This window comes from Thunnus albacares, chromosome 18 (genome assembly GCF_914725855.1).
Source record: "Thunnus albacares chromosome 18, fThuAlb1.1, whole genome shotgun sequence".
Taxonomy (NCBI): domain Eukaryota; kingdom Metazoa; phylum Chordata; class Actinopteri; order Scombriformes; family Scombridae; genus Thunnus; species Thunnus albacares.
The window spans coordinates 11580256-11841806 of NC_058123.1; the positions used below are offsets into that span (position 1 = coordinate 11580256).

General features: G+C 39.6%; 5 protein-coding genes across 34 annotated transcripts; 2 read left to right on the forward strand and 3 right to left on the reverse strand.

Moving 5' to 3' along the window:
- Positions 1 to 724: 724 nt before the first annotated feature.
- Positions 725 to 49535, reverse strand: ptpn13 (protein tyrosine phosphatase non-receptor type 13). Of its 5 annotated transcripts, none has more exons than XM_044333198.1 (49): positions 49094 to 49535; positions 42849 to 42968; positions 39963 to 40129; positions 38359 to 38424; positions 36365 to 36550; positions 35924 to 36011; positions 32818 to 33450; positions 23175 to 23267; positions 21503 to 21602; positions 20354 to 20570; positions 19268 to 19342; positions 18985 to 19156; positions 18415 to 18565; positions 18150 to 18288; positions 17821 to 17973; positions 17149 to 17331; positions 16877 to 17039; positions 15557 to 15992; positions 14816 to 14922; positions 13881 to 13934; positions 13351 to 13440; positions 13040 to 13147; positions 12738 to 12869; positions 12138 to 12625; positions 11585 to 11716; positions 10008 to 10101; positions 9808 to 9893; positions 9541 to 9709; positions 7923 to 8137; positions 7704 to 7802; positions 7218 to 7600; positions 6968 to 7121; positions 6687 to 6842; positions 6397 to 6568; positions 6031 to 6241; positions 5819 to 5904; positions 5630 to 5691; positions 5216 to 5371; positions 4777 to 4942; positions 4536 to 4625; positions 4305 to 4411; positions 4136 to 4191; positions 3955 to 4052; positions 3404 to 3552; positions 3228 to 3318; positions 2491 to 2828; positions 2177 to 2392; positions 1993 to 2055; positions 725 to 1333 (listed from the first exon to the last, which is right to left on the reverse strand). In XM_044333198.1, exons 2-49 carry the CDS (start codon positions 42961 to 42963, stop codon positions 1256 to 1258), a joined length of 7743 nt encoding a protein of 2580 aa, XP_044189133.1. In that variant the 5' UTR covers positions 42964 to 42968; positions 49094 to 49535; the 3' UTR covers positions 725 to 1255. The 5 variants fall into 5 exon arrangements, with proteins under 5 accessions (XP_044189133.1, XP_044189134.1, XP_044189132.1 ...); XM_044333199.1 differs by having other exon boundaries at positions 11600 to 11716; positions 18985 to 19159; XM_044333197.1 differs by having other exon boundaries at positions 18985 to 19159.
- A 7294-nt stretch (positions 49536 to 56829) lies between these two features.
- On the forward strand, positions 56830 to 95010 carry mapk10 (mitogen-activated protein kinase 10). Of its 10 annotated transcripts, none has more exons than XM_044333853.1 (14): positions 56830 to 57163; positions 68528 to 68625; positions 70382 to 70551; positions 74587 to 74716; positions 75185 to 75243; positions 75790 to 75928; positions 77494 to 77659; positions 78638 to 78709; positions 82086 to 82268; positions 84758 to 84882; positions 85753 to 85779; positions 86840 to 86903; positions 87637 to 87714; positions 90841 to 95010. In XM_044333853.1, the coding sequence occupies exons 3-14, from the start codon at positions 70430 to 70432 to the stop codon at positions 90981 to 90983; spliced, it is 1308 nt and encodes a 435-aa protein (XP_044189788.1). In that variant the 5' UTR covers positions 56830 to 57163; positions 68528 to 68625; positions 70382 to 70429; the 3' UTR covers positions 90984 to 95010. The 10 variants fall into 10 exon arrangements, with proteins under 10 accessions (XP_044189788.1, XP_044189790.1, XP_044189783.1 ...); XM_044333855.1 differs by having other exon boundaries at positions 68528 to 68616; XM_044333848.1 differs by having other exon boundaries at positions 68528 to 68599.
- A 1389-nt stretch (positions 95011 to 96399) lies between these two features.
- On the reverse strand, positions 96400 to 168903 carry arhgap24 (Rho GTPase activating protein 24). Of its 8 annotated transcripts, none has more exons than XM_044333643.1 (10): positions 168436 to 168903; positions 156785 to 157009; positions 140871 to 140958; positions 110269 to 110391; positions 104670 to 104877; positions 102516 to 102648; positions 101611 to 101684; positions 101398 to 101519; positions 100124 to 101309; positions 96400 to 98541 (listed from the first exon to the last, which is right to left on the reverse strand). In XM_044333643.1, exons 2-10 carry the CDS (start codon positions 156992 to 156994, stop codon positions 98277 to 98279), a joined length of 2409 nt encoding a protein of 802 aa, XP_044189578.1. In that variant the 5' UTR covers positions 156995 to 157009; positions 168436 to 168903; the 3' UTR covers positions 96400 to 98276. The 8 variants fall into 8 exon arrangements, with proteins under 8 accessions (XP_044189578.1, XP_044189585.1, XP_044189586.1 ...); XM_044333650.1 differs by lacking the exons at positions 156785 to 157009; positions 168436 to 168903 and adding exons at positions 154549 to 154675; positions 155754 to 155833; XM_044333651.1 differs by lacking the exons at positions 156785 to 157009; positions 168436 to 168903 and adding an exon at positions 142980 to 142998.
- Positions 168904 to 178770: 9867 nt separating this feature from the next.
- On the reverse strand, positions 178771 to 180876 carry esm1 (endothelial cell-specific molecule 1). Its single transcript, XM_044334050.1, has 3 exons — positions 180221 to 180876; positions 179602 to 179745; positions 178771 to 179422 (listed from the first exon to the last, which is right to left on the reverse strand). Exons 1-3 carry the CDS (start codon positions 180525 to 180527, stop codon positions 179328 to 179330), a joined length of 546 nt encoding a protein of 181 aa, XP_044189985.1. The 5' UTR covers positions 180528 to 180876; the 3' UTR covers positions 178771 to 179327.
- A 1818-nt stretch (positions 180877 to 182694) lies between these two features.
- LOC122967987 (probable E3 ubiquitin-protein ligase HERC1) lies at positions 182695 to 225899 on the forward strand. 10 transcript variants are annotated; one of them, XM_044332834.1, is made up of 81 exons: positions 182695 to 182823; positions 184713 to 184889; positions 188194 to 189196; positions 190410 to 190505; positions 190601 to 190783; positions 191170 to 191382; positions 191727 to 191825; positions 191920 to 192016; positions 192127 to 192270; positions 192476 to 192603; positions 193004 to 193148; positions 193298 to 193469; positions 193580 to 193714; positions 193959 to 194124; positions 194360 to 194485; positions 194846 to 195070; positions 195260 to 195412; positions 195609 to 195741; positions 196143 to 196346; positions 196436 to 196651; positions 197147 to 197320; positions 197541 to 197655; positions 197783 to 197900; positions 198129 to 198330; positions 198487 to 198787; positions 198881 to 198926; positions 199003 to 199048; positions 199577 to 199830; positions 200115 to 200312; positions 200500 to 200620; positions 200743 to 200983; positions 201110 to 201276; positions 201407 to 201559; positions 201676 to 201773; positions 201997 to 202092; positions 203055 to 203222; positions 203396 to 203635; positions 203742 to 203825; positions 204135 to 204360; positions 204996 to 205290; positions 205640 to 206424; positions 207007 to 207220; positions 207926 to 208095; positions 208935 to 209018; positions 210497 to 210683; positions 210779 to 210906; positions 211029 to 211255; positions 211358 to 211617; positions 211802 to 211854; positions 211954 to 212151; positions 213485 to 213650; positions 213759 to 214008; positions 214300 to 214528; positions 214618 to 214895; positions 215154 to 215281; positions 215412 to 215539; positions 216475 to 216702; positions 217223 to 217350; positions 217541 to 217740; positions 218009 to 218123; positions 218279 to 218407; positions 218554 to 218652; positions 218919 to 219092; positions 219256 to 219540; positions 219684 to 219749; positions 219831 to 219956; positions 220061 to 220199; positions 220278 to 220459; positions 220914 to 221069; positions 221165 to 221287; positions 221492 to 221594; positions 221818 to 221987; positions 222089 to 222227; positions 222317 to 222486; positions 222651 to 222820; positions 223073 to 223238; positions 223340 to 223416; positions 223519 to 223771; positions 223905 to 224057; positions 224948 to 225253; positions 225355 to 225899. In XM_044332834.1, the coding sequence occupies exons 3-81, from the start codon at positions 188225 to 188227 to the stop codon at positions 225538 to 225540; spliced, it is 14478 nt and encodes a 4825-aa protein (XP_044188769.1). In that variant the 5' UTR covers positions 182695 to 182823; positions 184713 to 184889; positions 188194 to 188224; the 3' UTR covers positions 225541 to 225899. The 10 variants fall into 10 exon arrangements, with proteins under 10 accessions (XP_044188769.1, XP_044188768.1, XP_044188774.1 ...); XM_044332835.1 differs by having other exon boundaries at positions 182700 to 182784; XM_044332833.1 differs by lacking the exon at positions 184713 to 184889.
- The last annotated feature ends 35652 nt before the right edge of the window (positions 225900 to 261551 follow it).

Genomic DNA, 261551 nt, shown 5'->3' on the forward strand with positions numbered 1-261551 from the left:
ACTCTGGGAACCACTGCTTCTTCTGTAACAAGCCAGGCCTGCAACTAACTAAAGAAAAACCCATGATGTTTCCAGACCTACTTCACACTGATGAGATGATGAATTTTGGCACCACGTTGTGGTGAAACTTGTATAACAGCCAATCTGCTGCCACACCTGCTGCTCTCTGCTACATTTGCAGCCAATTAGATTGTTTCATCAGATAGCTGGTGTGCACTAATTCAGTCATATTTTGTTAAATGATAGACACAGTAACAGAAATACCTGTACAATATGCATTCCAACACAATATTTAGGCAATAAATACAATTGAATCCAATGTTCAATCTTTGTGGAGACAATTTGTGAACTGTTGGTGAATTTTGATGCCAGAGATTGTGGTTGTCTGGTTGACAAACACCTTTCAATATAATGCAGAAGAAAAGATTTAACATTAAAGGCTTCATTATTCCATGCATTATATTATATTTTAAATGCAGTAACTTATGTGGTGTGTATGTAGTAATTTTCAAGTTAACAGTATCCTACTTTTCATTGGGCACACTTCCCAGCCCAGTATCAAATCTTATAACAGCTGCATCAATTTGATGCTTTTCTCTCTCTCTCTCTCTCTCTCTCTCTCTCTGTTGCTTTTTGAGCATCCCACTGCTTCATAATCTTTAGTCATCACTCATAAACACAAAGGAGAAGATTTGATTCATATAAAAAAAAAAGTTCCTTTACATTTAAAATGTATCCAGTTTAATTTTCAGGAGATGAATATGTACACTTTGAATTTCATCATTTACCTCAGGCAGTGAGCAATTACTGTATAATAGATTTACAAAGCAAATACTGACATAGTATTCTGTCGAGGCATGTTCCAGCATCAAAACAGGATTCAAAATAGACAAAGTACAATTTTGTTCCACATAAAATATGAAGTCATTGATCATTTCATAATAATTTTAGAATATCCAAGAATCTGGAAAATAAAACATTAGTGTTCTCTTGTAGGTGACAATAAGAAATACAATCAGCAGTTCTCATGAATGCATTGAAAGGGAGTAGCAGCCAAAGAAAGTGAACAAAAAGCAAACAATAAAAATATAGACTTCTTTAAAAGGATTTACTCTGAAGGAACTGAATATTTTAAGGCATTTTAAAAACATGTAGTGTAATTTGGCAATTTCTGCCTGTGTCAACTCTCCTCCATTTGTTTTGCTCTTTTGAAACAGTCATCCAGCCTCTACATGACAGCGATATGTGGTTTCTACTATCCCGAGATGTTCTCCTCTGCTTGAAGGCATCTGAGGACATAGAGGATCACTTGATAGCAGAAAATATATTGGTCCTGTAAAAGAAAGAAGAAAAAAGAAAAAGGAAAATGTGTTAAAAAACATGTGAGCCAAAGGGATGCTTTGTTTAAGCTGTTCAGATATAAGTTACTTACAGGATGGATTCACAGTTCTTCATATCTTTTTCACAATAGTCAGGTGCCCACTGACCATTAAGAGATCTCTTCATAATGCACTCTCAATGTACATGATGGGGAACAAAGTCTGCAGCCCTTCTTCCGTGCATAAATTAGCTTTTTAAATCTAATGTGAGCGTCCAAATTAGTCAGATCAGGTGGATATCTTTCAAAGTTAGCCACCAAATTCCCTTTTTGTTATGATCCTTCTACTGCAGCTGAGCAGAGAAAAAACTGTCCATCCAGACACAAAGAGAGAGTTTTCTACTACAGATATCCATTTTATTTGACTAACTCAGAATCTTCATATTATCTTCAAATAAACTTTTAAATACATTTTTGTTCAAAATGGAGTTCCCCATCACTTATATTGTAAGTACATTTTTAGGGGATCTTCTAATGGTCAGTATGAGCAGGAGGAATGATTACAAAGAGGAGAATGTGTCACTGTTCGTTTGGGAAGCTGATTGTTGTTTTAAGACAGACTTGAAAAATTGTGAATCTATCCTTTAATATTAAAAACAAACTTTAAAAATTACCTCTGTCTGGACCATTCCCTGTCTCTGAAGTCTCATGTTTCTTACGACATCTGAAATATCAAACTACAAAAAAAAAAAGGGTATTAGAGCATGATCATTCTCAACAAAAATCTTATGATTCAGCCAATTTAATAACAGAGGCCTTCATGTGAACAATATATAAGATAAAGAGTGTCATACTTACATCAGCGTCTTTACTGATGAGACCCAGAACCACGTCTATACAAATGAGGGTTCCTGAACGACCGATGCCTGCGCTGCAGTGTGTGATTATAGGTCCTGATCGATGAACGTGCCTCATATAGGAAATGAATGTGAGCAGCTGCTCTGGTTGTGTGGGCGTTCCGTGGTCGGGCCATCCCGTGTAATTCAGATGAGTTACACGCTGGATTTCATTGGTCTGAAGATGAGGAAATTCTGATGTTAATGTGCCCCATTATAAGGTGTGTAAAACTTTTACATATCATTACAAAATGAGTAATCTTTATTGAGATTCACCTGGATGTCTTTGACCTCGATGAGTCGGATGACAAAGTTGTCCAGATATTGGTCTTTAATCAGCGTTATCTGTAACCTGTCGTCCACCATCTCCGCCGTCTTCGGTGTGTCTGGCCAGTACCGTTGACATTTCACTTTGCCTCCCTCTACTTCCTGGGTCATCATGGCGATCACATTAGACTTCTGCTCCCAGACCATTTGCCAGAAGTCACCCAGAGTGGTGGGTAAGGGTCCCTGACAGGCGATGTACATGAAGTTCTCATCCTTCACTGGCATCTTGATGAAGTTGGCGTTGATGTAGCCCCCGTCTTTGCCGAGCACCACTCGAGTTGTGTCGACTAGAAAAGGTATGTGCATACAGAGGCTGTTTCAAATCATATGTAACAATTTAGGTATGTGTGTAACTAATGATTATTTTCATTAGCGATTAATTAATTATGATTATTTTTTTGATCAATCGTTTTGTTTATTTCCCAATGCCCAAAATAACATCTTCAAATATCTTGTTTTGTTTGACCAACAGTCCAAAACCCAAAGATATTCAGTTCATTTTTACTTGAAAAAAAAAATCACTGATGCAATTAACCAATTATTTTTCTTACAATGGACTAACTGACTAATCATATCAGCTCTAAATTTAGATCACAATAAGATGTAGTAATTTGGAGTGGTAAAGCATCTCTTCGGTTTTCTTTTGTGATAGAAACATGGGCCAAGACGTTTGTAACTTTTCTTACAGGGAACAATATTCTTGTAGCGGTTCTTCTTCTTGTTCTCCTTTGTCTGACCTATTAAACAGTCATCCAGCGGCTGCAGATTTTGTAGATTCTGCCAAGGAGGAAAACAGATGTTAAATCGAATGAATTCACTGGCATTCAACATTTACAAGTGGCCTGAGATGAGAGATTCTTACTTCGAACTCCTGCAGAGGGACTTTCTGCTCCAGAAGCCCCCTCATCATGCGGACCACGGTGTTAAGCTTCGGTCCCGTGTACTGGCCGTCAGGGACCACCTTGACGAGGGGCAAAGACGTCAGCTCGTCCTCTGTGATGATTGGCCCGTCTGAGGGAAAACAGAACGAAGGAACGAGACAGTTTGAGCAGGATTACAAACATTAAGTCAAGTCAAGCCAAAAACCTTTAGTCAGTGAATTAATTCTGTATAATCTGAGACTGTATATATTTGTCTTATTATTATTAACTTGTCATTCACCTGTAAAGCACTTTGAATTGCACTAACTTGTATGAAATGTGCTATACAAATGACATTTGATTGCTTGACTGAGAAGGAAATAGACTGTGACCTATAACTTCCACTTTGTTTAGACTCCATCCTCACAATAACTCATTAAATGTCTGAATCTAAATCTCTTTCGCACACATGTTGAAAGCTCCTCTATCACATATAATTTTAACATATTTACAGTCCGATTTCAAATCTAACGTCGGAGAAATTTCATCTTACCATCTCTTGATTTGGAGTTCATGTTTTCGATAGGCAGTTCGTCACTTCCCCATGTGATTTCATCTTCCTCTGGCTGTCCAGCACTCATTTGCAGATAACTGTTGATTCAAAATTTAACAGTGAACAGATGTGAATATATCCTATTTGTGACAGGTGTATATTCCAAAAGAAAAAATCTTACTTTTCATTTCTTGGATCATCCACACTCTCTTCTTGCCATTCCACTTTCCTGGAACTCTGATTATGAAGGAATCATAACAAAATTAAACAAAACAACAAAAAAAAAAGAGTCAGGTATAACCAGCATATAGTTTCAGTGTTTCATCAGGTGCAGCAGGTTTGATTTGTACCTCGGGGGAATCTTCAGGTAAAGAAGAGCCATCGCAGTCTGTGTCCTCTGAGAGCTCTGCGCTCTGCTCCGTCTCTCTTTGCTGCTCTAGTGGGCCGTCTTCATAGTCTGTGAAACATGGTTCACAATTAACAAATTAAGTCATTTTGTCAGTAAAATTCCACCACATTCATGATAGTTCTTTGACATACTAACAAGATTTTCAATACATTTTCTAGCCTTTATGTTATACCTATTGGTGGTATGACAGGGAAGCCGCTAGATTTCAGCTCATCATGGGGGCTACACAGCTTAGTCTTCACTCCACTGTCCTCACTCAGATCTGGAAATAGAGTAGGTTGTGTGAATGACATGTATTAATATTACGAGTCACATTTTATATCAAATAAAACAAAGGTAAGTCTTTACAAATCATTTTTTAAAAAAGCAATTATCAGACAAAACATACATATAAATGCTATTAAAGCTTGTACCTGTGTTTCCGTTACACTTGTCAGAGTTGATGGGCAGATAGGCCAGGTACGTGTTGGGGTTCTGGTCCGGTGGTCTGGACACTATAAGATGTACCAGGCCTTTAGCTTTACGGATGGTGGTGACAGCTTTGGTGTGGGACACGCCCGTCATTAGTTCTTCATTCACCTGTAAGAAAAAGCCAGTGAGTCATGATTGCTGTGTACAGCTTGTATCACAGGTTATATCTATAGAGTATTCAGTCCTCTACTGATGGAGCAGGTTGAGTTGCAGTGAACTACATGATATCAGTAATTGTTCTGGTGATAAATAATCTGAAAATGGACTTCATCAATTGTTCCAAAAAAAGAAAAACAGTTTTCTACTTTTACATGGAAGAATAACGGAGTACATATATTATGATGATCACAAATTTTGACCAAAATGTCAAACATCACTCACTTTCAGCAGCCTGTCTCCCACTTGCAGCTTGCCTGTGGACTCTGCTATTCCTCCTGGCGTTATAGACTTGACAAAGATGCCCCTCTCCCCTCCGATCACCGAGAAACCCAGACCTCCTGACTGCGGCTTCTCCAGATCCAGCTTTATGATCTCCTCCTGCATATTCAACAAACAAATGTGTAATCAATTCTTGATTCGAAGCCGAGCTAAATGCTAATCAGACATGAGCTGATGACGGTGATCACAATATCATTGCTACAAGAATACTCATGTAGAGATGTGTTTGCTTGGAATTTCAATGCAGAAATTGGAATAAATGCAATGGTGGAACAAGTTTTCATGAGGGGTCACCTTGGATTATAGAGCACAACAAGGAATCTAGAGCATGAAAATAATATTTATTTGTTAACTTACCTCTATAGGACAAAGTGCTGCAAGACACTCTGTACCTCTTGGATCATCTCCTTTAAGAAAGCCTTAAACAGAAAACAAATGGCACCATACTTGTTAGGCGGTGCAACAGTGTCAAGACAATAATTAGCAACATAGTGGGTATAATAAAAAAAAAACTCATGAGTGGCACCCCTAAGATCTAAAACATACCATTGATGCTGGATGAAACCTTGGGGCTTATGTTGTTGTTGAGAAAAGAGACACTTTTCTGCCCAGGGAAAACAGGCTTTCCATCCCTTTGAGCCAGAGAAAAAAAGAAGAAAAATAAAGTTATTGAAATTATTATACATATGTCAAACCAACACTGTCCAACACTGAGTCAGCTTAGGCTACACATGTCGCTCTTTGTTAGCGCAGACTACCTCGTGGCCTTGAGAGTCAGGTCGTCCAGGGAGAGCTCCAGGAGTCTGGTGTTCTCACTGAGGGTGAGCTCCTGGGTGGGAGCGCCACTGATGTAGTGGATTAGGTCAAGTGGTCTCAGACTGCCTTCCTCAGAGGCAAGTGATCCTGGCAAGATGTCTTTCACAAATAAGACCCCATACATGCTGTCACAACCACCATCCAGTAACAACCCTGGGGATTGAAGACAGAATAAAACTTTATATTTGACTTGAAGTACTGGTGCAACATCTGGGAGGGATTGCAAGGCGGATGAAGAGTGAATATACAGTGCCTGAATTTCAGGCATGTCAGGGATTTTTACTTCATTACTGAGGGCTGTTTCTTACCCAGTGGCTCTTGGCTGCCCTTGAAAGAGATGTCAGGCAGCAGGTGGGCTTCTATGGGGGGTTTCGGAGCCTCCAGGACCCTCCCTACGACCAAGTCAACCATCCGAGGGGCCGCTCGCACAAGATTGACTACCTCGGTGTGGCCCATATTGGTCACATCTGTGTTGTTCACCTGGAGATAGAAGATATACACTTTGAAACTGAGCTTGACACAATCTCTCTTTGGGTAGAATGAATACACCAACAACTCAGGCTGTGACTAGAATAAGAGATTAGGGATGAATTCGCACCATGATCATTCGGTCCCCGGGCCTGAGCCTTCCGTCTCCTTTGGCTGGATCCTGGACAATGTCATGGATGTAGCATCCATGATCATTACCTTTGGTGAGGGTGAAGCCCAGGCTGCCTTTTTCAGACTTCAGCAAGGAGACCTTTAGCTCTACTTCCTAACAAAAGAGAGGAATCTCAGTTACAGGAATTACTATTGGTAGTGGTATTCCTTCTTAATTCAAAACATGGGAACTTTTAGATCACTGGATTAGATTACCCTGAGAGCTTCCTCAGTGCTTACCGGAACAAGTTCCTCCATATCTTGTCCATTGCCAGACATGGTGAGGTTTAAGGGCAGAGGCAGAGGAGGAGGAAGGGGGTCTGGGCTCGGGGCAGTGTGGGAGGACACCATAGGCAGGGGGGATGATTCCAGATTCACGGGGGATGAAGGACACCTGCCCAAACATTCAAAAAGACATCATCATATATCAGATATGTCAGAAAATATAAGTAAGACAGATATGACCGTTATTTTAACACTGATCAGTTACCTCTTGCTGAGGTCTGATCTTGTCATTGACAGGTTTGGGGAGTAGAACGCTGAGTTGATGGTGTCGTCCAGCTGACCGGTGCTGTCATAGCGTCCCAGTCCCAGGTTGCTACTGGGGGTCTGGTAGACGCTCCGCTCCCAGGTCTGTCTGCTGTGCTCCAGGGAGCTCGGGCTGAAGGCTTCCTCCACCTCCTCGTCCCCATCAGTGCTGTCGCTGTAGCTGTTGTGTCGGCCGGGGGTTTTGAGCAGCAGCCTCTCCAGGGCCTCCTCCACAGGGCCCTGACTCCATTTGCCTTTTGTGCCTAGAGGAGAGGTCGTCCTGCCTAAGCTCAGGCTGGGCTCTGCCTGGGTCACTGGCTCCTTTCTGGGTGATGGCATGGGTGTCTGGGAGGGGGGAAAAAAAAATTATAAATGGTTCTTGAAAATTCCTCAAAGTGTATTATTTGCTGATTTTGCAAATAAGAGAATAATTATTAGAGATTCCCACCAAAGCTGAAGTGTCCAACTCGGGAAGAATGCCATGTTCTGGTCTACAGAGGAGCAAAGTCACCTCCTGTCCTGTTCCTCGCAAGGCTGATATCACCTCCTATGTGCGCATATGGGACAACACACATAAATAATGGTATCCAACAACATTCTGATCTAACCTTGATTATCATTTCTATCACGCCATGGTGGAGCAGGAGGAGATATATCTTTTTCGTACGTGTTGCGAGAGTCCTTTGAGGGGGGTTTGATTGACCCGCAGGATGACGTCGCCCACATTGATGCGACCGCTCTCTGCCGCTGGTTGGCCTGGAAATAGTTTTTTAACCCGCACCATGCTGGATCCTGGGGGCTCGTCAGGGATGTTCTCCTCTCGACTGAAACTGAAGCCCAGCCCTGATGTGTTCTTCAGTAGGCACACCTCAAACACGTTATCTGTGGGGACAAACACATGCAGGTACGGTGAACTGGACGCTCTTTAGTTTGTTCACCGGTTTGTGATGTAGGAACGTGAATCTGTGTAGATGTGTTAGCCCTGTGATACACCTATTGTGGGTATACCCTGCCTTTCACCCGATATATGCTGGGGGGATAGGCTCAAGCCTCCTGTGAGACCCTGCGTAGAATAACCGAATATAGAAAGTGGATGACTGGATAATTGGACGGAAGGATTTGCTACAAACTACTACAACCGTAACTATACAGAGATGCTGTTCCTTAGGGGGCAGATCAGCACCTGTTTGAGCTCAAAATTTGATGTCAGAATAGGAGAAATAACTAGTATATCATCTTCCAAAGAAGGAGTGAGTCACTGAAACTCAATAACACCTCTGAACACATTGACATGGTGCCACTGTTTTCCTGAAGGCTTCACATATCCTTCCAGACACAAACCCAATTAGGAAACAAATCACTTGGGTGACTGAGAAAATCAAGTTATTGTACCATGTAAATGCTTCTCTCAGTCTATTACATCAGTCTGGTAGTCTGGTTATTCACACTAATCTAATTCTAGTGTTCATGCAAACTTAGAGTTGTACGCTCTCTGCAAAGAGTTACTGACGAATCCATGCAACATACAAAGAGGATGAATGCATCATCCTTTCTGGAGAAATAGGGATGCGCCTTTAAACCACCATTACTGGAACTGGATTCAACCGTGTGTGTTGTTCCAGAAAAAAGTGATTTCTCTCTGCGGTAATAAATATAAAGTAATGTAAACAATTGGAGGCAACCCCTCACTTAATTAAATGCAAATTCAGAAATAATTTGACATAAAATGACACATCTACACTATTCACAAAAGAAAATGTAACGTAGTCAATCACAGATATTGCTTATACTATAAACTGGAATAACTGTGAGGAGCTGTAGCTTCTCATCAATGAGCAGTTAGACAAAACAAACAAGTTCTAGGAAAGCAGTACAAGGGTTTTCTACATCCAGGCCAGCTACTGAGCTCTAAATTAGCAGCGGTGTGCAGCTAATGGGTTGTACACACATGCTTGTTTGCTTTCAAATGAAATTACCAACAGCAAGTTACTTTGTTTAGAGAGAACACAGGGGTTTAGTGTAACACTATTAAGAATTATATGCCCTAAATAATCAGTGTTTTCCTGCCTACCTTCATTAACATCCTTGTGGACTCTAAACGTTTATACGCACTAGATGTAATCTAGGGAAAGAGGTGTTTTCAACTAAAATAAAAAAATACCCTAAGCTGAAAACAGATGCCTATTGAGGTGTACTAATAATGAGTTGCCTTTAAGTTTTGGTTACTTAACAAACTCCAAAAAGTTTAAATCACACTGCTCTGGATTTCTTATTTGTTGCCTCACCTTGTGTTAGAAAGCTGTACTCTGGTTTGTCTTTGACCTCGAGTGGCTTCTCTTTGTTCTTGGTCTGGTCTTGGTCACTGTCAGCACACGGCGGAGTGCACTGAGGTGTGAGAGGAGCATGGACACTGTCTGCGGGCGGATGACCTTTCTCCAGCAACAAGTGCACTGTCTGAAGGAGGGATGTGATAACACTTAGTGTTACTGGCCAGCTGGAAAGCAATTAAATAGCTTGTCAGCAGGGTGCTCGTGGTAAATGTCGTCTCTCACCTGCCCGGTGTCTCTGAGAACCTCTACTGCTTGCTGATGAGTGGCGCCCTCCAGACTCTTTCCATTGACGGCCACCACACGATCCCCTGAGCATAGGACGGAGAGAGAGTGGTTAAAATATTAAAACAATATCTATATTAATCTATATTAATTAATTTGAAATTCATCATTACTTGTAACATCAGTGTTTAGACTATTACCTTTCTGTATCCTTCCATCTAGCTCAGCAGCACCTTTTGGTATGATGGCTTTGACGTAGACGCCTCCATGTCGAACGGTTGTGTTGACTCCCCCCTTGGAAATAAAACACATCTCTTAGTATAATTAGCCAAAGAGAAAACGGTGTATGGGTGTTGATGGTAGGTGTGGAGGGTTTTTTTTTTTTTTTCATTTCAAATGAACTGCTTAATGATAAATGCTTTATTCATACTGTAAACTTAGAAATAATCAATGTAGAATATAATTTTGATATGTAGGTATTTAAAAGCCAAAAAACAATCAAGGCCAAACTTTCCTATAAGTTAATATTGCAGTATGGTGACATGTATCACACTTACTAAATAATGTCCTGTCAATCACCTTTGACTAGAATTAGAACAAGGAGAATCAGGTTTGGGAGATCCAGAAGTTGAAGTTTACGAAATAACTGGCTCAGATTTCGCTTTAGAGTCGGTGTTGCCATTTCTGGCACACCCAAAAGTGTACTGCTATTGTTCACTGTTGCTTTAAAAATGTCATCAGCTGTTATGTGAGTGTTGAAACCCATTTCAGCAGGAAGGATTTGCATGTATTTAGGTTTTCAGCAGTGAATATCCGTCCTTGTCTCCCTCTCACTCTGACTATTCCACCTGTTGATGTGAGCGTGTATCTGGTGTTCGAGTGTTGTGAGATTATTATCAGAAGTGACTCGATGCCTCAAAACATGGCTGAAAAATGAGTGAGACTGACTTTGTAATGAAACACTCTCTTTTCCAGGAAAGCACGGCCCAGATTCTGTTCTCCATAATGATCCTTTTACGTCATATTGACAACAAATAATGTTGTAATGTCTTTCATATTAAAGTCCTCTTTTGTTATTTATTAGATTATTCCTAATGCAACAGTAAAAGGAATAAAGCATTTATTATTGTCATGTCATAGTCATCATTAGTCATGATTTAGTTGTAAATTGAAAAATCCTCCACTGTGATGTTATTGACAAAATAACTGAGGTTAAATCTAAATGATCAGAGATGATGTGACTTTATATTTAGTGCCATATTGGTTATGATGAGTCCTGATGTTTGGTTTAGTATTAATACAACTTTAATGGTTATTTTAATATACATATTGCTGAACTTGAAGACACACAGTCAAGTGATTTTGTATTAAGTGTTAATTGTGCCTAAAGAGTAAATGAACCCATGCCAATTAAGAAGGTGTTGAAAATCCCTGAGAGAGAAATGATATTAGTCAATAACCAATATATAGGTGGCCAATCGAAAGGTTATTCATGAGTTCTGTTTAAAGTGTTTATGGTCCTTAGTTTGAAGACACTAAAATTGCACCTACTGTATGACATTACATTAAAAAAAAAGCCTTATTGATTAATATTAAATAAATGTAGCATGCAAAGAGAGCGAGGTGGTGAATTATCCCACAAAAGCTTCCAGATTTGACAACATACAGCGTTAGGAAAGCAAACCACACCAAGCAACATATAAACACAAACGGACAACAGTGACGAGATGAGGGGGGAGGGGGGGGAAAGGGGGCAAAACAAAGAGAGGGTGAAAACCTTGCCGAACAGTACCGTGACACTTATGCCCAGGCTGCTGTCTTTTTTGGACAGCTCAACGTCAAATAGTTCTCCTGGACGGAGACTATTGACCCCTGGGGCATTACCATTTAAATTTTCCATGATGTACTCCTGCAAACAGAGAACAGGGGATTAAGGTGAATTATCACAGGCTGGAACATGCAGAAAGAAAAAAAAGGGAGAGTGACGAGGCTGAACTGGGTACGGCTGAGAGGAAAATGAGCAGAAGACATGCAATGTACAGTTGGCAAACTATCTTGCATTGACTCTGTAAATGCAATGACAGGCAAAAGGTTATATACAACAGGCAGTTAGTTGTGCCAAGCATCTGGCTGGTCATTTGTAATGCTTGTTTATGGAAGAACCATTCTCATAAACATAAACTGATTTTATATTCTTTTCTGTACCACAAATTACTTTTGTGTGTTTTGTGAGTCATAGATGTGGTGAGTCAACAACTATGGTGTATGGTGATGTGTCAAAGCAAAGGATCCATTTAACAACAATGAATTCATAAACACAAAGGCCGCACCTTTTTGACCTTGAGTTTCTCTTGACTACTGGAATAAGTCTCCTCATCCATGTCTGAATCACCCCAGTCAGAATGCTCAGAAACTTTGGGAGCCTCTGAGACTTGTTTAGCTTTCCTCGTTTTGGGTGGCAAAGCCGGCGGCGTTGGATCCAAACCCACGTTAGGTTCTGGTCTATGATGTTGGGCAACGGACGCAGCTGTGTTGGTGGCCGTAGCTCTCTCGAGGCACTGCTGAACTCCGTTAGCGGGGGGTTGGCTTATTCTTGCAACACTGCTTGTCCTGGAGTCCTGAGAACTGAGGCTGGTGTTCTGGTGGACTGGGGAGGAGGCGGATGATGGTGTGCCAGTGCTGTGGAGAGGAGGGCTGGGGCTTCCTGTTCCTACATGCTCCTCTGAAGAGGTATCAAAGTCTAGTTCTCGTCTCTGGCCAGAGTTAAGCGCCTTCAGTGAAGGCTTGGCCTGGTAGGGGACGTAGCCTGCTGAAGATTCTGCCAAACAAAAAAAAACAAAGACAGTGATATTAGTCTTTGGAATAAAAACAAAAAGATGTGAATTTTACACATAGCAACAAAAAAATGACACTCATATCCCTGCTTTTACCTTTGTAGAGCCTCTCTTTGGGCTGTGACACCACCAGAGTAATGTCATCGGGAGCGTTTTGGAGGATGTCGACGGTGGTGGCATGAGAGAGCCCTTCCAGGTTTACGTCATTCACAGAGATCAAGCGATCACCTGCATCAACATTACGACTATCACAAATGGTGCACAACAAACTGGCAAAACATAAAACCGAAATAGGGTCATCTGATAAAGATTATCACAGCGCTCAACAAACAAACAACAAAAAAAAATATTTAGGAGGAAGAACGTAGGAGGAAGAGCGCAGCAAAACACGGGCCTACCGGGTTTGAGAGAACCATTGACGTCAGCAGGACCCCCAGGAGTGATGGAGCTAATGATAGTGCCGAGGTCCATACGACCGGAGTTCTCCCCCCCCACAACCTGGAACCCTAGAGAACACACACACACACAAGCACAAACAGATCTAAACACAGACATATATATACACGCACATCCGCAGACAAACATCAGGGGAACACAAGTGCCTTAAACGCAATTTATAATACTTCTCAACTCTGACAGCTGAGAAGTGGCGGCAGACACGGCGTGAAATTGAGTAGTTATTTTAGGGAAAAAGAATATCCTCCCTTACCCAGGCCATATTTCACATCTTTCTTCAGGTTTACAGTTGTGATTTCTCTCTCTGGAGAAGGTAAGGCATTGAGCTTTTTCTTTAGTGAATCTGTGCAACAAAAAGACAAAGGGCATTTATTATACTAACTGTCGCTTCTGACTGATGCATATCATATTGCAATTTTTGGTATTCAGAGTATTAGTATATCTACACTGTAACTATTAATCAGCCCAGGCAGGCCTACAGTGTGGATGACGGGCCTCTACTTTAGCACCGTTGGCTAATGGGCTTGAGAAAGACGGACTAAGCTAGGATGAAAGGGGAGGTCATGAGTTCAGTGCCAAGCATGAGGCTATTAAAATGGTGGGACCGCCGCCAGAATTAAGTTCCACTGGCAGGCAGCACTGAGTGGACAGAGACTCAATTCACCTCAAAACACCTACCTTTTTTTTTTGGGGTATTTATATCCGCACAGTCAGCATATGCAGTTCAACAGATTGAAGGGGAGGATTAAGAATGTTATAAAATGAGATGTATGTGATACACACCATTAACGGAGGCTGGGGTAGACGGCGGTCCAGAGGAGCTGTGCATACTGACCCCTGCAAAAGGAACATAAGAGATCAGCAAGGTCGTATTTTGGCTTTGTGCATTATAAAGAACAATGGAAATTGCTTGTCTGCTTATTTATAAGCAATAATATAGGAAAATATATATAGAAACATGTAACGTCGTCACTTAATAACACATGCAGAAGCCCCTGACATGCTCATTATATGACCATAATGTGAAGGAAACTAAATAAACTTATATCCAGCACCAAGGATTATTATCAGTGCATAAATGGTGTAAAATAGAGCATTAATTACGGTTAATAGTGATATATCCCTTTGCTTAATTCAGGCCAACAAAAGATGGTTTTATGTCCCACTTTTTTTTTCTCCTGTGAGTCAATGCAGGGTAGGAAAAAGTTGATTCATATCTATTGTGCATGTCAAGTCAAGCCTTTATGCTGGAACAGCTAAACTATGAAAAACAGGAGCAGAAATAACAACAACAACAAAAATCTTATCTGGTCTCTGAGGGAAAACTAGATTAAAATGGTCTGATTTTTTTTCTGGTTTCCAAATTAGATAATGAGCATCCAAGCAAAACGATATGACTATAGTTAAAAGACATGTGCAGAGGGATTTTCATGCTTGCACTTTCAAAAAAAGTCATTTTTAGGATAACACCTAAATTTAATGTTCCCCATTCAGTAACTCTGCAACTAGGTCAGCAAAATAGATGGAGCTGCACAGAACTATTCAATTAACTACTGCTGTAATATGATGTGTCACTGCCTAGCCTTTGAGTACCAGAATTATGATTACATAGATTTATATAAGCACAGATTCATGTTTCAGATGGAAACTCTGCACCACTGGTGTGTTCGCTGCTTCACCAGTGAACAGGATCATCCTACACAGGTCAGCATCCTTACCTACTACGTATGCTGGGCCAGTATCCTCTATGGAGGACGAGTCTGATTCTTTTTTGGACCTACTGCGGCTCCAGGCTGGGCTGCTGTGGGACACCGAGCCGAATGATCTGAGTAGGTGAGAGAGCAGGAGAAGATGGTTTAGCCTGAGGAAGCAACTCTCCTCATTGAACGGGGGGCAGAGGAGCGAAGAGGAGATGTAAATGTGTAAAAAAAAAAAAAGTGGTCTCTCTACATTAAAAACTTTTCCACTTTCATTCTTAATTAGATTCGGGTCATTTGTAAAGCTGACACGAGAGGGAGCAACTGGGCCTAAAACAGGTTTGTTACTAATTAAAATAAAAAACACACACTGGTAGGCAATTTCATGAAAACACAGCCCCCCAGAGGGTTAATTAGAGGCTGGAGGTAGAGTTCTCCATGTCCCTGTAGTGTTAAGCAAAGCTATAGTCCCAGCAACAAGTCTCTGATTAGTAACCTAAGTCTGTCCTACAGCGCGCTTGGAGACACTGAAGACTTGACAAATAAGCATATGATCCGATTGCCCAGCTTGAAATAAGATATTGAAGAATTAAGTAAAATGCATGAACATATTCCAGCGTCTGCATAATTTGATGAATAGGATGGAAATTAAATGTGACGGAGAAAGAAGTCTACATTTATAATTTACAAAACCCACAATAGTTGAATTCAGAACTCTCGCACATATTAATGTGAAAGTTCTCTGTCTCTTAACCAACTCACTTGTCCTGTTGGTGTGAGAGGGAGTCTGTGTCTGAGCTGGCTCGCTGGTGTTGCTGGAAGTGAGAGGCCACTTGGTTGGGTTGCGCCTGACTCAGTCCGCTGTGTGACTGTCCGCGATACGACTCTGCCGCACGGTGCCCCGGAGAGTCCGGCATCTGTACGAGGTTGTGGTGGGAGCAGCTCATTATCCGGGGATTGGAGTGGACCGTGGAGGCCGCCGGATTGAAACCCGGAAAGTGAAGCTCGTCTTGGACTAATAGCGGGCCGGACGGTGCCTTATTGAGGGCCACCTCCGAGTAGGAGATCCTCTTCAGGTGGTCTGGGTTGGAGCGTGTCGATAAGGTGGGGGCCAGGCTTCCTGAGCTCACTGTCCTCCCCACTGCGTCTCCGCTCCGAGGGTCAAGGGAATACTGCAGACTGCTCAGGGGGCAGTTCTCTGATTACCAGGAAGAACATGCAAAACAGAAAATAGCAGTTAATTTTAATTAATAATGTCATTTGTTTTTTTTTATTCAATTATAAAAGGAGAAGTAGAAGACAAAATTGAAAAAAATAGGGCAGGGAAATTCCAAGAAACTACACCAAAGTGATGATCTGTGTCATTAACACCCAACAGCAGTCTGGAGTAATTATTGTCTAGACGGAAAGGCAGTTGCTATCCTTTGCACTCGTAAGCAAATCTCTTTATGTTCCTGAGATATCCATCTTAATCATCATAGCTAATGGTCTGGCCAGTCTTCTTGGCAGACATCAACTTATAAACCTAGTTGTGTGTTTATGTCAACTATCTGGTGGGACTTTGGCGAGTGATGAAGTTGTTCCGTTTTTCAGCCAAGTTAAATACATCAAACCAGGCGAACGCAGCACATGCACACGTTTGACAGACACAGTAGATAATAGGTGTAGATGTGTAGGGATAAAACCTAGCTGAAAGCGACGGAGCCCTTTTCAGATATAATTTGGTAATTATTACAACATGATTATATTATCAAAATGTTATTTTACAGCAAATGAGTAATATTTAATCTGAAACAACCTGGAATTGTAAGAGAGGGAAATGAGTGGGCATTAGCTTTTATCTGGAGACTGTGTGTGGGATGGCTGACACATGCAGCTGCTGTTAGAAACAGTGTAGCTAGTGTTGACATCACCAGGAGGTTTGCCTCTCTTTGATTAATAGGGTTTTTTTTTTTGACATGTTAACCTTTCTTTGAGTGAGTATAAATGAAACTGCTGACTGGTCAAATATTCACATCTGTTTGAGGTCATATTATGTGAACTGCACCCACTTGCACATGTGGCTGCTTACTTCTTTCTTACCTAAGTCCTGCAGCTCCTGGTTGTTTTGGCGGGCCTTCATCTGCAGATGGAACTTGTGCTGATCAGAGCAGAGCTGTAGCAGATACTGACAGGTCTTGTTGCTGTCTGTCTGAAACAGGTGCTTAATCCCATCTGATGTGTTCTGAAGGCAAATCTTCTTTTTCTTCAAGACGAAAAGTAAAACGTTTAAGTGAAAGTGAGGATCAACCGGGCTAAATTAGAGTGAATATAGTGTATTTACTATTTCTGATAATAAAGACAGAAGTGCGTACTGTAAAGGAAATCTTCTTAGTCTCCCTCCAGGGGAACCTTAGCACCGGAGTACGATTTCCATTAAGCACCTCAAAGATGAGCACCCCCTTGGAGTAGACACCCAGCATGATGCCTGTCTGTGACCTCTTCTCAGGAAGCACTCGATGGAAATGAACCCCATATTCTGTCAGCCTTTGGCTCACCTTTGGAACAACCAAAACAGAGTCAAAGTCTTAAATTCTCAAAGAAAAATATACATTGATATAAAGGGAAGGGATGTGAATGTGTCTTGAGGCAGATTAAAGTGGAATGCTGGAACTTTTCATAAAGAAAAAACAGACCATGAAGAAAAAAAAAAAAAAGGTCTTTGACCATGTCAGTGATCCAATATGAGTACAATAAAATATTACAATGAAATAATAATATGCAGAACACAACTGCTTTTGTTTGTAGTTAACACTACAATCTTTGGATTACTGTCAAACAAACTCAAATGTATTGTGTCTTCTGCCAAAGTTAAATCTTTGGCACTTGCCATTTGTGTACACACAACTTTCATCATATTTATCACAAAATAAACATTTAAGCTGCAAATTAGTACAAAATGAATTCCAAGTGTATCAACAGCTGAAAACGTTTTAGTGCTTCTGTTTGAAACCATGAGTCCTGTATACTTCTTGCGTCTTGCTGACCTTGAGGAACTCAAACTCTGCCTCTGACTCAGACGCTCCATAGTAGTTGCTGTGAAGTTTAGGCAGCTCCTCCTTGATAGTCGTCTGGTCCACCTTATCCAGGACTGTCACTGGCAGGTAGTGCTCCAGTCTGAAATATGTCTTCCCATGGAGCTGAGGCACAAAGATCAACAGCATTATTTTTAATATTTTTGAAAATTAAATAAATTAGATTAAATGAAAAGTGGGAATTAATTGGGAAAAATAACAATTCAGCTTACACCAATATTTTAAGTTAAAGTGTTGTTGGCTAACTGATAACACACAGATGTATTATAGAGAGTCGGTACCTCAGGCTGGTAGTCACTGAATTCAGCTTGCAGTGCTAGAGAAGCCAACAGCATGGCATCTTCTGTGTTGCAGCGCATCCTCTCCTCTAAGATATCCTTCCTCAGCTGTAAGTAGTACTGATGTTTGGTCAAAGTATGCCTGTTATCCACCAAACAAAAAAAACATTTTTGGTTATCTTACACTTGATATGACAATACACTATGTACTGTTCTGTACATGTAAATTATTTTAGGTTTTCAGCTAATTACCAAAATATACACTTACTGTATGAGGTTGACATCATCGAGGAAAAATTTGATGCGTAAGAAAAGATTAAAAGGCACGTCAGATTTCTTCTTCTTAGGATCCTCCTTCCATCCCTCTGGAGCCACTTTGGACAGTTTGGCATCAGCATCGACGAAGAAAAACTCGTTATCTGTGTGTGTGAATTTTTGAGAGAGAGGAGAGGGCAGGGTAGGTGTCAGATCGAGGAGGAATCAATCAGTGAAGTCTGGCTGCTTGCAGCGGCATACGTTTTGCATCTTTAATGAGACATCAAGTGTAAGAAATGAATTTACATAGAAATACAATCAACCTCTGCACTAAAAACTAATCAAACCACTTCTAATGTGCTTGACATGTGATCTCATTAAATGACACTTTAAATTGAAAATCTTCTCTAAGTCTTTTACGAGCAGCACTGGATTCTGGGACTGAACTAAAAATGGAGAACTATGAAGAACTAACAACTACAGCAAGTAAGTGCACACACACACATTTGCGAGTATAGAAGACTGATCCCGTACATGACACACACCTCAAACCACATACATAAAGAAGTGCAACATACTCTACCTCTGAGGTACGCTAGGCCGAAGAGATGGTGTTCCACGAGCCCGATGTGGGCAACCACCATATCAAGAACGTCTTTACACACTGCCTTGATGTCACAGCTCAGCTCCAGCTTCTGGCCGTTCAGCAGCACCACGCCCACTTTCCTCTGCACTTCCTCCACCTTACCACGTTTCTTCTGGGCAGAAAGGGAAATAAAGGGGGGAGGGGAAATAGATTATAAATGGGGAATAACTCTGTGACAACACCATGGATACAAAAAGGTGGCATAAATATACATCCTCACCATTATTGAAGAGGGAACAGATAAGGTCACGCAGGGCTCACTGGCCATCTTCACAAACTCAGGACCGTGGAAGTTCTGTCGTTGGTTTAAAGACAAACAGCGATTATCACAGAGAGATCTTTTATTTTACCAAATTCTTCAGGCATCATTTTGAACCCGGGCCTTATTTTTTTTGTGTTTATGACAACTGGTTGCGTTTAGAATTTCATCAATTGCTTTGAGTGCTGATCTGTGATACAGAAACACCTGCACATACACATGAGCACTTCCTTTGCACGCTAAATATTTACTGTAGGTTCACAGCTGTTTTGATCAGCTGCACTAATCACGATATTTCAATGACTACAGTTCATATGATGTACACACACACTTCCTTGTTGACTTCTGGTTTCCTGCTGTGATCAAGTCTCACCAGAAGCCGAAGAGCAAGATTCCTTTGCTTCAGCTTGAATGCTTTTCTTTTACCAACCGGAAACTCCCCATATCTGATATTACAACTATTTAAAATGTACTAAAAGACACACTGAAGCAATTTTGTCTCGCCTTTGCAAGCACAATTAACTTATTAGGAATATAACTGATATACAGTGTGTGGGGGTTTACTGCTAACGTGCTAACACATTTTCACAATTTGTCATAGTAGGTGGAATAAGTCAGACCATACCCAAAAAAATCCCACATATCCCAGGCTCACATGAATTATGATTTTCCAGTCAGCACTTTGTTGAGAGAGCATCCAGTGAAAACAGCATCAACAACACAATGAGCTCATGAAAATTGTACATCCATCATCAAATTTTGCAATATAAACAAGCTTCAGGCAACGGATAGTCAGACAATGGATTCAGGGAGTTCCCATTGCAGTGCGAGTGTTGAAATGATGTCTTTTACCCACACTCCGGAGTCTGCTGTGTCATGTGTATTTGTTTGTGTGTGGTCCACAGCATAGTGAGTAAATAAGTGGGGAAAATGTGTATGTAATTAAACATCATGTTTGTAAAAAAAAGGAAAATAAGGCCAGAGAAACTGAAATGAGATCTTTTATAGCATATTCTTTGAGGCTGTTAAGTCGTGAAGTGCAAAAACCTTGGTTTTGCGAAGCGGTACGGAAGAAGGGTAGAGTGGGTCTCCAAGGTCGAGCATGGATGTGCGAGATGGGGCCAGGGGGTCATCTATGGGGTAAAGGTTTGCCCTGGACAGCCTGCTGGCCAGGTGGGCCTGGAGCCGCTGGACCTCCTCCTCCTGCTTCTGGAGGAGCAGCTCCGCTCCAGCCAGACCTTCATCAGCTGCCGTGTCATACTGCCTATAGGGCAAAAGAAGAGGAGGGATGGTGTCAGAACAGTTTGTCAAAAAAAAAGATGAGTAGAAACAACTGTAATCTGCAGAAATCTGTTGTTTAATGCGTAATCCATGTGAGATTTGTCTTTTGTTTACTGACTATTTTTTTTGCTTTCTCCATAAAAGGAATAAAGTAGCTACAATGTCAAACACATTGTGTTTACAGAAAAAAAAAACAAACACCAAATACTAGCTGATATGCTTTTCTTCTACCAACAGGGGAGAAGTGCTCTCTGCTGTAGGGCAGATTGAAAACATGGTTTTTCTGTTAGCAGGCACAGCAACAGCAGGCAGTTCTGGTCCATAATGCCAGAGATTAGAGAGACAGAGATTGCTGAATGTGGATGTCACATTAGATGACCTCACTAGCGAAGCATGGGGCTGACCCTGCTGCCTGCTGTGCCACACCAGCTGTGTGTGTGGCCCAGAGGACCAAACAGGACAGCTTCATCTGTGGCTTCCATGTTCAGTGGAGAGTTTGTAGTGCAGGTACCAAATCCTCGGGGGAATAAATAAGACGTACATGCTCCTATGCAGTGGGGCAGGTGGTTTAACTCATGCAATAACATTTCCCATCCAAAATCAATAATCAAACCACCTTTCTGAATGCCAAATCACAGCAGTGGGAAGTAAACAACTGGTACAGTCAGTACAGAGGCTGACTAATCAGCTGGGGGGCAGGGAGCTACATAATACCACACACACACACACACACACACACACAAATATCCTTGATACACACAGATTTTTCCATATTTTCAGTATATTTCCATTCACTATAAGGGGTCTGTAACATCAATGAAGGGACAGGATTCTGTATGGATCAACTAACTAGTGGCTGGCAACATTGGTAACTTGTTTGTTGTTGATCTGTTTACATATATGTGTGTGTAGTACCTGTGCCTGTGTGTGTTGTGACTCGTCAGCGACAGGGCATCATGTTCAGAGGACAGTGCCAGCTGGGAGCCATATCTCCTCACCTCACCGGGTTTCTTTGCTGGAAGAGACATGGGAATATTAGTTGTACACACACACACACACACACACACAGTAAAAAAATTTTTTCACACGTACATAATTGAACACACCCCTTCAGACGCAGCCACCTACACTCCGGTGCCTGCTTGAACATGTGTCGAAGGAGGCGGAGTAGTTACAGACCACTGAAATCGTGTCAAATCAGTGCCGCAGTCTGAGTCTGTTCGTGATCAAATTTACGGGGTCAAGGGCTGCCAATCTACAACAGGAAGGGCCTGTCCGTGTCTTAGAAGACTTACTGTACAGTTCAGTTGAAGTAAATTCAAACAACCTTTCTTCTTGGATCATGTTTTATATATTTTAGCCTTTTCTGAAAACTGAAACTGGCACAGTTCCCACTAGTATTTTTGAACTCTTCACAGCTGTCTGAGCTCAGTGTGAAACTCTTGTGCAACCCGTGGAGACAGTGTTAAATGGAGAAGGGGTGTTAGGCCATCATGAGTAAATTTGTTTTTGACCTTTGTACACTGACAATTTTAAGTAAATGAATCTTCATTAGTCACTCCGCTGAAATAACAACATGCACACCACTTTTCATTTAAATTAAATCCGCTAACAGCCTGGAAGCCTCGGCATTTTCAAACTGACAGTCTATTAGCAGCCACCTGCTCTGATATGTTGGGTTCACAGTTAATCCTGTGGTTGCAGGATTCATGAAGTTAACATCAGGCCTAATATTCACTGGGCTTAAGGCCACTAGAATACAATGAAATGCTATAAAAAGACATCTAGTAGTGACAAAATAGTCCAAGAGTGATAAAACATCTCCTGCTAACACAGTCATCTTCAGTGGCTCGGAAATCTTGATAAGCACAAGGTAGATCAATCATAGGTCTCTCTGTACTCTCTGCCTTTGCTTTGTTCTTTTTCCAACGGGACACTGGAACCCATTGAATCCATTGTCACAGGGTTTATTGGACAAATTCATTTTGCAGTGACAATGATGTTCTCTTGTGCAATTCTGCATAGCTAAGGCCATTATCTAATTCCAGTGGCTGTTCTAGGTAAGTGATTGATAGCAGTTGACCTGGCAGTTACCTGGAAACAGCAGTGTTTCTCAAAATCAAGGCAGAGCGGTGCACGTCACCATTTCAAGCCTACAAAGCCTGTCCTGTGTGGTTTGGTCATAAGACAGCTGGGAATCTGGCTTTCAGCAAGACAGGCCACAGTCAGTGGTCAGCGGAGACAAAGAATAATTGATATCTTTCGCCAGTGGTTTTCAGTCCCAGGCTTTGCGGCCACGAACGCTGCTGGTTTTCTAGTTAAATGTATTCACTCGCCGTTCCAGGTGTAAATCAGTCCTTGATTAGATGGCTAATGTGAAAACCAACAGGGCTCCGGCTCCTCAGGAACAGGACTGAGAACCATGTAGTCCCAGTGCGGCTCCTTCTTTTGTCCTATTAACTGATTACTTTAGTCTATAGTGATGGGGATATAACCTGTATTACTGGACGACAAAGAGTTTAGCTGCTTCACTTTTCTCTTCTGCTGCCACATAGAACATAACAATGATAAAGGATTCCTCTTTTACCTTGTCTGTAGTCTGGATCAGAGGAGGTCACTGAGGGGCTTTCACTGGATGAACTGTAATCACTGTGGTACCTCTGGTGGGTGTGGACTGGGTCTGAGGGAAGAAAAAAAGACCATCAGCCTATCTTATAAAATCCTAAAATATGAACCATGCAGTAGTTTAAGATGTCAGTGAAATGATGAAATCGATAAAACATGACCTTCATGCACATTAGACAACTTAAAAATGGTTATTTCGACTTGTTTGCTGTTTCGTTTGTGAGGGGTGTTAAGTTGATTAAGTCGTTCATTTTTGCATTTCAACAGACTTAAAGGTATACTATGCAGGATTTTACTAAAAACTAATGTATAGACTCATGCAAAAGTAATCCCTCTCAATCATCACTTATGACCCACTAGAAGTGTGTGGCGGTGTATTTATCTGCAGAGACTCCGCCCTCTGCCTGTAATTTATTATTTTTCTTCAGGTGTGTAGTCCCCAGCCAATAACAGCACGCAGGGTGTGAGGTTGTGATTCGTAGCATAGCGACCAGGTTACATTGCTGTGTTTTTATGTGATTCAGTGTTTCCCTGCTTCTCCGTCTCCCTCCTCTGCTGTGTGCTGCTCATCTGCTGTCAGTGTGTCTGTTTGACTGACACACACATGCAGAGCAGAGAGTGGGCGTGTTTACTTGTGCTTTAAAATGTAACCGATGTGAAACAATCAGAAAATAACGCTTTATTTCTCTGATTCACGGCTTCTTCCCGCCAGCACCACACACTCTCTTCTCTCTCTCTTTGTCTAAAAATCTTATTAATTTATTTCTCTCTCTCTCAAGCGGGAAGGAGGGGCCAATTTTGAATGCTGCGTGTTTACAAACACCAACCGACACTTACTGCATAGTATGCCTTTAACAAAAAGTCATTTTTCATAAAGCTTGGACAGTGAATGTACTAATGAGCTACTGCTTTCCTTTTACAGGACTCTAAGGTTCTCTCCTACCCTACTTAGGCCATATTCAGACCAAATCAGGCATTGTAAAGAAAACAGTCAGACCTGGCATTCATTTGAATGGGGGTAGTGTGTTTAGGCTGCAAGGGTTTTGGCAAGAAAGTTGAACCAGAATAAACTTTTGGAGAAACACAACCTGACGTCACTCTGTGGTGGCCAATCACAGCCGGCGATCAGACTGATCAGAGCTGTACAACCCTGCCGTGAGGGAGTACAAAGATGTTTCTAGAAGGAGGGGAGGACATTTCTCTTTGTTTGATAACGTTAAAAGTAAAATTAGGCTTTGCTGACGGCTTCCCCACTCATTTTAAAAAAAGACAAGAAAAAGAGAGAGAGAGAGCAGCTGTGGTTGAGCGAGCTAGAGAGTGAGTGATCAGAGGGAGCGGTGGTAAGGAGAAAGCTGGTGAATCAGATAAATAAAATGTTATTTTCTGATTGTTTCACAGTGGTTACATTCTAGAGCCCAAATAAACACACCCACACCCCCACACACCTCTGTACAACCCTGCGGCAGTGCACCGCAACGCTTGATTTGGTCTGAATACGGCCTTAGACTGATGGCAACCTCAAACCAGTAGACTGAGACACACAAAGCAGGTATTAGTCATGCTGTTGGTAAACACAACTAATAAAAGACATATGTAACTACACTGAAAAGCAGCTACAGCACAAGTAGTTTGCAAGCATGCGTCCTGTCAGGTTAGAGCTTTTTGTTGAGGGTGTTATCTTTTGTCTTGCTCGACTGGCTGAACCACAGCATGTACAGACCAGCTCATCGCCTGTATTTACTTTTCTCTCACCAATGTTTCATAAACTTAATAATGAATTAGATAGGAAACAACAGAAAATACATTCAAAAACAGTTTGAACTCTAACCTAATGTGTCATGTGTTTCTCTTTCATGTACACAGAACTTGAAAGTCCTGCTCCTCAGTATCTGTTTCAGCTACATAGCTTGAATGAATGACATTCCCCATTGCTCTGGCATTTTACTTCAGAGAAGTTTCACAGTACGTCACAAAGAAGCATCTTTTCTTAGTAATGATGCCTATCTTATGTTAACACATTAAGCATGTGGCCCAGCAGCAACTGGAATCCCAATGGGGAGGAGGACTGGTCAAACAGTTACCTAAAATAGTTTTCCATCTTCCGCTGGTTAGTGAGTCATGAGTTCCTTTGAAAAACAGTGTCATCTGCGTTCAAAGGTACACAGAGGAGCGATTTGCCATCTTAGTTTCACCCATGCAGTTACAACGACTTACACATTTGTTCAAACACAAACGGTGACACGTACATGCTCGGATGCCCACACTCATGCGCTGTCACCTGTCCTACATTGTCTGCTATGCTGCTATATGTGCAGTTATGATGCATGTGGAGACCTACAGGGTGAAGTGAGGAATATAATGCAGAGAGAAAAAGAAACATCAATCCCGTATCAGCCCGCCACTATCAACTGAATTTTTCCAAAAGGAGCTCATTAAGAAATATTTATGATCCGATTACAGCTCGATAAGAAGAGGAAACAGAAACAAGGTAAACATTTGTGGATTAAATGAGTTTTCTGTGCTACTTATTTTTGGAAAGAGAGTAAAAAGACAAGTTATTGTAACAGTAAAAAAACACACAAATATTTAAGTGACAGGGGAAATGCATTTACATCTATTGAATTGATTTACTTTTAGATTATCCCAACTAAAAAAAACTATATCCACAGTAAAAGTCAGGTTGGAGACTGCCAGGCTCTGTCCAACACAGTGTGTCCAGGATGTAGACAAAATAACAACAATGCAATACAAACTACCCTGCAGCAAATACCAATATACTGAAGCTCCTAGAGTGTTTTGTTTTTGTTGAGACTGGTGGGGGTGTTCATTCAGTTCAGTGGTAGTTTTTGGGGTTGCAGTTTGTAGTGTAAAGTAGATAACCTGTTACAGATACTGGTCCACAGTACTAAGGCGGCACTGGTTTCCATTATCAGTGATAAGCACTGCTTAAACACAAGTACTCCATCAACCTATCCTATAGTATTTAGTGCAGGGGTATTTTTTGCATTGTTAGGTTTGTGTCCACCCCCTGTATATCTATTGTCTATCCAGTATCTATCTAGTTACTTCACTTCAAAGATTCTCCATAAGTGTAGACATCTTAGTTCAGCATTTAGTCATTCAGCTTGAGTTTTACAATTTCAGTAACTTTAAGTTAAGTGTTTAATGTGGTTGTTGGTTAGTCACAGTTAACCTGAGGGTGGAATAAATCACATTTAGAGAAATCCAAAACAAACCTGGGATCAGCATTTCATCATGACATTAAAAACACCTACTGCACCTCAAAGATAATGAGGCAAAAGAGGAACGGAGAAGGTCACAGCTGCTTAGAGAGATTAATTGTGAGATCTTGCTGGTAATGTGAATATTTCACTAAGTGAGCGAGGCAACAGAAGGGTTAGACAAAGGGCGACTCATAAACATGTACTGCATGGCTCCCTCTCAGTGCTCTTTCCAGCTGATTGTGCTCCCGGTAAGTAGAAAATATTGCAAAACAGAAGAAAACAAAAGAGGAAACGAATGATTCAGATGATTCTCTGAATCCCTTCCTCCTCCACCTTAAAGGAGTACAATCAGTAAGAAGCAAGCACGCACACACATACAGAAAAACGATAGAAAAAAGAAGAGAATTTCCGTCACTGTCGGCAAGTTTTAGTAGTAATTAAATACTGTAGGCCCGAATGCACTGAAAGCGTCTGACGCGCGCATTTTGAAGTACACCTATTGTTTTAAATGGATGAACGTGCACTAAAAGCGTTATGAGGCGCATCGAACTGCCTTGACGCTCCGACTCTGACCTTGTTTTGATTTTGGAGTGTCAAATGAGGACCCGGCAACCAAAGCTGTTTTTTTTCTGCAGCCAAAAAAGAGACATAGCGTGAGCGAGTGACTGAAAGAGAGAGAGACAGCGTTGGTCAAGCGAGGAGAGGGAGATGCGGTAGAGAGAACAAAGCAGTGAATGAGAGACATAAAACATTATTTTTTGATCGTTTCATGGCGGTTACATTCTAAAGCATGAATAAGTAACCATCAAACACTCAGATGACGAAAACAGGCAATTCATTTTCCCTCTTTGCATTTCTCCTTTTCATTTATTCATACTAATGCAACAGTAAATACAAAGAACATGTTGGCATTTCAAATCTGATGCCTGCAGTGTGCCATAGGGTTCATTTCCTTAACGAAAACTAAGACTAAATATGATCGTCAACAACCTTTTTTCCATGACTAAGATGAGACGATGACGAGACGGCACCGACGTCATTAAACATCAACTGTGACTATATCAACATGCGATATTGTTGACCAAAAAAGAGACTAAAATGTGGTTTAAAAAAAATAAAAGCTTTGGCAAAATCTCTCTTTTCGTTGACAAAAAAAAGAGGAGACAAAATAATATAGACTGTTTGTTTAGTGTTGGTTAAGCAGTTGGTTCTACGGTTGTGGGTGGGTTTGCATAAATTAATAAGAAAATGTATGAATTAATAAGATGTTTAGAATAGTCTATGTGTGTGTGTGTGTGTGTGAGTGAGAGAGAGAGAGAGACAGAGAGAGAGAGGCGGCCCGCCACAGTTTAATACATTAATAGCAAACCCAGTTGTTGAACTGTGTTGGTTAAAAATAAATATGCAAATCAGAAAACGTTCCATGTCTGGACGAATTCCTTTAATTGATACCATCAGATCAGACACTTTCTGCAGAGCTGCATTCTTAATCATTCAACCTGTGTTTCTTTTTTTAGAAAGACCTGATAAGATAAAATCTCATGTGAAAGAAGTTTGACTAGAACGACAAAATTGATTGGTTTTGGCAGGACTAGATTGACTGAAATGTTCGATATAAATCTGATGGCTAAAAAGACTAAAAGGTCAACAGTTTTCATTGACTAAAACTACACTAAATAGTTATGTTTTTCTTTGACTGACATAAGACTTAAAAACTAAAACAGACTTTTAGTCAACTACAACAGGATGACATTGACTAAATATGATCAAAACTAATAAGGTCATTTGACACAGGACTAAGACTAAATGCAAAAACAGCTGACAAAATTAACACTACGCCACAGGAGCATCAAATGAGGTGCATCAAATGAGGCACATCATTTGATTATCGCTTTCAGTGCATTTGGGCTTTGTGTGTGCACCTACTGAGGCTTAACAAGCACGTAGAGATAGTTTAATGTTCCAACTTACTTCCTACTCAGCCATCATTTCTTTTTCTCAGTACAGAAAGAGACACACACACACACACACACACACACACTTGCTGGAAATACTGTCTACACACATTTTAACTGGAAGAGCATCCTCTCCAGGGAAGAATTAATGCAATCTCCATTTATCTGCTTCTCTCTCCTCCCTTTCCCTTATCTTTTCATTTGCTCTCTCATGTCCCTAACTGCCTCCCCCCCCCCCACCCCCCCCCCCCCCCACCCCACCCGCTTGATTCCTTGCAGAACTGATACATCTGCACATGCTTTCTGTGAGTACACAAACAGCTTCTATAGGCTATGGCCTTTTGGGGTGCTCAAGCTGAGAAAAGACACAAACTCACACCAAGGTTATTTAAAGTTTGGTGGTCCGACAGAGAAAGGGGGGAGCTCGCTTTAAAGCATAGGCTACAGTGGATAATAGCTTACTTTAACCCTCAAGTTAACATGACTTAGAATTACAACATTCAGTGTAGATTTTGTGAAAATGTAATTTTACGTGCATGTGGTGTAAAAAAAAGTAAAACATTTACAAAACGTCCACACTGTGAACCTCTGCAGTGCTTGCTTTAGACACTACTATATATATAATGTGAAGAGGAAATGAGTCAGGCAGATGATTAAAACTGATCATAAATAAACCTAAAAGCTGTTCATGAAAGCCTTAAAAACACCCCTACAATATTCCCTGCTGCAGCCCTTGAAGTCAACAAACTAAACTACAATAGAATTATGAAAATTGTAGGTTTTTGTGAACACCTCCCCTTCCCCTGGGGCAGTAGTGTTCTGTATTGTTATCCAAACTGGACCCGCCCCGGTCCGGAGCCACATGACCTGCTGCCAAGTGCCGGAAAAGTCCAATAATGTTTGGAATTCCCTCATCCGCTACACATGACTCCAATTACAGCCTGTAGGTCTGCTAGGAAAGTCTCTATTGATTGAAGCACCTTGGCACCAAAAAGGGAGGGGAGGGGGGTACTGGGTGAGACAAAGGGGACCAGGTACAAACATGCCCATGCACACACACACACACACACAGGCATGCATACACACAATGTTTAGTTGTGTTCATGTAATACATATTCAATTGAACATGATTTGCGAACACGCGCACACACACACAGAAGGCTTAGAAACAGGACTTTATGCACTGTGTAACTGAGTGAAACCTGAGAGCACTGACCACTGCTGCGCCATCACTTTCCTGCAGGAAAGAACAGAAAAAAAGTAAGAGAAAAAGAAAGAAAAGGAGGTCTCTGCCAAGTAACACATCCACGAGGCCCCGCAAATGGTCTGTGCTCAATTAAGCCCCCATTCATACTATAGTGAAATAGCTCTGGGATGGAATACAAAAATATTTTGGCTTAGCCTTCACAGTCACTCCACGGTTTTGATGGGAGTAAACATTCCTTTGTGTCAGCATAGTGTCTAACATCAATCATAATTTTATATTAGTTAGAATCTACTGACATCAAAAATACACAAAGATAATCCTTGCTGGGAAATGCGCCCTCTCAGTCATAAACAAGCACACAGAGACATATACACACACACACAGTCTGATAGGTGGGACAATGAACAAGGGGCTACCCGCCATCCTAATTTTACTTGTTCTGACACACTGCTAGGGGCAGAGGTTTAGCTCCTCTCTTCACACCATCGTATGAAATAAAAAAAAAGTGCAAAAAGGGAAAGGGGAGGGGAGGGAAAGGAAAGGAAAGGAAGGCAGGACTTGCTGGGGATAAAAAAGCCACAGTCGAGGAAAAGAATGCCGTTGGTTGGTGGCTCGGTCAGCATTAAAAATAGCTGCCAGAAAAGCAGGGAGGCTGGAGGTTGGGGGGAGATGGAGAGTGGGGAGCGTGGAAGAACAGAGGTAGAAGACAGTAGTTTATTATATAAAACCATTCATCCCTCATGCTTCTCTACTGTCCCCAGATGGCTAGCAGACCCATATAGCCACATGTGACTCATTGCATAAAACTAGCCTGCCTATGGAGACTTTACTAAGAATTCAATAAGCTCCCGAGGAGAACTTAAAGCTCTTGAGGCTGACTGCTGAGGTGTTAAACAATTGTGTTGTGTGTGCTCGGTCCAAGCATGTGATTATACAAAGATTGTTTTTTTGTTTTTTTTGAGTCTGTGAATACCTTGGGTGTTTGCATGATTAGGCTATTAACAATTCTGCATGTACATTAGCTTATATCTGAGAGTCATATGTAAGAAAAGAGAGAGGGACATGGCTATATAGCATGTGTGACAGTTAGCAGCAGGCTAGAATTAAGCTGGCCTGTAATTAGAATCAGCCATTTGGAAACCTCTGTACTAGTGACTCATACATTCTGTCTAAACACTGTTGCCCAGCCACCACCAATGATACTTCATTCAAGCCAGCACCCACCTCTCATCCCACACGGTAGTTACAGACGGACACACAACCTGTAACTAGTCCGGGTGTCTGTCTGCTCACGTCATCCCATCGCTGTCACATTTTCACCTCCCAGTTGAGCCCAGCTGATGCTGCCATGCAGTCTCCCCCCCCCCCCCCCCCCCCCCAAGCAGCTATACCCCCTTTTATTGCCTGATAAATTCACTATACCACCCAGTCTGACATTCCTATATATGTGGATGAAACAGCTGGGACTTTGTAATGTTTTACGGGGGATTTAATTCATTGTCTCAGTAGCAGACTAAAGCCGGGAACTTTTTCAGTTCTGAATTGTGTGTGACCCAGGAAGTAACAAGCATATTCACCAATGTAGTAGCTCACGCGCTACATGCTCTGACCAAGTACCTGAACAACTCATTACATAATTATGTCATATGACCAAACTCAGATGTGTCACCTAGGGTTGGGCATCGAGAACCAGTTCCAAAATTCAAATTCCAAATTTTAATTTCGATTCTGCTTCTCAGTTCCTAAACACAACATAACCCTTTATTATTACAAACAAAGGCTACATATCTGCCAGGACCTGTCTATGTCACGCATCAACGCAACAGCATGTCGATTTGTTTAGATACGAGCTAACATGCGTGGATAATGTCACATCAGTAGTGAAAGATGGGCTGCTGTAAACGCTCAAAAGTGTGGCTTCGCTTTAGGAAAGAAAACGACAACGATGCAAAGTGCAATGCATGTTGGGAAGCTAATTAGCTCAGGTTGCTCAACAAATCTGACCAAACATTTAACGTAAAGGCAGCACGGCGTTGATCTAAAAGACTAAACAGTGTTTGACGTCTTGCTGTCTCTGAGCCCGAGTATGTCATCAGCCAGTAGAGCGAGGGACAACTCGCCGCGACACATAAGTTACTGTATTCCTGTTGTCAACAAGATGTAGCTTTTCTTTTGTTGACTTTTTGTCGTTGTTCAGCAACATACAGGAACTCCCCAGCTGTATTCAGACTAAAAACAGTCCTGTGTAAAACAATACAAAACAAGTCCGGTTGGAGTAACAGATTGTTGCGTTTAAAGGCTGATCAGAAAAACACAGCAAAGCAGTTTGAAATAATCACAGACCGGATTTTTCAGCTGCAAGCCTGTCTACTAGTGCACACATGTGAAACACTTCTGTGCGAACTGGCCTTTACAGTAACAGCAGCAAAGTCATAGTAAACGCTTAAAAGAATTACGATGTTTTTGTTACCTAAACATGTGACCTCTTTTAAGCAGAATCTGAATTGATAGAATTCAAACGATGCCCAGCTCTAGTTACACCAAAATCCCATTATCATGCAATACTGATGACCAGGTACTCATTGTGTGTGTCGCAATATGGAAAAACAAGAACACGGAGATAAAATATCTTCGTTTTCATTGGACTGAGAAGGAGTTGCACAAGACTTCAGCTTGCCAGTCTCATTCGGGAACTGCTATTGTTTCTGTGTGATCAGCATAGTTATCGGAAAAAATGGCCAGTGAATAATTGTCTTTATTATCATGAGATAAATATCATTACTTTTCGAAATTGCGACAAATCGTCTCTCACAGGCAGTTAAAAATGTCTCAATCAATGACTCCCACTCCAACTACAGAAAAGACTGCTATTATATTACACAAACCTTTACTCATGTCATTCCACAAGACAGTTAAGATTATTCTTTGTTAATGGGAATTATTCTCCAACTGTCAGGAAAAGCCAAAATCTCTGTTTTCTTGGTTGGTTCAAAAGTGAAGATCATCCACAATATGTCATGTGCACAGTAGGAGGCAAGTAAAACTTCATACCATTTCGACTGACATACATTTGGCATGATGTACATTTTGTTGATTCCATACATAAACACACAACACATTACCTAACCCTATGGAATTAAAACATAAAATGTATCAGTCTTAGGACTGAGAACAGCTACACCACTATACTGCACTTATATGTTAAGAAAGTAAACTCACCATCCACTGCTTGCCTTAGAACCTGAAGTTTCCTCTGTCTCTCCTTGATCCTGTCATAGGCACCAGGGAGGCCCGAGCCTACAGACAGGGCTGAGTGGTGATGAGGCTTCCTACTCTTCAGCCCACCAAACTCGGGGTAGCGAGAATCCCTCTCCCTGGACGCCCTCAAGGGCGATTTGTGCCTTCCTATGGAGTGGGTACTTAAGGCAGTGCTGCCTCTCCGTGCATCCTCCAAGGCCCCGAAGCGAATAGCTTCTGGGTCGATACAAGCCAAGTCCACAGAGGAAGCCCAGGTCTTCCTGGCCTGACTTGGCCTCGGGTCTCCGCTGTGGAAGGGTAATGACCTCCGGTCCAGTTCAACAGGCCGGCCCTTTTGCTGGGGGTGAAGGGGGTGAAGGTAGGGATAGGAGTGCTGGTGCGGGAGTGAGGGGGGTTTGGGGTAGAGTTCTGTGGGGGATTCAGAGTTGTGGTGATAGTCAGACATGGAATACTGTAGGGCTGCCCCATCATCCCCCTTCAACAGGTCCTGGATTGGCAGGGAGCCCATGGAACGACTGAGGCCCCGGTTGAGAGACGCCTGTTCCTGAGTCCTGGCTCGGTAGCGCTCCAGAACCCTGGGGGCGGCACTCCTCCCTGAGAACAGGAGAGAAGCAGAGTTTTGTTAAACCATGACCAGACCAAAAGTTTAATTTTGAATACTTACAAAGTAAAACCACTTCGAAGGTATTCAAAAAGAAAATAAACCTGATTGCAAACGGATTCTTAGATTATTTCTTACTTCATAAACGTTTTTCATTATTTCATGTTTTAAAACAGACATTATGAGACATAATGTGAAATATACTTCATATGGAACCATTCCCAGTGGATAATACACACTAGCCTTACATGATGTGATATTTATGATGAGAGGAGGGATTAACAAGGATTTTGATTTCAGTAAATGCAGTACGCTTCATTATGCCTACGTGCCTCTCAAACCTGGCATCCAGTTCTAACAGCATCAGCATGTCATGGCTCGTTAACACGGCACTGTCGGCTTTTTCTCCTTGGCTCTCATACCCCGACTTGGCTTAAAACAGACTGAGCACCTGCAGCAGGCCTCTCATGGCCTCTCCACTGAAATACTTACTGCTGACATCCAGCAACAGTTACTGAAATTTAGTAACTGATTTACTTGGGCATATGTCCTCAAATTTCCTAAATCAGTCACAATAAGAGATACAGTACATATAATATATTATGACACTGCTTGTCTAACATCTAATAGTCTCTGCAGTTCCCTTCCAGCTGTTTTGGGACCAGGTGCCTTGTTACAAAAACTTCCTAACTTTGTTAAGAAAGATTTCACAAATCTCAGAATTCATATTTTGTTTATATTCTTTATATTTTCTTTAAATTCAATTAAATTCATTAAAATGGATGGTGGATGGATGGATCAGATGGCATTCAGTTATAATAAGTAGCAGCAGTAGGACATTTCTGACATGTAGCAGCCATTAGTGGCAAATAAAAGTAATTAATTTGTAAAGTAAACCAACAGCAGCACAAGGAAAATGAAGAAAAATGGCATGCTGCTCTTGACCTTAAGGTGTACCTACTCTTTGTGCAGACAGTCTGATGTCTTTAGTAGCCTCTTTTCCCCCGTTAATTAAGACAAACAATACAGCATAATGTGCTACAATAACTAATGATTTCTGGCACACGCGTCCAGCCCACCTATCATCATGTCTTTCTTAAATCTGAATAATGAATGTTGTTTTCTCTTCCATAAATTTGAAATATGCCTTTCCAGACAAGCTGTCACCGGAAGAGTTTATCTATGTCTTTTGTTTTAGAGAGAAAGAGATAAATACAAGGCAAACATGTGCATGAGGGAGAGCAGAAACAAGAGGAAGAGATGTAGAAATGAGAGAGCACGGGGAGATGTTAAGTCCTGTAAAAACGCTGCATGTGGCGGTTTAATCTACAAAGCATATGCTTGGTCTTAACAGGGAAACACATCAAAGACAGACAGGCTGTCTTCCAGGAACTCAGGGAAACATAAATGGACTAGCTTGAGCAAATTTTTTTTACCCCCCCCCCCCCCTAAAACTTGAGTGGTGTTGCCATCGAATGGACTACAGCAATGAAGAAATGGTGACATAAAATATCCAACAAAAAAAAAAAAAAAGAGAGACAATAACCGAGTTCCCCTAGCAGCAATTACAACTTGGAATCACTGGAATACAGGAGGGGAGAGAGCCGCTCCTTGAAAAGAAAGACGCTTAAGAACTGAGTAATACTCTTTGCATGTACTTTCCCTAGGGCTGGCTGGTGCTCAACCAGGGAAACAAAGCACTGATACAAACAGCAGACCAGCAGCTTCACTGGTGACTCCAAAATATGCATCTGTAATCAATGCCATGCCGTGCTTACATAATCGGGACGATGGCCATGTTTGTGCTCTCCTCTCCTTTCCATGGCCTGGAAAAATGCCGGAGTTCTCTCAGAAACCACTGGGAAGATTTGGTCATATTTTCCTGAATTAAATCCGATTCGAGGTTGCTGTATGTTGCTCCTCGTCTACTTTCGGTTCTTTCCCACACACTCAGAAAGTTGAGGATGCAAAGTGATGAATGGCTCGACAACCAGGCGAGGCATTTACATCTAATTAAGTAACTCAAATGTAAACATCTTCGCATAAAACACATAAACAGTATATCCGACCACACTCGGTCACGGCCTCGGTGTATCGTTTGAAAGGAAGAACAGATAATGTACTCTCTTGACCTAAATATACAAACTATTTCAACATTATTATCTTATACTAATCTCGGATCTAGTGATTTGTCCTGCTTCCTGACTATGTGTCACTAATATGAAGATTACACAGAAAATGTGTTAAAATAGGTCATAAAACTGAGCATGGCCTGATTTTACCAATTTAAAGACTTAATAGAAAGCAGCCGCCTTTGTCATGAGTCATTGGCAGCCAAGAAATCTCAATCAATGCATAAATAAATGACTTTTTCTACACCGCTGAAAAAGTTCCCTTTGACAGCACACTGAGCAAATACAGCCCTAGTTGCTCTGTGTTCAGTGTGTCAGCGTCAGCTCGTCTTACCTGAGGGTAAACCTTTGCCCCTCAGCCTCTCCCGAATCTCCTTACTCCGCTCCGGAAGAGACTCTCTATCAGTCAGCAGACCGTCCAGCTGCGGGAAAGACAGAGGGAGTGGAAGTTAGAGAGAAAGAAAAATAAAGAGCGAGGGTGAAAAAAAAAGCAGGAGGGTGAGAGGAGGGGAAAAAAAAAAAAAAAACATAAGTTAGAGGGTCATTCCTCCTGAGAGTCATCCATCCTGAAATCATGTTCTATCAGCATGAGACCCATTATCTGTTGTGCCATTCAACTAACTTACTGCGCTTTGACAGAGCAGATAAGCCTTTCAACGGACACTTAACTGGAAAAATGTTTGCAATGAAGGCTTTCTGGCAAACATCTTCAATAAAAATATAGATAAAATAGACAGGAATGTTGTATTTGACCTACATAAGTAAAAGTACGTACCTGGGAAAGGCTGCCCAGTACCAACCGGACCAGTTTCCTGATATAAGAGAAGGGAGGGTCACAACTGGAGTTTCTGATGTGTTTGCTGCAGATGTCCAGCACCGTGCGCATCGACATTCGACTCACTGTAACATCATCACACATGTTGAGAAGTAGGCTGTTTAGGTGTTCCCCCAACTTCATAGGCTACATGGTAAACAGAAAAGAAAGACAGTTACTATACAAACAGTGACAACAGCAGTATAGTACATACTGTGAAAGTGACAAGAAGCTCTGTTGGTATCTCTCAATCTGATATCCTTATTAGCATGTTTACTTCCATTGTGTTCAGATGAGGAGGCACAAACCCATCACCAACTTTTAAACAACCATCTACTGCATCTTCTTAGATTAAAAGACTAAAGTTAAATGTCAAGAAATGTTAATTACTTGGCTTTATCCATCATTAACAGGACATACACTGACATTAGAAACAAAGACATGAAATTTGTTAATTTACTGGAAAAGTGCAGACATTTCAAGCTACGTTAGTGGCGTGACTGAATGCTTGCAAAACTAATGACATCCCCTCAGCCTCAGCTGTACTTTCTGTTTACTGTTAATGAGCAAGATAGCATGCTAAAAATACACTCTGAACATAGTAAACAGTATAACTGCCAAACCACAGCCTGTTAGCATTGTCTTTTTTTTTTTGCAAGCTAGCATGCAGATGTTAGCAGGCTCCCAGAGCTGCTAGCATGGCTGTGGACTCTTGTTAGCATGCCATTTGAGAAACACACCACTGAGATTGGGGTGGTGATGCTGATTTTAATTCATTATCACCACTACATAATCTCTTTTTTAGTAGTCTTCTCAATAATTCTCAAATGATCTTTCTGAAATAGTACTATAATACATTGGTTTAATATGTAGAGTGTAGTGGACGTGATCAGCTTTTCAGTTTCCTCTTCACAGTGATGTCATTTTTGTCCACACTACATAAAGCAGGCTGTGGGTATAGAGCTGGCACTGTAAGTGAAAACAAACATGGTGGGTAAAGGGTCATAAAGCGTCTGCACAACCAGTGTATCCTCTTTATTTCAGGAGGAAAGGACTGTCTTTTATGACCCTTATTTACTCGCAGTAGAAACAATGGCATGCTTTTGGCCCAGTATTTGTTACTTTTTTTTTCAGCTGCTATGAGCAACTCCTTCATGGATGGTGGAAGCATTATGACTGGTGAGAGTGGGTGGAGCTTGATCCTTTCAGTGAGGCGAAGTGGATGGCACACTTGAATGACTCATCATGTCTAACCAGTGGGCGGTGCTTTCTCACACAATGTGAGCACACTGTACAGATAGTGTTTACACCTGGCTGACTCTTACTGAGATATAAACGCACTGAGAGCGAGACCATCCCCAGAGGTCTTGTAGATACTAACACATTCCAGAGAGGATTTAGAGCTTGCACCTTTTCTTATCCAGATTAGATTACCAGATAACATAATGTCTGTCTCGTGGTTATGAGGCATTTGTGCTGTATATAATTACATATATTAAAAAGTTGTATTTGGCCCAATACTAGTTCCTGCAAGGGCACAATCCATCTTCTGATTTGGCCGATGTTACTTGAACCTTGATTTATGTGTGACGCCAAAATCACCAACATACCAAGATACTGTTACACCTTGACAAAAATGTACTCTGGGTGTGGACCACATTTATTTAACATGCTGGCGAGGGTTCTAGTTAAAACACTGACAGAAGACACCGCTTTGTATTCCCAAGTGATGTTGATATGTTAGCATCCTGTTTCGTAATGCCTGTCTAGTCTGTTCAACACTGTTTGAAATGCTTGATGTAGTGAAAAGGTGAATTTTTTGGTAAGAAAAGTTTTTTGAACACATTTATAGTCAACAACAGTTGTCTTTATTACACTTTATAAGTGTAAATAAGGTTACATCTTATCGCCACGCCTATCCATGTGGAAGAAAGTATCTGTAGTAATGAGTTTACCTGACTTTGGGGGATTTCATAGTCTGCTCCCCAGAACAGGGTCATCCCCAGAGAGTACATGTGCATCTGTGAAAAAGAACATCACTGAATACAACAACAAGAAAAGGGAAAAGGAATGGTGAACACACAAAGATGAGGAATGTAAAGGTTTTGTTTCACCGAGATGAACTAGGTATTAAATCTTACTAAAATAAGTCTCATTATGTCCAGTATGTCTGATTCTATTCTGAGAGAGAGAGAAACCGAGACAGTCTAAAGTGTAATAACTGCTGTAGTGAAAAGTTGAATTTGTTCTTATTTGGAAAGGAAAAAGACAGGGGCTTTCAGCCTAAATCCAAGAACATTTTTCCATTTTCCTTTACTTATTACTCTGCTCTCATTTCTTGGGAGAGAAATCACTTCCCCTGAATGTTGGGCTTGGTAGAGGAAAGAATAATTCAGGGATTGCCAAAGAATGCAACATAGCCTTCAAGGTCTTTTAGGAACAGAGCTCAGGCACAAATTTAAAGACACACTCACACTTTCAGAAAATGTGGAAATTTAAAAGCCGCCCCTTGAAAGCAAAAATAATACCTCATATGTTGAAAAAGTGAAAGGAAAACTGTGGCACTCGCAGCTGACGTATATTTACCCACAGTCTCTGATAATGACAGAAACAGATTATATTTTCTACACTGAAATAACTCAGCTGGGGAGACGGGCCCAGGGCTGGAAAACTGACTCAGCACAAAACTGTGTTGAGGTCTGTGGGACCGTGCCAGAGACGAGAATCCAGTCATGCAAGCTTTTAGCTCTTCTACCAGAGGCCACAGTCGAATAGAGGGGGTGTGGTTCTGTATATATGTAAAAAAAAAAAAAGGGTTGTGCATACCAGGAGATAATGAAGTTGTCACAACTTCAGATATGAATTGCAACTGGACAAGGAGAGGAGATCGGCGAACAATTAATATGCATCGTCAGAGGTTTATGTTGTCCTGTTTTTCAGGCAATTAAACTTATTTTAACACCTCAACAACAAAAGGTTTCAACATCCTTAAAGGGACATAGCATTTCACCACAGGAACACAAAGCCTGTTTGAATACAATATGTCTGTGGTGACAGATGCAACAACTTGTATTTGTATTCCTTGTATTTGCATTTTGCAGTTTTACACACCACTTGTCTTGCCCCTAAAACTCAGAGCACTACAAGAGGCACTGATTGAGATCCATAAAATAAAATCCGCAGAGATATGCAAAAAATATTCACTGGTGATGGATTTATGGATTAGCCTATTACAGATTGTTAATGTATTAGTTGTATTGCCAAACTGTAACATGCAGAAATTTTGAAAACTGTGTCAAATCTTCTCTATACCCAAATAAAACAAACAGTAAGAGAATGAAATGACAACAGCTTCTTTAAGGGACTCAATAGGCGACCGTATAAGACACTTCTGAGAAATGAAATGAATGTGTGGTTTAAACTACAAGTTATCACCAGGATTTTGCTGAAACAAGTACGCTAATTAACACAATATTTGGGAAAAGGTGATAGTACACACACCAGTGAAGCATTAGAAAACGCAGACTAAACAACTTGTTAAGTATCTCAATGTTTATACCTTCTCTATGTCAGAGATGGAAGTCAAGGAGGCCCCTTCCAGGACCTCTGGAGCTGTGAAGGCTCTTAAGTCCTGCTGGGTGACATACTCGTCTGTGAATGAGATGTTGCCAGAGGGCATGAGCAGGAGGGACCAGGGAGAGATGATGAAGCCCATGGCTGCAGGGTCTGGAAGGGGAGGGGAGAGGGGGGAGGACAGACAATTCAACCATGTCAGATAACATCAGGAACCAAAACAGGAAGAACAAATACAACATCATCTTCCATTATTTAGCCACTGTCATTCATGCACACACAGTGTTAAAGTAAACTCAGCTTGATAGAGGCATCAAATTTTTTCCTGAGCATTTACAGCCTGAATGCAGCAACTATAGACATATACATCTACGGTGGATGTTTTTCGCTCAGGCTTTGGCGTTTATGGAAATTCAAGATGATTGAAGTAAACAAAAACATATGTTGCTTTCTTAGCCTGCAAGAAAATAACTGTTGAGGCATAGAAGCAGAAAGGAATGGCTACACAGCGTAATTCTCTTTTCCTACAAAGCCACAGCCAGCGCTATGGTTAGAGAACGTTTTAAAAATATACAAAGGAATGTTTGAGCAGCGCTGCAAAATTCTTTTCTTTGACTGATACTTTAACTGAGAGAGGAGCAGAGAGACGTACAGAGGAACTGGATTTGAGGCACCAAATATCTGCTTTCAAAAGCTGGAATTTACTAAGTAAATATAAGTTTCCTGTTTAAAACTTCTGTGACCGTTTGGAGATCTTACTCGAAAGTAGACTGGGTTACTAGGTGTATCCCACACAAATCTTTTTTTTTTTTTTCTCTGGATAAGTAATAATAGAGCTTAGCAGAAGTGCATGACTCAGCCTGAGTAGATTTGTTTCTTGACAGATAACATATTAATCAACAGTTTCAATAAACTGTAGATACATGCCAGCTGGTGTTTGACTGTTAAACCTGATAGAAATTTAAAATGTCAAAATATGACTTGGGAATACACTATCTGATTCCCTGCTGACTTCAAAGGACAGTTCATTGTACTACTGTAAGTTCCTTATCTTAAAACAATGCAGTCTGTAATTCTGATAAGCTGCTATCTGAGTTATCAGGGACAAGAACAAAAAAAAAAAAAAAAAGAGGTCGTCCTCTAAAAGTGGATGCTTACAGACTGTACGGTATACCATGCATTCAATTCGACCAAAAAAAACATGCTATTAGAGTGACAGGCTGTCAGATGTAGCGCAGTAGATGGCCTTGGCAGAGTACCAAACACAGGAGCGGGAAAACAAACATCAGACGGAGAGTGTACACACGAGTGTAGAAGACGCCGGTTTCTATATATACTTAAATAATCTGTAGATGGAGGCAAGAGAGGGAATTCCTTTGAGAAATCAAAAAATATTCACACGTTGCTTGTTCAAATAAAATCATTCTTATGCAAACATAACTAACCGCTACTGTTTACACACAGGAAAAGAGAAGTGCTGGTGGTTTATTGTTTGACAATGTGAGTCTATTCACACTATTTGAAAAAGTACTTGAAACGTCTGTCATGTAAAGGATGTCTGAGTCAGTTTTACATTAGGAAACATCCTGGCACTCACTTTCACTACACCCCTGAAACAAATTAAATCTACGGTATGAAATTTACTACAAATTTTAAATCTGCTTCAGAAAAACAAAGAAATTGACTTTTATTGGTTTTTATGGGGGTTCTTTTTTAGTATAAACCAGTAAAAACTACACTTTTCTATTATTTCATCATCTAACAATTTTAAGTGTGAATGGTTGCTGGTATTAATCCACTCAGTCTTGGTAAACTTGCTCCTTTACATAACTCAGTGACTACAGTATATAATAGCTGGTTCCGACATCTGCTCTTCAATTTTTAGCTTCACTCAGCCGTCTAAAACTGTACATGTGAGACCACAGTTTACTCAGAATGGCAACACAATTACACACTCAAGTAAAAAGAAGAATGTGTTAACAATCACAGGAGCACAATGCCATGTAAGGATTAAAAATAAAATAATCTAAAATACTTCAAGAATCCAACCTTGTACATTGTCCTTAGTATGTCCAGAAGGCTATCTCAGAAGTGTTAATGACATTTTTACACATTCATCTTGTAATAAATGTAACCTCAGCATCAAAAGCATATTTTCAGGCCAAACTGATAAGAGCAAATTCTTGCAGCATGCCAGAATTGTCTACAATGAAACCAGTCAGCAAAACTGGAAGTCAAACTGGTTTATGCGGGAATGCATACAACAAATCCCACTGCTTCATGGAAATTCACACGGTCAATAGTGAACAGTTTAAATGACACAATTATCACATCCAACACAATCAGGTACACTGGAGTTTCCTATGAAATTAGGCACCACCCGAACAACGCAGAGGGCACTGCTGACTCATATCCTGTCCTGCGTCTCCAGAGTTAAAACCCCCCTTAGTCACCCGTAGTTTCAGTTTATTTAAGTGACAAAAAAACTTTGGAATGGAGCAGTCTTATCTCGTCCTGCCTTCAAGGACAGGCACATCTACAGGCACGAATGACTCACGAAAATGATTGAAGCACGAGATGTGGAACTTGGGTGATTCAATACAAGTAAAAGTTTGCATATTTGCCAGGTCGTTTGTGTGACAGAACTGGTAAATTAAAAGGCTAGATCAACTCAAGGGATCGGGATACTAGAAGAGTCTTTCCCAGCACCTTCATTTACAAAAAGCTGTGGTGACAGATTTAGAGAGTAGGCTGTTCAACAGGTAGAACACAAGAAAATATGCAAGACAAATTAACATGAACTGTGTTTTGTGTGTGTTTTGTGTGTGTGTGTGTGTGTGTGTTTCGCAGATTGGATTCCACATATTCATACCTTTGTGAAAGAGTTCTTGGAGGCTCTCCGCACTCTGGCTGAGCACTGCCCAGACCTCCTCCTCCTGGAGCGGGCCTCCTCGGACCTCCAAGGCTTCTGCCAGAGACACATGCATCTTCCCTGCGCAAGCGGAGAAAAAAAAAAAAAGGACCATGTGATAAGTGATTTACAACAGAGAATAATACACCGAAATCCACCCGCATAAATCCCCAAAATTTCAACCATAATTTAGAGACAAGGGCAGATGCTTTTCTTGGCCTTTACTGTACCTTTTGTTTGTTGTCTGTTTCTAGTTAATTTAGTTGAGAATTATAATCACAACACAATTCTGTGTGAATCCACGCCTCACTTGTCCTGACTGGCCCGACACTCTAGGATGAAAGCAAATAAGCCCACATTGCCGTATCACAACAATAACCTCAAGCTTTGATGCACTTAACACTGGCTCTGATCAACAATTGTGCGCTCTCATGCCCTTGGGCAAAATCCCACATCTTCTAAATGTAAGCTATCTTATCATACTCTGCAGTGGAGGAGGTAGCGCAAGCACATGATGCGCGCATGCACACACGCAGATGCACAGTTTATTACTTTGGGCCTCCACAAGCTCCTAAACATCACTATAAGACGGGAGATTCCAACTGCAATGGACGCTAATCTGGACAAGCAAAACACTTTTTTTTAGTGCGGCCTTAAAGCTGCGAGCTGCTGTGAACATGAGTAATAACACAGACTTTTATTTCCTGAGCACAAGCCATAAAATTATGACTGGGTCAAGCTGAAGCTAGATAGTTTACATTACCTTGTGAACAGCAGTGATACAGCAATTTAGCTTTTGGTGAAGAATTTATGTAAATACATGGTCCGTTATCACACAGTAGTGCATCCAAGTGCACATGCACAAAGATTACACACAGGCCACAACACGCTACGCCTGTGGGAGAAAATTTGACTTCATCCATGTGACCCACAGGCAGGCTGTCTTACATAATTTGATTTGATTATGATTTTCATATATTGTGATATGAAGTGGAGCCACATCCGTTTTTAGGTTTTTCTCAGCTGTAACTGTCTACAAACCAAACAAGAAGCCCAAATTAAAAAGGGGGATTTGTGGGTTTAAAACACCACAAGTTTGCCTTACACGTCCCTGAACGAGAGAAACGACAGATCGGATCATCTCTCGTCTATATCATCGTTTCTCTCTGAACTCCAGCTCCTGTGCTGCAGCAGCAGCAATGAACTCTAATCTTCCTGATCCAGTCATGATGTGATGCAAATGGAAGCAAAACAAGAAGCTCCAGAAACACTACTTCTAACTGAGCAGAGACTGCTGGCACCTACAGCGCATATACACATACAGTACAGTTAACAGTAGGTGCTAGAAGTCGGGGGTGGGAAGTGCAAAAGAGTAGTCAAATCATCTATTTGTGCAGCACTGAGAAAAGCTTGTGGTTAAGGGTGGCTGTAGCTTTGCATGAGGCTGTAAATATTTCTCATCAAAAAAAAAAAAAAAGTATGATGATTTCAAGAGGGAAAACTGTCATATCTTTGTTTCGAATAGATTTAGCACTGTCAACCAAAACAGGTGCGGCCAAGTAAATCATCGTTTCGCAACAACAGAGTATGAAGAACATATCCAACTATAGTTAAATGTGCTGGATTTTCTATTTCACAATAAAATGTGTCTAACAATTAAAACATTATGGATACCAGCTTTCAAGATTCAAAGGTTTTATTTGTTACATGCTCATGCAGCGAAATAGAGATTGGCATACTCTTAAGGCTGCACAAAAAAGCTATTGTGTGCAAAAAATAATGATACTTAGAATAAGAGTAAAAATAATAAATAGACAAAAAATGTATATATAAGAGATCAAAAGGCCTGGCCTGGTATGTGAGTGGGCAAATTCTCCAGTATATAAAAATATTAAATGCTGGCAGAAATGAAAAGCACCAATACCAAATTTCTTGGCGGAGCAGTCACAATGGCGTCTGAACTATATTCCCCTTGAGAAGAAGGTTAACGTGCTTCAACCACTTCACAACGATAAACCTGTGTTCTCTGATGAAGACAACTCGAGCTAAGATTGATAGTTCTTAGAGTTTGTATTATAGCAATTTAAGGTTATCTGTCTACTCTACAATCTGCATAAAGACTAAAAAATCTTACAGCCCAACCACACCTGATTTTGCAGACAAATCTAAAATGAGTCACTTTAGAAATAATCTTTATTTACTGGGGAACCGTATATGATGATACTGTTGCATACAATAATGCTGGAAACCTGCCTGTCTTTGATTCATCCTCCGCTTTTTCTTTTGATCTAGACCTCAAAAGACTAAAAGTGTGCGGCGACCACATTTCCTACTACTTAGTCACAAATATTGGCACTGACAGAGCATAAAGGGTGATAAGAAATGTTTTTTGCCAAAAACTTGTGAAACATATGAAAGATAAATTTTCCCCTCATGACTCCTTGACTTAAAACAAATTCCTTTTTTAACATTGACAGCTTTTCTGATGTTTTGAACACTTTCCCACAGACTTGGGTGAACCAACACTAAACACAGCACAGAGTATATTTGGACTCGCTAAATCACAGCTTTTACACAGGATTTCATAAATCAAAAACTGTTGGTCCATGACATCAAAGCAAAGCTGATGGAAACACGTATGAACAGGAAATGAGGCGTAATTCCTACGCGAGAATGACCAAACATCACTCATGTCTGGTTTGACGTGTAGCAGAGTACATGAGACCAGATTTGATCGTATTTTATCTTCTGTAATATTTCTGTTAAGAAACGATAAATAAGACTTTCTCCAAGTAAAGCCAAATGCCGAAATCGTGGCTAATTACCAGAGCTTGGCGTGTTAAAAAAAAAAGACACAGAAGAGGTTAACAAAGATGCCCTACCCTAACTTGTTAGATCAGATTTGGCTGCGTTCTGTGATGCTGCTAGGCTATATCACTCTTTTGCTAACTGCAATATATGAGGCACCTGTATAACCTATGGCATCATCTCACTATGTTTTTTACTCATTTCTTTCATTTAATCACAGATGTTAAAATGTCACAAATATTATCCAGAGATAGTCATTACAGCTAAAAAAAAAAAAAAAAAAAAAAAAAAAAAGTGCCAAAGTTGACTCGACATTCCTACAAGAAGGAATGCACCTGTTTTGTTGTGTTTGGCATTGTGAGAAAATTGTGAGCATACCATTCACCATACCAAAAACTCTTGGTATAAACTGGGTCAGTAGCCTCATTAGTGTTTTTATTTCTGCAAGTAATATGTGAAAACAACATTCCCTTTATGATTCCAAGTTTGAAGAAGAGAGTTAATGAGTAAGCATGTCACAGGCCTGCATGTTTATGCAGGAATGCAGGTTAACCATTCTAGTCAATGGGAGGCGTGAAGTGTGAGGCGAAGTGGGTTACTAACCATCTTGCTCATTACCCATGAGAATGGGGAGAGCGGGTGCTGTGAAGACTGATTGTTTTGTGGCCCTTGTTATTTCAACAGAGACCTACAGTGGAATGTTTTTTATCCACACTGAGGCTGCTGTGCAGGCCAGCTTCTCTCTCATTGGACTGTGGTCCTGCTCATTATTGAGGGGGCTTAGGAGGCAGCGGCCCAAAATAGCGAGAGCAGACAGCCTTCGCCACTTCAACGTTTCATTTTCTTTCTCTTTTTCAGACGGTGGAGATGTTTGTTCCCAGGTATTCCCATGTATTTTCACACTGCAGCTACAAAGAAAAAACCCTAAACAAGGCTTAAGGCTGCTGCTGCTGCTGCTGCTAATTGTTTGAAAGTCTTGGCCACAGTCACAAGGACTTTAAAGAAAATAATCCTGGAAACGTGATAGCGCTCTTTTCTCTGCACTTAGGTGAAGCTTTTCCTTTCCTCCCACCTTCCTGTCTGTGACACAGCTACAACCCACAAAATGGATTTGAAAACAATCCCCTGAAAAAAAAAAAATGCACTGCATCTGAGTAACCCATACGAGAAATTTCAGTTTCTGCTGCTTTTCCTTCAATGCTCATCCCTCTATACTCGCAAGGAACATAAAGATCAGAAAAACATGTACATCTTTGTCTCCTTTTTTTTTTTTTTAATCCTAAATCCTTTGAAAACCTGAGTAGCTGCATTTTCAAAGCAATCACCCATAAAAAACATCATATTCCACTTTCATTTCCAAAAGCATAACTCATAACGTAAGATATGAGAAGGAATTTGTTCATATCCTCTGAACATTAGAACTGTGGTCTCAGCTGGCAAAGACATTTGGAACAGAAGCCGGTGAGAAGAGGTACTCCGCGCCAACGTTGAGGTGAAAGTCTTCCTGAAGTCATTCATGCCAGGAAAATTCAACAACAAACTCTGACTGAACCTCTTTTTCCCAGAATCATACTGTATGATGCAGCCTGCAAGCACAAGCTTTAAATTTAAAACACACGATGTCTAGGAAGGTCTGGACCAGAATGTCTTTTGAACCAACATGACTGATGATGTAAGGATTGATGTTTTCAAAATGCATGGCAAAGCAAAACATGTGGACTGCATGCTATTAAACTGATTTAATGCAAACTGAAGACATAAGAGTTAAAGAATCTCTCCCTAGTCGACTGACAGAAAATTTTACAGCAACTATTTTGATGATCGAATGACCGTTTTAGTCGTTTTTGAGCAAAAATGCCAAAAAATTGCCGGTTTCAGCTTCTCAGATATGAAGATCTGATGTCTTTATTTCATTTTGGACTGTTGGTCAGACAAACTGAGACATCTGCAGACGTCTCCTTTGACTGTGAGAAATTCTAACTGGCATTTCTTACTATAGACAAACGATTAATCAAGAAAATAATCTGCAGATTAAATCAACAATGAGAATAATTGTTAGCTGCAGCCCTATGTTCTTCCTTACTGCAAAACTGTAACGCGAGTAAAGAAATTGTGGTTTCAGTTATGAGGATTCACAGCTGTGTCTTACTTAAGTCAGTGGTCTTGTGAAGAAAACAGTAGCGTGGATGGAACAGAAGTGGTGACTCACTTAAATAAAAAGGGAAAACCCAATTGTTGGTTTTCATTCATCATAACCCACTTCCAATTTGCAGACATGATTCTCCAGATTTTCTTACAATGACTTAACACGGGGTTGGTGATGGACACAACACTGGCCATTACAGCACTGAACATGGTATCTACCAATCATGGATCGGTCTCTCTAGCCAATAAGCCACCCTGGATGTTGGTGTTTTGTTTTTCAGCACAGTTAGGGCCAGTACCAGCCAGAAGGAGAGCCATGACTATTCCATGATTATCAGCCCAGCTCTGGACTGACGGCCCTCACTTCTCATTTTGGTCTCGACCTCATCCGCTCCATTTCTGTTAATCACAGGGTTGCTATGAGTACTGTGACATGCAGAGCATGGTTTTGCGAAACCTCCCTGCAACCCCCCACCTCCTCCCAACACAAACCCAACCCACTGACTATTTTCCCCGTCTTTCCTATGATGATGCACACACCATCTCCATCATAACCACTTTCGATGGGAATGTTCATCTTGCTCAATTACACAGCCTCACCACTCTCCTCTTTAGTCTTGAATGACACATACGGCATTCAAAACACTCGTGACCTTTGACTTTGAGTAACTTTACTACTTTTCTATGATAATGAAGGGGGAGGGGGTGCAAGCTGCCTTCCTACAACCCCCATAAAACCTTCAGTCTGTGCTGACACATTAGGGCTCTGACTAGCTTTGTTAAGATTACAAAACAACAGGAAAAACTGCAAGATGCTTCTGCATGTTGCCCATTTTTCCAATAATGCAGGTGGATAAGCTTGAAAGCAGTTAGCTAGCTAGTTTTTGAAGTGGTGTCTCCTCTCTCCCAAACTTAAAAATACAGTTAGTGGTGTGTTTAAACCTAAGATGCCCAATGACAGACATCAGTATGAGCAAGTGCTGTTGTGAGAATAATATAACATAAAGCAATAGTTTCACGTCGAGACCCCCCCTCCCCCCCAAAATATCAAGAAACAGGCTGTTTACTAGCATGAAAGTAACCGCTAGCGAACAGTTTTCAACGGTTTCACATGAAAGCAGCATCGGTGTTTCAGCGTCGCCTGAGCGGACTCAACTCTCTAGTTTTCCCCCTGTTCCGCTCAAGTTCGTAACAACACTGTAAAGTTTCTTCACATCACTTTTTTTTTTTAAGTAAGTTAAAACGAAACTTACCGAACAAGAAGAGCTACAGAATCACTCGGAGGATAAATGTTCGAGCTCCGGCGAGGCTATGAGTGCGCACACAAACGGGACCAGACGCCATCCCATCCACAAAGCAACATCTTGGATAGTGGTTGACTATGCGGCGAGGCAAGCAGGCAGGCAGGCAGGCAGGCACAGGCAGGCAGGCAACAGGTTTACCTTTCCGCGCCGCGTTCAGCGATATAAAAAAAAAAATCCACCACACAACGGGTATTTATTTCCCGAGCCGCGGCAGTTAGCTAGAATATAAACAAAAGTCTCTTCTTCGGAAATTAGTTGGAATTCCCGTGTCTGTCTCCACTACTCGGCATTTGCTCTGTACCAGCGAAGCCAAGTTACCATAACTGCTGCGGAGCGGAATAACCCCTCCCTTTGCCCAGCTCGCGTGGGTTGACTGGGAGTAACCAGACACCTTACTATGGCCTTCCATTGGCTCTCTGCTAGGGGACTGTCATTTAACCGTTTCTATGGTAACACACAACCGGGAGTAAAATGCACAGCGAGCGAGGATCATCTGTATGGAGGACAGAAAATGACTTAAGTATTAGTACATAAATAATTAAATGCATAAATAAATGAAAAATAAATACATTCCGGTAATGAAAAAGATGTATTTTCTGCATTTCCATGAATAATCTTTTATTTATTTGTTTGTTTGTTTATACTTAAAGGACCAGTGTCTAGGATTTAGTGGCATCTAGCAGTGAGGTTGCAGATTGCAACCAGTAAAAGGCCCTCTCTTAGAGCCAATGTTTGGTTTGTCCGTTATGGGTTACTGTAAAAACACTGCAGTGCAACATGGCAGGCTCATGGATGTATCAAAAGAGCTGGATACCGGACCGAAAATGGCGCCTACTCAATCCAATAAGAATTGGACTTTTGGCCCACTGAATATGTGGAGTAGTGTCTCTCTCGCTGGCCCCATCCGCAAGTTCCTGCTCGGCCCTCAGACTTTACATCTTGGTGACGTCGCAGATTTTTAAATCGCTTTTCTCGGCTCAAGGAAAGTTCTACAAATATAAAACCTCAATGGATAAAAAATTAATGATAGAAAGAGTTATAATTGATTATTTGCAGTTTGAGGTGTCCTGTCAACAGTTTTACAGACATCCTTTTACAGTGGTGGTCTATGGGGAAAATGCTTTTTGGGCCACAGGGGGATTATTTGCTGCAATACCGCAAGTGACCACTGGGAAAAATACATCCATGGACATGCTCCGTGAAAGAGGACCCGCTCCCTATGTGGATATAAAGGGCTCATTCTAAAATAACAAAACCACAACAATTCTTAGTTTAAGGTGATTACACACTAATAAAAACATGCTTATGAATATTATATTCTATTTCTGCCAATATCATTCCGCTAGATGCCGCTAAATTCCACACACTGCACCTTTAAGTCCTTTTTCATCCTCCACACATGGAGACAGATTCTAGTTTGTAAAATGTTTTATAACGTTTGTATAGCCCCAGACCTCATGCCCAAAACCCATTAATTGCTCCTATAAAAATGTGCTTCAGTGAATTTCCTCAAACAGGCTACAGAGAGAAACAGAGAGAAACAAACTGTTATTTCATGTTACTCTGAAATGATGCACCAATGAAACTACATATTTATATTATTAAATAGTCTTCAAAAGCTGATTATCACAACCTATAATGAAAGCAGACACAGAAATCTCTCCACACAGATTAGTTTATGAATCATGTGATGTTTTCTGCACCCTGGCATCCTGTGTGGAAGGCTGCCATTTTTTAGAAAAAAATCCAGTTTAGCCTATATTTCACTATTTCCCACAACATCAAAGTTGCCTGAGAGTCATCCAAGTAGTCAGGAAGCAATTCACTGTTGAGTACTTCCTTCCTATGGTGCACTACAAAGCAGGCCCATTTATGGTCTGTCTTTTGCCATCTAGTGGTATTTAGTCATCATCACATGTTGTATTATATAAATGGTGGCTGGTGAAAGGGCTATCTCTGCCTGCCTCTGCCTGTCAGAGCTAAAAGGCCTGATTATTATCACCAACCATGGACTGGAATGATAAGACTCAATTACATGATTAACACTGGTTTTGTTTGTAGATGGAGACTGTCGATTCTAATGTTCTTGAATATTCGACATTGCATATACTGTCAGCCATACATTTAAATACATTCTTTTGATTTTGTGTATTTTTGGGGTTATATCCCCGAATTTCTTGTCATGATTATATTAGTCTAAGCTTCAGATGCTACAAATAGCCACAGGAGTTATACAATGAGACACATGTAAGGACCTGTTTTATACTTTTATACCTATACAAGTGTGTTCATCCTAAATGTACGTTTTCATTGCATTAGCAACCAATATGGAACAAATTATGATGATGTTTGAAGCTCCACTGACAGAAATGAGAGCTGAAAGAAATTACAAAAAAACCCCCAAAAAAACGCAAGGTCAAGATTAGAGCTGTTGTTTTAGCCCTTCTGTCCTTATATCAAGCAGGTTATTTTTGACTCACTTGGTTCTAATGTAACCTAAAAAATAAGGATTTTTTAAAGCCCAACTCTGGGCCCTGAGCCGCAGATATCCTATGACCCTGGCAGTGCCATTGGTGCCCATTCTTGATTGTAAATTGTACAATTGTACTCAATGAGCCTGCCAATCTCATCTGATAGACAAAATTATATGTTTTTTGTTACTTTTGTCTAATCTCAAACTTTAATGTTCTATTTAAGCTCAAGAAAATCTTATGTGACTGCTGTTATACATTGGTCAACAAGCCCGAAAGTGGGACGATTTCAATGTCACTGCACTTTTTTTTTTTTAAACTATATTAAGAGTTTAGTCTTCATTAAAGCAAGATGCTAAATTAGACTGTTGCAATACCACTAGCAAGTAAAATCTAGTTAAAAAAACCTGTAGTTGATCAAAACGTTGCACATAAAAGTAAAAATATTCACTAACATCTGTCCAAATACCATTGGGTACATCTAATGTGCCAAAACTCTTATGAGTCATTATCCTATGTGGTGTCCTGATGTGATGTTGAATGAATATTCCTATTAGAGACTAATAGCTCCATTGATGGACTTATTTAGAGATAGGTGCGGATAGTGATAGTATGTGTCTGGCATTACATTGCCCTATTAGTACAGGATGAATGGTTAAAATGTAATAAAAGTTCTTGCCTCAATAAAGGGATTAAGACTTTTAATAACTTTTTTAACTGCCTCCTAATTTCCAGGTCGTGACATTTCCAAGGAAAAGAGGCGAGGAATGATATGAGTCATAGGTTCTGACTTTAGTATGTGAGCTGTCATGACTCTGGGGAATGCTTGGACAACCTTTATCTTTGGACAAAGTGCATGTGGTTGCTAGTGATGTTTAGCCACAAAAGTGTCTCATTTGTAAGGTACAGGCTTTAGTTTTTTTCTTTTTTCACTTTTGGCAAGTGTCGAAACTTACTAGTGTACAATAAAATGCTGCCATTGTGATCTGTTAGCACTGTCTCCTTTGACTCACCTTTAATCTCCTACCTTTTAATCTCTGTACATCACCTGGGGCAGAGAGGCCCCATCGTGAGACTGATAGGGGTAACAGTGTCGGGTAATGTCTTATCAAGTGTAACAAAGGGGTTCTGAATTTAGGATTTCTTCTTCTTTCTATTTCTGTCAGTGCTGTCCTTAATGCCTCCCCATCAGAGCTGGTCTGAGCCCTAAGGGTGATTTGCACTTGAAAGAGTTGATACGCCTATTCTGACAGTCTTGGAAATGTGGGGCACCTGGTAGGTTGATGGCATGTGGTTTGCTGACTGGCGAGTTTAGCCTTTGGGTCCAGCTGGAGAGCATTAAAATCTTTCCTGGAGCTCTTTTTTTGCCGCCTTTGAAATTAGTTCCTCTGTCTGCCAAGAGTTAAAAAAAAACTTGCCATGTCTGGCAATAAAGTTTCAGAAAGCCATCAGAAATTAGCATGCTTATATGACCAGCTCTGGTTGGCATACATGTAAATCCCCAAGCTTTGCTTAGGCCTGTGCCCTTCCTTCAACAGTCCAAAGCAGTTTAACTTTAGCCCATTAGCCCAACAGAAAGGAAGTCATAGATCTGGACATTCCAGCACTCAGCATCTCATGCAACTGATGGCAACACACCTCTATGACACCTCCTTGGACATGATGATGCCGCTCTTTGTTGTAATGCCTAATCATAACCTGGGTAGTGGATGATGAGTGTCCCATTCAAGCAGGCCTCTGTGCTTAAACCATCCTCCCACGCCGTCAAGTGTTGCTGAATTTAACTCGGAGGCATATTAGATGAGCCGACTCCACTGGCTGCAGTGTTTTACCAGTTTTACAAGTAGCTTATCTCACTGGAGAATGAGACTCCAATTCACAGTCAGTTTGTCTCATGGAGCTGCTTATTATTAAGATTTATCACTTCTGTCCAGGTGTGATTTTTCCATCATTCAGGCAAAACTTCTTGGCTAATTGATGCCATTCAGAGGTCCCCCACTTCTACTTTTGTACAGTCATATATCAGAGATATGACTGCTATTTCTGTAGCTAATTCAGTGCTCAGCCCATGTATGGTTCAAGAAAACCCCTGATGGGTGGTGGTCCTGTGCTGTCTGAACACGTTTTCTGCTCAGTCAGGGGTTGCGTCTGAATACATTATTGCAAATTTGAGCCAGTCTGCGAGTACATCACATCCCTAATGGCATTGGCTTCTGGTTTGAACACATTTATAATCTCAACAATACAAGTCTCAAACTCTGCAGGATGAGACTGCAGCTGTCTGACTAAAAGTATTAAGCTTTAAATGCATAAAATAATCATTTGAATTAGCTGTCACTGCTGCAAAGGACAACAGTGTATAAAATCACATTCATCTTTTAACCAAAGTGAGGTCAGGACACTTCTCATTGTCAACAGTCAGACAGTGAACCTTGTAGTCTGACTGTAGGAAATTATTATTCTTCCTCTTTTTGAGCCCTTTAGCCCTTGAAGCTAAAATCCATCATGTTTTTAATCAATGTACTGTGGCTGTTCTTCATACACAGCTGATGATAAATGTTATTCATGTTTCTCGGGTTGCAGCTGTCCTACCAATGCTGCCTGTCACGTCAATGAATAATATATTCATGTTACTATTGTTGTAGTGATGTTTATAAGAGTCGGAGAGAAAAGGTCTGTTTTGAATAAATTCAAAGAGCTCTACTAAACAGAATGTACAGTACACCAAACATAGCCTACATGCTCCACACTAAACAAAGGGAAAAACATCTAACAAACTAAATATCTAGATATTTTTTATGGAGAACTAAGAAGACACAGAATATATTTGACTTACATTTGTCAGGTTCCACCTCTTCAAATCAGTCTATGCAGCTGTAAAAATCAATTTCAAATTTACATTTTGTATCAATTAAAGGCTACCATGTGGGTACACAGGCCTTGACAGACTATACAGATGTGACCTGAGGCTTTAAGGCTCATTGGCATGTGCATGCTGCCGTTAATCCAGACACATTTACAGATGGGATAGATGGGGCCAGTACAATTTGAATACTTATGTGTGGAACATGTAAGGCATTTAATTTGTAAAAACATCTTTTTTTCAAAGGAGATATTCACACATTCAGTTATTTCAGATAAACATGCGTTAGAAAGCATCACTTTAGTCTTGAGAAAAGAAGATCCCTCACTCTAGTCTTGCTCAGTTTATTGATAATACTAATGTTTCCGCGCTGAAATGAGGAATAAAGAGGAATAATAGCAATATGCCAGGGAGTAATGGAAAAATGAATACATTAAATAAAACAGATGCTTCAGCAGTTCAAATGATTATATTATAGCCTATAAATGTCTGTCAGGCTTTGGGGTTGGTAGAGTGCTGAATGACGTTTCATTTTTGAAAAAAATGTAGCTACTAGGTTTTCTTTTTATGAAATTTATGTTAATAGATATGACATTTTGCCAATATGACAAAAAAGATTGGTTGTAATATTGCTTTTCTTTTAAATGCATACATCATAAAAACAAACAGTCCACCTTTAAGTAACTTAAATAAGATAAGTATATTGTATTCTTTTGTACATGTTACTTGTTGCTGTATGCATTTTATTTTATATTTTTTATTTTCATTATTTATTGAAAGTGCAAGACAAGTGATTGAGAGAAGACACATATGAGATACATACATATTTGATAGGAGGTATATGAGTAGAATATAATGGATGGATTTATAGTTTCTTATTGTACTATGCATGTGAGTGGTTGTATGTGTGTGTTTAAGGGAGTTATGTGTGTAATAATAAAGGAAGAAGAGAAAGAGAAAGAGTTTGTAAAAAAAAACCCTGAATGAATAAATGCTGTATACATTTTAATGTATATCCTACATATGTCCAGTGTATCCTACTGTGTTTACTTACAGTGAAATATGTTATATACATCACATTTCCTCACAGTGCCTTGCCTTATTTCACCATCAAATCCACAGAAAGAGAAATTAGAATTAATGTTATTAGACATAGAAATTAGAAGTAATGGTTTGCTGATAGCATCTGCAGACACTGCATGCTAAATGAGTTGGTCGATGAGAGATGTGGGCATTGTGGGCAGTTCAGTGAGAAAAACCTGACCAATAACACCCGGCTCCATATTCCCATTGAGCCTCATGATCGCACTGGGCGGGATGGTACAGGATGGGATCAGAAGAGATGCTCCTATACTCGCCCCTCCCTTCCAGAGAAAGCCTCCATGTGATCTATGCCTCTCTCTCTCTCTCTCTCTCTCTCTCTCTCTCTCTCTCTCTCTCTCTCTCTCTCTCTCTCTCTCTTTATTTCATTTAACTGTGAGACTGTACAATCAGTCATACCAGTTCATTTAACAAAAGAACAATGACTGTGTACATTTTAACATGCATGTCTTATTTGTTACAGATTTTTCAAAATAACATTCAATTTCAATTAGAAACAGCTTAAAAGATGGAGTTGAATTAAGACATTTACCTTCATGGATATGAAATTTCCCTACTGAAAAAAAAAACAATAGTGCATAAATTGTTATATTTACATTCAAAATAAGTGATAATATTTTCCCCTCAATGATAATCTCGTGTTGTTTTGCACAATATATAATTCTCAAAGTCTATATAGGCAACCACAAAAACATACACTTTCTTGTTCAGTCTTGCAGAAAGTACATTTGTTATGAATATCTAAAAATCTTGAAATACACCTGCTTGTTGGATATATGTTATGCAATATTTTTTACTCTAATTTTGTTTGTGATGAAGAATCTAAAAAGAGCAAGCCTTGCCTTACGCCAGTAGATGTCTGTAAATGAGTTAAAAAAAAAAAAAAAAAAAAGATTTTCCACGTGTTATTATTTTCCTTGTACTGTACAGACAGAACTAATATGTCTATCGGCGCTCATAATATCATTTGTATAAAGAGTGCATACAAATCTAGGAACCTCATGTTGCTTTTTATAGCTTTTCATTAATTCTAATATACCATTGGGTATGGATTTTATTACCAAGCTAAATCCTCCCTCCCTCTCTCTCTCTCTCTGTCTGTCTCTGTCTCTCTCTCTCTCTCTCTCTCTCTCTCTCTCTCTCTCTCTCTCTGTGTGTGTGTTCGGGCCTTGACGTCAGACGTGCTCCTGTTCGGTTGCCATGGCAACATATTTCCCTATACCCCCCTTCCTCTTTTCCCTCCCTCTCTCTCTGCTCTGGTAGGTCCACAATGGTACAGCCAGCATCTTGCAGCACAATGGTTGCAAGGTGGTGAGCTGGGGGGAAGAGTGATTCAGCATCAGCAAACCTCGGTTCCGTCCACCTCTGCTTTTTTTTTTTTTTTTTTTTTTCTTTTTGGTTTCCTCATCGTCTGTTTTGGGGGGGGGAGGGAAAGGAAGGGGGGGTCTTTTTCAAACCCCCTTCGCCATCTTTATGAACGTCTAAATTAAAGCCTTCAGCTATGGTCACTGCAATGTTTCCCGTCGGGATGTTTTGAAAAGGACTGTCACCAGGACTGGGATCGTCATCAGCTGGCACGGAATGGTAAGACCGGGTGGGTTTGTTTTATAATGTGGATGCGATGCTTGGACACCAGCTGCCTGGAGGGTGGAGTGATGAATATTGATCGGAAGGGAAGGTTAATGAAGTCCAGTAGCGATGCCTCCTCGGTGGGAAAGAAAAAACAGTCAACCCCATCTTGACACATTCACAGCACACGATTGTTGTTTTATAACAACTAGCGGCACCGTGCGGGGATTTCATTATGGCGTTAGTGTTGAACTGACAAAATCCGCTTTCCACCTCCATCCATACAAATATTCTGCTAAATATCAAGAGAGCTCACTCATTAGTTTGTCTCTATAATGGACATTGAGAATAACATTGCATAATCCTACTGCTCTATAGGCTGTTAAACTGATATCCAGGCTACTTCTCTTTGTTATTCAACATTTTTGACTTTAATATCTGTTAACATGTATTTCTGTGAACATATCCACATAGTCTGAGGGCAAATTAGCATGTTTGACTGTTGTGTGAAGCACGTAATGTGATTTGATTGGGAGTGCAGGAGCTGTGCAAATGGATGATGGATGAATGATGCTCTTCAAAACAGGAGCCTTACAAGGGCTACATACTGTAGGCCTACATGCAGAGTTTGTCCCTCCTCCCCCCTCAGAAGTCAGCTGCGCACCTTGTGCATTATGCAGACCATCACTACTTCACCAGGGATATGGGACCAACCTCAGACTCCATCATAAGTCTGCCAGAAAAGTAGATGTTTACAGGCAAAGAGTCTGAATTAATGGTGATTTATTGATTGATGAGGTTATTTTTTTAAATTTGTTTTTTTATCAGTGATAGCTTGGATACTGTGGTGCATATTCAGGGAATATTTAAGTGATTTCTGGAGGTCATTAAAACTAAAAGCAACCATAATGCGGAGGGGACTGGAGGGTATTCACTCGAATGTGAGATACATTCTGCGCAGGACATGTTGGATTAAAAGAGATGAAGCTATAGAGGAAGGTAATTTCTCTTAATCTCCTTTGTTTTGAGCATTCTTCTCCACATTGATTATCGGAAAGACATTTATTTTGACTGTAAACCCACCTTGCCTACTACGCTGACTACACAGGTACATGGTAAGTGTAAAAAAGGTGTGAGGAACGCATCACACTGAGCTTTCAGGTATTTGTGATCACAAACAATTGGTTTTATCAGGCTTATATGTATGAATTGAAGATTCTTTCATGTACTTGTTTGGTGCCTGGACTAATTACTGGCTTTGTGCTGAGCCTTGGAGTCCGGGAATGTTTAAAGGTGTCACAACAAACTCTCCATGCTCAAGAAAGGAAAAGAGAGAGGTTTTTAGCGCTGTGACCTTGGCTCCTGAATTATTCAGGAGCAGGCTTCGATGCTTGCGAAAGTGCTGCAGGGAACACACTTAACAATTAAACAAAGCTTTTTATGGGTGTTTCTGCAGCGGCTGAAGAGAGTGACATCTTTCTTTTAACAGATAAATACCTTCTTCATCCTCCTCCGCATCATCAGCTTGTGGAAAATCCGGTGTTTTGCAAAAGTGCTTGATTGTTTCTGGTCAATTGGAAAAGTAGCTTTCGGTTTTATAGAAAAGATCAGTTTCATGTTAGCATGTTAGCCACTGCAGGTCTACACAAAATGATAATCACTGGTATTGATTTGTAGGTAGGCGGCTTGTTTATCCAATGGAAAATCATCAATGGAAACAGCCACCGGCAGACTAACGTTATCTTGCAGCAGATGACGCCTGTATTTTAATTCCATTTTGTTTTGCAGACTTTGGAGCATCATTGCACTAATCCAGTGTTATGTAATAAAATAAGGCAGTGTATTAAGAGGAGATAATGGTGAAATTGCAGGAGAGATTAATCAGCAAAGTTATTTAGAAAAGAAACACAGAAAAGAGGATTTAATGAGAACATGAAAGGCCACATGTATTGGAAATTGATAGAGGTTAAAAAAAAACAAAAAAAAACGAGAATGAAGTGATGAAATGAATAAACACTAGTGACAGGAATGGTCTACTTTAGGATTTGAATTAATTATTGTGGTGGTGCCTGGAAGACACTAACAAAACAGGACAGTTTTTGCATTTACATTAAGGAATTAAGAGAATTTAGGACTGCGACTAACGATTATTTTAATTATTGATTAATATGCCGATTATTTTCTCGATTCATCGATTAATATTTTGTCTTTAAAATGTCAGAAAAAGTGAACAATGTCCGTTGTAATTTTAAGATCCTATGGTGACATCTTTAATTTTTTAATTTTGTCCAATCAGTCCAAATTCAGTTTACGATCATGTATGACAGAAAAACTTTAAATCCTCACATTTTAAGGGGGGCTGCAACCAGCAAATGTGTTTGCTTGACTACGACGATTATTCGACGATCAAAACAGTTGCAGATTAATTTTCTGTTGATCGACTAATCGATTAATCGACTCATCTTCGCAGCTCTAATTATAAACAGTCATAACAGCATGAACTATCATAGGCAATCGCACCCAAAGTTTTTAGAGGTAAGCAGCATAACAAAGAATTAAATACTAGTCCAGTTATCAGGAACTGAAGAATTTCAGGAACAGACTTTCCCCAAAACAATCGTTGCTGACCATCAATTACTTAAATATCCTCATCATTCTTTTGGGGGCCGTCCCTGGCGTATATTCTGCCATAATTATATGGAAGGTCAAAGTCGTCGTTAGGAGGATGGATTACTGAGGAACACTGGCATCGGCGCCCAATGACCCTGGTGGAGTATTGTTCTTTGTTGTGTATTATTGTGGTCTTAATAACTCAGCCCTCCATGAAGTAATGGTAGCTGATATATTAACTTAGATTAATCACATTCAATGATTGTTGCATTATACACAACTAGAACAAAATGTAGAAGGATAAATAATAAGAAAGGGGTTGTATGGGGGACATACAGTTTGTTTATGTCAGACACAGCATCACCTGTGCTCTGAAGGTGTGCTACTAGTTTGTGCCTAAAACAATCAGGCAGGAACAGGTAACCAAAGGAAGGAATAGCAACACTTTTAACTATGACTGACTGATATTTTTGCATAAGCACCAGTGTGTTTCTCTGTCACCAGTGTGCCTTTTTGGTTCATATAATCATGTCAACATTGATATGTTTACCAGAAGAAACTAATGACGCAGAATTAGAGCTTTTCCCACAATCGTGTTTTATTTACTTTACTCTGATGCCGAACAAAATGTGCTTCAATTGCTGTTATTATTGTAACCACGGGCATTGAATTACACTATCATTATTATTCATAAATATCGTTATTGCATTGGACAACTGCTGTTTTAATATATCGCCTTAACACATTTAGATCTTTAAAGAACTGAAAGCTGTGTGTGTGCGCTTTTACGTTTTTAAAAACTGCTTCTTTTTTTTTTTTTTTTTACCATATTTTTATAAATAAAAATAAATTATTGCTGCATGAAAGTTTATTCCCCCCAGGCTGCAGCATTGCTTACCATTCCAGACAGAGAAATGTGCCTGCAGAGTGACACGCACAGTTACATAATTGAATTTGATCTGACAAATATGCAGCTTTTATTTGCCTTTACAGATAGCTGAGTGCAAGATTTTAAGCTGCGATAGAGTCTGTCCCAATCTCCTCACAGCACATCTGTAAAGACTCACCAAGGGACAAACATGGTAGCAACTCAGAGGATTTTAGAGGAGATATTAATTCCAGACTAATGACAATGCTGAAAACTTCTCTTTATGTGCTCCTAACAAAGCTTGGTATTGTTAAATGCTGCTAAAGGCACATGTTATTATGTGGCTAGGTAAGCATATATTGAACAAATTTGTTATTATGATGCTCAGATTAGTGATTTGGGCACAAGAGTGAATGTTACCACATCAAACACAAGACGTGATAAGAGAAAATCGCCAGACATTTGCACCAGTGTACTATTTTAGACAGCATTATCTACTGTAACCATGGCATCAGAAAAGGACTGATTATTTCAAATGGAATATTTTTATCATCTTATGTGTTCAGAGTGTTCTCGTCTACAGAAGGCACAGTATGCTCGGCAGAGTGCTCCGGTCCTTCCTCTGCCAAATGTGTTTCAGGTTCTGTAAGAAAAACTGTAAATCACACGTATGTGCTCATGCACCTGCCAAAGCTTTACATACTGTTGCCATGCAGCTTATCAGAAAACTGCAGTGTAAGCAGGTTTTCAACTAACATGTTGGCTGTTTACTTAAAAGGAATCAAGGGGTGTAAACGTGAACTGGGAGGGAGACAACAGACGAAAGACAGAGACAGAGTGGATAAGTGTATTTCAGCTCTGAAGAAACAAATCAATAGATGTCAGTGAACATTCAGATTCTCAGAGCCTGTAGATGAGCTTGGGAGTCAGTGTTGTCTTGTTTTCCTGGCTGGGCCTGCAGTTTGAAGTGCTTCCCCTCCCTCCCCTGAGCCCAAATGGGAGGCTGTACTGCGTTTGGCTCGGGCTGCACAGTAAAGGCAAGGCTGCATACTGCAGGAGAGGCTGAGGCTGCTGAACCAAGCACTCACAATGGAGCTCCGAGGGAGGGGGAGGGGAGACGGTTGCAGCGAGGCTGGGAGCCTGGGAGCAGGAATGGTGGGAGCGAGGGAGGGACAAAAGAGAGGCAGGGATGGGAAAACGCAGGATCTCGACAGGGTCGGGGATGGAGGGAAGACAGAGGAAATAGATGGATTTGTGACATTCACAAAATGTGCTTAAGCTTGAAAGCATGAGGATGACAGAGGGAGGAAGAGTGGTGAAAGGAGAGGAAGCAAAGATGGATACGACGGGAAACAATAACACTGGTGTGTAGTAGACATCGGACATTGTGTTTTATCATTACCTCTCTAGTGCTGTAGCAGTTAATCAACCTTTTAAGAGCAGACATAAAACATTGTCCATAACTCAACTTAAATCCTATCTGGCTGTACTGAACAAGGATTACAGCCACAGTGAAAGCTAACTGACATGTCTTGCATACGCTGCAATGTGGGCTATGCTGAGTCAATTCTGGAAAATGGATGTTGAGTGTTCAGTGTGGATACTGGGACTTTAACTGTTGTTAAAAGATGAACCTGTCTATTTCAAACACCTGCTATAGCCACACATGCTTATTATTTTCATGTGAAATGATCAACATATTCATTCGGAGATACTTCGATATAACGATTTCTATGAAATTCATTTCCAGTCAAACACACATTTCAGTCAACATTTTCAGGAGATATTGGCATAACATTTCCCTTGGCTGCACTTCTCCAACTAGTAATGAAATGGACTGTCATGACACTTGGGAAATATGTCATATCTTGTCCTTTAATAATAGTGTGTAGGTTTTTAACCTTCCCACAAACCTTGCCGTAAGAATTTCACAAAGTAAATAGATCGGATAATGGACAGTTTGCTACAATACCAGTCCACATGATAGGCGTATATTTTTGTCTGATGTTATATGGTTTCTGCTGATCACAATAACAAGAACACAGACTTTGTTGTTGATCGAAGTTGATTAATCAGACATAGGGCTTCATTATGTCAAAAAATATATCAATATATATATAAATTATCTGAATACAGAGATGGTAGACACATTACCATCTCTGATAGTTGCCTCTCAAGTATGCAGAGTGATCATTGGTTTGCCTGAGGCATTGTTGTGCCCATGGGGGCGGATGTAACAGAATGCCCAGGATCCAAATAACAAGCCCCAGCTACAACTGCAGAGCACACACACACACACACACACACACACACACACACACACACACACACACACACACACACAAACATACACACACACTAGCACAGTTCAGCATCAGCAATGCCAGCACTGGATGGATTAATGGTCTGCTGTATCAGTAATATGCATTAGCCCATTCAAGATAATTAATTGAAACTCCTGCCTTTACCGTAGTCTCAGTCTTGAGTTTCTTAAGTTTTTTTGTCATCTCATCAGTGCAACAGACTTGTTCTTTTGTAATTGTGCAATAGATTTGTGTCTGTGAATGTGTTTGTAGAGACAGACTATAAGTGTGTGCGGGTGTTAAGGGTGTTAATGTGTGTGACACAAAGCTGAACACCATTATTGTGTACTTCCTGTGGAGGACATGATACTTCACATCTTTTCATGTCTCTCATTCTTTGTAAGGAGGCACATCATTAGTTTAAAAAAGTGATTGAATGTGGTACAGCATGTTCCAATGCCTGCATATTCTGACAGTCAAATCAGTATTTGCTGTTGTGTATTTTATAACAGTAATGTCCCTTTTTAGAACCATCTGGTGGATTTTGTTTGCCAATGGTGTGTGTGTTGATCACCAATCTGATACTAAACTAAAATGGTACTAGCTGTTCATCCATCAAACAAAAGTTTTACCCCAACATGGCACAGTAATTATGTGTGGGTGCTTGTTCAATTGTCTCCACTGGTCCTGCATGAAAATGCTTTGGAACAGGCTCTGAGTTGTCTCTTAAACTGGGTGGAATATGTGATCACAGGCTGGCAAATTCAAAATACAGTGTCAAACATTAACAGTAAATTCCAGATAAAGAATATGGCAGCAATGCTAACACCCTGCTGAGTGCTACAAATTGCCAATTTTACATAATCTATACTGCAAGGAGCACTGTTACTTTCCAAACTCTGATGCAACACTAAGCAACACTCTTGAGCAGTATACAGGAGGGAAAACTTGAACAGTATTGTAGGTGCATAGCATGCAAAAGTTTTCTAATATATTTCTAATATCTTCCCTTGAATCTCTTCTTTTTTCTTCCTAAGATGAAGCTACCCTGTCATTATTAAAGGGTGTAATCGTGCAATATGAGGAGGGTAAGGACCGGTAATGGCGAATCTCTTCATTGTTTTTACTTTGGATATCAAAACTCAATATTTTTTTACTTGTGTCTGTGGCACCAAGTACCAAAAAATAAAGAGAGTTGAAAATTGTGCTACTTTTGTTAACATGCTTGTACCAATTGCTGTCCGGAAGTATCAGAAAAAGTATTGTTTTAGCACCAACTCAGGCATAGTATATATTTCATTTCATTTATTTTGTCAATCATGTCAATGCACAGTTACAGAAAAAGATGTGGTTTATGAGCAAAATGCAATTCAGTTTTCTTCTACACATTCAATGACCACAAAGTTAGCAAATGCCTTGTTTTAGGTACCATATGGAGGGGGACTGCACTATAGTTTGACACTTAACATTAATTGTAACTGAACCTGTAAAAATAAAGAATCACCATCATTTCACATTATTTTTTAAAAGAAAGACTTGCCACTAACAGCAAAATTTAATTACAGTTTATTTCCTGCTAACGCAATCTTGTAAAAATACAGCCATTTTATAGAATTACCATTGGCTTACTTTACTTTTGAAAAGAAAAAGTCACTTTTGTGGTATTAGGATTTAGTCGTGGTGTTTTTACCAACACAGCCTTGTAAAAATACAGTCATGTTTTATAATCAGTGGCATTGACCCCATTTATAATAGAAAGCATTGCAGGATTTTTTTCATTATGAAATCTGAATAATAAAATCAATTTCTTGGTTTGTTTTTCCTAACAAAACCTTGTAATAAACACAGTCATGCTATAGAATTGCAACTACTGATCTGATTTTTAAAAGAAAGACGGTTTGGGGGAATTATAGAATTTAACTGTAAGCTATTAACTGTACATTTGTAGGCACTCAACAATATTCTTCAAAAATGTGGAATGCGTGTAAAAATATGTGAAATTTTAAGGCATATTTTATGTAATTTTTTTTTTTTTTTTCTTAACAGTGTGTGTCATTAACCCAGTAGATGTCTTAAGAGCATCTGCCACACCCTCGCTCTCGGTTTCTCCTTTCAACTAATTGAAAAGAGAAACTAACTGACCCTCACCACTTCACTCACAGTCTTTATGGCCGAGCAAGGCTGCAGCTGAATTGTACTGCATCTTATCTTTTTCTCCTCCCATCATCCTCCTTCAATAAGCTGGAGTAGAAAAGGGAAAGTCAAGATTCTTACTTTTTTAGCTTATTCAACCTCTCAATCACTGGCAATGGGTTGTACTGATGAGACATATTGCAGTCAGAATGATATATGGGCATTTTAAGGAATGGTGCTGAGTGTAATCTTCGCTGCAACCAGAGCAGCACTTCAACCATGACCACTATCAGCAGAATCTGGTCAGAGGTTTAAACAAACAAGCACAGAATCTGCTGTGTTTCACTTGCTGTCGGCTTCAGAAAAGGGAAGATATTGCTGTGAGCGTGATTTGATTTGATATGTCATTTTCATTGCAGCTTCATGATTAACTGTTCCTTAATCATGTTGTCTTTTTTTTTTATTGGCATTATAGTAAGCCACTTCCTGACTCATTATCGTTTAGCTGTGTAAATTTGCAAAAACGGCAGCTCAGAGGTAAATTGTTTATAGTCTTTATCCAGTTAAAATGATGCATAGTTTATGGCTGTGCTCCATATTTTCTGGTCAAACACCTACATGGTTGACATCACATCTGAAATAATCCATCATAAATATGAAATACCCAGTCCCACTTGAAATGAGAAACATATAAAAATGACTCTAAGATTGATATTCAGTATACACAACTCATCACACTCTCATTGTCATTTTAAATGAATAAACAAAGGCTTAGGCTGCATTTTCTCTTAATCTGTTTTTTTTTTTCTCACTAAAGGGGTGTTGAAGTATATATAATTTATTTGTATGAGTTTTGTTGTTATATGAGTAAATCCAAGCAAGGTTCATTCTGTTGAGACCATATATTTAACATATATTGTCCTGTTGGTGGTAAAAGTTCTGTGCTAATCTGTTTAGCCTGATATCAAAATCCCAATTTCAAATTACAAATACAAATTGAACAGCTCAATTACATCGTAGCAACATAATGACCTATTCCTACATCCATGTAGTTGTTTTACAGTTCTATAATTTGGTTACATTATGAAATAAATAGAAAAACACAATATACTTGTTGAGAGTTAATGTATGTGAATTCGGTGCGTTCCCCCACACAAGCTAATATCCCATTCAGGGATGATCCAGGTGGTGTGTGAATTATTACAGTGTATACACTGCCGAAAGACAAACATGTTGGCAGTGTGAGTGGTTTAATATCTTATGTACACAGATGGCTGAAGATTAGAGCGGTACAGATATAGCCGGCTAGGTGGCGGGGCTGATCAGTGTTGACCTGATAGATTAATAGCAAATATTGTGCTGGTTGTGGTGGCAGTTATACAGATGTGGTGTGAGATTACTAAAGTGGTTTGAGGGATTGCAACTCATGTATGGATTAGATCTAACACCATCATGCCTAATAGCATTTCCTGCGCATTATTTCTCACTTTTAATTTATCTCTCATCTTTTTATTCTTCTCCTCACTTCTAAAAAGTTCAGTAGGTGAATGATTATTCTGGTTCTTCAAGTGATGCAGGTCAGTCAGTCTTCAAATGACACCTTATGTAATGGTACAAATCACTATGGCACCATATGACTCACACCTACTGGTAAATGTGGACAGTATGAATGTGAGCCATCATTTTCTACAGTGACACTACAGAGGTCCAAAGTAAAAGATCGGCCTAAATAGGCCAAAGCGGGGATCTCATGACTTTGTGTCCCACATCTCTTTTTTTTTTAAAGCTGTCCTGCTCCCTTTGGATTTAGCAGAGACAGTAAAGCTCCAACAGTGACATCATTAGAGGGCTGGTGGAGCTAAATGATACATTTGTGCCCAGAAAGTCCTAGATTTACCTCTTTAAGGGAAAATTGCAAAGCCACATCCTTTGAACTGCTATTTTGTAAAAGATGAGGACACACTAAAACCATTTGGGGACATTTGCAGGGGGTGTCATAACCATACAGCCACACTCTTTTTTTTCTATTATTTTTAACACCAACATGTGCATGACGCATCCATTTACTCAGAAGAAATGATCATTAGCACAATGGAGGCTTCATTACCTGGAAAACCCTTGAAGCCAGAGTCATTGTGGGCGAGTCATTGTGGCCTACATCGCTTAACGTGGGAGCCACTATCATTCAGAGATTTCTTTCTTAGGCAGAGCTGTAATGAAGTCCATTCCTCCCTTGCAATATTTTAAATGGATCTGCTAACAGTTTCTGCAGTTTTTTGCACTAGAAAATGTGCAAATTTACATCTAACCCATTAGATTCTCCTTTATGGTTAAAGCCCTCCAGTTTGCCAAAAAATACAACACTACTTTTATGCAAATGCAGTGTCTGATAGCACACGCTTTTTGGAAGTGTGCTAGCAAAAAAAAAAATCCCTGTGAAACTGCATGTATTATCTCCTCAGTGTCTAAATAAACTCATAACTGATAAACCCCCTGAAGGTTGAAGATATTAATGAGTTCAAACTTTAAAAATGTGAGTCCAGAAGTGCTTATAATGTCCAATTAGATAACAGAGGAAATGTTTATTATTTTGGTCCCTGACTATAACAGTACTATCATTTACATGTTTATTCATGGTATTATGTTCACAGTTTAACATATGTTAAATACTTCTCAGTTATTTAGCATTGCATGACTCACATACTACAGAATGGATTAATATGTATAATCAACATAAACTGAGGAGGTAGGCACAAATTTGTTATTAAAGGGATACATTTTAATGCTCTCATTTTTTTAAGAGGGGTTTTGACATCAGGCCTAAAAAATAAGGAAAGCATTGATATTTTTGAGACGATGTCACAAAATCAATGTTAAAGGGGAGTATGAGGAGGAGAAATGATCAGCTTCAGCTAGCCAGGAATAATAATAATGATAATCTTATTTATATCGCACTTTTTAAAAACATTTTTTACAAAGTGCTTAACATCGCCTGCAGGAAGTCACACCAGTATCTTGAAACACAAGGTCATTGGTCATTGTAGCCATGCTATGTTGTACTATATTGAAGAATCGATACATTGGTCAATTCTTGCTCATAGAGTAACAACTTCTTGTTTTTCTCACCTTTATTGAGAATGATAGGGACAGAGTAGACAGAACATTTTCTTGGAGAATTCAATCTCACACCAGGTTTAAGCGATTGCAAAGATGAGCATCTTACAACTCTTCCATCACTGTGCACATGTTGAAGAATGACTCAGTGAGGCCATGATAAACTAACCTATTCTATACTGCATTTACTATGTTGCAAGTAATTCCTGGATAAATCCAGATAGAGATGAACCACTGTAACACTATATATGCCTAAAAGGTGTAGTAATGGTGTCAGAAATCCTGTTACTGATGTCCACAAACCACACGCTCACTCTCTGACTCCTGTTGTCTTCTGTTTGTGTCTTGCAGGTATTTATGAGCAGACATTTCTTATATAACTGCAGCCAACCAATCCTGGATGTGAAGATAGCCTTTTGTCAGGTGTGTGTCCCTTACAGGTAAAAAAGGTACAGTATTCATTCTGTTCCACTTCCCCTTCATTGCTTTATATGTTGTGCTATTGTTGTGTTTTTATGTGTGATAACTCAAGACAAAAATATCCCACGGAAAAAGATTTTTGTAGACTTGCGTTTGGTAATTAACTTCATGCAAAGCTAAATAAATAATTCAGGTACATTCAATTTGAGTTCATTACCTCAAGTGTTTATCTGAGGCTGAGATCTCAACTAAAGATAAAAGCAGTCAAGTCAAGACAATTTTATTTATATAGCGCCAGTTCACAAGGGAAGTTATCTCAGGGCACTTTTTACATAGAGCAGGTCTAGACTGTAGTCTTAAAAAGCAGTGAATTGACTTCATAACTGAAGCTTAATCGCCTGTCTCCCCTTGAGTTGCGACAGTATAAACGCAACACTCCTTTGGGGATGTAATTTCATAAACTGTGCGTTCTATATCTCCAGTCTGTGTGTGTGAGGATTATATATGTAGTTTGCTACAGGCGATTCCTCTATGGCTCAGATTATTCAGATGCTTTGCATGGGATGTCTGCATTACACGTGCATGTGCATGTGATCAGTGCCTCCAGCTCGATGTTTAATAGCCACTATAGGTACCGCTGGCTGTACAGTAAAGGGTACAATCCAATGTATTGAAATAATCAGATCATAGGTCTGAGAGGCTTGTCGGCCATGTTAATTTTAAATGGATTACATCACACACATTAATTTTTCATGGCGTTGGTGAGGAGTGTTTCAAAGTCGTGCCTCCCAGTAATACACAGTTATGCAGCTTTGTTTGGTTTGTGAGCTGTGTTGTAATTACCCACTCCGTGATTAAGTGATATTTTTGTTGTGGCACCATTTGTAGTCCTGCTCTGCCCAAGTAATTATAGTCTGATTATTGTGTGCACATTAATAAATAATTTTTATTATAATTATTCATTCTTTAGTCTAGTTAATAATGTAAAGACATTAGTGGCACTGATGTCATTACATGGCTATTATAGAGTTTACATTTCTGCATGGAAATAGTTCAAGTGTGAACTTAACTGTTTGTCCTGTCGTGTTTATGCTGCCTCTCCAGTTTTATCAGTTATAGCACACACATTTTGTTGGAAAAAACATACTTTTCTAGACTCCTATCAAATACTGAACAGGAGTTCAATGTATCTTGATTGCTGACTGGTTGATTGATGATTTAAAGGGGACATATCATATTTTTTTTGTTTTTATACTGTTATAATGTCAGATGTCTTAGTTAAATGTGGTCAAAGTTCCAAAACCTGAGGTGAACATATGTAAACATGCTGCCTGCAAGTCAAAAGCGAGGGCTTCAGCTTGCTCCAAACGCTTTGTTTGCAATGTTACCTCTACTTCTTCCTTGTGATGATGTCAGATTGTTCGTACATGCCCACAAATGGCCGTCGGTTCCATTGCCTTTGTTGCTAAGGTTGTTCGATGGGTTTTTTGTGTTGTCCACTGGCATACAGTACGAGTCGAAAATGTTCTCACACTTTCTCATTTAAGTGAATGGGAAAGTGTGTCCAAACTTTTGACTTGGAAATGTGCATGATACTTCCCCACATAAAAAATGTGTTGATGAAAACAATGTAAGTATTAAAAGTACACATGAAATGACTTTTTACTCTCAGTTTAAGAACTGATGCCTCTCTTCCAGATTTTTTTATTACTTTCCAGGTAAGTAAACACATAAATCACCATCAGCATCACTTACAGAGCTTTTCTGTGTTTTTGCTTCATGCAGGGTTTTGGAAAACAAGTGGATGTGTCATATATTGCTAAGCATTACAACATGAGTAAAAGCAAAGTGGACAACCAGTTCTACAGTGTGGAAGTGGGAGACTCTACCTTCACAGTTTTAAAACGTTACCAGAATTTAAAGCCCATTGGCTCTGGAGCTCAGGGAATCGTCTGGTAAGTAGTCAACACTGCATTTATTTTATGCCCTGTTTTAAATCACATGATGCTATTGATGTGCTTTTATATAGTATTTAATGTGTGATAATCTTATTTAGCTGGTTAATTGTTTTTCTAATTGTCTGTAGTTTATTGCTATGGGAGATTGTTAAGGGAGGAGAATCTTTTCTTCTTGTTTTCGCTGTTGCAGTAAGGGGCTGCAAAATTTAATTAGAGAAAATGGTATAAAGTTTCCATGATTAATAAAATCATATTTTCAGTTCTCCTGAAAACTCTGTGGTGGTTCCATTATGCCTGACTAATCATAACATTTGACAGCACAGCATGCAGCCATGTGGCTCCTCTTTGCAGAGATGTTGTGATGAGCAAAGTGGAAAAGAATGGATCAGTTCAACATTACTGTAAAGCAGAAAAAAACAACTTGTGGATGTAGAAAAATTTAATTTCCTTAAAGGATATTTTGTTCTGTTAATTGGATATACTTTGAGCTTCAACCTTGTAATGGCAAACAGGTAGAGGTTCCTTTAAAAGGGCAAATACATCTGAACTATTAATGTTTTCTGATGTTGGTAAATGTTTGTATATATCAGTAATGTTTGTAAATGCAACAGTAAAACAGACCAGTACAGGGCTGCAACTAACAGTTATTTTCATCATTGAATAATCTGTCGATTATTTTCTAGATTAAATGATTTGTTGTTTGGTATGTAAAATGTCAGAAAATGGTGAAAAATGGTGTAATGTCCTGACCAACAGTCCATAACCCAAAGATATTCAGTTTACTATCATAAAGGACCAAAAGAACCAGAAAATATTCACATTTAAGAAGCTGGAGCCAGAGAGTTTTGGTGTTTTTTCTTAAAAAATGACTCAAAACAATTAATCAATCAGCAAAATACTTGCAATTAATTGTCTAATCGTTTCAGCTCTTGACCAATATTTCAAAGTATAATCAGTCGAGAAGCACAAAAATTCTTATTTTAACATATAAGTAACAGTCTTCAATTATTAATGTCAATATACCTGTGATTAACGTTGTTAAAAAGTACTGAATCATGCGTTTTAGCTGCACCACAATATAATGAAGTGGTGATGTATTTATTTCTCAAATTTAAAAAAAACAGCAACGCTGCAGTGGTAAAAAATTGAAAAAAAATCTCCTCGTGTCTAATTTTGGTGAATTCATTTTGCAATGGATGCACTGATGGACTGATGGATGGCCTTTTGAGACAGAGCACCCAATTGAGAGGAGCATCTGCTTCCTCTTATGAACTAATGAAGTAGTTATGTGTAATATACGAATTTTGTAAATAACAGTAAGCAATAAATAAGAGTGAACAGCATTGTTGCTGCCACTTGAGATATAGTGAAACATCAGGAGCAGTATTTCTCAGTAGAAGCTGAGAAATATTAAAAAAGGAAAAAGGAAGAAAAAAAAGCCTAAAACATTACAAATAATTATAATCACTTTATTTAACAGAAGAATCAAGATCAGCGTTTTTCAGTACCTATCATGGTATTTGAATTCACTTGGCTCTTAGCCTTTGCAGAGCTGAGCTGATTATGTACTGTATCTGCTGTTTAGAATATGGATGTGTTGGCCATAAGGGCCTAACAGGATGGGCACTTAAGTGAATCCTTAATCCGGATTGCAGAGAGAGCTCGTATTCATTGTAATTCATCTCACGGCTGCCCTGTCAGAATGCAGAGGAACGACTGCCAAGACTCCACTTAAAGGAATGTGTCTTACCTTCATCAAATGACCAAACAGATCTATAAGTTATATTCATGTTAATGCTGTGTCACTGTGGTGATATACCTGTCTCACAGAGCCTCCCTGGGATGACACAAGTTGACATATTTTATTCCAGCGTGTCCGATATAATGTTGGAACACCCGAAAACCCCCTGCCCTCCACATGCCCTCTTTCATTGTCCTTCCTTTGCTTCCCATGCCCTCAGCCTGTCTCTGCTTCCGCTCCAAAGCAATTTTGTGCATTCGCAAAGGAGCTCGGGCAGGCTGTAACTGCTAATGCTGGGACTGTGCCCATTTGAAGGATATTGTAGCAATTGATGGCAGGGAGACAGTGCAAATCTAATTTAACCTGCTCTGCTGTGTGCTGCTTGGCTCTACCCACAGCTGTCATCTGGTGTCATATGGTGACAGTAATACCACAACCAAAGTACATAAAGCCCTCAAGATTGATATAATATCCTACTGATTATAGAGATCAAATGGGATACACTATGGACATATATGTCTCATTTACAGTAGATGTTAACAAGCACATCAACAACTTAACACATGATGATGTATTTATGCTGGGAAAAATCAAAATACTTTACAGTTTTGTCATAAAATCATAACTAAATAATTGTAGGGATTTGCTTACTGTGCATTATCTTCAGCATAATCCTTTAGTAGATGAAATAATAACATTTAAATAAACATCTGTCTGACTTTTGCACAGACAGCCAGACACAACAGCTGACTAAAGACAGAGAAAATGACAATATGCATAAAAGTAGCACACAATCCGAAAGCTTATCTGTAAAAATCAACATTAAATATTCTCTTTTCTTATGCAATCAGGAGACTGTTGCCCCCGTAAAGCCGGAGAACATGGTAATGAGGGAAAACTTGTATCACTGGTGCAGATAAGACTCACTCTGCCAGCGTTGTCGCCCACAAAATTCCCAATCTGCGCACATCTCTGCCCTTATGACTCGTGCGCTTGGTCAGAATGAGCTTTCAGAAGCATCTTAGGAGGGATGAAGGCTTTAAGTAGTTGAGCTGGTCATGACATCATCTTTCACTCAGCTTGAAAAGTGATGACTGGCTCAAATCCCTATCGGATCAATGTTTTTTTATGAAGACTCCACTGTTTCCATGGTCACACATCATCCCCGGCCTGCAGTCTTCACAGAGACATGACGAACCACAGCGAATCCCACCCAGCCGTCCTCAAACCCACACACGGCATCGTTCTTGATGAGGGTTGCAGTAGTAAGCCTGTGTACAGACGCCATGAAACACAATTTGTAGCGTCTTTCAGGGAGAATTTGTCAGAAAAGGCACACTCTAACATGTTGCTAAGCATGGCATTTTTATGGCTGCTTTTTGTGTAATGCTGTTTGTTGAAAATGAACATAAATCTACACAAAGAAAGAGACAAAATCCCCAGAGGTACTCAGGGGTTGGGATTGTGTTGAGCCAGCAAAGAACTCACTTTACTGTAATGACCTCCAAAATGGGTTGAGCCACTTTGTGGGAAGAGAAGCCATCTACTTATAACCTACATTTCCTGTCTCCATTTCTTTGCATTGTACAATTTGTTTAACATAAATAATTATAATCATGTTATAATCAACTATAATCGCATGAATCACTATTTCATAATATAATTACATTTGGGTGTGTTTATGGTATGCTGTAGCATCTGAATGGTTGTAAGGTGATTGAATTAAAGGAAAAGCTTGAAATTTTGGGGTGCTTGGTACGCCTTATTCACTTTCTTGTTGAGAGTTAGATGAAAAGATTGATATCACTCTCATGTCTGTATGGTATATATGAAGCTAGAGCCAGCAGCTAGTTAGCTTAGCTTAGCACAAAGACTGGAAACAGTGGGAAACTGTTAGCCTGGCTCTATCCAATGGTAAAAAATTGGTTCAGAATGATATTAATCTTCTCATCTAACTCTTGGCAAAAAAGCAACTGACTCTTTGATTATGTGATTTAAAAAAATGCCATAATGCCATTTACCTCTTGACAGCTGCACTGAATATCAATTTAATGTCTCTCTGTCAAGGTCACACCACTGAAGTAAAATGTTTTACAGATAGATTATGAGTTTTAAAGAAAGTTATCTGTTTCCATGAGTCTTTGTTGGAGATGTGAATAACACCTTTTTGATTTTGTAACCAGTGACATTCACCATTGATTGTCACAATGTCACGCCATCACACACATTCATCCAGCTATGAATACTAAAGGAAAACTCTGAGCTGTTCTCTGTGTTTTTTTCTTCTGCAGTGCGGGCTATGATGCTGTCCTGGACAGAAATGTAGCCATCAAGAAGCTGAGCAGACCCTTCCAGAACCAGACTCATGCCAAGAGGGCATACCGGGAATTGGTGCTCATGAAATGTGTCAATCACAAAAATGTAAGTGATTCAAACTCATGTGAGTTAGGAAGGAATGCAGGAAAATAGGAAAAATGTATCCATTATAAGAATGAAGCAGATTTTCAAACTGTACCCCAGTCAGTGTCTATTTTTGGTCCCCGATAAATCCCTTTGCTACAAAACGGAGACGAGCGACTGTGATGTTGTGACCGTGCTAAATTCCATGCCTCCAGAAATGCACCGAACTGGCAGGAGACTGAAACAGAGAGCACTTCAAGGCATGAATGTAATCTCCAGTGCCGCAGTTTGTGCTCTTTTCTCCCTCTCTTCCACATTTATCCCCAGTCTTTTGTTCCGTCTCACTTCTTCGGTTTACTTAGTCTCTCACTCAGCAGTGTCCTTCATCAGGGTCATTTACCAGTCCCCGGTCCCTCGCTGTAACTCACATTTTTCTGTGTATATTTAACCACTGTATGTTGATCCTTTTCACCCTCCTCTCTCTTTCAGATCATCAGTTTATTAAATGTCTTCACACCACAGAAATCATTAGAGGAATTCCAGGATGTGTGAGTATAGTGGCTCCTTGTTTGCATAATTACATTTCCATGAAAATTATTAATTTAGCTGGTGTAACAGGCAAAGGAAGTCTATTTGTACAAATTAATCTGATGTGTCATGTGACAGAGAAGAGAAAGGGACTGATTTTATTATGCGTTATGTGCTCATTACTCCTTTGCACCTGCAGTTGTGAAAGCAGAAAACTGCTGTGAGTGTAGTCAGTGAAAGTAGGTGTAATCTGAGGCTGCTGCTGATATCTTGTTTTCATACTGAATGATGAACAATCTCTATGTAAACAGTGCTGCAAAGGGATTTGTAGCCATTTTCATTTCCCGAAGTCTCGGAGGGGCTGCAGAATGCTTAATATGTTTGGAGAGGTTTATGACTTTCACTGAGAGATATTATTAGTTCAGCAGACAACTACATAAGCCAAACAATAAATAATCAAACAATCAATAAATCCATTATATTCTTTGTATGACAATTCCTTTCATGTTGTTTACCCTGTACCCTTACCAAACTATATGGGAATCAATAAATCCACCTTTTCCCAGGTACCTAGTGATGGAGCTGATGGATGCCAACTTGTGCCAGGTGATTCAGATGGAGCTTGACCATGAGAGAATGTCCTACCTGCTCTACCAGATGCTGTGTGGTATCAAACATCTGCACTCAGCAGGGATTATTCACAGGGTAGGAAGAGACAGACACCTCTTCTTTCACTACTGAATATTGGTTGTGTTGTGTGTGTGTGTGTATGTGTTTAAAAAAAAATATCTGTAGGGACACAAAGTTATAGTGTAACATCAGGAGGCACCTTCATGTAGCATAAACCTTGACATCACCTTGGTCACTATTTTAGCAATCAAGGGCACCCAGGTGGTGCACAGGAAACACTGCAGTGACCTGAGTTTAATCGCTGGTGCTTCTGGCTTCACTGGCTGCCCAGTCCACTTCAACTGGCAATGTTGGTGTGTGATGATGGGAAGCCAGTGAGGGATCATGTCCTTGGAAGTAGGTGGTTGGGAGCTATTGACTCTCCCTGGGTCAACAATGAGAATTAGACATGACCACAATGCATTGAGGATTGGCCATTCCAAACTGAGAGAAAAATAATTTAAAAAAGAATTAAAAGTATGTACTTTATATAAAGAGAAAAATTAAACAGGTGAATATTATAATAAAGTAGATTAGATCATATCTTTAAAAACAGCTGTGTACTGCTAAAATATTAGTCACAGTTTCAATGTTTACAGTTTCTGATTAAAATGAAAGTAAACTAGCTTAAGTATTGTGCTAATTAGGGGTGCAACGAATCACAAAACTCACGGTTCAGATCGTATCATGGTTTTGAGTCACGACTCGGGGAAAAAAAAAGGGAGAGACAAATATAACTTTGCTTTCCATTTATTCTGTAAAACACTTAAAGCAAGGAAATTTTGCCCATGGTCTTAAGTGAAAACAACATTCAAGATGTGCAATGTTTAAATAAAATATGTGAAATATGCATGGTACCTTCCTCCTTTAAACATGGTAGTGAATGAAACAATAGGCTGTGTCCACATCATCAAAACCTGATGATAACTTACAAACATGAACACACGTCTTGTCCTGCAGCTTAGTTTTTCGAACGAGCCATCAAATAAACATTCACTGGGGAAAAGTGCACCGCTAATGTCAGTTAGCAGCTAGATAGCCAATTAGCTGCTCAGCTGCAGCACATTACACAGCATGTGAACATACCTGCAGATGTCACTTCAGACCCATTAGATACTGGTTTGGTCGTTGCTCTTCAAAATCCCTGTTAGCGACACGCTGTCTGTCTATGACTTGTGCTTACAGCAGTTTGTTTACTTTGTCTCCAATGAGACATTAAATTTTGCAGTTAATCCACGGTTCACATATGTGCCGAACCCGTGGGGGGCAATTCTTACGGATCACAGATCAACTACGTTTCGTTACACTACTGGTGCCGATAGACAGAAACTGAAAGAAATCTTAATTTTACCCCTTACACTAAACCTAAGCCTATGGTAGCAAATTGATTACTATCTTCTTGTTTTTTCATACTGCCTCAGCTACATATATATCTTGCTTCCTTTTAATTAAGCATATTGGTTTGTGCACAATGTTAAACATAAAACAAGTTGAATGGGAGAAGTAGAGACTGTCCATTGCAAACCTGTCAGTGGAAGAGAAGGTTTGTAAATTACCTAAATATACAGTTTCTCATGTCAGTCTATTCCCCCCTTCTCTAGGACCTCAAACCAAGCAATATAGTGGTGAAGTCAGACTGCACTCTGAAGATCCTGGACTTTGGTCTGGCCAGGACTGCAGGCACCAGCTTCATGATGACCCCTTATGTGGTGACTAGATACTACAGAGCCCCAGAGGTTATCCTGGGCATGGGATACAAGGAGAATGGTGAGAACTAACGAGAACTTTGAGTGTGTATGAGCATGCATGGATCAAATTATTCAGACATCTTTAAAGGATTACTCTGGAGTCATTTTATTATTCTTTATTAGTGCACATAGAAACCTCCACTGATGCATTTGCCATCAGCTCACAGAGACTGAACAATATCAGTATACTTCCAATATGCTAATTTAGTGATAAACCATATTAACAAATGCTGAAATATATAGTTTTCCCAAAATTGCATTCTTGTGGTGGCGTTGAAGAGAGGAAACTTAAGTTAATACAGACTGGAAGCAACATCTCCTTGTACAGCTGACAGCAGTACGGCTCTGTCAGCTGTATTTAATATATTTATGAAAACAGTGGGACCCAATGACTTACTTGCAGTATAACAGACAGCAGGAGCTTCTGACTGTTGCACAAAATGTATCCGTATGTCTTTTTGTGGTGCATCAACCGTCAGAAAAACAGGATAAAATTACACTGGTGTTATCCTTTAATAACCAAAAAAGTAAATTATTGTGGCATTAATTGTGAAACCTTAAAAAAAAAAAATTCTGCTTGAGTCCCACTTTGCAAATGAGCTAAAGTGAACTGAAGTGTTGGAGGTATGAGTCACTGATCAAAAGCCCCCAGAACATCACACATGTAATTGAATGCCAGCCTAAGCTATGACTCATCAGCCATATTCCTCCCATTAGCAGAGTGGACGCTGACTGAAGCCTGTACACTCCAAGGATTTGTATTTCCTGCCACTAGTTGGTCCTTCTAAGGCTCTGCTTTCTGTCTATAGCTGTATTTCATTTGAATTTATCCCCCTGTAACACGCTCCACACTAATTATTTCTCCCGCACTGAATAACAGCTACTTTCTAATTACTGTTGCCTCTCACAGATGGCTTAATGTCTCTAACACTAACCTTTACTTTCCTCTCTGTTCTTTTGCTCCCCGTTTGTCTTGCCGTCACCTCTGTGCGTGCAGTGGATATATGGTCGGTGGGGTGCATTATGGGAGAAATGGTGCGCCACAAAATCCTTTTCCCTGGGCGGGACTGTATCCTTGTTAACACACTGCAATGTTATCTAATGGTAACACTATGTATTGTTCATAGGTTTATGTCTTGTGAATAATGAAGAATGGATTTGAGCAAAATCTAAATGAAAATTCAATCATTCTTTAACATTTATGTTAAACTTTTTGACAAAAAATGGACTTTTAGTGCCTTTTAAAACTTATCCAAATGCTTGGAGAGTCAACTGAAGTAGCTACAGGCATGTTGTCTATTATTCCTTAAAAAACGTAGATGTATAATTGATACAGTAATAACAAAAATGTACATTTCACATGGTTTTGTGGTCAAATTTTGCTTTGGTAACATCGTTTTACATTTCTTGGTTAAATTGAATCTGAAGATTTTTCTGTACCTTGCCTGATGTTCTCTGGATGTTACTGAGGTGCAGATTCTAACTAAATCACACTCACATCTGGCTGGCTTTATAACACGTGTCAATTTCAACTGATCTTCTTTTAACACTTTTAATACACCCTGCAATAACATCATAAAAACAAGCACCATCTAATCTTGTTCTCTTGTCGGTATGTTTGAATGTTACGCTTTTATTCACTCTTACATTTTAGCAATATGAAGTACCCTCTCTCTCTGCGTCTCAGAATGTTTAAGTGCGTGCTACTTGGAGTGTTTCTGGATTGCTACCTGGTGTGTTTCCCTGCAGTGAGGGGGCTGTAATTGCATCCCCAAGATTACTTCTTTCATTAGGAAGGATTTGGATAAATAGTCCCCATGCTGAGCATGTGCACATGTGAGCACATGTGAAGTACATCTCGCCATCTGAGAGTGCCCACATATGTGAATCAGACGTAGTCATTAAGCATTCAGTGGATTAATAATGAATGATTAATGTATTCATTTTAAGAATTTGTTATTAGCAGCTTAGTTGAACTCGCTTGGCAGTGTGAGGAAAGTTCAAAGGTTAAAGGTGCAGTCTGTTAGCATGTTAGTGTCAACTGCAACAATATTAAAACTAGGATGATGCAAGGTGCAAATCATTGATATATGTTAAAGATATGATTTAAAGTTGCTGCTAGGCAGACGAGCAGTAAAGAAACACTGCAGGTGCTTGCGGCTGCTGCTCTGGTCTCTACATCCCTGAACATGGAGTCCCTGCAAGATTAATGCTCTGGAGAGCTACAACACCTCTGCAGTGAGCTCTGCAATATCTCTCCTATCCTTCTGTCTCTACGCTCACAAAGACCTGAAATGCTTATCATTTAATACTCCATCCTTTCTTATACTGTAGATCAATGAAGTGTAGTCACGCACACTTTTGTTAATCTTCACTTTATAGATCAGCTCTGGACTGGAACCCCTGCCGCTGCTAATCTTAATTTAATTCATATACTTTTTTCGACCTGAAGTATTGACCCGGCTGAAGTTATCTGCACCTTCCTGAGTGTCTGTCAGATGATGATATAGAATCACATAGTCATTCTGCACAAGTCACAGCTCAGTGAGTCTCACAGTGACTGTTTGGTGGCCATTCTGCAGTGTGTTGAATATGTGAGTATGGAGTGATGACTATTGAATGGAAGAGCAAAGCTGTGCTTTTGTTTGTGGCATGTAAAAGAAACTTATAGACAGTTAATTGCCATGAAAAGGCATTAAGTATGAATGATACATGTTGTCATGTTGCAGGAATGGTAGATGACCTGCCTATTATCTGCATTTAGTTTTAGGAGAAGAAAAGAGGCACAAGATGAATGTATTACACATTTTGGTGAGCTACTTTCTCTCAGTTAGGGCTGCAACTAACAATTATTTTCATTATTGATATGTCTTTAAAATGTCAGAAAATAATGAAAAATGCCTGTAGTTATTTCCTACTAACATTTGTGACACATTAAAGCTTCAAATCCTCTTGTCTGAAAAGCAGAAACCTGCGAATTTTGATCATTTTCTGCAAAAAATGACGATTATTTGATTATCAAAATAGCTGCTAATTTGTCGATCGACCTATAGATTCATCGACTAATTGTTGCTACTCTCAGTAGCATCTGAATGCTATGCTGGCTCATTGTTGTCATGACAACGTTAATCTAAAGTGCCCTAAATATGTTACATAGGAGGTAGAAGTGATTTTTTTTTTAGTAATGCGAGTGTGTGTGTACTGTGTATGTGTGTGACCCCCAGTGGACATGTGGTCAGTCGGATGCATCTTTGGAGAGGTGATAAGAGGGACGGTGCTGTTCCCTGGGACTGACCGTATCCTTCTGACCTCCTCCAGCTCTCTCACTCTGTTTCACATGTAAACCTGAATATGGTTGAAATCCTGCAGCATTTTCTGGAGAAGAGTTGCGTTCAGGTGCATGACACTTCGTTTTGAAGACATGAATAACTCAAAACACAGTGGAGCGTCAAGGATTTTGGCACTGACACACCGAGCAAAACACCTCAAGCTGTCTGAGTGAATCTAGCAACTTGGTTAAGAGCCGTGGATAAAAACCTTAGTGTATGAAAAAAAAAAATGCCTGACTGAGCGCTGTATGGATCATGGCCAATGTGCAACGGAGACAAAGAGGAGGTGGAAGGAAGTGTGTGGCGTTCCAGCAAGATGAAGTAATGGGGATCTCTGTCGGCCCTGGCAGCTAACTGCCTCACTGGCACTCTCTGTGAGAACATGGGGAGGGGAGGGGGGTCATTTGGAGTGTGTGGAGGGGTAAGAGATATTTGTTATCAACAGGGAGATGCACACACACACACACACACACACACACACAACAACATGTACAGGATACATGTCTCTTGTTAATCAGAAAGTCATGTTCTCATCAGGAAGTTCGTCAGCTACTCTGTTCTTTTGTACCCCAATGCCTGCTTTATAGGTGCGCTCAGCATTGAAGGATGAATATACAGAAGATGTTTCCAGTATTTTAAGCAGATATCAAAGCACAGAATTACTGTAATGTCTTAAAGAACAAGTGATCACTTGTTGGAAATGGATTCAAACTGGAGACAGATTTTGAGGAAAGTAAAAGTAATGTAATACTTAAATTTAATGAATAACTGATGAAACTGATGGGATACAGTACATATTGAGGCCTTGTCAAAATTATCTTACTTTACTTGATGTTACAAAACATCACCTTTTTCTCATTGAATGTACAGTAAGCAATCTTGTTTGTATTCTTGGTGATGATACTTATTTATTTTCCTTTACTTTATTTGGTCTCATCCCCTTCATCATCATTAGTCCAACCTTTGTATGAGTAAATCAAAAGATAACCATTCTTTACTTGTCCTAAATACAACTTGTATTGTGGGATGGTAGCACCTGAGTTGACATTTAGACATACAGTACTGGATGCTGCATATTCCATGTGTGTTTCCCTTAATCCTGACCCACCACGCCAGACATCGATCAATGGAACAAGGTGATTGAGCAGCTGGGTACACCCTCACCAGAGTTCATGAAGAAGCTTCAACCTACAGTGAGAAATTATGTGGAGAATCGGCCAAAGTATGCAGGCCTCACCTTTCCCAAACTCTTCCCTGACTGCCTTTTCCCTGCTGACTCTGAGCACAACAAACTCAAAGGTGAGAACTTGTAGTTTTACATAGCGAAGCCTTACTGTATGTGCTGTATTTTAGCCGTGCAATTGTACCCTGCCTGATAATACCATCAAATGTTATCTCTGTATATTATGTGTCCTTCATTTGCATATTTATGTAGTCTTAAGGATACACATACTGCGGTCTAAAGCTCTGCAGTGTTTCCAGGATGATCTCATAAGACAGTGATAACCCACACTGTAAAGATTCCTTTTCATGCCAACGTCTCGGTTAATTACAGAAGCTCTGAAACATAAAAAAATATATAATTTATTATAATATAGTTATGTTTCGGCAGAGCAACCATAAAAATATATTTTTTATAACTTATACCACACTTCTGGGCATAAGAACCAACACTGGTTGTTGTGATGGTGCGATTAAATCCTTAATGTCTGCTGTAAATCATTACAGAAATCTGATGTCTGTCCATTAAAGGGTTCAATAAATTATAAAGCCGTTTAGACTCTCTGCTTGCCATGGTGACAGTAAAGATTAGGCAAAAACAGTATAGCATGTGGCATCGTCTAATATTTATAATATATAACAGGGACTAATCAATAGGGATCCAATTTAAAGAAAAAGAAAACCAAGCTGAGAGAAAATCGACTGCTAGTAGACAATGTACATCAGAGAAATCAAATAAAAATAATTTAGTACCACATTAACAGTTCAGATGATAAGAATGAATGGAAAGTTACTACAGACAAGTCCAAGATGTATTCTTGTTTTTTGCACTCCTGATAAGTGCAAAAGCAAATGTTTAAATGACATATAAATAGAAGGCTAAATGTCGTGTTCTGGTGTTTCTGTACTGCAGCCATCTGGGATCTAATATTAACCAACTTAAGAGACTTCTGGAGCTCTTTAAAATGTTATATTTTAAGTCATAAGAATTTCGATAAATAACTTATATTCTTGAGTTTGCAAGTAGGAGTAAAAGTGAAAAATTTTTACTTTTATCTTTCACTTACATCCAAAATTTCACTTTTAGCAGTTTGATAAATATAGGTGCAGTGTTGCAGCTGTATTGGTCATTAAAGAGAAAAAAACTGACACATATGATGTAATGACTTGTAAACACAACTTTGACTCCATAAATAGGAAATAAAACTTTTGTGTTTGGGCTCTGTATTAAACTGAAATATGAAATATGTTCACTTAAATTTATTCTTTGAAGCCCGTTTTGTGATCCTCTGTGAATTCAATCTACTTCTTATGCCGAGGGTTAAGCAAGACATCACTTCTTTTTTTCTGAAATGTAACCTTTAAAAAAAAAAAGGAAATTCCCTCCTATGAGATTTAGCAAAATATGATTTTTTTTTTTTTTTTTTTTTGTCGCACTTCTTCTACATCAAAGCTCCTGTCTGGTAAAATTTTCATGAATCACTTTTGTATTCCGGCTGCTCGGAGCTGGAGTGACAGTGTTAAAGGAAATGTACCCCAAAGAGAGAGAGAGAAAAAAAGAGTGAGAGAGTGTGTGGGAGGGTGTGAGGGAGCACGGGTTGAAGTGCTGCTGTTTTGTATGTTTTGTACTGTCAAAGGTAGGAAGTGAGTCAGACATAAGAGAGACAACACTTTTTTTTTTTTTGTAACTCTGAACTGCAGGAGGAGGAGACAGACACACCATAGGACAGAGAGAAGGAAAGAAGGATAGATAGAATAAGGAAAGGCAGAAGTAGAGCGATAGCGGAGTCATTTTACAGATTTACCATCCTTCTCTTATTGACGTGTTGATGCTGAGGCAAAACGCAGAGGGTGCGCCCAGCTCATCTGTCTTTCTCTGTTCTCAGTTCAGTTAGTGCTTTGCTGCTGTAGAGCTATTTATAGTGAAGGTCAGTGTGTGTAGGAGAAGGATGGTGTGTGGTTTAAAGGTTCTCAATTTCAGATCAGTCTGAGAGCGCCTGAGGGAAGAGAGACTGACCGACTGATGATGTATGTTGAAAAGCCAAATGTTTATAAGACTAATGGTGCATTCTGCATCGTGTTGACCTCAATAAACTACATCCAGAAAGACACAGCATGTAGGAGCATGTAGTTTCTCAGATTTTGGGCGTAATTTCAGCACAAGCTGTTGAGTCAGCTTGTAGCAAATAGTGCCAAGAAAATTTTTTTTTTTTTTTTTTTTTTGCATTAACAGTGATAAACTCTTAATATACAGGACAAGCCTGAATATTTAACTTTAATAATGACATCAAAAGTATGGTAGAATTGTCTGGGTTTTATAGTTTTTATGCATTTAATTCATAATAGTCCAAAGCTCTCGCTCTGTACATTAATCTGTTTATCTGTTAATCCACATGTGTGTCTCCTTCGACAAACTGCTGTTGTTTATTATTCCCTTTAATCCTCACCATGTATTTCTCTCTCTTTTCCTCCATTTCTGCCTTATTATGTTTCAAATATATTTTCTTGCCTCACGATCTCAACCAGGTGTTGCTGTATTTTTCTTTTTTTTTCTTCCAAAACCACAGCTAGCCAAGCCAGAGACTTGCTGTCTAAGATGTTGATCATTGACCCCGCTAAACGGATATCGGTGGACGAGGCCTTACAGCACCCCTACATCAACGTGTGGTATGATCCAGCTGAGGTGGAGGCGGTAAGTAGGCCTTTGGCAAAGCCGTATATTGATTACTATCCCAAGCTCAATCCCTTTCCTTTGTCTTTGATTGATCAGCATAGTTTCCTGTGTCTCACTTTGTATTTGCAATGTAAAAAAAATAATAATTATGACCCTCTTCATAGGATTACAATAAAAATGTCAATTTTTAAACTACAATACAATAATAATAAAAATAGCTGGTTTAGTGCATTTATGATTGTGTTTTATATTTTTGGTTCACATCTCATCTTTTTCATTTTTCTCGCTTATGGTTTTATACTTAAAATCTGAACTTCAAATATTTTTAGGTTTAGTAGAATAACACCCAGTTCTTGCTACTTCTTAGATTAAGAAAGTAAAATTTGCTGCTATAAAAGAGTCCATTGTTGTTCTGTAATGTACAGTAAGAGTTGTGGTGTTTCTGGCGTATTTGGTGAAGTCTAATTTCTTCATCAGTGCCTCATTAGTATGAGGTGACAGTGAGATTGGGGGAAAAAAAAAAGCCATCTGCAGCTTGATATACGTGTACAGATACCACTTCTACTTGCAGCAATACACTAATGAGTGCATGAACAGCTGATGATTTTTACAGTCTTACTGTTTGTTTCATGTAATATCCTGCTGGTTGACTGCAGCTTTTGCAGAGACTCCACATGACACACCTCCATTGTAGTTATGAATCATTTTTAGACGATTTTATGACTTGTCCACTTGTCTAAGTTGTCTAGTTGTTGATATTAGTGATGGTTTTTTCATGATGATATTGTTGTTAGAGTTGATGTGGTATGTATAACGTGGCTGTGAATGGCATTTCAACACATTTTCTGCTGTTTTCCCTTTCTCTAATGTCATCTCATGCTGATGAAGGCCAGAGATCTCATCCAAATATCCATGGTAAATAACCACCGCCCTACATCGAAGAAAAGTGCTCTATGGGACCTTTGTTTTATAAAGAGTAAAGAGTGCAGATTAAAGGAGAAGCTTGGACACATTTGGTTCAGTTCTATTAACCATTAATCATAATGAAAAAGATTCATAATGTACATTTTTATATAGAATACAATAAAATTTCTACAGGGCATCCTACCAAAATGACATGATTGGAATGAAGTGGTGTTTCTGCATGAAACCAGACAAGCGATAATTTGTTAATTAATTTGTTAAATCTTTTTTTTTTTTGAGGCAAACCTCTCGCTTCCACCAAATTTGCTTGATCACCATCTACGTCCTGCCGTGGCTGCCGATTGCCGACCTGTAACTGTCCCTCCAAGGTCATATCAGAGAGGTTTTATGGGTGGTCCTGTCACCCGCATTGACAGAGAGGGAGTATTAAGGTGTCAGAATCTGTGGCAGGATCACTATGAACGAGCGATAAGAAGGCTTGACTGGATGCCAGACAGCATGTTTGTGTCCTGTTACTGTAGATGAAATGACAATCCTGTAGGAGAAGCGCGCAGGCACTATCTCATATTAATCCTGATGGTCATTATCTAAAACATATGTGCGTTAAGTGGAAAAACTGTGTATTATGATCTTAAATGTGTAAATCAATCACCATAAAATCATGTATGATTTAGTTTAAATGAAATACTGAATGTTTTACTTTATTCACATTATTTATTTACTTTCTAACCTACATGTGCCTACTTTCTATCCCATCATGTTCTTTGTGCACATACATGTTAAATTGTCGAATTACGTTAATCGTCAGATGTTTTTTCTCGTCTTCAGATATTTTTTCATCCCCATATTTTTATTATTTTGTGAAAAATTTGAAAGTATATGTATCATTATGTAAACTTGTCTGCCATAATTATTGTGAAAAGTATTTTACTGTTCTCCGAGGATGCTCTAACTTGATATCACTAATACAAACTTCATGTTAAATGAGTCTTGTTGACTGCCCTCTTAATTAAACTGATAATAAAATGCTTGTGCTCTCTCCCCCTTTTAGCCTCCACCTCAGATCTATGACAAGCAGCTGGATGAAAGAGAACACTCCATTGATGAATGGAAAGGTGAGAATTAATCATCCAAACCAAAAATAAATATCTGATTTTCTTATTAGGTTACCAAGAGTGAAGATAATGTGATGGATGTTTCAAGAATATATCATAAAAACACAAAACTTAAAGCCACACTGCATTTATGTTTTTAAAACTGTATTATACTTGAATATATATATACACCAAAGCATATTTTACTTTGTTATTATTGTTCTTTGTGCTGGTTGACGCTGCCCGTAAAGGTCCAGTGTGTAGAATTTAGTGGCAAATGGAATATAATATTCATAAGTATGTTTTAATTAGTGTATAATCACCTGAAACTAAGAATCGTAGTGTTTTCGTTACCTTAGAATGATCCCTTCATATCTATATAGGGAGCCGGTCCTCTTCCACGGAGCCCACCATGTTGCACCGCCATGTTTCTACAGTAGCCCAGAACGGACAAACCAAAAACTGGTTCTGGAGAGGGTCTTTAACGTTTTTTGCGAGTTTTGAGGCCACCGTAGGTTCTCCTACACGCTTGGAAGGGGAGTGGGAGGGATATTCATTTGCTTGCAATCTGCAACCTCAGCGCTAGATGCCACTAAACTTTACACACTGGTCCTTTAAAGCCAGCTATTGAATAGTCATCTCAAATTTCAAATGAACATTAAAGGTTAAGACGTCCAGGAAACAAAGGGGATAAATGACCATCTTATATTCTTTGCCCTGTTATTTATTTCATTGATTTTTCTTTCCTTGACAGAATTAATCTACAAAGAGGTGATGAACTTTGAGGAGAGAACGAAGAATGGCGTTGTGAAGGGACAACCTTCACCTTCAGGTACTCTCAGTGCATAACCCTAATCGCTCTGTAAGTGAATTTACTATACCCTTACTGGAGTTCCCCTTGTAAATAGAGAAACCCATTGTGCTGTTGACCATGTGTCTCTGTCTCTTGCATCTTGTTTTTTTAAGCAAGTTAAATGTTGTTTAGTGGTGTCATTTTGTGTATTTGTTAAATGGTACTGAAGTACAGCTAATCAGTAACTGCTGAGATTGCCTTTTCATAGATAATATTTAATGATAAAGAGATGATGTGTGTACTTCGATGTATGTGTATATGTAGAAACATATCATGACTTAAGATTTGGGTACTTCAAATCACAGGAAATTTCAGTCCTCAGCTGCAGTTGACCTTTTTTTTCCCCTCTTCTGTTCTCTGCCAAAGCCTTTCAAGCACATTAAGTGATGTTTTCATAGTTTGCCACAGAGAGGCAGTATGGAGTCATGCCAGTGGTCGCTCCTTGACAGGGCCACCTAGACTCCACTGTGATCAAATGAGGAATTCATTACGAGGTTAAAGCAACCATTTGCTATCAATAGAAAAAAAAATGAACAGGTCCATTTTGAAGCTCTGAAAAGCATTATGAATCGAAACTGAATCCTGCAGAGACAGCAGCATCTGCTGACCAGGAGAGGTAACTGCCACATGAGTAAGTGAAGAAAAATGATGTGCATCCAGAATACAATGAGGTCTGAATATTGTCTTTCGCAATTCCTCCTTAAGGACTCAGCAGTGTTTACAGTAGGAATCCTCTTTTTGAGGAGAGTTTACAAGCCATCTGCCCTCCTCAGCTGAGCCAAAAACAAGTATTACAGTAATATCTCAGCCTACTTACAGTAATAAACAGCACATAAACAGTGTTTTCTTGTTTTTTTGCATCATTAAAAGCTGAAAATTACAAAAGAAAAAAATATTTCATAGGACGAATTTAACCAAAAATGCAGCATTTCTTTAATCACCCCTTCTTCTTCACTCTGTCTCGATTACTCCATCTCACAAATTCACGACCTCCATATTTCTTCTTCTCTCCGTCCACCAGTAATCAAGCAGATGGGCTGGCCTAGTGTCTGATGCTGAGTGTAGCAGACGCAGTGCAGTGCGGGAGCTGCAGACGGCAGTGTTTTACTGCAGCAGGAAAAAACAAGAGGAGCTGAGAGCACACGTGAAGCCTCAGTCGCAAACAGACAGACCCAGGAGCTATTTTGTTTGGAAATGTAAAGGGAAAATTATCTTAACCCTATTATTATTATTGCTTCAAGGGGCTGTTGTATAGAGAGATTATAAAGGGCCAGTGCTAATTGCTTCTGGGATACTGCATGCTTTAAGTATCTACAGTATTATTAACATATTATTAATCATTCCTTTAGACCACACTTCTCATGAGCCTTTCATAACTATGGAAATATTTAAGAAAAAAACAGAAATATGCATGTCTGAGGTTAAAAGTTCACAGCACAAGCTTCGGATATGGACGTATAATCCTACATCATAGCTTTCTTCAGAGTTTCTCCCTAGATTGAATTAAATTTTGAATTAAAGGCTTAATTAATCTTCCGTTTTAATAATCTTTCTTACAACTGCTAGTGCGGTTTATGCTTAAGTAATTGCTCAAGATTTAGAGTTTCATTCCTCCTGCGTGGAAACTTTGAACAGATATTTCTGATGTATTTACTGTAAAAGTAAATCTACAAGTGCAGTGACCGCTGGAGTCGATGCCGGCCATTAATCCTTCTTTGTTCTCTGTTTTATTTTGGGTCAACTGAAGTGCTTCCCAGCCTCCATTAAGCAATTACCTCCCACAGAGCACAGACACAAACAGCAGATTTAAGATTTGCCTGCACTGTACTTGTTCTCTATACACATCACTGGAGTACTGGTCATTGCTATGCTTGGAAGTAAAAGTGGTTGTTTTAGCAATTTCCTCATATTGGCAAACCCCAAGAGTCTATGTTTATTCCCCTTTTAATCAGGCTTGGCAAAAGCAAGACTGCTCATTTTTCTACTTATTTGCTCATAAAGTTATCATTGTAGGATCCACTCACTGAGGATTTCATGAAAGGTGTGACTGAACCTTGGGAGGCTGTGATGATTAATGTACTTGTCTGCTACTCTTTGGCTAACATGCAAATCCATGCAACACTAGAGAGATGTTTCATCCCCCAAGAGTGAAGAATACCATTCAAAACCGTTATCAGTTGTGGACAAGTCCCACCCTCCACCAGTACCTTCTGTCTGACCTTTGCTAAGAGAATGGCTCTCATCCCCTTGAATGCTTGAATGTCTCTGCCTCCTATCTAGATGGCATGCAGTAGCTCCTTAACCTTCTGAAAAATGTCCTTACTGAGAACAGTTTGGACAAGGTCCTACTGCATGTCCTGCATCCAGGACTTTGTGGCCTGCTGATACCTATTAACTGATACTGAAAAAGAGACAATTTCTTACTGATGTTTGTTGTAGTCAGCATTTTATTCAGTCATGGAAACGGGAGCTGTGCACGTAATGAAAGATTAAGTCTGCTTTTTTAAATCCTGGTAATCAAATGGAGGATCATGTCTTCACCGTGGCATGTCAGGTCCAGAATGAGTCACTTTATGGAATTTGCAAGTTCAGCAAATATATTTTATTCGTTTTCTAGCATCTTTTATGAAGTGTTCATTTCATTACTGATGACAAAATGTCAGCTGAGTGGACTGACTTCATAGTTCCAGGGTGTTTCCACCTTTAAATTCAAAACAAGATCAATATGAAACAACTCCTTATTTGAGAGTGAATGCCTGAGCTATATTATTTAATTCAAGAATGTTTGCTACTACACTCAGCAGACCCTTTTTTGATGTATAAATCATTAACACTTACGCAAATACTATTTGGTATCATAGTCATAGAGATTTCTGAAACCCTGCAGCCTTTGGCGTTATTTCCTGTGGAACCTTTTGGACTCAAATCTTGTCATTATCCTGTCATTATAGACACACTGTGATTGTGGTACCCCACAGGTGTTGTTGATGTTGTACCTTCTGTGTGCACTTGCAAAATATTTCTTCTGCTTTTATTTGTGCCACTGTCTTGGACAGGACTCCTTTACGTTGTAACCCCCTGCTGCTGTTGATTCCCTTAGCACAGGTGCAGCCGTGAACAGCAGCGAGAGCCTCCCTCCCTCCTCCTCCATCAACGACATCTCCTCCATGTCCACCGACCAGACCCTGGCCTCAGACACTGACAGCAGCCTGGAGACCTCTGCAGGACCCCTGGGGTGTTGCAGGTGACTAGCCGCCTGCCTGCGTAACCCCATGTTCTTCCAAAGGTGAAGAACACCAACTGAAAAGACCACCTGAAAACACAAAAAAAGAAAAAAAAAAGAAAAAAAAAGAGAAAAGTTCAAAATGAATATATTAAGAACAAAAACATGAGTTATGGAGTCATTGAATCTGAAATGATGAAATCTCAAGCCTGTGCATTGTCATTCAAAAACAGCAGTGATATTTAAACTGAAATAAATGAGCTGAGATATATGTTAATGATCCTCTAGTTGCTTTGCTTATATTACCCCACATATCTTGTATATGGCATCATAACAAAAACGACCAAATGCTTAGACTTGCATCTCCTGTAAAGTGCATATTGGCTGGCTGCTGGTCTCCCAAATCCTTACAAAAGCATTAATGCTCCAGTCATTGTGGCAAGGTGGGCTGCCATTTTGCTCATCACTACTGTACAATACAAACGTCACTTTCTCTTCCCCCCCCTTTTCCCTATTCAACCCTTATGTAATGACACTGCTGTATTTTAACCTCTAGGCTTTGTCTTAGACACCCTCATCCCCACCCGACACAACCCCCGATGTAAGGTTGCCTGATTTGTGTGTTTTTATGTGGTTATTCTGCAGGGATGTGTAGTTGCTCTCATCCAGAGCGGTGCTCCCTGCGCTACTTGTAAATAATGTAATTCTGTACAGCTGAAGGGCATACGGAGTGGGACTGACGGCCAGTACACTGGAGGTTTTTTTCTGACAAAGCGCACCTTGCCACATCACCGCTTTCCACCTCAGTTGCCCCCGCCTATCGCTGTAGTCCTGCATGATTAGATTTAAAACAATGCTAATCTCACTGTATGCTAAAATGAGTCTGTATAGAGACTATTGTTTATATACGATGTAAACTAACACAACTCCAGACATGGGGGGGGGGGTCTGGTCACATGATAGGACATGTGAGCGTGTGTGTGTGTGTGTATGTTTGTGAACCACAGGTAAGCCAATGAGACATTTCGTCTAGTAAATGTCATGGCTGAATTTGGGACTTAAAGGTTCAGTACACTAAATTATTTTTGATTGTTTTCGGGCTTCATAAGGTTACCTTTAAGGGATTTTAGAAGTCTGATTTGTGTGTAATATCCCTTTTATTTCCCCCTGGCAGTGTATGATGGGTCCCTCAGACACCCCACGGGCTGGCTCACAGCCCTGCATGTCATTGTGAACCATTAACCCCTCATAGACACAGGAGGTTGGTCTGTTTCACCACAAGGAGACTATTCTTATTTATTTGACTGTCTGAAACATAGAAGGTTTTTAGAAGAAGATGCAAGTGATACAGTAGGTAGGCTAAAGGTGGGCAGTGAGTGTTAACCTCGTAGCAACGTATTGTTTTGCTCTAAAGTTAAGTCATGTATATTATTTCACTACACATCACACAAAAACTCATGCCATGTTTTCTTGTTGATACAAAGGGAACTGGATGTAGAGACTACCTATCAGTTAGATTATTTCTTCGCTGGAAGATTTATTTATTGATTTATTTATATTGATAGATGGTACCTGAATATGGCAAGTGCCTTTTGGAATGAAACAGCTTATTTTGAACAGAATTAAGTGTTGCCGGAGCAGAAATCATATTATTTTTGGTTATTTTTTTTTCCTCTGCTTCTTCTTTTTCTGCCTTAAAACTATCACCATCCCCAAGCCACCAATTATCTGGTAGAAACATTTGAGGAAAAAAACGTCTCTTTGGCCAGACAACTTAAGGTTTTTAGCCAGTAGCTGAATTTTGTGGTGTAAAATCAAATTGCTTTCCTCAGATTGTATGGCTTAAGACAAATCCATCAAACCTTTTTTCTGCCATTTTGCACTTTGATTTAACTTCACTTTTAATTAAATCAATCTCAATAAAACCAGATTTTTCTCAAACTGGGACACTAGCGCATGCACGAACACTTAACATGCATTGTTTGCATTGAACTTTGCAAAGGCTTTGGCAGCTGTAATGCGCTCTTTCTCTTGTTCATGTTCAGTTACAGCCCACTAGATCACATGCAACCTCTGATTGTGCGATTTAAAAAAAGGAAGATGTACGGTATGTTTAGCAGACTGGAATCTGAAGATTGAATGTCTTCACTTAAATACAATATTTCACCCAGAACCTATTCCGTCCTGCGTCTGCCCCATAGTATACACTGTTAGCTGCGGTCGTGAACATGCAATGCCTGATTGCAGTTAAGACGTTACTACCGCTTTCTTTTCACGTTTTAGATAGAATGCACTCCAACTAGAAACCAAGCAGGTGATCTGTAAGTTGTTTATTTGTGTATATCTTATTTATTCTTTGTGGAAAAAGTAATGAAGGAAGAATTGTTTTGGTTTCCGTTGCCACATTTCATGCATGTTCGGTGGGTAAATGAGCAAAGAGCCACTGACAGATGCTTGGTGAAGAAATCATATTTTAAAAGCAAGGAAAAATTTCCATTTCCACGTAATAGTCCTGCTGGTGGATGGAAAGACATTCGTAGAACCATCAGCTCTGTCTGTATGAACAAACCTTCTTCCTTTAATCCTTACTTTAAGCATAGTTTGCATAATAACACTGTATTTATCACTTAACAATCAGGTTAACTGACAACAAGGGCACACTCAAGGATGCTTACACTGTCTCTTAATGAAACAAACGGGGACATCTGTGTTTGCATGGCTAATATGTCCACTAGAATAAAATGTCATGACTGTCATGAGGTTGTGACAGCACTCACCCACTGTCATTACTTGTCAACACATTTCATGTGTTTGTTTCTCAACATGTCATCTGACAGTCTAACTGTAACTCTGTGATCTGCAGTCCAGCTGCTGCAGCACAGTGATTCTCTTTTTGCATGCACCCTGTCGATTGTAAATACAATGTCTCCTCATAATCGCCCCCCCCAAAAAACGTATATATACATAACTTCAAATAGCTGCATTGTTAACACTCTTTCTGCCTGTGGCTTGTGTACAGTGAAACACACACAGACTTACGGTACCTTCACAGAGCTAAGAGGGTAACTGAGGGCGGCGTCTCCAGAATAAGCTACGGCTAGCTTGGCTTTCTGTTCAGGGTCTGGCCAGGGCAATCTTTCTAAACAGGGTGCAACTTTGAAATTCTTTTAAAATGTTAAGATGAATTTCTCACAAAGGGGTCTAGTGTGTAAGTCGGCTCCTACTGTACACCACTAATACTCACAGTACTGTTGCAGTTTTTCTACAGGGCATTTTTAACCATCCTAACTAAATCATTCTTTTTCTGTCTTTACACGTTCTGGTCTCTGAGTACAAATACTGAAACATGTTTCTGTGTTTTTTTCTTTTTCTGAATGTGATCTTTTATAAGACATCCCTCCAGACAATTCTGTTGTAATAAAAGGTGCTTTTAGGTCCTTTTTATTGCGCCTGAAGACGAGATGATTCGAACACAGCTGGGTTGTCAGCACTGAATGTAGAAATGAATGGTTTCATGATTACGCACGTCCTTGCTGCTCTGCTCTGTCATCAGTGTGTGTGATTTCAAATAAACCAGCATTCAACACAAACTGTCAGTACGGTTGAAATGAAAGATGCGAGATCGAGCATCTGGAACGGATGATTTCTCAGTACATGTTGTATTTCTTTCAATACGGGATCATGACTTTTGTGTGATTGCTTTTAAGAATGTTGACGGAGAGTCGGTGCAGTCATGTGTTTGAAAGTAGTTCATGTGTGTAGTCATGTTCAGTCACATTAACCTTAGAATTAGATTTGTGTCAACACCCAACCTGCTCCTGATTTTTTGTCACGAGCGACCTAAAAATGTGGATTTAGGATTTGCCAAATTCGCCATTAAGTTATAATCTGAGGATGGCTGACTTGTTATTTAATATTGCCAATATTAAATACGTGTCATAAGTTAGGATACATTTGTACTCAGCTGTGCCAACACAAAATCTTTGGACTCAGTACTTGTGATCCCCATCTTATTGATTTCCACTTTTTTGTTTTTGTTTTCAAGTCATATTGTAAATAACAACAATCCAACAATGCAATAAACACTTTATTGCACTCAAACAGGGAGGCAAGCTACGGCAATGGTCAGGTGATGCTAAAAGCAAATGTTTAGAGTCTTAAGTGTAGACTGAAATGTGGAATTCTGCAATGATGAAACCCTGTATAGCTCATCTGAATCAGGTGATGTTGTTCTTCAGTTCTTTTCTGATTCCTTCTCTCTTGTTTCTTTTACTCCGTGCTGTTTTAATGAATCATTCTTTTGACATTGTCAGGTTGGAAAAAAAAATGTATCTGTTTCACGCTGATCTCAAAGCTTCAGGCTATAGCGTTTCAAATAAAGTCAAAACAAATGCAAAAGAAAAAGAAAAAAAAATACTGAAAGCTGTTACTGTAAACACAACATTTTAAAGGAACTGTGTATGTAAAAATAGTATATGTATGTGATTGAAAATAAACAAAACCTTTGATCTTGGAAAAATTGGTGTATCTTGTGTGTGTTACATGCATGTGGCCATATTATTTGTTTCTGGCGTTTATCTCAATATGAACCATCTGTCCAATCTGTCACAGTGACACTGAGTCCCACCTACTGTACACTCGAATCAGGTCCTGTCAGTCTGAAGGCTGGCGAACATTAACACATTTACAGGCAGAATGATAAAAACATTTTGCCTGGTGCTGAAGGATGAAATTGTGTATTGGTCTTTTCCACTGACTTGTTACATCTAAATATAATATTTCTGGTTGTTTCTTAGGTTATTTTAGGTGAGATTGCAAGTCCCTGAGCAGCATGGCTGAATCAAACTCCTATTAGGCCCTGGGGGTTTGTTGTCGGACCTCTATTGACCCCCACTATATATGGTAGTACTCTAGAGCTGAAATGATTAGTTGAGTTGTTTAAGTCAGTTTTTTTAAGCAAAAAAGCTTCTGAAATGTGAATATTTGCTAGTTTTAGATTATAGTAAACTCAACATCTGTGGGCTTCAAGGAATAGTGATGGACATTTTCACTATTTTCTGTAATTTTATACACTATTATTTAGGAAAATAACTGTAAGACCTATTGTTAATGAAAATAATTGTTGGTTGCAGCCTTACAATATTCCTATGATTGAGTAATACCTTACCCTCAGTTTTCTGTGTACAGTTTGATAAAACAACTTAAAACTAGATTTTTATTTACTGAATGATTTACAATGAATCAAATTATAGATCCAATTGATATGAAGTAAACCTGGCGGGGGGGGGGGGGGGGGGGGGGGGGGTTGGGCCCCTGGAGGTCTGGAGCTGAATATAGTCATCATGCCACTCTATCCATACATTGTATGAACCAAATTCTGTATCTCTCCACGCCTTTTGTTGCAATCTTTAAAAACACACTCAAAAATAACAAAAGGAGACTCACATGAAAATGCGTTTTTATTCATATTGTCATTTTTTAAAGTTCTTTGTATATCAAGTATCATGTCGTGAAAATATTCCACTGTCCCAGTCTTCCTCTCCCTCTTGCCCTCTGTCTGTAATCTGCTCTTTTGTGTGGAATTCACAGAACGAGGTGACACTGTCAGTTTTGCTTAAGCCTATTATTTCCCGGTGAAGGGTGCAAAATGAGAAGTGCAACCTCCCCTCCCTCCTTCAATTGTTCAGGCACTTTTTTTTCCTTCTCCATGTGCACATTCCAGATGTCCTGCAATGACCAGCAGCAGGTTTAAACGGGACCTGGCCTTCAGAGGGAAAGTAGCCAGCATCAGGCCTGTGCACGCAAACTTCTTTTGACAGTCCAGGTCTGTACTCAGGTGTGTCCGGTTTTGTACCCATTGGAAAATCCACATAGTGTGTAGACGTTTGGTTTAAAGCTACATAGAGTACACTCACTCTGCAGACTGCACCAATATGCAGTCACTTTATAGACATTCATTTAATGTACATCGACCCATATGGACTCATGCACCATCATGCACACACCACTTGCTACACACTTGATACTATCCCCCTTTTTTCACAGTAATGACCCACAAACACAATTCTGTGTTGGTACTTTGTACCTTGCAGCTTGTTTTTCTGTGCTAGGTTAGGATGACTAGGTGGATAACTTGTCAGAGGTCTACAGACTACTAGAAAATATTTTTTAAAACTGGCATCTCACAAGGTTGTTAAAATTACCTCCCTAGAGCATTTATAGAATGACAAAAGCTACATATCTCTCATTGACGAGAGTACAATTTGTCACCTGAAATTCTGAATTCACGACATTCATTTTTTTCTTATCTGGTATTTATGCCAATAACCCATCGTGCAGGTCTTAAATGTATTTTTACAAGCTACAAAACATTCCTCAATCGGTATCGTTGTAATACCGTACGTGCCATATCCATCTGAATATGCTTCAAACCTCAGTGCAGACTAAACAAGTAGTGTCTACGCTTATCTATAAAATATTTACAGTACTCTTTTTTTTTTTTTGGTCATGGGGTAAATGTTAACAGCACAGAAGCACAGGCACATATACAGTATACTCTCCAATTTAAATGGTACACACATTGACTGACAAGACACATTCAGTACCACCTTGCTGAGACTAAACAGACATGTAAGTGCAAGGAAAAATATAAAATATCACACATTGATAACTTTTTGTTTAAATATCAGATAAACATTTAAGCATTACTTTCATTTTTCTTTACATACATATGACACTGTTTTTTTTCTGCATTGTTTCCATTTATGTACATGAGTAGATACAGAACTACATGGACCAATAAGATGTTTTTGGTTAGATTGTAAAAGTGAATAAAGATAGATTTTTGCATGATCTTAAACTTTTTTCAAGTCCAAAGGTTGTTGTTGTTGTTGTTGTTGTTTTTGCAACCTTTTTAAATGTTTTGCCTTCCTTCCTATCTGGCTCTAGGAGCTAAAATAAAATAATATAGTAGTACTGTATATCATCATAGACTGTTGTACTGTCCCTTTTCTCCACTTCCTAGTCAGATGAGTGAGTACCACCACAGTTTCTGAGTGGGCTGGAGTGTGTCTGTGAGCGGTTTAAATAATACTGTATTTACAGATAATGACATCACTCCAGGTGATGTCTTCATTTATACAGGTGGCTTGCATTAGCCCTACGCCTCCCATTTTTAAATTAACCATTGCAATGTAACTTCCCAACACGCCTTCTACTAAAACCAGCAGCCAAATCCGGTTTGGAGCCACCATAATGTACATTTCCAGTCTTTACTGGCATTTTGTAAAAACTAACAACCCACATTTCCCGCCCTCCTTCACTGTATCCAGATGGTGTTGTTACAATCTGGTCGGCGGGGTTCGGTGGCTGTCGCGTTGCCAGTTGCGGTGAGGTCACTAAACGTGGAGAAAAACTGTTCCATCTCTTTCTGCAGCATCTGGTTTCGCCGCTCAGCGTCGTCCTTGGCGCGCTCAGCGTTGCGCAGTTTGATCTCCGCCATGGTGTACTTCTTTCTCTCCTGGTCCAGCTCCTCGTGGAGGGTCACCATCTCTGTTTCCAGCTCCAGGTTACGCTGCTCCAAACTGCAAAGGAGGACAAACAGAGGATTACGGGGGTGGCCATGGCTCATCTGAGAATATATGGCAAAGACAAGGCAAGGAGGGAAACAGCTGTAATTCATTTTGAATAAACTTAAGAATGGCATACTGCAGCTGAAGTCATAATTTCTTGTAATGCCATTACCCTAAAATGGTACCTGTATATCTGTTTAATCAATACCACACCTAGTCCTCTTTTATTGTTATACAGCAATCTTTGAGGACATGCTCCGTCCCACACAGTCAGGTATAACTGTCCTGTATGGCGTTACAGAACATCTTGCAGATTGTTTTTACAATACTGTCTGTTAAATCCTCTAAACCTCACTAATTAGTCTTCTCGTCATCACAAGGTTATTATCAGGCAACCAGCCAAGAAACATTACATTTTGTTTTTTGTAGGGAATAAAAAAGATATAATGTCTTAATTAATTAGCTTTCCAGGAATAACCTTTTCTTTCCTTCAAACAGTGCCAGGTTAGCTTTTCCACCCACTTCTAGTTTTAATATTAAGCTTTTTTACGCTAACAGTCTCCTGGCTGTAACTTCATATTTAGTGTACAGATATGAGAGTGGTGTGGAGGATATACTTCTAAGATTTCCTTTGTTTTTAACTGTCTTATTGTCACTTATATGAAGAAAAACCTTTTTATACTCTATAGTGGTTTACTCTTTTGCACTACTACCTTTAGTTTAACCTTTTAATTTCAACACTTCAACAGCCCGGGACAACCTGCTGAGATGACTATGTGCACATGCCTTAGAATCAATGTTTGTATGCAGTGTTTGTAAAAGCTTCCCTCTTGTTAAAATAAATTTTGCGTCCTGAAGAAGAGAGTTTTTGAATAGCTTCCTTGACAGTGGTATCAATCTTCTCATCTAACTCCTGGCAAAAGACTGAATAAGCGAATTTCCTAAAATGTCAAACTTTAAAGGAGCAGTGTGTAGAATTTAGTGGCATCTAGTGGCAGAAATGGAATATAACATTCATAAAATTAGTTTATAATCCCATGAAAATAAGAATCGTTGTGTTTTTGTTACCGTAGAATGAGCCCTTTATATCTACATAGGGAGTGGGTCCTATTTCACAGAGGCTGCCATCTTGCACCACCACGTTTCTACAGTAGCCCAGAATACACAATCAAATACTGGCTCTAGAGAGGGCCTTTCGTGTTTTTCGTGAATTTCGCGGCCAGCGTAGGTTCTCCTACACGCTTGGGAGGGGAGGGGGAGGGGAAGGGTATTTAGTTGGTTGCAATCTACAACCTCACCGCTAGATGCCACTAAATCCCACACACTGGTCCTTTAAGGGTGATTTGATTTGAAACTGGCATCTCATGGTCCACCTTGCTGGAAAGTGGAAATGGCAAAACTGACCTCGCTGACATTTCAAGTTTCATGTATTTTAATAATAATGATGCTCAACTTAATAAAGAAGGCATTAAGAGTATCAATTAAGAATATCTAAGATTATCTGTAAGGTGCAATTAGGAGACAATTCATATTCTTTGTCTTAAGCAACTTCCTTCTACTGTCATCAAAAGCACAATTTTTCACAGTACCCCACCTCTTTATCCTGGCCTCATACTCAGTCTTTTGCTTGTGCATCTCCTGTTTAAGACTGGCCACTAAGCTGTGCAGAGCGCTGTGGTTGCCAGGTCCGTTACCAACAGTGAATCCATCACTATTGTCACTACTGCTTGTACCCCGACTGCTCCTCCCTGCTCCATCTCCACTTGCTTCTCTGTTGCTGTTCCTGCCCTCCCCCTCTCCTCTTCCACCAGACAGGGGGGGCTCATTATCTTGGGCTGGTCCATCCAGGTCATCATAGTGACCTCCATAAAAGTCCTGCTCAGGGCAAGTGGTGGTAGAGGAGCGACAGGAAGTGGAGTTGTCAGGAAGGGAGATTTCACAGGAGGAGGTGGACCAGGTGGCGCTGTCAACGCTCTGCTTGTCCTCGCAGCTGCTGTTCAGACACGTGGTGGTAATCTGGTTCTGCTGCTGCAGGTTCTGATGGTTTAAATGAACATTGTCATATGTGGACAGACGGTTCTGATTGGATGTTTGATCCCCATTGGAGCAGTCACGTGTTTTGTTGTTCTCCCGTAATGTGACGCAGCCATTTGGCACCCAAAGACTGTTGCGGCCGTTCAGACTTCCTGTGACCACATCGGTGCCAGAAATGCCCATGCGCATGACTCCATTGCCGTTCCCTCCAGCGCTGCTTCCACTCGTCACACCACTGGTGCCCATTTTTGTTCCTGAGCCTTTCAGCGTCCCACTGCGACGCACTGGTAAACTCCCGCCTACAGTCAAAGTCGGACTCTTTTCTTGGTTCGGGTCTGAGGAGGGTGAGGAGCTGAAGGAGCCATTTGTAACAATCCCACTTCCTTTATTGAATGCCGGGTTCTTTTTAACAGTCAGCGGTGGACTGCGGGTGATGTCAAAGCGTCCTATGACACCATTACGGGGGCTTGCTGACCTCGGGGAGCCACTGTTGTCTACATGCTGGCGGTGCGAAGGAGACTCGGGCGCTTCCCAAACACACTGCCGCACCACCTGCATGTTGTTGTTCTCGGCGTTCTGAGACACTGTAGTGATGGCGGAGGTAGTTGTGGTGGCTTGTCGTCGTGGTAATTCGATGTTGTTGTTGTTGACAAGCTCCAGGGCCATGGGGCTGTCCTCATCTTGAGGGAATAGCACGTCGTGTCGGCCAATCAAAACAGCCATGAGCTGCTGGACCAGAACAGTACCTGCAAACATGAGATCATTATATTTATTTTGAAACCATTCATTTCAGTTCAGCATTAAAACTGAATCTCAGAAAGCTTAAATACTGACCTTCCATAATAGCAACAGGATCCTCTACCTTTGGCCTCAAGATATTTGGCCCAAATACTGTGGCCAAGTTCTGGACGCTCATTTTATTTACTCCAGAATATGACTGGACCTCATCAAGAAATCTGGGGAATAATAAAATATCTTGGTCAACTTTTCACTGTTCAGTAATGGTCACACTTTGAAATTTTACCCTCTTCAATGATCAATTAATACCTGCAGATGTATTTGAGAAGGTTGTAGTTCACTGGAGGTAGACTTTCTACCAGCTTTCTCAACTCCTTCATACCCTGGAGATGATGCACACTTTTTTAGGCAACATCAGTTCAATCAATCCATGCTGAAAGTTGTGATCTACCAGAACACTTTACAGCTCATCAAATATAACAAAATCACACCCACAGACCAAACAGAGAACAAAACAAATCAGTGCAATAGAGTAAAAAAAGAGAACACAGAGCTAGATGTGCTGGCAATACAGATAAATATATATTATTATTTTTATTTTTTGTATTTTTTTTATTTAGTAACTGCACACTTAGCCCATAAAAATAAACGATGAAGGATCTTTTATTAACACTGATCAATGTGTTTCACTCAACACTTCAACAGTCAAATAAAAACTTTTTATGTTAGTGATGGTATTAAATTATTTTGATCACTTGCTGAGGCTATAATCAGAGAAAGATACTATACTTTTGTTGTAATGAGATGCTTTTAATGATGACTATAAGCAGCCATGTGTTCGTTTTTAGTAGCAGTAGCTTTTAGTTTTACGGTTTAGAAAGGCGGGGCAGCTCTATTCTGTATTTGAGATGTTAAAAGAAGCATGCCTTTTACTGTGAGAGAAATCCTATTTAGATGTTAGCAGTAAAGTCATCGTGTGAGGAAGAGCAGAGCAGCTTTGGAAGATTTATGTGAGAACTTTTCTTTGCCGACTTCTGTTTATGTATAACTTTAAACATGTTTGAATCACCCTTTATATAGGGAAATAAAGTAGGATAGATAGATAGATAGATAGATAGATAGATAGATAGATAGGTAGATAGATAGATGGATAGATGGATAGATAACAAGATATATTGTAAGTAAAAAGAAACTCATCAAATACTCTTTCTTACCATTTCATCATCCTTTCCAAGGAGCTTGGCACAGCCCAGGAACTCCTCATACTTGTGGAAGGGGATGACGGGCTCCGGCAGCTCTCTGAGATACAGCTTCAGTAGAGAAGCTACTGTGTGCACATCTGTGTTACTGCAGAGAGAAACAAGACAGGCAGAGATAGAAATGAGGGAGGGTTGAGAGGTTATAATTTATTATGGGTTCATGTCACAGAGGTTAACACAAATCAACATGATGACTCTTGCAGAAAGAGGACTGTAGGGGATGGGTGGAATGAGAAGGAAAGATAATGTAAATACCATAAGTGATAGACAACATAGAGAGCTTCAGCTGCAGATCAACACAAATCTAGGATTTTAGATGAGTTATCTGAGTGTACTGTTTTTTCAGCAGGGATTACTTCATGTGGGAGAAAAAAAAACAAACTAAAGCTAGAAAATTGGACATAATTAACAGAAAGGCAGACAGGTAACAAAAACATCAACATTGGGAACAACAAGAACACTGGGGCAGCTTACATGATGTGCTAAAAGGCAAAAAGGATTACCACTGTAGGTTCAGAGATACTAACAAGCCAACCAGGTGCAGCTGGTGAGGCAGATAGGAGGTTGCAGCAGCTAATGAGGGACAGTAGGGAACAAAAATGGGGCATGTGTAGATTTACAGGAGGAAGGTAAAGGTGTAGTCCTTGCCATTATATGTCATATATTGCATTAAAGCAGAAGGGCAGAGATGTGTCATTGTGTATCTGACATAATGGTGGCACTTCTGAGTGTGATCCTGTATTTTGTGTTTCCAGGACGTGCTGGGATGTTGATGTATGAGCCTGGATCCTGACAGTCCTATCCAGGTTTTATTTATGGTTATCGGAGAAGATGGTGGGAGTGCCAGATGGAGCGAAAGGGGGAGGTTGTCACGTTAAAAAACAGCCCTCAGGCTCATACACAAAACCTAATATGAAGGCAGATTGTAACCTTAATTTAGTTGCCAGCTGATTCTGAGTTAGTACTGGTCTGCAAATACATTATTCTGCAGACTGTGTGAGTTAAAGATTTTATTTCTTGCCTACCTTTTGCAATTCTATCAAATAATGCATTTCTTTCCCCAATAGTATCTGGACAAATATACATTTGATTTTAAAGGCACACAAATGTTCCTAATTTCCCAACCTGTATCAAATAGGCTTGTTTCTCCACAGATATTTTGATTTGTCGTAGCAGGAAAGGACACAGGTGGAACTAATAACATTAATGATGTCTCAGTGAGTCAGTGTGCACAATAACAACATCCTGGAACTGTTGAATCTAAACGGGATACAGTCTTTATTGATGTTATTAATTACACCTGTGCTTTTCTGGCTACGACATGTCAGAAGGCCTATTAGATCACTGTTTAGTACCGCTGTGTTTTACGATGCCGCTTTGCACTGTGAAGAGGTAAAATGAGGACGGGAAGGAACAGGACAGAGCTGAGGAGGACATTCAGTAGTTTCACAAAAATTCTCTTTCTCTCAGTTAATGAACCAGCTGTTACACCTGAGTGTGGTAAAAGCAAAACAAATAAACAACACAATTACTCACAACACAGGTATGGGTTCACAAAAGGAGAATAATAGCACTAACACAAGTTATGTTCAGTATTTGTAACTTTGGATTTTTATGTGGTCACCACCATACAGTCACACCAGTGACAGAAATAACAAATAATGCATATAAAAATGACATTGAAATGACATATGGATTTTTATATTTATATAAGAAAACATTTCCTTTACATAAACAAACTGATCTGCTCAGAAAGGAAGTAGATGAGAAATGCTGCCTTTGTATTTGTTAAGCTGGTTTAAACTTGCATTTTCATCTTCATCATATTCAAATGTTTCTTGGTTTGTTGAGAAGGATCCTTCCTCTGTCTATGTTGCATAATATACACTGTTTTCCATGCAAATTACTGAAGATTTAATAAGATAACAAGATGGTATCTAAGAAGATACAACTACACCTTATGCAAACTCACCTCTCCAGGCCAACAGGAGCACCAGTGGTCGTTCCAGAGGTGCAGAACTCAATCAGTCAACAATATGAACATATCAGCTACACATTAAAATGCACTGAGGAAACCCAACCAGCCAGTGTGCTCACGTGTTTGCTTACCAGTCAAAAGAGGGTTTTTCTCCACAGTCGAAGGCATCCTGCAGCTCTTTGACCAGGTTGGCCTGACCTGGCAGCCTGAATAGACCCTCCTCCCGAAGGCCCCATTGCCGAATGAAATCCACACACTGCTCCACCAGCATAGGGGCGAGCTTGTTCCCAAAGCGGCGCTCATATCGCACAGTCTCCTCCAGCTTCTGACCAAAGATCCCTGAAACACCAGACAAAATGTTTAATGACATTATTAATGTGAATTATAGTATGTAATGGCCAGGCTTTCATTTAAACACAATTTGTAGAACAGCCATTTATAATGGGAGAGGTTTAATAATGTTTTATCACAGATATGTAAAAAAAAAAAAAACACGCAAAAATGATGGCTTATCTTTTGAAATATAAATTAATAATAATAACTGTATAACTCTCAAAGTGAAAGGGCCATTTTTCAAATTACAAAAACATTAGCCTACCATCTGCAGATTAGGGCACATCAAAGAAAGCGGTTCAATCGATTGAAAAAGATTTACGATAAGGTCGGCCAGACAGACCAAGCAAAAATATGTACACCCACACACAAAGCCTTAGTCTGATGATCAAATCTCTAACTTCCTGCTGAGCACCTCTCGCCTTTTGTCTGAGGCAGCCGCAGTAGGAAAAAAAAACTGATTTCCATTTGCAGCCGTCTCATGTGGACGCAACACAAGAGGGGATTAAGGCAGCCTTCCTGAGAGATTTGGATCTGCATACTTTTCCGGTCTCCAGATACAGACAGAGGCTACTCACACACATGCATACACGTGGTACGACGAGGTACCACACTGTGACTGAATCAGGCTGAGCTTACCGGGATACTTGGTGCTTTTGACAGCATTTGACACAGCAAGTAATAACTTAGAAATAACTCATTTTAACTCTGAATTATCATGTATATCTAACATTCTTGAAACCATCACATCAATTCACAATCCAAACGCTTAACTTTCATTGCACACACACAGATTCACTATTTGTATCAGGATGTGTTGTCATACTCACCCCTCTTGAAACCAACACAGTTTGTAAGCTTCCGGAAGAAATGCCTATTAATAAATTTGTGATAAGATAACATACCAGAGGTGCAGAATTTAAAGTGCCTGCATTCTAGCATTTTCCAAAAAACTGCCTCAGTCTTTGCAGTTATGACAGACAGCAAAGAAAAAAGCAGTGCAGGAATAAAAGAGATGCATCTGTTTGATAGCAGGTCGGTCAAAGTGTCTCCATTTCCATCTCTCAGAAAATGCTCTTGTTTAATCATCTGTCAGTGGAAAACAAGCAGCTGAACAGTGGAGTCTTTTCTGTGTTCTTTTCTTTCTCCTCAGGGTCGGTCGCTTCAGGCTTTAGGGACTTTTCCACTTCAATCTTTACAGCAACCCAAATAAGACAGAACAGTAAACAGTCACAAATTCCCACAAAATATCTGAAGCTGTATATCCATTTTTTCCCAAATCTTAAACAGAGTAAAATATTAATAAGTCAAGCTCCGCCGGAGGAAACAATGATAAATATCATATCAAAAAGAGCATCAGAGAACAAATGAGAAAAAAGCCAAGTGACTGAATGAAAACGAGGTCATCCTTCCAGACGTTCTGGTCATGAGTCTAGGAATGTTTTCCCGGGTCACATGTACATTTGTGTGTGTGTGTGTGTGTGTGTGGACCAGCTTATGAAGTGTGTGTCCATGTGTTTATACGTTATATGTTTGCTGTTCCCACCAGACGGGGGGTCGTACTGCAAAGACTCTGGCACGTGAGAATGAGACCACCACTCTGCAAGCACTCAACTGTTTCCTTCATCACTCTCACATGCTGTCAGCTACACAGACCTGCTGCTGCACACACACACACCACACACATTCATATCTACAGTCAAACACACACACACACACACACACACACACACACACACACACACACACACACACACACACACACACACACACACACACATAAGGAGAGACTTCCTCATCCTTGTCTTTGATTCTTCGTCTGTGATGTGGTTGGAGGAGTGTTCCTCAAATATGTGATGTAATGCTGATATCAACCCCACCAAAAACTGAAATCTTACATGTCTCATGGACAAATGGGGAAACGTTGACCTTAGAGCCTGGTATGATTTCATGTTGCTATGTTGAGTTGGAGGAGGGATGCAGTGTACTCTGTCACTGCTACGTTGTTTTGGAAAGCTAGAAAATGTATTGGATTTTGTATTAAAATGAATATTAATATTAAACCTTGCAAACCGTGAAGATGTTGCATTATTCAAGGTAAATAACTCTAACGGTTTTATTAATGTGAAGTCAAGATAAGGCTTTGGGGCTATAAGAATGTTCAAATATTTGTAGGGAGATTTATACAGTTCAGGACGGGTTTATAGACATTGTATATGAAGCCTGTCAGGCTTATATTCATGCTCGGAGGAGATAATTTTAAATATTGAAAAGACAAGAAATCCTTTGGTGCTCACTATGTTTTTAAAAATTTGAAATAGACATAACTAATAAGGCAACAGAACAGACTGTTTCAACTTGTAGCTCAGCAGCAGAATATACAATACTGTGCAAAAAATTTGAGGCACTTTAGATGTTTAGATTCTTATCCATCATGCAGTAGCATCAGGGACTGGTCCCAAATTCATTCTGCAGCATGACAATGACCTCAAACATAAAGATAATCATAAAGAACCATCTTCATTAATATAAAGTCCTGCAACAGATGGTTTGGCCCCAACAGAACCCTGATCTCAACATCATGGAGTCAGTCTGTGATTACATGAAGAGACAGAAGCAACTGAGATGCCGAAACCCACAGAAGAACTGTGACAAGTTCTCCGACATGCTTGGAACAACAAACTGAACTGTGTGTAAGTAACTGGTGCGATTTTAAAGGTATTTTAAAGGGCCTAAAACGTTTGCACAGTACTGTAGATTGCAGGTAATGACTGTGTGATCTGATGTCCCTCAGCTATCATATTAACTCAACACCTGTTTGATCAGTTCTGATTTGAGGAATTGTGGTAAAGGTCATGTCTGGTGTGTGATCCACAACCAAAAGGCATCACATTTTACTGTAAGGTATCTTTCACCACAATTTTAAACCTTTTAGACACTTAAACTGAACATTAACTGTAAAGTTATGACAGAAATGGGTTGAAAATAGGGCTGCAAATAAAGATAATATTCCTTATTGATTAATCTACTGACTATCTTCTCGATTAATAGCTTAGTCTATGAAATAAATAGAAAATGAAAAACTGTGAAAAATCAAAATTAAAATTTCTGATAGGCCATGGTAATGTCTTCAATTAGCTTGTTTTGTCTGACTAACAGTCTAAAATGTTAATATATTCACTTAACTAACTGTTAATTGATATTCAGATTAGTAACCAATTAATTTTCTGTCAATCAACTAATCGATTAATCAACTACTTGTTGCAGCTCTAGTTGAAAATCTTGGCTATCAATTGTTGCTGGAGCCAGACTGAAACAGCCACATGCATGGTTGTCTCTGATGAAAATTTAGTCCACACCAACAAAAAAAAGTCTTCTATTGACTGAAAAGATATGTGGAAATTACTGTATTACTATCACTGAAACTGTGAGACAAATAATGATGAAATGAATTAAAACAGTCTGGAAATTCTCCCATACAAAGCTATTGAAAACTTAAATACATGTGTGTAGTGTTTTTAATTTAATCTTCTACACAGCATTAATCCAGCAGCAACAACAGTTCAAATTAAGATGAAAACTCTTTCCCAAATTACAAATAAACTGGTAATTACCATGAAATAAATCTCCAAAGATCCAGATGGAGAGGCCACAGCTGCACATTTCTCAAAGGTCTGACTCCAGACTCTCTCTTGTCCAACTGTTTGTTCAAACTGCCCAACAATTAATTCAACATCATAGCGAGTGTTCAGCACAACATGACAGCGAACCTTTGGGGGCTCTGAGCTCTTCTGTGGGTCAAACACAGCGGCTTCGTTTTGGGAGCTCCCTCCCTGTCTGTCTGTCACTCTTTGAACGGGCTCCAGAATTTTTAATCACACTTCAGGGGCACTGACCAGCCAATCAGGGCTCGGTTAGTCTCTGCTGCTACTGCAAAGTATGTGAATATGAGGCTTTGTGTGTGTGGGTGTGTGCTCTGCATATATGTGTGTGTGTGTGTGTGTATGTGTGTGTGTGAGGACAGAGGAAGCCCTCCTCCGCTCCAACATGGAGCCACCTCTCTTGTGGCATCTTTGACAAATGGCTCGTCCTTTTGAAGAGCAGTCAACTGCAATAGACATCAAACTCCCTGCACTAAAAACAGAGGGGCCAACTCAGCCTCGTCTATTCACTGTGTCACTGAGAGCGGCCCGTACAGCCCGTCCGGTTACAAATGCCGCACTTGTGCCCTCGCTCATACACAATGTAGGCCAATGTCTGCCAGTACAGTCAATAACAAGCCACAGCGGCACAGCAGGAGACTCAGTAATCAGCACACTGATCCCACCAAAGTCAGGGACAACTTCATGAGAACAATTACAACCTCATGCACTTCTGCTATGAATCACGGTTTACTAAACTAGCATCTTTTCTGGTTTATTTGAAGCATGTAAATGTTTTTAAAACACTAGTTTCCTTTGTTTATTAGCATGCACAGACCAGATGGAAAGCATAAACAAACAATGAGGTAGATGATCCACAGTCAGAAGGGAGATTTGAACAGCAATGGCTTAAGTCCAAATTCTGGTCCATTTTTCACCATGGAGTGAAACATATTGGTGAACAAAAGGAGGCAACCTGTTGATTTACCTCCCAATAAACTCTGGAAACATAACTTGTAAGGTCTGTTCGGATGATTAAAGGGGACATATCATGCATATTTCCAGGTCTATATTTATATTCTGGGGCTCTATTGGAATATTTTTGCATGATTTACAGTTCAAAAATCTCCTTATTTATCTTATGCTGACTCTATATGCAGATCCTCAGTTCAGCTTCTGTTTGAAAAAGGTCGTTTTAACTGCTGTCTCTTTAAGTACCCCTTCCTGGTGAGCTACCAGAGGATGCCCTTCAGTAGACTTCTGTGGGCTCCCGAGGCTATGTAAACAAACATTAGTAGTCAGATTTCACTTCCTTTACTTGTGCTATACTTGAAATGAAACCTTCTCAAATACATCCATACATGAGTCTGAATCCGATCGGAAATATGCAAGTGAACAATGCAAAAAAAAACATGGAATAACTCAAACTTAGGGTAGACAAAATCATGAGCCTATGTCTCAAATGAATGCACAGACATAGGCTCTAAAAGTTGTTCTCACAAGGGAATTCAAATGTGTGTTTTCAGCTCCTTGTAACACACTATTCCTGCACATACAAGATGCATTTTGTCAGACAGGTTCAGCGCCTTGCTCAAGGGATGCACTTCAGTGGCAGAGATGGTGGTGAGATGGTTTCTAGCCCAGACAGAATAAATGCGTTTTTTCTATCCTACATCCCTGCGGCTAAACTGTGCATACACATCTCATTAGACTGACCTAGTTAACAAGTTATTCATTTAATAAAATCTATACTGACCTCCACCAAAAGGTGCCCATATGACCCTGCGGATCGTCTTCACCCAATCCTCCATGTCATTCTGGGTGCTGGCCATAAGAAGGTACGTCTCATGGTTGGCTGTCATCCGCTCTCTGTCTCCCCCTGTTCACATAAAAGAGAGTGAAAAATAGATTATTAAAAAAAAAAAATCCTGTATAAAGTAGCCAAAGTCTCTCTAGTAGCAAAATGCTCATAGCAACAGAAAGAGAAATCATCTGCAATTTTGCTCATCTGATCGCAGTTAAACAATTTTAAAAACATAAAACAAAACAGCAAGTTAAAAATAATCCTCCAAATATGTTTAAGAAATGAAAAAGATGTGCTTGGAATAATCATTTGTGTCTGATATGGTTTCTCCACAAAAAATGTTACTAGTTAAATAAATTCTTAAAATTACATTTACTCCTTCTCCTTCACAGAAACATCCAGAATTTATGAAAATGCAAATATTGTTGATTTCAGAAGTTTAACTACTAGACACAACTGAAAAGTCTTTTTTATCAGTGTATGTGTGCTGATGGCTTCGGGTTTCCACAACACAATTGTATAAGTTACATGTTTAATCACGATTGGTTTTGAAACTAATTGTGATGTCACAAAATCATGAAAACATCCCTCTAGTGTCAAACTCTGCACATACATCATTCAGCTCACATATTGAAATGAAGGACTAGTAAATAAAACATCTTTCACAAATCTCATGAAACAAAAATTTGCAAACACACACCGTATTGCTGAGAGTAAAGCAATAGTATTTCTTTTTCTTCTTTCTCAAAAATAATACTTTACATTGTGCTATTATGGACACACTTTCAATTTTTTCCATTTACTTGAACCTCACCTTACCACTAGATGTCTCTAAAAATATGGCCATTTTAGATGCACACACTTTCCTTTTATCTCACCCACAGTCATACATCAAAAGAAATGTCTGTATCTAAGGGCAGAAGTGTGTATTCCATTAGAGGCAGCTATCCTGACTCCACTTGTGGATAATGGCCACGAGCACTCGGCTGTCATGTGATACCGCACAGATCAGAGTGGAGGGTCTGGACCTGTTTCACATATTGAATCTGGCTGCAGCAATCACTATGACAACGGGACCATTTGCACAGCTCCACTTCAGCTTTATTAAGATGAAACAAGCAAGCAAACAAACAATTCGTGGCATTTCACAAGGATGCATCTGGTCTATTTATAAAGAAATTAGCTATTAAGAGAGTAATTGTGTGTCACACAGCGGTTGAATTATCCATGACTTTGACCATCAGGGATTCTGCTTCATTGATTGAATCCCAGGATGAGATCGGCTTGTTGCATAAAATATTTATAGACAACAACACAGGATGATAGGCGAGCTAAGAGCTCAGGTTTACCAACATAAACTCCAAGCCATTTGAAATGTACTTGACAGAAAATTATTCACTCTCTGAAGCTGTTTTAGTCAATCATCTATATGGACTATTTTGAGAATCGAATGTACATTAATTGCAAAAATGCTGAATATTTGCTGCTTCAGAGCTCTCAAATGTGAGAATTTGTTGCTTATTCTTGGTCTTACACTACTATAAATGTAATATTTTTTGGTTTTGGACTGATGGTTGGTCAAAAATAACCAATAAATAAGACATCACCTTGGTATTAAGGGTGTTCTGCTGGGTGTTTTCACCATTTTCTGATGTCTTATTGACCAAATGATTAATCGATTCATCAAGAAAATAATCACCAGATTAATCGATAATAAAAATAATCATAAATTGCAGACGCAGTTATAATGGGAGTATGCCGTGGACTCTACATACACACACAAATTGTCATTGTACAGTTTTGCTGGTTAGCAAAAAAAAAAAAAGAAATCAAATTAATTCAACAACTTTTAATTGTTTTCCATAAAAAAATGATCTCCAACTTAGCTGTGTGTCTAGTTGTTTGTGTGTTTTTTGGTGTCACAGAAAGGTCAAGTAGTCAGAGAGCAGAACTACCGGCTATATTTGGAGTCAAACTGTGACAGTGAGATTGATGCTCCCTGTCAGTCTTGATGAGATCTCATTAGCAGGCAGCAGATGCCAGTGTTTGCCCTGTGTGGCATTCAACAATGTTCACAATGTTTATTCACTAAACAGCCTCTCTTCAAAAACCACTGAAACATGTAAACTCTAAAAAGATGTTTAAGATGAGGAGTCATTACGATGTGTAACTTGAGCTCCTTTCAGATATTCAGTTTCATATTAATGTCTTCTTAGTAGATAAAAAATAGAATGTCTTCCACACAAGTACAGGAAATGCTGCACGATGCACTACAGTCCATTTCACGAGGAAGATAAAAGCAATACTCCTCTCTTTTTTTATGCTGCAATCCTTAACAACTTGTGCCTTGTGTCATATATCTTATACCACAGGCATGATTACAGGTATCAGCAGGTGGTGATGTGTTTGTGTGTTTATGTCTGCAAGAGCTCACTCTTGATCCTATGTAGGGGAAACTAATTTGTTTTTCTTACTGGCTGAGAATAATTACTACTTTCAAGACTGAGTAATCTTCTCTCTTCTTGATATTCCTTTTATTGCACATTTCCAAAATTTCCCGACTGCTCCGATGAATTAATGTTATTACCTAAACAATAAAACAGTCATATAATTTGTGGCATCTGTTTCTGCACTTTTAACACTTATCAAACTGATCCATGATGAATCTGTTTTTTTGTTAACAGAGCTACTGTGACATTTTCTGTTCACGTTAAGATCAGCTTCCACGTAAAGATCATAATATTTTAAAGTCAGAGTTTACATGATTTTGTAAAAGAAAAAAGGTCTGACAGATGGATGATTATAATTTATGACTTCCAAATATTATTACACCAAGTCCACACAAGCATCATCCATTCATTCATTCATTTATTCATCCATAATAGTGAATATTCCTGATTATATCTTGCACAGATCAACTCTCTCATTGCAAGTTTTGACCCATAGCTTGATCCGTGTGCAGGAAACAAGTCCTACATTTGTGCCCTCTGGTCCTGATCCAGTGATTAATCACTACCCGCTATTGACTTGCTCTCAGAGTCCATTACTTACACTTCACATGGATTACACAGAATTGATTAGTTTTGTCAATCAAACCCCCGTCTTTAGCCTTGAACATGCAAGGCAACGTTTGTGTTAAGGATGTATCTGCCTTAAATCTATACAATCATTTACATTCATGTTTTGACACATGCTCTTTGTCCATTCAAGACCAAAAACATAAACAAAGACGTGCTGGAATCACATCCACAATGTCATTTCATCTGTCGCTTCCTCAACATTTTCAGTGATGCTATTTAAAGATCAAAATGATGCACTATGTAAAGCTCACTTACATTCACACATATGAGGCTCCGTCGCTCCAAAAATACTTTTTCTGCAAGACACGTTTAGATTATCAAGCCAAAGTCTCCGTGTAACAAACTCCTCACACCGGCTGATAAAACAACGGTTTTCATGCAGAGAGAGAGAGAGAGGAGGAGAATATATCGATGTGTTGGTGTGTCCAATGTGTGACAGAGACCATTACAGGGCTGGTCCAAGATTTTTTGGGGGCTCAAAAGCAGATGGAGTGCTTAAACCTGCAGTAACTGATTTCTTGGCCACTGTGAATACACACATTTTACGTATTATCACTGTTATGGAAAACAGCTTCCAGCAGACATGGATTAATTTATTTGAAGTTGTGTTTCTCACCACCTGTCAGATATAAGTCCTCCTTCCCTCCTCTGTTAGCTTTGTTTTTGGTCTCCACCACTGATGTATTATAAAAGCTGGGTACCGGACCCAAAATGGCACCTATTCAGTCCCATATGAAATGCTCGCAAGGTGTATATGCCAAGTTTCTAGCCTCTGGGTATACCTCTGGGGGTATGTGGCCCACTGAATATGTGCAGTAGTGTTTCTCCTGCTAAACCGGCCCACGGTTCCTGCTTGGCCCATTGACTTTCTGTTGTGATGACATCACAGATTTTTAAATCGCTTTTCTCAGCTCGAGGAAAGTATTACAAATATAAAACCTCCATGGATCAAAAAGAAAAGAGTCATAATTGACCTTGTTTGCAGTTCGAGGTGTCCTGTCAACAGTTTTACAGATGTCTGTTGCTTGCTTTTTGGGCTGCAGGGGAATTTTTCGCTATAATATCGCAGGTGGCCACTGGGAAAAATTGGAGGCAAGGCTGAGCTCTTATTATACATCCATGATCTCCACTAACTCCTGAGGGAAATGCTCCTGTATTAACTAGCCAGTTGTTAACATCATCTATCATCTGCAGGTAGTGAACAGTGAAAACAGCTGCCTGCTGCGTCCAAAAACAACACTGAAACAGATTTGTGGCCATAAAACTGAAACAATGAGCTGAAACTCACCATAAATCTCCATAGAACGAGATTGAGGGTTTGTCACTACAATAAACCACTTTCCCATTACATGTAGTTACATAAGTACAGATTATAGCTCCTTTAAAAATCATATGACAAACCAGTATGTATTTAAACTAGGTAACCACTTTGTAGTGTCAATATGTAAAAACGCTTAAAATTAACTTTTCAAATGTGGAGAACATTATAACTATATCAGCTTTTCTCTATAGTTTCCTTAGAAAGTGCAAAATGTTACAAATGCAACAGGATTTTCCTTTAAAACATGACAATTACTGTCAACAAGGAAGAACAGAGTGCAATACATGTAACTATAACTGTCAAAAGTGGTTACTTGATTAGCCAAAGGGCAATAATCAAATGAAAAAGGTAATGATGAGAATGATATATTGCATGTGGTACTTGAGTGAAAGAGATGTAAGGTTCACATCAGTTAAGGAAGCCTTCTGCCTACAAATGACTTATCAGGTTTCCATTTCACAGCAGGTGCCATGTAGGCTATTTTTGCAGTGATTTATTAGGCTGTGAATGGGAAAGTGTACTTTGCTGTAAAACATGTACATTTCCAGAGAGCAATATTTTAAGCAAATGTACTGCTAAATAAGTAATTGGTCTGTTTTCCATAAACTTACTGGAGTATTTGTCCTGCCGTCTATGAGCCACCCAACCATTTTTTTTTTAGGAGGTTTAATTAGACTGTTGGTAGAAAGGTCATATTACTCAACCAGTCTGCTCATGTGTTGACCACTGAGGTGGATCAGTCAGATGGATTCCACAGTGACACATTGGCCAATTTGGCACGCAAAACTTTCTCGGTCCCAGGCATCTCAACGCTGACAGCATTGTTTGTGTTGATTTGTCATGCAAAGTAAATGCGATTCCCTGGCATGAGTGCTTTTGTCCACATTTAAAATCAATCAGCCCCTATGGCAAAGCCTCTGTTTCCATTACTTGCATGGAAACACAGCATTTCCTTTTGGAAGCACCAGTTGTGAAGCTGTTAAACAAGCATGCAACAGGATTATACAGCATACCATGGCTATTACAGCACACTCCTGTTCCTCCTGCCATTTCCTGTTGATGCTCAATTTTCTTCCACAGATGCTGAGTTGGCCACATGGTTTGTAAAGATGGGCGAGATGTCAAACACACTTAGCAAATGGATATCTTCCTGAACAAAACCTTCAAAAGTGTTTTTACAAAACCTGTGAGACAGCTGTTGCTATAACTGAGAAATTTTGTTTTGTTTTTTTCATTTGCTACCTATGTGCCCATCTGCACCCCTTCTTTAGGGCCTATTACTAGTATTGACATGAGTATTCATCACACAAACATAAAACCAGTGTTGGGCGGTAACAGAGTGTAAGGGATTACAATCTGAAATTCAATAGTTACATTCCTCTAACACTTTGTTACTTTGACAGTTTGGAGACTGACATGTTTGCCATCTTGAAGTGAAATGCGACTCCCAGTAACTAACAATGTAGCTTCTCTGAGAGGACTGGACTTCATGCAGTTAAACCACAATGTCTCATTTTCTTTTCTTACACATGTTTAACACAGAAGATATAACATGTGAAGGCTTTGAAGTTGGCTCAAGACACCTTTGACGAAGCTGGGCTGAGTAACAAGTAATGTTACTACTTTTGTTATTGAGTAATTAGTCAGGTAATGTAATTACTTTGAGCAATATGTAATGTGCACGTTTTTCAAGTGACTAACCATCTAACTAACTCCACTGAAACAAAAATATCAGGACAGGAGCAGTAGCAGGATGGCCATTCAGGCTGTATGAAACAGATGACTTGAATAACAAATCTAATCCTGAGTTACTTCAGAAGTCAAAAACACAAGATGAATGATGACAAAATAATACCATCTTTGTGTGTAGATCCAGACTGTTAATTTTGGCGTCTGGCAGAAGTTGCCGACATTAGTCAGAAACAAGGAGTTGCTTGCAGTAGATTCGTCAGCTTTCATCCAGGTGTTTGTGACTAAGAGTTTAAATTACCAAACCAAGTGGTTTATATAAAAAGAACAGAGCCAAGTCTAGAAGCTGCAATAACTGGGTCATCAGTTTTAGCATTACATAGGTGCTCAAGCCATCCCCATTAATGAATAGTGTTTGACTTGCACACTTGGCAGACATGATTTGTCCTGAAGATTTTTTTTTTTTGGCACCTCTTTTTGGCTTGATGTAATAGGAACTTTTTAGGGCAGTTCTTTGGAGAATTATGTTTGGCCCAGCATTCCCAGATAACTCAGCATTGTCTCCTGACCTCAGACATGCAAAGGTCAATCAATTATTTGGCTCTGGGCTAAAAACACCATCAGATAATTAGAATGCCACATCCCTGGGAAGAAAAAACATTAGCTTCTCAATCCCCCAGTCTGCAACTTTGACAGCCTTCAAGATTTTGGTCAATAAGTATTAAACTGCAGAAATATAAAACAGCTCAAATATCATCTTGTAGCCTGTGGGTAATTCTGTTCAACGATCCAGCAAAAAAAAAAAAGACTGGAGGCTCCCTTCTGACAGATTCTTTACTGGGGCTGTGGTTAAGCTCCCTGCAAGTATTATTCTCCACCACACAATTCTCAGGCTGCTTATAGTGTGCCTAAAAAAAAAAAAAAAAAAAACCCTCAATCATCGCTTCTTAAATGAGACCAATCCTAGCAGGAGATCACCGCCAGAGACAGTTGAGGATCTTCACTCATAGCACAACTGTACCTGAAGAGACAACCGTAGCAGCTGTCACAATTCCCCAGATTTACCACGCTTCATCCAAACTTTTATAAACTCAGCAGTGAACAATTGTCAGCTTTGCAGAGGCATGCAGACTTGTACTTCAGAGGACAGCTTACATCAAAGAAGGCACACAGATCAAGATAACTTATTCACACTGAGAAGACAAAACTTTATAAAAAAAAAAAAACTTCTGAAAAGGAGAAAATGTCATACACTGTAACTTAATTGTAATTCTATTGACGACACTAACTAAAATGACAACTTAATTTATTTCTGCCGTTTATATACAGAAAATTATAGCATAACTACATAGCAAGTGATTACAGTCCGCCTCAAAACCGGATACAGCAGATCTAAAGACAGGAAAGACAGTATGCATGCTATTTTATTACATAAAGCATATTAATAACACACCTCTGAGTAACTGCATACTCTCAGACAAAACAATAAATCACTGACAAACTTGAAACATATCAAATTACCTGTATCCTTTCCATTATTTATTTTTCTCTGTGTATGTCAGGTCTTAATTACTACCAGAGTTGGTCTGAGCACAAACAGCAAACAACTGTTCATTCCAGTTGTGACCACTGGTCTTAATAAGTGGCCGAACCCAGTTGCAGACTAGTCTTTAACTAACAGCCCAAAACAGGTGGAAGACAACAAAGGATCCCACTGTGCTGTAATTGCTCAAAAATACCTGGAGTGCTGATACACTTCCACTGTGACCTGTACCTCCTGTAAGTACGACCTGTAAAACAACACGCAGTGCATCCAGTCTACAACATGCTGCGCTGCAAGTCACAGAATAAATGATATAAACAGTATACATTTATCTAGCATCTGGTTCCCCACACAGGATGCTAGCACTATGAAAAGTTATGTTAATAAGAGCATGTATATATGTATTGATAGATTAGATTTGTCTTTTCACTGAAAAGAATAGTTCAACATTTTGGGAAATACACCTATTCTCTCTCTTGCTGTCTGTTTGTTAAATGTGAAACTACAGCCAGTAGATGCTTAGCTTAGCAAAAACAGACCAGGAAGTCACTGCACCTGGCCAAGGAAAGCTTGGCACTTAACCCCCATAGAGCACAACTCATTGTTTTTTTGTGTGTTTTTTTAAATACTTTTGACAGTGCCAGGCTAGCTGTTAACCCCTGCTTCAGCTCTTTATGTTAAGCTAGGTGAACTGTCTCCTGGCTGTAGGTTCATATTTAATGGACAGACATGAGAATGGTATCAATCTTCTCATCTAACTCTTGGCAAGTAAGCAAATAGCATATTTCCCCAAAATGTCCAACATGTAATGCGATCATTTTCAAAAAGAATGCTCTGTCACAACCTTGAAAATATGGCGTCTCCCTAACTTCAAAGTCTTCTGACAGTCCAATAATGTGACAAATCCTAGAAACTTAATATACAAGTTGATGGCAAGTGTCTAAAAATAAAAAAATAGTCAGTTTCTCTTAGTTTAGGCAGACTTCACCCAAAACGATGTGGGTGTCAAAAGGGTTAAACAACAACCCCCCAAAAAACATTTGTAACACTCAAAAGTGGAATACATTCTGTGAGAGAGTGAAAACGGTAAGTTTTTCCAGACTTTGATTGTGTTGCCTGCCAAGTGGAGGAAGCAGCTGCTGCTGGCCCAGAAAACAATGCAGACACTGTAACTACCTTGTTTAGCTTTAAATGACAAAAATATGTGTCATAATTCTTTCAGTGTGTGTGTCTGTGTGTGTGTGTGTGTGTGAGAGAGAGAGAGAGAGAGAGAGAGAGAGAGTGTGTCTACATAAAATGGGGGATTAAATGAATACATCAGTGTCTGTTCTCTCTTGTCTGTAAAAGTCTTCTTGTTTGCGTGCAAGCAGGGACAAGTTGAGATTCAATATTGTGTCTAATGATAGTCCTCTCAGAAGTCCACACATCATAAATACCTCCAACAGAACAGGAAGTCACTCACTGAGCGACAAGCCAAAAAGTTTGTTCATTCATATGGAATGCTGACAAGGATTAAAAATGGAACCAAAAACTCACACCCTTTCCTTTTTCATCTTTGGTTTACAAATGATGGAAACCCTGAAAAAAACCCCCGTCTGTTTCATTCATGAGTGATATCACCCCCACATGATCTAATCCCACTGCAAAGTGCAGCTGTTACAACAAAGCAGTCTGGTAAAGAAGTCAGTGCACGTCCGGGGAAATGCTACACTAGAGAGAATGCATAAAAAAAGCTATCAACAGGCTAAAATACTCAAACAGCGCATATTTGGTATTACCTGAATGTGAAGATAGTAAATCAGTTAATCCATACTGTGGTAAACTATGAATCGCCTGATGAACCACCTCCATGCCTCCCCCACGCACCTATCTTTGGCAATCCAGCAAAAGAAGCCTCCTGAATGGGTTAGAAAGTCCTGACCGCCTGGGTTAACTTGAGGACGGGAGTCCCTGAGTGAGGAGCTGCTCTGCCAGTTTTTGGCCTGGCTCAGAATGAGTGAGTGAGCACAGCTGAGAGGGTGTGAAAGAGAAAGGGAAGGAGGGGAGGGAGGGGAGGGAGGGAGGGAGGGAGGGAGGGAGGTGAGGTTTGAAGAGGGGGTTGGGGAGTACACACACACACACACACACACACACACACACACACACATACTTCTCTTAAGCGCTGTAATGGGAACAATAGGCAGATCTCTCTGAAGGCTTGGCTTTAAAAAGGCCAGTGGTTTGACACAGGGCACGACCCCATAAGCAAACATGGAATTTCTCATTCACACTACAATGATTTGTTAACATCTTCAGCCACAAACTGTTTGGAGCATAGTAAGATAATTATAATGACCTTTTGCATGTAGAATCTAATTAGCCTTAATCAATCAGCAATATCAACAAAGTGAGTATAGAAAGCGTTATTACTATTATTACTGTTACCATTATAAATAACTGGATATTATGTTTTTTAAATTTACTGTATTGTTTTGTAATATCTTATTTGGTATTCTACTTTTGTTTTGTATGAACACATTTCACAAATGTATTAAAACTATCAAAAAGTGTGCGCAGACTTTAAAAGACTTTTAAAAGTAAAATGAATGTAGACAAAGCCCAAGTAATGACAATAGTGCTGAATCGAGTAAAGTTGATCTTCTTTATCTATGAATTGGACACATCAAAACCCCTACGGAGATTCAAACTCATTCCAGACCATACACACTGCATATTTACAAATCCTCACAACTGAAAAATGTCCAAATATATAAGAAAAGGAGTTCAAAAAATCTTTCCAAAAATTGTTGTAGAAAGAGTGTTTTCCTTCAACATTTGAAAAAACCCCCCCAATCAATTCTACATCTTCTGTTTCTAGATTTAAGTCATGTATAAAGCAAAAGTACCAAATATATGCTGGTTTCAGCTTCTCAAATTCATTTTCTTCCCTTCTCTGTTTTATTTCATTGTAAACTGAAAGCAATTTGAAGATGTCACATAGGGATTCAGGGAATTAGGCTAAGCAGTTTTCAATACTTTCTGACATTTCATCGACTAAATGAATGATGATCACTAAAATAAGCATGAGCATGATCGATAATGAAAATAAACCTTAGTTACAGCCTCACATGTCAATGAAGTCCAATTGCCTGCATATTAAAATGTCAAATGGTGACATAATGAATGATACCAGATATGCTTCTGTCTTTTGTCATGCTCCTGTGCCTCAGTCTAATGATAGAAGTGTATAGCTTCTCTCTCTGCAGCTATATCTTCTCATGTATCTATAATGGCTCTCCTGTTTCACCTGACCCCCAGTAAGGTATTGATGGCTTATTTTCTTCCTGGTGTCGCGGTGGTCCTTGCCTGTCAATAGACATAATCTGAAGGCAGACACCACAACATTAGCCTGCACCTGAATCTCCAAAGACATTGTCTCTCAGAGAACACAGACTCCATAGAGATACTATGGCTATCCATTACCATCTGATGCTGAATGAGTAACAGAGTGAATGGGGAGGTCAAAGGGGACAAGGTTTGTTTGGCTCTACTGTCCTTCTACCGGCCCCCATAGGGAAGTAGGTAATCATGGCACCAAAAAAGTGGAGAATAATCGACTCTAAATTCTCTGTATTCGTTGGTGCTGACAGGCAAACATGATACTCTGGGGTCTGAAGCCACAAGGTTAGCCACAAAAATGCAGGGAGTCAGTGTGGTAAGTTGTTTCTGTATTTCAAAAAATTCTCCTTGATAAAAACAAATGATTCGGTCTCTACATATTTACTCCTCTGTTACCGCACAAAGTGTAAAGGAAGTGCTGAATAGTATGACTTATGAACAGTTTTAATGAGTTGTCATGAGGACAGTCAGGGAGGCAATGGGTCAGTCCGTTCAGGGAGGTCACAGGGCTGTCAAAGAGCCAAGTATCTCTGTTCTGATTTCATGCCAACTAAATAAAGAGCTGTGTCTGTGTGTTCTGCCAAGGCTGCTGTAAATATACCATTATGTAAGGGGAATCAATTTCAGCTTAAGGAAAAGGAAACACGGCTCAGACTTTAAGTCCGGAGCTTGTGTCGGAGAATCAGTTGACATGATAATTTAATACAGAGGTAAAAGAGGTTTGTGCAGTGTCCACTAGTAAATTTAGAAGGAATTTACCAAATTGTTCTATTTTGTATACAATTAAGGCAGACATCATGATTATTACGATGGATTTTTTTTTTTTTTTTTTTACTGTTTCTTAAAGTTTCTTAAAGCTGGTGTTCATACTCCACTGAAATGGAAACCAGTGTCGGCCTTCAAGGCAGGAAATTTAAATCAAACAGCCAAAAGTAAACTATGTTTTGCTTTGGAAAATGATTGTAAAAAGTGTAAAGCATACATGATATTTGTAGTAAAAAAAAACCCCAAACCCTAAACAAAACAGAATGATCTTTTAATATTTGACTTGGTTTTAAAATGACATTAATGACATTGATGATTAATGACAAAATGACATTTATGGAAGGTCTGAACTCTGGTTAACAACCACAAACGTTCTGTTGAACATATTAATTTCTGTGGCGGCTCGCAGTATAACGTGAGATTAATTCTTGAGTAATTCCAAACATCTTTTAACTATGTATGACAACACTTTGAGGTTTGTTTAAATACCAAAATCCTTACGAGTGCACCATTTAGACCACTGACAGCTTCACTGACTACTGACTTGGGGATTAATATCCCATTAAAATGGTAGGAGTGCTGAGTTTTGGTGAGGGCTGGCAGCTGTTGTCACTTGAACGCTTGCATGCAATACTGGGAAGCTGAAACATTACATCAGTGATACAAGCAGACTGATACTTTAGAGGAAGCTTCTGGAAAGGTGCAATGCATATAGATCTAAGAGAAAGAAAAAAACTTGAGTGTTTTCACAAGAGAGCTCTCCAAAGACAACCTGGCATTAGTTTTAATACACTTTTAGCTTGGTATCATCACCATATTGTCAGATAATTTGTGTTTCATGTACAGAAAGACACATGTTTAACAACCAGTTATGCTGTTGCTCTCTGTTGGGCTCCAGTGTGTTGACAGGATGAGTGTTTTTACTGTATTTTGTACGCCATGGACCGCAAACGTCTGCAGAGAGTGGTGAAGACTGCTAACAAGATCGTCAGGGTGCCCTTACAATCTCTGCAGGACATCTACCAAAAGAGAGTCCACAGAAGAGCCTGCAGCATCACCAAAGACTCCACCTGCCCCCAACACAGGTTTTTCACACTTATGCCCCCTGACAGGAGGTATAGAAGTGTGACGGACAATGTTTATCCTCAGGCCATCTTCAGGCCATCAGACTGATCAACAAATCTAATCCACTGCCCCTGCCCCCCACCCTAACCCACCTCACCATACAGGAAGCCCCACCCACCCCTCTCCTCCACACACACGCACATACACACACATACACATGCAAATGCACACACACTGCACACTCACAGACATTTACCTACTGTCTTCTTCTTCTTTTGACTGCACGTATAACAATAAACGCTTTGACTTGACTTGACTTTTCATCTCTTGCTGTGTGTGTGTGTGTGTGTGTGATGTAGTATGCATGTAATGTTGTGCAGGCCATTCTGTGTGTGTCTGTGTGAAACATGTGGGCATCCTTACGGTTATGTAAACATATCTCACTATGACAGATCACCAATTCGACAAGTGCATCATGCTCCCATGGCCATGAGACTGTAAATCTGTATCGTCTGCATGTGAGGGTCTCATACTCGTTGTGCACTCTAAGACCCCGAACACAAGATATACAATGTTGTCAGTACCAAGCCTTATACATTCATGTATACACACACACAAATGCAAATGAGGATGCTACTGCTAAAAAATATTTTCTGTAGGATTTAAGTAGGGTTTTTTTCTGCAGGGAAACATGTCATCAGCCTCTATGTTCGCAAATGTTTTAGATATTACAGTTTAAATCTTGAAAGCAAACATAAAATGTCCAATAGCAATTATGTTGGGAGGAATAGATGGAGATAAACATCCTGGCACTCAGAGAAGGGAGTGAACATCCCTTAATCCACACCAGAGAAAGAAACAAGGAGTGGACTTGACAAAGTACCTGTTGCTTCACTCACTAATACCTTCTAATATCACCTTTCAGCACTGATGAGGGCTTCAGGGCAGATGCACACCTGCACTCCCTACAGCCAAAATTGGTAGGTTGAGTCAACCTGGCCTTTGGGAAGCCCTTTGAACCTGTCAGACAGGGTTATAGAAACCTGACCTCTGGTTTATTGCGACTAATAGATGGACACAGCGACTTGCTTACTCTGTTTCTCACAATGAGAACCAAAGAGAACTAGCAACGAAAGAGGATGCATGATTAATTTCAGAGTTTCATTGTGAAATGAATTCACTTTAGTTATGTGTCATAGGAGTATAAATCAGCGTTTTCATTTGCCAGATTGCTTTAGGAGATTGAAGGACCTGTCAGAGGTGAACATTATTGTGATAGAAAGAGAGATGAATCCGTCGTTCATTAATCATCACTCTGCGTGAGCCTTTTCCTACCACTTCATATTTCTACCTAGTGACTCACGAGGTGGAACATGGGATTTCGCAAAAGTAAGCTAGTGTTGTTGGTCCCACAGCAGATGTGCATCACGCAATAAACTGATGCATGTGTCTGTGTTTGCCAGGTAATTTTAATGTGTACTCTTGCGCACATATCTGTGCAATGGCCAAACTCAGAGGCATGCACCATAAAACCCCTTGTTGACTTGCTGCCCAATTATTTGGACAGCCAGTGGACAGCGTCCATCAGCTTCGGCCAGATAAGCGTGTTTTCATTTTGGCCATCGCAGCAGTCCTGTCTGAGTTGCCGCTCCACATCCTCGTTGTTTTCTCTGACAAAGCTGGCCAAAGCACTGTCGGCCCGAGAGGGCTGCAGTGCAGGCAAGCTGGGTCAAAGAAAGAGATGGGTGGTGATCTAAGTGGAGAGACAGAGAAATGCTGACGATGAGGTTGGCTCTGTGTGTGTGTTAAGAGTGGGCGTTGTTGGACTTTAGCTGAAGCTATTCAATTCAAGTCAGTCCTCTAGGTTCAAATCTGTGCTATGAAGCTAAAATAAAGCTTTCATTAACGACATGTGTTTAGTGTTTCTGTGCTTGATATATGAACAGGAGCATTTGAGACTGTGCATGTGTGCAGTGCGCAGTATAATAAAGTGTTGAATTTGTTCTTATACCTGCTTTGATGGACACATGAATGCTCGCTGACATCTTTCACAGTTTTCTATTTTTGATTAGAACAACTGTGCTCAATCGGCTATGGTTGCTATAGATATGCCCACTTATTGGCTCATCACTCAGTTTTCTTGGGTCAGTCATTACTTGCCGCCCACACAGGCAGATAGGAAGAGAAATGTGTTGACTTCATCCAGTGAAAACAGACTTCTCAGTGAGAAAGTTTCTGGTCATTCCACTAATTCTTATTTTGTTCTGGTTTTGTGCTTAAAGAGTGGGAGAGTTGAGCTTGGACAGTATTTATGTTAAAGGATAAATGCTCACACCAGTGCAAAAAGATGTGATGTATCTTAATCAGAGCTTGTTTTTTTATTGTTATCAAATTAAAAATGAATGTTTTTTGAGTCACACACCTTAAACTTTCCTCCTCATCTCCAACATCAACTTTTGAAACTTCATTTCTAGCCCCAACAGTCTTCATACGTTATTTCTTCTTCCTGCTTCCTCTCCCATCTGTTGCTTCAGATTTTTGCATGAGAACGTCTTCACCAGGATGGATTTACAAGCAGGCTGGGAGCTATGAATTCAGGAGTCTGTTCTGTTATCTGCCTCAAGCAGCCGAGCAAAGTGAAATCTGACACAGCTATGAGAATGCTCTTTTTTTACTAAGGATGATTTTTCTTCCTCGGGCAAGATTTTTTAAAGCTACATATCTTGTGCAAACACACTTGGGTGGCATTTAAACTACATGTATGGTTTAGAAGCTTGTGGTGCAGTATAAGACAAAATTGTTCCGCATTGTTTAATATTTACAAGTTATTAGTGCAAGCAGGAACGTTGTATTCACTCCTTTTCTTAAAGTAGAAGTCTGCAGTGTTTTTTTTAATGAATATGTCATGGTTACATCCACAGCAAGCTTTTGGAAACACAACGAAAGGAGCATATATTAAGATTGGAGATGGTTTTTGTACTCTGCTAATGAGAAATGCCAGTGTTTGTTGGGTGGCACCTGTTGGGCTTTTGTTTTAGCACATTACCAATGAGGCAAAAAATAATTTCACAACATTAGATGCTCCATTGTATTTTCTATACTTTGGATGTGCAGAGACTTATGGTTTGTGGCTTTTATAATTATTCATTCTATGGTCACTATCTGGAAGGTGTCAAAGCCCTGAATTTACTCAGTATTTTGTTTGTAGTTTTTCATAATAAGAATAGAAATGTATTCTACTTTTTTTGTCATCATAAGTTGCACTAGATAACAGCTTATCCTGAGTGTGCATATAAGATGTAATTTATTGAAAATTAAAATGAATGACATGTTCAACATGAGGGAAGAGAGTGGACAAATAACGATGAAGCTGTGGCGATGTCACCACAGCGGCTGGAAAACCAGGAAGCAGCATAAACGCCTCATCTGAAATCACAGCTGCAATAAATATAGGCTATGAACTGTAACTTGTTAAATACCCATCTGCTGACATGACAAATGGGTCAGCATATGGAAAACACATTCACACACTTTCACAGTGAGAACACAGCAAAATTTGCAACTCAAGTAGCTGTAATTAGATTTTAGGTCTCAAGACAAGTAAAGCTGTCTGAGAAATCTTTCCACCCATTCCTCTATGTGTTTTCCAAGTCTAATAATATCAATGCCATCAAAATGAAACAGTCCAAACTGAATGCAAACCTGTTAGCATGCACTACTGTTATGTAAAGAGACCGACCTGGGTTGGAGTTAAGATCCATGGGGTGCAGAGGAAGACGTGCCCCCTTCTCTCCTGAAGGTTAAGAGAGCAAAAGCCACGCTGTCGCTGATGACCGCCGGCCCCCCAGTGCCACTTCTTCATCTGTTCTTGTTCTGTGCCACAGATAGATTTATCTCCTTCTCTCTCTGCTAAAACAAACTCCACTGCACTTACTACTGTCCTTCCTATTCTCCCCCTCCTTCTTTTGCTTCTCGATTCACCCCACCTCATATAACTCTTTCGCCTACAACCCTCACTGGTAAGCAAAACTTCATTTTCTTAAGTCAAAGGCAGGTCAATATGACACACCAATCAGCAGCACTTAGGCAAGGTCAGGCTAAGGCTAGTCTGTCTGCCTTTCAGGAAGCCTCTCCTCTGCATGTACAGTGCTTCTCAAAGGAGCTGAAAGAGCAGAGGAAGCATATTTCGAAAGAAGTGTAGGAGAGAGAGCGGCCGAATGAAACCGAGTGAGACAGCGAGCCGAAGGCAAGATGGTGTGTCTGCTTGTATCTGAAGGAAGTAAGAGGGGTGGGGTGGGAGCTAGTGGTGGTGGTGGTGGTGGTGGAGGGAAGGGGAGGGGGTGCATCGTAAATCAAGCAGCCCTCCCCAAAGTGGGGACCTGTAAATCTGGCGAACGAAGAGTGGGCACTCGGCCAAATGACCACTGTGCTCTATAAATACAGCCGTGCAGGGTCGGCAAGGCTGCTACTGGTGTCCAAGAAGCCCAGACACACTGGGGTTTCTCCCACTCGGAAGGTCTTTAATAACCTCCTTATCGTTTTTCAGTCTCAACCAGACTTATAGGCGAACCACACATCACTGAATGGCAGAACCTGGCCTTAGAAGGTGATTAAGTTTAAGACTGACACTACCTGTAGGATTTAACTCACAGAAGAAAAAAAAAAGGGGAAGTGGGAAGACATCTAAATATTTATCCAGAGTGAAATCAGTTTACATACCATTGGTCTGAACATTCAATTCAAGTGTCCCCATCAGACAAACATAGTAGCAGCAACTTCAGTGAAACACAGACCCAAAATATGCCCTCCTCGCTGAGACCTGGCCAACCTGATACATGTGGGGGTAGGGGTTGTGAGACGGGGGTTGCAGTACAGTGGGAGGCTGATGGAGGAGACTGGTATGTGACATGTCAAATACCGATCCCCTCAATAAGGCTGTTATGTAAGCATCCGAGCTTCCTGTCCTGTCCCTCTCAATGGCCTGAGATCTGGCCTGTTTGCAGGCCTCAGTGCATTTCCTCCAGAGGGTCTCGCTGCCGCACACCCACTCTCACACGCACAAGGAGTAATGACGCACGGACACGAGAAAGGAAGAAGAAGGCCTGGAATTCTCTTACTAGAGCACAGATGAGAATGAAGCGGATATTTCCAACAACATCTACCACATACAAAAGGTATGCAGCTTATTGTTTGGACATGCTGAATTCCTCAGTCTCCTGCGTTTTGTCACATACTTTTTGAAATCGGCAATTGAACATTTTGAAACATACAAGAACTGGTTGACATGTGAAGAATGTATAGGATCAAATAAATGTGTGTCTAACATTACAAGGTGGTGGTTTGTTCAGCTTCATTCTCAATATCTTACCATTTGTTGTCCTTCACAGCTCAGATACAAAAACCATTTACCACCACAAGCTGCTAGTTTATCATCTTTTCATCATATGACAGCTTTGTTAGGAGCTAATGGAGGACGCGTCATTAAACGGAATACCTCTCCAGTACAATATAAAAAGTCCAGAAGGCAACATTGCACGTCCACTCATCCTACACTTTATCCTCTAGTGTTGTTATTGCAGCTGCCTTTTCCCATTTAGTGGTTGATCAATCATGGCTTTATGAAAAATGGGCTTCATCATCCACAATGCAGTTTGAGTCATTATGTAGGCTCCCACAGGCTTTGGTCCCGTTACGAAAACACACAAACTGCACATTGTGTTGTTATAGAAAAACTTAAGCGGAGTGTAACCTGATCAGACTGTTGTTGAAGATACTGACGTATGAAGTCTATAAAGTCATCAATCATATTCATGTGCCCTCGCAAAGTTATAACCTCCCACTCACAAAACAAACTGCTGACTGTCAACCTGTCAAATCCTATGCGTTCACTGAGTGTCATTTATGCTTTCGTGTTATTATTCAGATCTCTCTTTTAATTGAATCAAAATGTTTACGTGCATGTGCCAAAGTGAGGGAAAACATATAGAAAGTTTGGATACACCTTCTCATTCGAGTGAATGGGAAGGTGTGTCCAAACTTTTGACTGGTACTGTATAGATATATCTTTTTAAAAGAATAACTTGGAAAAATGCTTATGGTTTTCTTGCTGAGAGTTAAATAAAAAGATCAACACCACTGTCACATTTTTCTGTTAAATTTTAAGCTACAGTCAGGAGACAGTTAGCTTAGCTTAGCATAAAGACTGGAAGTGAGGGGAAACAGCTAGCCGGGCTCTGTCCGAAGGTAACAAAATCTGCCAAATGTTACCACATTTCTTTAATCTGCACAAAAAATGTAAAAATGACATGTTTTTTACAGGAGGGCTAAGTATTTCCTGGCTGGGAACGGTGACTTCCTGGAGGATTGTCGTCACTTTAAGGTTGCCAGGCAACCAGTTGAGACTCCAGGAAGTGACAAAGAAATCGCTTGGCACATAGCCTCCCGTAAAACCACAACTGTTTCCCCGTCTCTAGTCTTTTTGCTAACCTAAGCTAACCATCTCCTGGCCGTAGCTTCACGATTAGGCAATAAAGCAAATAAGTGTAGACTATTTCCCAAAATCTTGAATGCTCCTTTTCTTATGGGCAGCTTTTCTTCCCTCAGCATTTATTTTCTTAACAACCACTGCTTCAAATGGTTCCATTGCACATTGAAAATAATCATTTGACATCTTGGACATCTCCTATAAACTGCAGATTCCATCCTACTGTCACTAACTAAACACGCTCCAGACGTTCTGCCTTAATGAACCCTGTGAAAATCCCACACAGAAGGGAGGCATCCTTGTCAGAGAGTCCAGTGAACCCTTTAACAAACCTGATCATTGGAAGTATGTGAACACTCTGCAGCTCTGGCAGACCACACTCCCACAGCACCTCCTGCAAGATACCTCAGGGAACCTAGTCAGTGACCTTTTACTAATCCACAAAGCCACGTGATCAATGATCTGTGAGAGAGTAAAAAATATGATGATTCTGCTTTGAGAACCAGCAGGAGTCTGCACTTTTAAATCCATTTGACAGTCAGGCAGAGTTTCCTTTCCAGCACCTTGTCACAAGCTCTCAGAGGAAGGGAGTTTGAGTTGTCTGCTTGAGTGCACTCTTCAACCTCCAAAATGCTCTGTTTCCACCATCTGTTAATACAATGGAGCTCCTCCTTAATTCCATGTGACATTGACAGGTCTTTTCAATCACTACACCCGAACCTTACCCACACAGCTTTCATCCTTGCCCTCTGCTTTGACATTTATGGTTTTTCTAACTATCCCAGCAACCTCTGCAAAGGAAATGTTTTCATATACACGCTGCTGCTTTTAAAGGATGCGTGCAATGTTTCTCAAACTTACACTTTCCAACTATTTCCCCAGTCAGTGTCTGCATTTTTCTAACTCTGCAATGACACACTGAGCAATAACCCGCCTTCTCCCTCTGGGATGCTGAATGGTTTTCCAGAACTCGATAGGCAACATCTAAAAATCCTCCTCCATTGCCTCCATTATCTACTCCCAACCCAAACTCCTGCTTTGGCAACTAACTGCCTGCAAATAACTTTCACAGTAAGGAGGACCAACCCGGTCCAGAAGGCCTCCTATTTTAAACTGACAGCACTCCTGGCAGCAGGGCTTTCAGCTAGTCTCCAATTAGCTGTTTCCATGACAGAGGTATTGAACAGGAAAGCTGGTGACGAACATTTTGGCATGGAGCTCTGTCTTTCTTTCCAAATTAAGTAATTTGGTTTAAATAATATGGGTGAAGTTTGGACTTGTATTGCTTGCCACAGTGTTGTAAAGCTGTGTCATGGGATCCACATCTTAGAAATGAACTTTGTGAGTCAAATGTTTTCATGGTTTATAGGAATAATGACTGAAACCCAAAAATAAGGTTGTGGAAAAGAAACAATTTCTTTAAATATCTCTAAGGAAAAAGGCATGTTTACTGTTATGTCAACACACAAATTTAGTCTTTGATTGTTCATAAATTTAGAGGCACCACTTCAGCACTGAGCTCCAAATGAACTGTCACAGTCTCAAACACAAACATCCTCCCACTGAGATCCTCCCAGGGGAAAATGTCACTAATGAAACAGGAGGGTGGCTCTGAAAAACACTCTTTTTGATGATGGATGTTGCACCAGAGGAGCACATTTTCTAGTTATTGGATTGTGGATTTAGAATATTAAAGAACTTAGATATCATTCAATATGAAATGTGGCGTATCAGGGGAGAAAAGTACAATGAACGATAAGCAAAGATAAGTTCACATTCACTACATATTTCTGTATGATATTGAATCTCAGTCATTTTTGGAAACTATTTTCTCACGTCATGCTGCCAGGACAGTGTTGGATATCCCCTTTATGTGTCTGTCTTAGATGGCCCCTTCCTCTTTGTGATCTCATGCAATAGAGCTCATAAATTCCCATATCAAGAGAACAACAACAAGGGATGTGAATCTCAGAAGCCCCATTTGAGAAATGTCAACAACAGCAGATTGTGAAGCCACAACTCCTCCAGGAGGCCATATGCCGCTGTGTCACAGACAGCAGGTTATTGACTTCGTACGCACGCTGGGAAAACACGGATGTGCATAAACATGTCAACACGCACGCACGCACACTTATACAAACATGCGCTGGGGAAGGGAGAGAGAAATGAGCGAGAGAAGTTCAGTTTTTGACCTTTTTGAAAATGTCATATCACAAAGCGGATTCGAGAGAGAAAAAGGACACATCCCATAGGCGTACAAACGGAGATAGTCGACAGTTTCATATGCAAAACAGAATCTTGTCAGTCATGCTTCTCTTCATTTTAACCACAGCGATATCCATATAATCAATTTCACTGCTTTCCCTCTTAATGCAATACTGTTGCTCATATTCATCCGAGATTTACGATGCACTAGAAGCTTTGTGGGCACTATACATCGAGCTGCTAATTAAAATCAATATATCAAAAGATGGAGTTTGAGAACACAGAGAGCTGCTGGTTTATGTCCTGTGCGTCCTGTTTGATCCAACTTGTGCATAGATTAATATACTCTGGCCATGAAAGTGAAGTGGGTGTAGGAGGAGGTGCTCTTATGTGTGTGTCAGGAGGAAATGTAATCTCTATCTTTTTAATTTATTACATCTGGGTGGGGCTCTCCCCCTCTCTCTCTCTATCTATCTAGGCTGCATGGTATTCAATAGCTGGACCTGTTGTGAAATAGTTCATTTTAAATGTATTTTTACACAATATTTTTTTCATCCATTTATTTTCTTTATAACTTTTGATATGTGATGTTGCTCTTCTACATAGACTCATTTTCCTTTGAAATCTACTCTATAGAAACTATGTAATCCTTCAATTCTTAGTGGGAAACATCCTCCAATCTCTCTGGCCTCTGGGTAGTATAATAATAATAATTTATGTTGGAATCAGTCTCTTTAACATGGCAGGACAATACACCCAACTTCTCTCTCTTGAGCTTTGCAGCCTTCACACCAATAAGCAGGAGGACATGCAACTTAAATGTTACACATATAAATATATACATAAAATTATAGTTAAAGTTCTGTAAATTATGATGAAACAACTGTATGAAATAATAGTCTTATATAATATTCTTCCTACAGGAATATATAACTTACCCAATATCGCAAAACTTAATAAGTAACATAAATTAGTACGGTAACCTTAAGTAACTGAAATAACTCAGACCTACATGTTTAAAAGACTGTGGACTGTGACAATTGTTTAGCCTGCACACTGAAGTTAGCATTAATAAAAACATTTGTGCTTTCTTCTCTTCTACACTGTAAATGAAACATGGAAAGTCAAAGATTTGGAAACTCTTACTTTTCTTTGGAACGTGGCTTAAAACAAAACTGCAGAAAAAGCTTGAAGCCTGTTCTGGGATTAAAATTATATTATCCATAACCACCATTATAAAATGTGCATAATAGGCCTACAGATAAATGTTTAAACATGAGATAATACAATTGAAATGAGCTTGAACACACACACACACACACACACACACACACACACATACACACACACACACAGGCACACACAGCTAATGCCAGCACCAGAAGTTATCCATGACTGATGTGACATGGGGGGCTATTTGAAAACCACGTCCATACATCCTGACACTGAAATGTCAGCACCACAGATTAATATACTTTCTCAAATACTCTACTGGGGCTTCCTTAACCTTAAACATGCCTAGGGTAATATTCTGAGCCTGTCATATTTTATTACCAGCAACGAACAAGTGGAATAATTGTTTAGGTTATTAAAGCCGCCCTCCGAGCTGCTTTAAATTTTTTTTTAATTCATCCATCCATCATTCCATCATCAGCTTTAGGTGCTCACAGTCTACATACCAGGTTTGCCAAGCATATAAGTAACCCCTGGCATCCTCCTTATAATGAACAATACAGTGGTCTGGGGTTAAAATTGCACATCTGTCTTCGTCCTCCAATAGTAATCTCTAGGATTAGATTGTCATTACTGTTTAATAAGAAGTCTGACTGTGGATGTAGGTAAGAAAAGCACATTCACACACTAATGTTTATTTAATTTCCAAACATCCTGTCTCTGCTGTCTAAGTCTGATTTACTCTTATTCTGCCTTGCCTGCCTGCTCATTATCACTCTTCAATCACACAAGTCACATTGTGTAAATTAGACCTGCATTTTAGTGACAAATGATTTTCATAAGTCATCGCAGGGGTCACCGAGGTGGCAACCAACCTACTGTACGCCTACTCCATCAGGCGTACGTGTCACAGTCACAGGACCATGATGGAGCATTAATCACAAACCCACTAAATCAAAAAAAATGAAATAATAAAAAAACACATTTACATATAAAACTCATTATATGTTGTAAGTGAGGATATTTGTGATAGTGTGATTTGTGTAATGTAATAATAAGACCAGGCTGTGAAGAAATGAGATAAACCAAAAAATATGAAGCTTTTCAAAAAGTAAATGTGACAAAAAGTCTTCATCAGTAGAGAGAGTCATTGTTTACAGTACATGCTTACAAATGTTCAATAATAAAACAATATTTTGCTCTATAAACCTATTTTCCAACTAAAATACCAAAAGTGTATAATACAAGCAGTTAAATTATGCTATAATGCCGCCTAGTAAATTCAATAATTCACTCATGTTTCCAGCTTTTTTATGTTAAAACAGAACAAAAGTTAATTTGAAACCCAAGTGAAACATAATAATACTTCTGCAAAACATTTCACTCATATCACCACAACTTATTTAAATGGCGACTCTGCTGTTTCATAAATCAAGTGTGAAAGAAACAAAACCCCTCGAGGATTTTTCATATTCTTCTATATTTCCTTTTGAACTTCAGCTTTGCAACATACAAAAGCAGATTACTGTAACACACAGACAAGACATTTTTTCCCAGCACTGTAATGATTTAAAAAACCACATGAGGGCACTATCAGCCTTATTTAAACAGGAGCTCTGAGGCTTTCCCATATCCTAACTTCACTACAGCATAAAATCAGCTCACACTTCACACAATGAGGAAATGACTTCACTACTATTCAATAAACTGGAGTCGAACATAATCTTTAATATTGGTAGAAGAGGAAGCTCTTCAATTATGTATTATAGACTCAGGCTTTACCCTGTAAACAGCATTTATGCTTGAGGCCATCATCTGCTCATGGCAACATGATCCCAAGGTCCTTTCATGAATGAAAGGATGGTAGCCTCTAGGGGGATAAGGTTGGAAATATTCCCATAATTCAGCAGCGGCGACCTGCTGTGGCCTGACCAGCTACTCTAGCCAGGCTACCGAGAGAGACCGAGACAAACACAGCAAAAAAAAAAAAAAAAAAACTGAGCCTGGGGCAGAGAGAGACATACTGAGCTCATACTGGTGCCGAAGCCTTGTGTTTATTAGAGCTTGAGGGAAAAGGAGCACACTGTTTCTCCATCGAAAACACAGCGGGGAATGTTTCCTGTGTTGATTCTTGTTTTATAGGAAGGGGATGATTAATCACAGTTGGACCATGGGGAGTGACATTTAACTAAAGGTATTTATGCAACTTTGACAGGTAAATAAATGAAGAAATGCCATTTTTTTTTAGATTTTGGTGAAGACAGACAGCCTTCTCTGCTTGCTCAATGTATTGAAGTCTCAAAACCCGGATCCCCATCGCTCAGAGCTACACCACACAGATGTATATAGATCATACATGACATTCTTTGGAGGATTCAACAACATCTGATAAAACTACACGCTGAACTTGAATGACAGGATGTTCTGATATGTATTCCAGATATAAAGAAGCAAGAAGCTACCTTCTGTACTCGTGGGAAGTACCAGAATTTAGAAATAGTTTGCAGGTGCATCCAAATATGGCTACACAGAAAATGTCTCAGGTCATAATCCTCAACTATAGTAGAAAACTTTTGACACCTGTATTCGTATTATTTTGTTGTTTTTCCTTCTCACTTGTGCAAGCCCCTGTGTGCTTGCACATGTTGTAACACGAAAGTGTGATTGAGGAGAACGTCAGTGGTGCTTCAAGTCTTGGTTTTGGCGAGCAAAACAAAAGCCCCAGTGTGTCTGCACCTGACAGACAGTTCAAAATAAAGACATAACCATGATTCTAGTCTAAATATTGTTGGTCATGTGGCAAATCTGCTTTTTAAAACCCCCCTTCACTTGCAGGTTCATCATCCAGATGTGGATGTGCGAAGTGAAAGAGACAAAGACAAGAGACATGAGAACAACACGAGAGAAGAACAGAACAAGTGACAGATTTGTTTGATTGTTTTCTGAGCTTTTCTGCAACTTTTTCAGCTTCTTCAAGGCACGAAGTAACAAAGACTTTCCAAAAAAGCTAAAAATACACACAATACAGAAGAGTCTCTCTGCCTGCACAGATGTCCTGATGTTGCTATACAAGCCCATGGCAGTCACCAGATACCCGGCTCGTGTTCAAACCTCATCACTGCCCTTACAAGACAACGGACATCTCTGTACAACTCCGACTTCCACCCCATTTCCCTTGCGCTTCTCAACCCCCCGAACCCTCCCCATCACTTCCCGTCTTGCCTTTCTGCCAGAGACTGTCTATGTGTTGTGTTCAAACTGCAGGGCCACATTTAGACCAGTGGAATATATGTGTTGTGTTTTCCTTTCATTTGCTCTCTCTGCTTCTCTTAGACGTCTTTATTTCTAACTCATAACAAGCCATGTTCTTGTTTTCCAGCGGTATGAGGACATGCTGGATGATGCAGAATGGGGAAAACAGTTTAGTAGTATTAGTGGCACTTTGAAGAATGCTGAAACTCTCATCGTCTCTGTTGATCCCTAATGTGTTTAAAAAATCCACAAGGACCTCGTTGTGAACATGGGGTTAGTCACATTTTAGCCCACATGTTTTGGTCTGTGTGAGTAATTTCACGGCATCTGAGACACGGCCATAATAAACCCAGCCTTTGATCATTTGAAGAGGAAAGACGGACATTGTGGTGAGCCTTCGTGTACAGAATGTGTGAAATGATAAACCGTATGTATTGGAATGACACGTTAATATTAGAAACAGTACTTAAAGGAATAGTTAGACATTTTGGGAGATACGCTTTTTTGCTTTCTTGCAGAGAACTAGATGAGAATATCAGTACCACTTTTATATTAGTCTGTCAAATAGAAAGCTACAGCCAGCAGCTGGTTAGCTTAGCTTAGCTAAGCAAAAACAAGGGTTATATGGAGGTTTTAGAGCGTTTTTAGATACAAATTAATTAGCCAGATGCGCTGGTAGGCGGGATTTGTTACCCTTGGTTACCTGTTTCCCCCCATTTCCAGTCTTTATGCTAAGCTAAGCTCAAGCTTCACCTTTAATGGACATATCGATCTTGTCTAAATATAGGTAAGACAGCGATTAAGCCTATGTGTCTTAAGATGTCAAACTATTTCCTTAATGAAAGCACCAGGAAAACTTTTTTCAATCTTTGTTTAATTCGGAAGTCTCTTGAGATACATTATCTCTTTTATAATTGAGATCTGGCCAAAATGGCAGCGTACAAAGTTACATAAAAACACATTTTAAATGACTGAATGTCATCTACATCAATTACATCCAACACAACAGAACAGGATCTGAGAAATATGAGAGAGATAAAACTTGACTGTTTAAAACAATTACATTTCTCATGAAACATTTTTTTGTGTGATGCTTGAATTCCTGATATGAAAGCAGCGTGCTTACAGTAAAATGATAAACACATACTGGGCATACTAGGTACAATGATCTGACTTTCCTTTGTTTTGACTTCAAGTTTCTATTTTTCGGACAAAAAGTCCTAACCCTCTCTCTCTGTACATACAATGCAACACATTTTATTCAAAAGGAGAAATAACATATGCCAACATAAGCACAAAACAATGAAGATGTTACATAGACAGTAATGAAAGCCTCATCAGTCAAGGATGACCTTGGTTTAAAAACAGAGATGTGAAGGTGAAGTCATTAATTATTTTGAGCAACCTACTGGTAACTGCCCCTGAGATTTGAACTTGAGCACATAATGAAGGATTTTAGGTAACAATAATCGTCCTTGTTTTTTACTAGTTTATCTCGCCTCTCATATACTAATCTATCAGAATAATGAGCACAAGTACAGATGCTACTGTACTGTACAATCAGTGTTCCCAGAATTGTAACAATACACCAAAGTGACACCATTGTTCACCATGCTAGGAGGGTTGATAGCGAAAACTGTGGTAAACAACATGGACTCATTACTGCAGAACTAAAACAATGACATGGGCTGCACAGTAAGGTTGAAACTGCTCTCCACTCCCATCATGACTTAGGACCATGAATGAGGTTTTCTTAAAAACCTCAGTTTCCAGCAAAGATAATCAAGATACGACATATGACATCCCTTAAGCTAAATCACCACTGGGCACTGGTATTTCAAATTTCCTCTCCCCTCTTTCAACATTTTTACAAAATCTAATACAGCCTGGTCCAGAAGGAAAGACACAGATGAAGACTGTTTGTTGTGGGGGTTGAGTGGAGAGCACAAACACTGAGTCTCATATCTCAAGAGAAGTTCAAATATAGTCAGTACATCACATATACTCTGTAGTTACAGTATATCTATATGTGTGTTCTGTGTACAAAATACCCTGACATTTCATATGAAGAAATGACTAAAAAAACCAAAGAAAAATTGCTGTTTGTACTGTAATACCTGGAAACAGGAACTGAGACTGAAAGCAAGCACAATGAGTCAGTAAGACATGTGATGAATTTTTCAGTCTCAAAGTACAAATGACAAGGGATGCTGCCTTGCACTTTGGTATAGATCAGATTCACACTATCCGCAAACAGAACTGCCTTAAGGAATTAAAAATATTTCATCTTCATTTTCATTTTCATCTTTATCTTTATCGTTATCTCATCTAATTCTAGTCATGTGGTTTTTTTTCCAAGTAATGCTGGGTGTGGCATTATTATGTTCCACGCACGGCTTCATTTCCCTGACAGATGAACATCGGCTCTCAACCCACAATGGTTCAGTCAGCAGCATAAACATGTTGTTCTAAAAAAACACAACTCAATTGTTTCCATTCTGGGTATTTTATGGCTGATATACAAGAAATCAAAAACAGAGAAGTGAAAATATAAAGTTTTCTTTTTTTAAAACTTCCCTTCTCGGCCTTTTATTGACACTTTTTCAGTTTTTTCCAGTGTCTATATTTATATTCTGGGGATCAGCTGGAATATCTTTGCATTATTTACAGTTCAAAAAACGTCTTATTTATCTTATACTTTGAACTTTGGCCATGTTTGGTATATATATCTGGTATATATATAGCAGTATATAAATAACAGAAAACCAGAAAAAAGCATAATATGTCCCCTTTAAAAAAATACAACCAGACAAATGAGGTTTTTGTGTAAAATATAGCCTAACTGATTAATTGAACAGCTTTTAGATCCATGTGGATGATGTCAGTCATCTTCTTGTGTTAAAGAGCCTATCCCACGACCGAGATGTCTGAAAACTCATAGGAGTCATTACCAAAGCAATACTCCCACACCTGCCTTCTCACCGTAAGATGATCAGATAACGTCAAAACATTTGGGAAAAACAATTTTTGCTCCACTTCACATGTGCTGGTATTATGCCCGACAAAAGTGTGATTTGTTTTCTCCTGTAACACAACCACTTCCAACCATGAGAACTATTAATCACAAGTTGACAAGTTGACTTTGCTTCATTTCAATGTGAGCATGGGATGGCTGCACTGAAAACTGGCCACTGAAAGTACATCAGCAGAGAACTGTTAATCCTCATCTGATGTGGAAACTATTAGATAACCAGCGAGGTTGTGAGCATCCAAAATCACCATCAAGAGTCTTTTAAACAAACCTGTGACACACCTGGACTGTTCATCTGTCAGTACTGGACAATTTCCCAAATTGGGCAACCTTTAACTGACCTTTTACTGACAAAAGTAAGAATGAACTTTCATCACTATCCATCCGCTTTTTGTATGTCCAAAGGGAGACACAATTCATGTGAGAAAATGCCTTAAATTTTTTTTTTTTCCTCTGCGGGAAAACTGTGTTGGACACACACTAGGGAAAAGATCCAAGCAAATAAAGTTAAAGTTATTGCACACATCCGGTGTTTTCTAAAGGGTTTTAGATGTATCAACTGGTGCTGGTGATGCACTCTGCAACTGCATCTTTTAACAGCTGTCCCCATTTCCCCAGCTTGTGTGGTTTAAATATCTATTCCATATATTCACATTCCTGCCATTGCTCTACCTGGGAAAATAGCCGCTATTGCCTTCTGTGTTTTCATATCTTCGTCTATGTGTTTATGTTTGAGTTTATGTGTGTGTGGTGAGCGGTTGAAATAAATGTCTGAACTTTTAAAAGGAAAATCTAAAGGTTGGTGTCATCAAAATAGCAAACGTCATCATCAGTAAATGTGTCTTTTCATTGGTTTTAATTACAGGTAAAACAAAAGGTTCTTCTTAGTGGAATAAACATATAAAGAGTGGGTGCTAGAGCTGGAAAGTAAGAGAGAAAAAACGTTGTGGGATTACCCAGTAATCCCAGTTTCGCAACATATGACTTCCCTTTTCTCTCCTTTACGCAATTAAATTTCTTTGTTATTTACAGCGTCACGTTTTCTCTTCTCTCTATCTATTTTATATAGCGCCTTCAGGGCATCTTAGAGCATCAACAATCTGATACATATTCCATGTGCTTGAATGCTGTCTCACAGCCTTTATGGCCCATCCCTCACATACTCTGTCACTCTGTTTTGAATTTTGTCACTAAAGAAGAAATGTCACAAAAACATATTTTTTTTAAAGTATAGTATGTTTTCAATTATATCTTTTAGGGTCATCTGTCTACAATTTAAACCCATCATCAGATGCACATAAAGTCCAGTCACATTGCTCCTCATACATGCAATCCCAGCAAACAGCAGGCAACACAAACATTGTAACTTCCGTAGAGAGCAGCATATATTAAATTAGTTAATGGCAAAATTGTTCTCTGGATGACTCATAGCACTCAAGACTTCATTTTGCTGCAGACGAGAGTGATCAAAACCATATGTTTTTGTTCCCGCTGTTGCCCAGTTAACAGTACTATCATCTTATCATGTATCTAGTAAAGATAAAAACAAATTAAATAGCTTTTCCTACCTGGAATGACCTCAAAAAGAAATTTCCCCCCTTCATCGCCGTTGGTTGGATGCTCTGTAACTTTGTTTCCAGGTAAGAAAATGGTTCCCTGTGGAGAATAAAAAAAAAAACAAAACAGGCCTGTCAGAATAAATCCCACACAGAGTATTTTGTTTCAGACATTTGGGACTGGATGCTGACTTAGTGACTGTCTTTTAGATTGTAAATCTGGTAAGTTATGTTCATAAATGTGTGTAAAGTATGAACATTTATGTCGAATAGATACATCAAAATGCTTTATGACACAATTTTAATGTTCCACTTTCACAGTTTCATGTTAAAATAGTGTCTGGGTTTAAGGCCACATAGTCTGCATTGGATTTATAAATGTCATATGAATAATGTACATATAACTGAACATTTGACATCTGTAACAATTTACTGCACAGATTGCACAACCTTTCCAGCTGTTCTAGTGTTTGTGCTAATGTTTGTCGAAGGAGTTTGCATTGTCATGTGTATCTGCTGGCCCAGGAGGTGGGGTATTAGGTCCCCAGGGACGAGTCTGGGTGATGGAGCTGAGCTGTTATAAAATGTGGCAAAGTGGCAGTATTATAGAGGATCGCCATCTCTCTGCCTCAGCTCTCTCCACAATGATACATCATCTGTGTGACGCTAAAGGCCAGAGATTGTCTGCTTTAAATAGCAGGAGCATCAGCAACTTTTTCCGACCTCACATCACCCTTACTGTCTGTTAAAAAGGGCTGCGGGGCTGATCTGTAAATCTAGTCTTCACAGAGCGCTGGTGTTGCATCATGAAAGACTGACACATGCCACCTGTCATCGACCGGGCCAGAGATAACATTACCGATGATGATGCAGGGTGTATAAATATTCACCTCTTATACTGCTGGACGCAGAAGGGTCACTGTGCTTGTCTGGTGGCAGTAAATCTTTGTGGGTCATACTGTATGAGGGATAGCAGTGACGGAAAGTAAATAAGTACATTTACTCAAGTACTCATGAGGTACTTGTACTTTACCATTTCCTGATACTCTCTGATACGTCCTAGAAACACATATTCCACATCGCACTCCTCTCCATACAACAGCTTATAATTACTTGTAAAACATATGATCTGCTCTTTGAATATATGCACTGTTTTAGAATAATCAATCCGACATTATATGAATATTGAATATTGTACAATATAGATGATTTATACGACTTGAAGACAATTCAGCTGCCTTATTAGTACTTTTACTTGTAATAGTATTTGCACATTGTGGTATATGCTGTCAGGGATTTTTTTTAAACCAAAAATGCAAAAAAGTTAGAGATTCTGACTTTTTTCTTAATGTTGTATGATTGTAAACTTATTATTTTTGAGTTTTACACTGATCGTCAGGCAAAACATGCGATATGAATGTATCAACTTGGACTTTAGGAAACTGAGATGGCCATTTTTCACTTTTTTATGGCAATTTTGGGACCAAACAATAGTCAACAAACAATAATAATTGGTAGATTTATTACAATAATGAGCAGTTAATAATAGTCATCAGTTGCAGCTTTATTTTTCCTGAAGTAAAGAAAAGGGTAAAGACAGGTTCTGAATACTTCTTCCACCACTGAGTTATAGACCAAATACTGGCTAAATCACACACTCAGCAATTTCATAACCCCATTCGAACCCAATTATTTTCCAAACACAAAAAAATATTGTAATGGTAAAAATTGATTAAAACACTTTATTATGTTATTTTTTCTGTCCATTCCAATGGACGGAGAATCTGAACGTGCAAAACCTCCTACAGTAAAAATGACAATACATAGTCTTAAGAGACCTTTTTCAACAAAAAACATGAGTTTATTTATATTTCAATAAAAGTTAACTCATCTCAATGAATAAAGTGATACTTTAAAATACATTGCATATATATTATGTATTATTTTAACAAACTTTCAGATCCCGCCACCATTCCAATGGACAGATTTTTCGTCTTGCGCAAAAGCTATAAATCTTTCATATATTTTGACATATATAAATATTATAACATCTCATGTTTACATTCAACACAGTTTACACACGAATCATGTACTTTAACAATATATTAAAATGTTTCTTACACTTCCTCCTTGCCTGACAGTCGGCCATGCTTGCTGAAAAAGGGCGTGTGGCTCTACTGCAGTCCACTTTAGATGATGTGGAACACTGTGATTGGCTTATAGACATCCAATCAAATAAGTTTGTGCATTTGGGTGGAGTCTGATAACAGTAATCATAGAGCTCGACATGTCAATTGGGATGGTCGGGGGATCTGAATCAGTTAAGTAATTACTGAGTAAATTACCAAGTGTTAATCCCACGGTATGAGAATTACCCAGCAGTCACTTGACCTGGTGAATAATTACTGCGTAGTTTAATATTCTTCACTTCCCTTTGCTAGCGAATAGTTTCCTTCTAATTAGGGTGGCTGTAAAATGAATTACAAGCAGTTTAAGTCAAACCAAACAACCGGTTGCTGGCCGACCCTTCATGCACTGAAACAGTGACATTTCACTTGATTACAAACTAGTGCCACAATTCAGCATATGATGGTCATTAGAGTGACCTCTATCTGGGTTAATGCTAATGCAGACAAGATGTGCATCAGTGTCAACATCAGTATTAAGGACCAACACACATGAACAGGATCAGAGGGGAGTCGGTTTCCTTCCTGCTGAGAGAGAGAGATCTTTAATGAGCCATAACTGTGACAACCAGGAAGTGGAAACCCTACCTGGGGCCCCAGATGAAGTGATTTAAAGGAGGGTTATAAAAATTGGACAGATATGCTCCAAAGTGGAGGACTGAGGCGGAGAAAGAGCCCGTTTGATGTGGTTGTCAGCAAGAGAATCTGCTTAGCTTTAATATCTCAGGATTAAAAGCGACTTTAAAGAACGTTTTTTTCGGTTAACACAGATCTTTTTTGTCATGCACATTGCACTGATCCTAAGGAAACAGGAGATGACTTCAATGAATGGGTGCGTGTGTGTGTGTAACAGACTTCATGAATGTGTGCCTTTTTGTACTAATATGTTCTTAAAAAAGAAGAAAAGGGCCTGTGTAGTTGCTCCAGTAAAACCGCAACACCATGGATATTCCTCTCCTCCGTATCTTTCCCACAGCCACACTTTACATACTGACATCCTCCCTGGTGGCCTTTTGTTTGCTGCAGACAAACCCAACCACAGACAGAGTAATATTTACCCAGCAGAAGAGTAAAGTAGCCTGGCCCAACCCAACAGAGTAAAAAAAAATAACAAAAAAGAAACTATTTTGGGGTGTTTTCTGCATTTTTATATTGTTGTTAACAAAGATGAGGTCATTTTTGGAAATGGTGCAGTGACACAAACCTTATTATCTTTTCATTTCAACGACAACTCTTCACACACACGCATATGGGACACAAAAGGCTCAGAGAAGTCTGTATGAGGGAAGCAACAGCATGAGGCTCAGTCTTGTAAGCATCAGCGCGTAGCCTGTCAGGGGGCTTTTTTCTTCTTTTTTTTTTCCAAGACTGTGGCTGAACAGTTAGTCCAGCAGTATGCTCCGAATGAAATCAAATTTGTTGAGTTCTCAGACTGCAGGCAAATGCAACAATACAGACTGTGACTCCGGCTCTGTTTATTTAATGGCATCTGCACAAGTTTGTCTGACCAGCCTGCACAAATTGCAGCAATTAAATCGAAATGTGATGTTCTTTTGGTAATAAACCCGATGTTTTATCTCAGAGAAGATGCAAGATTCAGGTTTGTTTGCAGAACTGACAGTTTTAAGGGTAAACTGTTTGTTGTTCTGATTTATAAGATTATCACTGTGTGTCTTCTGCATGGTCATATTTTCCCCATCGTGGCTGTTGTACATTAGGGCCACATTTCATCAGCATATGAAAAAGAAAAAGAGAGAAGGACGAGCCAACAATCTTTCATCCCTTTCTCTCTCTGCGTGTGTGTATTTCCATGTATACTATATGTGTGCATTTTTGCCCTCATGATTTATCCAAACAAACCATATCTTTTTCAATATGGGTCTCCTGGGAAATAAGCAGCTTGTTGGATCAACTGGCAAGTTGCCCCATAAGTAGGTCCCTATGCAGTTCGCCACCATAGCTAATCCATGAGGGCCACTTGTTGTGTTAACCTTTGGATAGGACAAGCATTTGAAATAATTAATGTGACATCTAAGTTTGTTTGGAAAACGTTAGGTGGCTCTTACTGCTTCTTGTTTGAGTTCTTGTTTCCTGAATGTCAACAACAGAGCTGGTGACTGACTGCAATTTTCCTTTAGACCTAATTAGTTTTTTGGAGACTTGGGGGCAGCAGAAACAAGCTGTAAACATAAAACTGACAATGTGAACGTAGCAAAAGGTTGCCTTTTTATACATCCAGTGCTTAAGGAGGGACATTATAATTTGTTTAGAGTCGTGTCTCTGGCCACCTGATGAATGAAGATGAATAAAGTCCAAAACTCAAACTTGGACGGTGCTTTTAGCTCTATTTTGGTCCCCACCAACTCCTGAGGGAAATATCTGGCTCTTGGCCACCAAATGCTTGACTATGTTCACCAGCTAGTCGCCAACTTTGTCTGTCTGTCGTTTGGTGCTGAGCAGTGGGTTATTATAGCTTTTCACTCATAACAACTGCCTGCTGTGGCCAAAAAAAAAAAACTATGAAAGTTGTGAGAATAAACCAAAACAGTGAAGTTGCAGACCTCAAAACCAAACCAAGATGCTATGAAGCTCCGTACATCTGAGGGGAAGTGCAGAGTCAAGTGATTATTCTCTGGTTTCTTCACTACAAGCGACTCCTTCTCACATACACATAGTCCTGTGATCCATTGTTAATGTAAAAATATTAATTAAAGCCGGTTTAAGAATAGAAATTCTCATATCACTGGAATTTCTCCCAGAGTCTGTGTCTCTAGCATGAATAAAAGTTTAATTAAGTCTGAGGTTAAAGTAAAGTGATGACCTGAGCTTGTTAAATGATGATCTGATTTGATAAAGTAGTCTAGAAATAGGACATGTGGCAAGATAATAAAATGCAGAGCCATCTATTGTGCAGAAAAAAATTGATTGCAAACAGATAAATGTTCACATTGAAGTCAATTAACCAGAAGTTATTGGTATAACAGGTCATTTAAGTGCTCATTAAACCTTGGCCAGTTGATCAGCAGCCCTTTTATCCAATAATTACTGTCCTCCAGCTTCAGTGACCTTTCAGACACAGGGAGTCAAACTCAGCAGGAGACCTGGAGACGTTACGCTTTGCCTGTGTGGACTATAGTAAGTGTGTTCGTGCATTTGTCTGTCTATGTTCTTATTCTTTCTCCTATCTGAGCCTTTACTTTTGTCTGTGCCTGCTAGAGGACCTGTTTGTTCAAGTGGCAAAGAGTTGCTAATGGTTGTTCTGCTCTGATCGCTCCACCGAGTCCATCAGTCCAATAAATGTCATCATTACTCCTCGGTTATAAAACAGGTAGCTCTGGTCCTCAGCTCTAACTGGCTGAGCCACTGTAAAATACTCAACTGTGACTGCATAACATTCACTAAAAATATTAATATGCCAGTCAAACGCAATGGGGTGGAGAAAAAAATTGAGGACTTCTCCATTAATTTTTATTTAATTGGTGGATTAACTGTGGGTGGATGATGTGAGAAATTAGATGTAATAAACCAGGAGTAGATGGCAGTCAGGAGATTGATATTAATGAAAGAGGAAAACAAGGGACTGTTTGCTGTGAGCTGTTTGCTTAAAACTTTGAGTGGCAGACAGACGTGGCAGATGTGATTTAAAACAGTAACTAAAGAAGAAATATATGTTTTTTGGCCACATAGAAGAATGGAAAAACTTCAACGCTAAGGAAACATATTACCTTACGTGGTGGTCTGTACAGTTAATACACATAAATGACCTACCACTTAGCCTATAGGTATTTTTGTTAAATTTCAGGGGAAAAATCAGTTAAAGCACAAGATGTATCATCATAAAATAAGGCTTTAATGGTGGCAGAGTATGAGAAAATCACATAATCTCTTATACTAAACAAACACAACACTGGACCTTTTAACAAATCTTTGTGTTATATGCAAGAGAAACTGCCACAGAGACCTATAAAAGCAAACAAGGACTGAAGCATGGTTCTTTGACACACACAGTAAATCCATCAAAAACCACAAGATCCCTTCAGACAAAAAAAAAAAAAAAAGAGAGAGAGTCAAGAGTGATTTATGTGCAAGTGGCTGGAAACACACGGTGTCCTGTCACTTTCTTGCAGAAATACCTGTCACTGCTGCTGCCGCTGCAGCTGTTACCGCCTGCCTGATGCAGATACCTTTTTATCTCCATCCAAAGAGAACTTATGTTACATATATAAAATTTCATACTGTTACTTCTGCCTAAACCAGAGCTGCTTTTTTGGAAAAACTACCAATAACTGCACAGCACATCAGCAGAGACACCTAAAGGAAAACCTGTCTTGCTTTAAATCTCAGTTTAGTACACCAACAATAGTTCTTACATAACTATTTATTAATATTCATGAAATATACTTTATGTATGGAGGACTATACATAATGTACATTCTCCAGATGCATTGAATAGCTCACTCAACTTCTCTGCAGTGCTGAATGTCTCTCAATGTCTTTAGTTAATCTTATTAAATACAAGAAAAAATTGTAATGTCTTTATGTAACCTTATTAAAGGAGGAGTGCTTTTTTGGCTTAATGAGCTTTAAGGATTTATCTTCTTCTAAGGCCAATAAAATACAAAACATATTCAGACTTGAAGCACCGTGTCATTGTAAGGGCATACTGCTGATCATTCTGCATACTGATGGTGATTAGGCTCGAGTTGTCCTCACTTTTCTTAAGTTGTGGTATGATTTGTGACCAGCATGATGAGAGGTTCTTATTAGGAAATATATAATTCGTCTCACACCTCAAGGCAATTTAGTTAACATGCTTCCTGTGATTTCCTGTGACTACTGCAGCATATTCAGCTGCTACTCTCAGATCCTGTATATTTGCACCTTTTAAAACTGGAGCACAGCTGCAGGAGACACTTTGGCTTGCAAAGTATACAAATAGCCCCCGACAAAACATAGGGAAGGCATATTCCAGCTCATCAACCATTTCCCAGTGAAATTAGTTTGTGTCTAGTTTAGCTGAACTCTCAGCACAGTGTAGTCACACCTTTAAAACTGGAACACAGTTGCACCAACCACAGAACAGAGAGAAAGCATATTCCCCCTCATCTTGCACTGTAGTTTGGTTATGTTGTGTCCTATACTGAATGAAGGATCAGTTACCAATATCCAAGCATCAAATAATAAATAATAGTGGACACCCTTACTGTTGCAAGTTTAAAATCACTCCACGAAGAATAAAGTGGTCCACAGTCCACAAATCAAACTTGACTGTCACAGCTTTATTAAACCAGGGAGAAAGAGAGAGATGTGTGAATTGAAACATCTCTTAGCAGACTGCATGGAGCCTTCGATGATAAACATCCTGGGCTCTTGGAATTGTAACAGGCTATCAAGATAAAAACGAAGCTTAGATATACAGTATATCTTCTGAAGTGATAATGTGATGAAGTTTAGTTCAGCTAAACCAAAGGAAATAACGACACAGATAAAAAGATAAAAAAAAAACATTTGGTAGGTTGTATGAATGGAGTACAGATCGTGTTTTTGAGCTACCAGGAAAGGCATATAGTAAATGTAAGACATAAATGTTAAATGTTTACACCTGTGTCATGTTCACATGGATGGCACTTACCCAGAAACATAGATGAGTATATGAACATACAAGCAAGAATGTGCACAGCAAATTTCATGGCAATGAATGAATGAGATATCTTGCATGTAAAGTTTAGTTTTATCTGGAGAGAGGAGATTTTGAGGACATGATGAAAGCAGGGTCCCTGCCTGGGGAGCATGTATATGGTACCCATTCATTTTCGAGATACCTTGTCATGTACCAGAGTCTTGGTCAATAAGAATATCTGTGCAGTCTATAGAGCAATAGTGGTTTTATTACACCACTTTGCAAAGTCCTGAGATTTATAGCTTTAATAAAAAAAAACTATTTTTCCAAGCTGTGGCCTGGTGAAACAAAACTCTTATAAAAAAAACATAGATGCAACAAAATCCCATAAATCTGCAGGAGTAATTTTGGACAGCATTTTGTATCAGTGGAGATGCTACTTGCATGGTCTGTTACTGTTCAGGGGACATATAATCCCTCTGCAATAGACATATCCAAAAACATCTCACATAAAAATAGGAGCAGTACTTTTGCATTGGTGTGATACTGTACAGTTACATTGCATTGACTAATCTGTGGCAGTGTGAGAAAGGAGAGAAAGGTTATTTGAAACGTTACCTATAAAGCATCTTTGGATTTAGTTAATTCCGGTACATTGTGTGTGTTTGTGTGTATGTTTAAAGTATTTGTTGTCTGCACGTATATAGTGCATTATCAATAAGTCCTTGAACCGCAGCGATCAGGGTTGAAGTAAGGCTGCATTAAAAAAAAAAAAAAAAAAAAACATCCAGAAGAGGAGACATCTTTTGTGCATTTCTGATACCTGATTCTGCTCTCAGACCTCCCTCCAGGGCGTCTGAGAGGACACAGTGGAGCGGATTATATGTGATAAACTGATACTGCTGATGCACATTTTTGTTTGACAGGTCCCTTCTGTCGCTGACTGGGGACTGACTGAGCAGTGACCTGCCACACAAAATAAGAAGCACCTACGGTTGTTTGCATATGGTAGCTTGAAATAACTTGTCAATATTTGATGCTGTTCACGTTTTTTCATTTACATGACTTGTAATTAGTAACCTCGACTAATAAACATGTATCACTATCACCACAGAGTAACTGGTGTTGTCTTGTGCCAAAAAATTGGTGCTATTTCTTTAAAGGTGCAGTGTGTGGCATATAGCGGCGAGTTTTCAGATTGCAACCATAACCACCCCTCCTCCTCTCCCTCCAAGAATATAGGAGAACCTACGGTGGCCACGAAACTTGCGAAAAATGCAAAAGGCCCACCCTAAAGCCAGTGTTTAGTTTGTCCATTCTGGGCTACTGTAGAAACATGGTGGTGCAACATGGCGGGCTCCGTGGAAGAGGACCCACTCCCTATGTAGATATAAAAGTCTCATACTAAGGTAACAAAAACACGACAATTCTTATTTTCAGTTGATTATATACTAATGAAAACATACATATGAATATTTTATTCCACTTCTGCCAATAGATCCCCCTAAATCTTACACACTGGTGCTTTAAGTTGAATCTGCGACAAAGATTTGTAGGCCATTTGGGAGCAGCGGAAACAAATTGCACAACAGTGAGATATTACCACTTTTTAAGTTAATATGGCAAGCTTTTTAGCAAACAGTTGCCTATCTACACGCTCAGCAGATACACAGTAGATTAGCATTCATTTGGAGTTGTGTTTATAGTTGAATGAATGGCTGAAAGAATTCAAGTCCAACAGGTTATTCACTCACCTTTTAGCTCGGTCTTTGGTCTCCACTAACTCCTGAGAAAAATTTCGATCTCTTAAGCTGATAAATGCTCTGCTGTCTTGACCTGATAGCCGCTAACTTTCTTCTGTTAGGTGCTGGTGCAAGTAGCACTGTTTTTCACTGAAAACAGCTGCCTGATGTGATTGAAAATGACTGATGAGAGTGAACCAAAACAGAGAGATGCCATGAAGCTCAACAAAGCTGAAGGGAATTGCGATATTGGGATAATTCTCATTCATCACTAGAAGCGACCCCTTTGACATACAAGTAGTTATTGGATCCATTGTTAATACAAAAATATTTATTATAGCTGCTTTAAGTGAGCTACAGACATTAACCACTTATTGTACTATTCTATTGTGTAGGATAATACACTGGCTAATACATCAAGGCGATGTGAAGTGAAGTATTTTAAGTCAGACAAGGTCTCTGCCCCGAGGATACCAGTCGAAACCCCTGTTGTGTGTGAAGAATTTTGATGTGATTCAACACTCAACACAGCTCCTGCACCAGCTGCGCACTCACTTCGTGTTATGAAAATGTGCTTCCCCACTTGTACAAATACCACTACACCTGCACATACCTAAAATTCATAGTTGTGCCCTGTTCCCACCTTAGGTACTAGAGATGGAAAAAGTACTCCGAGAAACAGAACTTGCAAGAACTTGTTGTCCGGCGAGAGTTGATTGACTTTTCCATCCATCAGTACAGAGCTTATTAGACATGCAGTCACCATGCAGCAGTCGCAGGGAACAGTCTCTGTATTTAGTCTGCGCACTAGGAATACTGCCAAGCAAAGCTGTGTTTGTTAATGATATATTTTTTCCCTCTGTAATGTATCGAGCTGTTAAGAAAACATCTGTGCAAAAATATTGCCGTCCAACCAAAGTAATAATGCCAGGAACAAGAGAAGGTGCAATAAATGGCTTCTAGTAAGTCACCCTTGCCAACTTATGTGATCAGATGGCATCACGCAGCCATGTTCACACACATGTATGTAGACTTAATGTGACACTTTAATGTGAATTTTGTGTTTGGATCTGTTAAAACAAGATGATGTCAGGCATGCTGTTAATGACGTATATAGAAACGTGTTCAGATAATGTCCACGTTATTGCCCACATTCCTCTGACACTCAGATACAATAGGAGTAAGATCACATCTGAGTGTGATGTGCCTCAGTGGAGCCTTAAGACCTTATGTGCTCTGCTGTTATCAGATGGTATCGGAAAAGTCACACTGACAAGACAAAAGTAACCATCGTCTGTGTTTGTCAATGTCAAAAGTGACTTCACTGACTAAAGAGTTACTGTAGCGCTGAAGGTCGGACAAATGGTGCGGTGTTAATGTTTCATCGAAACAGCCGTAAGACGACACAGTCTTGCAGTATGAATAATTACACAACTGTAGTGGCATTTTATTTACTTCTGTTAAATGCCAAGGTCAAATGGTTTCCAGCTCAAAGGGGGAAACAAAAGATTTTCAGTGCATTATTGCACTGTTGCATTATTGATTTAATGCAATTTCTCATTAAAAGCCAGCTACTTTTCTTCAGATCATTTTGTCTGAGTTCAGACATGGTCGCTTTGCGCCATGAATATTAATGACCAACTTGTAAGACCTGTTGTGACTGGAATCGTAATATCCTAATCAAATTTTAATGGCTCTTATTTCTTAATAAATTATAATAAAATGGAATTGGTTCAATGTATTCGTTCACAATTCTGCCATTCATTCATAATGTTACCTCATTTACTTCAGTGGCATACAGATAAAATGCAAAGTGGTTCGAATTACAATAATCATACCATTTCACCCACTGAATGAATATGGTCTTTGTTTATAGCGCAGGCAGATGAAATTTGAGTGTGTATGTGTGTGTCTGTGTGTTTGTGTCTAAGAATGTGAGTGAGTACATGCATGCTTGTGCGTGCATACATCTCCATGGACAAGTAAGGGCAGGCAGATGGCATGTTGACGCTATAAGCCCACACGTGCCATACCCATGCTTTTCTGTGACCTTTCACCTCCATCTGACTCCCATTCTTCAGATTCCACACGTTGCTCAGAGAGGTTTGGCCTGACTGTATAGGGCACCAATAACAACATGGTCCCTTGTAGTGACAATAATAATACAGTCTCACTATTAGTGTTATCTACAAACATCAGAATTTCTGTGAGTGGCCGCACTTGAGAACAAAACCTCATCCATTTAGTTATAAAGTATTAATTTTGTGTCCTGTTCTTGGGACCAATGTAGTTTGTATGTTTGTGCACTTTTGATGTACAGTATGCGTACTATCCAATGTGTATTGCACATACAAACACACAAAAAATGGACACGACTTTATGTCTTTTTTTTTTTGTTGTTGTGTTCTTTGTCTTTTGCTGTGTCTGAAATCACTTCATTCATTCATTCTCTACTTACAAAAAGTCTACATGACAAACCTACACGACAAAATATACTACTGCCTTCCAAAAGGACACATATAGTATGAGCATTTTCTGATCTGGTGTCCCTATTGGCAGGATGACAGCATTTGTCAGTGCTTTCCAAAAAAAAAAACAACAACATTACAAAAATGATTTATATTAGAGTTTTCTGATCTAAGGTTAAGGTTTGTGTACATTGAGGCAACGAAAACTACTTGGTTATGATTAGGGAAAGATTGTGGTTGAGGTTAAAAGAAACCAACGCTGACCATTGGTAGGAAAGGGGATGAAGACCATGTACTGTAAATTGGACACTTTGTCTGCTCAACCATCCACCTGCATTCACATTCATGGTCCCCAGTTGTTGAATCTTACTGATTTTGGTCATCCCCTGACTTTTCCTCTTGTACTACCATGAGGTTTTTGGATTTTAGTGAAATTACTCTACAAAAGTTGGATGAATTGCCATGAAATATATACAGATATCTATTCTTCTCAGAGGATGAGCCCTAATGACTTTGTTCATTTCCTGACTTTTCCTTTGATGCCACCATGAGGTTTGACATTTGCGGCTTTGAGTGAAATGTCTCCTAAAACTATGGAAAGGAATGCCATGAAATTTATTAGACATTCTCCCTCAGGATGAATCATAAAAACTTTAGTGAGACAGCCCTTTCCTTTGGCACTACATTTTCTCAACCGTAGAACTTCCGTATTCCTTCGCATGTCATGACGCAGATCAGCTGTTTGGGTCAGAAAGTGCTGCTGTGGCGTAATACAGTGCGCTGCACTGCTGCTGGCCCCGTTCACAGCAGTACATTCTGTGCCTGTGCTCTTGCCTGCTTCTCCAAACTGGGGGGGTTGCCGACCCCCATCCACTGCAGGTGATACACTGATTATGGATGACTACCTCATACAACCCCACTTAAAAAAAATCCAAATTTAAACTATCCCTTTAACAGCTGATCTAAATACGGCTTCAGACTCCTTCTTTATATGCTCAAGGCTCAGGACAGGGAATTTTAACTCCACTGCACACACTCACAAGTTAAGAGATGTTTCTATATGCATTTGTGTATTTGTGGCTGTGTTTTCCCTAATCTTGAACATCAGTGTTAGAGGCTAGGAACAACTTCTGTCAAGGTTTCCTCTCCTCTTTGCCCTACTTCTGTTCTTTCTTTCTGGATGGTGAAAAACTGTGTCTTGTTAAAGTGTTGTTTTTGTGCTGTTCCATGCTTCTTTGCTTCAGAGGTCATGGAGATTTAAAGAGTTTGAACACACTGCTCTGTGCCTGACCTAGTTTTACTGAAATTTCCCATTCTCTGTGAAAAGTAGTACTTTTAGGTATCTGAAATTTATGGCTTTGTTTCAGAAGTAGGGCAAGAATGGAAAGTTGCGAAACAGAGAGGCGCAAGTGTTCCTCAGGTAGTTGATGTTGTAGGAACATTAATGAATAACATTTCTGGGTGGATAAATAGCCTATAGATGACAAAATATTTCAAAGGGTAACAAATTGTTTCCTGCCATTTTCTGTAAATTATTATGAAGAAGTGCTCCTTAGCATTTGCATCATTCCCTAAGGATATTCACAGCATCAGAAACTTGAGCAAAACTGTTGGTGCTTTTAATATATGACCACACTCCATTTTAAAGACACTGCTTAGGAGCTGGAGCTGTACCCAGAAATAGCAGTGAAGAATATCTCCTCTCCCTGTAGCTGGCCAGCGGCCCACCTTCAGGTCTGGTGCTTTAACCTTCAGAGACTTCTGCAGCTGATGTGGTTTGGGTTTGGCTGAGCTGAGGTTGCTGGGAAATCATAAAAGTGTGGGTAGATGAGCAGAATGAAGATTTCAATTGTGTTCAAGTTTCCATCGGAAAAAGAGGATATTGTTTGGGTGGAATACATATTAAAAGAGATTGTGGTCCTTTGCGTATTTTCTATGCAGACAAAGAACAGAGCTACTGGAATTAAAACAGCTGCAAAACACACCAATCCATGATAAATAACTGAGTATCAATGAATGAGTAAAGGATAATAAAGGAAATAACTGCTAATTAGATAACAAGCAGAGTTTGAATTACTCTGAATCAGATGCATTAATTGTAAACAGACTGCTAGTTACAATGTTAATGAACCTGAATCTAATTAGTTCCCAAACAGATGTGAATCTGCACACTGACTAATCACATAATCACTCTCATAACGCTGAATCTGGCGCTAAATGGAAGATTATAAACAACTAACAATTCCTGTCTTATTACGCAAACACAATATAAAAAAATCTCATAATGAAAGGAGCTAACGGAATGTTTTCTTTCTGTGTGAGGCTAAGCTAATGCAGGCAGAAGAACTTTGATTTACTGGTCGCATACAAAGATGAATTGTAAGCTGTGCTTGAGTTGAGTTTTCCTATATTAAATGAATAGTTTGACATTCTGTTTAGTTAATTGCTAAGAATTAGACAAGAAGATTGATACCACTTTCATGTCTGTATGCTAAATATAAAGCCAAAGTCAACAGGTGATTAGCTTAGCTTAGCTTAAAGACTGGAAACAAGGGGAAACAGCTAGCTAAAAATCCACAAACAGTACCAGCACATCCAAAGCACACCGATTAGCATGTTATGTTTATTTAGGAATTAAATCTAGTTGTGCTGTTTTGTTTTTCTTTTTGGAGTATTTCCCAGAAAGTCAAACTATTCTTTTAATATATACGTAGGATCTGTATTTGTAACGTGCATTTAGTTTTCCTTGACACTCAACACAACAAAAGTACCATAAATCAGTGACAACAGATACGCCACTAATTTTCTTTACCTAAGTTGTCAGGTCAACTTCACCAAAGACAATTTGTTCAAAACATGCAGAGCCACATTGAACTGACCTTGTGGGATTAATTATTGATCCCTTCTCTTCCACATTTCCACATTTCTGTGATTTTGCTTTGTAATGAGTATCCGAAGTCTGTCAGGCTGTGTCTTTGTTCAGACTACACATGCTCAGTGAGAGAGGCTGCCTGGTTACAGTAACTTTAGAGATGGCCTTATTGTGTGCATTACTCATTGTCTCCTCCTCTTTCAGGATAGCTCTGTGTGTTGGCTTTGGTGAAAACAAGCTCACAATAGCTAACTTTGAGTTATAGTCAACTGTCAAAACAACCAGACTCATTTGAATCAGAGTCAGATGTTGCGATCTCATTTGGCTGCAAGATGCATCTGCTGTGTAGACCCCAGGCTTCCATTGTGACAGTGACATGGTGCTTCTTGTGATGTTTTGGTCAAAATATTCACTCAAACTCACATTTTCCATGTATGTGAAACCAGCAGCAACTATTTCATAAATTGCACAAAATGACAGAATTACAAGAACTGAAGCGTAATTTTACATTCATAGAAATAAATCAATAAAGTGGAGTAAAAAAAGCAGTAGAATTCATCCATTAACCACAACACCTCTTACTGAAATTTGTTACATGCTGTGCAAGTAGTCTGAATGAAAGGACTGTGTGTCCAGATGTGTCTCTTTCCTTCTTCTATCTCTGTGTGCCAATGTGCAAACTTGTTCCATATCAGTTAACCTGACTCAGAACAGCTGCAGCACACGGGAATCAAATAATTCCTAAAAATTCCACCTGCAATATGCATTTTTGAGGTTAGCTGACTGCTGAACACATCAATTTGTAAGCTTGATCAGCTCAGAATTGATTTGCTGATTTAGCTGAGTCTAAGGGTGTTTTCAAACCAGTGTTGTTTAGTCCGGTTGAATCGGACTCTGGTTCATTTTCCCCTTTAGTGTGATTCGTTTGGGCAGATTGGCCATTTAGTCACGGAAAGACACAGCAGTCCGTGAAATCTGATATATGCCATGATTTCATAGTTAGTAGGGATTAGTCTTTCAGTGTGTCTGCAGCCTTACCAGGGCTTTGGTCTCCTCCTCGTCTTTGTAATAGTAGAGCTGGTCCCCCCTCAGTACAAACCAGCGACTGTGCCAAGTCTTGACAAAACCTCCTTGCTTCCTGAGCCACCCACACCTGATGACACTCGGCCTCCCCTGCTTCTGGACCTCTGTGCTGGCCTGACCTCCGCTGCGCTGGGGACTGCTGTGGGAAACACACTGGTCGTCCATTACAGCTACTCTGATCTGCAAAAAGGAAAAACAGTTGAAATCTGTTTAGATTTAAAGAAGTTGCAAATTCCAAGTAGCCAAAATATAAAGTAAACAAACATATTCAGCAACATATTCCAAACAGATGATGCAGAATTTGTAAAATTTAAAGCTTGAAGTCCTAGTATTCTGCAAGATCTCAACCATTGCAGGAATGTACTGGTATGATAAGGAGAACTCAATAATTACAAACACCACAGTCAAACACGTGTAAAAATATGTCAACAACAAGTGTGTTCATTTTTGCTATTCATTCAGTTCATTTAATGAAAATCATTTTCTCCCAAAATAGTTTCTACCAACTGTCCATAGCAGTCTGTGGATTATCCTGAATGACTGGGACATTATTTCTGAAAAGACACATTCCTGTTGAGCTTTTCAAATTTCATTTTTAATGCTACTATATGAGAACCACATACACAATTATATTCATCATCATTCTTTAAAAAAACAAACAAAAAACCCCCCAAACTATCTGCATAGCTAGATACCACTCACAATAAATTGGAAAACTTTTTGTCTTGTTTTTTTTTGTCTTGAGATTTAGGTGAACCAACCCTTTAAAGGAATTTGGATCTTTTAGTTTAAGCAGTAAATAACATTGTGTCATAATAGCGGTGTCCTGTGGTTTGCCTGTCGTGAAGCGTTATGGGGTATGAGGCAGATGGAGTGTTGCAAGCAAACCTTTGAGTTGAAACGTGGGTGGAGGAATTCATAAACCAGATAACAGGCCAAACCTCTAATCTGTTGTATCTACTTCTTGTGTCACCCACCTACGGATGTTGGCCCGCTAGTCTTTCTCTGTCACAGTGTAATATTTTGTCTCTCTGTCTCTTTGAAACCTCAACCTTTTTAAGTGTTTTGATGTTAACAGAACCCTTATTATTCAAGCGGATGAAATCTGATTTGAGACCTGTACTGTACGGTTTAAGTATATGTAAAGCAACTAAAACTACTTTGTTATGGTTAGGTTAAGATCTTGGTCATGACAACTTATTTTCAAAGAGGACATATGCACATTTCCAGGTGCTATATTTATATTCTGGGGCTCTACTGGAATATCTTTGCATGATTTACAGTTCAATAAACTCTTAATTTATCTGGCTCTTTATGCAGCTCCTCAGTTCAGCCTTTGTCTGAAACAGGCTGTTTTAACTCCTGTCTCTTTAAGGCCCCCCTGCTGATGAGCCCACTCTGTTCTGATTGGCCCGTTTCCAGAAGCTTCAGCAGACTACGTGAACAAAGGATTTCACTTCTTTTTCTCATTCTTCACTAAACTTCTCACATACATCCCTACATGTTCGAGTCCGATCTGAAAATATGCGATCAACCCATAGAACAAACTTAGCAACAACATTAGCAACAAAGACTATGGAACGGACGGCCGTTTCTGGGCATGCACGAACAATCTGATGCCATCACGAAAAGAATATAGAGGTAATATTTCAAATGAACCATTCAGAGCAGGCTGAAGCCTGAGCTTTTGACTTGCATGGAGCATTTTTACATACGCCCACCAAGTTTTCGACCTTTGACCATGTTTAACAAAGACATCCAACATCATAACAGTATAAAAATAAGAGAAAATCACAAAAGGCATGATGTCTGCTTTAAGGAAAGGTCTATTTGATGTGTTGACTGTTGGTACAAGAAAGCAAATGTACAGCGGTCTCCTTTGTCAAAGTCAGAACCCCCAGAAGGATTTGGCTATAATATATCTGGGAATTACTGATTCCAAGACAGTTTGTGCTGATACTGACAGAAGAAGATGATAAAAGTCATAGCTTACTTAATGCCACATTAAAATCATCAGTCATTCTTCACTGATCCTCCAAAGGAAAATTCTGTTTTTGCATAGCCCTTTCCACAACAGACTCAAAGGTCAGGTTCACATAAAGAAAAGTGAAAGAAACGCTGGAAACTTTCAAACACTTACGTAGACTCATTTATAACACCATGCATGCAATGAACTGCCCTACACATATTATATCCATATGCATAATAGAATGTTTAAACCTCAGCATCACTCAGTGACATATGCTACACGGAGACTGCTGCTGCCAGCTTAAAGCGTTGCCATGTTATCAGTGGCTCTGGTTGAGCTTGGTTTGGTGCATTTCCAAACAACCCACAGGTCCAGATGAGGACCAGATGCAGCCCTGCAGTGTTCCAGGCAGCTTTTGAGCAAGTGCAGAAGGGCTGCTGTGGTGATTTCAAAACTTTCTTTGGTTCCATGCACATGGGCCAAGTAAGCGTGTCCTATATGCATGTGCAAGCACAAACATGTTCTGCATTCCTCTAAAAAATAGTAGTTTTTCACTTGTTTTGCATCGGGGTGCCCATAACCTACTTATTATCTTTTAACCATCTCTACTTCATCTTTGCTGCACTAACATGCTGGATCCATGTGGAAAAAAAGTAGGCAGCACTCTGGCTTCACCAGCAGTGGAAAGCTATCATCTGAAATCAGTTCATTCAAAGGAAAATTCTTCATTTTGTGGGATTATTAGACATGTATTAGAGGGAATAACCTCTGTATCCCTTCTTCATCTTGCACACTTGATTCTGTTGGCTCAAACAATTTGAATGTACACACATGAACAGACACACAAAGACAGCATAAATCATAATCTACATGGGTACACCCATCTGTTGATGGAGTCACCTGCTGTGTTGCCAGTCTGGTGTAATTTCATGCCTCCTCCACAGGGCCTAGTTAACAGCACTGCTTGGACAGACCTGTGCTGCCGCAAATTGAAATGGTAACTTAATGTGAATAACTTGGAGCTGGCTAAGAGCAGAAACGCTATTTTAAATTTACATTACACTGTAGTCTAGTCCAGAGGTAATAAATGGCCTTAATGGACACATGGCATAATCATTACTAAATGTGTAAATTACCAGACAGATGGACTAAAATTAGTTGAATGCTAGTAGGTCTTTGCCTCATGCAGTATAACTGCATGATGAATTGTCACCTTTAGAAAGTTACTCATTTAAATTTTTATGCTCCTACTAAAAGCCAGTTTGTGCGTTTTAGTCAAACAAATCAAATAAAGTGATGAATCTTCAATGTAATGCACAATATGAAGATGAATTACAGTAGGATAAGCAACTGCTTTCAACCTGGATTGAAATGTTGCATAAAGGAGAAGATATACAATCAAAAAAATATATGATTCTTCATTTCTATTTTTTTCAAATCTGGTCTTTTTACCATATATTTAACAGCCTGAAGTCTGACAATGAAAAGAACCAGTCTTAAAAGAGAATATAATTCTTTTATCAAACCACTTTGCATATAAATGGTGGCATTGCAATATTTCTCACTGACTTTTTTACTTACTACAGTATAAACAGTTTGGTAGCCAGCACAACTATCATCAATCTTCTCAGAAACACATCTGATTTGTGCACTAGCTAGCACATATGTTGTATAATAAATCATGCCATCACTGGGTGCAATGCAAGGCTAATGAGCTAGCTACTACCAAGTCTTAATTTCACTAACAAAAACTATGACTAAATATGTTTATCAACAACCTTTTTTTCCATGATTTAGAGAAGATGATGATGACATCATTAAACATTAGCTAAGACTATGTCAACATGCAATATCGTTGATGAAAAAAGACGAGATTAAAATGTAGTTTAAAAATAGAAGCTTTACCAGAATCGCTCTCTCCGTTTCCTGTGCTGGGAACCACATCAGGACTACACCAGCATAATGAACACAGTGAGGAGTACATCAAATATTTTACAGATAGCAAGTTAACATTAACAACCATAACAAAAGGGTTTTGGAGAAAGAAACAAGCTGATATTTAGGCCCTTGCTTTATTAGAAGGGAAGCATTCTGGCCTTAAAATGGCTGGTAAGAATAAACCTGAAGAGACACATTAAGGCACACATTAAGGTAGGTTAATGTCTTGGTGGTAACATTAGGTTGTAACTTAAAAGAACATTATGAGGTTGACTAAATATGACAAAAACTAACAAGGACATTTGATGCAGGATTAAGACTAAGACTAACCAAAACTAGGAATTTAATAAAAGATATCAAGTGTATCGTCCTTGTATGTGTTCACATGCTTGGCCAATAAAGCTGATTCTGATAGAACACAAAGCTGTAGCTACGACAGTAGGCAAAGCTTCAGATATGGATGTTGCTGCAAAGAAGCTACAAACTCTAAAACATCAATGCTTCACACACATCTTCAACTCGGCAGCACAGAAGATCTAAACAATCACCACAGTTTCGAGGTGGGCACCCAAGATTATTGTCACCAATTCAGTATCAGACCAAATGTGAAATATGGTCACAATCTCCCCTACTGTTCCTGAGTTATGGTGTTGAATAATGGCCAGAAAAGTGTTTTTGCAGAACAATATGATGTCATAGTGAAGTTGACCTTTGACCTATAGGATATAAAATGTCATCACTTCATCATTTTATCCTATTTGTGTGAAACATTGTCATAATAAGTGTATGAATTCTTGAGTTATGGCCAAAAACGTGTTTTTTGAGGTCACAGTGACCTTGCCCTTTGACCTTTGACCACCAAAATCTAATCAGTTCATCCTTGAGTCCAAGTGCACGTTTATGCCAAATTCGAAGAAATTCCCTCAAGGCGTTCCTGAGATACAGTGTTTATGACAATGGGACGGATGGACGGACAGATGGACGAACAAAGGAACGGACAACCCGAAAACATAACGCCTCCAGCTACGGCTGTCACCGGCACAGAGGCGTAAAAATAGCTGAGCAAATACATTTGTTTAGGTTAATATTCCTGACTTTTGTGAAGCCACAACCCAGGAGGGGGCTAAAAGCACCTGTTTTTCAAAACTGGATTTTACACGAAGCCATTCTTTTTGCAGACACTTCTCCAGTGAACCTCCCTGGTGGTGCCAGATGTGGCTGTAAGCACATTTATGAAGCAACTGCAAAGCCTCTGCAAGAACACATCACTGACTGTTATGTCCACTCAGCACATTTAAAACAGGCTCCCTGAGGTGTATCCTGTGTCCCTGTAAAACACCTGTGTGTGCAGGTGTGTCTGTACTTGTACCCTCTTGTGTGTGGCAGTATCTCTGTCCCCTGAGCCTCTGTCCCCAAAATAAGCAGAGGGAAGTAGATACAGTCTATTTTATTAATGCTTTTTCCCATCAACACTGAAAAACAAAGAAATAGGAGATCTAGCCTGAAACGTGACAGGACTTTCATGAAAAGTAGTTTCCAGAAAAATACAATTTCAATTGTGAACCATTAACATATATATATTGTATATAAAAGGTGCCTATTTTAAAACTGATGCCTAATGTTTTTTGTTAAAAATATACACAAGTGTATGTTACATTTAAAATTAGGCAAGACTCTTTACACACTAGACAGACAAAAGTAAACATAATTAGAGATTCACGATGTTTGGTGATGACATCAAGTCTGACTCTAGAATAATGAATGAGGCAGTATGACGTAGCATTTAATATACAAAGTGGCAGTTTACATTACCATCAGCTCATGTCTTAAAGACTCACTTAAACACTTGATCCTGTCTCAAGTGTAAGTGAACATCCTGAGTTGAAGAACATCTCAGAGTTTTCTCACAGCACGCCTGAGAACTTTGACCATACTAAGAACTCAGTGGGAAGAGTCACCCTGACCTTCACTATAAACAACAACACAGACAGCTACGCAAACACACACACACATACACACCACAAACACATACCGTGTACTCAAATGGACCACAAAGATAGTCACGAATCAGCCCCCTAGGGTTTTCTGGCATGCACTATCATTTCTTAGCAGGATGCAACATATCTGTGGCTCTGTGGCGCGTTGAAGAAATATTAATAAAATTCTAACTGCACAAGTAAAAAAGAAAAGAAAGGAGGGACTTCTCTATGAGGGGTACAAATCTTTCAAACCACGATTACTGTTTGGCTCCGTTCGTGCACAGAGGTATTAGTATTCTCTGTCTGTCTGTGTCCATCATTAAAATGGATACTGAGCCAAGCCTTCTCAGGTTCAGGCTCTCCTTCTTGTTGCTTTTAAAATATGCATCTGTCAGTGAAATCATAAAATATAGTTACTTGATGTGTCCTTAGTGATGAGAGTAGTTCTCTGAAGAGTCAAGAAGGCACTGAATTGTACAGTAAATCATTTTCTATTGTTTCCAGGGATACAACCATTTGATGTAAAGTGATACTTGTGATGATGAATCTATGAATGATTAAAACAGTGCTGCTTTTGTCCGGTGCTATGGGAGGAAGCACAGTTTCACCATATGAAGGCTTAAATAAAGTGATAGTAACCTTTACTCAGTACTCAATGAAGTATTTTTTTCATGTGTAAATTATGTCAAATGCCTGATATGTTGACTGTATTGTAACATCGTAGTAATACACAAAGGTAATAAGGATACCTAGAGGTCTAAACAAGAAATGGAGTTTGATGAGATTGTAATATCTCTGAAATGTGATACTGCGTACCATATTGTCCACACAGAGCTGGTCTCACAGCATCAGGGGGTTGCCAGTTTCCAGTGCTTACACAGACTATTTGCTCCCCGTATGGGAAAGTACTGAAGCTAACGAAAAGCCCTGAGCTTCTGTTTGACACATCTTTGTTTGAATTGAACTGGTTCGGAGGAAAGGAGATTGAGGCCTCTCTTCACAGTCTGGCTCATCCTTGAGGAAATTAAAGTCATGCTAGGGATGATCCATCCTGTTCCTCCCAACGGAGACTATGCAGGTTAATGCCAAAACTGCCAAAAGTTTTGGTGTTAGGTAGATAGAGAGGCAGGAAATCTTCTGTGACCACAGGAAGTGGCCGGTCAACACAGCAGGGAACACTCTGTGGAGAGAAAGTCGGACTCAACAGATGTACTGCCTTTTCCATCCGGTGGTGTCCTTAAAGCATTTCACACTGGAATTTTCTGAGGAGTAATGGTGAAAATTTTTCAGTAAATCATTATTGTTTCAGCGTCTCTATCTTGATTTTAATCCCAAACATGATCACATTTTTCCTTGACTGTTGTTGATGAAAAATATAAGTAGTAATAGTAGTAAATAATCTCCTGACTGAAGCCTTAATGATTCACGTGTGAATAACAGACACGGGTTCTTTATTTATGTCCTTTAGCATGTGGCAGACAGTGCCATTACCATCTGTCTGTCTGCAGTCCTCAGTTTTTCATTTTCAGCAGCTGCTGTACTCCACACTGGCCTGAGTGCTTGCCAGTAATCCCCCTGCCAACTTTCCTTAGATGAAGCAAATAGATCTATCTATCTGTCTATCTATCTATCTAGCTATCTAACTATCTGTCTAGTTATCTGAATTGTAAAGGTCCCTCATCTAGCAGCATGTCGCTCGCAGTCGTTTTTCATGTTTTTTATGTATTATTCATTTATGGATTGAGAACTACACCTGAACTTCAGTATTTTGTTTATGCTGTAAAGATAGGCTGTCTAAACCCTTCTAAAAAGTTCCTGATACAGCAGATACACATATTATACCAACACTATGGGATACTACACACAATGTTATAGGAACTGTGATAGAAATTATATTTTATTAAAACTGAACTATTGTGCTGTAAAACATATTTAATTTGCTTTTTAAGTTGGCTTACTGCAACCGAAGTTAATCAATTAAAAAAATAAATTAATCGATTAATCCTTTGGTCTACACAATGTCAGAAAAAAATGCCCATGACTGTTTGCCAAAGCACAAGATGCAACATAAAATGTCTTGTTTTGTCCAGACAAGCAGTCCACAACCCAAAAATACTGTCATAGTGGACTAAAGAAACCAGCAAATTTTCACATCTAAGACGCTGGTACCAGAGAATTTTTGCCATTTTTTTTCTTTCTACTCATAAACTCTAAAATGTAATTGGTGATTAATTTTCTGTTTATCAGCTAATTGATTAATTGACTAATTGTTGCAGCTCTACTCAGTATAACAGTACATTTAAGGACTCAGGGCTAAAAAATTAAGACAGATGAAGACTTTTGACTGAGCTATTCGACTCTCCAACAAGAAATGTAAAATGTCACCTCAAACAGTGGCTCCTGTTTAATCGTCCCTGAGCCAGTCCTGTAATCTGTCCATGCAGATAACTTCCATAAAACAACACATAAAATACGGCCTTTCCCATCTCTGAGAGACTCAGCTCACTCTAATGATGTCTCTTGCCTTTAGTGCACCAATAAAGTTTCCAGTAAGATGTGACCTGTGGACACATGGGATGCTTGTGCATGCAAGTCAGCGTGTTTGACAGCTGATTGAATCCACCTGGCAATGACATAAACTCTGCCTGTGTTTCATTAGCAACCATCTCTCCGGGGCTAATTCAGATCAAAGCCAATACATTTGACAAAAGTCTGCGGTCACCTAATAAACCTGTGATTCTCGTTTGTTTGTGCATGTGCACGAGCCACCTTATTACCCTACCAACAGCAGAAAACACCACAAAACATGCAACAGAGGAAACATGAACTTCACATTGCCAGTCAATGCTGTAAACCCTTTAAATATCTCCGAGCAACCTTCCCCCTTACAGTCTGCACAGTAGGGCCTCCATGACCTGCATGTGTTAAAGACAAATATAACCCTCCGCTACCAAAGCTGCTACCTCGAGAGCAGTCTGTTTCTGATAGATTCCTGCTGAAAAGTCACAGAGGTGAGAGGAGGGCATGTTTCTTGCTGCGCTGTTGCTGTGCTAATCGTTGGAGAGGATGTGAAAGAGGAAGGGCTTCACAGTGGTCACAGATGGAAGTACTCGCTCACATACACACACACACACTATGTGTATAAAATAAAGCGGATACATCACTCCATCCAACACATGCACAAGTCAGGTCTATCATAATTTAATGCTGAAGTGGGTTATGGTGAGGCCCTGATAGGAGGAAGCAATCATTCATTATGGGGGTAGGTACGTGGTCCGTGATCAGTCACTACCCACACACAACCAACTGTGAGTCACATAGAGATAAGTGGATGGATGGATGGACGCAGGAAGAGAGGGAAGGAGGTGAAGGTGGGCGGTATAATGTATCACAAACACAGAGGGATCAGTTCTTAGAGGTACTTTTTTTTTTCCTGCTTTCTTGCTGCTGAACTTCCTAATAAACTGTCAGGCTTTCTTGTATGAATCAATGTTATGAGTCAGTTTCTATTTTGTCTACACACAGATTTAGACACCATATGTGGCCCCCTTCGTAGCGTACAATGCAGCCCTTTTGGTATGATACACTCGTCACCCCCTCGCTGCCATCGCTGCCCCTCCCTCCCCATTTTCCTCCACGCCATGTGTCACAGTATGTCTGGGAACTGAGCAGCCCTGTGGAGAAATAAGGGTGAAGACTTGACCACTGACTCATTCTACATGTGTTTGACAGACTGTTACGAGTGATTGAATAATACTGTTGATGTGGTTATATTCTGTGAGGGACTACTGATGTGAATGCAGAGGGATATTTTCCGGACAAAATAAGATACAAAATGTGCAGTCACAGAGTGAGAGGGCGTACCGAAAATCAAACCTGGTGATCATAGTCTTTTTCACCAGGGATGTTGTTTGCTGTAGCAGTTTGGGGAAAGTGGAAGCCAAGCTGACTTTGCATTTTAACCTTCGTGAAATGTCACCTTGTTATACAGTCTCTGGGCGAACTTGCCTGCATCAAGTTAATTTAACAGATGTTAAAGGAGTAGATTCTTTCAAGCAGAGAGTAAGAAGACTGATAAGCCTGTGAGTGGTATCAATCTTCTCATCTATCTGTTTGCCAGTAATCGAATAAACATATTTCCCAAAATGTCCAACTATTCCTTTAAGGCCAAATGACCTCAAAATTTTCTTGAATTTTGATCTGAACTCCAGTTTTGCTGCAGTTTCTGTCATCCTCGTCTCCATCCCCTCCTCTCTCCCAATGAACAGATATCACAGAGTTAGACCTGGGAACAGCCGAGTGCAGCAGCTGACATGGGGAACCTGATCCCTGGGCTTTCCATCAGCACAGCTTGTGCACTGCAGACATTCCTAGCAAACAGGGGTAATCATATCTTCCCTCTTTCTACCTCATCTCCTACCTTATTTGCTCTCACATCGTCATTTTCCATTAACACAGCAGGTGGGGAAACAAGTTGCAGAGAGAGATGTCTCTCTGTTTCTTCCTGCCATTTTATCAACGTTTTCTCTCATTGCGCTTCTCATCCTTTTATCCTAATGTTTGAAATCCTCGCTCATTTTCCTTTTTCAGCTCTTTTTTTTTTCAATTCATAGTATTCTGTGTGTACTTGCACGCCACGACATCCTCGCGCATGCAGCACAACTAGCGCATTTATCCAGACATAATTGAGTTTCCCTCTCTGTTTGGCCAGCCGACAGCCCAGACAGGGGGTCGGTGTTTTGGATGGCATATGCAACGGTCTCGCCATCTGTATGTCCTGCACCACAATTAGCGAGCCCTTGCAAAGTACTGGTCTAACACAGCCACGGCAAGTGCACTGAATTTAAATTAAGAGACTAAAACCTACCTGAAAAGTAGAGAAAATTTGCTAATTGCTATGATGACTTGTAATAAATTGTTGTTTCAGTCATGCTGTTGCAGGCTAACAATGTAACAAATATGCTTTAGATAAAAATTATAGCTTTTACTAATTTTTGCAATATGTCTCACAGATTCCAAGCAGGCCCACCCGGGTGTGAAACATAAATATTACTGAAAGTTGTACACTTATTTCCCCTGGTGCATTTCCTTCCCTCCCTGACTATGAAGCTTACTGCTGGTGACACCCCTGGATGAGTTGTGTCACTAGTTTAACACAGTGGAAATGTATCAGAGTAATGAATCATTCACCTAGTGATCAAATCCATTAGAAAATGACTGATGCTGGAATTTTGTTTATATAGTCCGATCCAAAAAAATGTTCAGTACTGGTGTATCATGTCAATGTTCAGTAAATTGAAAGCATTTTCTGACCTCTGCTCGTGTCGAAAGTAAATGACTCACATGCAGAATATTACAGAAATCACATGTGGGAAATGGAAACTTCTGCTACAATATCCTGCTACATTAGAGGATATTATGTACACTGCACTATTCATACAAAGTTAAGTGGCAGGGATAGCTGCTTAAAATGTAAATTACATAACTTAAAGTGTCACTATATTCCTCTAAGATTGGATCAGTCAATCAGAGCATCTGTCTACAACATTTTTACATCCCTATTGTGCCAAAATGTGTGAAGATGTGTGAATGTGGCTCATGAACGACGGGGACATCGCCACAAAAAAATCAACATTTAGGCAACGGTATACCAAAAATGAAACCTCAGATTCCACTATGAAACTGTGCAACCATAGCAACAACATAAACCGTAGACTCACCCTTCAAATAAACAGTCTAGTTGAATCCCTCAGCTCTGACGTGTGGTGATACACAAGTATTGTATCCAATCCAATGACAGGTAATCAATCAATAACAACAGAGATCCTGGACTGAGAGGAGCTGAAGTTGTACTTCAGCTCTTCTTCTGCTGCTGCTGCTGCTGCTGCTGCTGCTGCTGCTCCTCTCCTGGACTGACTCAGTGTGTACAGAGTGGACTGAGTTAGCTGAGGCTCAAACGAGCTGTTATAAACTTTTCCTGTGACTGCTCACACCATCTGCATGCTGAGAAAGTCACTGCTGTGGACAGGATGGCTGTCACGGTCAGCACAGTCACACATGGGGCACCATTACAGCGGGAGTCCGCCCAGACACACCCACATGCACTCTCTCACATGCAAACACACACACTTGCTCCCAACACTGCAGCCCTAACTCCTCTAGTCATCCCGGCTCGTGAAATGCTCACACTCAGTCTGAGAAAACCGTGTGTGTTTGTTGGTTACAGAGAGGAGGAGGAGGAGGAGGAGGAGGAGGAGGGAGGAGAGAGGGAGGGGGAAAGTGTGTGTGTGTGCGTGTGTGTGTGAGCATGTTTGAGGAAGTCTCAAGATGAGAGCTCTGACTGAGCAGTGCTCCAGCAGTGCAGCTGACTTTCTCTTGCATTTCAGATTACACACAAGCAACTGGCAGTTCTTAACCTCTCTCTCACACCGTGTCTCTCTCTTCTCAAGATTTCAACAGCCGAACTTTGATTTAGTTTTTAATTGTCACGATTTAAAGTGTGAAATATAAATCCTGAATTTCCCCACAAATGATTTGTGAGTAATTCAGCAAACAAAAACGGAAGGCTGCCCCCGTTTTAAGGTGTCTTCAAGATGACATATACAAATGACTGCGTACATGCAGTTCGACAAACATTTATTCAGTGACTCTTTCCTCACTTTGGTGCAAGTCCAGCTGTATACACACAAGTGGAAAGTGTATCTAGTTTACTTGAGGGCGGTCTAAAATTTCTTTCAATTCCATAGTCTTGCAGTGTTTTTTTTGTGTGCTTGAATTAAGATGAGCATTTCATATTTACAAAGTGTATACTCTATATGAAGAATGCAAATGATAGCATATGCAAGCACTTTATAATACTGTGGCTGCTGTTCTATCATAAACTGAGAGATTCAATGTGCATTACATTCTTGAGCTCAGTCATACATTTATTAAGCTTCTTATCTGCTCCTTACAACCTCCCTCATCACCAGACATATTGATTTATGACAAGTGAATGGGCGACATAAATGTGAATAATGTGACATATGAATAAGTAATACTCAAAGTGTTCACTGGTGAATGTACTGGCTGCAAAGAAAATGAAAAGACCTTTCAATACAGAAGGCAAAAGATGGAACAAGGTTTTATGTTGTTTATTGCTTTGCAGGTTCAAAACAATAAGTTGTATGAAGACAGAAAGGGGAAAAATCTTTCATAACTTAATGAAGGATATCAAAAATGTGCAACCATGATGGACAAATACTCACCAGCACTGGTAAATTTCATAATTTATAATGTTGCATCTATATTTAAATGGCCAACATGCAGAATTTAAATTATCGCCACAAGACAGATACAGAACCTTTACGCAATTGTAATGTATCCTAGGCACGTGTCAGCCACTTCCCTCTGTCCTGGAAAATCGCCTCATTACTAGGAAATTCCAGTCTAAGTGGGTGGTGGCTGATGTGTCAACAGTAATTACTTCCTGCAAATGAAATTATCAGGGTGAGAATTAGTTTATTTACAAACTACAATATCAAAGAATAAGCCTCACACATATGAGGAAATGAGGTGAATCTGACTCAGGTGGTGTGTATATTGTGGTACGATCATAGAAGAACTGGTTTAGTGAGGTGATAGAGGAGTTTCACTGCTATGGTGTTGAATGTGGAGGAGGTAATGCCAACAAACATAGTCCCGGCTGGGTTATTAAGGTGTTGAGGGTCAAGTGTGGGGAAAGGCGGAGCACATTATCTATCGATCTGTTTGATCTAGAGGCAGACTAAGCAGTGAGGCAGGAATGAAGTCTGAGTTGATGGCTTACACTGTCACATTTGGATCTTATATCAGGATCTGTCAAAAGATCGATCAAAGAGGCGGCAGCGGTACAGAAATCTGTCCAAAGCTTTTCTGAATGCGCAGTCCATGATAAGATTTTGGTCAGATAACCAGTCTCTGTTTTGTCCATGTTTAACCGGTTCTTCTTCTTTGAGATAAGACATCAGGATCTTACAGGAGATATTGCACTCATGGCGTATTTGCAGCTGCAGCGAGGACATTTGTGGTTCCCAACCTTTTTCACTTCTGGTCCCTCAAAACAAACCGCTGTTTGTCCTGTGGAATTTTGTGGTAAACAAACAAAAGTTATATTTACATTCGCTGTTAACCGCCAAAACTCACTGAGTGTTGTGTGTGTGTTAACTGGTGACGTATTATCACATTTGATGGTCTTGGTGTGGACATGAGTTATGAGCGGTTCAACCAAAGAATCATTTGTTTTGAAAAATAAACATAATTTTGTATAAGAGAAATATATACAGTATATATATATATATATATATATATATATATATATATTTGTATCTTTTTACTTTAATTATGCTGTGAACCATCTGATTTATCTTGGGAACCATCTTGACTCTCAGTTTGGGAATCAATGATCTAGACAACCCTGACACTAACTCAGGTTAAAGTGTCTTCTACAGCCATTATTATGAGACTTAAATATTAAATGTAACTTAAAAAATTTGCCGTTTTGCATACACAGTGACTTTGGTGCACCTGCTCATGTACAGAATACTTACTTTTTGTTACCCTATATGAAATGTCATTATAAAATTCCACAACATGTCATTAAAAGAGTACATTTTTTATCACTTTTTTATATTTGCAGCTGTGCAAATATAGTTATATCTCACTAATCAGAATACAGGACTCATTCCTCCCAATAAAACATAATCACCACACAGAAGGGGAGTTTTCTAGGTGTTATGAAAAGCCTCATTAGATTAAACGAAGATTAAACAAAATGTTTAGAGCAAACAACAGTAGGCTCGGAGCCATCTGTCCACACCCATCCCTCAGCATGTTTTATTATATTTGCAGGATGTGGAATGCTGAACGTGAAACTCTGTGACCTTGTGACGTAAGAAGTGGCCATCTGTAAACAAACTGATGCTGCGTCTACTCCCGCGAGGCACTCTAGGGGACCATATCTGATAGGAGATACAGTAACTCTTAAGATTAGGATTGATGAATCTTCACAGAGGAGGCTTCAGCAAGGGAATTAAAATAATCTCAATGGTTCTGCTGTTCTCAGGGCCTTGCAGTCAGAGGTTTTGGACAGTTGGTGACTTCTGGACAGATAATGAAATGTTTTAAAGGCCCACGCAGACAAGAGGCAGCTCCCAGTGGACTGAGATAAGGGGAAAAGTCAGATACTTAGAGTACAAGATTTTAGGACTACTACTATCGCTGGATTGCCAAGTAGTAAACACTTTTGTCCCCTTTTTGCTCTGTAGTTATGGCTCTTAGTAAATATTATCTATGTTGTCCAATTCTTGTGTGTGGCTGTGGAATTATGAATGAAAAGCAGGAGTAGATACACAAAAATGATATCCCTGAGTGACCGAATTCTAAAGCAGAGACGGCCGTTTGATTGATTGATTGATTTATTGATTGGGACAGTGTGCAGTTTTAAACATGAATGATGACTGCGCCAGAGTTAGCTCAAAGCTAATTTGCATCTGCAGTCCCCCACAATCAAAACATACAACAGCACAACAACAAACAGTACAAAGCAAAAAAACACACAGAGCACACCATACAAAATACAAAATACAAAGCTACACACAACAGCTCATCACATACACCCACAATGTCACTTAGCAATTAATAATGTAAACTTGTCAGACTCAGTGGTTGCACAGTTGATTGGTCTTAAGTAGACTTTTTAATTTGGCCTTGACTTCTCAATTTCACATCTTTTAAATGTTTTTTTTTTTAAAAGTAACAGATGTCAATGTGTGATATCACACATATGAGGAAGGTTTTGTACGGCTCACACACTAAAAAAAGAAGAGGCTCTTTAGATGCAAATAGAAGAAATGTAGCTAACATCTAAACATTTTTAAAAAACAATGTGAAAAAATATAGACTTTTTGCCCATAAGACCATCTTCTGTACAACTAAAAATGATGAATAAAAACCTATAACCTAAATTAAATGAATATAAGTCAGCTGCAATGTTTTTAAGTAAGATGTGAGAGCTCTTTAACATTCATTAGTAAGACTGTTGATGGCATGAGGGAGCTGTTGTTGGTCAAGATCACCCCTACGATGTTTTTATACGTCACTGCTTGTCTCATTTTGTCTCCTCAAGCTCAAGAGAGACAGGAAAATGCAGTAGGAAGGTTGCATATCCTCTTAACTTGCTGACAGTTGTTTAGAAAGACCCAGGCAAAGACACACATACCGGCTGTAAGTGTAAACACTCATTATGTCTTATTTTATTTATTCATTTTCAGACTGAACTGAAAAATCCAATTGACCCTGACTTTCATTAACTGCAAACAACTCTAAACCTCTACATATTCCAATACTATGGTACATTAATTATTGATAAGAAGAACTATAACAGCAGTGTAATGGTTCTGTTTTTTGTTTGATTTATTTTGCCTTCATTCACAGTCTGTTTTTTTTTACTACTGCAATTATTCAAACTTCCCCCAGGGATCAAAAAAGTTGAATTTTTCTTGGCAATACAGTTTTATCGCCTACTTCCACAGGGGAGATCATATCTCATCTCTGTCATTGGTGCAATATCGCTCTCTGGTGGTGATTTCTAAACCTTAAAGAGGAGCAAATCAACACCCTTGTTAGTAGCTGTTAATCTTTAAAGGTGTGCAGACACATTAATACTCATCCCTTTAATATATTATTTGAATTTTTTTTTTTTTTGTATTATGGTGTATGACACTCTGACAGTAGCCTTTAATTAAGATTGTGTGTGTGAGCTATAAAATGTTGATTGTTGATCAATCCAAATAGAAAGACATTCACCTAAATTACTGGGAGAAAATTGGAGTCAATACTCATATTTAAGCCTTTGTCTTTTGTCAGTTATCTTAAAATATCTTTAAAATATTGTATGATACAATGTCAGTAAGGAGCCACTAGAGGTCCATGTGTCACACAAAAAAAGCCAACAAATCTGAGAAAGGGATAAAAGAAAAGCAGTTGAAAATGATATATAGGTATATGGATTTCAAAAACTAATTCTGCCATGTTAGTGTATTATTTATAATTGAGTTATTATTACTTAACCTTACTAATGATTAGAATTTAGAGCTAATGATTAGAAAGATTTTTTGTCAAGTGTGCAAACTTATGGACAAAACACAGTTATTAATATAAAAACTGCTAAAAAAAAATGTTTTTATCGCAGCAGTTTGAAAAAGTAGATGAACCTCAACAGCTTCACCATTAATGCTGTCTGCTGCCTGAAGGTTCATACCTCCTACACAACTGATGCTCTCCTTCAATAAAACTGCCTAAAGTATGCCGATCTCTGTTATTTTATGTTAAGGTAGTCCTCGAGCACTGCAAATGTTTCTCATGATATATTGAACCAAAACTGTAAATTCCGCTCTACTGACGGCATGCAGCCTTGTGTGACGACTTTATTGCCTTGTTGTATTGTAAAGTCCTATTTTCTTTGTGTCATGTGCACGACACCCCACATTTGGTACATATCTGACTTGACATTTGGTTATCAAGTGATTCTGGTTAATTTAACTTAAATATAAAATTAGCATCAGGCATACAGTGTACACCAAATGAATAATGCAATGCAGGCTTCTTTTTTTTTTTGTACAGTTGACAGTGACAATTCAAGTAAAAAACAAAGTAATGTATGTACATAACTCGGTTCACATCCATAGATATTTCATTATTCACTAATGAATATAAGAAATTGAGCAGTTAACTGTTATAACATGTTTAAAAATAATATTTTAGTTATGTCACTATTTGCTTGACACTACTTTCTGAAGATTGATTCCTATCAGAGTCAGACATTGTAATTTTCCTCATGCTGACATGACCACTAGACATGATGTTTTACACACATCATAGTGTCATTTTTCATCAGATTGTTATTGGCTCAGTATATTCTCTGGTTTTCTATGTAGCGTAAATAGCAGGAGGAGGTGGTAAAAAAGAAATGTGTTGATGCTAAACTTTTTTTTTTATATAAGGAAACAGGAAAAAAGGACATCACAGAAAGTAAGAAGGACTTTTACCCAAACACAATGCTTCAACGCAGTAAATCATGATCAAAATGCGCTGTAACTAATCATCTGATAGGAAAACATACTTAAAGTAGTGCACTTACTTGAATAGACTTTCTGACAGTTGGATTTATCTGTTGCCCAGCGACTAAAACATTACTACTCTCTGTAAGTCTGAGGTGTGACAATAAATCTGATAATAAACACATGTTCCTGCTGACGTCACATTGTCAAAAAAAAGACAATCCTTGCAGGGGTCAACAATCTGTCAGGTCGCCAAGGTCAAGTCCCCAGACACTCGTTTCAACTACTGACAGTTTACTGCGAGATGTTTGTGACAACCATTAAAAAGAAAGGAAAAAAAAGGATATAAAAAAAGAAGAGGAAACCCTGGAATGAAGGAGCCACAGCGTTCATTAATCAGACTTGGTCCATTAGTTGAACAGTGACGTGACAGCGTGTGAGCTACTGTGCTTGTTGTTACTGTTCTTAAGCTTCAGCTTTGATATCTGTTATCAATGTAATCAATCACATCGCTTAATTTCCTCTCTCGCAGTGTTTGTGTCTTGTCTCCAATAAGCCTTGTCATTCTGCAGCTACAATAAACAACCTGTTGAGGCAGGGCCAAACTGTAAATACCAGAACATCTATTTGCAGTAAATCAGTGTTATTTACTACTCCGTTCACGCACCTTTGTTTCTGCAGAGGCGGCAGTGACGTGTTCAGGGAGTCAGATAAAGGGTATTTCTCACCAACGCTTTCCTGTTATTTTCCAGGGTCCTTTGTTTGGTTGCGAGGCCTCGGCCTGTCGGTTCTCAGGGGAACGAGAGGAACCTTCGAGTCTGAGTACTCATACAGAGACTGCTCCCATACCTGTCTGTATCACTGTGTGTGTGCATGTGTGTGTCACCTTGTCCTTGGATTGAGGAGATACATGACTGCTGTGAATTTGGGGAAGTTTATCCTTTATGCGTTTTATTGATATCACACATAACTGTGAAGATCAGGAAACTGTGAATTTCCCTACGTGTTAATATGCATGAATGCTCAGGTTTGAATTTAGAATTATAGTAACAAGAAACACTAAAATGAGAAGAATATAAATACTTAAATTAACTGAATTACGAGTGCAGATTTTGTAGTTTTAGAGCGAAAAGGGCGTTGTCTTCCTTCTAACATTTATATTTGTAATTCTTTATTTTCACCTTTTTTACTGAAGACTTAAACATAGCATGTGGATTAAAGAATAACATTTTTTGTCACGCATATTTATTTGATTTATAAGCAAATTCAAGTTTCCCTATTTTAAAACATGTGTCAGGAGCAGCTTGTTTGTTGATGGGTGTTTAAGCGTTTTAAGGAATAACTGAACAAAGTGGATAATAGGATTGTAACTCCCGACAAGAGGACGGGGCCTTGCAGCTTTGTGTCACTTATAAATTCCAGGGCTTTCGAAATGTCACTTGAAAAAATCCTTTGCTTTTGAATTCCTGTCTTGGGCAGACACAACAACAACAGGAAGAAGGGCCATTTTCACAGGTGTCAGGAAGCACAGGAAATAAACAAGCTGAATACTGGAAAACATTTTTTTTTTACCAGTAAGAGTCAGAGGTGAGGCTAATAAGAGATATTTTTAGCTCGGACAGGATTATTTTGCAATTGTGACCAAGATCTTTGATATAATTTGGAACTTTAATACCGCCTGATGACATATTACGGATGACTGGAGAGAAATAGCATCTCTAATCAAGGAGTCACTTATCATGCTGGATTACAACTGATTTGAAGTTTCAATCTGGCCTTTAAAAAGTTGAAGTCACAAAGACAAAAAACATTTTATCTGCTTTTGGTGTTCAACTCAACAACCACCTTTATTATAGAACAATACGTATGTGAGTACATTTTAAATGTACACCGCAAAATAACTTTGTGGAGTCCGTTCATGTAATTTATCACGAATGAGAAAAAAATCAGATGTTCACAACTCTTGCTAAAATTATCTGTGATTTTATATTCATTGTAATACAATATGATTTCCTAATTAACACTTTTAAATCCAAATAAAAACTATTTGTTCTGATATTCAACGAGGGCTAGTCAAGGCTAAAGAATCAGAGTATTTGAGGACTTCTATAAATTAAATTTTCTGGGAAGGTGGCATACTTTATGCCAACTTTTATTAGGTTAAGTGTTAGTAAATGTACAATTGAATATTGACATGCCACACACTTACCAGACAATATGAAGACACTTAGTCTGCCCACTCAGGAAAAGGATTTATTTCGGTTCTACAAGCTGAAATTCTCAGTGGGGCTGAGGGAAGAGTTGAAAAACTTGAATGTTTTCCTGCAAGCAAGGAAATTGTTTTATATGTATTTCAGAAGAAAGATCTTAAGCAACGTCTAAAAAATGAGATCTGCGGGACTTCGTAATCCGCGTGGACTAATGTGAGTCTCGTCTGCAACTGCTGTATTTCAATACAGCTTTACAGGCAAAGCTGAGCTGAGAAGCTTCTCCTTAGCTGCATAGACCGAGAAACTTTACTTCTTCAAATCCTCTCCCACCACTGGTACTGTCTGTCTTTGCTCTTCAGTTCTACTTGAGTTATTAGTAGTAAAAATATTTTTCCATGACTAAGAAATGCTGTCTGCATGGGAACAAAGAATATTTTGCCATTTGTGGAAGCAAAGAAAGTGGGACGTTCCACGATTTGAGAGTCAAGGGTGCCTGAAAAAGTCTCAGAACTAACAACCGCTTCTGCTCCTGTGTTTGGGTATACCATTTCATATCATCATGGGAAACAAGGCTCCGTCAAGAATTCCTTCTACCCAAAAGACATACTTCTCTCCAGACTTCTTAGCATTTTTACACTGCTCAGAGGACATTTTTCATCCTACCATAAATAACTACTGGGACTTCTCTCATGTCATCTTGAGAATATCAAACTCTTATTCAGAATTTAATTTACCGCAGTTTCTGTGCCAACAAAACAAGGGACAACACCAAACATGATGTAACATAATGAAATATAAAAAACAAAATGCTTAGGAGACAGCTGCCTCAACCGTCACTTTACGACTTCACTCACCTGGTGCACGAGTTTAGTTCCCCAGTAATTAAGACATATTATCGTAGATCATATTAATTTCTGCATGCTGCTTTAACAGAGAGAGAAGTCTCTCCAGCATTCATATAAACAGACCTTTACAGTAGATGATGGAGAGCAAAACCAGGCACATGAAATGCTATAATTTGCCAATCAATACTAATAGTACACTGAGCATAAGGAAAAAGATTCTAAAGCCTAAAAAAAATGACCTCTTTTTTTTGGTGAAACTCAGGTAAACGTTCATCACCTGGATAATACAATCCCTATAGTGGAGAGTGGTGATGGTGACATCATGCTATTGTGGTGCTTCTCAGCTGTCACTGAGATAATCTGAGAACAACGCAGAAGACATGAACACAACCTCAGATTCATGTAAGATCTTCAACCTGACAGTAAATTAGAACACGCAACCAAGACGTGGCTGCTGAACGGCTTTTCTTCTCTAAATGCTTTTGTCATTCCCTCCCAACAGGAGCCCAAGTTTGAACTGAAAATGCAGTATTGAATAAATAATTGGAAGAAAACTTACTTTTTAAAATCAGCTAAGCCAATGAAAACTCATATTTACATTTGCCAATGCAATTTACTTTACATTTTCATAACTGATCATTTGATCATTATTTGTCTTTTACGTTTGGTGATAGTGTGTTATATATATATATATATATATTATTTTAAGCACTTTAAGCTACACAGAGAGCTTCAATCACATGAATGGATTGTGCCTCTATTACGCTTATTTAAATAGTTATTAATAACTGTGTATTAAAAACTACATTTTTTTGTCTTGGCTTTATAGAAGATACAATTGCTGTAGCAAATGATACATAGTTATAATTAAACTCAATTATTAGAAAAGTACAATGAAATGCAATGAAAATCATACAACAATAGTCAGTGATAACTTTGGTTTAATTGTAAGAGCATTCTTTACATTGGCTGGTGTCATATACATGATGTTTTCCACGTCTGATTTTCATATATACAGTACAAATAAAATATCATTCTGGAGAATTTCAAAATATTGAATGGACTACAATGAAAAATCAATGAAAAATATTGCTGCATCCTACATGAAAATAAATGCATAAAGTTCTTTCTCATGACATTTACTCTCATTTTCTAATCAATAATGTATGAAGGCACACTAAATGAGAGAATCAGTCCACACTGAAGCTAATAGGACCAGACAACAGGATCATTTTTTATTAATTTACTCTACAAAAAAAAAAGATAAAGAAGAGAAATTTAAGAGAATAACATAGTCTGCATATTTTATTAGTAAAGATGATGATGTCCAGACAAATGAGGGACCAGGCAAATCAAATAAAACTTCCAAATGCTATAAAAAAGTCTGTATCTTTTAACATAATAAAATATATCTCTCACTTCATTTATAAGTTAATGCTACATTTACACTGAATAGATTCAGTCTGTTTGTCAGCACTTGTCAGCGAGGGTTGAGCCGCTTCGGAGCAGTGGATCTCTCCGTGTGTTGGTCTCTGTTCTGGGCATTGCTGACTTCTCCTGAGCCCACTTCTCCCCCTGGAAACATGCACAGGTGAAAGAATTCATTCATCTTTCAGTTTTGAGAAAAAGCAGTCATGTGCAATCTCACAAATGATTACAACTTCAACAACTCCATGAGAATTCACTATTTAAACATTCTTTTAAAGCAGCCTGAATAACCTTAATTGAAATCAAATCTAATTACAGTTGTTTACCTGCTGGCGGATCAGTCTTGTGCTTGCTGGCAATTTTGGCGAAGAATTTGAGGGTGAGACAAGCTCCATTCTCCCTGTCACATATGCCACCTTTGCAATTGCACGTCTTGCGGCACTCAATCCCATAGGTTCCATACAGACAGTCTGTGAAGAAACAAAAAACATTATTTTAGAGAAGGTTACAAATCATGCATAGAAAAAGGTTAGTTTGCCTGACTGGATTTAATATAGACCCATATTCTGTCATGTTGTACACTCATATTCACAGTTAATCATCATAACTAATCAATAGACAAAAAAAAAAACTTCAAGTGGATAGTTGCAGCAGCACTGATGTTTCAATGTCTTAACTCAAAGCTTAAGATTATAGAAAGATAATGGGCTAATCATCAAGTTAAATAACCAGTTTATATTTGAAGCAAGGCTGCTAGGATCTGCACATGTGACTCTATGATATGGCAATGGTGCTATTTAATGTGATAATCCATAAAATACAGCCTAAAAGAGTGTAATAACATAATGAGATACTGCATTTGGTGCAACAGAGCATCACTGAATTCAAAATGCTGCATGCAAAAAAAGCATACTAGGCAGCAAGATTGTAAAATATTGATTATACCTCTGCAAATCCCATATTCGTCTCCATAATCGTCCTCATCCTTGTAGAACTCGCAGAATAATCCCGGTCCGCACTTCACCCCGTGCATCCCCGACACTGTGCGGTAACAGTGCTCCCCTCTGCCGGCTGCACAGACCTGGCAACAGCCGCAGTCATCCAGGACCGTGCGTGTGCACCGCTGCGTCCCGCCGCACAGCTCCGTGTTGCATCTGTCCGGGCAGTTCACCGCGTACTTGACATTGGCGCTCCAAGCCACAGCATCACGCACTATGAGTGAAGACAACACTGTGATGAGGAGAAAAGACATCACTGGATGCAAGGAGAGAGTCCGGGAGACCTGCTGGAAAGAAAGGCTGCTGTCTTCTCAGGGAAGAGACAGAGAAGCGGAGCGCCTCTGGGTGACTTGAGTGGAGTGACCTGCGGTTCATCAGGTTGTATGGTTATCAGCATTGAACAACTTTGTTTTGCACATGGCTTGCCCCCTCGTCAATTTCCTCATTCCGGTGTTGTCGTCCTTTTTGCCAGCCAGTCCCCTTTTTAGAAATCCGGCTTGGAAGTGGGATTAACTCTGGACCGCCATCCAGGAATTGAAATTCGTGTGACCTGATGTCATAAGTTATCTTTGCTTTGTTTTTGTGTGAGTGACGGAACCCCCAAACCTCCCATTGCATCAGGTCTGTCGTGACTGGCTCTGGCTGTGAAGAATTCAATTATATGTCAGGAATCTCACAACAGCCCATGATGGGACATTGACAGTATTTAAACGTTTTAAAGTAAATCTATAAGCTCAATGAAAGAATTTTTTAACATCTCATTTTCTTTCTGATTTTCAAAGATTGTGTAAATTAAAATTAAACTGTGAAAAAAAACCTCCCACTATAACTTATGCTACACAGTGTAACACAAGTGAGAATCATTAGTCTAACGTGAAATTATGGACTACATGGGCAGAAACTTGCAGGTTATTTTAACCAGATTTACAATGGTTTACTAAACTACTAAACTAGTTATTTATCATCAGCATATTATCATTCTCATGTAAAGTGAGAAAAAGACAAATAACTAACAAAAATGAAATATGAAATGTAAAACAGCTATGAAATTCACTTTTTACCTTTAGGACGTGTTAACGTTTAAGAGTCTGATCTATGTATGTTTGACTGTCTTGTAGTGGGAGAGTGAAATGAAGTGTTTTTATTTAGTTAGTTACTATTTTTTATGGGTTAATTGTAGGTCAAGGGGAAATATAATGCTCATCAACAAGGTTATTAGGGAATGAAAAAAGGAACAATCATATCATCATCATAAGATCTGTAACCGTCACTGTGCCTATGCAAGAAAGTGACAAGAATGATGATAATTTCAACAACGTGGAGACATATAGGCCTAGTTTCATACACAAGTGTGAAGGTTAATGGAGACCCAACAGCTTCCAGGTGGGCCACAGAAGTATTTTAAGTAGCCTATTATTATACATTATGCAAAACAAAGAGAGGAACAGGCTCCACTTGATGCCCTTGTACTGTATTCAGTCTCTTGAAATCCGTTAGGCAGGTGCAAAAGTGCACTGAATTTACATACGCTGTTAGGTGAGCATTTACAAATTTCCTTCTTACGTTTTCCTGCTGATTAAATTATTAGAAACAGTCCACACGTAGATGTGTTGGGCTCTGCCCTCCTCAGCATATGTGCATTAACCAGGTGTCTGGTATCAGTCGTTATTATGACGTTTATCACTGTTTCTATAAAAATGAAACTGCACTGAATTTGTTTTTACCAAGTTATCTGCTTTGGGCCTCAAAAATAGTTGTTCAGGCCCTGATTTTATGTATGGCTGCATCCAGCCTAATGATTATTTTCATTATTGATAAATCTGCTGATTGTTTTCTCCATGAGTCGATTAATTGTTTAGATTTTGAAATGTTAAAGAAAACAGTGGAAAGATACTTTCAGTTTCTCAGAGATGATGTCTTCAAATTACTTCTTTTTGTCTAACAGTCTAAAATGTCAAATGAAAAGGATAAAACAACAAACTGTCACACAAATATTTGGCATTTTTTCTTGAAAAATGACCAAAACGATTAATCGATTATCAAAATAGTTGGCGAATAATTTTCGACTAATTGATTAATCGACTATTGTTGCAGCTCTAGATTTATCCGCAGGATTCATTGGTGTAAAAAGCAGCAAAATTTTTGCTTTTAGATGTTTTATTACAGAGTGTATGAAACCCATGACCAAAATAGTAATTTATTCTGTCATTGCGTTACTTATTAATCGAATCATGGTGAAAATTAATTATTCCTCTTCTTTGCTGGGGACACCCTGGTACCCAGCAGGGGCCACTGGCCTAGAAGAGGAACAACATCTTGATGATGATGATGATGATGATGATGATGATGATGATGATGTTAGTCCACGCTCCGAGACACAAGGTGGCGGTAAGTCCTCCGACACTAGTTGCCCTCAGTGGCTGAAACAGCAGCAGACGAAGAAGAAGAGGGAAAGAGGAGAAGGTTGATATGATATTCGCGTCCAAGGGAGACCTCACTGGGACGGGACAGGTAACGCAAACCATTTAACGGCGGGGGTTTACAGTCAAGGTAACTTACATGTCTGCTGTCTGTTGTATTTAATTTGTTTAAAAAAAAAATAATTCCCGGGTTAACAAATTGATAAGACATTAACGAGCCCCTGGCGGTGTTTTGCTGGGAGCTGTCAGCCAACAAGCGGAGGGGCTTGGCCGGGTTTGACAGCCATGGAGCAGACTAGCAACTGCACTGCAGCCAGCCAACGTTAGCTCAGCTGTCACCGCAGATGCAGAATAATGTTACCGGTGTTTTGCGAAAGACACCGGGCGTTTCAAATCTACACATTTCCCTGTTTTTTGTCGCTACAGTGCAACAATTAGCTAAGTATGCGTTACCGTTAAGAGATGAAGAGCAGAGATGAAGGCTACAAAATGTTGACAGACGCTTTAAACTGAGCCCGGCTGGGGTAACGTCGTTCATTGTGAATTAATTAAATTATCCTGTCGGCTAACGTCATTAGCATCGATGCCCAAACTCAATGCATAACTTCTAATAACATGACATTTTAGATCGCTGTCTGTATTCCCAAGCTGTTTCCCTGCAGCTTTAGATAATGTGTTTGCTGTCACATATTCTGCATGTGCTTTATTTATTATTAACAGACATCCATGCATCCATTGTCTAAATGCTTATTGTGGTCAGTGTTGTCCTGGCAACAGTGAAGCCCCAATTAACGGTCCCTTGCCCCAGCAGGTTCCTCCACTTGATTCTGGATGACTCTCAAGTCCCATTAGGTCAGAAAGGAAATGTAATACTGTGTCGTCTGTCTGGGGTCTAGACACTAAGGGGTCTCCTCCCCTCAGTGCCCCGAAAGTCACTGAAGCGAGGTGGCTGATGTACCAGGTCCCATATCCACCCTGACTGGCCTCCTTCAGTGTAAAGGTGGATGGATTTGATACACAGATCCTACCAAATCGCTGAGTTTCTCACTCTCTGGCAGATTGAGGCCAGCTGCAGAAGAGTTTAATCTTGCCCACATATTGTGTATCCTCATTATTTGAGTAACCAAAACCAGTCGGCTCCCCATTACCTTCCACAGTGTGGTTGTCTTCCCAGTCTTCCTTATAACATAAATTACTATCAATCAAAAATCAGTGTTATTTAACATCAAAAGGCACCAAAAAAAAACCCCCAAAATAGTTACAACCAAAGAAAAATCAATATAGAAGTATTTGTGCCAAAAACACATGCCTATGTAGAATTCATCAGTCTTTGTTTTGGTAGCTTTGTGAATAATAATCTGTTCTTAATCAATTTGGTATTTACAGGCAGCTGACCCCAGGCAGAGGAATATCTATATAAAACACTTTTTAATCGTACTGTGTGATTGTGGACGTGGAACAACCAAATGTCGCTGACTTACTTGACGTGTATTACATTTTTAACTAAAGCAAATGTATACTAATGTTTCAGAAAGGAAATGCGATGTAGTTCATGACCCCAGGTGAGGGTTGTAATTTGCGCTCTCCTCTGTCTCATTGCAAATTGAATATCTTTCAGATTGTTGGTTGGACACAGCAAGCAATGTGAAGATGTGTCCTCGGGGTTTGGGGAATTGTGATGGGCATTTCTCACTTTTATCCCAACATTTTATAGACTTCAAGGATTCATTGATAAAGAAAATAACTGCAGCTTTAGTGAAGGTTTCAGATTTTCAAATTGAGAGATTATCTCTTTAGAGTAGCTAATCTGTCTCTTCAACCAGCCAGCAGTACCGTAGTAACTTTTGCCCTCATTTCGGAAAAGAAGACAGGAATATCTGACATTCAGATGTTGACATAGCTTTATAAAGTGTGACCTAGTTTCACAGCCACCCCCCTTAATGTAACTGACATTTACTTTTCCTTTGTTCTTGCCGCATGTATTCAGAGCCAGTTACTGATATGGATTTTTTTTTAAAGGCATACTATGCAGGATTTGCTGGTTGCCGTTTGTAAACACACCATTCAAAGTTGGCCTCTCATCCTTGGCTCAATGACACCAGAGCAAGTTGAGAGAGAGAGAGAAAGAGAGCTGAGGTGGTCGAGCGAGCTAGGGAGTGAATGAAGAGAGCGAGCGACGTTAGCGAGAACAAAGCGGTGAGTCAGATAAATAGAATATTATTTTCTGATTGTTTCACAGCGGTTATGTGCTAAAGCACAAAAAAACATTCCCACACCTCCGCACAGCCCTGCAGGAAGTTGCCACATCGCCAGATTTGGTGTGAATTCAGTTGAAGCGCAGGCTTCATCCTGTCCGCTGTGGCCTCTCTGCTCTACGTGTGTGTGTGTGGAGCTCAGCCCCGCCCTTGGTCAAACACACACACACACACACACACAGACAGAGAGCAGAGGGGAGAGCCGGAGACAGCGATGTAACCTGGTCGTAACGCTACGAGTCCAAACCTTGCACCCTGCATGCTGTTATTAGCTGGGGGGCTACACACCCGCTGCCTAAACGTTGATGCCCGGAAATGTCCCGAACACAGCAAAATAATAAGAAAATAAGAAGATACAGGCAGAGGGCGGGGTCTCTGCAGATAAATACACCGCTATGCACTTCTAGTGGTTCATAAGTGATGATTGAGAGGGATTATTTTTGCATGAGTCTATACATTGTTTTTTTTTTAGGAAATCCTGCATAGTATACCTTTTTAAAGATTTTTTTTTGGGGCCTTTTTGATGTTATTTGGCAGTCAGTGGAGAGAGACAGGAGGCACAGGGAGAGAGAAATGGGGGTATGACATGCAATGGGTGTCCTGCGGCTGGGTGTCAAACTGTGGATGTTGTGATTACGTAGTATGCGCCTTAACCATTAGGCCACTGGAGCGCCCCACTGATATGGATTTTTGATGGATGAATGTTATTGGTTTTATCAGTAGCCCCTGGGCCTGCTCATGAGCCCTTATCTTTTTATTTGATTTTTAATAGCTTACTAGCAAGTTGCTAAGATATTTGGCTCGGTAATTAATAACACAACCTGGTTTACTGTGTATGTTTATTGTAAATACTCTAGATATATTTGTGAACTGTATAGTTTGAAGAAAAAAAGAGTGCGGCAAACTCTAAGAGGTGTCCTGAATGTTTATGTCCCACAAATCCAGATGGTTTGTAATTCGCGATAGTTGCTGGTAGTTGCTCGCTGGTGGTTGTCTGACTGAAGAGTCCATTACTGTATCAATGCTTGCTGTTATTTTTGGCCAGAGTGGAAACCATATAGCCCTGCAGGCCTCAGGCAAGGCAAGAGAGATGAGTTTCTTTGACTGTGGACTGTGGTCAAAGAGGCATGCTCACATGTTTGGAAGCATTCCTCTCACTCCTACTGGTTTATGTTCTTGCAGAAATTTTAATCGTAGCGAGAGTCTCAGCCATGACCTGAGAGTATATAGTGACTTCTGTCTACTCTGGCACCTCAACAGCTTATTTCACTGGTTGGCTTAACCTCAACCGTGTGTGTGTCGCGAAAACTCCCTTACCTTAGGGTCAGGTTCTGAAATTAACACCCGGCAAGCACCAAATGCAGGTAGATTTTCCATTTGGGGAGTCTCAGAAGGCTATCTCCCACTCTGGCCGGTAAATGTTTGCACCAAAATAGTCATGTAATAAAATATCTGGCATGATGGCACAGAGGAAATTACTCATGTTTGTACCTATACAGTGTAGAGACATGTGCACCATATGTATGTTTTACACAGGTCTAAACAGTGCCTAGTTTCGTGGCACTGCTCTCCGTACTGAACATCAGCCACTTGACATTGCAGCTCTCTGCTAAACTGTCACTTGCTGCCGGTTTGCTGCTATTAATTGTTAATTGAATTTGCTATTAGTACCTTATTATCTCAATGAAATGCACTGAAACAAACGTACATGTGACACAAAAAGGCAATTTGTTATTTTGGCCAGTAAAAATTGCTTGGCTGGTGGATTTTTTTCACCTACCAGTCACCTTGGCAGATGAGTAAAAAAGTTAATTTCGGACACTGCTTAGGGTCATCGTAGCACATAATACAAACATATTTAGAATGAAGGCATTGTTGTGCATTAAGCCTGATTGCATTAAAATAAATAATTCATATTGTAGTATTAGCCTAGTGGTTATCAAATTGACTCCTTTTTTTTTTTTTTTTTTTTACAGTTGGTAAGCAATTGGTAGGCTGAAATTGCCTCATCCATGTGCTTTTACTAATGTCATGGGAATGTCAGGCAACTAATATTCCCATGAAATCACCCACCAAGCTATGAATGTTGACCTGCATATTATACTGTCATGGGGAATGTCATATTTCAACCTCCATTTAAGGATTACATGGCTTTTAGGGAGCTGAGAAAATTTCCTGACACTCCAGTTAACAAACCTTCATATAATCACCTAAAAATGCAAAAAGACATTAAATATCAGTCTGTTGGTTCCAGAAGAACTGTTCCTTTAGAGCTGTACGGTTTCTAGTCAACAGGCTTGCTTTGTTCTAGAGCTGTAATGATTGGTTGATTAGTGGATCGACAGAAAATGAATCGCCAACTATTTTGATAATCGATTAATCGTCATTAGTTAAAGCAAATATGCCAAACATTTGCTGGATTTTAGCTTCTCAAATGTGATGATTTAATGCTTTTCTTTGTCATACATGACAGTAAACTGAATATCTTTGGGTTTTGGACTGTTGTTCAGACAAAACAAGACATTTAAAGATCTAACCTTTGGGAAATTAAAGTGGACATTTTCACTATTTTCTGACATTTTATAGACAAAATGATTATTTGGTTTAATCAAGAAAATAATCTGCTGATTAAACTATAATGAAGATATTTGTTAGTTGCAGCCCTACTTTATTTGTTTGGAAAGCAGACTAAATTGCACAACAGGCAGACTAGGGGTTAGGTGGAGCCCCAGTGGTCTTGCATTTGAGTGTATGTCAGAGCATCAGGTGACAAATGTGGAGACTATGACATTTTGACTGAGGCAGAGAATATGAATGAATTATTGGCAGGGGGATCTGATTACTATTGCTAACCTCTAAAGCCTAACTAAAGCACTAACATCTCCGTGTTATGAAAGTAATAAATGATAATAAACAGAATGTTTCCCTTTTGTCTTGAGCAGCGTAACAGGGTGAGCTGACCTATTTCAATAATACCCACCGGGCATGTGGCGCAAGCCAGGATGTACAGTATTTTGGAAAAGTGCCAATACCAGGGAGAAATATGACACCTTGACACTGGATTTTCTTGGCAGGAAAACACATTAGAACATTGGGTCTCTGCGGTAAATGTTGCCTGTGAATTGATGACTTATAAAAGGGCCATTTCATTATGGTTATCAAGTGTGAGGGAGTGAATTTTATAAATCTGCCAATATACGGGCCTCATTAGCTCATCTAATCATATTTCCCTCTCTGTTTTTCAGGTGTACAGCAGAGTATAGATAATGCTCAGACATGGTGCCTTGTCAGACCCATGTGTTGCTGAAGTGGCAGGAGCACTTCAATAGCTCCTGGGCAGCAGAGGACAGTGTACAGACAGCCACAAGGCATGGAGCTGCTGCACTCTACAATAAGCTCCTCCACAACAAGGAGGTGGTGACTCTGGCCCAACCTGTTCAAGAACTTGTTGGCCCTCGCCTGCCAGACTTTGAGTGTGAGTCCTGTGCCTCAGCAGAGAAAGAAGAGTACCTGTCATCCCTGCTTCACAGCCAGCGATGGCTGGCTCACCGCATGCTGACACAAACCTCCTACACCCTGAGCCTCCACCACAGGCTGGTAGTACTCCAGAGGATCTACTACGCACTCCACACCAAATACCACGACAAATTCCGCGTGCAGCTGCCCTCCCAGTCCACCGACAGCGGGACAGAATGTGGGCAACTTGAGCTGGCCTCAGAGCCCTGCCTGCCAGGGGGAGCGTCCAAAGTCAGGTCAGGTACAGATGTTCTGATAGAGATGGGTGTAAGGACAGGTTTGAGTCTGCTCTTCTCCTTACTGCAACAGAACTGGCGGTACGCAGCCTCTGTGCATCCTGAATCGGTGCTTTGCAATGACGTGCTCGCGACAGCGTCCTCTGTGCTGGCCTCTCTGCCACCGCTCTCTCTGGCCAATGAGAATAAGATCCCCTCAGTTGGGCTGGACTGTCTGACACAGGTGGCTGAGTTCTTGAAGAAGACATCAGTGAGCAGTGGGACTGGTGGGGCAGACCCGACTGGTCGGAGGCTAGCGCTAGAGCTGCTGCTTGGCCTGGCTATGCAGAGAGGCTCTCTGAAGTTTCTGCTGGAGTGGGTGGAGGTAGCCTTAGCTGCTTCCATGTCCTCCTGCACCTCTACACTGTCTTCCTCCTCTTCACTGAGCTACCAGCAGTCAGCTGGTGTGGGCTTTGATGTCATCCACCAAACCCTTTTCCAAATGAGGCAATATTCGGTATGTCATATGTCTTTCAAATTTGAAGTCTATTCTCGACTAATCTTCCTCTTACTGTATGTTTCATATAATCTGTTCAGCCACTGCTGTTGTATGTTACACTTATCAAGCTACCTGTTTCCTGATATCACATGACAATTTGGATTTTTTTAAAAATCTTGTTCAGACTGTAACCTGGGATCTTATGGAGTAAACACCAAAGGTCTAATTTTATGGGAAATGTTGACTTTTATTTATTAAAAGACGGTTCTGTTATTTAATATGGACCCTTAATAAAGAAAGGCAAACAGTAGTCTGCGGAAGGAATTCAGATGAGTGTTTGTTGTGCCACTTCTATGTAGACATTCTGCTTTGGCTTGTATAGCATTTCTGAGATAGTGTCATGTGATATCAAGACACAGGTAGCTTGATAAGTGTAACATAGGCACTGGCATACACGATAAGTAAAGTTGCATATGTGAATTTCCAATGAAATAAGTGGTTTCTTCATAAAATAATATGAGATAACTTTCATGCACATTTACGAACATACTGATAAACGAACCCCATTATCTGTTAAGAAAGAAAATGGCTCTTCACCACCACAGTCATCTCTGCTGTCGACTGGCCTTTTACTTTGAACAGTCTCATATGAAGCTTGGAGTAATGCATTAGTGTGCAGATAAGGATTAAGATTGAGTCAGTCCTCCTGCCCTCTCTAGATATGCGTATTGAGTCATCCTTTAGCAGGGTAATCAGCTTTACAATATTCATATGCAGATGACAGCCAGGGCTAGGTATTGCCAACAACCTCATGATGCTATACATATACAGTATATCATGAAGCAGGAAGCCACTATGTGATACTTTTCATGATATACTGTATGCTGATTTTGCATGGTAACCACATCCAGTAGGATCACACAACTTTAAACACTCGCTATCTCCACTAGCCAGGATTTCCGTTAAGAGCAGTGCCTTTGCCTCTTTGTCTGTGTTGATCTCATCCTGTGCCTGATCATGCAGCGACATGTCACTGTTTTCGGGAAGAGAAGTTCGGCTTTGTTCTGATGCTTCTGGTTTAAAAATCCTGAGAATGTAAAGATAGCAAACAAGAAATGTCATACAATTGATTTACTGTACTGTATATCCAAACCCACAAGACACTGAGTCATATTCTGTATTAAAAACACACACTATGTTGAAGGCTAAACATAAATCTTTTGTTTTCCAGGGTTTCCGTGGGGACTCTGTCAATACTCAGGTGCTGAAGAAGGATGCGGATGGGCTTTGTCGACTCTCCCAGGCAGCTCTGTGCCTGTTTGAGGAGGTGGGACTGAATTTAGTCACATAACATACCAACACTATTAACTGTTACCTGTTCTTCTTCACAGTAACTCACCTAATTATCCTCCTCTTTGGCAGATTTGTAACCTAGCATCCTACTGCTTGTGCTCATGCAGCACGGATGCAGCTGCTCCTGGTACAGAGAGTGACACAGTCATGGTCTATGTGTGGGGCAGTAACAGCAGCCATCAGCTGGCAGAGGGAACTCTGGAAAAAATCCTGCTGCCAAAACTGACGCAGGGCTTCAGTGATGCCCAGATGGTATGGCTACCCACAAGAATAGGACTAACACTCACCATGGGTGTCACAAGTTAATTGCTACAAGTTAGAGTATTTGATATATTACATCATTCATCATAATTTTTCTTAACTTTTTAAAAAATGTGTTTATTTGCAAGACGGTTTCTTCTGTAGTTCCTTCTCTCATATCACCTTAAAGTAAAAGAACAGTAAAGATCTTAAAATATTGGTATCGCATGAACCCTGATAACACTCCAACTGTATCGATGATATTGACGCGGGTGAGTAGGTGGAGAAAATGAAAAGCGTGCCAGAAACTTTAAAACCTATTTTTAAAAGTACATTATAAATATAATATTCTACCACTTAACATGTCCTTACTTGTGTCCTCTTTGTCTTTCTTTTAGATTGAGGCAGGCCAGTACTGTACCTTCTCTGTATCTGCAGATGGTTCGGTGAAAGCATGTGGAAAAGGCAGCTATGGCCGTCTGGGTCTCGGGGACTCCAACAACCAGTCCATGCCCAAGAAACTTGTGCTGGAGCCACATAGGAACATGAAGAAGGTGTCCTCCTCCAAGGGCTCAGATGGTCACACTCTGGCCATCACTATAGAGGGAGAGGTAAGGAGTTAGAGTGACTGCTGGTGCTGGAAAGACTACTGACTTGCTGGTGCTGTATGTATTTCAAGGACCGTAGAGTGCATTTTTGAATGTGTGTTTCTGCTTCATTTCTGTCACATAATACAATGAAGTAGTGTTGTTTACCCACATTTATTAAAAAACTTAGACAGTCACAAAACAGTGCAAAACCAGTCCAACCAACAAAAACACATGAAAGTCATGGTTTTACACAGTTTTCCCCTGACATGGTAGAGATAAATCCACTTCCACAATGTCTGAAGTTATTAAGATATATATGATATTATATTGTATATTATGAAATATTTCAAAAATATTTATTTCAGGTGTTCAGCTGGGGTGATGGAGAATATGGAAAACTAGGCCATGGCAACAGTGCTACACAGAAATACCCCAAAATCATACAAGGACCGCTGTTTGGCAAAGTAAGCATGGGATATTAACTTGTAGGGGAAAAGATAGATGCAAGATTTTAGATGGCAATGGAATTTTTTATTCTAATAATCGCATCTCTTCCAGGTTGTTGTTTGTGTGTCTGCTGGCTACAGACACAGTGCTGCTGTGACTAATGATGGAGAGCTTTATACCTGGGGGGAAGGAGACTTCGGCAGACTTGGTACACACCTTATGTCTCAAGTTGCTTATGCTTTATTAGTCCCAACAATTTCAAATTGAAACCCCTCCTCTGGTATGTTAGCAACAACCTCTGTTGTCCTACATTTGCAGGTCACAGCGACAGCCAGAGTCGGAACGTGCCTACACTGGTGAAGGACATCAGTGGTGTAGGGCAGGTGGCCTGTGGCAGCTCCCACACCATTGCTGTGGCACAGGATGGACGCACTGTGTGGTCCTTTGGAGGAGGAGACAATGGTATGTTGTCAGATGACATACGGGATGATTCAAGCACACAAAGCATCGCTTGTGTGACCTAGTGGTTTTTATCTGTGTACAAAACGTGAACATTTGCTCAAGCTCAAGGACAGTAACACTGCAGTATCATTTGTGGTATATCAACGCAAATGTCTTGAGTCAGTATGAACCAATGCTGGTACTCAGATATGACTCACCCTTGCAGGTAAACTAGGTCACGGAGACACCAATCGTGTGTATCGCCCCAAGGTCATAGAGGCCCTGCATGGATTCATCATTAGGAAAGTGTGTGCTGGCAGCCAGTCATCTCTGGCCCTTACCTCTGCAGGACAGGTGAGCTTTTGGGTCAGACATTGTTTTTCAATGTCAGAATTAGCTTGTAGCAAATGACTGTGTTGTAATGTTGTTTTTTTTTTACTGGATCAACTTAAAACCCTGTTTGCACCTACAGCTCTTTGACAAAATGATTGATTTTTAAAAAATCTGAAAAAAAATCAAAATGTTTAACCAACAATCAGATCTTTCCAAATTTTCTTTGGTGGAAGGTATTTTGAAGGTGCATACTAACATTGCCTCTCTCGTTCTTCATCAGCACTTCATATTCAGTCCAAACAACATGCATTTATTTGATTAACCTATGTATGCAAAGAAAAATAGGTAGATAAAGACAGGGCTGGATATGTAGTTTTGTCATTAATTAATTAATTTGTGTTTCTTCATGTAATTTATTCAGGTGTTTGCGTGGGGCTGCGGCTCGTGTTTAGGATGTGGCTCTTCTGAGACGACCTCTTTGAGGCCCAGGTTCATAGAGGACCTGGGTATCACCAAGATCATTGATATTTCATGTGGAGACAGCCACTGTCTGGCTCTGTCCCATGGTGAGATATAGTCAGTTATTTAGATGAGTAGTTAAAAAAAACATAGCAACCTTGCTTTCAGAGTGATTTTTTGATTACAGGTTTGTAAATGGGATTTTAAAATTGTAATTATGTTCAAACTGCAATGTATGCTGTTCTCCTTTCATCAGAGAATGAAGTGTATGCGTGGGGGAACAACACCATGGGCCAGTGTGGGCAAGGCCACACTTCTACACCTATTACTAAACCTAAGAAGGTGCTTGGTCTAGAGGGCGTGTCCATCCAGCAAATCACTGCTGGCACTTCTCACAGCCTGGCTTGGACTGCAGTTCCAACCGATAGGTAAAGCCTCGTCTCTTAAACAACTTGAAGTGCTTTTCTTTAAGCTCTGACATATTTGTGCTAGCACAGTGGTTACCTCTTTTTAAGTGATTTAGCCTTTTGTTTGGCAGGCAACTGGTGGCGTGGCACAGGCCCTTTTGTGTCGACTTGGAAGAGAGTACATTCACCTACCTACGCAACTTCCTAGAAAGTTACTGTGATGGCATCGGGAATGACACTCCCCCTGCCCCATTCATATCTAAAAGGTATGCAGTTACATTAACATAGTACTCATTAGTTACACTAGCATATTCTGTGACTTCAAGGTTGCATTTTAGTATTTGCATTTAAAGCTTCATTCATTATACAGAATCACAAGAAAAAAATGTCCTTATATTGTGAAAAGTTACTTCTTTGTGACCTGCTACACTCGGATCATTGTAGTTTTTATATCATTGCATCACCATCAACTGCAGGACAATCTTAATGCTGTCTTCACCTATTCTTCAGGGACCATCATCAATTTCTTTTGCTGTGCATGAAGCTGCTGTCCATCCACTTGTCCTTGGCCCATGCTGGGGGCACCGGTGCAATGGTTTTGGGGGCCCAGGGCAGGCCCCTCAGAAACCTGCTCTTCAGACTCATAGACACCAATATGCCAGACTCCATACAGCAGGTAAATTAACAGGCTGTCTGTTTTTAAATTGTTTTTATTACATACTTATGCTGACATGACAGGAGGAATTGAAGGAATTGTTGAAGTCGGCTGCTGGGATAAGAACCAAGATAATAATATAGCATAGATTGTATCTAAATCAGTCTGTGAATGGGAGTGTTATAGCCTACATTTGCTCATTTAGTTGTGTCCATGTGTCTTTTCAAATTGTGCTAATATTCTTGTTCATCCTCAGGCAGTTATGAACAGTCTATCAATCGGGGCATCCTTGCTGCTGCCTCCTCTGAGGGAAAGAACAGAACTGCTCCTCTCCCTCCTTCCTCAGGGCCCACAGAGCTTAAATGTCCTTTCCAAAGGACAGGTATGTGTAGTTATTTTCCCGTCATTTTAAAAACAGCCTGTGTGTAATTACAGCAGTGCTGTTCATCATTATCGTTTTTGTACATTGTGCATCTGTCACTTAATACATTAATTAACTTTGCTGCTTTGTTTGCCTCATTTGAATTATGAATATGATCCAGATAGACAACAGCGTGTTTGTCAAAATCATAGCACCGACTTGCCGTTGCTAGGCAATATGTGTTGAAGACTGATAGAATGTTGTGAGAACATGTTGCTGTAAAATCATTATCTCTTCTCTGCAGAAATATTTTTGGTAACTTCAGATTTAAAATGATCAAATCCTAGACAGTTCACTCCGTCTTTTCTGTGTCTTTCAAAGCGTCTGCAGTTAGACATGGTCCTCAGCAGCCTTCAGGACCAGAGCCACGTAGCCTCTCTGCTAGGTTACAGCAGTTTGGGGGAAGTGGCAGCCCTGGGACCCCCTCTGACACCCGCTATGTCAGTCCGACCACCATCTTCTTCCAGCTCTGTTGAGGCTTATGACCCTCTACACTTAGCGGAGGTGCTGCTCAGAACCCTTCTACTCAGCATAGGCTTTTACACGGTATGGAAGGAGCAGCCTGTGTGGAAATTTACTATTTAACTTTTGGGCAAATGTTGTGGATTGTTTTCCCTGTCAAATCACAAACGTCCCTTTAATTTCTGGATGTTGCGGGTCACATTGTTACCATTGAATTAAGAGTGACGTTGCTATTCCTCCACATGCATTCTGTTTTTGTGTGTGTACATGCAGGAGCGGGCATTTGGGGAATTGGAGAAAAACAGTGACAAGCTGCTATCTAGTGATAGTCAGGGACAGACTGATCCTCCGTCTCACTTCCACCAGCTGCTGTCTGGACTCCACAAACACCTGCTTGCCCATTGCTACATCCATTCCAGCCCTGAGGTGCGCTATAGAAACAGCTATACACAATGAAAAACGTGCAGTACATCATCAAAAGAAGATTATTGTTATTTTTCTGTGAAACTGTACAAAGTAGTCTTATGCTGACAGGTCAAGTATATAGAAATGTAATATTGTCGCCATAGCTCTTCAGTCACGTAGTTGCATTTATGTTCACACTGATTTCTCTGTTCTGTAGGATGACAGCAGTGTAACGCTGCTTTGTGAACACCTTTACCTGCTGCTTCCCTTTGCTGCTGAGACACTCAGGAGATCCACCAAACTGTTGAAAGAGAGTTTCCTGGACAAACAAATCATCAAGAAGCTGCACAGTAAGACAAATGGCTGTTCTGTGAGTTGTTTGCATTATTTGCACAGATCAAGAGAACTCTTTTATTTACAAAATATAAACCAAAATCCCTTCCTTGATGTTTTTATTTCTATTTTTAGTGACCAGTTGAAGGCTTGTTCTAAACATTTATACAGCAAATTCCTACGCTGATTGGGTTCAATACACAAGTGCGGTCTTTAATTATTTGTCTGTCTTCAATGGTTCTTTTTTTAAATTTCTCAGTCAGCTCCATTGATTTTAGAGCACTGAACAGTTGGGCCACTTAACACTGAGGTGCCAGTAGATCTGTTGACAAGCACACATCTTATCTACGGTGTATCCCTCCATTATTTTTTATCAGTCACTCTAATCTCCCTCTCTCCTCTCCACCCCTTGTCCCAGTGGTGTTGTACAACTCAGTGGCTGGCAGCCTGCTTTGTCAGGTTATGTACTCCTTGCTGCTGCTGCCCCTGGCCACGGTTCAGCCTCTTCTCAGCCATTTACTGGCCTTGTTGGAGCAACTCAATGATTTCAATAGGTTGCTGCCAGAGACAGGCCTGCTGGAGGAGCAAGAACTCGGGATGGAGGCTCAGAAAACCTGCTCAGGTCAGTGGAATTTGGACTATACTTTCTATAAAAAGGATGTCACCTTTTTTATCAATGACAATAATGCTTACAAAATGTATTCCTTATAGATAAAAGTGAAGAAAACACTGGACAGCAGCAACAGCAGGAGGAGTGCAAGTGGACTTGGCTATTGGACCTGGAACGGTCTGTAGCGCTGGCAGTCGGCCGTTGCCTCGGTGGTATGTTGCAAGGCCTGCCGCCCTCACCCCAAGAGAAAACGTCAGAGTTCTGGCTATCAAATGTCCTCCTCAAGAACGGCCTGGAGATGGACTTTGAACAGCTGGGTAGGAAAACATACTGCCTTCTCTCAAACCTTTCACATGTGCTAATGTTTTGGCAAACTTGAAGCAGTTGTCATCCCCTGATTTTATGTCCACATTCTGTTTGGATAAATTAACAATAAAACTAATATTATTATTAGCCACGTTAGAGTGCATGAAAGTAGGGAAAATGTTTTCAAGGGAAATGGGCAAAGAGATGCTTTGGAGATTACAATAAGTAATGAGTAATGTTAAGGGGTATATTAACATTTTTTTTGCCATTTTGCCTTTGTTAGGTAGTTTACAATAGAAATAGACAAGAAATTTAGATTGAAGGGGATGACATGCAAAAAAGGCCCCCTGTTGGAATCATACCAGGGATGTTATGATTACATAGTACAGATCTTAGACCATGACAAGATATTATTTTATTATGCAAATGAGGAAATTAACTGTATTTCTGTTGTAATTTTCTATTCTTTACCGGTCCTACATCCTATTCAATGATTTGTCCTGTAGACTCGAGCATGGCATGGCTGACTGAGGTGGCCCTGCTGGGCAGTAGTGATTCCAGGCTGGCAGAGCTGAGTCTGACTGAGGAAACCAGGACTTTACTGGAACTGGCACTGGGATCCTCTAGAGGATCTGCAGGTGGTCTGTGGCGGAAGATGGAGGAGTACGCTCTCAGCAAAGGTACCACATGTGTCTGTGTGGATGAGTGCGTTTGTGTGTGTGTGACTGTTTATAATATTAATATCCAGATGATAATGGACTAACTGGCAATGTTGAAAATCTTGTTTGAAGGAGAATTAATTACTATTATGTATCTTTTTTTATTCTGGTCATTAGATTTGTGTTTTTCCTTTTTGTGACTTTGTTGTAATGAATCTGTGTTGTTTTGCTGTGAGAGCAGAATGGGAGAGTGGGGGCTCTTCAGGCGACTGTTTGCTGCAGACTGTCTGTCGCTGCAGTCTGGCTGCACTTTTGAAGCACACTGGGCTGCAGGATGAAGCCTGTTTGCAGGACAGGTCAGTAACACAAAGATAATATTTACTGGAATACCTATTCCCGTGCATTCTGTTTTGAAAAAGATGAAATTATGTGAATGATAAGCTCTTTACTGCAATGCTAATTATCTACTCTACCCTGAGACAGATATGAGCCCTGTGAGATGCTGTTAGACGTCTATGAAACAGTTTATAAAATCAGAAGCACTCTGTTGGCCCATAAAAACTCTCCAAAGACGTCACAGGTGCAGGCTTCTGCCAAACAGGTATCATTACTAAAATTACTCCACTTAACACCATGATTAAATATATTCAATACATTTATTTTTGACAAAGATGAGTAGTTACAGAATGATTTACAAACAATATAAACCTTAATAGTTTTCTAGTTTTCTTTCATCATTGTGTTACTGCATTAAAGTGGAATTATTTAAAATGTTAATGATTAAAAATGAAAAAACACAGGTGTATTTAACATATTCTTTGAATTGCAGACCTCTCAATCTCCTCAAAGTCCTGATGCAGACCGGCAAGAGCCAAGTACCTCAGCGGATCAGGCAGGAAAAGATCATGAGCAACAGTCAGGAGGTCACTGTAGCCGGGAGGTGCAGGTGCCCCCACCTTCCACAGCAAACCACAACCAGGAAGACGTCGCAGAGGACGACACATTTGGCAGCAGTCGTATGTACCTGTCAGGTTAGGAAGGCGTATCTCTATTTCTGTCCAGCAACGTTAAAAATGTAATTATTTTTGTATAGGTAGACAGAAATAGACATAACACACATACATAAATACACACAAAAGTCACCATCATTATCACAACTACCTCAAGGGTCATTCCTGTCTCTGCAGAAGTACTGGAGTCGTTCATGGCTACCCGCGAAGCCATGCAGGTACAGCAGAGCGTGACTGTATACGAGTCCTTTGGCACTTCCACCCTCCCCAGCAGCATGGAAAGCCCCGTCAGCCCAGAGCGGGAGCTGGATCGTAAGCAGCAGTGGGATAAGCAGAGAGAGTCTGAGGAAAGCTTGTCGTTCCCTGCTGCCTGCCATCTGGTAGTGTCCCGCTGTCTCTTCCTCCTGCTAGGGGTCAGGCCAGCTTGGGTGGAACCCAGCGAAAGGGAGAATATTCAGGCAGTGAACACCAGAGCAAGGTAAAGATTGTGTTAGGCTTTGTGTTTATTTCAATGCAGATGTGTTTTTGAGAGCTGCTTCTGCACTAATTGTCCGCATCGTCCCACTTTCAGGAAATCACCAGAATCCATGATGATGGGCATTGATGGCAGAAAACAGGTAAGTCTTTTACTGTACCAAAATTTGGCCTTACACCTCCTGATCAGTGCTAATATACTGTCTTTGTCTTATTTAGTCTGACCAATCCAAAAACCCCTTGGGATCTTCGAAGAACAAAATGGGTAAGCGGAGTAGGTTGGTTCAGTTAATGCATTCTGGATAAGTCATACCCTACAGTACTGTATTAAAGGAATAGTTATCATACATTTTGATAAATAAGCATATTCACTCTCTCGCCAAGAGTTAGATTAAAAGATTGATACCACTCTCAAATGTAAAAACTGAAGTGAAAAAGTGATAATTTGTTGTTTTGCAGGGCGTAATGTGCTGAACTATTTCTTGGCCTTGTGCAGTGACTTCCTGGAGTCTTGTCGTCACTGTGAGGCTGCCAGGCAACCAGCAGAGACTCCAGGAAGTCACTGTGACAAGCCAAGAGATAGTCCCACATGGGCTAGTTGTTTCCGGTCTTTATCCCTGCTCTAAATACAACTTGTTTACATGATAATTTGATTTTGTGTCTTTTGTCATTGAGAAAAATCATATCACACCATGTCACAAAAACAAAACACTGAATAATTAACACTGTGAGAGGTGTTGAAAATGACTCTGAGACAACGCTTGCTTTCACTCCTCTTATCTGTCTGCTTTAGGCTTACCTCTCTGCTCTCTGGGCATCATGAAAGACGCTTGGGATCGCCTGAGGCAGTGTATCAGCCCAACCACCACTATGTCCCACTATGGCAACAACACTCTGCCGATTCTTAACCAGGTGTTCCACTTTGTCTGCGGAAGCTTGTTATACCCATCAGCTTCCTCACCGACACTACCAGGTGGACAGACTTGTAATCAGGCTGATCCAAAGGCCATCACCTTTGCCATAATGCAGCAGCAACAGAGGGCTGAGGTATTTAGATTTTGCTTCTTTAATAAGATTCAACAAATAAACTGTAAATTATTATTGTTGGGGGAATTCAAACCTCTGCAGCTATTTGTTAATTTATTTGTGTGTTTGTGTGCTTTCAGTCAACCTATCCACATTTTTCTACATCTTGTTAATATAATAACAGATATAATCGACCACGTAAGACTATATATAAGTGTAAATTATTAAAAACCTGTAACAAATGACTGGAAATACAGAATACATTTCAAGGGCTCAATTAACCACTAACTATTTTCTTTTGTCAGATGCGTCTGGAGGCCTTTTGTCAGATGTCATCCTTCCTTTCTAAGATGGAGGAAAAGAGCAGTGGTTTCACAGTGTCCCCTCAGTTTCCCACATTGTTGCAGTCTGTGCAGCTCCAGTTCCTCTCTGGATGCTTCGATCTGGGAACACAAATCATTGGCTCTCACTCGGGAGCTCATTACGAGATGCAGCATTACATGGTACATCTAATAATCATGCTATCACAATATTTGTGCAGATGTGTATATAATCAGTAATTGTGGAAAGAAAGAATTAATATTTCATTCAAGCCAGAGGGAATGAGGAAAAACATTGAGTGTTACATTCATTTTATATGTTTGTTCTTCATTATTATGTTGTATAAATTACTCTTTTATCTCAACCCAGTCTGGTACACATTCAGCTTCCATGGATACGCAAAGAGAGCTACAATCTGCAGCCCACTCTTTCTACCAGCAGGTGGTGCGTGTCCTCAGACAGAGGGTCCTGTTGGAAAGAGAACATCCAGGTGTGTTCATTATAGTCTTTCACATCTGTTTAAAACATTGTACAGTTCCCCATCGGTTATTTTTTTTGCAGCGGCTTTCATTTTACTTGGCCTGTACTTGATACCGTCTCTATCATACTCAGGTTCCTGCCAGCACCTTCTCCTAGCCACAATGTTTGCACTAAATTTCTGCTACCAACCGGTGGACCTGGTGCTGGTCACTGAATGCGGTATCCTGGAAATCCTTTCAATGCTGACCAACAACAGCTGTGCACTGATGAACCAGGGCTGGTATGCAGCTGCTACATCTGGATCCATGCTACTAAGTGGGGCTGTCAGACTAGCTTGTGCCCGCCTGCTTCAGATACTGACTGTAGCTTCAAGGTGAGAATGTGGAGACAGGAAACAGCTGTAAAAAAAAAAACGTTGCATGGCATCTTCTGCTATTTAATTCATCGAAAAATTACTCAAGTGTCTATATTTGCATAACAAATTGTTCTGTGCTCTCAGCTCCTGTGAGGATTTGATACCTATGGATGTATCCCAAGCTCTAATGGAAGTGATGTGTGAGCAGCTCCAAAATATCTTGTACACTTTCCAGCAACAGCAGGCAGCAGAGAGAGGAACAGCTGAAAGGACAGATCTGGACTCCAGCAGCAAGAATGCAAATCTAGTTGGTGTGGCAAATTTAGCTATGTTAAACTTTAAGAGCACAATTAAATATATTATTTGAATTTTATGAATTTGTGGCATATGTTATCCCTCCTGTTTTTGTGTACAGTTTTCCTTCTGTTTTTGTTGTTTTAGGAGTGGAAAGCAGCAAAGTGGTTGAATCTCAGCTTGCAGATTTCTTGGTGTTTCTGAGGCGTGTACTGTCATTAAGAGTAATGAAAAAACTTTCTACTTTTGTCAAATGGATTGATCCACTCATGGCCATTATTTCCCACAAGTGCTCTTTAGGTAAGACCATTTAAAGTAATAATTAGGAACAGCATTGGTATAGTTTGTGGTGCAGAACTGATTACTTGCGTTCTTTTTAATTCCTTATTCACCACCATCACCATCCTCCTTTTCAGGATCTCCATGCTTCCAGAACCTTCGCACTAAGCTTTTGGCCTTCCATGTTTTAGAAAGACTGTTACCTGCTTGTTCTGAGTCAGTTCAAATTCAACAGGTATGATGTAAAAAAAAATGTAAATGCAACATGCAATAATTTCAAGGATTCTACTGCTGTTACACTTCACAGCAGGAAATTATTCAGTTAAAGTAGCTCAAGAAGACATCAATGTATGAAAATTACTCCCTGACATGAAGCATTTGCTAGTTTGAAATTGTATATTTGTATAGTGAAATGTATGCATCATCCATTAATTTTTCTTTTCTCCATTTTCTTGTAGATTGTTAAACACCTCTTTCAGCTGTTGTCTGTTTATATGTGGGAGGAACCACTAGCTGAGAGAAACCACGAAGAGACGGCTGATAAAGACACGGGGGTAACACAGAACATACATTAGTAGTATTACATTAATAATACTCTGTACTATATTGCAGTATGTACTATATATGGCTACATTAACAGTATAATTTTAGTGTATTGCTATGGCATGTTTTGCATAATCCTGAATACATCAGTGTTCAGTCAAGTTCTAGACACTGATATCCTGATTTAGAAACCAGCTTATCTTAATCAAAATAAGGCTAAAAATAGATCTCATGTATCTGAATGTATGTATTTGTCAATCTCCCTTTCCGTGCAGCATCAGATAAACAAACATTTTTAAAGTTTGACGTCTCTCAACTCCTCTGTAGTCTGCTGCCTCTTACTAAAAATAATAGAAAAATGTTGCTGCAAACTTTTCAACTTAAGTTTAGTGTTTTCATGTTTTTGAAATCATGTTTTCTTGATTTGCAGGAATTATTGCAATTCATTATAGCATGCGCTCTACTTACATACTATATCTTATCAATGACTTGCCAGCCTAAGCTTTGTGTTCAGTACATTAAAACACATCTCTGTGTATTGTATTATTGTAACCCCTGTTACAATAACAAAAAGGAAAGCTGTTCATGTTTACTTTGAAAATAGTGAATGGATGCAGTAGTTTTAAAGCACATAATGCTTTGTCAAGGAAGAAGTGAAATGCACTCCTGGCAGTAATGAAACTGAAAAAAGCAAGGCTCTGTGGTGGTGGAGGGTTTGAAAAGTGGACCTGGGCAGAAAAATAAAACAAATATAAGTGGTGTCAAATTACTTAAAGTATGAATATGACTAAAGAACTCTGTCAGCCAGTCAGTCAAGTTTAATTGGTAGCCATTGTCTTCATACATCTGTAACCTTTTACATTTTCATGGGATTTCTAATTTTAGTGGATTATGTTCATTTATTTTTTTATTGAGTTGGACATTGCTGGTATGTGGTGCTAAAGTGTCCAACTCTTGGTTCATTGTTTGGCAGAATCCTGGCAGCTATGATGAATGTATTCCCATTGGAGACTTTTCCTTTGACCCACACAAGTTAATCTGCTGTTCTCTGGAGAGCGGGAACATTCTCTCCCATGGCTCAGGAGGGAAAGGTTACGGCCTGGCAACCACTGCCATCACCTCTGGCTGTTTCATTTGGAAGGTAAAGACTGGTATCTAGATGGAGAAAAAAATCACACTCATACAGTTAAAATTTTAATTTTGATTTTCTTTATTAGTTTATGTCCTGATTTTACCTCTGGAATGTGCTAATAAAACATTAATAACTAATAAAACATCCTAATAATCTGATATTTTACCAACTTCTCCCCTCAGTTCCACATTACCAAAGAGAACAGAGGCAATGAGGGCACATGTATTGGCGTTTCACGCTGGCCGGTCCGAGATTACAACCACCACACTACCACTGACATGTGGCTGTATCGTGCTTATAGTGGCAACCTATACCACGGAGGGGAACTTGTCCGCACACTTCCCTCCTTTACCCAAGGTGATACCATCACCTGCATCCTGGACATGGAGGCTCACACCATATCATTTGCTAAGAATGACAAGGTCTGACCAAATATTCACCGTCAGTATTCAGGGGTTTTGTTCTACTTGACTGATGAGTGTTTGTTCTTCAATCTTTTTCTGTTTTTTTGTTTCGTCTTTATGCTAGGAGCCGAAGTTGGCATTTGAAGGTGTGGTTGCATCTGAACTGTACCCTTGTGTGTTGTTCTACAGCAGTAATCCTGGAGAGAAGGTATATGATATACACACTGTAGGCACCTACTTCATAAGGCAAGAGGTGCTCTTTTTGAATCCTGTGTAGGCATTAGTGTATTTTGTGTGTGTTATAATGGCAATCTTTAGATTTAGTTAATAAAAACATAATTTTAGAACTAGAACACCCTTTTGGATTACATTAATAGTGGACCCAGGAACTCCACAAAGTCATTTCAAATTAAAGATAAGGAGGACAGACAGCTACCTATATAGTGAATGCGAGGAAAGTACCAGTACCAGATGGTACTGGTAGCACAACAACATTTTACCTCTGTATTCCTCACAGGTGGCACTGCGTGACCTCCAGATGCGAGGTATGCCCAGTAATCTGCTTCCTGGGGAGCCTCTCTGTAGCCCTCAGACCACTGTGCTGCTGGAGTCAACAGTGCAGCTCCTCCGTAAGCTCCATCAGTGTGACCAGTGGTCCCCACACATCAACCAGCACATCCATACCCACCTGGAGCTCATTGGACCCCTGCTTAAAGAGGATGATTTAGGAAGCTTAAGTCCAGGTCAGTAACAAGCTTAGACTAAGCAAGATTAGTCTGGTCTTGTTGTACTATAAATAGGTCTCAGTCAAGTTTAATTTTATAACACTTTTCCAGTGCAGGAAAATTTAGTATCATCACCTTTTTCAAAGGAGATTAAAAAAATAAATTGTAAGCAGTGGTGATCAAAGGGTTCATGATGTCATTCATCAGTTTCTGAAGAAGATTGTGTTTACAGGTGTTGCCATGTTGCCCGCACTGAGGAGCTGTGAAATAGTTTTATTTCACACACAACAATCATTCACAACAAAACCATTTTTCTACCAGCCTGTATAATAGATACAGGTACTGTTCAATCATGTGAAAGTCAATGAATTTTAAAAACTGAGACTTTTACCAAAACTGTTAGTCCCGCTACAGTGGACCAAGGAATAAACAGCTGATGTAAAAAAACAGATGGAAGAAACCAGCTGTGGACTGTTTGGATTTAAGTACATCTGTAGCTTCAGCATCTGTCAGTCACCATTAAATAGTATACAGTATTTGAATATAAATAATGAATGCAACTAATGAAGTTCATGAGGTGTATTATCCTTAAAAAGCATATTTTCTGAATGGCTTTTACTCTTTGATACTCCCTATCTTACGTTCTCCTACAGGACTCAGTACCACATACTCTGAGAAGGAAGAGAATGAAAAAGAGAAAGATTTGGCAGGTGACAACACAGGGGATTTGTTGGCCCATCGTCGGTCCCTGTCAGAGAACAAGCTGGCTGCTCTTTGCACTGACGTGTGGCCGGTACTGGCCCTGATCGGAGGAGTGGACAATGGTCTCCGGGCTGGAGGTTTGTGTCTGCACAAGCCCAGTGGGCGCAGGGCAATCCTGCTGGGGGTCCTGAAAGAAGGAAGCTCCTTGGCCAAGCTTCAGTGGGAAGAGGCAGACCTCTCTGTCAGGTATTACAAATATATATTGATGTACCCACCTATTTATGATAAACTGTCTTTGCACATGTTGATTAAACTATGATTCTCATTAACTTCCATTAAACAATTCTTATATTTTTCTTGTCTTGGTCCTTTCAGCATGTTTATGATTCTGTATAATTCTTTTCTGTTAGTGTTTATTTTTCCTCCTCTGTAATTTGTCTAACATTTTACTTCATTTTTATCATTTACCCCCCTGATCTTACTTTTTTCTTGCTTCTTCCTCTTCATACTTAAATCCATTAATCCCTGTTGAATCCGTCCTGGTGTCACTCCATGCTGTATCTGTGGGTTCTTCCCATCCTTCCCAATAACTAAGCTCCATGAATTCTTGGTCACCCAGCGACACACCGATCATCTCATTGGAGCCCTGTGACATATCCTGCTGCGATGTCACCCGACTCGGAGGCCTCAAACCAGCGGTGTTGTTAGATCTGATATATTTGATGGGGCTGCTGGAGGAGCAGGGATGGGTGGGGGCTCCTCCAGCCCCAAAAAGGAAATACTCGGAGGAGAACGTAAGAGAGAGTGAGACACAGGGCCTAGATGAAGATGTGTCAGATGATGTCAGATGGCTGCCAGAAGATGAGAAGAATAAGTGTGACGAGCAGAAGGTTGAGACAGACCCTTTACCATCACCGTCCTCAACCAAAGATGCCACAAAGATCATTAACCATCAGGAGTCGACCGGTCTACCCCAGCCCCCCCAAACATCCCAAACCTCCAAAGTGAAAGTCTTTGCCCTTGAGCTAAGAGCAGTTAGAGTCTCATACCTTCTCACAGGGGCTTTGAAATCTCTGACTGTCATTTTTAGCTGTGAGAAGCTATCAGATATGCTCTTAGTGCCTAAACATGACCCTACCAACTCCCCAACGAGTCCCCTTTCCAGCCCAAACTCTGACCAGGCCAAAGACAGCAGCAAACAATGGGATGAGAGTGCTGAGCTGAGTTCAGTGCTGCAGTATGTGGTGCAGAGCATGGTGAAGTGGGCAGTCAGGCCCTGTCCCATCAAACAGACCGTTTCTCTTGCCGACCTGGAAAGGGCTCAGGTCATGATCTACAAAGGAGCTCTCAGCAGACTGCAGGAGGACAAAGAACGCAAAGGTATTAGGATTACTTGATTAGATTGAAGATGTTTTGGTTGTTATTTTAGTTGGGTTACTTTGTTGCAGAGCTGTAGTCTTTGACCATTGACAGACTCAAGTCACAAAAATGAGGATGTAGGACTTGACATGGACTTCACCAAGTTAAAACTTCATCAGATCTGAAGTTTTAACTTGGTGAAATCCCAGAGGCCTTTACTAGCCACACACCATTATTGGACCTTTGCATCACAGGGTAGAAAAAACTCTATTTTGTCAGTTTTGAAAGGAAAATATTCAAATGCTTTGTTATGTTAATGATCAGCATTCAGGCTTGAAATACTTACATCTCAACTGTTAGTTTCCTTATGGAGACTTGTGACTTGACTTGAACTTTGTTTAAGAACCCGAAGAACTTGAGAGTTGCACTAACAGACTTGAGACTACTTTATTCAGATTTGTCTCAACTTACTTGGGACTGGACTTAGACTTGCCCCAAAGACTTAAAAGCAACTCTGCTGTGTTGTATTTAGGGTCAAATTAAAAATATTGTACAATATGAAGCATTGGGTGCAATCTAACCTTCATCAACTTGTCCTTGCAGAATCAGGCCACCACTTGTCCTCTCAGCCCATCTCCAAGTCCTCCAGCTCTGTCTCCTTGTACAGTGTGGGTTCAGAAGGCACTGCCATCTTTGGGCAATCAAACAGAGCCTCTGTCTCATCCTCTAACACTGAACTGGCTTCTTCTCTACCAACAAACCAGCAGGCAGACGGTCTTGATAATTTTAACCCTTTCCTCCCCATCAGCCTCCTCCAGTGAGTATAAAATGGGTTGAATGTAATCAATATGAATTTGATTTAACTGTTGAGATGAGTAATTCATACAAAATCCAGTACATTCTCAGAAATGTATCTCAGAAACATGTTGTTACTGATTGCTACAGACCTGTATCTTTTGGCAGCAGCAGCTTTTCTGAAGTCCAGGGAATGGGTGAGTTAGGATCAATATGAAGAAAAGAGAGTGAGAGATTCTGCCTGCACTGTCTTTAACCTAAGCTGCAGCTCTGCCTGCCTGTTGTTCTCCTAACCCAACCAGCTGACCAAAGTGTCAGTATTATTCTTGCTTTCAAGATGTGAACAAACAAACGGCTCCAGCGCTAATATAATATCAAACAGATAAAATAAAATCAGAACTCTCCAGGATAGCACCAACTCTTTACCAAAGACTCGCACTGTACAAAGCACATATTGTACTAACTTCTCAGAATGTGAGATACCACAACAAGAATTACCGGGATTTAGTAAAATGTTTATCTTTCAAATAATTAAATTAAATTAAATTAAATAATTGATTTATTCTAATTTTTAGGCATCTCCAAGTGTTAAATCTGGTTCAATTAAGCTCACCGTAAGCCTTCTGATACTTGATAGTTCAGATGTTTGGTCAGGACTGAAAAGTGGCCATGAAGCACCACTTGCACTGTGTTATTACTATATATACTGTATTTTCACTCCCTCTAGGCATATGGTGCTAACTCGGTTTCCTACGCTTACCGGCCTGGTTAGCACTGCCCCTGTGCTGCATCCTTGCTTCAGCCTGGCCAGTTCTGCTTCTTGTGATGCCTTCACAGAGCAGCAGACCAGCTTCATGGAACCTGGTCCCTGCAGCACACAGGCCAGAAGCAGCCTGGGTAAGAACAAGCGCAGAGACGTCAGTGGGGAAAAAACTGTTGGAAACCAGTACATAGCGTTACATAGAGAAGAAGGAAATCCTTTAATTTAAAATGTATCTCCTAATTTAAAATTGCTGACAACCAACATACTGTCTTAAAGAGAATAGCTTTGCTAATTGTTGTGGTTCAGTTTTTAACAAACGTTTTCCCCATGCTGGCTTCACATTCAAACATGCTATTAATTTAATTTCAAAATTAATTTAATTAAGCCAGACCCCTGTGTTACGGTAAAAGGAGGAAAGTCGATCAACGAAAACGCAGTGGGAACTGTCTGTCTCTTGCATGATCTTATATGTTCAGCTACTTGTCACAACTGATCTGCTGCTCCAAACAGCATGCTACGCTATGTAACAGATATAGTAAAACTACCAAATGAATGCATGACACAGTTTTTGCACTCACATGCTTGAATGGCACCATTTGTTCTTCATCAGTTTTGTTGGTCTTATTTGAACATTCTGGGAACTGAAATAAGCTTAAAGTTCGTTGCTTTGACTTTCATATCTCAGGATACATTATAATTAACAGGCGAGTCAACTGGTAGGTTTAATCATTTGTTGTGCATAGAAAAGCTAAATTGAATAGGTTTATTTGAGATGGAGTGGCTTTTTATAGTCTGTAGACAAATTAAGATGAGCATAAACTGGAAAAAAAAATAAAACTAAATGTGAAAATAATTTATTATTCTGACAAATTCAACTTCAGTCTTCAAGTATGAAACTTTTCAAAATGGAGCTGTGGGCTTGTTTTTGTTTTCTGGTTTTTTGTGTACTTTTCCTTTTCTCCTCAACCACCAGAACGGACACAAATGTTTGTCACCAGTCGGTTGCTAGAAATGGGATTCACTATGAGACATATCTACTGGGCCATGGAGGCAGCAGGTACTGCTTTGCTTCATGTGCTTACTATTTTAAACATCTATCCTTCATTGTGTGCTGCAGCCTTCTTGTAATTGTTTGGAATTATAAAAATATAGTTTCTGAATGGAAAAAAATGCATTTTAATGCAAATAACAAGCATTCATTAAGCAACAACATATGTGACATTTGTTGTTTTTCTGCCTCAAAAAAATAACTGTTTACATGCACAAAATATTCCTGCTTTTGCCCATATTCCAAAAAAGGCAATATTCCTACTAAACTGTTTACATGGCTAATGAAAATGAATATTCCACTAATATTCCCGTTTATATGCAGAGGGTTTTCAGGGTTTCCCTCTGCTCCAGTGGGAATCACGAGATCCCCTCAAGGTAGTGGGGTGAAAAACATTAGTGAGCTGCTGCCTGATATTTATAAGTGATATTAATATGACTGATATTACAGGCACATCCAGTACCTAGATGGTCCCATGATGTTTATTACACTGCTGAATGTTTTTGGTGCAGTGGAGTCATCACCGTCAGTCAGGATAATAACCAATCCCCCTCCGTCTCCATCGTGGAGAAGGCACACTGTTTTTCCAGCCCACCCTGAACAGCTCTCCACTGTCCTTTCATTCCTCTCCTCTGTCTGCCTTCCTGCTCCAGTATATGTCATTTTGCCTGCGCAGGCAAGCAAACAGGAAAGAGGACGTGTGTCGCAAACTGCGGTAAAAACCCCAATTGAGACGCATATTCTGAATGCACTGTAAACATGTCCAAAGAATTCTCCTTAAACATGAATAATATCAACATATCCCACATGTCTTAATTGGAAAATGCTACATTCGGCTAATTTCGAATAGCCAACCTGTATATGCTGTTTTCATGACCCGTAACAAATTCAGAATATTATCATATTCAGAATAATAGTGGAATATTAGTGTGCATGTAAACGTACCCAATGTGCAGAAGCAGTTTTCAGACACAGAAAAAAAAGTAATCCAAGACATTTTTGCTCAGATCCCTGCAACAGTACATAGTTTTAAAAATGCTTATCCACCATTTTGAATTTCACTAAAATGTTGTACACGGAATATATAAACTTCTAAGGCTGCAATTTCACTACATAAAAGTGAACCGATTCTGATTCTTTGCTCACGCATGGCACAGATCATATATGTATTATGAATGTGTAAACAAGGAATGTATGGATGCTTTTACATTTACGTGTTGCACCAATATACATGTAATGTTTTCAGCAGTACCTATTTCAGTAATTCCCGACATTATTCAAATTGTAGGCCTTCCCTCACATACTGTATCACAAATTTCATGTTCATCATTGATTGCCAGAGCAGATGTGCTAGTCTGACCTTAAGAAGGACATAGTTGCATGATCATCTGGTGGTGATGTCCGACATAAATTAGCAATGCAACACTCCATGATCCATCTTTTCTTTTTGAACTCTGACAGTTCAACTTCCCTGTGGTCCCTCCCAGATGTAGCAGGTGACTTGGACTCTCAAACCATTGAGGTGTTGGCCAGCTGGATGCTAGAGCACCCCCTGACTGAAGAGCAGCAGGCAGCCGAGTCCCCCAGACCGGAGGGTGCTCCTGACACCCCATCCCCAGATGGGCCAGAGACAGTGCAATGCCCTGAGCGCCCCACCAGTCAACCCAGCGAAAGGTCAGTGATTTAAGAAAGTCAGTTCAGTTTGAGTTTGTATTATTGCTGTTATACATACAGTCAGTAACTAATGGGCTATGTTTTTTTGCTTACAGCCTGTTGCCAGGCCTTGACTGGATAGAGAGGGAGAACTTCCTGGATGTCCACCTGACGAGGAACAGACCTCCTCCAGCAAGGCGGCGACGCTCAGGCCCAAGTCAGAGGACCTCCTTCCGAAGAGCAGGTCAGTGTCATAGAATTAGAAATCTATTTCAGTCTGTGCAATGAAATATTTTTTGTTGCTGATTACAAAAAACCCCAACAAATTTCACATTTTAACATTTCACTGTGCATTTTCATGTGAAGCAAACATTATCTTTTTAGACTTGCCGTCACCCAACCCACTCCCGCAGCTGTTCCAACAGCACACGGGGGTCGCTGATTGGCCGGAGCAGGTGGAGTTTCATCCCTACTCTGCTGAGGAGGAGTCAGAGTTGGGCTACATGGATGACCCATACCATGAGGAAACTTACGAGGACCTGCTCACACCTTCATTCTTCAGCTTGGAGAGAGACACGCTCCAGATAGTGGAGGTGATTTACATACACACACTGTCATCACTAAGGCCGTTCCCATTGTGTTTTCATTGTCATTATTTTTTAGAACTATTATGATCCATGTTTCCCTTCTTTTAGGCTGGAGAAGAACACAGTCAGATGGTGAAGTGTGAGCTGTGCAACACCCTCACTCTGCAATTTAACAATCACATAAAGCGGCGACATCCAGGTTGTGGGCAGAGTGCTGCACGAAAAGGTTATGACAGTACCGGGGCCTATGTGGATGTCTGGTTCAAAGGGGAGTGTGGCTCCAACTTCCCCTTCTACCTCCTTTGCAGCTCCTGCAGGGAAAAGTATCTGGCTGCAAATCTGAATGATCCAAGTTCCAAATATGAAAGGTACAGCAGATATTGTACATAAAATGATGTATAGAGGAAGTATGCATGCAAGCAGCACATAACAAATTGGTTAGCTGTCTCTTGTTCTACATGCAAAGTAAAAGCACTAATACTGTTTTGTTGGTAAATGTATGTGGTCATATAGCCTATTATTTGTCATTATTGTGTCCTCATTTCCTTTCAGGATTAAGGGTCTGACGTGTGATTTGATCGGCCAGTTGGACAGTACTTCCGATGGTAGGGAACATCACTTTCACACTAAAATGGGATACAATAAAGTGAATTCGTGCTCGTGAAATGAATTTTATAATATGTTCGGTGTTTCTGTTTGCTCAGATGATTGGGAAATGAGCCACCAAGATGAGTGTGACACAGACAAACTGACAGGACTGGAGGATTTTGGGCTCTTGCTAAGACCACTGGGGCTGACTGAAAAGAAGCTCGTGCCAGACCCCATCGCATTCACCGAGCCAGATCCGTTGGGAGCCCTGGTTTACCGCTCTGCTGACCCAATGAGAGCAGTAGCTCCCAAAGGTATTATGAGGTTTAGAAACAATCAGCACAGTTTTGTTGCTAAATACATGCAATAGACACTGCCAAACATCTCTCAAAATATATTATTTAGAAACATAGTAGTACATTGTAGTAGAAAAAAAACACAGTGCATATTGTATGCTATTGACTGTATGTATGTATGGGTGAAGGCATGAAAAAAGTAGTTCCTTGCAGACATGTTTTAAGACCAATAAAAAATAATATAATCAATAATAATAAGTTTGATTAACTGGTTAAAAATTCTAAAAAATTACATCTACTCTTATTGTGCTCCTCATTGAAAAATCTGTGATCTGTGAATATGCAAATGTGGTTGTTACTTTGCTTAAAAGTCCTCAGTATATGTACACTGGAGGTTTCAAGTCTCCACAACAAGTTTGTTTCCAAACTAGATGTGATGTCATGAAATCATGCTCGTGTGTACACGTGTTAAACTCAGATTTAAAGTGAGCGTAGATAAACTCTCCCCCTTCAGCAGATGCATGCAAACAACAACCTTTTAGTCAAACTCTGCACATAAATCATTCTACACAGTGAAGGTCAAACATTAAACAAGTGAAGTAACAATAAGCAAAACACATTTTTGTTTGGACGGGACTTTAAATTAAGAAGACATGTCCTAATTAAATAAAGAGCTAAAAAAGGCACATCAGTGGCAGTGGCAGTGGCAGTGGCAGTGGTGGTTCAAAGGACAATGTAAGCACTTAAACGCGAGAAATATGATATATTGAGAGTGGATATTCATGTTGAAAAACAGGGCAGTTTGTTAAGATTATAATGTCTCAGCAGGTCTCTCTCATTAAAGTTTTATAGACACTTTATAACTGATTTTCCAGATCTAGCCTGACTCTATGACATGAATTAATATTCTATCCACATTCCCCTGAATGTGGAACTGCAGAACATATACAAACAGAGCATTATGTCACTTTTACTTAGTAGCTAACTGTCATCTTGTTCTTGTTGCAATGCATTTTTTTTCACTCTATCGCTGATGAAAGCCCACTTGTTGTAACACACACCCACATTCCCTCTGTGCTTGTTGGTAGCAAGTGATGCCAAACACACTCAAACTTACTGCAGCATAATGACTCATCACTCACTTATCATAGTTGAGCATTTGAAGAACAAATGAGCCAGTATTTTGACCTTTTTTTGGATGCCCACTCAAGATGGATGAGTGGTTTTCATGTAGTGTTTTAAATCCTATCAGGGATATGAGCGATTTAGAAATCTTAACAAGATGTATGAGTGATTTTTCTTATCGTTTACCATAATAGAATGCCTTTTGATGTGTTTTTTTCCTCACCAGGGAATACCTTTGTTGAGCAGAAGACCTCTCTGAGTCTTGGACAGCAAGCACTGTCACTGAGGGACTCTCATGATAGACTGAAAGCTTTAAGAAGAGTCACCTCCACAGCCCAGATTCTGCTAGCTTACAGCATGGTGATGAGAGCACTGTCTCAGACTGCTTCTAGGTACATTTGACAAGAATATTGCTTCATTTATATTTTTTTTTTCACCAATTCTTTAGTATGTATTTTTTCTACATGTAAATATAATTCCACTTTCATCCTCCTCTCCAGTGCCTCGGTGTGTAGCCAGTCTAACGGATTAGAGTCCTTGGGTCTGGCAGACATCCGTATTCTGGTGCGTTTGATGACGCTTGCGGCTGGGGGCAGGGCTCACACCTGTGTGGACAGACAGTCAGGTGTGAAGGGGTTGGCGACTGAGCGCAACAACTCCAGCTGCCTCAGTTTCCTCACTGCAGCAATTGGCAGCGTGGTCTCCCACAGCCCTACTGCCTACAGACAGCTAGTGGAGATATGCACTCAGGTCAGTTTTCCTCAGTGGATCCACAAATTATAAATACTGCATACGGTATATTAATTATTAAGCCCTGGGCAACATGTTTTAAACATTACATCACTATAACCATATCACTACAGCATAAATTTGGTTTATTGTCCAGCACTGCTAATTATGAATGATGAAATTATGATCCATTAAAATAAACAATTACCCTAGCTGTAAGAGATTATTGAATTATGAAAAAATACCACTGCTAGCAAATTGCTGGAGATCAAATTCTGGTATTTGAATATCTTTCTATTATTGCTGCTGTAGGACCTAATGGCAGCAGCTACAGGAGTGAACATTGGGGCCATCATTGACCCGCAACAGAGAGGTTGTCTGAGCTCCAGTCTAACAGCTGCAGCCCAAGGCGCCCAGCAACAGAGGGACTACAATGAGCAGACACCCCCAACATTTCTGGTCACACAAAGTCTGGTGTCCCTGCTCACTGAGAAGGGTGTTCACTGTTACAGCCCAGACAAGCCTGAACACGAGGCTAATGGTGAGGGCGAGTATTCTATTTAAGCAGTTGTGTTGTTATGTGATTTTGATATTCATAGCATCTCTCTCCTCTGTGTGTTTTTGACCTAGATGCAGGAAACCAGGGGCTGTCCTCTTCATCCTTGCCTCCTTCCCCTTTACCCCACCTTGGGGCTAGAGTGGGTCCTCTGGAACTAGCTAATGCGTTGGCAGCATGTGTCCTGTCTGCCAGGCTGACCAGTAAACACCGCCAGTGGGCAGCTCAGCAGCTGGTGCAGGCCTTGGCTGCCACAGGAAGGGACAGTCCTAATCGGCCCCAAACCTACAGTGACCTCGCTGGCGACTTACGCAAATGTCCTCTCAAGAGGCTGGAGGGACATTACAACAAGGTCAGGGACTTGGAGTAGATTGGTCAAGTACAATTTATTTGAACAGTGTAATTTGCTTTGTAAAAACTAATTAAAAGTTTATGAACAGTTCAGCTCAGAAACTCAAATGTTTCTTTATCAACATTGTTTTATTGCAAACCATGTGTATGAGCATTTCTAAGAATTATGAGATTATTAAAAACACACCTCTTAACCACTGGCTTCTGACTATCATGAGGTGTAGTAAAAGACGATTTGCAATGATTACGTTCTGTCCAGGTGGCCAGTTGTTCCTGGAACAGTGAACAGAATTTGCTGGCTACATGCTCTCAGGACAAAGTGGTGCAGCTGTGGAGCATCAGCCAGAACACTGTGGAGTTACACACCACCTTCTCCTGTATTACCAGGTAATGTCAGCTTGTTTCAGTAGTGGTTTGTCCAGAGAGAGTTTTACTGTGTCAGGGAAGGGTTGCTATGCTATCAAAGCACTGGGATTAATTATAAAACTCAAATTTTCCTTCCCCTGACTCTCTCCAGTAAGACGGACAGATCAAACACTGAGAGGGCCAGCAGATGTCAGCACATATCCCCTGTGTACTGGAGTACAGGGGGAAACTTCTTGGCTGCTCCTGAGAACAAACACATCAACATCATGAACATCAGGGGTAAGCTATTTGTCTGGCATATCTTCTTTCATCACTGCTATGAAAAAATATATATTTACTGTAGTTCATAAATTGTCTTGTTAAAGCTGTTTAATATATATTTGCAGCAGTGTAAACATCAAAATAAACAAAATCTGGTTGCTAAGAGTTGATTTATTAGACTTCACAACAAGTAATAAACGCTTTTCTCAGTTAATGCAAAAAATGTTTTCAGTTAATGTCTTGCATTTTATATTATTATAAGAAGGTTAAACAACAAACTTGAAAAATGTAATAGTTAAACTGAGTATTACATAAAGGGTTTCCACCAATTCATAAAGCTGTACTATATTACTACTTAACAAATAATATTTATAAAGGAGTCTATTGTTGAATCTGATGCTTGTAAATGCTTGCCTATACAGTAAATAAACAGTTTCTTCAGATTCAAAAAAATTTATGACACATAAAAAATAGGCTTTGAATAATAATTTGTGTCTGATATGGCTAAGTTACATCTGCTTCATCTTCCTCATTGAAAACTCCACTATCGATAAATATTTGAATAGTGTTAATTTCAAAAGTTTAACTACTGGACACAAAATGTCTCCTTATTCAGTAAAGAGTCCATTCTCAGTGTATCTGCACTGAAGGCACATCACACTTGTGCAAGTTTCATATTGCACCATGATTGGCTTCCAAACTAGTCGTGATGTAATTAAATCATGCTTGCACGAATTAAACTGAAATTTAAGGTGAGCACAAAGAAACTCTCAACTTTCAGCAGATGAACGTGAAAACAGCCTCCTAGAGTTAAACTCTACGTCATTCTGAATCACAGTGAAGCTCAAACATCCAACTGAAGTAATAATAAGCAAAACACATTTTTGAGTGAAGGGGGACTTAATTTAATTTCAGCAGTTTCTACATTTTGAATTTTCCTGTCTCTTTTGCAGGGTCTCACTGTCACGTGGAGGCCCAGATGTCTCGGGTTACAGCGCTTTGCTGGGCTCAGACCTTCAGTTTGTGGGTTCTTGACCAGCCAGCGGCCTGTAAGAACAGACCTGCTGAGAGCCTGTTAGTGGGACGGCTGGATGGCTCTCTCTGCTGGCTGCAGGTCACCATGCAAGAAATAGACCTGCTCGTAAAGAGCACCGAACTCAACCACTGCTACAGGAAAGAGGGTGAGGAGACTGCTATACACACTTACAGCTTAAAACCATAACTATGAAATGCTTCTCATCTTTCTTATGAAGCATATTTCCAGAGATACCTGCTCGCTTCAGACTCAAACATATGATGGAATTTTAGTATAATCAGAGGGAGAGACTTAATGTTAGAACATTGACCCACAAATACAATTTAAAATTGTACAGGAACATATTCTTAACTGCACTTACAGGAATAGATAGAAATTTTGGAAAATTTTCTTTCTTGCTGAGAGAGATGTCTGTACGCTAAATATGATCTAAGAGTCGGGAGGTGGTTAGCTTAGCTTTAGCATTAAGACTTGAAGCAGAAGGAAACAGTTAGCCTGGCTTCGTCCAAAAGTAAAGAAATACACATACCAGCACCTGTAAAGCTCACTAATTAATATCTTGTTTATGAAGAGCTCTAATCATCCAAAATAAGCTAAATCACCTGGGTAGTACCATGCATATGCAGGGTCTTTAACTGACTTTTGTCTCCTGTGATCTCTCCTAGCCCCCCAGTGTGTCGCCTGGCACAGTGAGGACAAGCCTTTCGCTGTGGGCTATCCCAATGGAAAGATCCTTTTGGGAACAACTGAGACCTATGAGAACGAGCAGCCGGTAGTGCTGTCTGTCTTCCAGGTTTGTCTGCAGAATTCACTCCATGCTCATTTTAATTGCATTATGCTGAAGAGCATTGCAAAAAACAAACAACTGTATGCACTTTACACCCAAATGAGTTGACATATATGACTCTATTGTCTACATGCTGTGATGTAGATGATGCTTTAATCTTACTCACCACTCCACTCTCCTTCCCTTCACTATACAGGAGAGTGTAAGTTCCCTAAAATGGGACCCTACAGGACACCTGCTGCTCTGTTTGGGCAGGTCAGAGGTTGTGAAAATACTGGGACGCTCTGGGGGCACCTGGGTGACCCTCCACTCCCTCATCCACAGCAGCACCGTCAACATTGCCGAGTGGTGCCCACTCGCCGGCAGAGCACCGGATCCCAGGCTCATGATGGCTGCGTGAGTTTACATAACTCATTCTTCTGTCTTTGTCTTGTGAACATTCTGCCTCTTTCTTAAAATTGCCTTTAACTTTACAACAAAAATTATGACATTACAGTACAAAGAAATAGAAATAATCAGTGGAAATCTGTTTCTGATAATTGCTGCATGTAGGATTATTGTTGTGGTCTGATATTTTGGATATAATGTGGTATACCAGCATTATAAGTAACTTTATTTATATGTTGTATATTCAGATTATTTCATTTTTTCCATCTTTCTACAGAGGTTGTCAGAATGGCTCTGTGTATGTCTGGACAATGCCACAGGGGGGTACTGTTGTTTCTTTGCCCAACATATTGAACAGCTCTTCGAGCCAGGATAAAAGCACTGATGTCAAGGTCAGTTTGTATCTGTGGTTGGAGCTACTTTTTACAGCCCTGTTTCTTTAATATTAGAATTTTATATGCCAGGGATTCATTTACTTTGTTTTGACTAGCAATATGTGTATAACAGTCACTTCTAATTCTGCTGTTTTTGTTTCCTTTTACATCAGGACAGTGCAAAGTGTGCATATGTTCTTCATGGCCACATTACAGCAGTAAAGTCCCTTTCATTTTGCTCCGGTGGACTGGCGCTGGTTTCCGGAGGGATAGGGGGACTGCTCAACATCTGGTCCTTACAGGTAAAAAAAAAACATTATTCACTGATGCTGCTATTTCCTTATCTTAAGTCAGAACAATCAACATTACCATATAATACTGTAACATGAATCTCTCAGTAGTCTCATTTGAGGATTTGAATCCTTCTGTCTCTCTGTGCTTCTTGCAGGATGGTTCAGTTTTACAGACTGTTACTGGTTTGGGGTCAACTGTCAGTACTACCTGGATACCAAACCTGGGCGTAGCTGCCTGTTTTGGGAGGTCGAAGGTAATTTGTGACTTCAATTTCCAAACCTTAAGATAGCCATAATATCATGGTACTTTTCATCACACTATTCCATACTAATGTTTCTATAACTTTTAAACTTAATTTTACACTTTAATACAGTGTATATGAGCTGAGACCATGTCAAAATATGATGATTTGATAAATAAATTTGATGATAAATGATTTTTTATAGGTGCAACTTTAAGTGACTTTATTTTGTCACTTGCTCACATAAAACATTTGGTCTGTCATTGTTTCCCTCCCAGGACGTTCTGTTGATCTGCTGCACCCCTGACTGGATCAGTCAAAATCATGTGCTGGCTTCCTGTCGTATGGTCCTCAGAAGCCAGAACATTCTCGGTCTAAATCGGGCACCTTGTTTGGCTGTACTGCTGGAGAGGCTGCCTTTGCTGTTGCAGGAGCAATACACCTATGAGCGGGTCATTACTGATACATTATAATTTGTTTGTTTCTGTTAATATTTATTTTTTTATGTCCCTTATTAGCCACAACAGAAACACATTATTATTTATTTTATGCATTTTTGTGTCCCGGTGTGAGCCTCAGCTGAGAGGTTATTTTGAATGTCTTCTCTTAATGCAGACCCACGTGGCAGCTGGTGATCAGCTAGTCCACAGTGCCTTCCTGCAGAGCCTGGCTTCCTTGACTGTTGGTTTGTCCTTGGAGAAACACCTGTGCCATTACCCACGCCCCCCACATCACACCAGTCCTAATGGCCACTGCTGCCCATCAGAGTGGAGCTGGCTTGCCACTTACGCCACTACTGTCCGCAGTGCTGAGGCTATCGCCAGCGGCACCACCTTCCCAGAATCCTTTATTGTTTCAGAGTTTCAGGAGGTGGATGACACTGATATCACCAAGGCACTGGTGAGTGGTGACATGTCTCTTGTGCTGTTATTTGTTTAGGAAATGGTGAACATTGGATATGTTTCAGGGATCCGTATTGACTAAAACGTCCACAAGTTTCCCATCGTAGATGTATATTGAGATGCTTCTCTCTCGTCTCTTAGGACAACAGTAAGTGGAGCTTCAGGATGGATGAACAGCTGATGTCATGGGCCACCATCAGACCAGAGGTAACAGCTTAGCTATAAACACAGTACATCCTTTTAAAAGTAATTTCCAAAGCAAAATAAACTTTTCACTTTGCATTCAAGGACTGGCAACAAGGGGGAAAGAGTGAAGTGTATCTCTGGGGGAACGGACGTTATGGACAGTTGGCTGGAATGGGAACCAATCCCATGATGCCTACTCTTGCACCCTCTCTGTTACAGACACAACAGGTAGCCTCTTTTTCCCTCAGGATACAGACATTGTCCTTGATAGCTGCTGTTTTCTGATGAGTTTTTGTTTTGGTCCCTTTATGGGTGTTTTCATTGTTATTCAGGTTGTTTGTGGTCAGAACTGTACCTTCCTGCTCCAGTCCAATGGGACGGTACTAGCAGTAGGAGAAGGACAATACGGCAGACTGGGCCAGGGAAATTCTGATGATCTCTACGTCCCCACTATTATCTCTGCTTTTCAAGGTACAGTATTCATATTCATATTCTCCTCATTCGTATCCTTATAAGTTGAAATTAACAGACTCCTCAATTTGTGGGCAGGTTATGTGGTGACCCAGCTGGTGACGTCCTGTGGGTCAGACGGACACTCCATGGCGCTGACTGAGACTGGGGAGGTGTTCAGTTGGGGAGATGGAGATTTTGGAAAACTGGGACATGGCAACAGTGAAAGGCAAAGGAGACCCAAACAAATAGAGGCCTTACAAGGAGAGGAAGTCATTCAGGTAGAGATAAACCTCAGTGTGTTTTTGCTGTATTATTGGAAGCATTAAGAAGGGTATAGGTATATAATTAACAGGTGTTACACAGTTAATAATACTGCCTTACAAATGAACCAGCCATTGTTGGCCCTTTATCCCTTCCACATGTTTCCATAGGAAGACATATTGATTTATGGTGGCATCTTGTTCTTGCTTTGGTTTAGATAGTGCAGTGCAATTATATGATCAGCATTCAGTGATGGTGCAAATGTGTTTTACTGTTTTATATTTTTATTGATTTGGATTCTTCTAAGGTAGCTAGATGACCTCAGTAAATAACAGTTTTTACATCTGGCTTCTATATTTGTCAGCATGAGAATAAATACAACCTAAGCAACATGTTAAAGAGATTGAAGTGTTATACAGAGACACCTGTTTAACCATGTTTTATGATACCTTCTTTTCTTTTTATTCCCAGCTTGCATGTGGTTTCCGGCACTCAGCTGTGGTGACAGCAGATGGGAAACTGTTCACCTTCGGCAGTGGTGAATCTGGCCGTCTGGGTCAAAGATCAACATCCAACAAGATGCTGCCTGAAAGGGTGGCTGCACTGGAGGGATATCATGTGGGACAGGTAAGAAATGGACTTAAATTCTTATACTTCTGCGGTGATAAAAATAAAAAGATTAAAATATAATTAATCCAAGCTAACTTGATTATCTTTCTCAGGTGTCATGTGGTCTAAACCACACTCTGGTCCTTTCTCTGGATGGCATGATTGTGTGGGCATTTGGAGATGGGGATTATGGCAAATTGGGAACTGGATCATCTACAGCAAAATATTACCCTCAGGTAAGTTAATGTTGACAAAGACTCAAATTAAGAAATCCTCAAAATACAAAACTATGGTTGTTTATATTGACATGTAATGGGAAATATCAGTTACATACTTATCATTATCTCATTTGTATTCACTGCTGTACATATTTATTTATTAATTTATTTTAAATTAATGTTTTTTAGACTAAATATTCTTCCGGTTGTTCCTATTTTCAGAAAGTGGAGCAGCTTTGCAATAAGGGAATCAAGAAGGTCAGTTGTGGAACTCAGTTCTCCGTGGCCTTAGCCTGTGATGGACATGTTTACACATTTGGACAAGGTACATTTCCCTTTGAAAGTGGATTGTGAAAATGTACTATTAGTTAAATATTGTTGATTTTCTATTCTAGATTATATTCACATGTACTTTTTAAAGCTGTATCTTAAACTGTAACTGATGTCTTATAGTGTTCTTAGTTATATCATAAAAGTTTTTAAAGCATAAATTATTTGACTGGAAATTATTACATGTGTTCATCCATGGCTCTCTTCTGTTCATCCAGAGCGACTGATTGGCCTGCCAGACTCCATGCTCAAGAATAAATCCTGCCCTCAGGTGGTGCCGTCCCTGGAGGGGCTGTTCATAGAAGACATTGCTCTGGGCTGTGAACATGTCCTCGCTCTGTCCTCCACTGGAGACGTCTATGCCTGGGGCTGCAACAGCGAGGGACAGGTAACCAAGATGCTCTATTATATACGACAATGTGAAATTTGCTATCATTGCACATCAGAAGCACTCTGAACACTGTGTTATCTTTCATGTGTGTGTTCCAGCTCGGCCTTGGACACTCCAACCCAGTGAAGGAGCCCACGCTCGTAACGGCCCTCCAGGGAAAGAACATAAGACAAATCTCTGCTGGCCGCTGCCACAGTTCAGCATGGACCACCCCCTCTACCTCGATGAAAAACTCAGGTACTCACACAGACCTACAGAACACAAGTTCACCTTTGATTCATGAGAAAGGTTACACTTGGAACTTCATTTTTTATCTTCATCTCCAGGTGGCACTGGAAATTTCCAGCTAGGCCTTCCCCAGTCAGTCCCTCCTCAGTACAACACTTTGAAAGACTGCAGCCCTCCTGTCCTCAGCATGCGCCTCAGGGTACTCTACCACTTTTCTGATCTCATGTACAAATCCTGGAGGCTGCTAAACTTGGACGCCAAAAATCCGGTAATCATTGATCCCATTTTCTGCCCTTCTAATCTGTTAAAAATATAGTGTTTTATGTTTGAGAAAATAATCCTGCTACCCCTCTCTGTGTCATTATCATTCTTTCACTGTGACGTCTTATTCTCTTCCTCCTACTTTATCCTTCTGTCCTTCCTTCCGTTCAGGTGTCCACTTCACGCTATAGTTCAGGGACAACAGCCATCATCCGGGGCGAGCTCAGAGGCCTTCTATCACCCAAGGTCAACACTCTCCCTCTAGTGCGCTCCATTGGCAGAACAATGACCCAGGGCAAAACATATGGGCCACAGATCACTGTGAAACGGATTTCCACAAAGTAAGGATGACCATTATTTTTAGGTCAATTGTCTATATATTTTCAGAGGTCAGCTGGTGGAAAAACAGGAAATTACCAGAACAACTTGCTGTTTTTCCAACTGCCCAGCAGGGCTTATCAGCAGAATTTAATTTTATCTGGCACCTTTGCTGGCACCTTGTACTTTAAAGTGCCTTTGTACAACCACTGTCTGTTGTACGTGTACATCAAAACTTTTACTGATCTCCCCTTCCCTCCCTAACACACCCACAGAGGGCGTTCGAGCAAGCCCATCTTTGTGCAGATCGCGAAGCAGGTGGTGAGCCTGAATCCTCTGGAGCTGCGGCTGCCATCACGAGCCTGGAAGGTCAAGCTTGTCGGAGAGGGAGCAGACGATGCCGGAGGAGTGTTTGATGACACCATCACTGAGATGTGCCAGGTAGGATGGGGATGGAAACCACAAAGAACATCTAAGAGCAACAGAGATAGTTTATAATGCAGCTTTATGTAAATTGATTAATTACAATGTGTTTTCTCCAGGAGTTGCAGTCCGGTGTGGTGGATCTTCTGATTCATACTCCCAACAGCTTTGCGGATGTGGGCAGTAACACTGACAGGTGCACATTTTGTTGTCTTCTTTTGCTAATAATACCCATGAGGTATAACAGAACATCCAGTTCTCAAAAATGATCTGTGATATTGGCGGTATACCCTCACAGGTTCCTGCTGAACCCGGCAGCACTCTCCAAGGATCACATGGTCCAGTTTCGCTTCCTGGGGATTCTCATGGCTGTGGCCATCCGCACCAAGAAACCTCTTGACTTACATCTGGCGCCATGGGTGTGGAAACAGCTCTGCTCGATGCCACTAGGAGGGCCTGATCTGGAGGAGGTGGACCTGCTCACCTACCGCACCTTACAAGGCATCCTTCACTTAGAAAACAGCGGAATCACAGAGGAAAATTTCCATGTGGTGAGATACTTTGCGAATTGTCTTATTACAGAGTTCACTAATATTCCTGATATTCATCTAGTAAACTGCATGGTATTTAACTGTCTTTAACTATACTGTCCTTCTTTTCCTCCTGCCTTGTCTCTCTCTAAAGATGATCCCGCTGGATTCGTTTATGGCCCACAGTGCAGATGGAAGGCTGGTACCAGTGGTCCCTGGAGGTCAAAACATTTCCCTAACCTTTTCCAACCGGACAGAATATGTGGAGAGAGCTCTGGACTACAGGCTGCATGAAATGGATTCACAGGTTTGAAGGGTTAATCTATTTCATGTTCCATTAGCTCAGCCTAGAGTCCCATTTGCAATCCTCCGTAGCTCATACTGTACTGTCTGTCATTACACAAGCTGTGATAGAGTCCCGAAGAGCCCACTGGACTGTGTCAAAACCCATTCCAAAACCAGAACTCTCTGTATTTTGGCTGCTTTGAAGCAACATTATGTGAAATGTCTCTGCAGTCAAGGTCAGAAACAGCAGTCATTGACAATGCCTGGCAACAAATCGCTGATTTAACCGATTGATGCTCCCTAATGGCACTGACAGTGATTTGTTACAATGTTAAATATGTTGTTCTGGAAATTAAATTAGTTGTATTATAAAAAAACAAACATTCATATAGTTGACTATTAAAACAGATTCCAGCTGTTGAAAAAATAACTTTGTGGCTTTCACATTTTTTAAACTCTTGGTAGAAAATAGTTCCAATGAAAAATGTTGACAGTGAGGTGGATTAATAACTTGGACATTTCCTTAATTTCTTTAATCTTTTTGACTCCATTATATTGGGGTTGAGTTACAGCACATTCCAAAACCTCAGCAGAAACAACCAAAACTATCTGACTGTCAAGATACCATTAAAGTATTAAGGAAATACTGTATGTGTTTTGTGATTTGGGTGAACTGACCCTTTAAGGTATTAGGATGAGACTTAAAAGTGTAAATTCAAACTACCTACATCTACAATAAAATGTGTTTGAATAAAGACTTTGGTATGGATCTCCCTCTACTGCATTTGAAACTCTGCAGCCAGTCTGCCCAGCAGTTTCCATTAGTGCTCACTAGACAGCCTGTTTGTTGTTGTTGTTCCCTGTATCTCGTCTTCAGAAGTATCAAAGCCGACGTTGTTCTGTTATGTCCAGGTGGCAGCAGTCAGAGAGGGCATGTCCACCATCATCCCTGTGCCCCTCCTCTCACTGCTGACAGCGCAGCAGCTGGAGCAGCTGGTCTGCGGTCTGCCAGAGGTCTCCGTCGAGATGCTGAAGAAGCTGGTGCGCTACCGTGACATCACCGAGAGCCATCAGCTTATTGGCTGGTTTTGGCAGAGTTTGGAGGAGTTCACCAATGAGGAGCGAGTGCTTTTCCTGCGTTTCGTCTCTGGCAGGTCCAGGTTGCCTTCCAACCCGGCTGATATCACACAAAAGTTCCAAATTATCAAGGTTGATAGGGTAAGTCATTGCTAAATAAAGTAATTAAAAATGATTCATGAACAAATATTAAAAGTACAAACAACAAACTATCTTTTTTTTTCCCTTCTCCGCATCTCCAGCCCATCAACGGCCTCCCTACCGCTCAGACCTGCTTCTTCCTGCTCCGCCTGCCCCCCTACTCAAGCCAGGCTATCCTAGCCGAGCGTCTGCGTTACTCCATCCACAACTGCCCCTCAATCGACATGGACAACTACATGCTGACCCACAACACCGAGCCAGCAGACAGCTCCGACACCGAGGACTGAAGAGAGCCAGCTGTGGCCAACAGGGTGATGAATGTATCTTCTCCGATGCCATGCACATTATGCACTGAACACAGATTTTTATTCGCCAAACCTGTATGGTAGTGTACTGTTGAGATGTTGGTCGATGGACTTGATTTGTGTAGTTTTGATTTTCCAACTGTGCAAGGTGTTGTAATTATTGCAGTGCTTTCTCTGAATCGAAACTACAGGGATACAGAATACGATTTTTAAAAAAAATATGGGTGATTAAGCCACAATAAATGAGTTAATGTGCCTGTTTGTTTGAAAATATGTAATAATTTAAGGACCTGTCCCACATAGGCAGTATTATTGTAAAATAAAGGAGTGTTTAAATTAAACATTTTGGTGTTTTATTTGAAATCTCTGCACCCAAATGGGAACTTTATTTTATTTTTCCGCTTGCATATTGTGCATAGAACAACTTCTAAATAAGGAAGCAGACAATGAGTACCAAATGAAAACAGTGAAATGGGAAGTAGAGTATAAATATGCACAGGCCAAAGAGCAAATAGCGTGAGGCTAACAGAATACACATTTCTTGGATGATGATTAGAAAATTGGACAAGTGACCTTTATTCACATAGTTCCAATCAGAATCAAGAGTTATGTTGTAGGTTAGCTTCTCATATGTTATGGGCTGAGCAGGATTAGTACTTTCTGGGGCATCTGAGCTATGATAATAAATTCCACTAAGATCAGCATGTTTTATCAATTATCAGAATTAGAGCAGAACCATTACCCTTAACTACAGAAAGATCTTTTTAAACTCAAATACGGTGTTGTCTTTATTTAGAACAGAGGTCTAATTGGTATTTCTGATTTGGTAGTGTGACAATCCTTTAAAAATCATACGACAAAAATTAGAGGACTCCACAATAGTTGGAAAATTAAAGGGTCTGAACTACACTTTTTAAGGAGTCCATTGTAAAATAATTTTTTAAATGATGACTTATCAAAGAATGAAATAGGGCAAAAGTATAGCAATGAGTTTCTGTGCTGAAATCAGGAAATACTAGAAAGTACTGCATTACTCCAATTTAAAAAAAATCTTTACATTGGTTACAGGTCACAGAATTAATTTTAAGACTGGTTTATTGTCTTTTAAGTCACTGAATGACTGCCAGATCTGCAGATCTCATCTGTCTGACATGGTAAAGACATACAGTATGTTCATGCCAGGTCCTTTAGATCCTGAAACCTCTTGACTGTTCCTGAGGTCAGAACTTAAAGACATGGAGAAGCAGCTTTTGTTAATTACGCCCCAAAAGAATGGAAGAGTCTTCATTATTTTATATTGTCTTATCTTGCCTTTTAATTTAATTTTATCCTATTTTGTTGTATTTATCCTTACAGCTTTATTGTAAATGTTATACTTCTATGCTTTTAAGTAAAGCACTTTGTGTTGCATTTTATGCATCAAGTGTACAGATAAGTGTTTTACTATCTCTTTGCCCAATGCAACAGTCTTTGCTAACTTAAAAGTAAAAACATCTGAAATGACTATTTATGCAATGTGATCAGACTTCACATTTTTTTTCTGGTCTTTCAGTGTGTTTCCAGCTTTAAAGCAGACTGAGCAGTGGCAACTGTGGTCACACGTGGCAATTGTTAGGTAATGACACACTGAATTTCCCTTCATTTCCCAAGATGCTCTTGAGTAAGTACAGGAACAATGTTGCCTGTTCAAATTGTTACATTCAGTTTAGTACTAAACGTCAGTAGGTTTCTTACATATATTTCTCTGTTAAAGGTTTTCTGGGTGGAAGCTTTTCCTTATTTGAATCAAGGGTCCACATTAGACACATTAGCCCTACAGGAAAAAAAAAACGCGACCCTCTCATTCATTTCAATGGTGGCAATCTGTCAACACAGTAGGGGTGCTAACACAGCGGGCTCTGGCAAAACAACAGAGGGTCGGGCAAAATCCTGAAACCTGGCTCAACTTTCAGCGTCACCTGGCAGGGTGCTGCGATGGTCAATCACATACATGCAAGTGCACATTCCTAGTAATTACTTTGTAATGTTGCAACAGTGATAACTTTCCACAGATGTAAAGTCCTGTCTTTGAGTATTATAAACAGCTGTGCAGCATTTTGGTGTTAAATAAGACTTTAAATTCATGGATGTATTTCTTTATTGTAGTTTTATGACAAAACCATTAAAATGTGATAAGGTAAAACATAGTGTAACAGTAGAGAGGACTCTCAGCTATTGGTCGTACCAGACCAACTAAGGCTGAAGCAGCAAAACCCCTGAGTGTATTGCACTGAGTAAGGGTGATTTTTTATTGCTTATGAATTCTTCTTTGTAAGGAACTACTTCAAAAATGACATGATTTCACTTTACATGCTTTATATTACATTTACTTATACTGGTAGCCTCTACATGAAAGGCAAATAACATGGAGCAACAATTTCCAAAAAGAGATCCTGATTCAATTCCCCTGAGTCTAATGTTGTCCTGACTCAGCACAGCTGGCGAGTCTGCAATTTGTCTGTGCTAGTGAGAGGTACGTCTGCTGTGACCTTATTACCCATCTGTTTCCCTCTGTGCGGTGCGGCCAGCAAGGCAGAACACAACCTGCAGTCAGCAGCCCTGCAGCTGAGCAAGGGAGGGTTTTTCACGAGAGACCTCACCAGGTATAAATATAACAACCATCTATCAACTTAACAAATATGGTACACAAATTTGGAAAGGCCAAGGTGGTGAAAAAAGATGTCAGGAATTTGTTTCAAACATTTGGTACAGTTGAAATAGTTTACCTGTGATTTCTGTTTTCATGCAGGTGTAAATTTAAGTATATTATATATAAAAAAATATTGCAAATGGGTAAGGGTTGAGTCATTTAAATCCAACCAGAAGCACAACTATCCTGGCTGGAATTGAATGTTTGAATATTACATTTTAAAAATCTGATATAGCCCTTTGCCAAAAAAAATCCCAAAAATCCAAAACAAAAAAAGGGTTATCTGGACCTAAAAGGGACCCGTGCATGTAAAATGAGAGTTGAGCAAGAGAGAAATTAATATTTTATAAATAAAGATACAGTATTCCGGCAGTTGCAAAATCTTTGATATACAGTAATTAGGAGAGGCGGATCACATACTGTAAGACCAGCTTTAATTTTCATTATCAAAGTGTAAACAGACCCAGTTATGAATATGTAATACTTCCTAATCCCACAGGAGGGCAGTCTGGTTGTTACACTTAGATGTACCACTGCAAAAAAAGGAAGTTCAAGAGAGCAACTGAGAATAAGCAGAGATCATCAGCACACACACACACATGCACACAGAAAGAGAGAGAGAGACACACACACACACACACACAGATCCTGTATAGCTGATGATGCATATCACTGTCAGCTAATCTGTGTCACGCTGTTTCTCCCAATCAGCTAATTTGATCCGAACAAATGGATGACATACTGGATGACAAACAGTATGTAATCAAATTACTCCAATAATACACCTTTCAAAACTTGAGTAACACTGACACTTGCATCTCTTTGGATTAAGGTAAACAGTATTTATGGCAGATGGCCTGAGTTTGCATCATGGAACTACTTAAAAAACAAAAACTCTATCTAGGCCACCAAGGTTTGTTTCAACACGGGTGCAATTCACAAATATATTTGCTCTGTTTCTAAGAGATATACGGGTGTCACCTAATATATCCAACTTTTTTTAGCCATTAAAAATCAAATGGAGGAGATTTATTTGAACCTGCATCACAGGAAGCAATCCTTCAGGATGACATGTTTGTTATAAATATACGTTTGTTATAAATACATGAATTAAGGCAGCACTGAGGAGAGAGAGGGGGTTGACATTATAATTAAACACACTGCATGGAAGCAATTCAACATAATATGGTGGTAGCAGTGCCGCATGCATTCAGTGAGAGTGACTATGAGCTCTGCCTTAGTTACACTTGCATATGTTGTATTTTAATCAATAATCATGCAATTCATGAGTGTCATTTTCTGTGTAGATATCACATCCCTGAACCTTAATAATTCAACCATGTTAAAGGGGTTTATGTTGGGAAAGATGCTTATTGATTTATTGCAGAGTTAGATGAGAAGGTCGGTACCAATCTCATATCTGAGAATGGCATCAATTTTCTCATCCAACCCTCGGCAGTGTAGAACATCCCAAAATATTCCTTTAAACAGCAGGAGCATGGGCCCTGCTAGAAATTCTGGTATCCCTTCAACAGCCCACTCAGGGCCCTTAAATGTCAGTAATCATGTCCCGGTGCATCAATTTCCTGCAATATGTGTGATAGTGGCTTGATGAACTCAGTATCTGCTCACTGTCCACTTAGCATAAAAATACCATCACACAACTTGTACATCACGTCACTGTACTACTGTATATATATTATGGAAAGACTTTAAACATTTTGAACATGAATCTAAACACTGTTATTCCAAGCTTTATTGTTATTTTTGCCTCTAGGTGCTTGTAAGATGTGCGATAATCAAGCAAATTAAATTTAAACTTTTTTTTAATTTTGCAATTAACAGCTTCTCCTCTTGCTCTTATGTTTCGGTCATTTTGTGAATATGTTCACACATTAACACAGTAGATTATCAGCATATTGACCCTCTTCTATTTTATGAGCATCTAAAATCTTTGAGTGTAAATTCTTGCCTTGAAAAACAACCCTGGGCTTAAAATCAGATTTGAGCTTGCTTCACTGTGATTGCCATTATCTTTTAGATGCCCACATAAAGTTATAATATCACCAAAGATGGTGCAAAATCATTAGAAAAATATCTTTTGATCTCTTGATTTTTTTTTCCCCTCTACACTCTATTGTGACAGAGACATAAGAAGATCATTCATTGCATTCTTCCACAGACTCAAATGTCGTATTGGAAATGAAAAAAAAAGGAAAATTTGTCATTATAAAACCATTACATTGCACTTTTAAATTGGAAGGTTATAAAATCTACAACACAAAAATTGGAAAACTGTAAAAAGGTGGAAACTAAGATAATGGAATATGATGAAGTGCTGATACGCTAATAAAGAGAATTCAATGTAAAACAACAAAAACGGTCAACTATAAAAAAAAAAATCTCTTCCAGGAGAGATTTAAAAGGCAACAGTGATTTTGTTTACCTGAGCTCTACAGGCAGGACATGTCAGAGCCTCACAGCTGTCACCTGCTGTGTTTGTTGTAGACCGGAACCACTGGGACTATGATAAAAGATCTAAAATTATACTGTAGTTTCAGTTTCATTTCAGCTGTTTTGCAAAACACATACACGTAAAACATTTTTCATGCCTCCGGAGAATGAAGCAGGTCTCTCCATCCTGAATTTTTAATTAGTCAAAGGAGGGTGTGACCTACATAGTCTCACTGAGGCAAAACAGGAATGTGACTGGTCACCCGGTCCCCAACCCCCACCCTTCCTCCCCCCCCTGCTCCCCTCCTAAATCAGAGGAGCTCATTTCATCTAGACAGTGAATGGATGAGGGCTGCTGAGAAAACAAGGGCACTTGTGCGCGGGTCAATGAATTGCTGAGGTAACGCAGTGATGTGTTGTGTGCCTGGGCTGCTAAGGGCTTGTTTGAGTATCCTGGCTGGCACCCTCTCTTCTCTTATTACAGGACAGGACAGGCTGTGTTTGACCCATGTACCTTAGACGGAGACACTTTAGACTCTGGTACAGTTTCAGTCAGTGATGTGATATGGACGTGCTTGCCTGCCTGCCAACTGACATCCAGGCTGTTGTGATATGTGCCAGATAGACGACAGGAAGGAGTCGAGGACATGATGAAAGGCTTGAAGCCTGATTTAAGGTTTGCTAAATGTGAGTTCTTCAAAGTAACATCACCAGAATCCCAATTTGTAATATCAGTCTGCAGCTAATGAGAAAACTTCAAAGGAACATTTTTTGGGCTAATTCGAAATAGTTCAACATTTTGGGAAATACACATAGCTTAAGATTTAGATTAGAAGATTCATACCACTTTCATATCCGTTTGTTGAATATAAAGCCACAGCCAGCAGTAGCTTAGCTTAGCATAAAGATTGGAAGCAGGGGGAAACAGTTAGCCTAGCTCTAAACCAAAGCTAATAGCTGTGTGTGGCTGTACCTACTGTGTCTGCAGTTTTAGAGAGTGAACATCTTGAAAATCCTTTACTTTACTTTCAAAGCCTCGTTTGACTCTAAGTTACATAACTGACATTTAACTTATGAGCTAACTTGGCCTCAAACCCATATGGAGCCTTTCTGGTGTCTACAATGGTGAAGAATAAAGGTGACCCTGCTTTTTCCACTAGCACTGCAAATCTAATTTGTAGGGTTTTTTTCTTTTTAAATTTACTGCTGCAATATTAAATCCTTCTAGCTTTTTAAAGTTATTGTTGTTATAACGCCTGTTTTATCCACTCATGTGTTGTTTTTACTTGTTTATTTATTAAATTCTACTTTATATGAGTTTTAAATCTGTGTTATTTCCTGTTTTTGCTGTAAACTCTCTTTTCTTTCAGAAAGGTCCTGTATAAATAAAATGCATTAGTGTTTTACTGTTGTTTTACTGTGGTATGACTAAGCATGTGGTTTGGTCATGATAGCAACCTCTGACCAGCATGTTCTTGTGCTGTAGTTGCCCTCAAATGGCCTGTGGAGTGAAAACCTGAGGTGTGATGTGTGTGGAGGATTTAAGTGGCTCTAGGTGGGAACCTGGTGAGACTGTTCTTATTAATAATGCAACAGCGTCTGTAGGGGGAACACAATCTCCTCATGCTGCTGGATCTTTCTGGAATGATTCTCTAAAACATTAACATCAGGTGCACCTGTTTAATTTATTTGGTTTAGTTTTTAGGTCTTTAAATTGTTTGTTTTATGTACATATATGTATGCATGTTATTCTATTGGATGGATTGCCATGAAATTTTGGACAGACATGCATAGGCCCACGTGTGTACTGTATCTGTCACCTATAGTACAATCAGCCAAACTCCTTGTCTAGCGGCTCATCATGCAACATGAGACGCAAAAGCTCTTGCACTCTCTCTCTAGTATTTTGTCAGATGAACTTGAATGCATCATCTCTTACACGGCAATATTTACAGAACATTTTTATTTATACTTGTCTTTTCCCGCTCAGTATCATTACTTCTGCTACAATCTAATTTCCCAATGTGGGTCAACAGACAATAATATCATCTCGAGAATGATGCTCCTCTGCCCCTCCGCTTTGGCTCTTTTAACACAGAGGCAGTCCCATGAAATATTGGATGTCAATTCAGATGAATTTAAAATGAACTACAGCCTATTAAATTTAACTTGATATAGGAAAGCTAATTTTATCCAGATGCTTTTCCATTCTGGGTATATTTGGACAGATGATATATGCTATATAAAACTCTTTCTGATTAATTTCAATGCAGCATGCTTAACATCACTTCCCATTTGATTTGTATTTCACATCACAAGCTACCCCATCCATTTCTCTAGCCACTTGTCTAATCCATACTCATGGGGGGCATCAGGTGCCTAAACCACCACAGCCTGCTCCTCTCAGTGTGACTAAGCAGCAGCTTGACGTCCTCATCCCTATTAGCAGGAGGCCAACCAACCAGCAGCACAGTCTTTCTCACCATTTTCTAATAAGTGTCAATAGAATCCGGCATGCAACTGACTCATAACTTGGAAAAAATACTGACTGATTCTCAGTGTACTGTGCTACATTTAAATGCATGTTATTTCAGCTGAATGTGCATGGAGCCAGAGTTATAGTTGTCCAATATCTCTGGCTTACAAACATTGCACAGCAGAGTGTCCATCCACCCTCTGGCTTACAGACAGCTCATCATCAATGGCCGGGGCTTTACCTCCTGCGGCTGGCAATGGGCATCAGCTCAGCTTCATGCAGCCAAAGCTGGCCGGCTGGTCCCAGAGGCTTGAAGCCAATACCAAACAACAGAGCTTTCATTTTCAATGAGCTATTACGCAACAACATCTGGGCAAGGGACCTTGGAGGACCAGTCCATCTCTTTTATAAAGCAGCAGTGATTACATCAACATCAGCCAACCCCCACCCTCTCTCCCCCTATGGGATCAAAACACGAAGGGTTACTTTGTTGATTCAGAGCCAGAAACAGGAATTTCTTTCAACCCCCCCTCTCTTTTTTTATTTGCTAATGATGTTGAAATCGGGAATCATTTTGTATTCTCAGTAATCATCAACATCTGGTGTATGCCATCTGGCCATGTTGACGTTTAATGGGCTTGACCATGATTATTAGTCAAAAAAAAGAGACATATAAATGTGCAAGCTGGTTTAGGCTGAGCTATTTTTGCAATATTGTTGGACCAGATTAGAGATGTACAAATGTTTCCAAGCATAGTGGGGTGTAATATGAATTCATTCCTCTTGTACTTTTGTTTGGTTGTTTGGACATTAGAATAAAAAAAACAACAACTCAGGTTTCTTTGGCAGCAGAGATGAATGAGGCAATGCCTTGATGTGTCTCAGAATATTATCTGGTGTTGGCTATGAGACCCTCAGAGATATACAGTATATTCTGGGACAACACAAGATCATATATCAACGCCATAGCCGCTAAGGAATCCAACCCTATGTTCACATATTGTAGGGTCGGGACAGAGAGATGATGACACAGGAGAAAGGGAAGGGCAGGATGTGTTGGTGAGGGACCTAGTTAAGATCCCTGTAAGCTTAAAATACCAAACAAAGTAGGCCTGTATCATACAGCATAAACCCTGCACCTGGGTGCATGTACATATAGCATAGAGCCACACTATGTTACGCACTAACATGCATGTCTACACACATACTGTACTTTACACTCAGCTGTTGGATAGCCTACCCCAGGTGCCAGCTTTTGTTTGAAAGGTAATCACAAAGCCCAAAACAGCTGTCTATCAACCTTTCTTATAATTGATACTCCTCTATAATCTTCATTCAATTATTTATTCCCCTTCAGTTTAATTACCTCAACACACCCCTCTTCTCTCTTCGGTCTTATCCATTATGTTTTGATACAGCAAAAATCAGTTTAGCATGTATGAGGGAGCTCTTTCAAGTAGGGCTGTAACTAACAATTATTTTTGTTACTAATCTGCAATTATTTTCCTGATTAATCTTTTAGTCGACAGAATGTCAGAAAAAAGTGAAAAATGACTCTTTTAATTTCGCAAAACCTTAAAGAAAGAGCCATTTTATTTGACCAACAGTCCCAAACCCCCAAATATGACAAACAAAAGCAAATGTTGGCATTTTTGCTGGAAAAAATGACTGAAACAATTCAATTATCAAAATAGTTGCAGATAAATTCTTTGACAATCTAATCAATGAATAGTTTCAGCTCTACTTTCAAAATATCAGTGAAACTGAAGGCATAAAGGGCAAAGAGAGAGAAAATAGCAGATGAGAGAATCACCAAAGAAACTCAAAATTACCCAGAAATGAACATATCTGATATATTTTCAGCAATAAACACCTTGCATGAGATCAATATCAAAGACTCAGGGAGGAGGCAGTAGTGATGCAGTCTGTGTATGTGCAAACATACAGTGTGTGTACTGTACGTGTGAGAAACAGAGAACATATTATTTATTGCATAAATCAATGCTGCATATGGAATACAGCCTCCTCTTCACTGTTCACATATCTCAGCACCTCAGAGAGAGGACTTACATTTCATGCATGCAGTAGTAAACTGTTTAGTTCATTCGAACTTGAATTTAAATGAATTCCAAATACAAAGAAAGGGAATTTTAATGTAACCAGACTATACCTGCATCACTTTGATGTTCGTAGTGTTTGAATATCCTCAGTATATGATGAAAATACAAGCGTCTGCTGGCCTGAGTATGCATTGTTTGTAACTCTATCCAATGGTTTAATGAAAAGCTGAGATACATAAAAAAATACTTGTCTCATGGGCACAGAAACATCCCAGGCAGATGAATCGGTCTTCAGTGAGTATTAGTTGTTCTTCCCCCAGAATATAGTGTATAAGTGGCTGCTGCACTGGGGCATTAGCCTGAAGAGCAAGAAAGAGCAGTAATGGTCATGAGGGCTTGAGATGGGCTGCATATTCATTTGAGTGTGCTGTTAATGCAATAACAACCAAACAGTACCAGCACTACTGTGTGTGTACGTGTGTGTGTGTGTGTGCGTGTGTGTGTGTGTGTGTGTGTGTGTGGTTAGGGCAGGCACTTACTTAAGAATATGTGTGTGAATGCTGCACCAGTGGTTTTGGAGAAAATAGACCAACTGCAGACTGTACTGTGTGTACTTCAGAGGAAGACCCTTGTTAATATATTGTTGTTATTTTGTGCAAATAGTGAGTTGGTGACTAGGGATCAATTACTGATTGCACAGTTACAACTAGATAGCATGAAATCCAAGTTATTACTCCCCATCTGATCTTATACTGTATGTTACATCCATGAAAGTACAATTTATAAACCTGACCTACATAAAAGTCCTTGTATGCAGTAGTGCTGACATCAAAGCCGTGAAGATAATATTTTAAGCAGGACCTGTGATTTATCTTCAGCTACTTGGTTAACTGCAGTATTAATCATACAGTGAACCGTGCCTTGTGCATTATCTGAAACCTGCAAATGCAACCAAATCTCTCCACGCCTGACATTCTTGTTTGTGTTCAGCAAGATTTAAAAAAAGAAAAAATACTAAGAATTAGGAATTTTCACACACCATGACTGATGATTTTATTTCAGTTCACAGTGTCTGTTTCTGGTATTGTTCAAGACACAGTATACATATTTCATCGTGAAGCATCTGGCTCTTTTTTATTTTTCACATTTCTATTCATATAAGTAACTTTGCGGCATTACTGTGTCAAGCCATAGACAGAAATACTTGATTACTTTAAAAATAAATGATAAAATACAATAAACATAAAAGGCCATGTTGATTACAGACACTAATCCAGGATATTTAGTCTGGACTCAGATGTATTGTCCTTTCTTTGCACTTGAGCTGTCTGTGATCAAATCTTATCCTACAGTGCCGGTGTAAGTGTTGTGGGTACTGTTCTAGTATTACATACAAAGTGTCAGGTGCCCAGTTGTAAACACACTCCTCAGACAGAGAGAACTGGCACCAGGAAACTTGAGAACAGCCGCCCAATTTTTCCAGAAGAATCATGATTCTCGCTCATACTCACAGACTACAGCTTGCACACAAATGTCTCCCAGATTAGACACAATGAAGAATCACAGACAGATACATGCGCACATACAGACAAATATCTAAAAATACGGATTTAAACACTGATATATCATGTTAATGTGTAGATTTATGCTTGAATGAATGATGTGAAGTCTCACTGTATGTATAGCAGATAGTAAGACCAAATATACAAGCATACAATATGTTCAAATGCACACACATTCACACAAAGGTCCAGTGGTGACTGTGAATACAGGAAGTGCTAACTAAGAAACACTTGTGCCCATTGGCAACGGCAAAGTCTTCCCCATTCATAATTAATACGTGGTTTTACAGTGTTGTAACTATGTCAAGGTAATAAAGTTACAGTATAACATAGTTAATTAAAATGCACAAACGGTCAGCTGTTTTCATGCGCTTACATGGAACATATTTCTTCAATCATACGGTAATTCAAAATGACTCATTTGCTATAATTTACTGCACATATGCTCAGAGACATCTTTATCCTGTTTGATGATGTTTATTTTATGTTTTAGAATTTTATGATAATTTAGGATTTGAACTTGGATTTCACTTATCATGGATGTATGAAGGTACATTAACAATAACTGACCCAGTCTTTATTAAGGTCATCATGAGCGAAGATTATTATGAGATGGTTTGGTTAAGTCAGATGATTCAGTTTCTATATCTCCTTAATATGATGTTGTATTATGTTTAGATAAATGCATGCATACATCATAGAATCATATTAAATAAATAAAGCAACTGAATCATCTGACTTCATATCATTGCAAAACTATCTCATTGTCATGAAATGTGGAGCAGATGCATTCAAATGCAAGACACAGCAGGCAAAAGGAACTGAAGAATATATTTATTAAACAACTCAGGAACAGGACACAGAAGTGGAGGAAGGCGAGACTGAACAGAACAAAACGGGACAAATGATCCAACCAGACTGAATTGAAACACAGGACTGAAATACAAACTAGACTGATGAGGGGATGAGGTGCAGGAGGAAAAGGATCACAGGAAAGGAGCTGATAGGCTGGGGAAGACACAGGCAGCAGGGCAGGGCTAACGAGACTGATGCAGGGCAGGTGTGGAGCACATGAACACAGAAGGAAAACACGGAGCAAACAGATAACCAAAAAACCCATAAAACACAATATAGCCATGCACAAACTGTCCCAGAACTCACATGAACACAATTTAAATACGTGCACAAGTCACAACAAGCACACACAGCAAAGTAAACTTCAGCATACATTGCTGTTGACAAAAACATGAATAAATCAGTCTGTCAAACAGAGTGGTTTGCATATTAAGGCTGCATGAAACAACGTAAATCAGACTAAAAGACAACTATAGCTCTGAATAATATAAGTAGTGTTTCAGTTCACTTTAGCACTTAGTTCCTATGAGAGTCAATGTAGCAAGCAACAGTATATCAAGTGGTCCTTAATATAATTTGCAACCTCTCTTGTTTGTCCTTCTTCCCACTCAGTCCGGTCTTAACAAACAAGGAGAAAAGTCTGAGGGTATTTGGTGGTCTGCTGGAGGGACATGGAGTCAGACAGTGACAGAACCATGACACTCATAATAATCATCATCACCTTTCTCATGGTCATTGGCTTTAAGAGTGGGTGTTACATAGAAAAGTAGAATGACTTAACAGTGATAACAGGAATTAAAACGGAGTATCAAATCTGTATTTCTCTTGGAAATACACAGAATCACCATGAAGCATATTTACAGTGAAACATTTACAATTGCATAATGAGATTTAATGAGGGGAATGGTGCACAGCTGACCTCTTGGAGTAAGGATGTTGGCAGAGAGAAGAGGGGGGTGGAACTAGCTACATTTGAACTGGTAGCTGTACCAGCTGTCCACCATGTGTTACACTGGCTATGTTATTAGTATGGTATAAAATAGGCTTTTGCGCTGTTGCATAAGGGATTTGGTAGAAATGGTAGAAGTGGAGGAAGACAGTAAGTGAACAGCAAATGAATGGGATTGCTTGTGAGAAAAATGTTTGTTTGTGTGAATGTCATGTCATGTATACGGCGTTTATTCATGCATGCAAGTATGTTCATATGTGTGCATGTGTTTGTGTCAAGCTGATATGCCTGCCTAGCACACTGTCTTCAATTAAGGCAATGTTGGGGCTTATCAATCATGATATAGCTTGTTCCCTGTGTGGCGGGAACTCAGTCACATGTCCCAGACAGCTGCTGTTTACTTTTGATTCTGTCGCTACTGTGTTCTGCAGAATATTATGTTGGGTTTATGGCAGGATTTTATCATCACTTTGGAACACCGCATTTTGCCTTGGGACCCAAATGTACTGTATGTCTGCAAAAGAACACATCTGCAGACACTTGGGCACAGGCGTGGGGAAGAAGACACACCAAGAGGCATGTGCCACGTACCACTCTTGATTAGTGAGACTTAAGACTGACCTTGCATTGAACCATCTCATGCGCTGAGTAACAAGGGCGGGGAGGAGGAAGGACCCCTCTGGCCCGACGTCCATAAAAGGTGAAAAGTTGAGAGCAATTCATCAAGTGACTGCATGTTCTGGCTCTGAAACCTCATTTTCTTGAAAGCCTCCTCATGGTTATAACATCAGTCAATGGCTGGACGTTGCCAGCTTCCCGCAACCGCAGACCCTGAAATACAGCGACAGTTTGTATTCACTCAGCTGCAGCCTCTCTGTGTTAATTGATGGCTTTCTGTCAGTGGGGTTACAGCTGCAGAGCCAAAGGTTTTTCACATATGATGCATGGCTGTCTGATGTAAGTAGGTGGACTGATTCTGAGTCATCTAAAGTCTGTCCCAGCAAAGCAGATTTATTGTAAGCTTGTAAGAGTGAGCAATCGATAATAGAAAAAAGGAACATCCACTATCCAAAATACTGTGCTCCATTTAACCAACTGGTATTTGGTGTGCATGCATATATTAATATTGATGTTGATATAATTCTTCAGTTTTCAAACTGTTGGTTCGTCATTTTTTAACATATGGAACTTTGTTCAAGAATAAAATGTAATACTGAAATAATGCAAATTTCAACACATATTTAAGTTGTAGGGCAGTAACTATCATACTTAATCGACACATTCAGCCTATAAGCTCAAGTTTTGGCCCAAACCCTGCGACTAGTGCAAGATCATCCCCAAAGAGAGCAACAGATACTCTTGACATCTGTCAAAATTAGGTCTGCACATAAGAGGTCCTCATTAGTGAGTTCGGGCCTCGACTCCCCCACTAAAGCCTAGCAGATTAATTATCAAAATGGCAATTGCTTTATAGCAGTGAAAAGATTAGAGCAATTTCCATAACTCATCCGATGTTGTAAACATAAAATGACAGCTTTGTTGCTGAGCTAGAGAAAAGTTTGCAGACCCTCTCAATTCACGTGCAGAGTTCACGTGCAAAAACATTAAAATGAGGAGAAAGCACCATTTTACAAGTAGTTTTAAAAATTCGAAATTTAAAAAATGAATTGCAGTGATCAGACAGTAATAAAATGGAGGATGGCTATCATATCTTTATATGAAACACTGAGTCAGTGGGAACCTACATTATGAGCGGAGACAATTGGTTAAAACATACTTGTTTCATAAAGGTATGGGTTTATTAACTCTTGTAATGGGAGAGGTTGTTGAATGGATATTATAAATTTCCACAAAAAGGAAGCAAACTCTTGTCATTTCTGGGCAGAGGGGGTCGAAGCTTGAGTTGATGTTGGAGGATGATGTCTTGAATGAGAGACTTAAATTAGACAACAGAAAAACAAAACCTTGCAGCAACTTGGCATTGCCTTGGAATCCTCTTTCCTTCTATCAAATGTAAACCAGATATTTTATGACAATTTAGCTTTAGTTTTGTCTGCCAAGTCCCAAGAAACATATCTGAGTCTTTCCCCTTGCTAGATATTCTACTATCTTCCCCAGCCATTTGTTTACTTTGGCCCTCTGCCATTTGGTGCTGTCCAGGTAGTGTATAATCAGCTTGTATGTGCTTGAGGGCTGAGAGCTTCTGCCCACAGTTTTATGAACATTGTTTTGGTTTGCCAGAAACCAATATTTATACTGTGCCCTCTCAGTCAGGGGGTGGCAACAACATCTCTAGGAGCAGCTTGGATTTCTATTTTTCAGAGTAGTGGGTAAGGGGTAGTGGGTAGTGCCTCCAGTAGCCTTCAGGTCACCCTTGGGCAAGGTGTTAGCCCTTCAATCAGGATTACATAAATCCGTTGAATGCAGGCAGTGGATGACTTTGAGGAAATTTCATTTCATGGCTGTGTGGTCATAAACATCAATCAGAAGATTCTTCAAAAAAGAAGAACAATGGCTGGGGTCAACTGTCTCAAATTAGACACTGCATGCAGAGGTAGTTCTTGTGATCTTCCTCTGTTATCAAGCCGCCTAGAATAAAACAAGGTCAAAGTTCAACAAAGTTTTTCAGATCTTGGCACACGGGGTAGGATGGACAACAGTCATACTAATCCAGCCCGGTGGAACAGCTGTGAGCAAACAGGCGGCTCGTCACCGTCATCAATTGACGGAAAAATTGGACATGGAATGTACAAGGATTAGCAGTGTCTACAGGCAAATTGCCAAACATGTTGCAAGTAACAGAGAGAATGTAAGTTGACATCCTTGGTGTCACACTGGAAAGGAGAAGGAGACCACTTGACAGACATACCAACAGCTGAAGGCAGTTTCAAAATTAGGAAGGAAAAAAATCAAGAAATAGAGTAGCAGTTATCATGAATAATAAAGCAAGAAATAGTAGTAATGGAATGGGACAACATCAGTGATTGAATTATGTATGTAAAAATAAAATCAAGACCAGTAAACATGAATATGTTCATAATATATGCTCCAACAGCTGATAAAGAATCGTCTGTAAAAGAAGCTTTCTATGAACAGCTAACAGAAGCAATTAAAAGCAAAAAGACCTTTGGTGGAAATGTCATGGTAATGAGAGACTTTAATGCAAATGCAGAGGAACAAAAAGAGGAAAAGTGTGTGGGACCTTTTGGTATGGATGACAGAAATGAAAGTGGTGAAATGTTAATATCCTTTTGTAAAGAGCAAAAATTGATCATTACCAACACATGGTTTGAACAAAAGCGGAATGCAAAGGCATACATGGCGAGCACCCAATGGAAGAGCAAAAAATCAAATAGACTTTGTACTAGTCAGTGAAAGACACAGAAATTCAGTAAAAAATGCAAATGCAAGGCCTTAATTCGACTGTGTAGCAGACCATAACCCAGCCATAGTATCTCTAAAGTGCAAATTGAAAAGGGTACAAAAAGGGAAAAAGTAATAAAAAAAAGGAACTTGGATAAATTAAAACAAGAAGAAAGTAGGAACAAATTTACAGAAATGAAAAACTAAAAACTAAAAAAAAAAACTAGAAGAAAAACTAAAGCTGATAAACCGAGCTGAATGGAAAGCTGTAGTGAAATGCACAAAAGAAGTGGCAGATGATATATGTGGTAATAAAAAGACAGTATGAAAACAACAATGGATGAAAGTTAATATCTTGGAAGAAAATGGAGGAAAGACTGGAAGCAAAAAATCAAGGTAGACAAAGAGAGCACCAAAATCTAAAGGAGATACAAAAAAATGTGCAGAAAAGCAAAAGAACATTTCAGCAACCTGTGTAAAGAACTGGAACAATTGGATAGACAGCATAATCCAAGGATTCATCAGAAGGTGAAAGATTTCAAGGGAAAAAGCACCAGAAAGTCACAAACAACAATAAAAGACAGACAAAGAAAAATGCTCATCGAGAAAAACCAAATGCTTAAAAGATCGGCTGAGTATATCATGGAACTATATGCAGATAAAAGGACAGAAACACCAACAAATCGAGAAACAGATTACACAACCGGCATAGAAATAAATGAAATCACAGAGGAAGAAATTATGAAAGTGATAAAGAAGCTACCCAAAAGAAAAGCATGTGGAGCAGATGGTATCCCAGCGGAACTACTTCAAAGTCTAGCACCAGAAGGAATAAGAATCATCAAAAATGCCACAAACAAGATCTACAAATCAGGAAAAATACCACATGAATTTCTGAAGAGCAATTTCATTCCTCTACAGAAAGTTAAAAATACTCAAGTGTGTGAAAAGCACAGGCTGATAAGTATTATAAGTCATTGGTCAAAGATACTGTTGCATATAATCAAGAGCAGAATAAACAACATAATTGCTAGCAGGATTTCAAAATGCCAGCTGAGCTATAGAGAGACAAGAGATGGCATCTTCATACAAAGAACAATTGGAGAAAGGATGATACAAGTTTACATGATGTCCGTATAGACTAATAAAAGGCTTTTGATTGGATACACCATGAGGGACTAATTGAGATACTGAAAGAAGAAGGAATTCTGGCATATGAAATAAGAATAATAGAAAATCTATATAAGAACCAGAAGAAAGGATGGTCAAAGAAGTACTACAAGAGAAGAGAGGGATACAGATAAATGGGGACAGCCTGACAAACATCAGGTATACATTTCTTCTGGCAGAAGAGAGCAGGAACTCAAAGAAATCTTAGAAGCTGTAAATCAGGCTCGCAAGGAATACGGAATGGCATTCAACAGCAAGAAGACCAAATGTTTATGGGAAGAGGTGAAAGTGAGAAGATCAAAATTAAACTGGAGGATTCAGAATTAGAGAAAGTGCACAAATACAGATACCTGGGAAGTTGGATCTACGAAGATGGAAGATGTCTGGAGGAAATCAAATGCACTTCTGAGAGGGTCCAGTAGGAGGCTGATGACAAGGGTTTTGGGAGGGATGATTGAAGGGAAATGAGGAGTGGGAAGACAACACATAATGTGGCTTGATGATATAAAGAGATGGAGTGGAAAAAGAAGATATGAACAACTTAAGAGAGAGGCTGAGAAAAGAAATAGTTGAAGGACCTTGAAAGCCAACCTTTGGATCGAAGACGACACAAATGATTGATTGATTTCTGCATTAATTCTATCAAATACAATTAATTTGTATTATTTGTGATCACATATTTTTGCTACGTGATGTTATTCTACATCTCTAACACATAATGGGATAAAATACTGGAAATACAGTCATTTTGACTGCTCTGGGGACAAACACATAGTCTCAGTAGGCTTAACGTAGGAGGTGATGTGGTTTGCCAGATAATTGCAGTAGACTAAATGAATTACTGCTGATATATCCTATTATTCAAAATGCTGTCATCACTAACATATTTCAGACTAAAGCATTTTCTCTCTCTTGAAGAGAAGCACAAAGGTATCACTCTTTGTTAAATGAGGAATTAAATATAATCTTACATTGATCCTAACTGTATTTTTGGTGATTATTTTGGGATATCTGTTGTGCTCCCATAGTGCTGAGCAGAGCCAATTAAAATTAATGTACATACAGACAGAAATATACATGAGGTAAACTTTATGATATTGATCTAGGGTATTTTACATAGACTTTTGAGGGATTGTAAAGCTTTAACCAATAATTCATGTGTGGGAACAGGGCTTAAAATGCAGTAAAAACAAGATTAGGTCAGTTAATCTAATGTCCAGCCTGTAGAAGAATAACAAGCAGGAAAACAGACCAACTGTTCTTCCCCTGCCACATCCTCTGGGGATGAGTTACTGGGTATATAACAGAAAAGGCGCTTTGACACTCCAAGCTAACACTTCAGGCTAACAGAGTCATGCTGAAGTGTTGTTGGTTACATGTCGGGTCTACTGATGTCAAGCCTGACGAGCTAAGTGAGTCATTAGTGATAGATTCATTAGCTTGGGATCGAACTGGGGCACCTTGCCATTGAGGGCTTCTTAATTATTCATAAGGATGAGCTCAAAGGACTTAAACCTGGATAAAAAGCTTTGTCCTGGGCCTCTTTGGGCCGTAATGAATGTAGAAGAGATAGACAAGCAATGTAATCCACATAAACTTTGTAGAAAATAATGCATATTAATTTAGGCTAGTTTAACTAGCATAAATATTTTTCTCTTTATGTTTTCACAGATGCTACTTTTGCAGCACTCTGCCCACTATACCTTACTGGGGGATTAGGTGTCTTGCTCAAAGGCACTTCAACAGTGGGTTGTTCAAGGATGTCCAGTGGTTCATCATTTCATTTTTACACCCAGAGTTTTATTGCAGCTCAAGTGAATCAAAGCTCAACCTTGTGGTCACAATGTCACCTCTTTAACCTGCGCTAACCCACATTAGAGAAACTTGTCTCCACCAAATTTATCTTCTAATCATCACAAAGTTATTAACAGAACCAAATGAATCACCCACAAATAAATTACATGTTTAATCAGGGGTGGCAGTTTGAATGGACACTTTAAAAACTTGAGTCCCAATGGTCGATTAAACATTAAGGGATCCTGACAGTCAGGGTTGTGACCAGAGGGCTCTTATCTCACTTTCTGATCCTGGAAGACAGAGAACACAATAAATATTGCATCGGTTTAGACTGCTACAGCAATCTAAACCAATTCAATGCGTCAGTAACAGATTCTGTATCATGTCAGAAAGAAAAATGAAGACATTTTAGGCTTAAATTCACCTAAACCTGGATTAATTTGTGCTCATTTCAGTCATGCTTAAGAAGGTTGTGTAGACCTAAATACTGTAAATATCACCACTGCTTTACAACTAGCAAAATCAATAAATAAAATGCTGTGTATATGAACAGCAGACAACCTGTTTGCCGTATTAAGCATCTGAATAGATGTCGAGTTTCTTGTTTGTGCAATGTGATCACCTGGGACAGGAAAGAAACAAAATCAATTCAAGTCATATTCCAATATAGCAGCGGGTTGGGACGTGTGCCAGGTGTTTACTCATCATCAATACAAATCCAGAGAAGACATGCTGAATTATTTTTGCAAATTGCCATGTCAGACACGTTCAGGTCTGTGATTTAGTTTCACAACAAATGCTCTTTCAGTGGGATATTTACAACAACATGCTGTATGTCACTCTTCAATTCATTTTGAGGTTATTTTGCAGGTCCCTTAATTTTATACTAATTTCATGGGAATCTCCTGTGTAATTTGCCAGTATGGAACGGTTAATTTTTAGGGTATTTTACAGGGAAGGTGGTGAAATTTGTTACATATTATAAGAAAAAGATGAAAAAAGTGTTTTAGGGCATTTCACAGAAAGGATGGTGCAATTTGTTACAAATTATAAGAAAAAAGTGAAAAAAGTGTTATGTTGGTTTAGTTGGTAAGTGCCCAATCATTATTTTTTGATTCATATGTAGAAAAAAATCTTAATGAATTAGACTCTTAACAATGCTTTGACAGAATATACTCAGTTTTCATTGTGTGGTTTTATGTGTCAAACCAGATATTAGCATGTTAGATTATGTCTTAAAACTATAATGAGCACATTTCTTTACCAAATTACATAATTGTTTGGAGCAGTTACACAGAAGCTACTTTTAAAAAATTCTTGGAAAAATGTCCTGTACATTAGTAAGAAAGTAAGGGGAAGTGTTATTAAAATTGTTGCACAGATTTTCACTCATTATGGCATTTTAAAGAAACAATTAACTATGCTCATATATTGTTTGACACACAAAACTACACACTGAAAAGTATGTTTTTTTCTGTCAAAGAATTGTTCAGAATCAAATTTACTAACAATATTTGCAAATTCAGAACACAATATGAATCCACATATAAACCAACAATTTTCCATTTTAATGTGTACCAAATTGCACCAAAATATTTTGCAAAATGTTGGTTACAGTTAACCTGCAAATGACTTTTCCAGGAGTACAAAATTAAGGGACCCTTTAAAATAAAGTGTTGCCAATTTTAATAGACAGGATTAGGCTTTCATTTGTAAAAATGAAAATACACTTTAGTATTGTTACATATTGAAAATAACCTATTGTGAGAGTAATAATGTCCAATAATCATCTGTTTATTCAGTGCTGTTAATGATTTTATAATGAGTTGAAATCTTGTTAATACAACATATCAGTGACGACATGTAGATAAAGTAAGAGGCACTTGCTGTAATAAAACAATTAAGCTGAAGACAATCAGGAGTCAATAAAGGAATCAATAGCTCCAACCTCACAACTCTGAAGTGATTCCTAATTATTTGTGAACATTTCTCCACTCTGTGTCTGTCAGTAGTTGGCAACATTACGCGTGGATAATAAGCTTTTCTCACAGTGGATATTTTGACATGGCATAGCAGGAAAAGCATAGGTGTGATTAATAACCTTAACAATCAGTTGAAGTGTTGCCTTAAGCCCTGTAAATGCGCCAGCATGCACAACAGCAGGCAGAACCCTGGAAGTGGCTCAGCCATTATTAATACTATTAGATACACCTGTGTATGACAAACTGTCAGTGTTTGCAGGGGTTCAACCTTGCTTTAACAAAATTTAATAAGCTCTCTAAAAAAAAAAAACTTTAATACTTTATAAGCTTTTAATTTCCATGCTTTGGATAAAATTAGTGAGAAAACTGCAAAGAAAGAATGATTGTGGTTTATAACAACTTTTGCCTTATTTTAGTCATATTGGCCATCATATATTTCTTCTATTCTATTTCTTTATTGATTAAATTATTATTATTATTATTATTATTATTATTATTATTATTATTATTATTATTATTATTATTATTATTATCATTATTATTATTAAAACCTGTATGACAGTCTGACTGTTCACATTCTGACTTCTTTTTAATGGTGTGTACACATTCCCAAACCTCACACGCCTGATGGTTTGTTACACAGAACCATCTGAGAAGTCATTCTTGGAAACTGTTTGGAAAATACTCGGCAGATGATTGGATGAACCATCTGTCTATCATCATCTATCACCGTCTTACCTTGTCAGGCAGCTAGATTCATAAGATCACGCGAGAATCCTTGTAGGACGCTGATTGGTCCAAACAAACGGTGGTTCAGACATAAGTGCATAACTTGAAACCTGACAAGATGGATTCTTGTGTGATCTTTTGACAGGGCCGCTGCTAACCATTTGGAGTCCGTAAGCATAATTGGTCATGGGGGCCCTGAGTTGAGTCTGAGTCGAGTCCCAAGATGGGCTCCAGTGCTTCAATCTGGCCAAAGGTCAAAGAGCTGACATACAAATAAAAAAAGTCTACATTAAACAAAAATGACACAGCTGTGATTTCATATTAATATTAATGATGCACCGATTGCAATTTTACTGGATTTTTGGCGATTCTGATTTTACAGATTTACGGATACGTTTTTTTTTTTTTTTTTTTTTTTGGACTTTAAGGTATTACAAATTGCGAGTTTTGTGTCTTCTTCACTCACGCTAAAGAACTTCCATACCAGCAACGATGCGTGTGTGTGGCTGTAGTGTCTTTGCGCTGTGTGCACGACTGCATGTTGTGTGTGGCAACAATGTCTGTGGCTCAGCTGCTGCTGTGTGCATGACGTGAACCATAGTGCGGCTATGTGAAAATTTGACCGGAAAAAAATCGGATATATATTACTTCTTTATCAGTTAACAAATTTGAGTCTGAATACAGTCAATGCTCGAGTCCAAGTCCGAGTCATCAGTACGCAAGTCTGTGGCAAGTCACAAGTCCTGAAAATCAGGACTCCAGTCAGACTCAAGTACTACAACACTGGCACGGGCTTCATCTCTCAGTTTTCTCTTCTTCCATTTTTCAGCACCAGATTCATGTTGTCTCTTACTTGCCATTATGCCTCATTCAAAAACAGCTTGATACAGCAGGCTAATATGGCAAACTTCAAGGGACAGGCAGGTAGTAGGCTACAAGCGAATCGAATTCAATTTGTGTTAAAATGTAATAATGTGATAATTATCATAACATTTTTATCAACCTTAATTTTGGGGGCCCCTGCCTGGTACTTGAGGCCCCACACGCTCTGCGTACTCTGTGTATGCAGAGTGATGGCACTGTCTTTTGATCCAGCTGCCTCACAAGGTAACACTTTCCAATCTCTCAGCAATTAATTTGGTGAGTACAGAGCTATTATTATTGATAAGAATGAAGGCTAAAACTATGAAAATAAGATAGCAGTTGTAAACCCCTTTAATATGCAAGATATAATTGCGTATTATGCTAAAGGCTGCAGTCTTTATGTTAACAGCGTGGCTGTATGGATGGTGATGTTGGTCTGTCAGTCAGTCAGTTCACCACCTTGGTGAGACTATCTCAACAACTATTAAATAGATTGCCAGGATGAGTCACCATGACTTTTTGATTTTTCTAGCTTCACCATGAGGTTGACATTTGACTTTTTGTGAAATTTCTTGGCAACTGTCAAATAAATAGTTGCCCTGACTTATGCTAGCACCACCAGCAGGTCACAGTTTTCGCTTATCCTGTGAAATATCTAAACCTCTCCTTGATGGAATGGCAAAACGTTTTGCAGACATTCATGCTTCCTAGATAATGACTTTGGTGATCTCCTGACGCTTCCTCTAGCACCATCATCAGGTCAAAATTTCAATTTGTCCAATACTTAGGTGTATGACCAAATAACTGCAAAACTAATGGCATTGCCATCAGCCTCAGCTGTACTTTGTGTTAAGTGCTGATCGGTGAATACTAGCATACTAATACGCTCAACTAGGATGGTGAAAATGGTAAACATTATAACATGATCATGTTAGCATTTTTATTTGATCTTATTCAATCTTTATTTTGTCAGGCAGTCTCTTGAGATTAAGCTCTCTTTTCCTAGAGAGACCTGAAAACAAGAAACATTCATAAGACAAGAACACAATCAGCAGACAAAAAACACAACTATACAATTAACAAGGAATTAATAAAGAATAGTTACAAGAATTATAAAAAAAAAAACATCAGATAATAAAGCTTTTAAATCTTCAAGAGGAATGTAAGACTCAAGTTTGAGGGCAGTTTGCAGTTCATTCCATTTAAAAGGTGCATAGTACTTAAATCAATTCTGCCAATATTAGTGTGAACATGAGGGATAGCTGAGGTTAAACTGTATTAAGTAGGATCGTGTGCTGGAGTTATTAGATTTAAATGAGAGGAGAGATGTGAGGTAGTTTGGAAGGTTCAACAGTAGAGCTTTATAGGTGAATAACAGGAGATGTTTTGTTTTCTTCATCTGTAAGGAAGTCCAACAAACCTTGTGATACAGAGAACAATGATAAGTATGAAATTTGTTGTTTGTGATAAAATGTAATGCACTATGATACACAGGGTTTAACTGCTTAAGTGTTGATGGGGCAGCATGACATTACAGAATATCGCCATAGTCAAGGATAGACATGAAGTCTTACGACTGGAAGAAGACAGACAACCTTTAATTCTATACAAGAAGCCAAGTTTGATTTTTAATTTCTGAGTCAAATGTTGAATATAAATCTTGAATGACAGTCTGCTGTCCAGCCAAATTCCTAAGTATTTGTGTGACTCAGCAAGAGTAATATGGGTGCCATTTAAATTTTTAATGGCAGGATAGTAGAGTCACTGGTAGAGGTGGAGAGTACTATGTACTTGGTATTTTCTGCATTTAAAACTAGTCTGTGATTAAAGAGTGATAATTGGAAAGCATCAAAGGCACACTGAAGACGAGTCAGTGCCTGGGGAATATAAAATTGTATCATCTGCAAAAAAATGGACATTGAAGTATTGATTAGGTAGAATTATGTTGTTCATGTATAATTTAAACAGCAATGGACCAAGGATAGACCCTTGAAGCAACCTATTTCTGATGGTAAGATGGCTTGACTGAGTACCATCAGCAACAACAGTCTCTTACTTCTCTCTGTAAGGTAAAAGTGGAACCAATTAAGCATGGCTTCATCTAAACCTATAAACTGTCATTTATGAAGTAGGATTTTATGATCAATAGTATTAAATGCTTTTGAGAGGTCAATGAAGAGAGCGGAACAAAATTGTTTTTTATCCAGGGAGGAGACAATGTTAACAATGACTGAAACTGCAGCTGTTATTGTGCTGTGACCCGGGCGAAAACCAGACTGTTGTGGCTGTAGTAAGTTTAGTGAAGCAATTATGGCGCGTTATAAACTGACCAATGATTCTAGGATTTTTGCCAACAAAGAAAGTTTAGATATTGGACAGTAGTTGTTGAGATCAGAGACATCATCACTTTTGTGTAAGGGAACTACTAAGGCGCTTTTCCACGAAGCCGGATCATGCCTGTTAAAAAGGTTTGGTTAAAAATATGTGCTAAATGTGGACAGATTAAGGGGGCACTTAGATGAAGAAGATATGGGTCAAGATTATCCGCACCAGTGTTTTGCATGCTTTTAATCTAAGCAGAGCTTTGTGAACATCTGCACTGCTTACCAAACTAAAAGAAAATTTGCAGGCAGAAAAAGCTGAGGCTTTAGGGACTCCCTCTGTTGGGCAGATATGGTAATTTACTGCAGTTGAATCAGCAGACATATTATTAAATAAAAGACCAGAGGAGAGGAAATGGTGATTAAAAGCTTTAACAATGGATGATCTATTGAAAATATGGCCAGATACTTTGATTTGTGGTGGGAGATGTGACTGTGATGAACATTTAATACAGCTATACAGAGCTGCTAGTATGGTTGTAGATGGTTAGTTATCATTATCAACACTTCCCATGACAAGATACAAACCAACAATGTGTTTATCCTGGTTCAAAACATTCGTCAGGGATTTTCTTGTCACAACTTCACAACACTTTCCCTGCATACAAATCCTGCCCTCTTCATGAGGATTTGCAGACCCTAAACATAATCATTTGATTGGTGGAGCTTGTTGGGGGCAGCCTGGGATTAAGCTCTGCCTGGGAGTCTGAATTCAAGGCAAGAAAGTTCAGAGATAAGAGACTTTGTGGCTGTGAAGTGACCTCATCCTTGACCACCTTTGAGTTAGACCTTCTCTTTTATCTCAACACTTAGATCTGCTCCTCAATGTCATTGCCTTTTAGTTGGGTTTGTGCAATCCTGACACATTTTTTTTTTTTGCTTTAATCTAAACAAAAGTGTGCTGGATTGATTGCATGGTGAAATTCTGATCACACAAGGACATTTTGCCATGGGTGCATTTTTCAACTCCTCCTCTTTGTTTACCCTTTTTGTATGTGAAAATGGGTTATCAAGCCTGTCACTCTTCCAAGGTGAGGGCACTGTATGTGGTAATGTATAGAGCTGCAGGGAACCTCCATCTTTTGGGAGATTTAACCTTGCTGTGCTGCTGAGGCAGCAGACCAAAACACCAGGAAGCCTTACTGCTATGACAGAATGGGAAACTAGAGAGAGTTGAGTGAGGGGTTGGGGTTTAGGGAGGACAGATGAGTTACAAGAGGTAACAGGAGGATACAAAAGGTGGAAATAAGGGACGGCTATAGTGTCACTACTAAAAATATGGGTTGAGAGGAATAGTAGACATGGAAGCTCAGTGTTTAGACAGGAAAAAGGGGGAAAAATGAGAGGATGGATGAGGGAATAGCTGACGTCACAGGTTATGTATCTACACTGTTACAGAGTTTTGCTTCTCCCTTCATGACTGCCCCTCACTTCATTTCCCCTGCCTTGGACCAGGAACACATCGTATCCTCTTACCCTAAAACGTTTTGAATTCATCTAAAGTAATTCCCTCCTCTTGCTCCCTGCCCCAATTGCAGACAGGCACACACACACGCACACACAAACACACACACACAGATACACACTTGTCTGTCTACAGCTGGCTGTGGTCTGCGCTGTCTGGGAGCTAGAGTACTTCAGATCACCATGGATTACTATGGGATTTTCCCAACAGCCCCTAAAATCTCTGGCTTTCAACATTTAGGCGATTTGACTTTTTGGAGCCATAATTAACATTTAGATTCCTCTCATACTAAGCCAGTCATGACGTAGCCATTGTTTTACTCTGGGGTTTCAACTTGCTCATAGCATGGCAGACATGTATACACAACATTTCCAACATGATAAGCTTTAAAACTGAACCATAGATTATCTATCAATACTAAAATCCACAATCTAATCTTTAAGTGTGTACACACCACACATAAAAAATAACAAAATTTTGCTCACAGTCATTTACATCAAGAAATTCTACCTAATGACACAGACAATGACAATGGCATAACATTCATTTAAGAGAAACTTAATGAAGTCGAAAACTTGTGTCCAGCTTTGTGTCCACAAAATAGGGACAGCAGCCCCATCCACTGTAAAATCACTGCATCCGACAGGTGCTTCAAAGAGAAAAGACTAACCACACTAACCAAGACCCACACTCAGAGCTGACATATTCACCCACACTAAGACAGCATTATATTTAAAGTAATGATGCAGAAAGACAGAGAGGCAGTGTTAACAGTAGAGAGTGCTTACATTAATATTGTTTCAATATTGTAGTCAGTCCTAATCTGCATGTAATAGCAAGAACAGAGAAAGCTTTTAAATTTGGAAATGAAGAGGCTTCCCCAATTGCTAGAGAAAATTGTTTCCAAAGATTTGGAGAAGTGAAAAAAAGACTGCTGCTGATTTCATCTTTGCTCTTGTGACAGAAACATAAAAGTGTGATGGTACAAATCCAAGCAATTATCTTTACATTTGCAGAAGCAGTTTAAAGGAAGGTCTGGCTTGAAGTGGGTCTGTGTGTGTAATGTTCACAAAATATTTCAATTATTTTAAAGGTGTAACAATGCTATCTTTGGTGTATCTTTGATGAGTAAGTCAAATGAGAGTTGTTGAGAACATCCAACTGAACATAATAATCAAAGAAAAGTAGGGGCCTATTCATATGGTTTTGTTGTCTCTACAATAAAGTGAATGCTGGAGATGAGAAACAGAGATGAAAGTAAACTCTGGGGAGGAGAGGACCATCCAACAAACCAACACTGCTGAGCACACAAAGGAATAACCTACGGCAACCGTGAGGAGATCTCCATCAGTTGCTTGTTTGGTTTTCATTATGGTGAGTTTCAGATAAGACAGCAAACAGAAAGACATTTCAACTTTCTTAAGTTAGAATTGAGATAGTCTGATTTCTCTATTGGGTTTGATTCATTATTCAAGCACCTTGGTTGGCTAAGAAACCTACATACATACATACTGATAAACGTTTTGCTCAGCAAGGCTGGAGATGCTCACTCTTCCATAACTGTTCTGAAAGACGCTACCCATCAAGGGATCAACGGACGTCAGTAAATCCATTACTAAAAATACTTGCCAATCCTTTGGGATTACTACGCTTAGCAAGTGGACACTGTGTATGCCACAAATCTGGAATTAGGCAGTGAAAGGCTGTCAATGGTGCATCAACACCTGATCCACTGTCTAGGCATATATATTCCATAGAGACCACTGTGATGTCACCCACTGGTTTGTGGACTCCGGTTTTAAATCCTTGAGTTTGCATTTTGACCTTCGCCATCTTGGTTTTTTGGAGGCAGAAGTGACCATATTTGGACAAGGGGGTGGAGCTGACCCTAACGCTAGTTGCTAGCTCGGTTAGCATGGTGCATTTACAGTCTATGTTTAACTGTGATCATACTAATGCTAATTTTCGCTAGCAAAAAACAGACGTGAACCCATTAAAAGAAAATGTACTTACCAGAAAAAATGGAACATCCAACTCCAAGAGGGTCTTTTAGTACAACCAAATGCTAAACAAGACTTTTTTAGCTGGGCAAAATCTTACAATGAACTGAAAGCACACTGTGAAATAGCAATGGCTACGCCTATGCTCTGTTAATATAGGGTTACGCCATGGTTATGTTACCTAACCAATCCCTATGGTAGCACCTGTCACTCAGGCCTTAATAAAATTTAAATGGATGAGTTATATAAAAATGCACCCCTGGTGCAGTTGTCATGAACAGGGAAATTAGCTATAGAGACCAAAACCGTTTTTTGTACCAGGCTGTAAACATTTATTTCTGCTGTAAAGTTGGGCATTTTAACATGGAGGTCTATGGGGACTGACTCCCTTTTGGGGCCAGCCTCAAGTGGCCATTCGAGGAACTGCAGTTTTTGGCACTTATGCGTTAGCTTCATTACTCAGCCCCAGTGGTTGCCACTTGATGTGTTACCAGAACAAGAGTTTTTGCAAGTAGTATACAAGATATCAATGTAGAAAGAACAGGAGGTGATACTGTACAAGATGTTCGCTAATAGACATCAATCAACCTGCAACCTTGGAGGGCCACTGCCAGTCAAACTTGAAAAAGAGAAAGAAAAGTGGTTTTCTAATTATTCAGTCAATGAAATCTAATTAATCAAATGTAATAGTTTTTCTTACTGGCGCTGTTTCATTTCCATTCACAAAGTATTTAATTTTTTTGCATCTATGGAAAGATTCTCTATTTTCTTCATGCATTGCATTGTGGAACCATTGTGTCCATATGCATACTGACTTTTATCATTATATGTAGTTTTGTCACTTTTTTACGGTGAATGTACTACATACTCCAGATCTGCTTAGAATTACAAGGTACTATGGAATTGGGGCACAGCACTACCATGCACACCTACAATCAATTCATATCAACCAGTGTGAATTCAACCTATGCTCCATTCATATTATATCAGAGTTATTGTAATTACTAGTTTCCAATGTCAACAGTAAATAGCGTTCACATCAGCATGAAAGTAAGTCGCAATTCTGACTGGGAAACTCAGATTTTTCTGAAAGCTCTGATATAGCACTTGATAATACAGAAATGCCGAAAAGGCAAACAAACACTGATACCTAACTTCAGACAAAGTCTCTGGTTGAAGTTGATTAAACCCAAAGTTAATGCTTATAGCTCTGTATTGTCAATGCATTTTTAACTTCCACATGATCAATTTTGAAATCATACAACCGTCTTGAGATGTTCAGTGACGTTAACACCTGCATGTTGTAAACATGAAAATTTTAATCTTTACTCTCTATCCCACATTACATGAACACAGCATTAAACCCTGCACATGTACAAATCAAAGTAACAGTCCAACAACAGAGTTTAATTTCAAGTCAGAAGTTGTGGGGTACATCGACTGAACATCTTCATTTGTATTTTTTATTCTTTGGATATTCCCCTGCTAAGCAATTAACGTCACTGGCAGAACTATTTTGCAAGACCTTATTAGCTTTGAGGCACAAAAATCTCTTTCTCATGTAGTGTTGATAAGCTGCAGATGACCAGTAATTAATGGATATGTGCTTAAAGGTTAAGTGTATCTTTAGCCTAGTAGCTGCTTAATCTGTAGTAGTTAAACAAGAGGTCAGCTGGATGGATCTAATTATGTTATGGAAATGCCAGCTGTCACATTAACCCAACTGGCATTTGAATGGTTTACACATTTGATTGATTAAGTCCCACCCCACTATCCTGTTGCAACATACATCGTGTTAATGAAGTGGGATGCTCTGTAAATGTTTAATTCTAACTTTCCATTTTTAATAAAATATTGTAGAGTGTCTTTACATTGTAATGTGACCTCTAATTTCATGGTTGGCATTTGTTTACAGCTTGGGATCCCAAGAAACAACATCTAAGGATTCTTCTGGACATCAGATTTTCACAAGTTTACATATAAGTGACATTGCTGGTAAGGAAGAACAATGCAACAGTCTGATTTTGTACAGTAACAATTCAATTTGCTAATTTTGATGTTTACAGTCCAACCCTATCTCCTATCTTTTTACTTTATGATGATCATGTTTTTGATTGAGCTTCGTAATGCTCTCATTTGTTTATACCAGTTGCTTTGCTGATTAAGTCAACCTTGGCCTCAGCTGGTCTCTGTCCAATGCCTCAGCCTCATCCCTGAGGTCCATGATACCCTGATACTCTCAGCTGGAGACGGACCAAAGCTTGCAATTCTATTACAACACCATCTTCCCAGCCCCAATCATGGTTTAATTAAAGTAGTCAGTCATGGGACAAGAGTCCAAAGAGGACAAGTGAATTAGTAGTCATGTCTGGCCCTGGAGGTGGAAGATTTGTATTTTTAATTTGTGTCAGTTATTGAGCTTGGTCTCTCAGATGTTTCGGTGACACTACAATAGATGATTTACACAAGAAGATATGTTTACTTTCAAAATTTAATGTGATTGATACAGCAAGATGTCTAATGTAATGGATACAGTAACACTACAGGTGATTTATCCCAGTGTCAGCTTTACTCAAAATGTTGCAACCAGAAACAATGCCTCTCTGAAGAATAAACTGGCTATACATTGAGTGACTTGCAGAAAATGAAAAGGGGGCCAAGAGGGGCATTGTAACACAATGCTGCCATCCTGTAGCTTGCTCATGCTATTTGTGGCATAAGCAATGGCTGGCAGTGCAGGGGTATGTAATGTTTCATGTCCAGATGAGGTATTGACTGTAAGCAGAGATGACTGGGTGTAATCTTAGAGACACAATGCAATTTTAACAGGGCCAATGAGACCGTCAGAGGAATGAGAAATGCATTTTACCTTTGCAGGAAGCAGGATATTTGGCCCACCATTTTCTGGATATTCTTTATTTTGATATACAGTAAGGCAATACTAAATCCCAATGTGATTAGGTGACTAAAACCTGGTTCAACAAACAGTATATTATAGTAAGTAAATGTTTAATGTAAATTTGTATAATAGGTATAAGTTATTGTATAACTGTATAAGGTTAGAAATCTCAGATTTGGGACCTCAAACTATATATATTTTATTTTTCCACTAAAATTTGATAAATGAAAATCAAAATAACTACAGCTCACTTTTGACGTTTTTTTTTTTTTTTCCAATTTGAAAGAGTTATCTTGCAACTTGATGATGCTGTAAATCAATGATGAGATTTGGCCAAACCTAAATTAAGGCTTACTCTACATGAATCCATCTTTTTCTGTGATGCACTGATCTCCACTGGGTAAATTCATTTTTGCTGTATTTATTATCTGTCATGTGAATAGGATAACTGGAATTTGCCCTTTGTTCAATATCAGTATTACTTTAAGCCATAAATCTTATGCAACATTTTTTCCTCTCTCAGTACCCCTCCCTCTCCCATTAACTGTGTAACTGAAGTTACACAAGCGTTGTGTAGGGTAAACAGTTGGCATGCCAACTAATCCAACCCAATACAAACCCAGCTGAGAGAAAAGGCACAAAAAAAAATCAAGGGATGTCTGTTTCAATTAGGATAACATTCGGATCATTACATAATAATCCACCACCAAACATGCAAAATATCGGAGCTAATGTCCTCTCTAGTGATGTACACAGCCAACTGAGGTTTTGTGTGGCAATGAAAAGACTGAGCATGTGGATTCTGCGTGGGCATGTAATGCCATTTTGTGGAAAGAGTCGTACCCTTATTGAATGGTGATCTTTGACTCAGCCAATAGAATGGTTGTTTGTTTTGTTTTTTACACAGATTTCATAAAAGCTGGTTCTAAATGGTTCAATATATATTTATTCATTCAAAAATCAACCAAGAATGTTAATGCAAGTTTTAAACTTCAAGGTAAAATTTATACAGATATAATTCTATTAAGGTCTGACAAAAAAGTATCTATTTGTCTATTTTACAGTATAAACTGTTATAGGGTACATTATAAACTGCCATTCTATAAATCGTTGTTTTTAGTGGTGTGGCTCTGCAATGTTACAATTTCATTTCACAGATGCTTTTATCAAAAGCAACGTACATCTGAGAGTTAATACCACACAAGCAAGAAGAGAACAACGTGTGCAAGTGCCATAAAGCTAAGTTCAAGTCTAATAGGATATAGGTGCCAACAGGCACTGCACAGAGGCAATGCATAGAGTGCATAGAAGTGGATTCTTTTTTTTTTTCATTCCACCAGGTGCGGAGGTGTTCACAAAAGAGCTGGGTCTATAGCTTTTTCTTAAAGACCAAGAGGGACTCTGCAGATCAAATGGAGTTTGGTAACTCGTTCCACCATTGGGGAACTACAAACGAGAATAGTCTGGCTAGCGACTGCTGTGATGGTAGTACCAGGCACCTTTCATTGGCAGAGCGTAATGAGTGGGAGGGAGTGTAGACCTGAATGAGGGAGTTCAGGTAGGCGAGAGCAGTTTTAGTTGCTGTTTTGTAAGCGAGCATCACGGTTTTGAATTTGATGCGGGCAGCAACTGGGAGCCAGTGGACGGAAGAACAGCGGGTTGACATGCTGTTTTTGGCTGGTTGAAGACCAGATGTGCCACTGCCACATTCTGGATCATCTGCAAAGTTTTGAACATGTACACTGGGAGACCTTCCAGTAAGGAGTTGAAGTTGTCAATGCATGATATGATGAGAGCCTGTACCAGGTGTTGTGCTGCATGCTCAGACAGGTAGGGTCTAATCTGAGGAAGCTCAGTCTTAGAGAGATTAAATTAAAGGTGGCATTCTTCCGTCCATGCCAAGACTGTGAGGTCTTCCAGCGGGAACAATAGGAAGAGCTGGGTATCATCGGCATAGAAATGGTAATGGAAACCATGGGAGCAGATGAATGCACCAAGTGAGGTGGTTTATATTGAGAAGGGACCCTTGACCCTTGAGAAATCCTTGAGGAACTCCTGTGGATAAGCTGTGTGGTTTGGACACTTTCCCCCTCCAAGATACTCTAAAAGATCCCCCTGAGAGGTAGGTCATGAATCTGCGGAGGGCAGATCCTGAGATACCAAGCTCAGTGAGAGTGGGGAGGAGGATTTGGTGTTTGACCTTGTTGAAGGCAGCTGACAGATCTAGCATCAATAGAGCTGAGGACTGACCAGCAGCTCTAGCCAAATGCAGTGATTCAACTGACAGGAGTGCAGTCTCAGCAGAGTAACCCTTCTTCAAGCCAGCCTGATTCAGATCATACAGGTTGTTCTCAGAAAGGAATTCAGAGACTTGGTTAAAGACTGTGTGCTCAAGTGTTTTTGATAAGAAGGGGAGGAGTGAAACTGGTCTGTAGTTTTCAACCAGGGATGGCAAAGTCGATTGGTCCAGACTGAAATATCTCAACCACTGGATGGACTGTCATGTAATCTAACACAGACATTCATGTTCCCCTCAACATGAACTGTAATCACTTTGATGATCCTGTGACTTTTCCTCTTGTGACATCACTAGGTCAAAATTTGAATTTGCCCAACACACTAAACTTTTGATACTTTGATTTAATATTAATAAGAAAATGTTCAGATGATAACACACTAAGATGGTGAACGTGATAAACATTATACCTACTTATCATCAGCATGTTAGCATAGTCATTACAGGCATGTTAGCAGCTGTACTTAATTACAGCTTCATAGAGTAGCTAGTGTTGCTGTAGCTCTCAATCTTGTTTAATTGGACTGATATCAGGAGATGCAGTACCACAGCACCATATTTAAGGGTACACTTGGTACATTAAGTTTCCAATTTAGAGGTGGCAATGACAAACATGTGAAAATGTATTTATCATATACCCAAAGCATTATATAATGATTATAAACTAAGCATACTGTGCTGAATGCCTGCCTAACAATCACTTTTAATATTTGTCACCATCTTGAAACATTAGTGATTTTACAATTACAGTTTGGAAGTAGTTGAATATTTTAATTTAATGCTGCTTTATAATTCTACTCTGTTATATTTCAGAGGGAAATATTGTACTTTTTACCTTTTTTACACTATTTATTTAAAAGCTATTGTTAATTACTTTGGGGATTAAGGTTTTACATGAAAAAAAAAATCTATATCTGCTTATACATTAATGAATCAGTAATAATGATCCAATTACATAATAATGACAACCACTATTCTGCAAAGTAAGTTCTTTTCCTTTTGATACTTAAGGTAGATTTTGTGGAAAATGCTTCTTTATTTTTACTTAATTAGCATTTAAAACTTGTATTTGTAATTAAATATTAGTCTGTAATTAAATAGTCTAGTATTTTTACTTTTACTGAGATAGCCTAAATAATCTGAGTTCTCTTTTCCACCACTTATGTGAGGAAAATTCCTCACATAATATAATATAATCTTTTTCCCCTATATGTAATTGTATGACAATCATGCATATCTAATTTTATGAAGAAAAAAAAATCTATATTGTACGCTTGGCATGGAGGTGGCAGCATTGGCTTTCCCCTGATCAGAATGCATTACTCCAGCTTGCTTCAACCCAATGTAAAATATTTTGGATCTTAGCAGTAATGTGTGTACTGCATGTCCATAGGTTTAGTTCCCACAAGCAGATGGATTTTTGTGTGTCATATGTCATGTGTTCTGCAACGATGCCATCATGGGGAAAGCATGAGCTGCTGTGTTCTCTGCACGCTGTCTCTCTCTCTCTTTCTGCATCTCTCCATCCACTGTCCCAAGCCAGTTATTTACATCCTGTCTTTCCCTCAAATACCATTACTCATCCTGTTTGCTCCGTCCTTCTGCTTCTTCTTATAATAAATATTCCTTCCACATCACTTCATTCCTCTTTTTTCTCAAAGCACAGTTTCACTGTTTTGTAATTCCAGTCTCCAAAATTGTCCTCCTTCAAGTTTATCTTTAATCTTACTCAGTGTAGGTCATTTGTCCTCTTTTCTTTTTCCCCTTCTCTGTTTTTGTTTATCAGTAATCCCCTTCATTTATTCGGACTGGTGCCCTACGTACACAGGGTTGGTTTATAAAAACAACAATGAACCCAATAATTTCATTAGAAATGTCTGGATAAACATAATGCCTGAGCTAATTTGTTGGTTTAACAAAAAAATTTAAACAAAAATTGAAGATGGGTGGGAAAAAGTAGATGTTTAAGAGGGTGTAAGAGTAGTTGGCCATTCTTATTTAT

Excerpts from the sequence above, each read along its gene's own strand:
- arhgap24 (XM_044333643.1), bottom strand. The coding sequence starts at position 156,994 with ATGGACGACCAGTGTGTTTCCCACAGCAGTCCCCAGCGCAGCGGAGGT. Across the intron at positions 110,392-140,870 it reads TCTTTTTGAGGTCATTCCAG|GGGGAGACAGAGAGCGGATG; the intron begins GTAGGAAAAGCT and ends TTATGTGAACAG. Across the intron at positions 98,542-100,123 it reads TATGAGGCCAGGATAAAGAG|TTTGGAGCAGCGTAACCTGG; the intron begins GTGGGGTACTGT and ends CCTCCTTTGCAG.
- ptpn13 (XM_044333197.1), bottom strand. The coding sequence starts at position 42,963 with ATGCATGTGTCTCTGGCAGAAGCCTTGGAGGTCCGAGGAGGCCCGCTC. Across the intron at positions 13,148-13,350 it reads AGATGTGAAATATGGCCTGG|GGTTCCAGGTTGTGGGGGGG; the intron begins GTAAGGGAGGAT and ends TGTGTTCTCTAG. Across the intron at positions 12,626-12,737 it reads CAAAGAGAGGCTCTACAAAG|AATCTTCAGCAGGCTACGTC; the intron begins GTAAAAGCAGGG and ends TTTGTTTGGCAG.
- esm1 (XM_044334050.1), bottom strand. The coding sequence starts at position 180,527 with ATGTCTTTTCTCCTCATCACAGTGTTGTCTTCACTCATAGTGCGTGAT. Across the intron at positions 179,746-180,220 it reads CGAATATGGGATTTGCAGAG|ACTGTCTGTATGGAACCTAT; the intron begins GTATAATCAATA and ends GTTTCTTCACAG. Across the intron at positions 179,423-179,601 it reads CAAGACTGATCCGCCAGCAG|GGGGAGAAGTGGGCTCAGGA; the intron begins GTAAACAACTGT and ends GCATGTTTCCAG.
- mapk10 (XM_044333848.1), top strand. Across the intron at positions 70,552-74,586 it reads GGAGCTCAGGGAATCGTCTG|TGCGGGCTATGATGCTGTCC; the intron begins GTAAGTAGTCAA and ends TTTCTTCTGCAG. Across the intron at positions 87,715-90,840 it reads GGGACAACCTTCACCTTCAG|GTGCAGCCGTGAACAGCAGC; the intron begins GTACTCTCAGTG and ends CCCTTAGCACAG.
- LOC122967987 (XM_044332834.1), top strand. The coding sequence starts at position 188,225 with ATGGTGCCTTGTCAGACCCATGTGTTGCTGAAGTGGCAGGAGCACTTC. Across the intron at positions 193,149-193,297 it reads CTGTCTGGCTCTGTCCCATG|AGAATGAAGTGTATGCGTGG; the intron begins GTGAGATATAGT and ends TCCTTTCATCAG. Across the intron at positions 205,291-205,639 it reads GAGGCAGACCTCTCTGTCAG|CTCCATGAATTCTTGGTCAC; the intron begins GTATTACAAATA and ends CCAATAACTAAG.